The 237,813-nt window shown below is 44.2% G+C and overlaps 9 protein-coding genes across 13 annotated transcripts; 2 read left to right on the top strand and 7 right to left on the bottom strand.

Moving 5' to 3' along the window:
* Positions 1-10,713: 10,713 nt before the first annotated feature.
* Positions 10,714-13,888, bottom strand: STBD1 (starch binding domain 1). Its single transcript, XM_073340025.2, has 2 exons — positions 13,492-13,888; positions 10,714-12,077 (listed from the first exon to the last, which is right to left on the bottom strand). The coding sequence occupies exons 1-2, from the start codon at positions 13,757-13,759 to the stop codon at positions 11,215-11,217; spliced, it is 1,131 nt and encodes a 376-aa protein (XP_073196126.1). The 5' UTR covers positions 13,760-13,888; the 3' UTR covers positions 10,714-11,214.
* A 6,272-nt stretch (positions 13,889-20,160) lies between these two features.
* Positions 20,161-37,009, bottom strand: FAM47E (family with sequence similarity 47 member E). Its single transcript, XM_073343175.1, has 6 exons — positions 36,905-37,009; positions 33,861-34,018; positions 32,127-32,280; positions 26,968-27,147; positions 24,612-24,764; positions 20,161-20,339 (listed from the first exon to the last, which is right to left on the bottom strand). Exons 1-6 carry the CDS (start codon positions 37,007-37,009, stop codon positions 20,226-20,228), a joined length of 864 nt encoding a protein of 287 aa, XP_073199276.1. The 3' UTR covers positions 20,161-20,225.
* An 8,338-nt stretch (positions 37,010-45,347) lies between these two features.
* On the top strand, positions 45,348-85,591 carry SCARB2 (scavenger receptor class B member 2). Of its 3 annotated transcripts, none has more exons than XM_073340429.2 (13): positions 45,348-45,590; positions 51,304-51,461; positions 55,701-55,848; positions 63,070-63,258; positions 63,773-63,864; positions 68,082-68,201; positions 69,444-69,622; positions 72,101-72,219; positions 76,774-76,847; positions 78,037-78,088; positions 79,055-79,213; positions 79,345-79,413; positions 81,935-85,591. In XM_073340429.2, exons 1-12 carry the CDS (start codon positions 45,474-45,476, stop codon positions 79,372-79,374), a joined length of 1,437 nt encoding a protein of 478 aa, XP_073196530.1. In that variant the 5' UTR covers positions 45,348-45,473; the 3' UTR covers positions 79,375-79,413; positions 81,935-85,591. The 3 variants fall into 3 exon arrangements, with proteins under 3 accessions (XP_073196530.1, XP_073196529.1, XP_073196528.1); XM_073340428.2 differs by having other exon boundaries at positions 79,345-79,418; XM_073340427.2 differs by lacking the exon at positions 79,345-79,413.
* A 2,476-nt stretch (positions 85,592-88,067) lies between these two features.
* Positions 88,068-113,338, top strand: NUP54 (nucleoporin 54). Of its 2 annotated transcripts, XM_073340425.1 has the most exons (13): positions 88,068-88,201; positions 90,545-90,706; positions 97,110-97,193; positions 97,315-97,452; positions 99,654-99,880; positions 102,631-102,818; positions 104,305-104,501; positions 107,479-107,533; positions 108,189-108,282; positions 109,530-109,637; positions 111,089-111,208; positions 111,651-111,761; positions 112,636-113,338. In XM_073340425.1, the coding sequence occupies exons 1-13, from the start codon at positions 88,150-88,152 to the stop codon at positions 112,762-112,764; spliced, it is 1,665 nt and encodes a 554-aa protein (XP_073196526.1). In that variant the 5' UTR covers positions 88,068-88,149; the 3' UTR covers positions 112,765-113,338. The 2 variants fall into 2 exon arrangements, with proteins under 2 accessions (XP_073196526.1, XP_073196527.1); XM_073340426.1 differs by lacking the exon at positions 90,545-90,706.
* On the bottom strand, positions 113,136-152,417 carry PPEF2 (protein phosphatase with EF-hand domain 2). Of its 2 annotated transcripts, XM_073340418.2 has the most exons (17): positions 150,089-152,417; positions 145,255-145,284; positions 140,260-140,387; positions 138,167-138,224; positions 136,371-136,546; positions 125,405-125,519; positions 124,356-124,402; positions 123,223-123,389; positions 123,097-123,133; positions 122,854-123,003; positions 121,185-121,535; positions 120,587-120,772; positions 119,688-119,830; positions 118,744-118,850; positions 118,125-118,288; positions 116,995-117,082; positions 113,136-114,996 (listed from the first exon to the last, which is right to left on the bottom strand). In XM_073340418.2, the coding sequence occupies exons 1-17, from the start codon at positions 150,222-150,224 to the stop codon at positions 114,776-114,778; spliced, it is 2,304 nt and encodes a 767-aa protein (XP_073196519.1). In that variant the 5' UTR covers positions 150,225-152,417; the 3' UTR covers positions 113,136-114,775. The 2 variants fall into 2 exon arrangements, with proteins under 2 accessions (XP_073196519.1, XP_073196523.1); XM_073340422.2 differs by lacking the exon at positions 140,260-140,387 and having other exon boundaries at positions 113,137-114,996.
* An 8,089-nt stretch (positions 152,418-160,506) lies between these two features.
* NAAA (N-acylethanolamine acid amidase) lies at positions 160,507-180,439 on the bottom strand. The gene is made up of 10 exons (XM_073340417.1): positions 180,208-180,439; positions 178,762-178,926; positions 172,579-172,705; positions 171,292-171,382; positions 169,109-169,185; positions 164,319-164,491; positions 163,371-163,433; positions 162,674-162,740; positions 161,649-161,677; positions 160,507-160,588 (listed from the first exon to the last, which is right to left on the bottom strand). The coding sequence occupies exons 1-10, from the start codon at positions 180,387-180,389 to the stop codon at positions 160,513-160,515; spliced, it is 1,050 nt and encodes a 349-aa protein (XP_073196518.1). The 5' UTR covers positions 180,390-180,439; the 3' UTR covers positions 160,507-160,512.
* Positions 180,440-186,194: 5,755 nt separating this feature from the next.
* SDAD1 (SDA1 domain containing 1) lies at positions 186,195-222,957 on the bottom strand. Its single transcript, XM_073340416.2, has 22 exons — positions 222,784-222,957; positions 217,313-217,417; positions 216,537-216,635; positions 215,926-216,036; positions 213,030-213,101; positions 212,830-212,930; positions 209,097-209,154; positions 207,511-207,585; positions 206,079-206,180; positions 205,187-205,256; positions 203,668-203,771; positions 202,289-202,346; positions 201,109-201,167; positions 199,518-199,594; positions 198,194-198,291; positions 197,372-197,448; positions 195,898-196,030; positions 194,112-194,209; positions 192,894-193,084; positions 192,270-192,354; positions 191,633-191,794; positions 186,195-186,355 (listed from the first exon to the last, which is right to left on the bottom strand). Exons 1-22 carry the CDS (start codon positions 222,871-222,873, stop codon positions 186,305-186,307), a joined length of 2,076 nt encoding a protein of 691 aa, XP_073196517.2. The 5' UTR covers positions 222,874-222,957; the 3' UTR covers positions 186,195-186,304.
* A 1,472-nt stretch (positions 222,958-224,429) lies between these two features.
* Positions 224,430-227,730, bottom strand: LOC140909931 (C-X-C motif chemokine 10). Its single transcript, XM_073340024.2, has 4 exons — positions 227,568-227,730; positions 226,656-226,782; positions 225,951-226,040; positions 224,430-225,206 (listed from the first exon to the last, which is right to left on the bottom strand). Exons 1-4 carry the CDS (start codon positions 227,716-227,718, stop codon positions 225,098-225,100), a joined length of 477 nt encoding a protein of 158 aa, XP_073196125.2. The 5' UTR covers positions 227,719-227,730; the 3' UTR covers positions 224,430-225,097.
* Positions 227,731-234,304: 6,574 nt separating this feature from the next.
* Positions 234,305-236,873, bottom strand: LOC140910960 (C-X-C motif chemokine 10). The gene is made up of 4 exons (XM_073343174.2): positions 236,775-236,873; positions 235,863-235,989; positions 235,158-235,247; positions 234,305-234,413 (listed from the first exon to the last, which is right to left on the bottom strand). Exons 1-4 carry the CDS (start codon positions 236,833-236,835, stop codon positions 234,305-234,307), a joined length of 387 nt encoding a protein of 128 aa, XP_073199275.1. The 5' UTR covers positions 236,836-236,873.
* Between the last annotated feature and the right edge of the window lie 940 nt (positions 236,874-237,813).

Here is a 237,813-nt window from a genome sequence, read left to right as displayed (position 1 = left end):
TTTGAAGTTGCCATGCACTGGGATATTAGCAGTAGTCCCAGTGGAGATGGATTAAGGAGCAGCGTGCAGGTAAAGTAGCCAGAGATGCATGATAAATGTAATTTAGCATATGGATACTACCACCCTCTATACACATTTCTCAGACTAGGGAGTGTATCTACAATGCAGCGCATTGGCTGAATGGCACAAAGCAAAAAGGATCACCGGTTGCTCTTCCCCCAGACTCCTTTCCTCCTGTCACTTCCTCCAAGGGGAGCTCTCATTCAGAGTTCATTCAGTGTTTGAAGTGGAAGAAATGGGGTCTTCCTACCACGCTGCATATGAACGTGAGATGTTTAGATCCAACATTGTAAGCCAATATCTCACACTTCAGAGAAAGATGAAGGGGGAAAAACCATAATTCACATAACCAATTGCATAGTGCTGCATAGAAGGGGGAAATAGCCTTCCTGATCATCGTGGAGAACTGCTTCCACATTGAAGCAGGTCACTGGATTGGCTGTATCTGATATATAAAGTAGGTAGGCAGGCAACGTGAGATTTATTCTCATTAGTTATATTTTTGGATCTAGAGACACTGACAGTGTTTCTTTAACCATAAGCAGAGGGTTGGAATAGATGGTCATGAAACACTTCAGAGTAAGGTACAGCACTCCGCCCTAGAACAGTCCTGTTCCTCTTTCGGTCATGACCTGTACCATGCAGCACCTTCCAGCCTAGGGAAATAATTAACAGCCCTCTAGAGCATTGCCTATCCACATCTTCCAATACTACACACTATAGTAGTTGCATGGAACATTGTCCCCCTCCTTCCAAAACGGCACATCAGCGGTACTTGCACCTGCCCCAGAGATCAAAAGGCAAGATAGGATGCGGACTTTGATCTCTCACACGGTAGCATATCCATTACCTCTAGCCAGACCCAAAGTGTACTGTACTGGATTCCAATGGCAATAAACTGCCTTACAGCAGATGTGTGACCCAGCACCAGTGTAATACAACTGCTGACACACCCAATCACAAGAAAAGAATCTTATAGAAGTAGAAATTAAAAATCAAGACTATTATAACCCGCAAATAACTTTGATAAGCAACATTTTGAGACTGTAGCTGAGGGAGGGGGGGAGAGGGAGAATGTTCATATGCCTGAGGACAAGACCACAGAAAGGAATGACCTGGGGACAGGGAGAGGGAAACTGAGTTTTAGATTCAGAGTAGAGAGTATAAAAGGCAGAGCCCCCGCTTTTGTACACCTGTGAAAGAAATAGAAATACCTAAAAATATGAGTGCCCGTTTGCAAGTGGCATCTCAGAAAGTTGTAGTGTGCTTTAACTATTTTACATAGCAATGACTGCCCCTGTGATTTCATGCGTGGGGTTTTCCCCACAGGTGGAATGATGCTTACAGACTTGACATTTTTTGCACAGATTAATTTGAGGATGTTCTGGGTTTGGTGTGTAGAGTACCAACAGGGACTGGGTAGTCCTCCCCATAGCTTAGTTCTGATACCATAATACCCATATTTTGTCTTACACTGACTTTGGTTTCTGCTTATGCATGTTGGTCCTCCCTTAAGAGTTATAAAAGGAGAAAATGAAATGGCAAAAACTTGATTTGAAACTACCATTGCCTTCCCTTCTGCGTACCAGGTTATCGATTCAGATGCATAAACATAGGACTACTCCCTTTTCTTTTAAAGGATGAACGATAATCTTTAAATATTGTTCCCAACTCCCACCCCCAGCATGTTGCTTAATTAATTCACTGAAACACAATATTGCATTATCATCAGTATCTAGCAACCTGTGCGTGAAAACTACTACTGACCTGACTGAGCAAGAAGCACAGATGAGCATGAGGCACATCTGTCACACTCAGCAACTTATTCTTAATCTAACTTTTGACAGTTGAGGATTTTTGCATGAGTGAGTGGGCAGATGACAGAGCAGGTAAACACCTGCTAATTTAATCATAAAAGAATAAACAGAGTGCTGCAGAGGAGTTAGTGAAAACAGCAGTGACACCCCTAGCCAGGCTAATGTGTGTAGATCCCGTAGAAGGAGACAAGACCACATGGGCAGGGTGATCATAAAAGAGGAAGAAAGAGGCATTTGAAACTTTAAGGCAACCTCTGTACAAAGAAGCCTGGAGGTAACATTTTCAAAAGTGCCTGTGATTTAGGAGCCTACATCTCCTCTCCAGTGACTTAGTAGAGGCAAAGGCTAAGGCAGAGCCCCCCGGCGTAGATGGAGTATACGCCCACAGGAGGAGTTTTTCCTGCCACTGTTCTGCCACCACCTCCCCGCCCTCTTCTGTCAGCACAGCTGTGTCTAGAGTGGGGGTTCTGTTGGCCTAGCTACGGCACTGGGGAGTGTTTGGGGGGGGGGGGGGGTTTGGTTTTTACACATCCCTGACCATAGCTATGCCAGTATAAGTTAAGTGTAGACCAGGCCTAAGTTTCATTGATTTTCAATAAAACAGGCTCTCAAGTCCCTGTGGAAAGTGGGACAGAGGCTTGGTCTACACTTAAGTTACATCAGTCAGGGATGTGAAAAACACTCCGCCTCCCCCCCCCCACAACCTAACCCCCAGCAGAGACACAGCTATGCGGACAGAAGAGCACTTCCATTGACGTAGCGAATGTCATTCGGGGAGCTGGTGTTTCTGCACCTACAAAAAAACCCCTTCGGTCGCTGTAGTTGCAGCCTACACCAGTAGAGTGTCCATAGCCTAGATATACCCTTGGATTCTTCTGCAGATTTCACCGGGGGTCAGCCCAGAAGGTTACATGGGGGAGGAAGTAGAAGAGGAATAAACCTAGTTACCCACTCGAGCATGATGAACCCATCACTTTTTTAAAAGCTGTATCATTTGGAGGAGAGACTCTGCAAAGGTCACTTGGTTACCACAAAACATCTAACTTACTTTAAAACTTCTGTTGGTTTTAAGCTACCATGATACAATACTCAGGACAGACCAATCATCCAAACTTGCTCAGCCCAATCCCAATTTCACTGGATGGGGTTTGCGGGTGATGAGATTACTGTTCCTTTATGCTTTTCAAAGACTTGGTTTTTCATCATCGTCCACAGTAATGTCACACACTAAGTCTCGCCTAGTTTCAGTTCCTCGCTAGTTGAGGCTTGTGACTTGGTAATATCTTGTATCAGTTGCACAGGCTTTGTTCATAATCTAGATGCAACCCACCCCATTAAGCCACCCTGACATTGTGGTAACCTTAAGGTCAAAGCTTAAGTGATATAACAAGGAGTTAGGTGTAACTTTAGTCTGTTCTTCTTTTATATTTCATTTAATTCTCAAGAATTTTAAACACAAAAAAGTTTTAGAAAAACCTATACAACTTAAGATTTTAACACTCCCCTTCCAAAGAGCTGGAATGACCTAAACCAAGCCTTTATGCAAGGGAGGAAGTAAATTTTCATAAATGGATTTCCCTTTGAATGGGTTAACTACAGAACAGATGCAGAGCAGGAAGTGGCAATGCAAGCCTCTATGGACTACTCTACCAATCCACCCCTCAGCTGGCAGAGAGAGAAGCCAAGTCTGGGCTGGGAGATTGCCAAAAAGGGGTGCCTATTACAGTGTTGGTGAGCCAGTAACCTGATTCATGAACAAGGCTAAATTAATTTCATATAGGCCCCCCCAAAACAGTCAGATAGTAACAGCTTCCAGACATTATTAACCTGGGCAGGATTTGAACCAGGAACCTAGAGGTCAAAAGCCTTCTAGCCCATATTTGCAGAGCCATTAAGCATGATTGCTTTTAAGAAAGTTCTGAGCAGCTGAGTGTTGGGCCTTGTGCTTTCATACCAAAGTTGCAGCGCATTAACTATACCAATATGGCACAACTTCCACAGCATGGATGCACTTACCCCAGTATGAATTCCATAAAGGATGAGGAATAAGCTAACCAGTAGAAGGAACTAGTATACTGGTGTAACTGCAGTAGGGTTTAAACTAGTATAACCATATCACTATAAGAATCACATCCCCAACCAATACAGGGACACAAATTGGGCATCTACCAGACTTTAGGATAATGAAATCTAATGTAATTCACTTCATCATACCACCTGATGTTACTTTGTTTACCTAGTGCTGGGCTGTTAGTTAAAGAGTAATATCCATTGAGAATTTCTCTTCCTGCTACATTGCAGGTCTTTGGTCTCACAGCTGTAGGATACAGCCCTCACGCTTACATCTGCAGAATTCTTGCTTTATCATTAAAAATGCATGTTGTCTTCTGAACGCTCTTGTCATTTGAGGAGACCTTATTCCTTGCCAGGGTTACAGTCTACTTGAAAGATGTTCATCATTGCATTAAGTGGTCTATTCTAGTGGAGGTTAAGTGGCTTTATGGTGAACATCTTAATCTAATACTGCAGTTTTAGATTAGTTTAATCCTCTCAGACAGGCTTCCAATGTATCTATAAATCCATTCACAAACTGAAGGCTGTACTCTATATATGCTTTTTAAAATTCACAGTATGTCACCTTTTTACCAGTTAGTGATGATGGTTAAAAATTGCAAGGCAACTTGACACAATATGCAGAGACCTGCAAATGATGGGTTAAGGATTACTTTTCCCCTTCAACTGTCTCTTTTGGGAGTGTTGGTCACTTTCATTATGAAAAACAACAACTAATGCAGACTCCATTAACTTGTTACATCATTGCAAAAGTTTCTTCTGCCTTGAATCAGTTAGGTACATCAATTATTGCTTTAACCCCAAGAAAGAAACCCAGACTATTTAAACGCATTTAGGACTGGTGAAAGGTGCCAGATTAGCAGGCTTTGGAGACTTCTATTTATAGACTAGAGAAAGCAAGGTCATCAATAAACAGGGACATTATTATGATGCACCAGAGCTGCTCAATAGTTGAAAAGTGAGCTTCCCATGATTAGCCTGATTCTCAAGCCTCCTACCCACAGCTTATCCAAAAAGAAGCCAATCCCTTGAAACTGGATATGGCACACCTCATCCCCATGTAGATGATCTCTGGGAAGTTTGGGGTCAGAAAGAATACTATGGTATTAAAAATATCCCCTTTGGTTGCCTTTTTGAAACCCCACCTCCTCTGCAGTCCCCACACTTTTTGGATCCACAACTTGCAAAATAACCAAATGTCATCCAGCGACCCAAATCCTGCAACACTCACACAAAAAATGATAGAGGCTGAGAACTGTTCCTCAATGTGGTCATAGGAAAAAAATATATATGCATTGCAGCCACAGATTTAAGGGATGGGCCCTATTCCCCAGTACCACTTCCCCTTCCACACCCACTTTCTTCCACCATCTGTTCTTTACCCTCCCATCCAAAGTCTCTATGTCAGTGGTTCTCAACATATTTACCATTATGGACTGCATATGCAGCTGTGTGTGGGCTGCATCCACACAATATGTATATTCTACCTGTATGGCTCTGGGGATGTCACATGGGCTGCAGCGGTGTACTGATTGGGCCCCAAATGGCACATAGAACAGTGGTTCTCAACATGTGGCCTAGGTGCAAGGGGTTGAGGGAGGAGAGAAGGAAAGAGGTAGCAGGTGCTCCTCCTCCTCCTCCCACACCTCTCTTAGCAAAAATTAGGTTCCCTTCTCCTGCCCTGGGACATCAGGTCTGGGACCCATATCTGTCTGCCCATCCCAGGCCCTAGCAGAAATTTTCTAAGACACCAGGACAATTTGACCAGCTTCCTAAGATATGACAAGAGTGACTGGAGGGTGGCAGGGGTCGCTACCCCAATCAGCTCTGCTCTCCCATCTTCAGTTAAGAAGTCTGATCTCCCACAGAAGGGGTCCCTGAAGGCATTTGCAACAAAAAAAGGTGGTGCAAGAGGATTGTTATGTGCTTTGATTTCTTCAGGTGGTTTTATGGACTTCAGCTCCCTTTCTGAAAAGGGTCAACCTATCGCTGCTCATCCACCCATGGGGTATTTGCTCTCAGTGCTTGCAGATCAGTAGTCAACAGTTCAGCCCAGCACTGCTCCATAGAGCTCATGGACTTCCTTATCTCCCATGAAGGGCACATACTCACATGTCCCCGTTGCTGAGCAGCATCACAAGTTCCTGTACTTCACCCTGACTCCAGACCACTTTCAGTTTGGTACGCTTCCTTTCTACCCACCATCACTTCCCAGGGCCTTCACAAAGGACATGGGTAGTAGCAGGAGCTCTTTGGCAAAGAAGATGTTAGAGGACTCTATGTCCAGAAAACTAATGAAAGCCCCACATCCACCCAGAGTCAAGGATTCCACCTACAAACTGGCATGCCTCTTTGCAGGGTTGGGCTTTGCAGCCAGCGACAGGAAGGGAGAGCTGCCCACTGCCCAACTTCTGGGTCAGCTGAGGACAACCATCTCAGCAGAGGGGCAGACAGCACTGATGTTGATGGCATAGCTTGGTGTCACATGTCCTCTGGACCAATAAGAGGTCTCAGATGCTGGGGGTCAGGTCTTCTTTGTAGAAAGAAAATGGAAGCCATAGGCGAGGCTCCAGCTTCCCCTGACAGCCAGACAAGGCTCCAAGTGCAGAGAAGACACCATGTACTTCTGGAGGGGAGACCACCTCCCACCTCAAGGCCTTCTCTGGACTGAGAACAGATTCCAACCTAAAAAGTCAGACAGTAACCCTACAAAACCATTGGCACAGGGGTCCTGGCCCTCATGAAGAGGTTCCCACACATGCAATTCCACTGTGGCTCCAGGCAGTTACATCAGTGGTGAAAAAATATATGGGGGTACTAGCCTTGCTGGGAAAAGCAGTGATGATCTGGACCAACACCCCAGCAATGATCTCCTACATCAACTAGCAAGGAGGTACCTGAAACAGCTACAGGAAGCAGCTATTTTACAGCATTAGGCAAAGTGTCATTTTCAGTCACCCACTGGGCAGGATCCTGCACATGCTGAGGTGACTGGCTGACTCACCAGAGGCTCCCACCTGGCAAATGGTCCCCATATTCAGCAATCTTCCAACTACATCCCCTTGGGCATCCCGTGATAGGCATTGGCAACAAAGTGACAGATCTCCAACATTCTTCAGCTGGAATAGGCAGCCTCAGGCCTTCCCAGCAGGTGAAGTAACCAGCTGTCCTCCCCACAGGTCCTCCAAGAGGTGAAGACAAATAGCAGATATCCTACTTGTGCTCCAGCCTATACTTGTCAGTCCATCCTCAGCTAGCCCTAAAAGCAGCCCTATCCCTCTCTTAAAAATACCAGAGAAACACTACAAGGATTCTCCTCCTTCAGCCCAGACAACAGGTTTTGCCTGTGAAAGTAATTAGCACTCCATCAAAGACCAGAACAACATTTTCAGAGCATACCTAAGAGAAGGTAGAGTTACCAATGGCAAGCCAAGCACTGCCTCATTTTATATCTTAGAGCTTTTCCCAGGACAGTCTTTTGGACGCTAAAGGATCAAATGCCTACAGCTATTAAAAGTCCCTCTTCGAATCCGATTCTTCATGTCTCAAGACTCACAAGGGTAGTAAAGAAGCTGGTTGCCATGCCTCAGCCAGTCACCCCCGTGTGAGAGTTTGACCTTATGGCAGAAGTCTCCTCCTTCTGGCTCCCCCTTGCCGAAGTGTCAGTTGGCAGCTATTACTTCAGCCAGAAAGCTTAGTCGGGGTGGAATGGAGCCACTTGAAGTACCTCACTATTTGGGTCAGACTACATGGTAATGGTACCTGTTTTAATAATTGAGCCTACAAATTTACCCCATTGTGAGCTCACTGTGGGAAAGTGGAGAGAGCCTAGAAAAGGTTCCAATCCCATAGAACAATAAATGTTGATAGGAAAAGGCACTAAAGGAGACAGACTGAATTAGTCCAAACTCAAGAAGTGGGTTAAGACCATGCCTAGTAAACGAGAAGCATGGGACTGGAAATCAGGGAACCAAAATTGGTACTGGAAATTAGATCTAATGGGTGAACAAAATAATAAGGTTGAGCTATTCCACCCATCACTTCCTTTTAAGGGTTCTTAAAAAGGGAAGACTATTTTTGGAGGTGGGAGAAGAATTTTAGCAGAAGCAGCTGCCAGCCAACAAGTGCTGCAGTGAGCTTTACCATTACTGCTGCAACTCCCACGACCATCTCCTGCGACCATGGAATCTACTGTAACAATTGGGCCGTCATCCCAATCCTGAGACATCCTGACCCCACACCGAGCCAAGAGGGACCCAGATCACAGCCGCCTCTACTGGCTGCAGTGCAATTCCAACCACCACCTGGGGCATAACTCTCATCCCCTGCCTCATTTTTGTATCTTTTCCTTCCCCACCTTATTTCTTCTCTTTCCTATCTCTCTAACACGAGTCTGGCTTAGCCAGCCAAGGCTGTTTTGCAACACTACTGTAAGCAAGCCTGTGATCAGAAAGGCAGCTAAAAGCAATGCCCTAAACAACCTGATGCTGGTACAAGTGTGCCAGGTCTCGGAGTGGCTGATATCACACACTATACCTGGGTTTTTCCAGCAGTGAGGTTGCAAGTGAGTCCACACCGGGGGCAGAAACTGCATTTTCTATCTTTGCTGTTCTTCTCTTTCCCTGCTCGTGGGTGTTTATCTTGTTTGGTCTTGTAGGAAACAGGGTTGGACTTTAACAGCCCATTTCAACTAATTTCTCTTCCCCCCCCCCAAAAAGGGCAGTTATTACTCTTTACCACTCTCTAAAAGAGTCAAAACAAGCCATTTCTCAGTGTAAAATCAAACAAACCACCTCTACAGTTAAAGGGAAAAGAAACAGTAAAAAAAAATTAACCGGGTGTTACCATGGTAACAAACCAAACCTTTTTCAGTGTTGGACAATGACAGGATCATGTCAACACCTCTGACTCTTTGGGCCCATATATTCCACCTAGGTTAAGACAACATACCTTCAAGCCTTTCTGAGTTCAAACAAAAAAAAAAAATGCATGGTTCAGCCCAACTTCCATGAGAACCAGAAAATTCCCCCCCCTCTTTCCGCTGCAACCTTATTTCTCCCAGGGAGGTCCTTTGCCCTAACTATATCCAGGGTATGACAGTGTTCTATTTGCCTAGGACCAGAGATATTTTGAATTAGTGCTCTTCAAAGGAGCTGGATCGGGTGAAAAAAATACCTTTGACTTGATTAGCTAGCTAGAGTGTCTCCTTTCTCCTCTCATAAAGCTCATGAGTAGGGCCCTACCAAATTCACAGTCCATTTTAGTCAATTTCACAGACATAGGATTTTAAAAATCATAATTTCTGCTATTTAAATCTGAAATTTCATGGTGTTGTAATTGTAGGGGTCCTGACCCAAAAAGGAGTTGTGGGTGGGAGGTCGCACGGTTATTGTAGGGTGGGATTGTGGTACTTCTACCCTTACTTCTGCAGGCGGTACTGCCTTCAGAGCTGGGCAGCTGGAGAGTGGCAGCTGCTGGCCAGGATCCCAGATCTGAAGGCAGCAACCCAGAAGTAAGGATGGCATGGTATGGTATGGTACTGCCACCCTTACTTCTGCACTGCTCTTGGTGGGTCGCTGCCTTCAGAGCTGCGCGCCCGGCCAACAGCCACTGCTATCCAGCCACCCAATTCTGAAGGCAACAGGGAAGGGTGCTGCGACCCCTCTGGAACTCCCTTTTGGGTCAGGACCCTCAATTTGAGAAATGCTGGTCTCCCCCTGTGAAATCTGTATAGTATTGGGTAAAAGCACACAAAAAAAAAAAACAGATTTCACAGTCCTTGACACTTTTTCCATGGCCATGAATTTGGTAGGGCCCTACTCATGAATTAAGAAAGTCTGCTTTGGTAGAGATCTTCCCAGGTAGTAACCTGGAACTTACAACACCTTTGCATGTTATTCTGAAGTGGGGAGTCTGGTGGGGGTGGGTGGGTCTTACTTCAGCTGTAGAAGAGTATACTCTGCAAGCCACAGTCCTCTGCATAGTACAGGTAATTCTAGGCACTAGATAGAAACATTTTACTTTTACACAGAAAAGAGTCAATTGGCAAGGTAGCAGCTCCCATCTCCCAAACTGGAAGCCCACCCTGGCTTTGTTCTAACTGGATTAACAACCAACCTAGAATCACTTTTTACGCTAGTGAATCAGTTGACTGGAGAACACGTGCCAACTGCAGCAGAGGAGTTGAAGTGCCAAAACATTAGCGGGAGCTGGGCTTCTCATGAGAAGCCCAGATGGTCCCTTCCATGCAGAAAGCTCATTTACAAGATAAGAAAATCTTTTTAACCCAAGTATAACTAAATGACACTGGTGTTTAGGAGTGAAATCCCTGCACTGGTTAGCTTCTAGAGCAGCAGAGTACTCCCTCTCTTGTTTCAAGTGCAAACACTGCAGATTGATTTTCCCCTCCCACTACCCAAGATAACAATTACAAAGTTCATTTGGAAACCCCAACCTGTTCCCAGTGAGAGGAAAGTCACATATTAAACATGTCAGGTGGTCACTCCTGAACTTCAGCCTTCTGGAGGCCACCCTGCTAATCTGAGCTTTCAGGCTGGCCAACTATTCCCTTTTCAGGTAGCAGAGTGGGACTGAGGAAGAAGGGGGAGACTTTGGGGATCAGGCCCTCTTTCCTCCATAAAGGTGCAGAGCAACTGTCAGGGAACACCTGGCACCTCAAAGGAAGCAGGTCCAGTTACTCTGAATTAACCTTTTAAGACAATTTAGGTTATGTCTAAGGGTCAAACATGAAGAACTATCAATCTGAAAATATATTATGTTTATTGCTTAATTGTACAGTACAATAAATTAAAAACATTGTATAGCAAGCCACAAGTGCTGTGTAGTTAGCTACACCTCCTCTTGCATTCAGTCCACTATTAAACCTTAAGCCAGTCGTACAAAAAATTCATCCACTGCCCCACTCATACAAAGTCAAATTTAGCATCAAGTTTTAACTTCCCACAAGGGGCTGTCTCAAGTGCTGCTCTTGCTTTCCTATCTGTCTTGATATCATTAGGCAGATTTTGGTTTGACTTTAACTGATGAGTCTCCTCACATGGAGGATCCCTTCCTAGAGCCATAGCTAACTCTAGCAGAGGAGAAATTGGTGGATCAGACAGTTCTAGCAGGGATTGGTATATGATATACATTAAGGTCTACTATCCAGAGAAGGTTCTGCCGGAAACCGGAATAAAATTAGAGGCCCCCATGCTTAGTCTAACCATTTTCTTTGCTGCGTCAGTAGCTTCCACTGAGATCCTATTCAATGATATCCCCACCACTGATGGGCCATTCTATCTTCATGTTCCGTCATTAAGATTCTGTTGTTACATTCTTCCCAGCGTGTGACCTTTCCATTCTCCACCAATATGAACTTCCACTCTATTTTGGAATCTGCTGGTAAGAGAACAGCATCAGACCAGAAACCATCCTTGTCACACTTGAGTGGTACATAGTTGTGCCACTGACCAAGACACTCATGGTCACCAGTGACAGCAATCAGCTGAGCATCAGTGTGAGTGATGTAGTGCACACGGAAGTTCACATGGATATTCTGAGGCATTGGGGGCACAGCTGCAACCCTCTTTGCTTTTGAATCAGCCTCAAGGAAGTCTACCTGTTCCAATTCCTTGTTGCCTTGGCCCAAATTGGCGTCGGAGTCATCTGCACTACTGTTTTTACTAGCATCTCCCCAGGCTGAGTGTTCAGGAACAACTTCCCATTCCTCATGATCAACCAAGTCCTGATACTCAAGCGTCTGACCTGACTGTTCTTCAGTTTTGTTCTCATGCACATCACTAGAAGGAGATGCTTCTGCCAAAGTGTCCCCACACTGTGCCTCACTCTCCTGTCCCTTTAATAGTTCTGATTCTGCTGTAGAGGAACCAAGGGTTTCATTGCTTAAGTATTCATGGTAATTCATTAGCGGGGTGGCAGGTTCTTCGACCAGTGACTCCATTTCAGGAGATTCTCCAGGAACACCATCATCACTTAGAGCTGGGACATCTTCTCTTGGGGTAGTTGCCAGACTCTCTGTTGCTAGGTAGTTGCCAGGCTCTGGAGGGCTGGACAGGACACTAGCAGTGGTTTCCAACAGGGTACACTCACGGTTTTCCAGGAGAGGCTCTAATTAAACACAATATTAAAATACTTAGTTAACCAGAAACTGACAGCCTCTTGGTTTCAGCATTAGACAACTGAAAGTGTTCATAACTCACCAGACTAAAGTTACTTTCTAGACATTGCAGTTACAATTTACTAGGCAAGTTTTTTGTTTTTTTAAATAATGGAAGCAAATTATATACCCCTGTACTACAGTTACATTAGGCAAAGATTCTTACAAGACATGCTCAAAGTTTGTCCTTGCTCTTTAAGGCTTGATTACTGATCAGTACTCTATGCCAAGACCTCATAAACCCTATCTCTACAAATCTGTATATTTACTACACAGTCCTAACTTCAGAACATTCAAAGCATCCACTATACCTGTGGGAGTCCCCCCTCCTTTTTTTTGACTTTCAAGGATCATGTATTCACAACCAGTTAGACAACTCAACTCTTGTTTGACATGCAGCTCCAGAAGTGCTGGATATTTATATTCACTTTACAAAACCCTAGAACATACTCCTTCCACATGCGGGAGTTAGAAGTAGCATAGTTTGTCCTCTTCCCACCCCGCTATGCTTTTAGTTTTCTAGCCACATAGATTGTCCCTGAAATAGTCTCTAGCTATTAATGCCAGGCACCTCCGGTTTCCAGTAGCTTCAGATGGGTTTTGGGGCTGCTTAGCTGCTCTGAGGTGCAAGCTACAAGCCTTCTAGAGGCTTTTCAGGCCCACAGTTAAGTGGGTTAGCTACGTTTCCCACCTCCAAGGTGGAGCGGCTCTATTTGGCTGAGGCAAGCTACTATTTAATTCACCCCAACACTAGGGGGCCCAGTGATCCTCTGGGTTACAGCAGCTCTACTGCTGCTTTGGGAAGGGGGGGGGGGGCGCATTTGTAACCAGGAGACGAAAACAATTCCCAGCCCACGTGCCTGCCTCCCGCACCAGCTCTGCGGGGTGGGGGGAGACGGCAAAGTTCGCGGCGGCCCGGCCTTTCCGCGGGAGGCTGCGCGCCGCCAGGGGGCCAGCAGTCCAACGCTGGCAGCGAGACAGGACCTCACCCCCCGCGGTCTCTCGGAGCTCTCCGGCCGGGCGCCGGGGCAGCCGGCGGGGCTCTGCCGCCCCCGGTACTCCCCCGGACCAGAGCGGGGAAGGGCAGGGGGAAGCGGTGTCACCCCCCTCCAAGATCCCCGGAGCTCCCGGCGGGGCGGGGCCGCGCTCTGCACCACGGCTCCCCGCGCCGCACTGCAGCAGCCGCCGCCGCCGCGGAAGGTGCCCGCAGCGCCGGGCACGGGGGACAGGGACCCTGGCCCGGGGAGCCAGCACCGCCGCTTTGCCTGCCCAGCCCATGGGGCGGCGCCCGCGGCCCCGGCCTCCACCCCGCGTGTTGCAGCGCCCCCCGGGGAGGGGGAGCCCCGCCTGGCCCCGGGCCGGTACCTGTTGCTTGTGGCGCAGCTCCGCAGCGCTCGGCGCCCGCGGGCGGCTCCGGGCAGGCGGCCGCGCTGCTGCTGCCCCGCCGCTCGGGGGCCGCGGGCGGCTCCTCCCCGCCCCGGCCGTACCAGAGCCAGGCGAGGAGCGCGGCCACCAGCCCCACCAGCAGCGCCGGCCACAGCCCCACCAGCGGCTCGCCCGCCGGCTGCGCCGGGGAGGCCGCCTCCAGCCGCGGGGAAGGCTGCAGGGGCAGCGGGGAGTCGCCTTGCGCCATGGCTGGGGGATGCGGAAGCCCAGCTGCCCCTCGAGCCGCCTTATATCTGCTCCCGGGGCTCGCTCGGATCCCGCCTGGGGCTCGCCTGCCCCGCCCGGGCCGCGGGGCGGAGCCGCCCCTCCCCGATCGCTCGGAGCCGCCCCTCCCCGATCGCTCGGAGCCGCCCGCCAGCGGGGGCAGAGCACCCCCGGCCGGCCGGAGCTCGATGGCCGGGCAGCTCCTGCCCTCCCCTGAGCCCCAGCCAGCGTGGCTGGCTTTTATACATGTTCAGCTGGTCCCAGGAAAGCCCCTGGGCTGGGATGGGCGGGATCGGGCCCTTGCTTTGAGTTTTGACTTCTTCTTGAGCCAAGTTTGGGCCAAGCACATTATTCCCTTTGCAGCCGCTGGCTCCCCACCGAAAGGCTGCCCCTAAAACACTCCGGAGTCCTGCCGGGGAGGTCGGATCCCAGGGCTGGGGGCCGCTGTGAGGGCGGCTCAGAGGGTGACCCCCTTCCCAGGCCAGGCCAGCTGGAGGGGGACAGCCCCTGGGGGGAAAGAGGTCAAGGCCAAGCTCTTGGAAGTGGCTGTCTTCCGTAGGAGCTGCTGGGTCTCCACAGTTTGACAATCAGACTGCTTGATTAGATGCCCACATGTGAATCTAGGAGCCTAAGATTTGTCCAGTCAGGGCTGATGTGTCTAGAACTAGAGGGGGTAAGGACTTGGGGGAATGATGATGGAGCTTTCCTGTTAAACAGTGATGGAGTGGGGTGAACCGATGTTCCACAGCCAGGTCTGTGTGGTGAAATGGAGACATCCTGATTTTCACCACAGACTCAGTCACTCAGCACAAAGCAGCTTCTGCTGCAGGCTACCCTCAAGCATGACCAGTTAACGTCCTGTTAGCACTGGTGAAGCTCCCAAGACTGATCGTCTCCTTCTGGCTGCTGGTTTGGCCGCACTGCCCGAGTCCACTCTGGATCCATGTTTGATGACTAGCTACTGCCTCTGCACTGGGTGAACCAGAACCCCAGCATCTCAAATCACCTCCCCTCTTGAACTTTGGGAAAGATCAGAGCTGGATTTGGATCCAGAATTTTGCAGCTTGGGCCCCAACTCTGATTCCAGTATCAGGGATTGTTTTATCATCCAGAAGGGTTAGAGCAGGGATGTAGAAAAATGAGAAACGAGGGAAGTGTTTTATATTGTTAAACTAGAGGTGGGTCCAGGTTGCACCCTGAATCAGAAACCCTCAGATCTTTGGGAAGCTCAGATCCAGTTTAGCATTTCCCTGTTTGGGCATTCCTCTGCAGGAGGAATTTGAACTGGAGCACCAGATGCTACTTTCCTCAGTCTCGGAGGAAATTTGGATCCAGATGTAGATCCAGCCTTTGCAACATGAGCCCATCTCTACACTGTCTGTTGATGTTGCTTTCTCCTGCCCCACTCCAAGATGTATTAGTATGGAAAGCCAGGGAATGGACCCCACCTCTATTTTCAGCCCTACCACATTCTATTACCTTTTCCCTGGTTCTAAACACACAATAACTATCCAGCTTGGGAACGCATTTTACATCAGCTCCTCTGTACTTAGTTCTGAGTCCTGCATTCTCATATTCCTGAATATGTGTTGTGGCACTCCGTCAGCCTTCAGTTTGCAGCTTCAGGATCTTTATGTGGCACTCAGAATTGTCTCTAGGAATTTCCCAAATACAATGCTGCTCCCTTGCTTCTCTAAATCCCCCACACTTCAGTTATCTGAATAGTGCTATAGGGTTTGTGCCTTCGGCCCTGGAGTCAGTAAGTGCAGCCTCCACCTACTTACACCAGGGCTGAAGTGGGCCCTTGGAATGTAAACAAAAAAGGTTTAAAATAGAAATGCGAAAGTCTAGCTCAGTTTAAGACTTTCTCGCTCCCTTCCTTTTCCTCTTCCTATCATTTTTTCCTTTCCTGTTTTTTCTTCTCACCGTTTATTTTCTTGTCACGGTCAGGTGAAGGCTGGTACCAAATGTTCCGTTCCGCGCAATAAGGCAGTAGCTAGAGACGTCACCAGTGGCAGGTTACAAGGTGGTTTTTAATACAGGGGATAATTCTAACATGGAAAGCTATGCCATGTCAGAACTATATGCTGAGGACTTGAATTGTTTCTGCAGTGAAGGATCATACACTCTCATGATTGATGGTCAGCACCATATTTCATGAAGGTTATTTGCGGTAACTCCTGGAGCAGTATGATTTATATAGATACTTCTTAGCAGGGCAGAGTTAAGGCAGATGAGTTTGTTTTTCTACTTGCTAGTACTGTTGAATACTGGCTAGTTTTGTTTTCTTGTTTCTTCTTTTAGAAGTCAGATAAATGTATTACTCCTTTTGGAACTTCCGCATTGTATGCTAATGCTTACAATTGGATTTCTTAACATTGTACTGCCCTTCCTTCTTTTGAGTTCTGCTTTGGAGGCTTTTTTTGGCTTGGTAGGGATTTCAGATCCCATTAGCATAGGTTAGATTTGACAATTATTTTGATTTAATTTAATTTTATTACCCAGTTTAGGGCCTCTTAAAGTGGCGAGGATAGATTTTAATGCTGGATTAAAGGATTATACTGGTAAAGATTAAACTAGCAACTCGGGTAACTCAGTCTAAGAGTTGTGGCTTTATATTGTAGATCCTTGATCCTAGTTCGGCAGTCATTAAAAACTGGTAATAACACTATATGGCTTAGCCTATTGATTAGCGCAGGGGTGGGCAAACTATGGCCCATGGGCCGCATCTGGCCTGCCAGCCATTTTAATTTGGCTCTCGAGCTCCCGCTAGGGAGTGGGGTCCGGGGCTTGCCCCGCTCCGGCACTTCAGCTGGGGAACACAGTCGGGGGCCACACCGCGCAGCTCCCAGAAGCAGCAACATGTCCCTCCTCCGGCTCCTATGCATAGGGGCAGCCAGGGGGTCCTCTTTGCACACTGCCCCCGCCCCAAGCACCACACCAGTAGCTCCCATTGGCTGGGAACCGCGGCCATGCCGCTGCTTCCAGGAGCTGCTTGAGGTAAGCGCCACCCAAAGCCTGCACCCCGAGGCACCCCCCCACACCTCAACCCCCTGCCCCAGCCCAGATCCCCCTCCCGCCCTCCGAATCCCTCAGTCCCATCTGGGAGCACCTTCCTGCACCCCAAACTCCTCATCCTCAGCCCCACCCCAGAGCATGCACCCCCAGCCAGAGCCCTTACCCCCCTCACCCCACCCTCCCGCCCCAGCCCGGAGCCCACTCCCCCACCCTAAACTCTTCATTTCTATTCCCACCCCGGAGCCCGCACCCCCAGCCAGAGCCCTCACCCCTTCCCACACCTCAACCCCAATGTCATGAGCATTCATGGCCCGCCATACAATTTCTGTACCCAGATGTGGCCCTCGGGCCAAAAAGTTCACCCACCCTTGGATTAGCACCAGACAAAGAATTTGGAAAGATATCTCCATTCAGTCTTGGGAATCCATTCTTTTTATCCTTACCTAATTGCTGTGATTTGAATTCTAAAATCCATTAATGAGATCTTATTATCAGCTATCTTGTTAGAAAAGAGAATGGCTAATTGGATGTTGGAGAGAATCTATTTCCAGTATGTGGCATTCTTAATCTTTTAGCGTCATTGAGAGCAACGCTGTGTCAGCTTAAGAGGACATAAAATGTCATTTAAATTTATAGACGCACAAGTATACAGTCTTCACAATGGCTGAAGTTCCCTGGATGGTTGCATAAATACAGTGAGTTCATAATCTAAAACAAGTTTCCCTTCTATACATATGATTTGTGCTTACTACCTTGGACAACTTCACTGAGAATCTAGTCCAGCAAAGCACGTATGCACATGCCTAATTTTAAGCATGTACGTAAGTGCTTTGCTGAATGGGGTGAACTTAAGCACATGCTTAAAGTTAAACACATGCTGAATTAGGCCCTGGATGAGAAGAGCAGTGGAGCCTGGGGCCAACTGGACATCCTCTCCAAGATTTTCCTTTTGTACATTGTCTTTGTTATCACTGTGTGTGCTCAGAGGCGAGATGTGTATATGCAGCTTTGCCTTGCTATTTAAAACATGTTCCTCCAAATTGCAATATGAGGAGCTCTGTTAACTTGCCATGGCCCCGTATATAAAGTATGTGCAATTAATCCCTTCCTGTAGTTGGTTGCCACTTCCCTTTTAGACTTCTTTTAATATTTCCATTATCCTTGTAGTTTTTCTGGAACCGAATCTGGAGGGTGCAAGTCCTTTTGTTAAAATAAAGTAAGTGAATTAAAAGAGAGCATTGTTCTGCCATCGTCTATCCCTGATAGTTATGGAAACATCGCATAGTCAGGGGCCTTTCACTGCTGAATAATGTATATTTAATACCTTGTGGGGAAAAAGAATATGAAGGAAAAAGGAAAAACGAATGGGTCAAATGGAGCTATATTACTGGTATACTTTATGTGCAGTTGTCGAAGTGGCAAGGCTGCTATTGAGGATAAGTTGAAAAGAACTAGGCTGACTCAGGCTTAGTTTGGTGGGCGAGCAACTGGAAGGAAAAAAATACTCTCTTTGTACACTGAGCAAATCTGCTCTGGTGTCACTGAGAAGCAATAAACATGGAAACCCTGCTTCGAGCAGGGGGTTGGACTAGATGACCTTCTGGGGTCCCTTCCAACCCTGATATTCTATGATTCTTAAACCCATAATGCTGGGTTTACAGAATCACTTTTCTGAATAGCTCTGCACAGAAAGCAGCCATCTAGACATTTTGCTGGTGAAAAGTAAGACTGGGGGGAAAAAAACATTAGAAATGAACAAAACATTAGAAATCGTGTGTCCGAGTTATTATAAGGTCAATGCTAACATAAATATATATAGCTTATTAAAGCAGTTGTTAAACTACACACTACGCATTGTTGGTTTTGCTTGTTTATTTGTGTTTAAATAATTGAGCTTATCATATAACATCTTTCAAACTCCCTGACTCCAATGGGAAAGCTGATTCTTTCAGGTTTCTCTTGTAGACTTGGTCTACACTAGGGACAGTTCTCAATAATTTCTCCCCCTTGCTAACATCAGTGCAGCTGAAATGGTGGAAGCAACACTGGTGTTATTGAGGGAGAATAGTTTGTTGATACTTTAACAGAAACCTTTGGTTTAAAGCAGCTCTTTAGCTTGCAGGTACCGTTACTAATAAGTGCTTCAGATTCGTAAGTGCCCTGTGTCTGCATGAGAATGTACTCCATCGCCATTCGTTTTTCTTTTAAACAAGACTTTAAATGACACAACCACCTATTCATTACTGTAAGGTTGAGTCTCCTGCTCTCTCCTGAAATCACAGCCTGCCCCTGAGTGAGATCCTGCAGATAAAGTCTCCTTCACAGCTGGGGATGACTTCAGGAACTGCTCCAGGATTAGGTCTCTGTGTTCTGGGAAGCACTCTTCAACATATTTATTCCTGCAACCTCTGACCCGTGCTAGTGCTGGGCCTGAAGCCAAGGGACTGGTTCACCCCTGCATTACATTTTAAGCCAGTGAAACTCCACTGATTTCACTGGTGGGAGTCTGACTCCTGCTACAGCCTCCGCACACTGCTCTGTAAAAGCCCTGCAGCCAGCCAGCAGAGTTCTTACTGCACAGCGCTCCCACAGGCAGTCGCCTACGCGGGCTTCCTTGAAAACCTGACCCCAGGGTGGGGAGGGAGTCCCCACAGTCTACATGCTACAAGTTGCTGTGGAGCTGCATGTAGGCACCCTTGGGGTGGAAGCTTAAAACAGAGCAGCTCTTGGTTGCTCTAATTTACACTGCGGGGCACACAGAAAATCCATCTTAGAGACACCTTTGCCCCTTCTCCCCTTGGCTGCAGCCTCTGTGCTGCACCTCCTGGAAAACACAGCACAGAGTCCCAGCCAAGGTGCCTTAGTGTCCCTCCTGGGGTATTCAGTGGGGCTAGGTCAGAGCAAACATAGCACAGTTGGATGATGAAGTCAGCAGCCCATACACAGAGTCAGGTTCCCCCATCAGTGAGAGAGGGATAATACTTCCCTTGTCGAGGTGACAGTGAGTTCCTTGGGGGCAGAGAATGTCTCTTATTCCACATTTGTATAGCACCTACCCTAGCACAATCGGACCCCTCAGTCTTGACTGGAGCCTTGCGGCACTCCTTTCATACACATTATACATAACCGTGGCATGCTGGTTAACACTCCTAGTCATTGCCGCGCAGCAGAGAGGAGCTGAAATCTTTAGAACGTAACAGTGCCTCCGAGCCAGCTCGTAGGGACAGTGCAGCTGGGCCAGCTACCCTGCGTCTCGGACCCACTACCCCAAGTGTTTTCTGTTTCAAATCTATTTGATGAGCAATTTCTGAGGAAGGAAGGGGAAAAGAAACCAGATCAACACGGCTTAGAAATGACCATCACGGGAGCCTTCAGAACGGTTTATTTAGTGGAAACAAATGTGAGTTAACAAAGTCAGAGCTCTGCATTAATTAACGAGTGTGGAGGGAAAACCTGCCCTGGGCTTCTTGTGTCTCTTTAAGGCCCTTCCACGTCTCCTCTTTTGCTCCTTTGCCATCCTTCGCAGCCAGCATCTGCAGAAGAAACTAAAAGAAAACATAGCCATAAAGCACAGTTATTAGGAACGCATTTAAATGGCCAGCTACTGACTATAAGATACAAAAGAACAAGTCACAGAGGATCAAGATACCTTAAAGCTTAAAGCTTAGTGCTTTAATACAGAACTTTTTTTTTAATGGCATGAGACACAGAACTGTTGGAAGGTGCATGAATGCAGTCTCTGGGGCTAGCAAACTTCTTTGTCTCCATAGGTAACACATTGGCAATGGTGATGGAAGCTTCCTATGCAGTCATGCACCAACCCCATCCTGACCGAGCCAGAGCATCTTGATAGGTGAGAGCACAGCTCAGTTCCCATAGCTCATCCACTCTTTGCTCTCTCCACTGAGATCCCCTGAATGGGGAAGCCAATTAGTGCAGCTGTGGGGGTGGCTTCTGTGATGTGGACCATTGGGCACTGGGCTGAGAATATGCAGCTCCAATAGCCTTTGGCCCAGATCCAGCCTTACTTCCTGCTGCTTTTTACAGGGGGTCAGTGCCTCAGATCTCTCTGTCAATGACAGTGTCCTAGCAAAACACACACACACACACACAGAGTTTCCTCTGAGGTCATTGCATCTTTGGGGAGGGGTAGGAGCTGTGGGAGGAGGAGACAGCATGGCTTAACTGCTGAAATGCTGCCTTACTTACCTGGCAGATGGAACAAAGCCAATGGCTGCTGGTCCAGGGCAGGCAAAGGACACCATGTTGTTTGCCCTGTTTTGGTTCAATGAGACACAACCACTGAGAGCAAAGGGAGAGGTGAAAGAGCACAAGAATTAAGGAGAAAAGGACCCACCACCAGGTCACAGTCTGATTTCTCAGGAATCATGCTGTTTTCTCTGGTGTTTGTGGTCCCCTTTCTCCTCTTGCTTTTCCCTTTCTCCGGCCTTGCTCTTGGTGGCTTAGTCAACATAATCTGGCTCTCCTCCTGCCGAACCCACAAAGCAGTGTGGCAGTGCAGCCATGCCTGATCTGCTGAGTCTAATGAGAACCCCACCTGCCACCTTACTGCCCTAACTTCAGCCCACCTTCTCCTGTCACTTTGTGCTGTCTTCCCATCCCCACACCTAGCTGCTCGCATCTCCCTCTTCCCGTCTGCCAGCACCACAAAGCCTCCTGGGTCTTCACTTCCCCAGTCCATCGGAAACAAGAAGCACAACACCCAGTTCTAGCTGATTGGGTGTAGGGAGGGACTCTGGGGCTGATTGGGATGAGGGGGCATGAAGACGTGGATTTTCTGCATGAGGTAGCTAATGGAACCTACTGTGGTGCAGGAAGGGGTGGAAGGGAAACTCTGCCTTGGGTTTAGAGGATGAAGGGGGAATAGGGAGACTGACTTCAGACTGAGGGTGAAGAGAAACTCATCCGGAAGCAGAGAGCCTAGGCTTGGGGAGACGAGACCCGGGAAGAAAGGAGCTGACTCAGAATGGGAAGGTGAGCAGAAAGAGGATGAGTGAACAGATGGTAAGGCCAAGAAGAGGAACACAACACAGAGAGGGGAGACCAGAGGAACACTGCCCAGAATTGCGGTGGGGGCAAAAATGTGCAAGCCAAACCATCTGAATCCAGGACGCTGTGAATATCATTTATTGGTGTAGGTGATAAGAAGGGTTTTTATTGACAGATATAGGGGAGGGACCATCTCTGTTCTGCAGCCTTCTTTCCATCTCCACCTGCAACTTTTCTAGCTTTGCTTCTTCCTGTCTGGTCTGTCACGCACTTCTTTTTGTCTCCATCTCTCCATTTTTCTTTGAAGGTGACTGATTTGGAGACATTCAGTCCCAGCCTGTCACACTGTTTGGCCCAGGGACCAGACCTAACCTAACATATATAAATGTGTATAATATGGTCAAAATGAGTCCCTGGCACCAGATGACATCCAAAATCCCAACGTGTCCTGGAGAGTCCCAGACACCTGTAAAGGGGATGTGCCATCTTTGCCTACTGACTGCCTGACGTCACCAGTTTCTACTGAGCAAAACACTTCCAGTACTGCCTCACCCATGTACCAGGCCCATCCCTGTGAACCGATGACCTCCAGTGGAAATCCAGCATTTAGGAATGATTCTGCTTTCAGCCACAGTGTGGAAACTGTGGAGGATGCTGCAGCCAAAGGGTTAAGTGGAAAAGACAATAGTTCCTTCTTAATAGGTCAAAAGACCTAGAATAGGCTGCACGACATGTGATCACCCTGGCAAGCGATGGGTGCAGCATTAGATGCAATGAGCCAAGGGGCATTCTAAGGACTGGCCTTCCGTGTTGAGCTCTGAATGAATGGCCTAAGAGGAGGGCTCCTTGTTGGGTTGAGTTTCGTGGCCATGACGAAACAATATCTTGCTGCACGTCCTGCTGAGGTGGCTTGTGCAACCTTCACCAGCCCTGTCCAAACTGTGCTAGCTGCTACCATGTTTCAATGCCGTCGTTGCCAGCAGGGTTCAAGCCTCGTTTCCCTGACCAGTGTGAGTTGCTTTGAACAAGAACTGGCCTACCCGAAGCTATTTTACAGCTTTGAGGCCAAATTCAGGCCCAGCAGGGCTGGTGTTTGGCTTTGGTGAACTTCCATCCCTTGGAAGGGGTCTGAATTTGGCCCCAGGGCTAAGAGCACAGTTCAGTAACAGCTGTAGCATGGTACCCTGACATGGCAAGGACTGTAGTGCAGATTGGCCCATGGGCTCCTCGCTAGGTTGTGTACAGCATGGTTTTATAACATGGTTCTCACAGGGTTCTAAGACTGCCCATCCTTGTCGACCCTGGTCAGTTACACTGTGCCAGAAACAATGATGCTTAAACCAAGCTGCCTTAAGCACATCTCTTTTCCCAGAGTGCATAGCGCCAGAGGCATCCTGGTCTGTCGTTGCTACTGATCACATCCACGGACTTGTTACACTCTCACTGACTTACCTCAGGCTTCCTGTAGCCCTTCCTTTCGAGGAATTCCTTAAAAGCGTGTGTTCCATGGAGCTGCATGACCTCTGTCTCCTAGGAGAATTTCCAATCCAAATTAAGGGAACACTCAAGAATAAATCTCACAGATTTATTTGTTTTTTTCATGCCCTCATTCATACAATAGTGAACAAAGCAAGAAAGGGACAAGGAAAGTTATTTCTGTGAAAGTCTCACAAATATGGTAAATTCCATATCTAATTAATCTCATGCATTGTAGTTCATTCAAGAGATAATTTCTGGTTTGCTATTTTTATGGCAATCCAGGTGTTTCATAAGCACTGAACTGCGATGAGACAGTATGTCATTTTTCAGTGAGTGTTGTAGCAAGTCACTAATTACTAGGGATTATTTTGTAAAGCTGTTGTAACCAGCTGGAATTCCCACCCAGCTCTTATCACAACATACACACATGAGACACGGCCCAAAATTACTCCTACATTTATTGTTAACTGAAATAATAACAAAAAGACAAAGCTTTCTTCTGAACTCTGTTGTTCCTTGGGCTTTCCCCCCACAAGCTCTCCTGCCCCTGCCAGATACTTAAACCTTTTCAGACTGCTGGGTTAGAGCTGGTAGATGGAATTTGACCAGACAGCAGGTTAACATGTATGGTCTTCCTGGGATAGTTAAGACTACAGGTGGATAAGTCTTACAGCCAGATCCTGCAACTATACAATTCTCTAGTGTCAACAAGGCCACAGACTTGGGCCTTCTTACAACAGTGATGAACCCGATCCTTTGTTTACAGGGGTCGAGACCATGACCAACAATAATTCCTTCTGAGCTGGAATTGTGCATGCTTAGTCTCAGACTGGGAGTGAATTTTTACTGCCAAATTTGAAAGGCGGTTAATCTGGTCTTGAGATGCATGGAAGCAGAGAGAAAACTATTTTTCATCAGCGTTAAATGGACATGAAACTCAAACCCTTTGAAGTAAATATTGTGACTGGCTTTTAGGTCTTCTTTTGAACTCAGCCCCTAGACAAGGCGCTGTTGTGCCACCACCTGGGATGAGCTGTAAAAGGTCATGGGAGTTAGGACGTTCGTACAATTGTCTTTTTGTTGCGCTTCTAAGGTGCCGAGCCGTGAGGCCGTGATCCACGACTGGGGTCTCCAACTGTCACAGAATACAAATAATCAGTAATAATAATTAAAGTCAGTAGGGTGGGTAATATGAACCATTCCCCTCCCACTGTAACTGAGTCAGATAGCAGATGGTGTGCAGGCATGTTCCAGCAACAACGTATGCTCTGTGGCCTTGAACTACAATGAGAATTTCACCACAAAGATCCCAGAGATGCTTACAGTACCTTTTCACTAAACCGCTTCCTTAAATTCTGAATGGTATCAGCTGCTTCTTTTGGATCCTCTAAAGGCTCATTTACTTTTTGTTTTATCCACATTTTTGGGTCCAGGTACCAGGCTCCATACCTGATCTTCTCCCATTTGGGCTGGTAGAGACCCTGCACAATAAATTCATAATAATTAGGAACATCCTCTAATCATGTTGGTAGGTCTGACTCACCTCCCACAATGTGTATGCGAACTACTGCCCTCTACTAGAGGGAATGTCCGCCCTGGTCAATGGATGTGATCGGATGCTTAGATACCATAGCGGTGAGTGCAAGATGGAGTCAGTTGTGTCTCTTTCTGGTGCCTATAGCAGGTGTAAGTCCTATTAATGCTACATAAGTGTGAGGTGTTTCACTAGCTACCCCTAGCAATAGCAGTATAATAAAAAGGACTAATTTTCATCACCATTGATTCTTCTACTGTTCATTAGACTTCAGCTAGTAGAAATCATTGTCTCCACATTCTCCTACTTACATCTCTATACTAGTGAGTTGTGCTTTCTCATAGACAAGGAAATAGACAGGAATTTGGGTTTAACTAGAAGCTGTTAGTTCCCCTTGGAAATACTCCTCACTAATAAAATAGAAAGTGAAACAGAGGGGCAAAATCTAGGTGGGGGAATAGAGTGGAAAGGAAGAAGAGCACAGAGCTGTGGGAGAGGCTTCAGCTGAAATGAATTAGCAAGGAAGAAAGTTATCCTCTTCCATTCACTCTCCTGTACTCATCTACACTGAGCAGAAGGGCTGCCTAAAGGTGCAGCCAAAAATGGAGTAACACGAAATACCCCAACGCCTAACAGCAAAACTCTTTATCTCAAACACTAGTCAGCCTGTGCAAAAAACTTGCACTCAGATCCTGATAGAGCCATTGGGAATTAACATTGTCTGCGCCCTGAGGTTGTCTGACCACTGATTAAAGCTGTGGTTTGCAACCGTTTCATACCAGGACCTGCTGCCCATTTAATGACATAGCAAGGGCAGGATGGGGACACCCTTATACACGCTCCCTTATACACGCTCCCTTATACACGCTCTAGTAGGCTGACAAAGCATCACCTTGCAGAATTAACATATTTCCTTATTGTACTACTTTAAAAATCAGACTGTTTTCAAGGATTATGAATGTGAGTACAGATGTCATCCTTCGTTGTATGCAATATTACAGAATGGCCAGCAGGTGGCAATTCAAGAGCATTATTCTGAATAAAAAGCTCCCCACCCGGTGAAGTGAGCTGTAGCTCACGAAAGCTCATGCTCAAATAAATTGGTTAGTCTCTAAGGTGCCACAAGTCCTCCTTTCTTTTTGCGAATACAGACTAACACGGCTGTTACTCTGAAAAGTGGAGAGAATATTTCCTTTGGTTTTTGCAAAATGGGCTTTTGAGGATCAGTAGTCTCCCTTCCCTCTGATCCCAATTCTGGTCCAAGGAGAGAATTTCTAATGATGACCCAATGCAAAGGAGAGGAACACATGGAAACAAAACTTGCAAATCTGGCACTAGTGTCAGAGCGCTGTGATCAGCACAAGCTCTCGGAATTATCTCCTGGGGGCTATATATTCTTTACGTTTTCTGCCCTTAAAAGCTGGGAGGCAACCGCTGGAGAGCTGAGTTGTTTCTCAAGGTGACTCTGATGAAGGGGTAAGTAAAGCACAAGCCATGCCCTTCCACAGGGCTAGTGGGCTTCCTTTCAATGACTGGGGACCTAGGAGGCTTGAAAGGAGGAATATGAGACACTGCAAGATAAAAGTAATTTATTATGACAGTGATAATTCCCTGTTGAAGCCCAGTAGAAACAGCTCAAAATAAGAGCGATCAAATCTAATCTATGTGCCCTGCAGTTTCTGCTGACTCAGATATTTCTCTTCCTAGGCACAACAGCAAATATCATTTTATGGGTCATCTCTTGCCACTTGTTTTAGAGACATAATGAGAGTGGTCCCAAACCCAGTTTTGTTCCACTGAGGACAATGGTAGTTTTGCATGCAGTAGAATGCAGTCCCAACTGTGATAGCATATAGCAGAGAAGTGGAACGAAATACTAGCTAATACATACTAGAAGTAATATATTGTTACACAGATTTTATTGCTGATAATAGACAGAGTATAGAATTATGGACTTTGCCATTGATTTTATGTGGAAGGCGCTCAGATACTATGGTAATGGGTGGCAGTATAAACCGCTAAGACTAAGATAACGTAACACAGTACAAAATATAGGGCCAGATCCTGAGAGCTGCTGAGCATCTTGAACTCCCATGGAAGTTAATAGGAGCTGCAGGTGCAGCTTGTTTCGTTTTCCCTGGCCTGCTTACCTTAGGAAGACTCTTTACAGCTTTCAGGGAGGATGAAACCCCCAGACGCTTTCTCAGCTCTGGTGGCACATTGTTTATCTCCACAACTTTGACAGGCATAGTCGGTGTGGGCTTGGTTTCATAACCGGTATCAAACAGCCTCATGATGGTATCTTCACTGATGTTATAATTTTCTCCTCCCTGCAATAATAAGCCAAGTGCACCGTTAGGAGGTAGCAGGAGGCAGTTTCTGACATTGTCAAACACACCACACTTGTGGGGTGGGGGGAATATTTACAACATACTGGTAGAGAGCTAGATGTTCACCAGATTGGGGATAGGCACCATTTCCCAGCACCAGTTCCAGCCTAGCCCAGGACAGTGGTTACCAACCGCTGTTATTTATTTATACAGATCATTACAAATCTCCTATCTGCCCTGCTCAGTAGGGTTGAATCCTGTTACATGTTGTGAGCTGGCCCTTTAAGGCAGTGGCCCTCAACCTTTCCAGACCTCTGTGCCCCTTTCAGGAGGCTGATGTGTCTTGGGTACCCCCAAGCTTCACTTTATCTAAAAACGACTTGCTTACAAAATCAGACATCAAAATGCAAAAGTGTCACAGCACACTGTCACTGAAAAATGGCTGACTTTCTCATTTCATACAATTATAAAGTAAATCAATTCGAATATGAATCTTGTACTTACATTTCAGTGTATGGTATACAGAGCAGTATAAGCAAGTCATTGTCTGTATGAAATTTTAGTTTGTACTGACATCGCTAGTGCTTTTTATGGAGCCTGTTGTAAAGCTAGGCAAATAGCTAGATGAGCTGATGTACCCCCTGGAAGACCTTCAAGTACCCCCAGGGGTATGTCTACGTGCTGAAAACCACTGACTTAAAGGGAGTCTGGGGTCAGCCTCACCTATGACTGGTTTATTTCAGAGCAGGCGGGTCATTTGATGAGGGAGCAGGTGACTAAGAACCAGGTCTCCTTAGAGGTGCCCAACTCCCACTGCCATTCCGTGGGATCTGGGTGCCAAACTCCCTTACGTGCTTGTGAAAATCACAGCCTAGATTCCTAAACAGCCAGCAAACAGGCAGAAAGTGATTTTTCCCCCCAAGAACTAATGCTGTTTCCTGGAGACAGATCCACATTAGACTAGAAGAGCAGGGGCTTACAGAGACTGAAACCAAGTCTTGCACCACACACCTTGGTACACAACTTCTTGCTGATGCTAAGTCACCATGCCCCTCTTTGACATACTTCTTGAATTCCTACACCAGGGAAGCAAAGAGGAACTAAGAAGAACCATTTCAAAGGTCCCTTTACCATGTGCTGCTCTGATCAGAAAAAGCATAAAGTCTTTTCCCGCCCAGTCAGATTAGCTATAAAGTAAAACAAGACATGAGCGCATGACACAGTGCAGCACAGGGGTCAGAGATTCTGTAACTCCTGGTCTGGTTTTTATTTTTAAACAGGTCACTGAAGGCCATTTGTGCTCTGAGGGGGATACGAGGGCGGTGCTAGGCATATAGTCCCCTGAGATTGACAGGTCTAGCACCTACCGTGGCGTTCTCTTAAAGTCCGGGGACCGGGCACAGTGGGGAAGGCAGAGAATGGCTAGCCTCTGAGCACTCCTTGGCACACTCCAATGTCAGGGGTGAGGACAGAGGTAGAATGGCAATGCAGCCCACATTTCTCATATAGCATTTCCCAATCCTGCTCCCTAATGCTATCCTGTCCATTTCAGTCCCAATTTTAAAGCAATAGCACTTGGCCACAATGAACACAGAAAACATCAGATCATGTGAGAGTCTCTGTCACAAGAAACAATAGCTCAGTGTTCTAGGAAAGTGACTGCATCGCTTTATCACACTCTTACGCTGCTTCTTAGAGGAGCTGGAGCAAAGAGCCAATATGGATAACTGAAGATACCGTTGCTGGGATAAGCAGCTGCACAGTTACAGGGATCCTGGACATCTGTCCTTCTGAACAGCTACTGGAACATCTGGTTTCCATGCTGGGCTAAATCCTGGGAAGTGCTGAGTTGAAATCACTGGGAAATGCAGGTGCTTGGGGGGGGCAGAGCTTCCCATTCCATGGAAAGACCTGCGCACATAGGCCTCAGGGAGGGAAAACTTGGCTATGATCCCCTTGGGGAGGCTCCCAAAATCACAGGGGCATCATGAGGAAATCCTAATTCCTGTTCAGATGTGGCACTAATGGGGCACCTAGTAAGACTGATGATTCCATGACTGGGCTGGGCTCCACAGGACACAGGGATGGATCTGCACCCAGCACTCAGCAGATCCCAAGATCCACAGGAGGCCAGGGCTGACTCGAGATCTCAGGGGTTCCTGGAGCCCCAAATGGGTCTATACTCCCAAGACCTCCCCTGGACACAGCTGCCCCAATGATCCTCCTTAAAGGGGTCCTCCAGCAAAGAGGGGCTCTCTATTAACAGTAATACAAGATGGAGCTGCATTACCTCTTCCTAGTAATCTGCACTGCTGTAATCACAAACCAGCTTCCCTAGCCCCACCCCCAGCTCAAACTCCCAAATGTGTCCCCATGAGGACCCACTCATAACCCCATGGGGAGCCCTTTGAGGATCCCATAAGGAGGGTGGGGACAGTGCTGAAGAGATGGCTTATTCCACTCCTCTGCCCCCCTTTCAAGCAGAGCAGGATGAATCTGGGTACGGACAGCCCTTCATGCACACATTTCAGGGGCATGTTCTGCTCCAGGCTTTGGGCCTGCTCCTGCTCCCTTTGAAGTCAACGACAAAACACCCATGACCTGATTTTCAGAGGCATTGAGCACTCACAGCTCCCAGTGAAATCTGTGTTTGGCCTAGTCCATGACTGGAGCTCCTTAGCGCTACAATAATACAAGTAAATAATAATAACAGGATCTGTGGGCACTCAGTAGCTCAGTGCTTTCCATGAGGCAGGACTGGGGAACAGGGCCCACTCCTTGCAACCTTGTATTTTACCCTCCCTTGTTTGTAATCCACCACTTAGCAGCCCGAAAACAAAGGGTCCGTCTGTCTCCAGTGGCCGTGTCTTCCTCCAGCACTGCTCACATAGAGATTTTGCTGTGTTTCCAGTGCAGCAGGTGCCAACACAGTGGCCTTTTGTCCCCTTCTCAAGCTTTGCTAACCTCCGGTGATAGGAGTCGAGGGTTATTTTGCAAACAGAGCCTCATTATATAAACAGGTAGACATGAGCTCCATTGCAGAAAAGCAAAGGTATTTTTAGCTAATGGCTGCTGCAATGCAGTGGGAATTCAGTCCTTACAGTCTCATTTCTAGGGAATTCCTTTTTCAGACTCACCATGAGGGCCTTTAAACATACTCAGCATTTGGAATTGAAGGGAAGACACACCCCACCAGATTGTTTGTTATCTTACAGTAGGTCCAGTGGGCCTCATAAGGTAACCGTATTTCCCTTTGCGGTCTCTGTGCTGAGACCCTTCACAAGGCTATTGACATACATGATTTTCTAAGGATTTGTTGATACAGTGGGTCAGATCTTCCGTCCCTCGGCCAACATAAAACAGACAGATACCTTTACCTGGCACCGGGGAATTCCCAGCCTCCTGCCTGGTGTAGAGGGTTGTGTCAAGGGTAGGAGGGGCAGGACTGTAACATGCTGTGCTCCCGCCAATCCTCCCCAGCAAAATGGCTTCTCAGGAGCCATTTCAAACTGGCCCATATTCGAACAACTCTTAGCCTGCTCTATTTTTGAGCCAGAGGCCGCCAGCCCCAGGATCAGGAGAGCTTTGAGCCACCTTTGTCTCGCTCAGTGCAGTCAAGGATTGAAGCTGGTATTTTACTATTTGTACATATTAAAGCTACGAGCGTGAATCCAGAGAAACACCACTGACATTGTTTTCTGCAAAACAAATGTATTTCTATTGAGCTATTTGAATGACTGAGCAAACGATAACATAAACTAGGCTAGCAAATGACTCTACTTAAAGCCTTCAATTCCCATGACATATGTCAGACTCAAAGGAGAGAGTTTGGTCTTTGACAGAAGATGGACTCTTGAGATAAAGCAGGCACTGGTCTGGTCTGGAGACTACAGTCTGACTTAGATCCACAGATATAGATAGCCACAGTGAGAAGATGCTGTGAAATCCCTGGTTATCCAAGACCTCTCTGTACTAAGTGGCACACTATAGGAGTATGTCTGAGCACTGCTATGTAAATATTCAGGATCCAGGGGCCTGCTCTTGCTCCCATTGAAGTCCATGGGACTTTGTCCTCTGACTTCAGTGAAAGCATAACCAAGTACCCCCAGGACTGAAAGCACTTGGGATGGGATTTTCAAAAGCACTCACCATTGTCCTAACTCTGTTCCCGTGGCAGTCAATGGAATCTTTACCATTGACTTCAGTGGAAGCCGAGTTAGGCCAATGCAGAATGCTATTTAAAATCCCAGGCATGGCATGTATAATACATGTCCGATGCACTCCCCAAACTCTGCCCTGTCTTTAGCCCACCTAATCCCACTGACATTTGTGGTGCTGCAGTATCACTCAAGTTAGAATTTGGCTCCTAGAGAAAGGGAATGTGCCACTACTTATTTGCACATTTTTAAACTGCGTCCATCATTCTGTGTTCACTAAAATCAATGCCTGAATTGCTGAGTCACTGTCAATCAAAAAAATTGGCTCTGACTCCAAAATGAAGCAGTTAAATCTAACCAATAACTCCCCCTCCACACCTCTCTCAGGCAAATGCTTGAGTAAGCCGATGGACTTGGCAAGTTTACAGAATGAACTGATTTGCGGTTTGCTTTGCATTTGGGCTACTGTAATTAAACTTCTGTACAAGCAGAATTGTAAGGGTTAACATTGTCAGACTTGGGTGCCTCAGGTTAGGCACCTACAGCCATATTTAGGCTGGGATTTTCAAAAGTGACGAAGGGAGGGAGGCTCCAAACTCCCAGTGAATGTCAATAGACATTGGGCATAAGTGGCCTATATCTTTCAAGAGGTGCTGAGCATCCCTATCTCCCATTGCCGTCTGTGGAAGCGGTAGTGCTCAGGGCATGTTAGCTGAGGGACGCACTTAGGATGTAGATGCCCTTCGGGTACCCAAGTCGGAAAACATTGGCCCAAGTCATTACTGGACTGCTGAGATAGGAGGGTTTTGGTTTTCAACTTACCCAAGAAGCAACCCAGTCACAAAACTCCTTAGTCACTCGCTTTACATTCTCATCCAGGGGAGGAATATAGCTCCGTCTGGCTGCCTTTTCCCTTGCTGCTACCTCTTTCTTGGAAAACAATGTGTATGGACTCTTGCTTTTAGACTGCTTGAGGCTGAAGAGATGGATATGATACAGTCATGAGCAGTCTGTAAGTGCCTCTCATCAGCACAAATGCGTTCCTGCGGTTTCAGATCAGTAGGGTTTGAATAATTATCTCTGTGCCTGCTGCTTCCAGCTTGCAATTCATACTTCCTTCATACTTTCCTTGCTGCTGCTTCTTCTGCAGAGTCCCCTTGTTATAGAGCTGGCTGTCCTCACCAGGCCTACAGCACACAGAGATTTATGTGCAGATCTTTACGGTCTGCAGGGAGACCAGCGGCTAGGTTCTGAGACAAAGCCCACTGGAGTCTACGGGAATCTTTCCATGGGCGTCAATGGCTTTGGATCAGGCCCATAAAGGCTTATGTGCTGAAGCCCATCTAAGCCAGCCAGCCCTGGGAAGCCTCCTGGGTGTGTCTAATCAGAGGAACCAGACAGAAGACTTCAATATCGACTGAGCTGGCTCTCCCGTTTAGCCAGAGCCCAGTTACTAGAAAGGGTGTCCCCAAGGCCTTCTAGATTCATAGATATTTAGGTCAGAAGGGACCATTATGATCATCTAGTCTGACCTCCTGCACAACGCAGGCCACAGAATTTCACCCACCACTTCTGCAAAAAACCTCTCACTTAATGTCTGTGCTGCTGAAGTCCTCAAATCCGTGGTTTAAAGACTCCAAGGAGCAGAGAATCCTCCAGCAAGTGACCCGTGCTCCATGCTACAGAGGAAGGTGAAAAACCTCCAGGCCTCTTCCAATCTGCCCTGGAGGAAAATTCCTTCCCGACCCCAAATATGGCGATCAGCTAAACCCTGAGCATATGGGCAAGATTCATCAGCCAGATACTACAGAAAATTCTTTCCTGGGTAACTCAGATCCCACCCCATCTAATATCCCATCACAGGCCATTGGGCCTATTTACCATGAATATTTAATTACCAAAACCATGTTATCCCATCATACCATCTCCTCCATAAACTTATCGAGTTTAATCTTAAAGCCAGATAGATCTTTTGCCCCCACTGCTTCCCTTGGAAGGATGTTCCAGAACTTCACTCCTCTGATGGTTAGAAACCTTCGTCTAATTTCTAGTCTAAATTTCCTGGTGGCCAGTTTATATCCATTTGTTCTTGTGTCCACATTGGTACTGAGCTTAAATAATTCCTCTCCCTCTCTGGTATTTATCCCTCTGATATATTTATAGAGAGCAATCATATCTCCCCTCAACCTTCTTTTAGTTAGGCTAAACAAGCCAAGCCCCTTGAGTCTCCTTTCATAAGACAAGTTTTCCATTCCTCAGATCATCCTAGTAGCCCTTCTCTGTACCTGTTCCAGTTTGAATTCATCCTTCTTAAACATGGGAGACCAGAACTGCACACAGTATTCCAGGTGAGGTCTCACCAGTGCCTTGTATAACGGTACTAAAAGCTGAACTGGGGTGGGATATGGAAAACATCCACCCGCAGAAACATTCAGCTCCTCTCTTTCAATACATTTCATTTCAGAGGAGAGAGACTGAACTGAACCCAGGCCCAGCAGCAGAAGGTGGATTCAGGCAGCCCTGGGTGCTGCTCGCTCTGTCCTGTCCAGTACTCACAGTGCTGATGGCCTGGGGCTTATTTCTTTACTTTTCCCATCCTCCAGCTGAAACAGCTCTTGCTGAGGGGTATGGCTTGCCTGGTCACGATCCTTGTATCCAGCTTTACTATGCAAGCACAACTCCGGGTCCAGGATGGCCACAACCTCTTCGAAAAGCTGAGAGCCAAACAAGAACAGAGCACATGTCCAAAAACAACTCACACCCATGGAGACTGCATAGGAGACCCCATTACAGATCATGCACCCTACCTTAGCTCCCCCATCAGCATGTGATGAACCATTCTGTGACCTGATCTCACCACGAACCGAACCGGAGCCAAGACTCCTTATCTATCCTCAAATTCAAAGGGCTCTCATGGCACAATGAATACAATCACCTTCATTGTCTTACTGCTTCTTAACCTTTGAGCAGTGTGATCCTCCTCAGCATTCTGCACTGTACCACTGAGGAATAATATATTCACCCTGAGTTCGCTGTGGCCCCCAGTACAAGGCCTGCCATCTCCCTGCTGCTGGCCCCTCTCTCTCCAAAAGACCATCATAACCTTCCCCTATTCCACCTGAGAGTGGAAAGCCTAATGCTTCCCACCCACTTTTACTCCCTGCCCCCAGCTTGCTTGCACGGAGTCCTTCAGTGTCAACCCACCTGCCCCAAATCATAAGCGAAGGTGTGCACTGACTAGGCCCTGTTGTTTCCCAACAGAAGAGAGGTTGGGAGGGACCCCACAGCAGAGGAAGTATTCTGGGGGAGAAATAATTATTCTAGAGTCAGGCCAGGGTCCAGATCACATCAGGACCCACACTTTGGCCAAGACTCCAGGGTATCTTTCAATTTTAATACAATAGAGAGATAATCCATTCATTGCCCTGGAACTGCCAGTTATATCTGGAGGTGTGCTCCGTGATACAGCGACGTAAACCAACTGATCGCTGTATAATCTACCAGATATGGAATTAAATGATTATTAAATGAGCCCATTTTTGTATAGTGGCCCATGTTGATGGGTGAGTGGGAGCAGGCTCACTGACTGAACACAAATAGTGTGACAAATCTCAGAATATTAGCAGGGTGTCTCAGAAGCCTGCCAGTGACTGCTATCAGTTCAAATCTCTGCCTGTCTTTAGAGTCACCTTCCCATGACAAGTCAGATTTAGTAGACGTTCAATCTGTAGGAAATAATATGGTTTTAAAACACCCAGTGAGAAAAGCTGGGTTTTGGATTACTTTTATATTTAAAACATGCTAAAAGGATGCGCAGTCTTGAGGAAGAACAGCAGCAACCCTGGGGTCTTTACCTCTGGAGGGATGCTTTCTTCCAGATGAGGGTAGAGTGCAAGGGGGTGTTGGTTTAGGCAGTGTTCTGTCTGTGCAATGTGATCCTGCCTGGCTTTCTGCAAAGGACTGAGCCTGGACTGTCTTGTAAACGTTTTCCCCACCTTCTGCTGGGCCCGGCAGGAAGCATCAGATGCATTATTAGGTAGAACAATAGGTAAAAGCCCCTTTGTGCCACGAATGATGATGTTGTCAGATGGAGCAGGGACACCACTTCTGAAATCATCCAGGCCACTTTTCAAGAATCTCCAGCGCTGGCTGTTAAGAGAATCTGAGAACCTCGCTTTGTTGCTGTGCTCTCGAAAGCTCTTAGAAGGCAATTTCTCCTTGTACCTGAGACCAAATGCTGCTGGTCAGTGCTTAAAGTCAGGGGGATGAGTTTTAACAAAGCACAGTAATATCTCTGCCACCACCTGTCCAGCTCAAATATGAACTCACCCTTCCATTCCATTCCCTTGCCAGACTGAAACTCTGCAAAATACACGGGGTGGTGCAGTCTCTTTATAATCCCAGATCAGAGCCAGGTGCTTGTGTTCAAATGGTCTGTCCTAAAATGCAGACCTGGCATTGTCAATAAAGTTGGCCTGATTTTCAGAGACGATGGGCAGCCAGGACGCCAGCTGAAGACCAGGAGAGCTGCAGCTGTTCAACAGCTCCGAAAATCAAGCCCAAATATTCATTCATTAAAACCTCTGATTTCAAAAAAATGAAGACTTTGAACCAAAGTCACCGTGGGTATGAACGGGTGTGATTCCACTAAAGTCCCTGGAGCCACAGCCACTTAGGCCAGCTGTGAATTTGGTTCATGTTGTATCATTAAACAACAAGCACATGTGTAATTGTTTTAGCATTGATTAAAAAAAAAAACCAGGCCAAAGAATGCAGTGATCTCATGTCCTCCCCATATTTTGAGTGGCCTGTGGGATTTGAGTTACTGGTTTCGACCCAAGTGTCCACATCTCAATGGACATTAATTTGGCATCCGTATGGGCATTTTCATCAGAGAGGCCAAACACTGAACAACCAAGGAGACTTCCACTGCCACTGCCTGGGTTATTATGGCTGATAGATGGATCCAAAGAGCAAGCCAATCCTATAGGTCTCTCAGTCTGGTACGTTTCCTACCACAAAAGTCACTCATTACATACATAGTGACTGAAACTCATGCACTTCATGTATGTTAATAGCTGGTTAGATGTGCTCAACCCCTGCCTTCTTAAGTGGTCACAAAATATTTTAAAGAAAAGAGAAAAACTCTTCCCTATTTATAAATTTAAAAGCAGATTTACGTATTGAATAAGCCCATTCCAACAAAAGTGCAAGACTCATGCAAGGCTCATGCCTAGTTGAGGACAGTCTTGCATATTCCATGCATGATCCTACCATGGCCCCTCTGTAATGACGTAAGAGTAGGCAGAGGATTATTTCAGTCCTGTGCTGAAAACACGGCATGCCACGTGGACAAGACCCTTTACCAAGCAAGAGGGAATGAGATGAGTGTTGCTAACAGCACGCGGCCCAGGGTTTGACATGTCAGCCCCGTTGTTTGTTATGCACTCAAATCAGGATGGTGCACTCTGCTGTCTGCCTGGGGCCATGAGGGTGAGCTTCTGGAAGGTGGGCTGCACGCTACACACCCAATGTGAATTTGCCAGAAGGATGGGCACAAATAGCCAATGACGTACAGCCTCCCCACCAACCCCACTCACCACCGGGCTGAGCCCATTCCTGCAGGTAGGAGGCAGCTGCTGCTGCTGCAGACCGTTGGAGGGACAAGGTGCTCCTCTCCTGCTCCCCGCCACAAGGCAGAACATTAGGGCTGTCTTTGTTCCAAGCACCGGCTCCAACCACCCAGACTGAGAACACTGGTTGCTAGGAGATGGTGGCCATGGTGTTCATGCAAGAGCGGGAGAGGCTGTTGAGCAGAGTAACCGTTACATAGGCTTTGATTGACCCCTCTCCTAGTGTATCTGCCCCCCACACTCTCTCTCTCTTACCCACCCCCATCACGTCTATCCAGTGCACCACAACTGTTGGCCAGGCTTCCTCTCCACACTGTGGCTGCCAGGCCTGGCCCTCCCCCAAGAGCAGTGTGGCCACAGGGCCTGCCACTTCTTGTGTCTTCACGGCCTGCCTCCCACCTGGGCACAGCACCTCCAATGGGTGGTGCTCAGTCAGGCCTGTTCACTCCCCCTCACACACTGCACCCACAGGGCCAGCATCCTCACTCCCCCTTAGGCACCCACTACACACAGTGTCACTGCCGAATGCCACACCCGCCCTGACGTAACCACGGAAGTAGCTCAGCCACGTAACCAGGAAACACGGGGAGAGTTAAGGCCACACTGTGGTTGTTCAGGTTGAGGGTGAAGAGCCATGGGCTGAGGCGGTTCTGTCTGCCTGGGTTCTTACACAGGTGCCCTCTCAAGAGTAGAAACTACCCCCACAGGGAAATCAAGTTGAGAATGGGACCTGATGAATGGAGCGTAGCTAGGGTATTGAGCGGCTTCACTGTTTATTTCCTTGCTTGTTGTCTCCAGTGGGGGGGATGTGCAGTCGAGCAACATTAAACTGGTTTAAGTTGGTGAAGCTTTTCATATCTTGGTGCGCCTGCATTTGGGGTGGCACTGCTCTGAAGAGTCTTTGATGCACCGATGTCTTGGTACAGAGACAGTCAGCTTCCTACAGCACTGCCGGGTACACTGGGGAGCTGAAGCGGCAGCACCAAGGGAATGATTCAAGGGCTGATGAGTTGGTTCGGAGACAATGAGATCTTCCCCCTACCACTCCACCTTCCACGCTCTCCCCCAAGTCGCTTGCACACACATGCACACACAACATCGCTTTCCCCCAGTCTCCATCCATCCCTGCTAAATCCATCTGCTTTTTCTGCATTCCTGCTGAACCCTCATATCCCACGCTGCCCAACCCACTGCCCAGGCTCACTGAACTATGTACAGAGGCAGTTGGTGAGTCAGGGAGGCAGCAAATGAAAACGGAAGTAGCTGGTGGATGTACGTGGTTGTGTTGGCTAATCTTGGCATCACTCAATTAGATGTGATGAGCAATGGAAATGCTCTGTGTTTAATTTTAAAGTTTCTAATGTGACCTATGTCCCAGTTGTTAGAATGTGTGTGTGTGTAGCAAATTTCACAAGAGAGAATTGTTAAATGTTTCCCCTGCATAAGTTAGTAAAGATTTCACCAAAAAGATACATAGAAAATTCCATTGTCCCTTGAAAAGTTATTGTGTGAAACGTGGAGGTTAAATTCAGTCATTAGGATATGAAACAGAGCAATTTTAGCCCTGTTCTAAATGCAAACCATAACTCAGCCTTAACTACGGCCTCGCTACTACTGATGCCTCCATAACTTGTAGCTCAGCCAAGAGGGGAACTGTTATTCCATATGTAGAATACAGCTTAGCATCTATTCACATGCATGTTAACTTTAATTCTTTCAAGAATAGTTGGTTTATCTACTATTCTGTAGTATTACAGTGAGTTCCTTTCCTATATGCCAGCTGCTAATTTGTAGTGTATGTGGATAATAAATGAGAATAAAAATATTAAAGTGAAACTTGCTTCCTAGAAGCTGTTTAACCTTCCAGACTTGTGCAGTCATTGATACTTGTGCAAAGAAGGTATAAAATACCAGTGCAAATACTTGTACAAAGATGGTATAAAATATCAGTGTTTGCAGGATCAGACAAATGTTGACTTTTTTTTAACTTATACTCATTTTATATATTCAAGTTTACTAATGATTTGGAGTACATTTCATACTCATGAAACGTGCCGGAATAACACTCCTGAAAACATCCCCACAGAGCTGCACCAATATGCCTTGACCTTTATCTGGAGATGCCACCTCTTGGACTGGGAGGATAGTTCATAGGTCTGTATGTTTGTATTCTCTGTGGCCCATTCAGACCTTGGCCACGGGACTTGAGACTTCCAGCAAGGAAGCCAGTTAGAGCACTTTGCGATGGTGGATTTGTTAAGTCATTGGGAGACTGGCCTGTGAAGGACTCGGAAGATGCTGTAATATTTTATGACTATTACATGTTCCGTCTGAGGTTTTGATTGTAGTTGTGCAGTTTGCTAGATGATTACAAAGGGGTTCATTTTAACAGGAGTTGTCTTGCACGTATAGAGGAAGGGAGACCATAAGCTCAGACAGCATCATTCACCAATACTGAAAAGAATAATACAGGTGTCAATCCCTTTGAGTTCAACAGCTCTTGTTTGGTACATAGGAGGGAGGAATCCAGGTAGAAAACTAAAACAAAGAGCTTGGGAATGGATAAAAATGGTCACTGAGCCCCTGGGATACAAGGGAGAGAGACACAGGGACTACTGGGAAACACACTGAACCCCAGTCCCCAGAGGCGGGGTGTCTGGAGAAGCTAGTCCTACCTATACTTTAGATAAGACAGACGCATGCAGACTATTTGTTGTGTTAAAAAAATTTTTTTTGTTGTGCTTTGATGCCCACCGCTGAGAGTAAACAATACTTGGTTTTGCAAAGGCCGTTTTATGTCACTGTATTCACATACTGGCCACAGCTTCCGAAGGGAAGAATTGCAGGGCTCCGACCAAGTCGAGCCTGCTGGGGAATCACAGGGATCTGTATCCTGGTTCCCAGCTCTGAGAGTGGGATACTGCTAAATTCCACTCCCGGGATATGAAGGCCCACAGATGAGAATATAGAGGCCTAAATCCCAGAGGGGTTGCCCTTGAACAACAAGCCGAGGAGGCTAGAGGTACAGCTGGTCCTGAACTGTGACACAGACCACCAACGGGACCAATTTTCCAAATCTATCCTTCATTTGTTAAAACATACATCAAACATTTACAATGGAAAGGGATTGTTTTACGATTGGAGCAGAGTCCTGGGAGTCAGGATTCCTGGCTTCTCTTCTGGCTCTGCCACTGACTTGCTGGGTGATTTACTACTTTACTAGATTCCCTGCTTGACACACGCCCTTTTGATGATTTGCTGGGGCCAATTCAGAGGAGCCGCATCTCTAGCTTAGGTAAGTTATAATTTCTGTTGCTTGCTTCTCAAAGATCTTCCCTGTGCATCTGAGGGGAGTATTCCATCCCTAGTTTAGCTTAGCATGCACAGGGGTTCTTGGACTGCTTCAGAATGTGGAAAACACTTTGAGATAATGGACACCCCCGCCCAAATGCTTCCACTTGTGGGCCTGAGGATTGCCTTTCAGATGATAAGCCACAAGCTCCTCCAAACTTGGAGGAGCCTCAGAAACCTGTGTGGATCATAGAGGTTGCGCAGAAGGATAGGCCTCTGTGTGGAGGCTCCATGCCTACCCACTGGTTCTGTGTCCCTCCTCCCTAGCAGCATGGAGACATCAGAGCCACAGTACCATGGACTCCCGCTGGCTTGCTATCTGGCCTTTTCTGGGAAATCTCAATGGGACTGAAGTGGAGGACGATGTGCGTCCACACCTGTCCTTCTCCCCACCTTAAGTCTCCCCAGTCCCCTCTCTCATTCCAATCCCAACCCTGCAGAGAGCCCACCACAGGCTACAATGCAGAGGACACTGCCATAGAGGTGGCAAAGCACCTTTTTGTGCATAGGGAGTGAGATTCATGCATAGAAGGGCCCGTCTGCTCTTGGATATTGGCCCATTTTGCCTGAGAGAGTGACGTGGTCACCACCATTAGTTACTCAGTGAGGCCCCAGTGCAGCAAAGTGTTTTGCTGAGGAGGGATGAGATTGTTATTATTTATTACGTTTATTTTGGTAGCACCTAGGCACCAATCCCCATTGTGCTTGGCACCGTACAAACACAGAGTAATAGACAGTCCCTGCCTCCATAGATCTTACCATCTAAATAGACCAAACTGACAAGGGATGTACAATACAAGCAGAGAATAGAGGAATGGTTTGCAAACATCATGTTAGCGCCAGAATTTTTTTGGATGTTTGGGGTGGTATTTTGCTGGGAAGCGTTAGCTAAACTTAGCTAAACAGAAAGACAAAGGAAGGGAGAGAGGATATTGAAGGAAGTGGGCGAGAAGGCCAGGATTGGGGGGGGGGGGGAGAAGGGTGGGGCAGGGAAGGGGAGAAGTGGGAGGGGAGGGAGAAGAAAGCTTTGAGGATTGTTAAGGTTACGCATGTATTTAAATGCTTTGCTGAATCAGGGCCATCATGCCTTTTCCCACTGGCAGTGTCATGCTGAAAGATCAGTCTCTGCTTGTTCTGTGATTACAACATATTATGACACATCAATCTAGCATTGCACCCACTGTCTTCCCACACTGTACTTCAAGTGTAGAAATTTTGTCAAGTATGTACTTTAAAAATATAATCAACAGTGAGCCGCTTCATATTTATTTTTAAAGGTGAAATAACTTTCACCAGACAAAGACTTCATATAAAGAATCTAGAAAATCTGTATGGCCAAATTGTACAGGTATACTCTCTATGGAAGGTTTCAGAGTAGCAGCCGTGTTAGTCTGTATTCGCAAAAAGAAAAGGAGTACTTGTGGCACCTTAGAGACTTACAAATTTATTTGAGCATGAGCTTTCATCTACGGGTAGATCTTTATGAATGAGAAATACACTAGCACAAACAAGATTCCACAAAAAAGCCTTTCAAGGCTTGATCCCACAAATACTCAAGCATGTGTCCAACTTTATACATCTGAATAGTTTCATTAGCTTCAAGGGAGTTTTATTTCTTTGCAATAATAAATTAAATTTAGTCTTAAGTGATTCAGTCAAATCTCATTTTCCATTTCAAATGTGCTGTTACCCTCCTGAACTCTGACTGCCTCAGTGTTCCTGCCTTTCTATTGATTCTCATTGTTTCTAATGTTCAGATAAAATAGCATTATCTTTAATTGTATTAATACAAAAAGTGTCACCACTATGACCATCAGATTTCACAGAAGAACACTGCATATAGCTACAAGGTTCAGATTTTTTTTTTCCAATTTTGTCTTTGATTTAGAGACTAGGGACTGATTCTCTTCTCACCCAAGGCTTGTCTATACAATGAGTTAGTGTGCAGGAAGCCAGAATATGAATCCACAGTACACTAGCTTGCCACACACTAACTGGCCATGTAGACCCTACTTCCACTCACTAAAAGTTCCCTGCTGTTTGAAACGGGAGTATGTCAAAGTGCACTATAGAACTTTTAGGGAAGCCAGTTAGCATGCTGCAAACCAGTGCACTGTAGATTCACATCCTGGCTTGCTCTGCACTAACAGGCCATGTAGACAAGCCCATACCCTTCTGTGAATCCAGAGTAACTCCCCCTAAAACAATGGAATTATTCTGATGTGAAACCAGTTTAAGTGTGAGGAAAAACAGCCCTTCGAAAAACAAAGGTTTCTAGTTTGGAAACAAACTTCTGCTGTATTGCTTCAAAGGCCATTAAAACTGCATTTAATGCAATCTCTAAAGAGGCATCTGTTCTTGAAGATTCCCCAAGAGATAATACAATATATGGTATACGGGAGAATTTGTAATTCCAGTTGTTGAACTCAGGAGAGTTTCCTTTCCTTGTTATACCTGAGCTGGCCTTCAAAAAGATCTTCCAGTGATTTATTCTGTTGGTTTCGTTTTGGAGCCTTTATAAGAAAACAGAATTAAATTACCCCCTCAAAACTGAAACCTAATAACCTTTCACCAAATTAAACAAGGTTGCCTGCAAAATCTTACACTTTTTTACTTCGGGGGTAAACCACATTAATTATAACTTGGTTGTTCCAATTTCCCCATACATGTTGAATGGGGTTTAGAATCTTTTAACAAGCAGAAAAATGCATGCCACAAAACTATTCCAACATCTGCTGCAATGAAGGAGGGTGCAACGTTAGTAATTTAAAAGAAAAACCCTCATGGGTGTAGAGAAAAGCTTGAAATGTGAACCCCAAAGGCTCAAAACCCAGAAGGCAAACAAAACAAAACAAAACTTATTTTTTAAATCTCATGATTTATTTTGGAGGCTTGACTTGTGATTTTTGCATCTTGTGGTTGGAAAACTAGAGCGGCTAGCACCATTGTTTCCTGCTACAGGACAGGAGTCTTCTTCATTTACAGGGCTCAGCTTCCCCTTGGAAATCACAGGGCCATAATGGGAAGCAGCTAGATCAGCAGGCACTGCTGAGGGCAGGGAGCCTTTGCTTTCACAGAGCTCCTTGCCCTCTGCAAGCAGTGCCCTGGAGGCAATTACTGAGGGATGCTAGAGCAACACTCCCCAGCTGAGGGCCTTAAAAGGAGAAATCTCTCAATAGTGCATTGATCGGTTTATTTTTCATGAACAGTTCAACTATATTAGTGCAAGCTGATTTTCACTGAATTATGGCAGAATCTGCTCTCTACAAAATAATGGCATATGAAGGCTAATTCAAGACCGAGGCAATTTGTGTGTGTGTTGATCCTATGACAATGGGCTTTTTTCCCCTTCTGCTCTTCCATCTGGGGTATAGTTGTTGTTCCTCTTGTTCACTGGTGAAACTTTTAAATGTCTGTATACATTGTACAGCTAATTTATGCTCTAGCAAAATTCCATGTGCAATAGGATCCCTGCCAATGGAAGCTTTTACTGCAAGCACTAACCATAAATTCCATGTCCCTTTTGCTAGATTTTACCCCCCTGATAGATCAGACAAATAATGGGTGCAGGTTTTGTTACCCTTGAAAGATGTATGGGCAGCTCATTGCCCTGCCTAGGCCTGCTTAGTCCAGGACACAGACTGTTGGTTTTGCCTTTCTGGTATAACAAATAACCAAGGATTTTCCCATGGCCTGTGTGCTCAGGAAAGGGTACTGGATAAAGTGACTTTTAGCAGTGTAGGCACCTTGGTCTTCTTATGCAGCGCAGTATCAGTGCAGGGTTACATCACAGTGGTTTATTCACCAGCCACTTAATTCAGAACTTCTAATGAAGAGGTCTCTGCAATACTGTATGATAAAAGGTTTAGATCAATTGGCTGCCTTCGCCAATCTTCTCAAATTTTAGCTCCAAAGTCACAATGACTACCTTGCTGCCTAGCATTTCTCTGAAGCAAAGAGCTTCAAACAATGCTCATCTGAACCAGAATCTCCACGACCCAAGGGCACACTTGTGCAGATGGCCTACAATCAAACAAACAACCAAGTCAAGTCGGAGGATATGTCTACACTAGAAATGCTGGTGGCAAAGCTGTAATGTAGACACCTCCTACAGCATCAGAAGGGGTTCTTCTGTTGTAGTAAATCCACCTCTCCAAGAGGCAGTAGCTAGGTTGAGGAAAGAATTCTTCTGTTCAAGAGGTGCCTAGACCAGAGCTTAGATCAGCTTAATTCCATCACGTAGGGGGTGAAATTTTTCACAGCCCTTAGTGAGGTAGTTAAGCCCACCTAACTTGGTAGCATGGACCAGCTCTGAGGAAGCAGTTTACAGTTCTCTTCACGCCCCACCTGTGCTCTGCGTGGGTACTGTACTGACATTGTCACAATCACTCAGTCCCAAGTAAGTCAAATGAAAAGGAATCTTCAGAGAAATCCCCGGCCCCGAGTCATCCCAGTGCATTTTCATCTCTCTCCATTCGACTGTATTTCATGTTCTGTTGCTGTGACTCTCACCCTGCCAGACTGGCTCTCCCAGCACGAGAAAAACCAGTCCCCACAAATGAATCCGCCACAGATGAAACGAGCGGGTTGCTGTGTAAACGCAACCGGCAGAAAAACAGAGAGGGATGGCCAGCCCGGTCCGGATCAGCAACCCACTTCATCCGCGGCCCGCGGGAGAGGCCAGACCCCGCCCCCCGCCAACCGGGCGCGACACGTTAAAAAGCCCCTGACGGGGGGTTTTGCACATTCCGCCCCGCAGGGCAGGGTCCGATGCGGGCGCCCGCGCTGAAGTGCGGGCAGTGGGAGCCCGGATAAAAGGACAGACACCCCCCCCCATCCATCCCCCGTGCTTCCCGCCCCGGGGATCGCTGCTCGCGGCCAGGCTCGGCGGCGGGGCGGGGCGGACCCAGGGCCCGGCGGCGTTAGCGCGGCCCCAGGCCCGCTGCGCAGCCGGCGCGCCACCTGCCGGGCCTCGCCCAGGAAGCCGAACCGGGCAGCACCCTCCCGCCCCGGGCAGCCGCCGCGGGGGGCGGCGCCTGGTTGCCCGGCCGACCAACCGCCCCCCCCGCGCGCTCGCGTAGGCGGAGCGGGGCCGCCCGGCCGCAACCGTCTGCCGGTCTCCTCCCCGGCAGCCGAGCGGGCGGTGTGCGTGCGCCGGCCCGGCCCCCGCTCTCCGCTCTCCGCCATGAGGACGTGCTGCCTCTCCACGGTGGGGGTCCTGTCCGTGACCCTGCTCGTCGCCAGCGTCTCCTTGCTGGTGGCCCACGTCCTCCAGAGGGTGGTGGACCTGCGGGTGAAAGAGGTGAGAGTCCCCCCGCCCGGAGCCCGCCGGGGCAGGGGGGAGCCCTGGGGGGCAAGCGCCGCCGGGACAGACCGTGCCGGGCGAGAGTCGCCGGCGGCCTTTCCCCCTAGCTCGAAATACAGCGGGGAGAGGCCGGGAATGGAGCTTGATGGCTACCCTGGGGGCCTGGGTAACCTTCGGCGAAGCGTCGCTGGATGCCAGCTAGGGTGGGGAGCGGGGGGCCGTGAAATCAGGCTCTGGAGGAGACCTCGAGAGGCTGCCCCTGAGCGGCCGTGAGACAGCTCGAAATAAATGCGTTGAAAATAAAGGCTGGTTGTAAATGTCCTGTTGAGAGGCAGCAAAAAATCCTTTGAGACTGCAAGGGCTGCCTTGGAAACAAAAAACATCCTGTATCAATAAGCCCCCTCCCCGGGGAAGCCTAAAAATGTGAGCTGTGTGATTTTTAAAACCGTGTAAAATGTCGTCAGATGCAAGTAGCTTTCATAACTGTAATTAAGGGACACACTCCAAAGCAGCAGTAAGTAAGTGGTGAAAAGCATATAAAGCTTTAAGACAGCAGGTACTTACAGTTCATGTTATATAGTCCTGGTGACATTTATCTTGAATAATTCTGCCTTTTTGCTTGCTGATAAATTTCTCTCTGCTTTTCCTGACTTCTGTGTGGATCAGTGCTTTATTTGTTGTCAGGCTAGGATATTAATGGTGTGAACCATGGCAAATCATTAAAAAATATTCAGTATTTTTTTAAACCTCATAACAACACATGGCTATCAATTTTTTAAAAAAGCATTTAAAATTAATTCCTGGGTGTTATTTATCATAGTTTTTTTTTCTTTTTTAAGCCATTTGTTCTCCCATCTTATCTGCCCTTTGTTTCTGAATGGTTGTTATCCAGAGTTTCTAGCCTGGAGTCAAGATGGGTCAATTCGATTAGCATTAATGGTTACTTTTAAAAAATGTTTATAGTAGGAATCATTATTTACTGACATCAGCCCTAATAGTAAGTGCAAACTCTTCATGCTAATCATTAATAATATTTGGTTATAATACAGTGCTATTCAATTCTAGATCACAAAGCAGGGTGGGTATCATCATCCCCACTTTTCAAATGGGGAAACTGAGGTGCAGAAAGATGAAATGGTTTGGCCATGTCCATACAGCAGTGGCAGAGCAGGGAATAGAAACCAGGTCTTCTGAAGCTCAGACCAGGCTGCCAAGCACTGCGTTGGTACTTTGTGTGTGGACCAGGCCATAGTCTCCTAGCATAAAGGGTTAATGGTGGGGAGGAAGAAGGAGAAAATCTGGCCTTGATCCTGCTAATCCTTGTGCAGCACACAGCAAGGAGCGCAAAGAGATGTGAAACTGTGAGTGGAGGGTAAGCTTCGGCACAGGTAATGCTTCAAATTTTCAAAAGCACCTAAGTGACTGGGGGTGCACCTAAGTCCCGTTGACTTTCAGTGAGAATTAGGGATATAAGTCACGTAGGAACTTTTGAAAATTATGACTGTATTCCTTTGTACTAAGTAGAAGTTGGTTGCACCACCACTGCATGTATTCTCCCTCTTACCTCAAAGGGTGTGAGGTACAACAGAGCTTGGGATGGAGAATGGGAGTGTCTGCGGCAGACATGGGCTTAGTTGTGATTGTCCACATGCTGGTGAAGCCCTTAGCTATACTCTCTTCTTTGGCCTTACTCCTGTATTAGGTAAGAATAAATTGGTACTGGCTCAATGGTGCTCTCACTAATGGATTGGGTTCCCCTGTGCTTCTCCTGCTCATTGCTTTTTACTTTGTACTTGCTATGCAGGGTCAGGTACTCTCTCTATGCTTATCTAATGCACCCCTCATGGTCAGATCCAGGTGCCACATGCACAAACCGAAAAAAAAACCCAAAAGATTTTCCTCGCTATCACTCCATTGACTCTGCTATTTACTTAGTGGGGTTGTTCATACTTTTTTGCATACTAGGGAAAAAGCTTCTGGCTATATGATGTAGTCAGTGATATTTTAGGACATCATGTGCAAACAGATTAATCTTGCATTGCATTTGAAATGTGGCAAGATTTGGGCTTTCCCCCATCCCTGATGGGGAAGTTGCACTATTCAGAGTCTGTGCCAAAATCCCTTAGCTCCAAGTTCTCAAGAGTTTTATTCTGGTCTCCGGCAGCTGCAACAACCCCATCTGCTCACAGCCATTGAAGTAGGTTGCAGAGGGAGAAGCTGTCTTTGTGACAGATAGACCCTAATCCATTGAGGGCCTTACAACAAAACTGGAATTGCAGCCAGGTATGATGATATGCTATGATGAGCTCTCATCAGTCTGAATTGTGCAGTAGGAGGAATGTCCAGACCTAGAACAGTCACAATTGCTGTAGGTGACGAAGCTGTGGATCACTGGGGGTGATGAAGCTGTGGGTCACTATGGTCAATGCAGATAATAACATGCAGGTGTAGAAGACTGAATGACCAGTTTAAATGTTACTTTAGAAGTGAGTATTCCCAAGAGGATGGGGAAAAATATAACTAGACTTGAGTCAAGAAGTCCTACTCAGGGTGGTTGAAGAAGTTTACTCTGCTGTTCAGTTGTACTCCATCCAGGAGTGTGGGCATCTTGAAAAATCACAATGAAACCTTGCAGGAGGGGAACATAACTATTCCCAGGTGTTACAAGTTCTTTGGATCTTTGGCGCGCCTATGGGGAAACAATGAATATTTAATCCACTAGCATGAATTCTAAGGAAGGATCAGTGGGGCTTCGCATGGGTACGGGAGTCCACCTGCATGGAATGAGTTGCAGGATCAGGGCCTAAGACATCAGGACCTACAGGAAACAAGAGGTCAGAAATACTGGGAGTCCCCATGGAATTAAAAAAATAACTTCCCAAAACATTTCTAAAATAATGTTTCCGTAATACATGTGGCATATTCAGAATAGATGACTTGAAATCCTTTTATGAAAAGGACTCTAACTCCTGGGTATTACTATGGTTATGATGTAGTGTGCTACAAGGGGTTGATTGTCACTCATTTGACCCAATGGGCCAGATATCCTGTCTCAGGGCTGTATGCCACAGACTCTACATCCTTCATCTCTAGATGTCCACTCCCACCTCCTCTATATCCAGAGATGATAGAAATCCACTTGCTTTGGTGAATCAGCAGAACCCATTTAATTTAGCATTCCTCTGCAGTGGAATCTCTCGGTGGGGGGCAGGGGCACAGGGGTGTTCCATGCAAACACCGTCGGCCTGTTACAGGCCCTTAACCCTTTGTCCCATTGGTACCAGTGGGTTTGCCTAACTCCCATTGGTACCAGTGGGTTTGCCTAACTCCCATTGGTACCAGTGGGTTTGCCTAACTCCCATTGGTACCAGTGGGTTTGCCTAACTCCCATTGGTACCAGTGGGTTTGCCTAACTCCCATTGGTACCAGTGGGTTTGCCTAACTCCCATTGGTACCAGTGGGTTTGCCTAACTCCCATTGGTACCAGTGGGAGTTAGGTGCCCAAATACTTTGGAGGATCTGGGCCAGCTTACTTTCCCACTCAGAAATATTGTGGTCATCCCAAGCTCAATCTAACCACTCAAAAATCAAAATGTAAGTGGAAAGAAAACAGAATCTGAGGCTGGAGATCCAGAATGTGTCCAAGAAACAAATGGTATTGATGAAATTAAGACCCTATAAGCACCAACCAAGAATTGGCAGTTCTCCAGGCCTTTCTGCTTTTGAGCTTGTGTGTTTACAATATTTGATATGTTTTCCAGAAAAATAAAAGGAGCGAATGGAGATGTGATCGATTTAGTTGCAAATTATTTCCCCCTCTTCTGCCTCCTGGTGATGTAGCATTGACGATACGGTTTTCTTTGTGCTTTTTCTTAAACAGTTTAACTTAGTGGGTCAGATTTATCCCTGAATTGACTGTAGTGGAGCTGAAACCATTTTCCCCAATATCGATTTATTTTCTCTTTTTATAGCAGGGCTGCATCATTGTTGTAATGTCATTTTCAAAACAAAATGAGCACTTTGGGAATGAGTCTTGTATATCATGTTACTAGAGGACATGTAAAAAGGTGGCATTCTGACCTTGAGCCTGCAATTATAGATGAATTGCCGATACAATAGTTAAGTGATTCTGCAATAACAGGGATTTATGGACATTCTTATATAAACTTCTATAGAATGCAAGATGAGCTGATAGCAGATGGATTTGTGTACATTTTGTGTTCTCTTTTTTTGTTAGGAAAATCTTTAATGGGGGTGGAAAAGGAGCCCAGGCCCAGCCAGGGATTTTGGTAAAACAGCTGTTAAGTCCTGGTCCACGTAAATGTGAGGACCTCCAGTAACTTGCAGGATTGGAGCCTGAGACTAAGTGCTCTTGCCAGTCTGACCTAAAATAAATTTCACATGCTGCAGAGTCAAAATGTCACCCCTTTGCTGGAATTGGGTTTATTAGCAAAGAAATTAACAATAACGCAAAGCTCAGCTTCTCTCCTAGTTTGAGCACTCCTCGGATGCTTGCCTCAGGGCTGTTTGCCACAGACTCTACATCCTCCATCTCTACATGTCCACTCCCACCTCCCCTATATTCAGAGGCTAGAAATCCACTTGCCTGGGTGAATCAGCAGAACTCATTTAATTTAGCATTCCCTGGCAGGATCAACATATCTTGGGGGGGGGGTGTTCCATGTAAACACTGCCAGCCTGTTACAGGCCCTTCATCCTTTGTCCCTATTTTTACAAGTGCAATGCAGTCTTCAGAAATTGTTCCACGTTAGAAAACTAAAGACAAAGGGTTTGAAAAATCCCAATGCAGCTAGCTGTTTCTGTTCCTGCTCCCCCACCTCCTGCTCCCGGTTTGTATGAATTAGAGAACCCAGGACCCCAGGGTGCATACTGGTGGGATTCTGTCAGGTTAAATCTGGTCATTTATAACAGGATAAAGCTTAAAGCACGTCACTACCGTATAACTACATCTGACTTATTATAAGATGACCGTCAAAGATAAACCTCCTGCAGTTTATGTAGATTCTAAGTTGTATTTATATGTATACAGACAGCTACATTCACCTCTGTGCAGCACTCTATGCCCTACTTAAGCATAGTGGTCCCAATCCTGATCTTACTGAAGTTAATGCAACAAGGAATTTACAGTCTAAGCCCTTGATTTTCAGAGGGGCTGAGAAATGCCTAAGGGGTTTAGAAGTGTGGAGGGGTGCATTTCACCCAGAATTATAGGGACAGATTCCGATACCCTGACTCTGGTTTAGTAGCATCTTACACTGGAAGAAACCACTTGTGAAGTAAGGCCCAGATCTTCAAAGTTATATAGGTGCCTGAATACCTTTGAAGATCCAGGCCTAAATGATTCATTGTGAGTAAGGGCATTGCTGTACCTCAGTAGCCAGTATTGGCTGGTATGGACATAGTTCATTGTGCTCTGGCTGGTAGGTCTACATGCCAGGGAATTTAAGACACAAACATTTGAGGGAAATAGAATGAGAATTTCTGGAGCTCTAGGCCCCGTCTTGCAAAGGCTAATGCACACATTTAATTTCAGTGGGGCTACTCGTGCTTAAAGTTAAGCCCATAGAGAAGTATTTGCAGGGCCTCATCAGCCTCAGTCCAAGGGCAACTCACGGGTCCGTTTCTTCGTACAGTGAATCTTCACAGAATGCCCAGCAACCATGTGATTTCTTTTTTTTTTGTTGTGTAGGGAACAGTATTAAAGAATGGCACAGAAGCCTTTGACCTCTGGGAAGACCCTCCTCCACCAGTCTACATGCAGTTCTACTTTTTTAACGTGACCAATCCTCTAGAAGTGGTCAATGGAGATACCCCTTCTGTGGAAGAAATAGGGCCATACACTTACAGGTAAGTCTATATCACTCACTGTATTTGCAAAAATAAAACTTGGGAGGGTTGGTTGGGGCAACCATGACAGGTTTTTTAGCAAAAAAAAACCCTGTTGATATGTTATGTGCTGGAGAGTTTACTCAAGGGAGGAAGGATCTTTTAGTGTCTAAGGCACTGGACTGGGACTTGGGAAACCTGGGTTCAGTTCGTCGCTCAGTTCCAGATTTCCTGTGTATGATTCTGGACAAGTCACATAATCTACCTTGTGCATCAGTTTCCATTTGTAAAATGGAGGTAGTACTGTCCTACCTCTCAGCAGGGTGTTGTGAGGAAAAAATCTGTGCAAGGCAGTGAGATTTTCAGGTATTATGGTGATGAGGGTCATATAAGTACCTATGATAGATAGAATGTGTCTTCACACTGGCTAGAGCAGTGGTCCCCAAACTTTTTCCATTGCACCCCCCCCTTACCCATAATGGAACCCGCCCTGCCCCCCTGGAGCCGCAGCCAGGAACGGGTCTGGACCATGGTTGTGAGCCAGGGCCAGGAGCAGGACCGCATTGGGGCCAGAAGTCAAGAGCTGAGGCCAAGGCCGGGGTCAGGGCCAGCGCAGAGCTGGAAGCAGAGTGGGGCTGCGTGGTGCTCCCTCCCTGCCCCCTGTGGAGGCTGTTCCAGGCCCCTCTGCACTCCCCTTAACGTTCATCTGCCCCACAGTTTGGGGACCACTGGGTGAAAGGGAATCAGGCCCCTAGTGTTTGAAGGGATGCTAGAGAATTGAAGGGAGAGCCTGGTTTTTTCATGTTTCACAGCCATATTGGTCTAGGCACATGCCTTTCCTACCCATGTTATTTCTCTCCCTCTGCCTTTCTCGTTTCCCACCTCAGCATCCTCGTTCTCTCACTGCCGCTCCTGCTATTCTCTCATCTTCCTTTCCCCTCCTGTAGTCTCTGCTTCTCCTCCCTCCTTATTTCGTCACAGTGGCCAATCTGGTTCCTTCCACATATTCTCCCTCCACTCTTTCTGGCCTCCATCCCATGGCATTGGAAGCTTTGCTCCTACAACACCCATGCCGCTTGGAACCACTGCTGCAGCATCTCTGTGTGAAGTGTTCTGGCAGAGTGTGGCACTTACAACTAATCAGAGGTGCTCTCCTGTGTGTCAGACAAACAGGGCTCCTAGTTTTTGTAGGCCCCTATGTGAAGTGACACAAGCAGAGTCCCCCACCTCACGGTACTCATGACACATCCCTGGGTGCCTCCTTCCTGTCATCCTTCTCAGGCAGTGATTCTTCCCCTCCCCCCTATACCCTTCCCCAACACACATTTGTGAGGCTGCACAAGTTAGAAAGCCAGCAGGTAGAACTGAGTGGAAACCTTCCGAGTGGGGAAAGCGTACTGCGAGAATTCAGTCGTTGCCAAGGCCCACTTGCCCCAGAGTCAGTTGGGATGGAAGACAGAGAATCAGGGATGGGGCTGTGGCTGGTGGATCACGTGTATGAATGTGGAGAAACATAGCATGAATGGCTGGTGTGTAGATCCCTTGGCAAGAGCTGTCCCATGACATGTAATTTTGCAGTCAGCGTGCAGGAGGCAGGCTTGGTGGTGCAGGCTCGGTCTCAGTTACTTGTGTGTGACGTGAGTAAGCCAGGGCTGCATGTTTCAAAGGTCTGTGATTCACTTTCTCTCTCTTTTGTTTGGTTTGCCCTATTTTGATTTGTCTGTACAGGATAGTCTGTCTGATACAGAAACACTGGAAGCCGAAGTTCTGTTTTTCCAACATACTGATTGACATTTCCAGGGCTGTGGGTTGCTGACAGCACCAGCTGCGTTACATAGGGGCCATTGTAGACTGCTGCCAACTGGGACGGAGGAGAAATATCAAGCTCCTTGCTCAGGCCCCAAGCCAGCAAAGCACAGAAGTGCATGCTTATCTTTAAACACATGAGTGCTTAAACCATGCTTAAAATGAAGCGTGCGCTTGTGTTTTTGGGGGGAGGGGGAGGGGTAGTGCAGGCTGGCTTGGTAGTGGACATGCTCTGAAATTGGGTGGGGGAAGAACAGTGTTGTGACTGACGCAAACAAGATTGGACAATACTAAAGGGCTATTTATAAACTTGGCATGCTGGACAGATGACGTAGCTTTAAACAAATCATGTTTTTGATCCACAGACTGTAAACGCAGTAAACACCGGGACAGTCAATAGGACTGTTGTAATTGCAGAGATGGGCATAAGCTGCAAAATTCAGATTTATAGCTAGAGCCAAAAATCATATTAGTGCAGGTCTCTCTAGTCACCTGAAGCCGTATTTACTGGCTTTACAGGATGGAGATCAAAAGAGTAATTTATTGTAAAGCACAGCCTGCTCTTCTGTCCAAACTTGCTGAGCTCGGAAACGCTCTTTAATTTTGTCTGGTTGTGCCATATTGAAGATTTTCCTCTTTCATCTTTGAGACTCAACCCTTGGAACCCTAAGGGGTGAGTTTTATTTTTTCCTCCAAGCCTTTTAGGAGTGGGAGATTTCTCAGACTGATTATGGCATAGAAATTGGGAGCCCTCTCCAAGTGCTTCTGCCCTCTCCCCTCCAATTCAATTCCTGGCTTCCAGGGGTGATTATTCCGCGATAGTCTGTTACGAAGTCAAATGGGAAATGTTGCCATCCCAAAATGTTCCCCAATAGTGAGGATGCTGAAATGTGGTGGATCTGTCATTTATAAACATTTGGGGCAGAGGGAATGGCTGGTTTCTAACTGGAATATTTTCCATGGAACATAAGCATCTCTCTGAACAGCTTAGAGGTTGAACCAGTTTCTTGGGGGGGGGAAAAAAATTGAATGCCAATATAGCTGTCTGTTCATATGTGTGGATTAGAATGCTCTGAAGATTCTTGTATGCACTGTTCTTGTACCTATATTGCTCCCAGGATACTGGAGAGACAAAGAGGGTGAGGTAATATCTTCTATTGGACCAACTTCTGTTGGTGAGAGAGACGAGCTTATACAGAGCTCTTCTTGACCTGAACAAGAGCTCTAAGCTTGAAAGCTGGTCTCTCTGCAACAGATGTTGGTCCAATAAAAAATGACGTCACCCACCTTATCTTTCTGAAGATTCTTGTGCAGTTGGCATAGAACATGGGAGTTGAAATGTATGAAATACAGCATTGATTATGTTTGCTCAGGAAGCAACCCTTGAAAAAGGCAGTATATGATCCTTGTAACTCAGGAGCTGGTGTGGAGTTAGTGAGATGTAACCATATTCTTACACAGCTATAAAGAAATGCTGGCAAAGCATATAACCTGACATTTATATCTGTCTCTTTTGCTTTTGTTTTGGAACAGTTCTAGGCACAGTTAATTTGGAAATTGGGCGAGCCAGCTCTGCAGAACTTAGTATATATTATTTGTGAAATGATGGCTGTTAAAGTTTGTACGAGGGTGGGGCATACACGTCGAAGTCATTGAAAACTGGAATTCTGATCAGATCAGCTGGCAGAATTCCACCCCTTATGCGTTAGGCTTGTTTATGAGCAATCCTGGGACATCTGCTGCTTGGGATGGTAAACAGTATTATAGAGGTGAAATCCTGGCTCCACTGAAGTCATTGGAAAAAATCCAGTGGCCTTCAGTGGGGCCGGTGTTTCACCTGGCGTATTCAAGAACCTAGGGTGAAATTCATCCCTGTGCAGAGAGCAGCATAAGGCCTGTTCCAGTCTTGTCTCACCAGAAACCCATAGGACCTGATCTAAAGTGCACTGACATCAATGGAAAGACTCCCCTGTTGGTGTCAATTGGCCTTGGATCCGGGCGATGAGGCTTAAGTGGGGCATGCACCTTGCACTGGCCTTCTGCACAGGAGGAGTGAATTCTTCCCACAGTGAAGAGGCAAAACTATAGTTTTCAATCCGTATTTCATGTGCAGAACCTTAGATTGGGCCTTTAAATCCTTTTGTGTTGTCTTGGGCTATAATCTTTCTTTTTCCATTGTTGTTTATAAAGCAAAAAAGTAAACTTCACTAGACTGCATTAAGAACATTGGTGGGTGAACAGGATTTTAAAAAGTGCTTAGCATTGACCTAACTCTGCCCCTTTTGGATCCAAAGGGATCCAAACTTCAGTGAGAGCAGAGTGAGACCGGTGCTGAGTGCTTATGAAAATCCCACCCTTTCTCTTTATGCACTTAAAGCAGGAGTTCTGTAGCCATAATAAATATTATTTGTACCACTGCAAATTTCCTTAAGACCCAAATTTTCTGTCTCCCAGAGAGTACAGGCCAAGAGTGAATGTTCATATTTTGGACAATGGCACCAGAGTCTCTTCTGTGAACCCAAAGACCTATGTATTTGAACGAGAGAAGTCTGTTGGAGACCCTGAAGTTGATCTGATCAGGACAGTAAATATTCCTGCAGTGGTGAGTTCTGTTGTATATGTGGCTGGAATACTACTAACAAGTGGCTACTACTGACATATGGCTACAACTTGTACTTATATGCATGGTATTTCTCATCTTCAAAGCGTGTTAATTGCCAACTCATTTCTTCTTATGACAACTTCTTGGGATAGGTAAGAATTATCCCCATTAACGGACAGGGACTTGGCGACGGAGAGGTTAAAAGGCCATCAAGGCAGACCGTGTCAGAACAGAGATTGGAAATCAGGCATTTCTGGATCCCAACCCTGTGGTCAGACCACTGGACCATACCACTCTCAGGCCTTTCATAGGCTCTGTCTCATTTTAAAGGATGCATTACCCCATTTTAAAAAAAAAGAAAACTTGATCTCTGAACTCCTCAGATACTTTTAAATGAACTGAGCCTGATTCTCCGTCACCCTACGCTTTGTGTAGTCATGTCCACCAGTTCAAATACGTGTAAAATGATCCCAGATCACAGTAGTAGCGTTTTACACCCCCTTTGCACTGACATAATTGACTGCACAAGGTGCTGGGTAGCAGAATCGGGTCCACTGTCTGATTCTGTTCTTCAGCTCTTGGCTATGCCCATAAAGGCAGGACTTATACTAAAGAAATAGGCAAAAGCCAGATACAGTGGTTAATATTTTAATGGTTTTTTGACTAAAGGTTGTGTTACAAAAATATAGGGCAATTTCCTGTAATATCTTTGAAAGACCTTATTTTATTACATGTATGTATAAATGTGGGCTGGGATTGTGTATAAATTGCCTCTCTGAGGAAGAGGTGTGGCAGATGCAAGACCTGGGAATACCAGAGATTACTGAAAATGTGCCAGACAAGTATGGACTTTAGGGACAATAAGTGTTAAGTGGATTTCCTGGGGAATCCATAGGAAGAGGTTAATGCAGATCCCCTGCTCCAGTTAGGCAAAACCACGGCCTTTTAAGCTATGCCCTGAGCAGAGGGTCATTGTCTGCTGATTGCCTGTTATGGAAGGCCAAGATCAAAGGCCCAAGCTGTATAAAGAAGCGGCTGATCAGCCCAATCTCAGTTGTAGTTCTGGATTTAAAACAAATGAACTTGTAATCACAGGGAAAACCCAGGTGTAGGTTTTGACCAGAGCTCTAGGTTGGATCAGGACCTCTGCTAAGCTTTTTAGCATGCATGTAGGTTCTTTTGTGGTTTTAATGTTTTGTCTGTTATACTTTTACCTTAAGAATAAATGTGCTTGCTTAGAAGGAGCAGTGTGGTAACTTACAATACTCTGGTCATAGCCCTTGGAGAGAAAGCTAAGTGCAGGTGCTGGCCTGTTTAGGCAGTCTGGCTTGCTGGGGTATCACAGTGTAAGGTAGGGAGCTATGCAGCCTGGAAAACCCCACCAGGTTAAAGAGGGAAACAAACCTCTAGAGACAGAATATGCAGAGAGCCTGAATTTATAATTTGTTTGCAGTGTTGTAACCATGTCAGTCCCAGGACATTAGAGAGACAAGGTGGGTGAAGTAATATCTTTTACTGGATCAACTTCTGTACACCTAGTGCTGTCTACACCAAGGATTAGGTCGGTGTAAGTGCATTGCTCAGGGGTGTGGATTTTTCACATCCCTGAGCTATGTAATTATACTGACCTAATTTCCTAGTGTAGACATGCTTTTTAGCTTAGGCGTGGTCTCTCTCATCAGCCGAAGTCAGTCCAATAAGAGATATTACCTCACCCACCTTGTCTCTAATATCCTGGGACCAACACGGGTACAACAACACTGCAAACAACAAATAATAAGTTGTGGCTCCCAGCTTGATTAGGCACCAGCTCCATCTTGTGGCTTTCTGCAGAGCCATATTCAAAGGTTTGTTTCAATCTTTAACCTGGTGGGCTACGTTCTGAAGACGAGGCTGTGTTGCACACCTAGAACTGTTCAGTGTGCACATAAGGGGGTGCTCACTTGCAGCGTAGGTACCTGAACATGTAATGCGTGACAAATTTGTTAATGAAACAGTGTCATGGCTAGCTTCTCTTAGCTGAAACCAGCCATCACAGATCTTTGGGGTTCTCTCTAAAACAATTTATACTGTGTGAGTGTGCTATCCAATCCCTATTTTGTGCGGTCCTAGTGTGCATACTCAGGCAAAAAGTCCTATTGACCTCAATAGTAGTTTTGCAAAGTCAAGCATTTTTTCAATGTCAGCTACTTAAGACAAAGGGTGCCCTCTCCCTGACCCACCTGCAATAGATTGAACAGAGTGGCATGTGATCTAAAAATAGCACTTTTAGACTAAACCATACTACTAATAATCCCTGGTAACTCAATGACTTTTTATTTTTTGTTCAGTTTGTGGTTAAGAAGCTGGGTAAAAGCAAATTACATGGGTGAGGGGTTGAAATAAAGTTTTTTTTATTGTTAAAAATAAGATTTGAGGGTTTTGAAGTTTTCTCCTTTTTTATGTAAAAATTCATTATTTTATGTGGAAGCTAATCATTTCTCCAAAAAGCTTAAAAAACCAAACAACCCTCAAGTGAGTTAATTTGCACTTCCAGCTGGACTTGCAGCTCATGTGCCAGAATGTAACTTCATTCGATTGGACACTAATTCACAATACAGGGAACTTGGGTGACTGCTAGCAGCAGAAGCTCAGGCAGCAGTATTGTTGTGGTGGAGTTGGATGCTCAATGATTAGGGCCCTACCAAATTCACCCTCCATTATGGTCAGTTTCACAGCCATAGGATTTGAAAATTGGTAAATTTCATGTTTTCAGATGTTTATATCTGAAATTTCAGTGTTGTAACCATGGGGGTCTGACCCAAAAGGGGATTGTGGGCGGGTTGCAAACTTGTAGGGAGGTCATGGGATTGCCACCCTCACTTCTGTGCTGCCTTCCGAGCTGGATTCGGAAGGCAGCAACCGCAGAACTTCCTGCAGCCTCAGGAAGTTCCCGGAGCTGGAGGAGAGGTCTGATCTCCCTTTTCCCCCTTCCCCACGAGCAGCTGTGCAGGGGATGGACAAGTCCTGTGCTTCCTCAGCTGGGGCACTCCCAGCAACGCAGGGAAGATCAGACCCAGCTCCACAAGTCTCCTCCAGCTGCAGGAACCTCTGAGGCTGCTGCCCAGTCCCAGAGCATCCTGCAGCAGACAGAGGTGGATCTGGTCTCTTTTTTTTCCCCCACCCCCACCAAGTATCTGTACAGGGGATGGATAGTCCTGTCCCTCCCCAGCCTAGCCGGAGCTAGGAGCCCCCTTTGCCGAGATGCTTCTCGGAACAAGGGGACATCGGATTTCATGGGGAAGGGCTTATTTCACAGTCCGTGACGCATTTTTCAGTGCCATGAAATTGGTAGGGCCCTATCAATGATCATCTGAAGACACTGATACATCAGTGTAAAACATACTGCCGCAGAGCTTCAGTGTAGACACTCATCACAGCGACAGGCAGGGTTCTCCCATTGCTGTAGTTAACCCACCTCCCTGAGAGACAGTAGCTAGGTCGGCAGAAGAATTCTTCTATCAACCTAGAGATGTCTACCCGGGGGGTTAGGCTGGCTTAACTACATCACTCAGGGGTGTGGATTTTTTCATAACTTTTGACATAACTTTTCAGCGTTGACCAGCCCAGAGCCTTTCGTTTAGAAGCTGGCTATCTGATGGCCAGCACTGAATATCTGAGCTACTGGCTAGTGAGTGGCACAATGTTATTTGTCAACTGCACAAGTAAGAGTGCAGCTCCTCATGTGGTGAAACATTTTAAAATTCGGGCTTGGGAGGAGTTTAACTCTAAGAATGAGAATTGGATTTGGAAAGTCAGAAATTGCATTGTTGTGGAGTATTTTTAGCCATAAAAACATAGTCTCTCATAACACTGAATGTGCAGTGTTGTAGCTGTGTTGGTCCCAGGATATTAGAGAGACAAGATGGGTGAAGTAATATTTTTTTATTGGACCAATTTCTGTTGGTGAAAAAGGCAAGCTTCCTACGGTCCACAGCGCCAAACCAGAAGTGCTCTGTGTAAGGTCAAAAGCTTGCCTCTCTCACCAACAGAAGTTGGTCCAATAGAAAAATATTACCTCACCCACCTTCTAATAACTTAGAAATAGTAATAAACCTGTCGTTTTATTTCTCTTTGCAACTATTATTCAAACACTCAGCATTGCAGTCTGAGTCTGATCTGCAAACCCACTGCAGTAATCTCATTGACTTGGATCATGTGGGGCACTCACTTCATTTTGCAGCTCTATCAAGCATGGTAGAAGTAGGTTCTTGTATGCCTGGCTACATAACTGTGGTCTAATGAAGGCTCTGTAAAAAGTTAATTTAATTTGTAGTTGCAACCAATGCAGTTGTTTCCCCTGTGTCTCCTTGCTACCACATGAGTGCTTTTAAACATTACCTCTTCTTAATGCTATCAGCTATGATAGATTGCCAGAAGTAATACTGCAAAGACTATAGCTAAGCTTGGAGGAAGGATAAGTATTTTATTGGCAAAGTGTCAATTTACCATACTCACAGAATCCAGCTTAAAAGGACTGCTGCTTATTGAGCATCCCCTCCCGACCAGGGGTGTCTGGAGGCTCCCCGCCTCTGGCTTTTTTTTCTCTTCCAGGTTCTCTGTGTATGTGGAAAAGAGCTTCTTCGCCTGGGTCGAGGGACTTGCATTAGAAGGGCATGTCCTAATGCTCTAAAATTAGCTGTGTTACAGCACTGGGAGGCTCGCTTCCGCAGGCTGTCTAGACCAGGGGTGGGCAAACTTTTTGGCCCTGAGGGCCACATCTGGGTATGGAAATTGTATGGCAGGCCATGAATGCTCACAAAATTGGGAGTTGGTGTGTGGGAGGGGGTGAGGGCTACAGCTGGGGGTGGGGGCTTTGGGGTGGGGCCAGAAATGAGGAGTTCAGGGTGCTCCGGGCTGGGACCGAAGGGTTCAGAGGGGGATCAGGGCTGGGGCAGGGGGTTGGGGCATGGGAGAGGGTCAGGGGTGCAGGATCCAGGCAGCGCTTACCTCAAGCAGCAGAAGCTCAGCCAGGTGGCTCTGCATGCTGTCCTATCTGCAGGTGTCTCCCCTACAACTCCCATTGGCTGCAGTTCCCGGCCAATGGGAGCTGTGGGGGCAGGGCTTGGGGCGGGGGCAGCGTGCCCCTACAGGTAGGAGCCGGAGGGGGGACATGCTGCTGCTTCCAGGAGCCGTGTGGAGTGGAGCAAGACCCCAACTCCGCTCCCCGGCTGGAGCTCGAGGGCTGGATTAAAATGTCTGGAGGCCTGGATGCAGCCCCCGGGCCGTAGTTTGCCCACCCCTGATCTAGACATAGCCTCTGTGAGTTCTTAAAGGGTTTCTGTGGTTAACAGTACCCCTGCCTGTGGTAGCTTAATACCAGAACTAGTTTACAACACCCCAGAGTCCCAAACTAAAGCGCATACCAACAACACTAAGAAAGTCCATACTTAGCTCTGGTATTTTCTCTCACCCCTCAGGGCTCTTCTGTCCGAGTCTGATCTCCTAGCTCTCCCTCACTGGGGCTCTGACTTCCAGACCCAAACAGAGTCAGGGTTTCCAGCTCCCTCGCCCAACAGCCCTGCCACACCCCAGCCTCCTGCACACTGGGCTTTACTCTCCAAGTTCCCTGGTGTCGTGATCCTGCAGGAGCCTTTTTTCCCCTGCAGTGTCTACTGACATTGCGACAGCTCTTTGGGCTTCCCCTTTTACTTTATAGGGAATTGCCCTATTCCCCTCAGTAGGACTCATTCCATAATCAGGGTTGGCTTAGCCCTATGCTCTCCAGATTGTGGGGCAAGCCACTCTCTTACCCCAACGAAAACTATTTCCATCGATAATAACCAAAATGTACAGCTAGGCAAAGTAAGGGAAACGCTGCGTGAGAACGTATTGGAGTTTGATTTGAGGATCTTTATGATGTACATTTTGACATGCGATGTAAAGCTTTAACTTTTAGAATCTCAGTGCCTGCTGTCGTTCAGTAGTTATGGTCTGATCATGCTCACAAGTTCCCACAACTGTGAAAATTTAAATTGATAAAAATTGAAGAAAATGCTTGAAAATAACCACTGATGTTACCTGTCAAAATGATTAAAATAAAAATCAAATTCTGCCAAGCCTAACTCTAGCCCAGTCCACACAGGGGTCGTTCCTGTTAGTGCATTTAAATGCAGCTCTTGCAAGCATGGTTTCTCTGACCTGGATGAACTAAGGTTTCTTTTTCTGAGGACAAGGGTACAAAAACCCTATTGTGGACTACCTAGGGAAGTAGTTTCTTGCGCTGTTTGACTAACACTGTTCCCTGAAAAGAATCCCTGCCCACACCTATCTGGGAAATCAGGCTAGAAACTCGCTGGGAACAACCAGGTTTCCATTCTGTTGCTGATAGCATGATTTTGATGCCATAAGTAATCATTAGCCCTGCCACGAATGCAGGGGACTGGACTAGATGACTTCTCGAGGTCCCTTCCAGTTCTGTGAGTATTTGATTTGTACCAATCTGTTATGTCAGTTTTGCTCTTTTTTTTCACCTATCTGTTTAACTTAATTTCTTCTATTGAGCTGTAGAAAGTGCAATGTACCACAGGTTACAGGAAAAATAAATTCCATTCCGTTCAGCATATGCTGTCTTCACGGAGTAGGTGATGCAGCCAGTCCATGCATTTTGGAGAAGTGGCCACCTTTTACAGAATTTAATCAGCACTTGGTTTCACAACTCTGAGCCAAATCTTTTTTTAAACTAAATTTCAAACTCTTCTCTGGGTAATAGGCTTCTGTGCTTCAGCAAACCCCCTCTGTTTAGCAAAACATTTTTGCATGTACTTTGGTTTAATGCCTCAGAGCCACAACATCTTGAAACGTAAAATTCAGTCACTCAGGCCAATAGATTACTGGGCTTAAGGACCATCTCGATTCAGCAAATCACTTAGACACATGTTTAACTTGATGTACATTCTTAAGGAGATGCTTAACTTAATGGAATGAAACTTAAGTGCTTTACTGAATAGGAATGGATTTAAGCAAGTGTTTAAATGTTTAGCTGAATTGGGGCCTATGAAAGCAGATATTGATACGAACATATCAGAAGAATCCCAGTGACCAGTAAATTACCTGATATCATTAAGTCATAAGGTTGAAAATATGCTTCATGTCTGTACCCTGTTCTGATGCTTATGTGTGTATAAGTACATTTTATTTTAATACTGTATCAACTTGTTCTTGATTCCTCTCTCATATCAGACTGCAATGGAATGGACCAAATCAACTTCTCTACGGCTACCCACAGAGATTCTCCTAATATTATACCAAGAAAACTTGTTTATGACACACACTGTCCACGAATTACTGTGGGGCTACAAAGACAAACTTTTGTCAACCCTTCATATACTTCATCCTAAGATTGATTCAGAGTTTGGCTTATTTAATAAGGTAACTTGTCGAGATTGCAGAGTTTCCTTAGTCAGATGTGGACCGTATCACTGTTGCTCGTGCCTTACTCCCCCATAACGCACTGTTTGTGGGACTAGCCTTGAAAACCACTGGGAAAATTCAGCTGAGACTGAATGTGGCTGCCCACTTACTTAATAGCATTTCATTGCAGGAAATATCATAATATAAATATCTGGGCCCTAGAGAGACTGTATTGGCTGCCAGTTTGTTTCTGGTTGCAATTCAGGGTGTTGATTCAGTCTCTAAAGTTCTTTATGGCTTGGGTCATAGATATCTTGGATACCCCTTCCCTCTCTCCTTGAAATCATCTGGAATACTTAGGTTGATGGTCCCTCTCTGTCAACTATTAGCTTGCAGCCCCCAGCAGAGTCCAACGCATGGTAACAGGGCGACACAACAGTAGACACCTTCCACCCTGTTCTAGTGCATCAGCCAGCTGCCCTAGGGAGTGACTGGCCCCGCACTGTGCAGATGAACTCTTCTGTGTTTCTAGATGAATGGAACGGATGACGGTGAATATGTTGTTCTCAGTGGGAAAATGAACTACCGTAACTTCTCGAAGATCGTGGAGTGGAGAGGAAAAGAGTAAGTTGTCGAACCGGACGGTGTGAAACGTCTCCCTTCCTTTGAGACCTTTCAGTCAGCAGAGACAGCGCCTTTCATTTCTGACATTTTTACAAAGAAGCCAGTTTAGTGGCAGGCTCTCTACACACCACAAATCCCACAGCAAGTTCACCTTTGCCTGCAGAGAACAGAGGCAGGCAGAATGTGCTGAGGGAGCAAAACACCTTTACATGGGTGCCGCATCCACTCCCTCCACCATTGCCCACAGGCCACCAGCTAGTGCCAAAATGAGGCTGGGTTGTGGCCATGCCCCCACACAGACATATTGCACCCTCTTTGAGGCATGTCATTACTGCTGGCATTTCAGATGCTACAGGGATGGAAGCAGTATAAGTATCTAGGTGGATAGATAGGGAGAGAGAGAAACACTCCCACAACTTGCAGTTGCTCAGGAGAATCCCCAGGATTTTAATAGCTGCCTGCATGAGCAAACCCGCACCCTGGGCAGCCAGAAGTGGGAGGGGTGGATGTTGGAGCTGATTCAGTTTTAGTGAGTGTAACTTCTCAGCAAACAGGACTGTTTCTATCACAAAAGGAGAGTTTAACAATTGGACCAAGTCCATTCTGTCTGGGCATTTGTCTTCCCTGGGAGAAAGGTGAGTTTTTAAACCTGTGTTAAGCTGTCCTGTGTTCAGCTAGCTCATGTTACAGTCCTAGTAAAGAGGGAGAAGTTGTAGTTTTAACCAGTGTTATTTGGCCAAGGTACATAGGTTAAAACTGCAATTGCCTCATCGTCACTAGAATTGTAGCAGGGATTAGTTAAACAAATCATCTTAGGTTATGTCTTCACTGCGCAAAATTTGTCCATTGGTGCAGTTGTTGTAAAATCCTAGTGGAGACAAGGCTCTATAGTTTTGACTGTGATGTAGCTAGGCCAGGTCAACTGCAGGTGGGGACCCCCCAAGGGCTTTCTTACTTGGTTAGCATGCATGGGTTTAGTTTGTGATCCTTTTGGTCTTTTGGCTTGATGTCAAAACTCCTACTGAAAAACTGGAGACTATAACTACAAACTCCATATAGGAACGGACGTATTTCTCTGCATACTAATTTTACAGAATCAGTCTGAACTTTAAAACTATTGCCAATTAACTGCTACATCATATTCACTGAGCATTTAGCAGTATTGTAGGCTACTACTTAGTTTTCCCTTTGATTTTATTCCGTATACAATAAATATTAAGGGTGGTGGAGCTTGCGTTAATGCATTCAAGCTGACGATTCGCTCCATGTGTTTCCTGCTAGTCAACATCCATCCGTGTACTCTTGCAGATTTCTATAATACAAATGACATTTATCTTTATTTGGAGTGAACATACTTGGATCCTGCTTCCATTTGCTGTTTCCCTCTATTAAATTTTCTTGTTAGTTGCTGTTTTCTGGTGGCTTTCACGCAAAGGGGTAGATTAAGAATTTAAGGACAGCCATACTGAGTCAGACCAAAGGTCCATCAAACCCAGTATCCTGTCCTCTGACAGCAGCCAATGGCAGGTGCCCCAAAGGGAATGAACAGACAGGTTATCATCAAGTGATCCTTGCCCTGTCACCCAATCCCAGCTTCTGGCACACAGAGGCTAGGGCCACCATTTCTGATCATCCTGGCTAATAGCCATTGATGGACCTATCCTCCATGAATCTATCTAGCTCCCTTTTGAACCCATTATAGTACTGGCCTTCACAACACCCTCTGGGAAAGAGTTCCAGAGGTTGACAGTGTGTTGCATGAAAAAACACTTTCTTGTTTTTAAACCTGCTACCTATTAATTTCATTTGATGGCCCCTTGTTCTTGTATTATGAGAAGAAGTAAATAACACTTCCTTATTTACTTTCTCTATACCACTCATGATTTTATAGACCTCTATCATATCCCTCTTTAGTCACCTCTTTTCCAAGTTGAAAAGTCCCAGTCTAACTAATCTCTCCTCATACAGAAGCCATTCTATACCCCTAATCCTTTTTGTTGCCCTTTTCTGAACCTTTTCCAATTCCAAGATATCTTTTTTGAGATGGCGCAACCACATCTGCACACGGTATTCAAGGTGTGGGCATACCATGGATTTATATAGAGGCAATATGATATTTTCTCTCTTATCATTAAGAAAGGGATAGATTCCCAACATTCTGGTCGCTTTTTTGACTGTTGCTGCACATTGTGGATAGTTCTCTGAAATCATCCACTCAATGACTCCAAGATCTTTCTTGAGTGGTAGCAGCTAATTTAGACCCCATCATTGTATGTGTATAGTTAAGATTATGTTTTGCAATGTGTTACTTTGCATTTATCAACATTAAATTTCATCTGCTATTTTGTTGCTCAGTCACCCAGATTGTGACTTTGGATACAGTAGTTAGCAAGGGGTGGTGCATAAAACTGCCCCACCCAGGAGACATTGCGTCTCCACTGAGTCAGTCATCCCCTGCTTCCTTGCTCCTGGGGATAGCTCCCCACACCCTGCAGTTGGTCAGCTACTCTGGGTATCAATTAGTGGGGTGGAGCCTCTAAGGCAAGGCTTGGACCATTCCCCACTGTTCCCAGCAAGTAGCCTTGCCTACTCCTCTGTATCCAGACCCAAGGTTTGGGGAGCCTGTTGTTGGCACCAGGGGGCTACAACCCCTGAATGGATTTTTAATGGCTCCCAGTGGAGCAGATTACCGTCATACCAATTAAAAAGGTCCACAGTAATTATCTTGCATACACATCAGTTTATTTGAGAAAGAATTGCACAAGCAGTAAAAGGTTACATTTAAGTACATAATTCCTATGTTAGACATTAAAGAACTATACAATAAGAGCTATACATTCCTCTTAGCAAGCCTCTCTTTCACAAACATACCCAAACAGGCCCTGTGCTAGTCTCACACAGTTCCTGCTTGGCAAACAGAGGGGGTGGTTACCAATTCTATGGATGACTTCTTCCCTCCAGGTCTGGTCTCCTCAGCCCTCTAGTCTGTCTCAGATTCCCTCAACGCCAGGCCTCGGCTGCATGGAAACCCCTCTGGTCACAGTCCTACTTGAGCCCACAGAGCAGAGTTTTGGCTACTTGGTCTAGCAGCTTCTTCAAGCGTCAGTTAAGGAATTCCCCAACAGTAGTTTAATTTGCTTGATTTTTATAGCCTTTCCTCAAAGGGGTCACATGTCTTAAAAGCGTGCCCAGTGGGCGTGTGGTTACTAATTTCTACCTGGTTATTACTTTCGGAGGAGACTGCAGAGCGGTGCCAACTGAACATTACCCCACATTCACTCCCTTATCAATCCATTCACTTCAGCCCCCTGCGTGATGTCCTCCAACAGGGTCGAGATGCCCCGGTCAGCCCGTGCTTCACTCAGGACATTCCACACATGTTTGCTTTCAAGTGGACATATTTGCTGACCCAAAGATCAGTACTGATCCTACACGCAGCATGGAGCCAGTCAGTTTCACCTCTGGCATCTGCCTGATGCGAAGAGAAGGATTCTGCTCCCAGAATCCTCTTTTGAAGTTCACTCATGTCAAGCCATGTTCTCACACCATTCATTCAGTACGGCCATACCAATTGGGCACCATCCCAACACCTGTCTAGAGGCAGAAGGGGGTTCGAACACACTTGCTTGACATGTGGTCTGGCTCGTAAACAAGCCCAAAGTGAATAACCCAAAACGCTGTGCTGCTAATTAAAATGTTTGCCAGCAACTTCTTGCTTGGGAGCCAGATTCTCAGTTACACTACGGCCCCAATGTAAAGGGGATGTAAGTGTAATTTATGTGCATTTTCAGCCCCCTATACACTGCGAGAGCTATTTCCATTGCGCTATGGGTAGGTCTGCACTGCAATCAGAGGTCTGATTAAAGCGCAGATAGACACGGTTGCACTAGCTTTAATCTAGCTAGCACAGCTAAAAATAGCAGTGAAGTCACAATGGCGTAGACCCCAGTCTGGGTTGTACAAGTCCACCCAGAAACCTGGGTGTGTATTCACTTTCCTAGTCTGCGCTGAAGCCTGTGCCACCGTGTCTTCAGTGCTATAGCCATGCACCGTTACCCAGCTACAGTCAACCTCTGACTGCAGTGTAGACATACTTTTGGTGTGAATGAGAGTCAGGCCGTCACGGTCCTTCCCACACCAACCAAGCGGTATTAACTCCCCATTGCTCAATAATTCTTTGGCTCTTTTGTTCCCTCTCTCTGCTTCTTTTACTGCAGGTCACTTAACTGGTGGACTACAGAGTCATGTAATATGATCAATGGGACAGATGGAAGTGCTTTCCACCCATTGATAAGCACAGATGAAACAATTTATGTCTTTTCTTCGGATTTCTGCAGGTAAGGAGAATAATTCCAAACGTAACATATCAAACTGTTCACACTGGATCCTTCTGAGATTTCAAATCTTTTTCCCTAATGTTATGTTTTACAAGCTCTATTCCTTAAGTACATTTGTCCTTTATTAGGTTTCAGAGTAGCAGCTGCGTTAGTCTGTATTCGCAAAAAGAAAAGGAGGACTTGTGGCACCTTAGAGACTAACCAATTTATTTGAGCATAAGCTTTCATGAGCTACAGGTCACTTTTCCACTGAATGCATCCGATGAAGTGAGCTGTAGCTCACGAAAGCTTATGCTCAAATAAATTGGTTAGTCTCTAAGGTGCCACAAGTACTCCTTTTCTTTTTGTCCTTTATTAATTCACTCTAACAAGTAGGAGTGAGTTAACCCCTAAAAACCAAGTCACATCTAGTTAAAAATGAACTATTTGTGACAAAAGTAAAATGAAAATTTGAGTTAAATCCTGAAATATTTGCTGAATTCCCTCCCTCAGCAGGATGAGAGGAGACAGCACAAGCATGCTAAACAGACCTTATTTAAAACTTCTTTCCCTGTGTGAAATCCTCTCGCACTTCCTAGTTTAGTAAAGACATTCCAGAATGCATCATTCCATGACATCACTTCCACCATGAGACACAAGTAATGGGATATGGAAGAGCCTGGGATTTTTTTCTCTTGTCATTCTACCTAGTATCCTGCTTCCTCCTAGGTTTCTCTGCCATTTGAAAACAAAATTGACATGCCATTTACTTTTTAAATCGGGAAGATAACCCCCATTAGATGAATCCAGGCAATGTTGGGGGTTCAAGAATTGCCCTCTTTGGGACCTGCTGGTACTGTCTCCCCCATCCATTCTTTTCATTGTCACTTTTGTGGTTGTGAGATCTGTGGCTTAAACAGCTGCAGCACCACTGAAATCTTATGACTGAAAAGATAATCCTGAGGACTTGAGAAACCCTTCTGAGGCCAGGCATCTGTGCCCCAGACCTCCATTTTTTTTTTTTTTTTTTTTTAAAAAGGCTCACCCTTTTCGTGCAACACCACAAGAAGGCATATAGGACCTGATCCAGAGCTCATTGAAATTAGTGGAAAGGCTTCTGTTGATTTTCAGTGGGCTTTGGAGCAGGCCTGTAGCTTACTGTAAATCCAAATGGACATGCAGATGCCACTTTGAAGGCTGTACAGCATAGGCTAGTAAGTCCTTGTGTCTATAAATTCAGATTCTTGCTTTTCTTCCCCACAGATCTCTGTATATAACTTTTGATAGCTTTGTGAGTGTGTCTGGAATCCCTGCCTATCGGTTTGTGCCCCCTGAAAAGGTCTTTGCCAATACGTCGGTGAACCCGGACAATGCGGGATTCTGTGTGCCAGCAGGAAACTGCCACGGCTCAGGGGTCCTGAATGTCAGCATCTGCAAGCAAGGTATGTATCCAGGGAGTGTGGGAAATACTTCTGGGGCAGCACATTTTCTCGTTTAACTGAACCACGTTGGGGCAATTGGCTCGATCCTGTGGGGTACTGAGCACTCTCAATTCTACATGAAGTCATGAGAAGCTGAGAGAGTCCAGCATCTTGCCAAATCAAGCCCAGTATCACCCGTTATTATTAAAAGGCTACAGGAGTGAAGAAAACAGATCTTAAATAGCATTCCTGAAAGATGTCATCTGCTCAAGCTCTAGTTTTACATCATATGAAGACTATAGTCCCACTCCTAGGATGTGCTTCTGACTCCAAAGTTAAAAGCAGTCACAGCCAGCCGTGCTCTACGCAACACAGTCACTTCTTAGTAGGCAAAATTTACTACTGGGGCCTATACACCACTTGACCCTGGTGCATAGGCCTCATGCTGGCTGGCTGTACTGGGTGAATTTCCCCTCCATGAAGATGGGGCATGTCCATGAAGATGGGGCAGCTCTGCCCAGATGACCCCTTATGGCCTCAAGGCAGCCCTGCCAGCAGCTCCTCACCTCCGGTTCCCCTTTTGGTTCCTCAGTAAACTAAAAAAAAAAAAAGCTGTTGTTGGATTTGTAAAAGCCTTCCTCAGGGTCTGGTTTATTAACTTACATTTCAAAAACTGAACACAAGAGCCTTGCCTCCACCATTAAACTGGGCACAGCCCCAAACTCCTCTGGTGTTCAGGGTCTCCCCTGCTTTGGCAAGCTACTCCCAGCCCTTCCTAGCTGGAGCTGAGCCTTTCAGGCTCTGGCTTCCAGGCCCCAACCTTTCTCCCAGTTAGGGGCTCCTGCGTTATTAACTTCACAACACATTCAAAATATAGTTTTCAAGTCCATCCATTCTCCCAGGCCGTTCCTTGCCTGTTGCCTCACTCATCCAACTTCAGTTTCTCTGCTAGAGCCGAGTTGCTCGCAGCCACTTCTGTTCTCCTTGAGAACACCTGCTGCAGGGCCAGGTGTTTCCTGCTCAGGTATGCCTCCTTGCTAATCAGGGTGGGCTGGCCTAGGGCAAGTTCTACTTTGGTAAATGTCACTTCCCCAGTCAGCGTGTGAAAGTCATGTTCTGTGCTGTCTCAATGCTTCATTGGCATGACATTTGTAATCACACCTCTTTAAAAAGTCCTTAGACCCTGTCAGTGTTGGGAATACAATAGTCCTAGTAGAATTGCTTTTAATCAGTGCAATGAAAGTGCTCACGTACTTAAAGTTACACAGGTGCCTAAGTGGCCAGACTGTAACATGAGCAACACCTCAGAAGTGCAGTGTGCTTACAGCATGGATGACACAAAGGGCTAGATCAGGGGTGGCCAACCTGAGCCTGAGAAGGAGCCAGAGTTTACCAATGTACATTGCCAAGGAGCCACTGTAATACGTTCCCCAGCAGCCGCACATCCACTAACCCCCCCCCCCCCCCCCCGCACCTCCTGCCCACTGACAGCCTCGCCAATCAGCACCTCCCCCTCCCTCTCCACACCTCCCACCCGCCGCAGTCAGCTGTTTTGCAGTGCGCAGGAGGCTCTGGTGGGGATGGGGGAGGAGCAAGGGCATGGCAGGCTCGGGGGAAGGGGTGGAGTGGTGGCAGGACCTGGGGCAGAGCAGGGGGTTGAGCAGTGAGCACCCCACAGCACATTGGAAAGTTAGCATCTGTAGCTCCAGCCCCGGAGTCAGCGCCTATGCAAGGAGCCGCATATTAACCTCTGAAGAGCCTCATGCAGCTCCGGAGCCACAAGTTGGCCACCCCTGGGCTAAATCCTCAGCTAGTGTCAATCAGCGTAACTCTTTTGGCTTCAATGGGACTACCTGTGTGCCCAAGTGCTTTGCTGGATGAGGGCCTAACCCTCGGGAGAGAATCAGACTACATGTGATAGATGTTAGTCACATTGCTTAATGCCCTGCTGGAAGGCACTTGATGGCTGAAGTGATGAGAGTGTAAGAACCTAGATAGTATACACCAGAACTAGGTTGGAATCTGTTTTTGTTTGGACCATAAGACTAATAAATAACAATACCCAGCTCTTACATAGCACTTTGCATCAGTGGATCTCTTCGCACTTTACAAGGGGCTTGTACATTAACCCCATTTTATGTATGGGGAACTGGGGCAGGGAGAGAGGAAGTGATTTGCCCAAGCTCAGCCAGCAGGGCCAGAAATAGAACCAAGGTCTCCTGCGTCCCAGTTCAGTGCCTTATCTACCAGGCCATGTTGCCTTCTGTAAAATGCTTCCAGTGAAGTGAATGGGCCCCAGAAGAAACCAGTTTTCTTCAGTTATTTATTACTGGATTCTGGGAATTTTTGTTAGCGGTGGTGATGTATTGAAAGTTGTTTCATGGTGTGTGTGCGCAGTATCTTATTTCTGTTCCTGGCCACACTGGCTGGCTGGCTGGGTGGGGATCTGATGCATTGTTCTCTTTAGAAAATAGTGACTTCACGGTTTTAAAATTCCAGGGGTCCCCATCCTTTTATCAGCCCCACATTTTTACCAAGCAGATGAGCAGTATATTAAGGACATACAGGGCATGCATCCCAGGAAGGAGGATCATGAAACATTTCTGGACATCAATCCTGTAAGTATGTGCTTCCCTTTGAAATGACTTGCAGGGAATCTGATTCTCCCTCCACTAGATAAAGTGAATAAATGAAGGCAGCCACCTCCGGGTAGCAATCTGTCCCACAGTGAAATAGGGGCATTACACGATACCAGACCCTGGAGAGAGACAACCAAGCTCTACGCAGAAAAGCAATACAAGAGCCTCAGTATTGATCTGTTTCAGAGTAACAGCCGTGTTAGTCTGTATTCACAAAAAGAAAAGGAGTACTTGTGGCACCTTAGAGACTAACCAATTTATTTGAGCATGAGCTTTCGTGAGCTACAGCTCACTTCATTGGATGCATACCGTGGAAACTGCAGCAGACTTTATATATACACAGAGAATATGAAACAATACCTCCTCCCACCCCACTGTCCTGCTGGTAATAGCTTATCTAAAGTGATCATCAGGTTGGGCCATTTCCAGCACAAATCCAGGTTTTCTCACCCTCCACCCCCCCCACACAAATTCACTCTCCTGCTGGTGATAGCCCATCCAAAGTGACAACTTTTTACACAATGTGCATGATAATCAAGTTGGGCCATTTCCTGCACAAATCCAGGTTCTCTCACTCCCCTCCCAAAAACCACACACACACAAACTCACTCTCCTGCTGGTAATAGCTCATCCAAACTGACCACTCTCCAAGTTTAAATCCAAGTTAAACCAGAACATCTGGGGAGGGGGGTAGGAAAAAACAAGAGGAAATAGGCTACCTTGCATAATGACTTAGCCACTCCCAGTCTCTATTTAAGCCTAAATTAATAGTATCCAATTTGCAAATGAATTCCAATTCAGCAGTTTCTCGCTGGAGTCTGGATTTGAAGTTTTTTTGTTTTAAGATAGCGACCTTCATGTCTGTGATTGCGTGACCAGAGAGATTGAAGTGTTCTCCGACTGGTTTATGAATGTTATAATTCTTGACATCTGATTTGTGTCCATTTATTCTTTTACGTAGAGACTGTCCAGTTTGACCAATGTACATGGCAGAGGGGCATTGCTGGCACATGATGGCATATATCACATTGGTGGATGTGCAGGTGAACGAGCCTCTGATAGTGTGGCTGATGTTATTAGGCCCTGTGATGGTGTCCCCTGAATAGATATGTTGGCACAATTGGCAACGGGCTTTGTTGCAAGGATAAGTTCCTGGGTTAGTGGTTCTGTTGTGTGGTATGTGGTTGTTGGTGAGTATTTGCTTCAGGTTGCGGGGCTGTCTGTAGGCAAGGACTGGCCTGTCTCCCAAGACTTGTGAGAGTGTTGGGTCATCCTTTAGGATAGGTTGTAGATCCTTAATAATGCGTTGGAGGGGTTTTAGTTGGGGGCTGAAGGTGACGGCTAGTGGCGTTCTGTTATTTTCTTTGTTAGGCCTGTTCTGTAGTAGGTAACTTCTGGGAACTCTTCTGGCTCTATCAATCTGTTTCTTTACTTCTGCAGGTGGGTATTGTAGTTGTAAGAAAGCTTGACAGAGATCTTGTAGGTGTTTGTCTCTGTCTGAGGGGTTGGAGCAAATGCGGTTGTATCGCAGAGCTTGGCTGTAGACAATGGATCGTGTGGTGTGGTCAGGGTGAAAGCTGGAGGCATGCAGGTAGGAATAGCGGTCAGTAGGTTTCCGGTATAGGGTGGTGATTATGTGACCATCGTTTATTAGCACTGTAGTGTCCAGGAAGTGGATCTCTTGTGTGGACTGGACCAGGCTGAGGTTGGTGGTGGGATGGAAATTGTTGAAATCATGGTGGAATTCCTCAAGGGCTTCTTTTCCATGGGTCCAGATGATGAAGATGTCATCAATATAGCACAAGTAGAGTAGGGGCTTTAGGGGACGAGAGCTGAGGAAGCGTTGTTCTAAATCAGCCATAAAAATGTTGGCATACTGTGGGGCCATGTGGGTACCCATAGCAGTGCCGCTGATCTGAAGGTATACATTGTCCCCAAATGTGAAATAGTTATGGGTAAGGACAAAGTCACAAAGTTCAGCCACCAGGTTAGCCGTGACATTATCGGGGATAGTGTTCCTGACGGCTTGTAGTCCATCTTTGTGTGGAATGTTGGTGTAGAGGGCTTCTACATCCATAGTGGCCAGGATGGTGTTATCGGGAAGATCACCGATGGATTGAAGTTTCCTCAGGAAGTCAGTGGTGTCTCGAAGGTAGCTGGGAGTGCTGGTAGCGTAGGGCCTGAGGCGGGAGTCTACATAGCCAGACAATCCTGCTGTCAGGGTGCCAATGCCTGAGATGATGGGGCGCCCAAGATTTCCAGGTTTATGGATCTTGGGTAGTAGATAGAATATCCCAGGTCGGGGTTCCAGGGGTGTGTCTGTACGGATTTGATCTTGTGCTTTTTCAGGAAGTTTCTTGAGCAAATGCTGTAGTTGCTTTTGGTACTCTCAGTGGGATCATAGGGTAATGGCTTGTAGAAACTCGTGTTGGAGAGCTGCTGAGCACTTAGTGTTGCTTTTGTAAAGCCAAGACTTCACCAAAGATATGGGCTTGTAGAATACACTCCCTAGGCAGGGAAGGAAGGAAGATGCTAAGGCCTGATCCAGCTCCCATTGACTCAGAATTGAGTCCTTAAACCTTATTCCCTTAGGCATCCAGTTTATATGTGATGTCATGAATGTGATGGCTTAGATAATGGCAGGCCAGAGGGTTTCACAGTGTTTATTCTGGCTTCTTCCCTGGTCGGCAATCTCCTCTATAAGCCCTGTTCACTAGCCCTCTCCACCTCTTCAGCAGTAGCCTGGTTCATATGATGAACCCCAAGACTGACCTTCCTCCAGAGAAGGAAGGCAGGGAGACACCCCCCAGCAAGACCTCTTCAGAAAGGCACTTCCCACTCCAAGCCCCAGGACCAGTCTGTTCCAAATTCCACAGCTCTCAGTACCAGAAAGGATCAGTTTGCTGCTAGCGATATCTCAAGCTTTCCCACCAACCCACCCACGCTAGGCAGCCTCCTCAAGGACAGGTTTTGACAGGAAGTTTTCCCTTTGTGTGGGACGGGATTTCTTTTTGCCCGAGAAGGGTGGAGATTGTTTCCATGCAGCTGGTGTTTTCCATCATAGCATTCCAAGAAAACCCCCTCCCTCTTCACTTGGCTCTCTTCCTTCTCACTTCCTGGCTCATAGAGCAACGAGCAGTCCGTGGGCTCTAGCTTTTGTCTCACGTTCACCAAAGCCATCTCCCAGTTTCCCCTGAGAAAGTGAAATCTTCTGTCTACTTCAGGGCCAAAAAATCAGGAGACTGGAGACCAATCTTGAGCCTCAAGAGGCTAAATCCATTCAGACTGCCCCAAAAGTTCAAGATGGAGGCTCTGCATTCATCCCTGGATGTCAATAAGCCCAGGTAGTTGCTGGCCTTGGTCAAAGAGCCGTTAGCTGGGTTTACAGCTATTTTGCATTTCAGGGGAGTCACAAGGTAGCTGGGATTTGACCGCTGAATCTGGCACAGCATTTGTATTACTGTACCTATTGATCCGTGGCTTTAAAAATTTACTCTTCTGTAAATCCACACAACAGCGCAGTGGCCTGGAAGTGAAAATGTGAAGGCATACAGTAGAGAACAGAATGAGGGGAAAGAATAAAGGAATGACCAACATAATGATAGGGGGAAACAGTAATCTGACTCAGGATGCAGGGAGGTACAATTTCCTTCTGCTTCAGCAAGGGCAGCTCCTTTCTGAGCACTAGTGCACATGCTGTTTGGAATCCAAACTCTTGGTGCCGGCAGGTTCCTGATTGCCTAATCCCTTCTTACACAATTCTTTCTCAATGTGGGATTGACAGTCATATGAACTAACCGCTGCCCCGCCAAATAAATTAAAGCTAAATTTTACCACTTCTAAACTTAAAAAATCTCCTTCCTCCAACATGCCAGACATTGCAGCATTTATGATGCTGTTGGTTGATTATTATTATTATTGCAACTCGCAGAAGACTATTTTGCACGGATCTTCTCAGTGGCAGTGCAGCCAGATTCATCACTCTATCTTGGGCTTTAGTAGCAATTTGTTTTATGGTTAAGGCACAAGGGCTCTGGGTTCAATTCCCAGCTCCTCCACAGACTTCCTGTGTGACTTTGGCCCTATCAATTTAACCTTTCAGTGGTTCAGTTCTCCATCTGTAAAATGGGGCTAATAGCACTTCCTTCCTTCCACCCTTTGCCTTTCTTATCTGTTTACATTGGGACAGACTGTTTCTTAACTGTGTGTTTGTACTGTGCCTTACAGAATGGTGCCCCAAGCTCAGTTGGAGCTTCTAGGGACCCCATTAGTACACAGACTCTCAGGCTCTATAGTAATGAGGGTCATCTAAGTATCTGGATGGATGGATACAAATAAAAATAGTCCCCTTGCATGCATCTACCTAATTCTCCTGTAAAGAGACAGGAAACCCATCCAGTTCCATCTTAACTAGTAGATGTGGTGGTTTGCCATCTTAACAACTCCTTCCCACTGTAAAAATTGGGCTGAAATCATACTTTTTAAAAAAAAATCCAAATTTTTTTACTCTAAAAGTTTCCCTTTCTTTCACAGCTGACTGGGATAGTTGTACAAGCAGCCAAGAGAATGCAGATCAATGTTCTTGTCAGAAAACTAGAGGGATTTATGTAAGTATTCGCCTCTAGCAGTGGGGATTTCAGGGTTGCTTGCCTGACTTTGTATTTGAGGTGACTTTGTCTGCAGAGTCCTTGGAGGAAACATTATTTGTAGAGAGAGTTCGATCCAAAAGAATCTTACCTAGAAAATGGCAGGGTAGTTCCTTCTTCTTGTTTCACATTCATAGTGGCAATTTGTAGTTTTTTCAACAACCTGAAAACTCAAGTGTGAGCTGTCACAAGCTATGGCCCTGCTATGTTTTCTGAACATATCTTTCAAACTGCGAAAGCCTAAATGTGAAACACACTATGTGACAGAACCAAAACGTATTGGTGGCATGATTTCTGTGAAGTCAATAAAATAGATTCACACTGACTGAGGATCTGGCTGGCTGACCTTATCTTAGTTATAAGAGAGACACTGTCACAGGAATGCACGTGTACCCACACACAGCCATGATTTCTGCCACCGCAAATGCCAAACACAGTCCCAGCTGGTGAGGCCAGATTGGTGTCCGAGTGGTAGCAGGAGCTAGTTAAAAACTTTACAGGAACTCCCATTCACTTTCAACTTGACACGTCAAAGTTCCCACACAAGTCTGTATGTACAAGGCACTTGAAAAATATATAAAGGTGGCATCTTATCTGCCCAGATCCCTTTTGGGGGACTGGATCCTAACATATCATTTCCTTATATCTACTGTACTGTACTTTCTAGTGGTTATGAGATCTCTCATTGAAATACCTTCTATCCCAGTATTGCTGGCACTATTAACATAACTCCACTCTAATACCAGGCATCACTTTAGCTGGTGTGCGTCTCTTATAACAGTATATGTATATTTCACAAATACATATAGCCTTCAACAACCACTCCGGTTGGTGTTGCCATTCCCTGGCACAAACTTTCCATGAGATCAGCTATTAATAAGCCTCTCCTAGATTGTGCCCCCTCCCCAGTCACTCCCCAGGAAACCCCAGTATATTTTATTGCTTTAAAAACAAAGACTACATTCCAGTTTCTAGATCTTGATCCCTATCCTAATATAGGGGAGGGGAAGGTTAAAAGTTTAAATAAAGATAAGAAGGGTCTGGAGTTTTCACATGGGAAAGTTTTCCCCCTTGATTGCTGTGTTCTAATCTGTCTGGAGAAAGCTGAAACCATTGCAGAATCTGAATGCTTTGCTGTCTTTTTACACAGTGAAACAGGCAGTGTCAGAACATTGGTTTTCCCCGTGGTGCATGTAAATGAGGTAAATATTGTAAATGGTCTCCATTGCAGTGTGTGCCTATCTAGAAAGATGATACCACTGGGCCTGCAAAAAAGTGGGGAATGTGTCATGTTTCTCCTAATTTTACACTAGCAGGGGGGTAGGAAATAGTTCTTTGTATAAAATTTCTGGTTGATCTTTGTCCTAGGTCCCAGTCCTGCAAACTCCCCTTCACGTGGGTACTCCTATTGACTTCAATGATATCTTTCATGGGCGTAAGAGCGACTGAGGGGGAAGAAGTTTGATGGATCAGGCCTTTCGTTTGTCAGACTTCCAGGGAGGTTTCTTCACTGAAGATGGGTCTCTGAATTCCTTGGATTTGTGATAGTCTTTGTAAAGTCCCCTTTATCTCTAGGAAGGAGCTTTATCTCACAGAGGATCTTCATTGTGGCCTGCAGCCATGTCCCTTCATGCTCTGAACCTGAGGTCTCACAAATTAATGCCCAATCCTGCATATAGTTAAAGCTGGGAGTAGTGCTTACTGTCTTGAGTCCAATTGACTTCAGTGAGACAACTCCTGGCAGCAAGCATGCCACCTGGCAACAACAGTTTGCAGGATCAGACTGTGAGTAAGGTCAAGCGAGGTCAGTACTTGAATGGGAGACCTCCAAGAACATCTTAGCTATCGCAGGGAGTGTGCTGGTGATTCATGAACCATTCCCTCTGGGGGGTGCTCGAGAGAAAGCACCTTCCCTCTGAAAATCCAGCCCTTTTTTAAGGTGTCCCACAGTTGTGCACACAAAATCATCAGTCACTTTTGAAAATGTAGACCAGTGTATCCAGTGTAGCTTCTAAACTAGAGCTAGCAGTTCTAGTCCATGGCAAGGCATATCAAACAGTCGTCATGGCAGAGGGGATGCCGCTGTTTCCTCTTATGCTTATTCTAAATAAGAGAGAGGTATTGAAATGTATCATTTTACTCTTTCTCAATGCTCCCTGCTCCTCTAGAGTGTTCTGATTGACGAAGCATCTGCCAAAAAACTGAAGAGTGTTCTGTTTGAAGCCACAGTTGTAACCAGCATCCCCTTCATAATCATGGCATTAGGAATTATTTTGGGGATTTGTTTCATTGTGCTCGTATGCAGGCCCCCTGGAACAAAGGAAGAGGTTAGTAGCATCTGAAGTTGACCTTTCTTTCTCAGTGTTTATCTGTGTTTTATTTGCCTCTCATTGACTTTTACCTTTTGGGTTCCCACAACACTTTTGCTTTTTGTTTTTGTTGCAAATGCTCTTTCCAGGTTAGAGAAGTGTTAATAGACCCAGAGTAAGTGCACCCAAGCAAAGCTATGCAGCCAGTTTGATACGTGGTAAGGTGGGTGAATATAAATATTTTTTGTTCTTAATTCCTTTGCTAGCTACAAACACTAGTTGTAAAAATAAGCCTGTCTAGTGAACTCTGAAGGGTAAGATCCAAAAACCCCACATATTTGACATTTTGAGCCCTGTTCAATTTGACAGTTGCCTTTTGAGGAAAAAGTATTAAATTGATTTTCAGGTTCTCTTGTAATACTTTGGGCTGGTTCTTCCCAAAGGCCCAGTGTTCTTCCCAAACTAACAGCCCAATTCTGGACACCCAGAAACTACAAACAAATTCAGATTCTTATCCCAGCTTTGCCACTTGAGCCATTCAACAATACTGTCCCCCTCAGAGAACTGAAAATCACTCCATAATGCACAACCTTAACTTTGACCTTACCATATTTAATCCTTCAATGGCAATTATAATCTTACAACCTGAGCATCTCCACATGTCAGTATACTTCATACAAAGACGATACAAAGTGGATCAACTCCTCCAAATTCCTTCTCAAATGCACAAACTTATGCTGTAAATGCACATTATGACTTTAAAAAAAAAAAACCACAGTACCATACGCAGATAATAGTGTTCCATATGGGTATTCTGATCTGTTATATTAAAAAAATTGGCATTAAGGTTGTCAATGCTGTCAAAGATTGTGAGCCAAAACTTCACCCTACTTCAGCAGTCCCGTATGGATGCTAAACTATGGACATCTTTGTGATCCGAGACAGGGTACCCTAGTAGGCTTTTTCCACTTCTAGCTGCTGTTGCTCTAGGACAGTCTTGCTTTTTGTGTATTTTGCTTTCTAAACAGGTTCTTGCAACTGCACGAAAAAGCACACGCATCCTGAATTCAGACCCAAACCGTGCGTGTGCTGTTTCTCAGTTTGTGAGGACCTGGGCATGCTTATTAGTTAGCCTTGTGATGGTTTCTTTTGTGGTAAGACCTCGAGAAAGAGACCTGTGTCATCTTTCTGCAGCCTGACAGACTTTCCTCAAATGTTGACTGCTCCCACTTGGAAACTTTTGCTTCATTCTTGCACCCTGCTCAGCCTTTTGGCAATGGATGTTTTAACGACTCTGGTCCTGGTTCCTTTATGGGAGAGGCGGATCCTGTTTCTCCTGAGCACCTGAGTTTTTTCCCTTCCCTGTCTGGTTGGCAGGCTCCGCCTGAGAGGCTAGCAGCAGGCCTCTGGGCTCCAGCCAAGGCCTCATCCCAACCCCAGCAAGATCAGTCACAGCCACGTTTCTCAGGCTTTCCTTGGCACCAGAGAAGGAACAAAAAACAGTGGAAAGTTTGAATTTCATGTTTCTCAGAGACTATGCTCTTTCCTGCAAACAGTGAAATCAGTGATGGCCATGAAAATCCTACAGCCCAAGTTATACCCTCGTGTATTGCACCAGTTCTTTTCCCTCCCTCGTGTTTATGGCCTTAAACTATTTGTAGACTATTACCATACTGCTGACCTCACTCCTCAATTGTCATTTAGCAAAGCTCAATATATTTAACTCTTTAAATCTTTCCTCTAAATCTGTCTCTCCCGCCCCGTATCATTTTTGTTGTTCCTCTCTGAACTCCCTCCAGTCTGTCATTAACATTCTAGGTGCCCAGAAGTGTGCACATACCTTCCAGAGGTGGTTCCAGCCACATGCAGAGGAGCTCTCACCTCCCTGCTCTGTGACCCAATATTTTTGCAGATGCAGCCCAAGATTGGCCTTTAATTTTGCAGTCGTATTACCCTGCCCTCTGTCGCCCATAAGTCTCCAGCATTACTGCTTCCCAGGATTCTCCATCCCTTTGAGTGTGATTATTTTTCCCAAGATGCATTATCTTGCATTTTTCCAAGATTTCCTGCCTTTGACCCTGCCCCTCCATAGGTCCCTTTTAATGATCTCTGTCCCTACTGGCGCAGATAACTCCTCCCAGTGTAATCTCGTCAATATGCTGTTCATGTCGCCTTCCAGCATCATCATGGAGGATGTTAAATAAGCCCTGCCCTAACACTGATCCCTGTGTCACCCCCTAAACATCTCTAAGGAATGCAGACAGCATGTGCCTGCTGCACATTCCCTAGGATGATGCAGCACGCTCCCCTCTTCATGGCTGGTCAGCAACGCTTGCCCATGCAGAGAAGAGGGGGGTGTGCCCTTTTCTCCTCTCCAGCCCCTTTGGGGCAGCTTTCCCAATGGGAGCCCTATGAGGAACAATCCATGTGCTCACAGTAGAGCATATGCTGCGGTTGTGCTGGTCCTGGCATAGGGTGAGCAAAATTGGGGTGGCTTCTTGCATCATCCCGCTTGAATATCTATGTAAAGACCACACACAATCTGCCCTGTGGTGCTTTTTTACCTTAATAGTTGTTCCTGTATGGCACAAGGGATGGAATTTGGACTTAGGGGGTGATAAAAACCAGGATCACTCTTCTTTGGTGCTTTGAAACTCAGTCTTACATTTGCTGTCCTCCAGCTCCACATTGTCTAACACACTGCAGTTAACTTTTCTGCTTTGCCATTTTGTATTTCAGAGTACTGAAGAGGAAAGGGCTCCGCTCATCAGGACATCCTAATATTCTTTTTTCCCCCTTCCCATGTGAGCTTGGTGAATAAACTATGCAAGTTGATCTAATACCGAATACTACCCGGCACACAGCGCTGCCTGAAAACCCACCATGCTAATTATGATTATTAGTAGTACAGGGATAAAAAAAGCTAAAATGCTAATGAATGAGGAAACTGTTCTTCTCAGCTGCTAAGTAAGTTTTAAAGCCAGATATTAAAATGACTTGAGATCCTGCTTTATTAACTAGTGTTTAATATTCCCAGTGCTGTTGAAAGCCATAAAAGCTCAGAACCACTATATCAGTGAGAGTATAATACCCTGATTCATGTATTAGAATTACGTGGGGTAAACTTTGTAAAAGGACCATAATAATGTGGGCTCCTAAGTCCCTTTTGAAAATGGAACTTAGGCATGTTTGAAAATATTGCACTGGGTCTAATTTTGTCTTTTGTGTAGAGCACACTTGGCTTCTTATTAACATGACTGGATTGTTTTAGTAGTTACCCATCATGCCTTTTATCTCCAAAATTGTTTTGTGAATCTAAGCCAAATTGTAAGTGAGGCCTATTTAGTCATATCTAGTTTTCAGTTAAGAAGCCAAGTGCTTCATAGCACATTTTCGTACAGCACCTTGATCTGCCCAGTATTGTTTGAAATCCCATTGTGTGGTATTAATAAAATGCCTGGCAAGTTTTTAACTTTTAATTATTTTTTACACTGGAAAACACAGGGTTGGTTAGCTGAGGGTACAATAGAGCGTTCTCCTTTTTCCTGTGTCAGTGTCTCACAAAATATCTAGTGTGTGGAGCACTGTAAAGGCAGACGTTTAGGAAATCTACAGACCTTCTGTGTTGAGGCATGTTTGGAACATTAAGGAAAGCAGCATAAACGGGTTTTTTTTTAAATACTGGTAGCTTAAAATATAAGGGTACCTTTTTTCCCTCAGTGAGGAAGAGCATTCTCACAAACATATTTCCATCGAATAGTCAGTGAAAAATTGAGACCTACTTTTTTGACTGGCTGAACACTCATGCATAGGGTGTTAGCCTATCAATTGTTCAGCAATCCAGAACATTTTGGGGTGTCCCAGTCAGAAAAGTTCATTATTATCACTATTATTATTTATTATCTGTATTACTGTAGCACCTAGGAGCCCTAGTCCTGGACCAGAGCCCCATTGTGCTATGGTCTATAGATTGGTACCAATTACAGAAGGCTAGAGATACTGGCATTGCACCAGGCTGACTTCTTTAGCCGACAGGCTCCTCTTATGCAAGCCAGAACCAACCAAATAAGCATCCAAATTCAGGCATCTGCCGCACTGCAGATAAGGGCTCTTGTACGTAATGGAGCTCCCAACCCGTTGTGATCTGCAAGAGTGTTCCCAGTGAGTGAGAGACTCAGACTAGCCAACTACAGCCATTCATCTCAAGGGATTTGCTCTGCAGTAATGTCTCCATTTAACCTCATGAGAGGAAACTGTCCAGCCTCTGATTTGCCAGGATGAAAGTAATGCCATGTGAAAACCCTTGTGGGTAAGGGGGTTTGGAACTCTGCCTTACCTTTACCCCAAATGTTGTTCTTTGGGAGGGGATAATCTTCCTTTGCCACATATGTAGATTCCAGTTGTAGATACCTCCTCCCCATCACCCCACTCTTTGAGTCCCAGGACCCCTTTATTTCTTTCCTTGGCTGACCTCTGGAATAAACCTGCCAGCTAAGGGAAACGCCAATAGCTTTGGCCCAGGGTCCCACTTAAATTCTTTCTTGTATTTGGAAGGGGGCAGCTACAGAATGCCCAGTGCTGTTGGTGAAAGGCTACATCCCTCTCAGATTAAGTACCAGCCTTCCTTAGCTGGGGAAACTGAGTCAGTAGCTGCAAAGCCTGTGTTCTATTTGTGGACCATTTGCTTATTGCAGTACATTATGCTAAATCAGGAACTCCACATCACCTTTCTGTCTCAGTCTTTATGTTGTACAGTTCAGATCATTGTATGATCCAAATTGAAATATAGCACCTTGTGTAAAAGTTATCTGTGCACAACACTAGTAACCTACAAATCATCTACAAAGCCTCAGGTATTTTCTGAGGAAGTCATTTTGACAAGGCCTCACACTGCTCCCACTGAAGTCAATGGGAGCAGGCTTAGGTCAACACCAAACACATTTTAAAATCCCATATGTTAGATACAAATAGACGCATAGATATTAAGCAGTTTGGAGAAAGGTGTGTGCATTTCTATGTAAGGCAAGAGCAAAAATGTCTACGGAGTTAAAAGCAAAAACCCCATTCAAGCAGGATGCATGATACAATTTTAGAGTTTTATTTCCTTTTAGTTTTGTGAAACCAGTACATTGCAGTTTGATGCCTCTTAATGGAGCATTTCACTCCCTCTCTCAATCCAACACCGACAAAAGTCAAATATATCTGTGGGAGAGCCATTTTATTGGATGCCAGACCTTCCAGCTGTGTTTTATAAAGAGTTACTACCAGTATTTAAAAAAAGATGTTTATTCTGCTTTCCTTTTAATGTTCCAAACATACCTCAACACAGAAGGTCTGTAGATTTCCTAAATGTTTAATGCAATTACAAATACAGTATATTTGATATGCAGGGGCAGTTATCCTTGACAGGCCTTTGCATTGTTTCTTTGTAAACTGTGCCCTGGGTACCTTAAAAATCCAGAATCCCATTTGTTCATCTTTCTCAGCTGTTAACATTTAAAGAAACACTACAAAGAATATCATTCTCCTCTGGATGCCCACATGCAACTCACAATAGCAGCTAATTAACACTGAAAGGCAGCACAGTCTAGTGATTAGAGCCCAAGGCTGGTTGTCAGGACATCAGAGTTGTAATCTGTAGGGTTATTAACATTTACCTAATATATACACACACACACCCCCCGTCAGAGGTGTTGTGGGGATGAATTTATATTTGTAAAGTGCCATGGTCTTGATTCTTCAAAGGACAGCTTACTTCACTGTAAGTCAGACACTCAGCACCTTGCAGGTGTGCTAAGATCACTGTATGATAGTTCCTTATATACTGTGACAGTTCCTTATATACCTGTTATTAATAAGAATTACTTGTGCCTGAATCCAGGGAAGATTTTCCATCTATAACCCTTCTGTTCAGCTGTTCTGTAAAGCATTGTTTGTTCCACACAGTGGAAGTGATTCCATGCAGCATTGGCTACTTTTTTAATTATTGAAGACTCACGGGAGATAATGGTCAACTGTTGTTTGTTGATGGATTTTGTATTTGTTTTCCTGAGGCTGACGGTTAAAGAGGAAAAAGAAAAGGAGTACTAGTGGCACCTCAGAGACTAACCAATTTATTTGAGCATAGGCTTTCGTGAGCTACAGCTCACTTCATTGGATGCATCACGAAAGCTCATGCTCAAATAAATTGGTTAGTCTCTAAGGTGCCACTAGTACTCCTTTTCTTTTTGCGACTACAGACTAACACAGCTGCTGAAACCTGTTAAAGAGGAGACACTCATAGCGATGATCAGTATGTTTGCACAGGTGATTCACTTTGTGATTCTAGCAATTTTTGTTTCCACTATTAATGCAGATCAGGTGTTGCATTAATAAAAGTTAATGTTTCTATAAAAAGTGTGATGAACTTGGTATTTTCTTTCACTATACAACTTCTGTGTTTATATCTGTGTATATCTGGTGCCTTTTGAAATAAAACAGTTCATAGCCAAAATTTTCAAACCTAGTTTTTGGCTCTGAAATCCATATTCAGGCACCTAAAAAAGTGACCTTATTTTGAAAAGTGCTGAGCATCCAGCAGCTCCCACTGAGTAGTGGACACTCATCACTTTTAAAAGTCAGGACACTGATTTAGGTGCCTGAATATGGATTTAGGAACCTAACCATAGGCACCTGAGGGGGATTGTTACCGGAATGTTCAGCATTGGTCCAACTCTGCTCTCTTTTTGAAGTCAAAATGGCCCCTAACCAATGTTCCCTCTAATTTTTGACAGGCTGTGTAAGCAAAAAATTGCTTCTGTGCAAATTTTTGTGCATGTGGTGTTTTGCCGTGTGCATGGGGTTTAGGATCTGTGTGCACATGCGCACAGCTTAGGGGGAACCAGTGCCCCTAACTCTAATGGGAGAAGGGTTGGGATGGCACTGAAAGAGAAAAGTAAAGCTGCTTGTATCTCAGTGGAACATGGCTGTGAGACATTTATTACACCCAGAGAGTTGGGATTGTAAAATAAGGATTATGTAAATTTCCAGGGAGGTGCTATGATTTAGAATATTGATAGCTTTGCTGATAGTTTCTCACTATTTTGTTCCATAGAGGCAGATTCACAAAGAGCAATACAGTGAGTTGGATGTCTGTAGTTAGTAGGAACCACCAGAAAGTGTCCACTGATTTTGGGTGCCTCGTTATTTGGTACCCAACTTGAGATGCCCAGGGTCCCCATTTCAAAGATACTGAGCCCCCACCATTCCGGTTGATCTCAATGGGGCTGGGAATGCTTGGCACCTCTGAAAAGTAGGCTGTAAGTGGCTCAAGCTGGGTACCCAAAAATTGGGGGTACTCAAATTAGTGGACACTTGTGAAAATGTTGACTTTCCTCTGCTCTTTACTGAGTTATGGCTACGCACTGGTGACTTGGGATGCTGTGTAGAAGGGAGTGAACCCCACTTCTCCCCCACCACCTGTATAGCTGGAGCATATATTCCAGTGAGGCCTAATAAGTGTGTGGAGCAGTGTGTGGGATCTGGGGCTAGAAGACAAATAAGAAATTGCCCTCATCTCATGCCTTTCTTTGAAAAACAGAGTAAATACCTTCTGAATATAGGACTCCAGAGAAGTCTGTACCATTTTCTGCCAAGGAGTGGGTGAAAAATAATAGCCATTTTGTATGGAGAACTATTTCAACTGCAAGATAATTTTTAGGGAGTTACCAAGGACCTGATTTATTTTCCTTGAGGACCCAAACCTCATATTCTGTTCAGGAGCTGTGGATACTCAAGGAAAGGAGGATCAGGCTCCAAATGATGACCTATTTGGAGTGGAAATTTCAGTAGAAAAGGTACAGTAAGTTTCCAGTATAGATTTGCCTATGGGCCTGATTCCCCTCTTTGGTAGAGTCTGGTGACAGTGAATGGAGGGCCTAGCCCAATGGCTCAGATTATGATGGGTTAAGCTGGGGTGACCCTAGTGACTTCAACAGGGTTGCTCTGATGTAAAAGTGAAATTTGGGCCCATCATCTTTTACCTGGCCTCATGGGAGAGGTGTTAATCTAGGGCTAGGTAAAAATTATTTTATCCACTTGTGACCCTGTTGCAGTTTTCTTTTTAACGGCCAAGCATCCAAAGGCGTGTCTGTGGAAGGCAGTAACCTTGCTGGCTCCCTTGCAGTTTTAAATCTGTAACTCCCATCACCTGTCAGAGTGCAAAGACTGAGCACGAAGCTGATTGAAAAGCAAGGGCCAGGTGGCTGTCAGGGGCGGGCTGGGGGTCTCTGTATAACATGCAGTGGGACGGCATGGGGGAACTGTCCTGTAGGCGAGGAGTCGCCCACCAGCCCCCTATGCCCTGCGGGGAAGCGGGCTCATGTTCACCCCACGCACCCATTGACATCAGTGGAAGCTAGGTGCCTGTGCTCCTTTGGGGATCTGGGCCCAGCTCCCCCACGCTGGCAGCACAGCCAGCAATGGAACCCTGGCGTCCTGGCTCCAGCCCACTGCTCTAACCACTCTGCCACAAGAAAGGGCACCTCCCCCTCCTAGGCCGCATGGTAAAGCCCTGAGTCGGTGATTTCCGCCCTCCCCCCTCCATTAGCCTGATTGGTATGTTCCACAACAAATGTTCTCTCTCCGCCCTCCCCCTCAGTCCCAGCTCTGATACTGAGAGGCGCGCGACACCCATACGTCACCGCTAAATCGTAACAGAGCGCCAGACCGCCCCCTCCCCCCCCGCCGTGCCACGTGATCCACCCATCTGTCGTAGGGGCTGGTCGTTCGTGTGGATGACGAACCAGCGAATTTTATTACGTCATCATTCAGCGCCACCCTCTCGCGTTCAGGCGCGGGTTGCCGGGGCTGTTAATGTTTCCGGGAGCGGGGCCATCACCCGGAACCGTTCCCCCTGGGGTGACCGTTCCCAGCCGGACCCGGCGGCGGCTGCACTCCGCCAACCGCGCCGCCTCATGGCCTTCAACTTCGGGGCAGCCGCCGGCGCCGCCGCCGCGAACCCGACAGGTGCGCGCGGGGCGGCCGGGGCGCGGAGACCGGCTGCAAGGGGGGTGGCGGGGAAGTGGGTGTGTCCGCTCCGTGCCTCCCTCCTTCCCTCCCCCCATGCCGCTCGCCCTAGCAACCGGAGCGGGGGGCGGTGCGCCTCCCCCCCCTCCCGCCTTGCCAGCGCAGGGACGGGTTGGGACGGGGGGCGGTGTCTGGTCGGGATGGGAGCCGGGCGTCGCTGCTGGAAGCATGAGGCGGCTGGGCAGTGGGTCCGGCCGCTCCCCGCCCCCGTGGCGGTGACACCCCGGCCGTTCCCCCGGCTCGCTGCCCGCCTCCCTCTTCCCCCCTCCGTCCCGATGAGTTACAACCAGACCAAGCACGTTGGGCGGCGTAACCGCTGCGCTGAGTTCCCGCCCGTCGCGTGAGCTCGGGGCGCCGCTCAGGCCCCCCGCCCCCCCCCCCCCCCCCCAGGGCGCAAGTGCTCGTTGCCCCCAGCCGCGCTGGTCTGTTTCTGCGCGGGAAATGCGTCCCTCTTAAAGCCTCATGCCATTGAAATAAGGCTTGTGCGGGAGGGGCCCCGGGGTGAATTTTGGTAGCTGTCCCTACAGGGTTTGAGCATTGGGCTGCTAAACCCAGGGTTCAATCCTCGAGGGGGCTATTTAGGGATCTGGGGCAAAAATCGGGGATCGGTCCTGCTTTGAGCAGGGGGTTGGACTAGATGACCTCCTGAGGTCCCTTCCAACCCTGAGATTCTATGATTCTTGCAGGCTGCTTCTGCAGATAGTGTCACATTATGGTATAATCCTTCCTCCGTAAAGCCAGCTGGAGGTTCGTTACCTTTGCACTAAAGAGAGGCACAGATGGCAGAGCAGTGTAAAAAAACAAACAAAACCCAAACCAGAAACTAAACAGGGTTTGTCTTGAGTCACATAATTTAATGTGATTATGAAAAGTTTATTCACGGTTAGCTGAGATGAGGCTGTACATGATGTGTACTAGTTGGCACTGATTAGTCAGTCATGATAATTGTTATCAGGTAACTCAAGTATTCACAAAAGTCTTCATGTTCAAGCACAATAGGGTGGTTGCTCTTTGCTTTTTAAGAGGCGTCCCTAGATAGTTTATCATTTGCGTGACATTTTCTAGCATGTGGGGAGGAGGAAAGGATACATCTAACTTGAAATCAGAGGAGGGGAAAGTTCTTTTTAAGCTTTGTAAATGTTTTTGGCATGTCTAGGCATAGCTGTATTTGTGAACTAGACACCAAAGCTTTAAGAGGTTGTGCTAAAAGGCAAGTCATTTCCAGACCCTTCAGAGCACTTAGACTTCCAATACTTTGTCTGCCCTGGCATTTATCCTCCCTGCAGAGGTAACTCAGGCTCTTACTTGAGTGGTGCCCCTAGTCTGGCTCCCATCCATGCACAAAAACCTCTTGCCTGACTGCTGGTGGTGTTTACACCCAGGCTGGCTAGCTGGCCTAGGGTACAGGCTACAGCCTGAGTGTTGCTTACACTGAGGCTGGTGACCCCCCCCCCCCCATATTGCAGCGTAGATACAGGCTAAAACGCTCGGGTGCTGATAATTCTCCAATGCCTTCCCAAAAGTCCTCCTGTGTGCATAGAAACACAGTTTCTCCCACAGTTCACTGAGAGAGAATCATAGTGTGATTCATCTTATTGCAATGTTAAGAATGCTGGGATATAACCACGAAAGTCCTCGTGAGTATAGTACCAGTGTGGACACAGTATGGACACACTTGAATATGGCTTTGCAGTGTGCCACTCACACCCAAGTGCTGATCACCCGAATTAACTCTGCAGTGAAGACATACCCCTGGAAAGTTGTACTGCTTTAGCTATACTGGCTGTACTAATAGAGTTAAAATGCTACAACTCCCTAGTCTGGACTCTGTTTCATTCTTGTAAAACTTTTCCCATATGGGAGAGGGAATAACTAGACCAGTATGTCACTTCTATACTGATATACCTGCATCCATGCTAGGGGTTGTACTGGTATAACCATAGCAGAAAAAATTGTGCCTCTGACACAGTTACATGACTGTAACGTTCATGTGTAGATCAGACATAAGTGTGTGTGTGGGGCCGGGAGGGGGAGAGAAGTCTTACACTTTTTTATTTGTGCTTTAGCTTTGTATCTGCTAACAGCATAGGTTAAATAGCAGAAAACTTTGGACTACTCCGTTTGTGTTAAATAAATGAATCTCATTTGAAATGGAATAACTTCTCTCCTCTATGCTTTTTATTTCTTTAACTATTTGTTTTTCTTGTCCCTGGCTATGGAAAACACTATTTTTTTTGCTTCAAACTAATGCTGCGTGCTCTCTTTCTGCTTCCCACCTGTTAGGATTTGGTGGGCTTGAGACTGCAAACTCCACTGCCAGTGGGTTTAATTTTGGGGGTTTCGGATTAACTGCCAATCCTGCAGTGAATTTTAATATTGGGAATTTCGGTGTGTCCACTACCTCAGCGCCACCATTCAATTTTGGTAACAGTCTGGCAAGTGCAGGTAGATAACACACACACTTGTTCGTAATGAATGTTGATAGCAGGGGTCCAAGAATTCTTTTCAGATCTCTGGTATCTAAGTATAAAAAACTACTTCAATACTTTTTGTGTGGCCCAAATTAGGGAACAAAGTTTTTAATAACTTGTAGCAAAATCTCTAAATGTGATTTTTAAAACACTTCCACTAATTTCTGGGTTTTCTATGCAAATCCAGTGAAATAGCTGTTGAAAGAAAACTACTTGGTCTGTAAATGCCCATTTTCTCTAAAAACAAAATAAACCATGGTGTCCTGCCAGTCTAAATCTAAGTCTTGATTATTTAGCAAATGGTCAGATTTACTGGCAAACTGTAATCTCAGTTCTTTGTTCGGATATTGGTAATATTGCATAATTACAGAGTAAATCTGTAAAGTCGCATTTCCTTACTTTAGATTCTTGGACTACTGTAGTCATGTTTTTCATCTTTCCTTATGTCTCTTCATTGGACTTCAGTTGGTTATCATGAACACACCACACTTAACTAGTTTCTGTGGAGAAACAAATTTTATACGATCAGCACAAAATCAATCACCCTTGCTTTTTGTTTCTGTTCAAGTACTGTTGTTCATCTGCTGAAATAATGCACAGATGCAAGATTGTCTTTAAAAGATGCTCTAGCTTTTTTTGTTCTTCCTAGTGTGGACACTGGTTATTTGTTGTGAAGTGAATCAGCAATCCAGTGTAAATTGATTTATTTTCAATTTAGTCTTACCTTTTTTTACGTGAAAATATTTGTGCCTTGTGTGGTGGTATACTATTTCATATGTTTCCATTTATGTAGAGTTAGCCCTGGGATCTTGTTCTTGCAGCTGCTCGTATAGGAATTACATGCATTCCACAGTCTTACCATATTTTTTTGTATTCTAGCACCCATCTCACTTTCATGCACCTGATGATCAATGTAAATCTTATTTAATTAATTTTACTCTGGTACAAATTCTAATCAATTGTCTTTTTCTAATGGATATGGGCTAAATTAAAACCAAATCTGAGATGCATGTTTTCATTGTGTTAGCAGTTTAGTACTACAGTTAAATAATTTTCAAGCAAAGGTATCAAGTTGGCCAAAGTACAAAATAATAATAATAATTAAAAAAAATCCCATGATCTGATAGTGCTTCTCACACAGTTTGTCATTACACAGTGAGTTTGAAGCTCTGGGTTTATCACTGGAAACCTTTTTCATCCAGTTGCATAAAGCTGATGCTCTGAATGAGTAAAAATCAAATCAGGTTGAAAATTAAGTCTGGTTTAAGTTTCATTCTGAGTGCACAGGGATGGTAAATATAATAGATTTATAACTAAAACATGATTTGTTTTGATTCAGATGTAAACTGTGTTTTGATAAACTGACATGTCATTTCCAATGACTATATCCATTTGTTGAATCATGTACACCATACTGTTTGATATTTCTATATAAAGCTCTTGATTGAATATAATCTTGCAATTTTAACTAAGATTGTATAATTTTTCCACTCATAACTGCTTTCCTGCCATACATAACATGCCATTTCAAGCTGACTGTTTCATTACACTAAGTTTAAAAAAAAATTTTTTATTTTATTACATATAACTTACAAATGGCTTTACAACAGCTGGTCTACATAGTGGACTCTTTTTTTAGTTGGGGTCTGTGAGGTGCTGTCACTCCTCCTGCTCCATATGTGTATAGGAGGCCCCTGGGGGAGACTGTAATGCCATTGTTTTCATCTAACTTATATGATATAGTGTCTTTGCTTTTCTGCTGCCTGGCCAAGTTCAGGAGTAAGATCAGAGTGGACTGGTGATCCGATTTGCTGAGTTAAAGAATCTCAAAGGTATAATGGGATGGCTTCTTTAGGTTCTGTTCGAGGAGAATTTCTATCTTTTGTCTATGAGTACAGTTTAGAATTGCTTTTTGACCTCTTAATGCTCCAGGATACCCAAGTCTTGTCAGTGAAATAAAGTATATTTTTCATCTTTTGTCCTCTAATAAGGTGATGGTTACTTTCACACGTGTCCGGATCAGGAATATGTGTCTGAGCAATTTTACACTGGATTATTGCAATGCACGCCGCATGAAGTTACCCCTGAAAGCCCATCAATGTTTGCAGCTGGTGTAAAACACCACTGCTTGTCTGCGGGGAACAGTAGCTGCAAGGAGCTGCTTAGCCCCTTTTTTTGGATAAATGCACTGGCTTCCTTCTTGATTCAAATTAAATTCAAGTTGCTGATTTCAATCTATAAAGCTGTATATGGTTTGAATCTTGGATATGTAGAAGGCTCTTGCTTTCCCCAGTACAGCCGCAGTAGTTGCGAGAAGCTAGAGCTCAAGAGGCTCAGCTACAAATGTCTGGGGCTGGAAACTGTTTTCTCGGGACAGGGCCCTGGACTCTGGAGTTTGCTCCCTTTGCCCCCCAAAAAGGATGGAGATGGCTGAGTTTGCTGCTCTTGAGCAAAGTGCATGGCTCATATATATAATTTGTCTGGTTGGTTTGTTGGGTAACTTTGAGTGGCAGTCAATTATTATTATATATCTGCTTGAAATTATGTATTTAAAAGGAAATTGAGGATGAAAAATGTGTCCATAATACTTAGCTGCAGTATAATATCTCAGTAGAAATAAATGCTGTCCACTTGTGCCCACCACCAAACTATACACCCTAACTATAAAGTGGCGCTCACGTGGAGGCGTCTAAGCTTTTGCCAAAAGTAAAGCCAAAGAATAATCTAAACAAAACTTACAAACTAACTCTCCCCCTCCACTTCTGTTTGCCACCCAAAAACTAAGAAAACCACTTACTCAGCCTTGTCTTGAATGAGACCAGTGAGGCATTCCAGTATATAAAAACGTGAGCATGTCTTAAAGTTACCATGCCTCCTCTGCTGCCTATCTCTTGAGATTTTACCATGGGATCATCAGTAGATACAGCCCCAGTGCTGTGATGGGAAAGCAGCTGATAGTCCCTCAGGCAGACTGGCCCTATACTGTACAAATTATAACACTTGGACATCTTAAGAGTGTCTTGCAGACCACCTCCTCTCCCATCTATGATCACATATCTCTGTGGCAGCTACAGTAATTGAAAAGTGAATCTCTCTTCTTGTTCTCTTCATTTCCCTACACGTGCTCCCTTCTGTTTGGTTCCCTTTTTCCCTGGATATGCTGCTCAGCCATATGGTCCTCTTTTTCCCTATGCTCCCCTAGTACTTTGTTACTAGGACATGATTCTGCTGTTGGTGACTCCAAGTCCCGGGGGTTCTGTTCCTATTTTTAATACTGTGTAGCAGAGGCCCCTAGTAGAGGCATCTAATCTGGTTTCTTCAGGTTTCCAGCTGCTCTTACAGATTCTTATCATGAAGGGCCTGAACACCTGTAGAAGTAGCAGGAAATAGAGGGGATCCAGCACCATATGACTAGTCAACTGTTCACAGACCCCAAGTTTGGGAACTGCTGACTTAAATTTTTGGCTAATAAAAGTAAAACCTCAAGCATGTTTGCTGGACTTCATACAGCCAGTGAATCTTGGAGGGTGCAGGTGTTGCTACCTCTTACAAATGCAGACCAAGGGACATCCCAAACCATGTACATTGCAGTAATGTAAAGGGGGATCACAAAGGCATGGCTTACCACTGTGAAATCCACACCCAGAAGGAAAGTTTGCAATTTCCAAATATTTCAGAGCTGGAAGAGGACCACTCTTTGCTGTTGATAAAAGATTGTGGGCTTATGTTTAGCTGGTTAAGAGTAATGATTCAAGGTACTGATTTTTTTATTTTTTTTAAAATGTGCCTGGGATTAATGTCAGGGTAAAGGTACCCACTGCATATATGAAATCCTGATAGCCCTTCATCTTATGGAAATAACTCAGTCTTATCCAGTCAAGTCTTTTGAAGTACTGCCTTGTATTTGTTCTGCTGTCTTGGCCAGGCAGTGAGATGGCACGGTCGGCGTTAGAGATTTGAAGAGGTGATATTCTAAAATTGGGGGTGTTATCAATTTACTGAGGACATTTCAGCCCATGCGTCTGAACTGAGATATAGATATCTTACATATTTACATGTTAAAGAGGTTCTACTGTATGGCCCTTTGACTGTTCCTCTCAAGAACTGAGTACTTCCCTTTGCATTGTAAACTGTTCCGACAAATCCATCCTCCTAACAACCTGTGTGCCACGCTGTGGACCTGATCCCGAAAACTGATCTCCACAGAGAGACAACACCAGGGAACGTTACAATTTGGACCGGTGTTCTGCTAGGTCACTCCAATCCTTGATTCTGGGAGCCAGCCTTACCAGGCTCTGCTGTGAGAACACCCACTCCTGGGCTGTTCATGCACAGCCTCTGCAATGTAAACTGCTCCTTGGATTGTGCAACCGAATGGCACTAGCTAGTATCTCTGGTCCCTGACACAACCCTAGGAACCTCCGTCTTGCAGTGTTCAGTTATGCCTGCTGGACGCTGCAAGCTTATGAATTCATCAATTTAACAAAGAAATAATATGTACCAGGCTTGTTATCCCACGGGGAGTCTCTGACACGCTTCAAACCAAACGCACTGCTTCAGGTAGAATAAACACAGATTTATTAACTATAAAGATTTTTTTTAAGTGATTATAAGTCAAAGCACAACAAGTCGGATTTGGTCAAATGAAATAAAAGCAAAATGCATTCTAAGCTGATCTTAACACTTTCAATGCCCGTACAAACTTCTCACCACAGGCTGGCTGGTTGCCAGGCTCTCCCCTTCGATCAGCGCTTCAGTCACTTGATGGTGATGTCTGTAGATGGAGGTGGAAGAGAGAGGAAGCATGGCAAACGTCTCTCCCTTTTATCATGTTCTTTCTTCCCTCTTGGCTTTGTCCCCACCTTCCCCCTTCAGAGTCAGGTGAGCATTAGCTCATCACAGTCCCAAACTGACCAAAGGAATGGAGAGGGGGGTGACTCACTCAAGAATCCAACAGATCCTTTTGTTGCTGCCTAAGCCAGCATCCTTTGTTCCTGTGAGGCTGGGCTGGGTTTGTCCCATACATGCCCTAATGATATGTGAACTGCCTCTCTGCTCTTGGAGAGTTTTTGCCTGGGCTTATTTTAAGCCATGAAGACACATTTTCAGCCTCATTGCTGTATACATGAAATTACAACCTATAACATTACTGTAACAACCATTTCTATAGCATCACTATAACAACAATGCTCAGTGCATCATGACCCTTCCAAAGACACCCGACACGACAAACTTTGTATTCGATACCACACAATCATTTTACGAGGATGAACATGGGGGGTGTAGTGTGTTCCCACTAGGTACAGAACGTCACAGAGACCCATTCATCCATGCCCATGGAAGTCAGTGGAATTCCACAGGAGTCTACCCCCATAGATTTTCTTGCAGGATTGGGACATAGAATGTCATCCTGCTGACATGAGGGATGCTGGCTTTGCCACAGGGGTGTTGTAGTTATAAAAAAAACACACACAAACATAACTCCACAAAAAAGAGAATTCATACATTATTCCAGAGTTTTAAGCAAACATTACTGTCTGTGTTCTTGCTCATATGCAACCATCGTATGTAAGATGCTTAGTTCCACCAAAGTGTTTGTAGTTCTTTTATATTTTTAATTAAATAGATTCATAGATACTAAGGTCAGAAGGGACCATTATGATCATCTAGTCCAACCTCTTACACAATGCAGGCCACAGAATCTCACCCACCCACTCCTGCGAAAAACCTCACCTATGTCTGAGCTATTGAAGTCCTCAGATTGTGGTTTAAAGACTTCAAGGAGCAGAGAATCCTCCAGCAAGTGACCCGTGCCCCATGCTACAGAGGAAGGCAAAAAACCTCCAGGGCCTCTTCCAATCTGCCCTGGAGGAAAATTCCTTCCCGACCCCAAATATGGCGATCCGCTAAACCCTAAGCATATGGGCAAGATTCACCAGCCAGATACCCAGGGTCCTTTATATTAAAAACTTACCACCCCATCCCACAAAAATCCAGTTATTCTAGACTCTAGAGAATTAATGTGACAAATATTAGTACTAGCTATAATTTTCTGTAGATGGGGAGAGCACATCTGGGACTGAGCAACTTAAGTTAACTAAAGCCTAAGGGTGTGGTGTTTTTTTGTTTTTTTCATATCCATAGGTCACTTGTCACTATGTATTGCTTTCTGGGTCCCACTTTCTCTCCTGTTTACTTTATTGTCAGTAAAGTAAATAACTATGATCAGAAAAATATGCTTGTGTCACAACACATTCATCTGTCAGCATCTCCCTTCATAAAACTCATTGCATTGGAATGTGCAGTTTATCATGACCTACAAGAGATTGAACCTTGTGGCAAAGCTACCTTGTTTATTTGTACAATTTATTTACTAGGTGCTTTTGGAGGATTTGGGACAACTACCACCGCTCCTGGATCAGTATTTAGCTTTTCTGCTCCTACCAACACAGGCACCGCTGGTGAGATGCCATCATTTTGATTTAGAATTAAACTTAGCATCAGTCTTTTAGAAGTTTTATCTCTTTTTGCTGTTCATGTGTAATTCTTCTATTTATCTTTGATTTTCTCCCCTCCTCTAAGGACTGTTTGGTGCTACCCAAAACAAAGGTTTTGGATTTGGTACTGGTTTTGGCGGAGCAGGAACTGGTACCGGCCTAGGTACTGGTTTAGGAACTGGGTTAGGCTTTGGAGGATTTAGTACCCAACAGCAGCAGCCCAGTAAGTACAAAGACTTCTTTATTTCTTTTAAAAGCTAATGTTAGTAAGCAAAATATCTCTTGCTCATCGCTCCTGAGTAATCAAAATATTAGCATGAGTTTACTTGAGTAATGGGCAAATAATAGAAAATTCTAGCAACCTAATATATTAAGCTGCTTTTTTGTGCCCCCAGAACCATCAGTGAAGGGTTTACAGATCTCTGCACCCTTCATAGTCTAAGCCTTTTACACAGAGCACCAGAACCTGAAGGGGGAGATGAGGCATCTAAACCTCACTCACAGCACTAAATTCACCTCCAAGCCCCATATCTCAGTAGTGCTCTGTTGTGGAAAAAAAAGACCAAATAGCCTTGACATTTTAATGTGAATGCTTAAAAATTCACCATTTGGCAGGCCCCTCACTTCAAGTACCTCTTGCTCAAACTGCTACAGGTTTCTCCATGAGAATGAAAAACTTTGGCACATTCCCAGTAGTTTCAAGATGTACCAGTAGAGTGTCCATCCCCTTGGACCAAAAAAAAGAGATGGATCACTTACCTTTTGAGTTATCTGCTACCTGTCTTGCTGATGCTGTACACTGTCTGTCTACAACAAGGGATCTCATGAAAAAGCTGGAGGAGCAAGAGTTCTGTAGAGCATCCTGGAGAGTGTTGTCCTTTTGCAGTTAGGGATGTAAAATAGTAAACAGTTAACCAGTAAGCATTAGTCTTCCCGGTTAACCCAGCTAACCATTAACCCCTGGCCTCGTGGGCGGGCCCCTCTCCCTTTAATCGGTTAACCGGGTAAATGATATAATTTAAATATCATTTTAAAAGTTAACAGATTAACATTCCTGTTTGCAGCATAATACCCAGGTACCTTCACAATGTGCCTCAGGATGGCCTTTGCTTTTCTGTTGGCAGTGTAGCCATCCTTACTGCAGAGCAAGCTAAATCCTATGGTAAGGTAGTTCTTTTCCAAGTTTAATATTGCCCGCCCTTTCCAAGAGGGATAGCTTTGGGAATAGCCTAGATCAGGGCATGGGTTCCATGTCTTAACAAGGAAAAACTCTCTGTATGAGTGTGGGCATGTCTTATCCAAGGGTCTCTATAAATCAAACAGAAATTTCAGCTCGTTTCTCTTTATCTACAAAACATGTAGGTTAAATTCTAATGGCACTTGGCCTTTCATTCCTTATTTGAAAGAGACCAAGAGAACCAGGCCAAACTCTTTGAGACATTGCCCAAAGGATCAGCCCATAGCAAGAGACTTGCTTGCAGTTCCTGGCTGCGTGGGGCAACATTGCTTCTGAACATAGCTCGCTTTTTGTAGTGACTTTATAAACTGAATTATTTTCCTCCCCTGCCTCCTGAAGCAGTCACATCCCATCTTCCTTCCTTTCCTGTAAAGAAGGAATCAGTTTAGAGCACCATCAACTGTCGATTTCAAATTCAGGCAGTGCTCCCTTTTGGCCCCAGCTTAAAAGGTTTACAAAAGTCTGTTCCATTTATTTTTTTGGTCTCCAAGAAGTGTGGGTTGATCCAACAAATTCTAGATAGTGGAGCATAAATGTATCAAAAAGGAATCCAGCACATTGGTGATCGCTGTTGTCAGTCCAGGAGACTTCTGAGCATCTTGGTTATAGCATGCATATCTGCACAGCCCCATTATAGGAGCCCTCAGAAATACCTACGCTTTACCTTGGGATCTCCATGTGTCTTATTGGTCCCTTTTTTTGGTTTAGCATTGGCACCAAGAATCTTTACCAAGTTGATAGTGGCAGTAACAGCGTCATGAGAAAGGAAGGAATTGATTACAGATTTGGTTTAAAGAAAAGTCAGGATATGTATAGATCTATGATCTGCTGACTGCTTTACTGTGTCACAATAACAGATGTACCGTTCAGATTTTAAAGCATCCAAGAATGTTTATCCAATCGTGTCTATATTTACCCATTTGAGGGACCTCTTTTTATAAGGTGTGCCTCTATGTAATTGAATGTCAGACAATTCCATCATCACTTTTAAGAAGGGTAGGGGGTAATAATGTCATTCAGAAAATCAAACTTTGTGCTTTATTATTTACCCACAGACTTCTTGGTGTCTTCCCCCCCCACCCCACCCCCGCCCCCCAAATGCACAAGAAGCTCTAGTGTGGTGTGCATTAATCAGTTAATCTTTCTTTCTTCCTCAAGAACTGTGTGTTTTCTGTATCTGATTTTAGCATTAGGTGGCTTGTTCAGTCAGCCCACTCAGGCACCTTCCCAGTCCAACCAGCTGATAAACACAGCCAGTGCACTTTCTGCTCCCACTCTCTTGGGAGATGAGCGAGATGCTATTTTGGCAAAGTGGAACCAGTTGCAAGCCTTCTGGGGGGCAGGCAAAGGATATTTTAACAGCAACATTGCTCCGGTGGAGTTCACGCAGGAAAACCCATTTTGCAGATTTAAGGTATGATACTTCTGGTATTTATCAGAGTACTTATTCTGAGACTATTTGCAGTCTTCTGTTTTAATCCTAAATGCATCATGGGAGTTGCTTAGAATTAGCAATAGCTAAATTATGTAACATAGTATGTTCTTCAAGGTAATGTGTCCCATTCTAATATGCCTGGGACAAAGCTCTGAGTGGCGTGGTTGCTGAAAATCTAGGCCCTGATTAAGTATTACAAATGACATGCATGCTTATGTGAGCAATATGACAAATAAAATATTCCAGGATAGTGTTAGGAGAATTAAGGTCACTAACCATCCAAGATGAGCACTAATCTATTAGAAATGCATTTCTTCTGGTGCAGATCACTTAAATAGTAACACTTAAAATTCTTTCAAATTTTTAAGCTTTAGAAGACCAGGATATTAGGGTTTTTTTTGAGATCCAGAACAGCAAACTTAATGTTGCTCCCTGCATCAACCTCAGCAACAGGAGAATGTTTTCTAAATTTGGCCTGCACATATTCTCTTCTGCATCAGCAAATTCAGGCCAGCTTATTCTGATTTGAACTCATCTGCTTTTATCCGCAGGAGTCTTTAAGTTGTCCTTAAGCCTTGTCCCAGTTTCCAGTTCTGCTGTGTCAGCAAAGAGTACAGGGTTCCTCATCCTCCACAGATCTGATGATGCTTACTCTAGCTCAGCTACAGGTCAATTAATGGACATATCAAAGACAGTAATAAGCCTAGCTTTCTGTACACATTTGAGATACTTCCCTAAGAGAAGCAGTTTTTACTCTGAATATTGATTGATTCAGGCTGATGGACTTTTTGTACGCAAGTGAAATTGCTTTGAGGGAACTCTTGCTGAATCTCGTTTGACTTTCTCTTCTAAGAATGTAGAGCGTATACTGACACGAGTTGTAAGTGCAACAATGCATCATATATTAAAAATCCATTTGTAGCCCCTCCATGCAATTCACTGTCTTTGCTATATTGTATCAGGAGATCTCAATGACTTGCCCCAGGTGTGCTAAGAAGCAATGCATTTGAACCTTAAAACACTACAACCCCTCAGTGCATGAAAACAGTTGCCTTAAAGCAAGTTGGATAATACTCACTAATTCATGACTGTTTTCAAACTGTCCTGCAGTCTTAGAAAATTACTGTTGCTATAATATGAACAACAGAGTTTCTTTGTGTTGGGATATTGAGTTGCATCAGCCAAAGAGTGTAATACTTAATCTTACTGCAAGTTTATCATAGAAAGGATAGAGAGGTTTTTAAAAGAAAATAGAGAAGATAAGATTAGGGTGGTTTGCTTTTTTTTTTGTTTGTTTGTTTTTTTTTTTAAACACAGGCATTCAAAACTCCATCACTACACATTTGAGATGGAAAAGTAACTGTCTTGGGGGTATTGGAGTTCTCAAATGTTCTATCTTGATCAAGATTGTTCTATTTCATTTAAGCCTTTATACCTATAGAAGCACTCAGTATGTACACCTTGAGTTGTGTTCCCCTGTATCTTCCTACTCCAGTCAATACTGCAGAGAATGGAGGTTCCAGAAATCCCCAGAGGTTGGAAGTGATGCAGTTGTGAAAAAGGCTATAATTCTTTGGTATATTAATAGGAGTGTCCTATGCAAGACATGGGAGGTATCTGTCCCACTCTAATCAGCATTGGTGAGGCCTCAGCTGGAGTAATGTGACCAGTTCTGGTCACCAGACTTTAAGAAAGTTGTGGACAAACTGGAGAAAATCCAGAGGAGATCAACACAAATGAAAAAAGATTTAGAAGACTTGACCTATGTGAAAAGGTTAAAAAAGCTTGGGCATGTATAGTCTTGAGAAAAGAAGACTGAGAGGGACCTGATACAGTTTTTCAAATATATTAAGGGCTGTGGGGGATGGCGATCAATGGTTCTCCATGTCCACTGAAGGTAGGACAAGTCAAAAATGGGTTTAATCTTCAGCAAGGCAGATTTAGGTTGGATATTAAGAAAAGCTTTAACTATTTGGGTAGTTAAACACTGGAATAGGCTTCCAAGGGCGGTTGTGGAATCCCCATCATTGGAGGGTTTTAGGAACAGGTTAAACAAATACCTAGATCATCCCTGACAGTTATACTTGGTTCTGCCTCAGCACAGGGGGATGGACTACCTAGATGACCTCTTTAGGTCCCTATCAGCTCTAAATTTCTATGATTTTTATCTTCCTTTTTTCCTTATTTCTATATTACAAGGGGGTTTTAATACCACGCACAAGTCAAAATCCCCTCTCCTATGTTTACATTTGCATTTTAGAAAATGTATAAAATTCTGTTTTATGTTTAATTCAGCCCCGTTCCAAAACATTAACAAAATTTCTGTTGTCCAACAGTATGGGGGGAGGGATAGCTCAGTGGTTTGAGCATTGGCCCGCTAAACCCAGGGTTGTGAGTTCAATCCCTGAGGGGGCCATTTAGGGATCGGGGGCAAAAATTAGGGATTGGTCCTGCTTTGAGCAGGGGGTTGGACTAGATGACCTCCTGAGGTCCCTTCCAGCCCTGATATTCTATGTTTCTAGAATCTTCTGAACAGGCCAAAATTTCTCAAAGGCAGAGAATGGACATTTCTGAACATTTACCTTTTTAAAAACTTAAACTAAAAACATGCCTTAGAGTGCAGTCTGTCATTTTAGAAGTTCTGTGAGTGTTCTCTCCTACACCCATGTCTTGATGTATCCCACTTTCAGGTGAACCTTTAACAACATCCAATTTGGCTTTTTCCACAGGCTGTGGGCTACAGTTGCATGCCCAACAACAAGGATGAAGATGGCCTGGTGGTCTTAGTCTTCAATAGAAAAGAAGCAGACATTCGAAACCAGCAGCAGCAGCTAGTAGAATCACTGCACAAAATTTTGGGAGGAAACCAGACCCTTACGGTCAACGTAGAAGGTGTTAAAACACTGCCAGATGATCAGTACGTGAATATCTTCTTGTGCAATTTTGCCCCCTTCTCTATTTGGTTTTCTCTGCGTGTATAATGTGTTGGCTCTCTTAAGGTCAATCTGCTTCAGTACAAAGCTTCTGCTGAAACTCCTTTTAAGAGTCTTATAGGGATATTCAAATATATGTTTGTTTGTATTCTCAATATAGTATCATCTGTGTTCTTCGACGGTATCCATTTTTGTGTACAGGTTTTGGCCTATTCTGTTTTTTTTTGTTTTTTTTCCTTCCCCCCCCTTTCGTTTCTTTCCACTGTTTCTGCCGGATCACTAAATCCGATTTCCTTGGTTTATATGGCATTTGTATCACCAGTGAGGCCAGTAAAGTTCTGGCAATAGAATAATCTTGTGATTCCTCTGCTCCGCAGCAGTGCAGGAAAAATCAGGGATATGCGTAGTGGTTACTGCAACTGGGTTAAATGCACTAAATATTTTAGAAAGCGGAGGGCATTCCCCACCAGTAAGATACTTAAGGTAGACAGTGGTGGTGTTTGTTTTTGGTTTTTTTGGGGACCAGTGCTGACAAGGTATTCTAGCATTTGAGCCAAGAAATATTTGCTTCGGAATTAAGTCTGCTTACTGACTGTTACTGGCTACTTCTGCCTGTGGTGTGCCAGAGAACTGTTTACACTGGACTACCTTAAGTATTTCTAACATCCCCGTGACAGTAGGCACCTTTTGGCTGTTACCATCCACACACTTGCTAAACTTAGAGCAAAGACTCCACTTTATCCTGACATATAGACTGATTTGATGTATGAAAAGACACGAGATGTGATACTCCAGTATCCAGTTCTTTTTCCTCCAATGATAGAATTTGGGCTGGTTCTAGGGATGGGTGAGCAGGGTCGTCACCCTGAGCACCAACTTACTGGTTGCTTTTCTTCTTCTTTGCTTTGATTAGGCACACTTCCCACTCTCCTCTACTCCTTCCCTCTCTCCCCCTGATTGGTTGGCTGTCCTTTTCTTTTGCTTGGCCACTGTGGAGGGGCATGCTGATGTTTTCTGCCCTGGGTGGGCTAGGCTAATGTAATTTAGGAAGATATGTGCATGATATCCTGTTCATTTTCCTTTGTTCCCAAAATGTGAACCCTAGTGGTTTCTAATATGCGCTGACAATGAATCTGTGTGTAGATATTTTTAAAGCTGTATAATTGTGTAGTTCAGTTATGTTTCATTAAACAAGTATTTGACTTCTGAACAATTGATTAATATTTGTGGTTGTAATTCTGAATGTGATGCTCACTTTTTTGTTTGCTATATTAGTCACCAGTAAATATTTTCAGCTTTTTTTTTTTTAAATAGACTGGAATGTATTAATTTAAAATAATGATGCTGTTCTGTTCGTCGGTTGGCTCCAGGCTTATAATTGTATTTCAGTTGTTGTTTCTGTAAACCATTAACTGATCTAGGGTACTTGTATTCTTATAGTTTTCTTTTCTGTTGCATTTGCTTGTTCAGGACTGAAGTTGTCATTTATCTTGTTGAGCGGTCACCAAATGGGACTTCAAGGAGAGTTCCAGCCACAACCCTGTATGCTCATTTTGAACAAGTTAACATAAAAACATCACTGCAGCAGCTTGGAGTTACCCTTTCCATGGCCAGAACAGAACTTTCTCCAGCACAAATCAAACAGCTTCTACAGAATCCTCCTGCTGGTATGTACTGGAGTGTTGCATTAGTTGGTAAACAAGCCCTTCCACGTTCTCCAGGTGTCCGAGAGTAAGTGACTGGAAAAAATGACATTTTTAATCAAAGGAGTTTTTAAGCTGACCGTATGTACTAACATGTCTGTTCCAAATATTTCTAACCCTTCCAACAAAGTAACTTTATTTTTCTCAGTTGATGAGATACAAAGTTATGCAAATAATTAATACAGGGGTAGACAATAGTGTAAACCAAACTGTAAGAGTCTTAAACTAGTTCAGTTCATCTTATTAACTGCTTCATTGAGTCCAGCAAAAGTGATATGCCAGGACAGTAACTTTTGCAGGTAAAATAAACACCATAGGGTCCTGTATTCACTCCTCCCAACTTTCTGAGTCACTCGGCCAATACACATCAGTACATGTGCACAGACGGTAATTGTATCCCTTTGGATGAGTGCAGTGACCTTTTTGACTGCTCATTTGTTCACTTGCAATATCATAGATACTTAGCTTCTGTTTGCTGGTCTGTGGCCTAAAGAGAATAGTTTGTAGGATCTTCTCACACTTAAATATGTGTACATTTGGAATAACTCTTTGCCTGCTCTCCAGGTTCAAAAATCTCAAATTGTCTGTTTTTGGCTTAGATAAGTTGCCTGTGTTCTGGATGTGTGGGGTTGTGTAATTTTTTTTTTTTTGTGGTGGTTTTTAAAGGCCAAAAATAACATTAAAGATTGAAGTCTATTTTAATCTTTCATTCCATAGCTGGAAATCAGGCTCTTTGGTAGCAAAATTAGGATAAAAAATTTTTAACTAAGGGAATCGATTTGAAATCTAATCCAATTTCAAAAAATGAATTCAAAATAGCGTTATGTACTATACCTGTGGTTCTGCTATCACGTTCTGCCATTTTTAAATGATTTTTCTCTCCCCTATTGCTATGTGAAAGACTCACAAAAAGGGGGAAACTGACTATATGGGGACAAAGTCTGTTCAATGCACAAAGTAACAACTTCTGCCCCATCTTTTTCAGATATAGTAACTTTAGGTGTAACTAACTACTGATCTGTGTTTTGGAATACATTTTGGTTTTTAGAACTGCTTCTTTATTTTGTGCAGCTAACGAAGCTTTAGCATAATTGAATCATTGGCACCTTGTGCTTCTCCCATCTGTTTACCTTATGCGTAGACTCTAAGCTCTTTGGACGTGAACAGTCTTTTGTGTAGGAACCCAGCACAACAGGCCCCTTACTGGAACACCTGTGCGTTACTGGAATACAGGGAAAATCGGCTGCCTTGCTGGGCAGGTCAGGTCAGGTCAGGTGCTGTGTCTTCCCCTCCTTCCTCCCTCCCCCCCCCCCCCCCCCCCGCCATGTGCTGCTCCCACCCTCTGCCTTGGAGCTGCTCCCGGGAGCCACCTGCTTGCTGTGAAGGGGTGGGGGGCGAAGAGGGGTGCTGATGTCAGGGTGTCCCCCCTGCTCCTGTACCCCGTCTCCACAGAGAAGGGGGGACAGGGCTGAGGATGGAGGGAGCTTGCTGGCAGCAGCTGCTGTCTCAACTTGCTGATCTATTTAAAAAAGCAGTGTACTTAGAGTGATGTCGGCATACTTAAAGGGGCAATGTGCATGTCTGTCTGTCTCTCACACACATGCACCCCCCGGCACTTTGGAAAGTGGAGGGAGTAGTGTGCTCCAGTGGGATAGCGTGGGTTCATCATACTCCGTTTCCGCAGGGAATGTTTGCAGCCACTGCCATGCATCTGTTGTGTCTCCTCCCTCCATTCATGCTGCCTTGTAGAGTGTGAAGCTACACTAACAACGTGTTAACCCTTGAGGGCCCAGCCGAGTGCTAGTTCATCATTTAGCAGTATGGTATTCCCTGGGAAATATCCCACCCTCTTCCACCCTCGGACTTCACCACCTCAATCAAGGTTCACAATCATCATGGCTGTGTACAGTATTCAGTTGTTTAAAACTTACACTCTGTGTGTGTGTGTGTGTGTAATGTCTTTTGTCTGACAAAAAAAATTTCCACCTAACCCCCATTAATTCTTATGGGGAAATTGAATTTGTTTAACATTGTTTTGCTGAAAGTAGCATTTTTCAGGAATGTAACTACAACGTTCAGTGAAGTTACTGTACTTGTATGAGGGGAACAGAAATACTATTTTTGGAATAAATATTAAGTGAGCACTGTACAGTTTGTATTCTGTGTAATAGAAATCAGTATTTGAAAATGTAGAAAAACATCCAAAAATATTTAATTTCAATTGGTATTGTTTAACAGTGCGATTCATTTTTTAATCACAATTAATTTTTCTGAGTTAATATGTGAATGAACTGTGATTAGTCGACAGCCCTAAAAATATTTAATGGCTAGATCTTTCTTTGATTTCCCGTTTGCCAGCTCAGCAGCAATGATGGAGCCAAATGAAGTCTTTCCATCGCTTTGTCTTATACCAGATTTGCAGCTTATTTAATCATAAAATTGCTATATAAATATTCATTAATATACTGGAAATAATGGCAAAATAAGTGACATCCTGACTGAACTGATAAGAGGTTTCCAAAGACGTCTTGTGTGTTTGATTTCGATGTTGTCATTTGTTTAACACACAATGTAGTTGCTTGTACTACTATTTTTATCTTCCTTTTGGACCAGATTTTGGTGGTCTCCTGACAGTTTTAAGGAACCTTTCTTTCTGATACTTAATTTTTTTTAATCACCATTTTCACTTTCCTTTCATGTCTCTCTACCAGTGAGACAGCTTGACAACTGTTCTTTGGCCCGGATATTTCTACAAAACCTGGGCCCAAGCCTTTTTAGTAAGCTGAATTAATAGCTTGAAGATTCAGTTTCACAGCTGATTTTAGTGTGGCTCTTTCACATGCATTATTAAATCTGATCACTTACCAGCCATGTGATGTGAAAACTATTGAAGCACTGTTGAGATTGTCCTTATGGAAAGAATTTCCATTTTCTCTTGTAGGTGTTGATCCTATTATCTGGGAACAGGCCAAAGTGGATAATCCTGATCCTGAAAAGTAAGTCTGGTTCTTTTTTGTGTTTTGTTCCTTTGTAAACATGGATCTGTGGTGTGAATTTAGCCTTAAAAAACAAACGCTTTCTAAAATAACTTTCAGGTAACTTTAGGAGATATTTTAGGGGTATAACTGTATAATGTGATAACTACAAGGTAGGTAATGAGAGGGTTGCCACAGAATCACAAACAAAATCTCCCTCACAAAAATGCCACTTTAGTAAATCTGCCTCTAGGACCCAGGGGAAGGAAAGACACTTACTCAGCCCCCTCTGCGGCTCCTTCCTTCCCTCCCTCTCTCCAGGGGTGGCAGGTTTGTATAACTTTTGGTGGTGCCTAGAACAGGTCCAAGTCGTGTGTGTCGTCGTGTGTTGCTCTAGGATATATGTTAATTGTTTGGAGTTGTTAGCTCGCTATATCTGTGAACTTCAAACCAGCACATTTCTTGGGGTCAACCCTATCCTGCTAGTCCTGCAACTCTAAATAAACGTCATTGCCTACACTGTGGGGATGAGTGGTGAGGACTTTTGAATGTAACACCCATAATTACAGTGACTTCTCATTCTTGTAATGAACAGAGTCTGCAATTCAGGAATATATTGTTAAATATAGCTGTAAATCTTGAGTTGTTTAATAACCAAACACTTCTGTTCCTGTAGGCTTATCCCTGTACCAATGGTAGGTTTCAAAGAGCTGTTGAGAAGATTAAAGGTCCAAGACCAGATGACTAAGCAGCATCAGACCAGATTAGATGTAAGTGTTAACTTGACACCATTCGTTCTGAACATGGTTGCAGACAATAGATTTAGCACTCGAAAAGTGTGACTCTTGTGGCTTTGTAAATCCTGATTTCCGACTGCTGAGAACTAATCTGGGAAGTATTAACACTGAGCAATACACCCATGGCTGGCCTGGGTCAGCTGACTCCAGCTCATGGACTGTAGAGCTGTAAAATTGCTGTTTTAGATGTTTGGGTTTGAGCTTTGGGACCCCACAAGGAGGGAGGGTCCCAGACTCCAACTTGAGCCTGAATGTCTACACAGCAATTTTTAGCCCTGCAGCCTGAGTCTGGAGTCAATCAGCTGACCTGGGCCAGCTGCGGCCATGTCCTGCATCTTTTATTCCAGGGTAGACAAACCCATAGACACTTGTATCTGTGCAGTTATGAATTTAGAATAATGTCTTTTGAGTAGGTGACTTGCAGTTCCTGTTTCAGCTTCAGTTAAGACTACCCTTATGGAAGCTGTTAAGACTTTTGTATATGATTAACAGAGATTTCACACCATGCTACCTTGGAGCGGAAGGCTTATGCAATAGCTGTTCTCTGGTTTGTATGAATATCTTCTCTCTCATCTGCTCACTTGCAAGAGGAGAATTATCAGCTTTTTGGCTAAGACAGGTCAAATGGGGTGCCTAATTTGGAGACTTTTTTGAAAATGCCTGAACTAAAAGAGTAGATTTAGACTGACTTCCAATGAGTGGGGTGCTTGAAAATTCAAGCCGTAGCACCTGACACTGCCTCATTTTGGGGAGCATATATTAGGCACCAATCCCCTAGTAATGGATATGACTAGAACAGATACTTTCACTTTTTGAAGGGACATGAGTGGAAAGGGGGTAAGGACACTGACAGAATAAAGCCCCCTCAGCTGCTCTCCTGCTCAGGATAAATATTTAAAACTTTCAGTTAATTACATACAAAACAGAATGATGGTAAGGGCAGAGATGGGCTGCAATAGACCCACTTATTAAACAAGGGGGTATGACGGCATTCTTACATTATGAACTACTCATCTGATTCTCTCTGCAGGTGTTTTCAAATATGGCCCCTTTTCCTTTAGGACTGATCATTGTTTTGAAACTCTGATGGCAGGGGAAATGAATGCTGCTGCTGCTAGTACATGCTTACAAGCAGGAAAATCTTTTTTTGTTTTTTTTATAAAAAGATTAAATTAAATTTTTGGATGGCCACCAGCTGCAACCATGTTTTTTTCTTTCAGATAATATCAGAAGATATTAGTGAGCTGCAGAAAAATCAGACCACAACTATGGCAAAAATAGCACAGTACAAGAGAAAACTAATGGACCTTTCTCATAGAACCTTACAGGTAACACTTGGACGCAGTGAGTAATCTGATGCATGTTCCACTGGCAACAGAGTGGACTTTTTTTTAACAGCTCTATTTCCCATTCCTGTTTCTTTTTCAATTTGTGTGCAAGTCTCCCTCTCATGAACATAAGAATGGCCCTACTGGGTCAGACCAAAGGTCCATCCAGCCCAGTATCCTGTCTATCGACAGTGGCCAATGCCAGGTGCCCCAGAGGGAGTGAACCTAACAGGTAATGATCAAGTGATCACTCTCCTGCCATCCATCTCCACCCTCTGACAAACATAGGCTAGGGACACCATTCCTTACCCATCCTGGCTTATAGTCATTAGTGGACTTGACCTCCATGAATTTATCCAGTTCTCTTTTAAACCCTGTTATAGTCAAGATCAGAGACTTACCAGAAAAGCTGCCTAACTTTGTGGGAAAGTTGTCCTATTGGAACGAGTCAGGTTGCGTTGTTTTTAAATCCAACTTTAAGTAGTTTCAGATCCTGTACCTGCCCCAAGTCCTACCAATTCATGACTCTCTTTATAAACTCCTTTCCCTAGTAAGCTCATGAAACTGAGTGTACACTGTGCAGACAGAAGAACAAATTAATCTGAAATGGCCATTTTTTTTACAATCCCAGTTAATATGGTTACGGTGATAGTGGCTTGCCGGTTGATTGGATTTATTATTCTCTTGTTCGTGTGGTTGGTTAGCTATATGGCAGTTCTAAACTTCCTTCTGTAAGAAATCCCTAATCTCCATTTGAGTAAAATGGACAAATTAATTTTCTGTTTTGCATTTTCTTTAATACCTGTAACTTGCTTTAAGATAGATCTGGAAGATCTATCTTAAACATTTTTTTGCTCTAAAGACAAATACAAGGCAAGAGGGGGAAGTGGAAGGATTGAGTGGAAGGAAGGAGCGTTTGAAGAAGATGAGAGAGAATTTTGTCTGGTGGATGTATTTCAGATCTGTGGGCCAGCAGAGTAGAAGACCACCTGAGTGGGGAAAGCGGAATAGATGTACATGGGAGTGTGGGGAGGGAGACCTCGTGGAAAACATTTCCCCTGTATCTAACGTGCCACAAGTGAAGTAGACGACTGTGGTTTTAAACCCCAGAAACAAATGTACAGGTAGAACATTGTGACTCTGATTTGTATTTTACTAGAAATGGTAAATCCATTTTACTATAGGATATAAATTGAGACACAGCATACAAGTGACACAAGGTAGGTGAGGTAATATCTTTGGACTTCTGTTAGTCCACTAGAAGATATTACTTCACCCACCTTGTCTCTCTGATAGCATGGGAGTGACAACACTGCATACAACATACAAGGCAGCCTTTAGACCCGCCACTCTTCTGTCTGAGACATCTGCAGGAGAATCTTGACATTTGGAGTTTATGCACATAAAACAAGTCATTCCAAAGGTCATAACTTCAGTGGTTCCTTTTGCAGGTGTTAATTAAACAAGAGATTCAAAGGAAAAGTGGCTATGCCATTCAGGCTGATGAGGAACAACTTCGTGTACAGTTAGACACCATTCAATGTGAACTCAATGCACCTACTCAGTTCAAGGTGAGTGAATTATATATAAGCTCTTGCAACAGAAAAGGGCTCTTGGTGTACTTACAATAAAGCTGTAAAATGATCTCCCCAAAGCTTGGTTAAAACCATTTGTAGTTAATGTTTTCTTTCATAGGAAGAATATTGACATTTTCCCTGTTGATTTGAGTCAGCAGACTTGCAAGTCCTAAACCCAATCTTGAAAAAACCCCTTACAAGGTCAAAAACTACATAGCGAGTACTGAAGCAATTTTTATGAACAGTATCAGACTGTTTGTTTACTGTATTGTATCCCCCACCCCTCTTAGTTTTCTTTTTTTAATTCAAAAAAAAAAAAATGCAAGAAGCTGAGCCAAAACCTTCACGCTGATGGTACATTTTTCTCTCAGGACTACGGATGTCAGGGGGAAACTGCTTTTCTATCCTAATACATGTGATTCCCATCTACTTTTAGGGTCGACTAAATGAACTGATGTCTCAGATCAGGATGCAAAATCATTTTGGAGCAGTTAGGGCAGAAGAAAGGTACTACATTGATGCAGATCTCCTACAAGAAATCAAGCAAGTAAGTATTCCTTGTGGAGAAATGCATGCAGAATTCTACAACAGCCTGCTTGAGTGGAGGGTGCACAGCTTATAAAAAGATGGAAAACAGTGGTGTTGGAATTGAAGCTTCAGCATGCCTCTCAAGTGGACTTAGTCTAGAGGAAATTCAGCAACAGCATCAAGCAAATACTAAGAGCTCTGTTCTTCGTAATCCTGTGCAGTGAAGTTGTTTTCCTGTGGTACCCCAAGCAGTCCTCATGCAGGGCTACCCAGAAGTGCAGATTTTGGAAAACCAGTCCTAAGACTTCAGACTCCCTGGTCCACCAGAGAGCCAGGGGGGAGCTGTGGGTGTTCCGCATGATTAGGCTGGGTCTTCCACGCTCTCTGCAGCAGTGCTGTCAACCCTGGAACTCGCTATGTGTTGGCAAAAGTTTAATTGAATCTGCATTTTTCCAACCAGCTCTAATCTTGAGTGAACTCAGAGTGTAGGTTTCAGAGTGGCAGCCGTGTTTAGTCTGTATCAGCAAAAACAACGAAGAGGACTTGTGGCGCCTCAGAGCCAAACAAATTTATTTGAGCATAAGCTTTCGCTGAAATGGGTTTTAGCCCATGAAAGCTTATGCTCAAAGGTGCCACAGGTACTCCAAATTTAAATAGTTGAGTGTTTTTTGGTAAGGCACTCAGAGGCCTTCAGGCATGACCGTGGTAAAAATGTATTCTGTTTTGCACAAGTCGTGTAGTTTCGCTTTTAAAAAGTAAACTTATAGCTGTTACAGTAACTTAGTTATTTTAGAGAGGTTCTGATCTTTTAACCATCAAGGACTGAGCTATAGTTTTGTGTGATAAATGCTACACCTGAAGTGTTTCTTACATTCTTTCTTTAATTATTCTAGCATTTGAAGCAGCAACAAGAAGGCCTGAGTCATTTGATTAGCATAATAAAAGATGACCTGGAAGATCTAAAACTAACAGAACATGGATTGAATGAGAGCATCCCTATCAGAGGAGGAATCTTCAGTTGACTTGTCATAAGCTATTGTTAGGGATGTTTCAAATGCATTATCTTGTTTCAGGGTTCACTTTCAAAGGCTGAAACTGACTAGGTTTAAAAAAAAATGCATATCTTCCTATAGGATTTTCATAAATGTGGTATTGGCTGTAATCTTTTGGACTAGCAAAGCCTCTTCCATACTTTTCAAACTTGATGACCTTTGGAAGGTTTAGACTTATAAAGCTGTATATTCTTTCTTAAAAGAAACTGAATCTGTTCAGATACTGTTCTACTACAAAAGTTATGTACTATTGTACATTTTTACAACAGCATTGTTCTTCCATGCAATGCTAAGGAGATCTTGTCTTTCAAGTTTTCATGAACATGAAAGGAATCTACATCACAAAATTATGCATACAAAAACAACTAGGCTGTTGCAAACTTGTACATCACCCTGTAAACATGTTTAATATTATTCATTTATCTGCTGGGGAAAGTTGTGGATTTAGTGTTTGTGTAATGTGACTTTTTTGGACTGCAAGGCTATATTTTTATATCATTTTGCTTATTCAGGAAATAGAATAAAATGTCTGCTTTAAACTGTGTCCTTTATCATGTTGCCTTTTTATTTCTAAACAGGCATACTTACATTGTTCATTCTTTGGAAAGATAGCTACTTGGAGATTTGTCAAAGGCACTTGTGACTAACAAATTCTGAAATACAGCAGACTTGTGCTACAAAAGAAATCTACCAAGCATCATACTGTAAAAAAATTAAGTTTGCCTGATTTCTTCCCCTGCATTATACTAGCATTACTCTAGATACAGCATTTTGGAATATTTTTTTATAATAAGAAATATGACTCAAACCTGACCGATGTCTGTCTGGGGTTCCTAAACAAGGTGAAAAGTCCTTGGTAAATACCATTACTCTCTGCAAATTCAGGGTCAAATATTGCCTCCATTATTCAGCAAATCCTAGTGAGGTACATCATTTTGTGAAGCTTGGGTGAATCTAGCCCTTGATTTGTTCCAACTGTATCAGCTAACAGTACTTCCAGTGTATTGTTCAAACGTTTTCGCTGTTATGTGAAAGTTTTCACTTTCCTCTGCAGCACTAGTTAGTGGCGATGGGTCAATTACCTGAACCTGTATAGCAGCTCTTAAGTATCTATCTCAGGGGTAGGCAACCACTGGCCCTTGTGCCAAAGGCAGCACAGGAGCTGATATTCAGTGGCACTCACACTGCCCATTCTTAAACATTTTAAACACCTTATTTACTTTACATACAACAATAGTTTAGTTATATATCATAAACGTTAATGCATTACTGGCATGCAAAACCTTAAATTAGAGTGAATAAATGAAGACTCAGCACACCACTTCTGAAAGGTTGCTGACCCCTCTTGTAAAACTCTAGCTAGTGGATCTCTTTCTCCTAGACAAAGCACATTTTAGCAAGGTGATTGATTAACAACTGGAGTGTCTTACCCTAGGGATGTGGCAGATTCTTCATCACTTGAAGTCTTTAAAGCAAGACTGGATTTAAAAAAAGAGAGAGAGAACTTCACACGATGGCCTGACTTTATACAAGTCAGACTCTAGCTCATCATCAGTGGTTGCTTCTGGGCTTTAAGTCTATTTAAAGAACAAAATTCCTGCACCCTGTTTTTAGGTTTGTACTTAGGAACATCTGCACTAGCTGAAGTGTTAATAATGCCACTTCACAAACATTGTTAATGATCCTGTAATAGTTTACAGAAATGTCAGTAAATGGGGGTAACAGGCTACACTATACCCTTGCAGAGTGTTAGAATAAATATCTACTTGAGCAACACCTTCCCTCCATTTCCTTTTAAATTACTACTTATTTGGCCAATTCTCATACCAAAAAATGGAACAGGGGCAGTAACTCCTAACAGCACTGAGAGGTCTAAAATGTAACTCGGTTCTACTTCCCCACAAGTTGTCATAGCTGCTGGCAGGGCCTTTGTTTGTGCTGCGGCTTAGGAGATCATCCAAAGGCATTGCAGCCTGCCCTACTAGCTAACAGCCATCTCTGCTGGGTGGGGCGCTTTATCATCACCATGAGTGTGTTCAATGAGGCGGAAGGCCTCTAGGAACTCGTTGAAGTCTATGTTTCCATCCTTGTTGAAATCTAGGCTGCGGGCCAGGTCACTGATGCCATCAGCTGTGAGCTCCATGTTCATAGGGGAGCTGAACAGCTTCCAGGTCTGGTGGAATTCCTCAAATGAAATAAGCCCTGCAGGGAAGAAACTGGCAATTCAGTTTAGTGACAGTCCTGCCCTCAAATGTGTACAAGAGGCCATGCAGCCCTCCTCTGAGCCTGCCCCTTCAGCAGCACACGGGGGTAGGCAATGGTGCAGTCCTACACAGAACTGGCAGCAGTCAGGAAAGCCATGTTCCTCACTCCATGACGTTGAAATCATTTACTGCATATGCCTCATTTTCCCACGTATAAACTAGTGACAATACTCCATATCTCCATTGAGTGTAGAGGCTAAATTACTCTTTTCCAGCACTTTCTAAACATGTATTAAAAGTACTGTTATAACTACTAATGCAGAGATGACAGGCAAAAATGAAGCAAAGGTTTAATGCATTGTGGCAGGAAGGTCCACCAATGTGATATATGCCATCATGTGCCAGCAATGCCCCTCTGCCATGTACATTGGTCAAACTGGACAGTCTCTACGTAAAAGAATAAATGGACACAAATCAGATGTCAAGAATTATAACATTCATAAACCAGTCGGAGAACACTTCAATCTCTCTGGTCACGCAATCACAGACATGAAGGTCGCTATCTTAAAACAAAAAAACTTCAAATCCAGACTCCAGCGAGAAACTGCTGAATTGGAATTCATTTGCAAATTGGATACTATTAATTTAGGCTTAAATAGAGACTTGGAGTGGCTAAGTCATTATGCAAGGTAGCCTGTTTCCTCTTGTTTTTTCCTACGCCCCCCCCCCCAGATGTTCTGGTTTAACTTGGATTTTAACTTGAAGAGTGGTCAGTTTGGATGAGCTATTACCAGCAGGAGAGTGAGTTTGTGTGTGTATGGGGGTGGGGGGGATGTGAGAACCTGGATTTATGCAGGAAATAGCCCAGCTTAATTGTCATGCACATTGTGTAAAGAGTTATCACTTTGGATGGGCTATCACCAGCAGGAGAGTGAATTTGTGTGGGGGGGTGGAGGGTGAGAAAACCTGGATTTGTGCTGGAAATCACTTTAGATAAGCTATTACCAGCAGGACAGTGGGGTGGGAATAGGTATTGTTTCATATTCTCTGTGTATATATAAAGCCTGCTGCAGTTTCCACGATATGCATCTGAAGAAGTGAGCTGTAGCTCACGAAAGCTTATGCTCTAATAAATTGGTTAGTCTCTAAGGTGCCACAAGTCCTCCTTTTCTTTTTTCTAAACAGCTGAGATGCACCAGGAGTGAGGGGAGAAGATACAGTGCCCTCTTACAGATAATTTTTTAACAGCATAAAAAATGGCTGTTTACTGGGGGGTTGGGGATAATGGGATTGATACTGCAGGGTCATCTTCACCCATTTTTGTTGATGCTGGCTAGCTGGCCACTCCGCCCAAGGGATTAACTAATGGGATAGATCAAATGTAACCTCAAACAGTTACACATACCTTATTCTTTTCTAATGAACTTATCCAGGATAACTTCATATTACTCTACATGCCTACCACATTTTTCATCTGATGCTCTCAGTGTATTACAATCATTTACTGAATTAAGTTTCAGAAGATCCTGTCAGGTAGTAACCCCATTTTACAGATGGGAAACTGATGCACAGACTGGTTTAAGGTCTCGATCCTACACTCCTGGAAATCATTGACAAAACTACCGTTGTCTTTAATGGTGCATAAGTAATTTGCCATTACAGAAGGTAGCTGTAGCACAACTGGGAACAAAACCCAGATCTCCTGGGTCCCAACAGGGTACCTTAACTACGGAGTCATCCTCAGAGGTAATATCACTTTTGCACTGAGGTCCTACATGAGCCCATTTTCACAGCACAAAGAAGTGATTCATCCACAGTTAGAGTGAACTAGACCCATCCTCAGCTGAACCACAGGGCCATTGTGGTTCCCAAGGACCTTGTTCTAACCATTGATCAAACTGCTTCCAGTTTCTGAGGTTTAACATACAATGAGTGTGAGCCCAAAAGTGAGATGGAACAAAATAGAGAGGCAGGAGGGAAGAAAACACATCCTTACCTGAATGATCGCTATCTATGATCCTGAAGATGGTCTCCAGGTTGGATCTGTTTCGATAAATGGCTTCTAGCAAGCTTGACTGTATGTGCTGGAAGATATAACACATTTCCTTTTATGATAAAACTTACTACCCAGTCCTAGCATAGGCTGGGATTTCAGGCTTTTGAATAGTGATTCGAGTTGTATTGCATAAATAAAAGCAATTCATCTACACCTGAAAAGAATCGCTCTTTCACATTACCTTGTGCTGCAAACTGAAACATCTAGAAACCCTTACTAAATACTTTAACTGTAGACAGATCTAAATCTTTTGGAGTTGTCTTGACATTTTGATTCTCCTGGGTATGATTCTGCATCCCAGTGTGACCCCCATCTACAAGCACTTAACAGTATTGTAAGGTGCAAGTGGGTTTGCGTTGAGATATCTGATTACACTACAGTTACGATCTTAGTAATTGGAGGTGAGCCATTCCTAAATCCAGCAACACGTAAACACAATGTCTCAGAGCCACATCACTACAACTGGGATCTGAAAAGCCCTGAACTTCAGCAACTCTAAATTCAAACCGGGATCCAGGCCTGAATTTCGCAAGGGGCTAGGTTTTCACACCTCTAATTTTATGGCTTATTCCAAATCTGGATCTAAATATGCCAGTTGGGTCCCCAGTTCTAGTGTTGTTTTTCTTTTCTAATTTTTGGCCCCCTAAGTGGCTTCCTGTGGCATGAAAAGAACCCTAACAAAAAAAAAAAAGCTAATAAAAGGAACACAAATCCGCTCCTACCCTGAACAAAAAGGTTTGGTCCCTACCTACCTCACAGGATTGTTGTGAGGATTAAGGGATTAACTTGCTGGTGTTTAAGGAATAGAAATAAATATATAATTATTAACTACTTGAATAAAATGCTCATTGGCCTGATCTAATGCCTACTGAACACTCAGTGGGCATCTTCCCATCGATTTCAGTGGGGTTTGGATGAGGGCCTACAGGAAGAATTTCTCCTAGCCTTTCCTAGCATATTCATGCACTCATCAGCATGGGATCTGCAGGCCCTGTCAGTTTGGTGGTCAAGTGGGCTTCATTGTCCAAGCCTTCTACCGTGCTTTGAGGAATGGCTGCACTGTTAGTTACCTCTTTGCTCCGTTGTTCCACAGTTAAGTCATCCAGCCAGGATCTGTACTCCAGCAGGCCCCCTGCAGTGCCGCGCACCAGTTGCGGCCTCAGCATCCGCCAGGGCAGTCCGAAATGCAAGACTGACTCTACTGCAGTTGCCCAGTCACTCAGTGTGATGGTTCCTGTTTGAAAGGGACACTCGTGAAAGCACCTTGGGAACCGGAGGCTGAAGAACGGCGTTGCTTATTTAGTAATCCTGTTGGTTATATCGTCCACGGACTACATGGGACCTCAACAAGCCTTATTTTCACTCCTACAGCTCTGCACTAGAGTGACATTCCTCCAGTCAAGGTGCAGCTAGATCAGCTGATCTGAGGCTGAGAGGATGTCACTACAGGCAGAGATATGGTATCTTTCCCTGTCCTAAGAGCAAAGTTTCCAAAGGTCACAGGCAGCAGCAACCTGGACACCAAGGCCCAAGTTTTCCCACTCTTGCTTTATGCCCCTTTGAGCCCATTGCCAACCAGTGCTGTACAGCTGCCATAGACAGTCTGCTCCATTACACCAGGGAAACCCGCCTGGTGCCCTGTCCACTGCCTACCAGTGCACAGGAAGCTCTTTCTTTGCTTAGTCTTACCAGTTCCATCCTGGTCGTAGCTCTTAAATGCACAGATGAGGTCTGATGTGTGAGCAAAGAGCTTTTCCCTGAGCGCGCGAAAGGCTGACTCCTCCACTCTGCTGATCCTAGAAGAAGCAGAAGAGAGCCAGACATTTTAAAAAAGCTCATCGCTTGAGAGCGAGATAAAGAGCATCTGCCCCTGCTGGACCATTCACGCATGCCCTGGACAAACCCTTGTCTCACATGAGTGTAGAGCATTTGTTGCAGGCAAGTTAAAACCAAACTGCAACACCAGCTTACACAAGTTACCCTGCCACGTAGCTTTGGTGTAACTCATCCCAACACGAATCACGGCACTATGACCAGTGCTACAAAACGCCCCACCACCATCCCACATAACTAGTTCAGGACCCTGCTAAAATTGGTTCAGAAGCCTCGCTTGGCCCCAGGAATAGACACACGTGTTATTCCTAATTCACCGACAAAGGTTTGGTTTGTCCGCATTTGTTTCGGTTGTTCAGATGAGATCAGCCACCTATAACATGCTGGATGATCAGCTTCTGAAGTGATCGAGTCAAACTTCTAGATAGTTTGTAAATGGCAAGAGTTCCCTTTTCAATATAAAGTGTAAGACTGGAAATGGACCAAAGATTAAGAGTTTATGATCATCTTCTGCATAACACATAGAACTTCACCCAGTAATTCCTGTACCAAGCACATAACTTCTGTTTGTATTAAAGCACATCTTTTAGAAAGACACCCAGTCTTGATTAATCAAGATCCAAACTTTCTCAAAACGTCAGGAATGTTCATATCTGGGGTTTTGGATTAATCAATCTCAATTCTGGTTTAATCCTAAAGCGGAATTTGATGATCCAAAGTGCATCTCTTAATAGCTTGGCTAACACTATAACAGCCTTGTATTTTTGTGCCATTTCTAACACTAAACTAGAAAGTCTTGCCTTTGTCTCATAGTTAATGTATGGGCTGTCTTGTTAGCTTGATACTGCACAAAATGAGGGATCAGGTCCGGCCCCAGTTTCACATAGGCTCCTCTGTTACTGCCAATCTCGTAATAGTTTGAAGCGGAAAATATGGTCAGTACCTAAATGAAAAAAAAGGACAGTCATTTACAATACACACAGATAATCCACATTTACCAATCGGAGCTCGGATCAAGGAGTATAACTTGTTTGGGGAAAGGAAATTCTAGGAGAATGTTTGGGAAGGGAAGAATGAAAACGATACATGTTCTCTGTGTGCATGGCTAAAGTCACTGGACACCATCCCCAGACTTCCGTCATTTTACTGACTTCTCTTGGCAACATTCTCCTCTCCTACATCTATGAATCCAGACTAACTCTGCTGAAGTCAGTGAAGTCACTCTGGATTTACACTAGTGTATCTCAGAGCAGAATTTGGTCCTGTGTCTGCTCGTTAAACACAGTTGCGGTTTTCAAACCTGGCATCATTGCAAGCAGTTTTGAACAGAACATCTGTTTGGAAGCCCCAGGGGTAATTATGCAACGAAGGAGATAGGATTCCATTTTGCTAAGTACAGCACCTTTCAATGCTTGGTCTGTGTGCAGGGGCAGCGTCTGCGGGTCAGATCCATCTGGAGTGTAATTTAGTTCAAGATTCCCAGGCCAGAAAGTGACTTAAGGTGGAAAGCACGTATCAGTAACTTCAGGGTAAAAACCATACAGGCATTTTGTCCAGTAGTTATCAACAACAGCTATCAACATTAGACTCCAAGAAATTCAGAGTTAAAGCAAAACTCAAAAGAAGCCCAAAGTGATAGTACGGAAATGCACTCCAATACTCTGAACTCTGACCCATTAGCATTGGCCTATCCAGCTACCTTTCGATTGTGGCAGAACTCATAGCCTTCCTGTTTGCACTCATGAGAGCGGATCAGGAACTGCAGACTGTGCTTCTGGAGAATCTTCTCTGTCACATCAGGTCCAAAGTAGCAGCCGCCTCCTCGCACCGTATTCATTTTACAACCCTCCTGAGGCATAGGGTCACTCCACAATATATCTACAATCTGAGAGATCAAACATACATGACGACTCTGTACAGTGGTTGCCGCTGCAATGCCAACATTTACCAACACTGCACACACCAGAGCATCTGAGATTCCACAGGTATCATTTCCTCTAAGCACTGGGGAATACTGAGATATTTCCAATACCATGGTGCGGCAACACACAACCATGCTCTGTATTATTATTATAATAGCCATAACACCTAGGAGCCCATGATGAACCAGAACTCCACTGTGCCAGGCACTGTACATACACAGAACAAGAAGATGGTCTCTGCCCCAAAGAGACAAATAAACTAGCGACAATGTATTAAAGGGAGAAGAAGAGTTCCCAGGACTTTAATTTCCCTCAAAAGTTACATTATTCTTAGTGCGGTCTTCTCTAAGACAAATGAAACAAGGTTGAACTCACCTGCTTCCACTCTTCTTGGCTAGACTCGCTTGTTTCACAGGACTCCAGCTCTGACTTGGTCATGGTGACGGAGCTGACACAGGTGAGCTCCTTGTCCCCTGGAGTCTCATCGAACCCCACCTGCTTGCGGCACTTCTCCAGCTCCTCTTGGACCATCTGCCGGACCCACTGGGAGAGCTCCGCCCTGCTGGCCGAGCTCGCAGCGCTAGCTAGCTCAGACTGGAGGCATGAGCCAAGGAACGAACTGCTCCTCGGAGGATCAACGCCCACAGGGCTCTCGCCATTTATCGCTTTGGAGTCCATGTGTCTACTCTTCTCTTTTCTCTTTTTGCCCCTTAACACAGAAACAAACTGAAAGAAAAGAGAGAGAGGGGTGGGTCTGGGCACCAGACTGGGGGCCAGGAGCTCCCAAGTTCTGACCTTGGCTCCAACACAAACACCACCTTTGTGGCTTTGGCCAAGTCATGCAGCACTCCTGGCCTCAGTTTCCCCCTCTGTCAAATTGGGATTAATCATACTCTCTTACTGGTCTGGCCCTAGCTATTGTGGAGTCCTGTGCAAAGTAGGATGTAACCAAGCTAGTGCTGCTGGGAAGGATGGTCTAGTGGAGACAGGATTCTATTCCCAGCTTTGCCACTGCCTGCTGGGTGACCTTGGGCAAGTCACCCCACCCCCCTGTGCCTCAGTTTCCCCATCTGTAAAATGAGGGCAGTGCCTCACTGTTGAACAGGGGTGATGTGATGATAAAATCCTTACATGCTTATGAGGTACTAAGATCCTATGATCAAGAGATCCATGTCAGTACCCGGACAGAAATCGAACTAGCTGAAAGTGGAAAGGGCTGGCAGCAGGACAAGCAAAAGATACTTGATTTTAGGAAGGTAAAAGGAGAGTTTAGTGATTAAAGGAGGCGGGGGATCAGGGATTCCTGTCATTCCTGGAGGGGATGTGGAAAGCTACAAGGGAGCTTACAGAGAGTTTCAGCAGCTGAGAGTGGGTTGGCTGGGCGTCGGGTTATAGGGAGAGATCTTGTGGGTGTTATCACAGCAGGATCCCTCAGAAGAAAATGTGCCCTCCCCAAACCCCTGCACAGTAGGGAAGTGCGGTGAAGCATGGCACACAGAGAGAAAGTAACCCGCGTAAGGTCACTCCAGAATCTGCCTAGGGCAGAGCCAGGACTAGAACCCCCATTTCCTGAGTCACCCTGTAGTGCCTTACCCACACCAGACCATCCTCAAGCCCAGTGTTGAAAAAGGAATTACAAGCCAGGGGGTGCAGAGCAAGGGGACCAGTGCTACCGAGGGAAACAATCCATGAGCAAGGGGACAGAGTCCTAACCCTTATTACTGACTCCCTTTGGATCACAGAGCCTGCCTCAGCCAATCCATTTAACTACATCAAAATCCATCACAACCCAGGACCGAAACTACGTTCTTCCCACTGAAAAGAAACCCAGAAGCTATTCTATTCTCCTCCCCTTTACATCTAGTGCACACACTCAGTTAAGTCAAATCAGTCCGTTTCAAGCTGGGATCTAAACATGCTTCCACTACAAAGCCATTCTCTGGGTTTTTATTCTCTCTGGCCAGGATACCAGAGATAAACAAGCTCTCACAATCACAAACCAGCGGTGCCTTTGTATTTCAAGGAGTCCACAAAGAAGATGTACCTTGTGCCTTGGGATTTTGGCCAGCAGCACCAGGTCAGTCACGTCAGACACCCCGCCGTGTAGAATCAGGACTTTCTGATCGATTATGGTGGCCAGTGGCAGCCAGCAAAAGACATTCTGGAGCATCTTGAGAATTTTCTTCCCATGCACCTAGAAAGACAAGAGCAGGAAGGAGGAGGTGAAGCACCAGGAAGTGTGTGCCAGACACAGAAAAGAACGTGTGAGATTTCAAAGCAAATCTACCTTGTATTTTTGCATGACCTCCTTCGTGAAACCATAGCTAGATGGAAACAGAAGAGACGATTTTGAGTAGCCATTTAATAACAAGCACAGTACACTCCAATACCCAGCCGCAGTCCACGCCCATACCGTAAATTGACCATGTGGTCCTCGTGGTTTCCGCGGTTCAGATGAACCTCCTTCGGGTACACCAAGAGAAAGGCAAAGAGAATGATCAAGATCTCAATGGACTGTTTGCCTCGGTCCACAAAGTCCCCGTTGAACACATAGGACTTCTCCGGGGAGGGAAGGCCATTCTACACAAACAAGAAATACAGTCAAATGCCACAGGGCGAGAAGGGGACAGACGGCAAATCCCGCCCTCCCTGCGTCCTCCGCACTGCCACCCATACATATATCCATGTTCCAGCTCCTCTGATTCACAGCATCTTTATCATACACAGGTTTCAGAGTAGCAGCTGTGTTAGTCTGGATTCGCAAAAAGAGAAGGAGTACTTGTGGCACCTTAGAGACTAACCAATTTATTTGAGCATAAGCTTTCGTGAGCTACAGCTCACTTCATCGGATTGCATCCGATGAAGTGAGCTGTAGCTCACGAAAGCTTATGCTCAAATAAATTGGTTAGTCTCTAAGGTGCCACAAGTCCTCCTGTTCTTTTTATCATACACGTCAGCAACTAAAAAGAATCAGTACTGTCATCTAGTCATTGTGCCCTATGGTGAAATTCCTGCCCCACTGATGTTAATGACAAAACTCCCCTTGACTTTTCTAAGGCCAGGATTTCACCCAGTATAATGCTAACTGTACTGTAAAGGATTAGGCAGAAGGAAGCTGGTAATTCGATTGGCTGACTCCTCTGGTGATCCAAATGGCTGCAGTTCCATTGACTTCTACAACCATTTACCCCACCTGAGCGTCTTGGCCAGTATCTGCTCTGCAGCCTCCTATCACTTTACATGTAGGGATACAAACAAGTGGTAAGAAAACAGTCAGGTGTTGTCTTCTAGCTTTAAAAAATTGACTATTAACCCTTGGAAAAAATGTACAACTAGAACAATAGCTGTAATAACAGATTTAAACAACAACCAGGGATAAGCTTTTGTTTAGGGAAGCCATTTCCAAACCAACTGAGCTGAACGTGAGAAGGCAGCTTTGAGAGCTTGATGCTGGAGAATACTCCCCACTGCAATCGGTGGGACTGCTCCCATGAGTAAAGGCCGCAGGATGGGCCAGTGTGACTCTTAGCAAAGCACAGTACATACCTTGTAAAATATCAGAAACAAGTCATCCAGCCGGCCATGCAAGTCTCCTAACACATGAAAAGACATTCATTTCAGGGCATGCTTTCCTCCTCCCTGACATTTAACAAAGCAAAGCTGTTCATGCTGTCGCTTAACAAAAGGGACGGCCATTAAATCGCTTTCCATAAATCAAAGCTGCTTTCCGTGTCCCCGGACCCACTAGATGTTGTCGTCAGAAAAAGGGGTCCAAAAGAGGTCGAATCATTAAAAAAATAAAATCTCCACCTAGTCCCACAGAAGCATCTATTACTGTTTGCTGCTACTTACCATGCATTGCACTCCCATCCACATACACAAGTCTCCCATGGGCAATTCCTGTGCCCAGTTACACTAACTAAAGACGCTCTGCCTTTAGTTACTTCTACAGACACTAATGGCAAAACTGGGTCTATTCAATAAAGCAGCTAATTCTTAAGGATGCATCACAAGCCTTGTTCATTCTCCTTAATGATTAACTGGGTTTTATGGTTTGGATTCCCCCGAACTGCTCTCGTGGAGCACCCCCACCCAAGCCCCCTTCCCTTCCACAACTTCTCCTGTTACAGCAGAGCTATAGCAGCCTGAATACTAGCATCACTAGATTCACTGACCACAATGTGCATGGCCAAGTCTCAGGGCAGTTCTATTTATATTCCAGCGGCTGAACTGATCTAAAATAGGGAAAGAATACAGCTGACAAAGCTCCCGATGCTGAGCAAAGCCTAGTCAGTATGGAGACTCAGGCCCTCTAACGGTTAGGTTTGATTTGACTTGAATGCAGCAGGTAAAGGTGAGCTTTGACACCCAACCTGATTTCCCACTGTATACAGAGACACAGCGATACCATTTTGAAGCTACACCATCACAAGTAACAGCACCGGATCCTGCTCTGTTATGCACATACTGGGGTCACACACCTATTACAGAGCAGGATTTGGCCTACACTGTTTTGCATTTAAGAACAATCACCATCCACATGTGTGGCTGCTAGTTCTGGATGTTCGAGGGGGTTTCCCTTTGAGCGCTCTTACCGCAGACAGTGATCTCCTCGCTGTAGCAGGTGGAGACATGGTTGATGTTTGGCAGCTGCATGAGATGTCTCCTGGTCTCGTGCAGGAGTTTTAAGACATAATGAGCGTGGAGCTGCTACTGGGAGAAATCAAGGGAATTAGAGTGGGAAGTTCACCACATGACAGTGTTCAGGGAGCAGAGGCAAACGGGCTTGGGCAAGCTATTAGTATGGTACTTCCAAATGGAAAGGGCCACCTAACACGTTACTGCTAGTAACAAGGTGTCCAGGAGCGGTCCGGGGGAAAGGAGACCTGGACTGTGTACATGGGCCAGCCCAGCTGAGATAGCAGTAGCCAAGTTAGGAAGGACTAGCTGCAATTCTTCTATGTGGGAGTATGCTAGGGGCCAGATTTTGAACAGCGCCTTTCACTGAGAGCAATGGGAGCTGCTGCGGCCTGAACGTGTTTGAAAATCTGGCCTGCCGAGAGACAGCGAGAGTTAGTGTGTTGTGGCACAGGACAAGGGCAGCTGTTTTAGTGGTTACCTGTTACCACCTACAAGCTCCAACAGAGATCAGGACCCTGTTGTGCTAGCATGGTACGTACACCGAAGAGACACTCCCTGCCAGGAAGAGCTTACAAACTAAACAGATAAGACAGACGCAGGCTGAGACAGGAAACAGCAACAGAGAAGGGAAGTGACTCGCCCAAGGTCACATGCCAGTCTGGTGACAGAGCTGGCAATAGAACTCAGGACTCCTGGCTCCCAGTCCAGTGCACTATCCACTAGACCTTGCTGCCTCTCTTCCAGACAGCCACAGCCCAGATATTCCAGGTAGGAAAAGAGTCTCCTCCAGGCGTTTCTTATTTTTAGTCTTCCCCGCAGAAAGTGCGACTTTGCGTTGCCTTGTGTCCAGGTGAAGCACACGTATCGAGGATTTCTTTAATGCTGCTGAACTAAGGGCACATCTTGACGAACAGTTAGTGCGTGGCAAGCTGGGTTGTAAATCCACCTCACACTGCCCTGCTGCGCACTAATTGTCCAAGTGAACCCTGCCTGCTCACCTAGTGAGCACTGACCTACCCCTGTTCCAAAGTGGAGGAGACCAAAGTTCATTATGGGACTTTGAATGTACAGCAGCAGCACCACATGGATACTTAGTGCACAGACGGTTTGTCTAGCCAAGCCTTTGTAGAGACACCAGAGGTCTCTCTCTCTCTCTCTTTTTTTTTTTTTAACAGCACTGTTCTTGAAGGAGAACGTCTCAGAGAACTGCTATTATGCAAGGAGCCACCACCTTGTTAACTGAGCTGGTCGGGAACTGGACTTTCTGTATTACAGGAAATTTGGGGGGTTTTAAATTTGTTTTCATTCTGACTCAGAATGAAAATAAAGCCAGTTAGACATTCTCCAAGATACCCTAAGAGAAGCTAAAATAAAAGAGAAGGGATCAGCGGAACAGCTAGAAGAAAAAGAGAAAATACAAAAAGAGAATCAGGTTTTACAGGAAATGGTAAAGAAACTAACGTTAGAACAAGGTAGGGCCTCTGCCAATCACAACCGCTGAGAATCTATTATTAAATGTCTCCAAACAAAACTGGGGTTTGCCACCTGCCAAGCAACAGCTGTGCTGGCAGGAGAATGGGACCAAGCCCAATACGGCGAGATCCCCGACTGGGAGCGAGAATGGGACCCTAGTGAAGCTTGGAATGGAGATATATGGGATGAGCCCCAGGGATTGGAACCTTTCAAACAAAACCCTATTGCAGCCATACGACGAACTATAGTCACAACCCCCGCAGAGGGAGGGGGAAATACAACTATCACCACTGTCCCTGTATCAGCCACTGACCTAAAAGCCATGGCTGATCGTCCGGGACCCGTTAAAAAGGACAGTTTCTCCAGATGCTGTTCTAATGCGTTTTTGCTCGCCAGAAGGGAAGAGCTGAACGCCACTGAAGTCTGCCGCTTGGTGGGCGGCTGCACGGCTTCAGAGATTCGGAGGGTCCTAGACAGGATTAGAGTCGACGAGAACAGCAACATATTGACTGTAATGGGACTTTTTGGAGAGCAAATAGGCAGGCACAATTTCATAGCACAAGCCGTAGCCACAACCCAAGAGCCCCTTGAAGACCCCCAGAATTATTTAACCCGATGGGGTCTGATGCAGATAATGGCTGGCTTAACACCGTTGGGCAACGCCACAGCACTGGATACAGTGGCATTCAGTGTACAATCCTTAAGAGACTGCTGCTTCCCTAACCCCCTACTACTCCGGGAGACTTGGAATTTGGCAAGAGGGTGGCCCAGCTACCCTAGGGGAACTAAGAGGCTTGGTCCAACAAATAACTACCCATTCGGGACCACAGCCCACTATAAAAAAAAAGAAAGTGCTGCCTAGGTAGCTGCATTAGAACCAGCAGTTACATACACCAATGAGCGCATCACAAAGGGAATCACGGGGTCCTGAGGAAGATATACTAGAGGACAATCCCGTGGATGGGGAAACTGGGGGCGACAAGGAGATCGGTTATATCCAGACCTGCGGTAATATCAGACAGCTTCCTCCCAGCAATCAAATGAAGGACGTGGGCACACGGAAAATGAGGTTCGCCGGACAGGGCAAACCGAGAACAGTGGAACAGGGCCCCTACACTAGAACTAGTCATGGAAGCCATGAGGTTGAAAACCCCACCAAAAGAGGTGGCTAGCGTAACTCCTAGTGCACCACGCCCTCCTTCCTCACTGTAATGCTTCCCGGACCCACTCCCTTTTCCGGGGCAAGAATAGAGGGGCCCTCTGAATGAGGAAACCCCCCAACCCCCGTAGGGGCACAGAGATGGAGGTTCATAGGCACGATCTCCTGGGATCCCAGGGGATGACCACATCCACCTATGTTCAGCAGGGTGGATGTACCCCTACACTAGCTGTAATAGATACAGGAGTTGCTGTATCCTTAATCAAAACAACCCCAAAAGCAGAAAAAAAAGATTAAAACAGGTAGCTTTGAAATCCTTTCAAGGGAAACCTAGTCTCGGGTGAGAATGGACCCAAGTCCCCTTTTCGGTGCAAGGGTTTGAGACATTAGGGGATTTGATCCAAACTCCTGATATGGTTGATGAAATTATTCTGGGATCTGACTGGCTGTTCAAAAACAATGGGGTGATTAATATGCCTAGAGGTACTCTTTGGAAGTTAGAAATTTCCCTCAGTATGGACTCAAAAGAAAACAGATTGCGGTAAAATGAATGCTTGTGTTAAGATTGTTGGGGAATGTGTGCCTCCCCAAAAACAAAACTCCTACCCGAGAGAGGCAGAGGCGCGATTGGTGCAAACCATCCAAGAATTAGAACAACAGGGGGTCATTCGAAAAATGAATTCATGCTTTAACTCCCCTGTGTGGCCGTTGCTAAAGGCAGACGGTCAATCCTGGCGTCTAACAATTGATTATGGAAGAATCAATAAGGGAGTCATTCCTATGGTCCCTATTGTGACTGATATGACACAGGTCAAGCAAAAAGTGCTAGCCACATCTAAATATTTCTCAGTTATTGATCTGGCCAACTGTTTCATTGCCATACCCCTACACCCGGGCTCACAAGATGGGTTTGTCTTTACAATAAAGGAGCAACAATGGACCTTTTGTCGGTTGCCCCAGCGATATCACAACAGCCTGGCTATTGCCCATTGGCACGTTGTGGCTATGCTAGACCAGTTGAGTCCACAAGAAAGGTCTTTTGTGTTTTCATATGTAGATGATATTTTGATATTTGGGGAAACTGAGGTGCAAACTCAAACACTAACGGAAAAAGTTTTGGCACTAATTCAGGAAACAGGGTTCAAAGTATCCTCAGACAAGGCTTGCTCAGTTGATGCCACCTCAGGTTACATACCTGGGCATAGTCATTGAACAAGAAGGGAGACAAGTAGATCAGAGGAAGGTAAGGGCACTGGTGGAAATGCCGGCCCCTACCGACACCCACTCTTTTAAGAGTTCTGCTAGGAAGATTCAATTTTCTTAGACCACACATTTATAAATATGCTGAAATAACTCACCCATTGTGGAAACTGCTAAAGAAAAAGACAAAATGGGAATGGGGAAAAGAGCAGGACTCCGCTTTGAGCCTGCTAGAACCGAAGGCTCTCACAGCCCCAGCCCTGCGTTTCCCTGATGAATCACAGCCTTCTGTTATTCGTTTGACAGCCAATAACATGCCCTTGGCTGCCGCACTATTACAAAACAACTAAGAGGGAAAGCTAGTGCCGGTAGCATATGAATCCTGGAAATTACAAGGAGCAGAAATAAATTTTGACCCCTGTGAATGAGAGTGTCTAGCAGCCGTCAGAGCAGTACAATCTTTTGAGCCCCTCACAGGAACGACCCCTATTACTATCCAAAGCACCCACACTCCTCTCAAGTACATTTTGTCATGGAGATTGATGGGAGGTAAAGTCTCAAACACCCAAATGGCCCAGTGGACGCTTATTTTAGTTAATAGAGGGGTGACCACAGAAACGGTATCCAAGCCAGACATGCTAACATGCCCTAATTGAAAAAGGGAACCAATATGAATGTCCAGAGGTCACTCTGGAGCAAAGAATTGCCTTGGTAGAGGCACCCACACTGGAAGAATTAGATCCCGTGAGTAAAGAAAAGCACGTCTGGCTTACTGACGGGAGTGCAATGGTAGTAAAAGGGAAAAGATGTGTAAAATACTCTGCCATTAAGTTAGAAGAGGAATCAGAGTAGCAGCCGTGTTAGTCTGTATCCGCAAAAAGAAAAGGACGACTTGTGGCACCTTAGAGACTAACCAATTTATTTGAGCATAAGCTTTTGTGAGCTATAGCTCACTTCATTGGATGCATTCAGTGGAAAATACAGTGGGGAGATTTATATACACAGAGAACATGAAACATTGGGTGTTACCATACACACTGTAACAAGAGTGATCAGGTAAGGTGAGCTATCAGGGACATTTAGACAATGGATTGTTTCAGCATACCGAGCTCCATGCAATTTATCAGGTTTTAAGGCAATATGAAAATTCCCCATGGCCCATGTATATTTATGCTGACAGTGATTTTTGAATTAAGGGGATACAGTTCTGGATACATGATTGGTATAGGAACGGGTAGAAAGCAGCAGATGGAAAGGATATTGCATATTCAGAGGAATGGAAATGGATTTACCAGTGGGTAACAAAGAACCCTAAACAGTTAAAGGTGCGACATGTAAAGGCACACAGTAAAGGAACGGGTATGGAGGCCACCTGGAATAATAGGGTAGATATAATAGCCCGACAACACGACTCAGCAGTTGTAACCAAAGGTCAGAAAAGGAATGTCTGTGCTGACACATCTGAGCCAACAGATGGCACTACAGACCGCCCTAACTGAGTTCCAGGAAAAACAGAAAGACGGGAGTTACTTAATGTAACCCATCAGTTTATGCATGAATGAGCAGAAGGTTAAAGCAAGCAGCAGAATGGGAGTGTGTGGAAGATGATGTTAAAACATGGGTGCGAAATTGTGTGCTATGTGCTCAGGACAAGGCTCATCCTCTGCACTGGCAACCCAGGATGCAGCAACGAAGGCTCGGGCCGTGGCACAGGGTTCAAATTGATTTTATTGACAAATTGCCAAGGAGGAAGGAAGGATTCCAGTACTTATTGGTAATAACGGATTCCTTTTCAGGATGGGTGGAGGCATTTCCCACTAAAAATAACAGCACCAGGGTGGTGGCCAAAAAGTTGTTTAATGAGGTAGTATGTAGATATGGCACCCCTGAAATGATAGATTCTGACAGTGGGGGAGCCTTTGTAGGAGAAATCTTTACAACAATGATACAAGCCTTGGGAACTAAACAAAAGCTCCATATACCATATTGGCCTCAGTCCTCAGGCCAAGTCGAGTGCATGAACCGCACCGCACTATTAAGGAAGGTTTTAGAGTAGCAGCCGTGTTAGTCTGTATCCCCCCCAAAAAAGAAAAGGAGGACTTGTGGCACCTTAGAGACTAACAAATTTATTTGAGTATCAGCTTTCGTGAGCTACAGCTACATAGGCTCAAGAAAGCTTATGCTCAAATAAATTTGTTAGTCTCTAAGGTGCCACAAGTCCTCCCTTTCTTTTTTTTTTTTTTTTTTTTTTACTATTAAGGAAGCACTGCAGAAGGTAGTAAATCACACAGGAAAAGACTGGCCGGACAAACAGCCTCTGATTTTGGCTGCCATCCGCAGCAGTAATAGACTAAGGACAAAAATTCAACCCTTTCAAATTCTGTTTGGACATCCAATGGGCCTAATGATTGATCCTAGTTACCTAGTACAAGGTCAAGAAGAGAGCTCTAATATAACTCAGCATGATTATTTTCAATGGCTCAAACAGTTACAAGAAGATAAAACCACCCTCCAGTATAGGGTTAATCAGGCCATCAGACACATGAACAACAAAATTCAGAAACAGAGGCCCACAAAGGCAGCCCTGTGGGAAACGGGACCAAGTCATGTACCTTAAAATGGGGAAAAGGGGTCACTCACTGGAATGAGAATGGATAGGCCCTTACTCCATAGTGGACTGCCTTCGCCCATTGGTATACCGCATTGAAAAAGATGGAAAACTGAAATGGGTCCATGTTTCACAAATTAAACTGTTTACATAAATAATTATGTTTGAATTCTTTGCAGAAAAGAACATCCCGGAACCTTAGCACGAGGTGCTGCTTAACCATCAGAATTTTAATCCACAGAAAATGAGACTCCAGTGTAAGGTCTGGCTTTACCTGCTTCTGGGAACTTTTAGTGCCCAGATAATTAGAGCAATCATGGGAGAAGATGCAGCCCTGCTCATAAACCAATCTTTAAGGAATAATTCCCTCCCTGCCAACCAATCATGGATTCCTACCTGTGATCCTCAAGGAATGGTATGATAAAAACACTAGCCAACTCTTAAAACCCTAAGGAAATACCTATGTATAATCTCTGGGAAGGGGAAGTGGGATTTAAGGTTTACCTTATAAACACCACAGGAATACCAAATCACTGGGAAATAGGGATTAAAATAGAAGGTCCTTATGGGGATAACAACTGGCATTCCAGCTACCCACGATTACCATATCAATGAGATAAGCCTGTTAAGACAGGGACAATACTAAGAGTTATTGTGGGATACTGTCCAATACCCCGTAGTAAACTGAGCCTATGGTTCCCGGACACACGCATCAGAACCTGGACCAGGGACTATGCCTTTGAAAGAGGTACCCCGATTAAGATAAAGAAACCAGAATTGTTTGTGACTCAGTGTGATCCAGTAAAAGTCTTGTTAAATCCACAATTAGTAAAAATGAAAATTGGTATGGATTGGACTCAGCTGAACGTGTTTAAATTGGAACCCAAATGTTCACCCTACTCCCTTCCTATTCTAAAGGCCTGGATAAAAACACATCAACACCCCAATGGCTGAGCAAAACGAGATGTCGTAGACACCATATTAGGAGGAGGTGGTTTTGGAGCAGGAATTATTAATACTGTAGACCTGGAGATAACTAAGAATAAGTTAAGTTCCTTGCCACAACTGCAAGATAGTCTCATTCACAAGCAGGCAGATATGACTGTGGACTTGGTACAAATAGGCCTGGGAAACCTAAAAGCAACATGGAATATGTGGGGGTGGTTGACCACCACCTCCCGGCTGCTGTATAAACAACAAATAGAAGTAGGGAATAAAACTGCCTTGGCCATAGGATGTACTGAGATGCAAATTCTTAGTTTAGCATCACTTGAACATGAACTATTTTGGGTAATATCTGGGAATGTACAGGTATTAACGCATCTTTTAAAACAATGGAAGAGGTCCTTGTTTGACACCTACAAACATGAACGGATGCAATATGTTTCCAGCACGGTTAAGTCTGATTTGTTATTAGGTGAAATTATTGTAAAAATTGCTCACGCACAGTCTGTGGAGACAGAAATATAGAAAGTGAGCCCGCTCCCAAAATTGACAATGGGATCCTTTTGGCTACCCCAGGTTATGTGTCAGTGGGCTGGGAAAGAGAAGTAATTTTTGGACACCCGAGGGTGTATGGAGTGGAGCCCTCAGAAATGGGTGTGCTTGTCCCTACCTGTCACCACAGAACCATGCAGCAAGGACACATGCTTGGGAACATGCGTATGGGACAAACTAGAAAACGTGGCGTGTTTTATACAACAAATAATGTGTATGTGTTACATCCTGGGAAACAGTATTCTGGGAGGATGCAAGTATTAGCCAACCCTCAGGGAATGAATGTAGACGTAATGCCCATATATTATATACTAGCCCAATATATATAATGCCCATATATTATATACTATAATCATACGTACTATTTACCAAAGATAGAAGCAGCACAGAGCACTATAACTGCCGCTCCGGTTAATTTCTCTGTTACCCTTGGCCTGGATTGGCACGATCTAACTGATTGCTTGTTGTCAGAAACAAAGGTGACTCCGTTTTTACAGTAAACACAGAGGGATATAGGGAAGCGTGTCATTCAAATATTACATGCAAATGGAGAAATGCTAAAAATTGCTAGGTCTGAAAAAGAACTGACAGGCTATCACCGGTAAAATGTTTTTACTGGCTGGTCCCTGACTTCTAAGGGCATATGGTCTGTTTCACCCATTACTAGTTGTGTTAATATTGTCCTGTGTTTGCTTGCTAGGAATATGTTGTATGTGCTGTTGGACAAAAAGAATGTTTTTTAAATTACAACCACAAGCTCAAATTGACTCTCAGTATATTGCTATGAAACAGTTGTATAAAATATGACTCACTCAAGAATTATTCTTGAGAGGTCAAAAGGGGGACATGTAGTAGTAGGATTTTATGTTTGTATTTTGTATAATTTAGAATGAAGGACAAAGATTAATAATGTAGTATGTATTAAATGTACTGATGTATGATTTGACCATATCCTGCCAGCCAGCTTTTTGACTAGCAGAAAAGAATGGCCTAATGGGCCATTGGTAGAGATGCATCAGCCAGAATCAGTGTCTGGGCTGATTTCAAGGCAGTAACTGGCCTTTGAGGGTCACCAATTTGTTGTAAGTTTAGCATTTTAAAATAAGAAAAAGAATGCAATGATTGTTTTTCTTTTGCATTGCAACTTGATGTTCCTGTTCAAAATGTTCTGTGTAAATTAATTCTGGTGTTGTGTGTGAATGAGGAATGGGTGTTAAGAGAGAAATGTGAAGGCCATCACCGAACCAGATATTCTAGGGAGGAACCGAAGACAGATGCAAGGGCGCCAGGAGGCTGCAACACACCCCAACCGAAATGTCAGAGGAGGGCAGATTGACGACTCTAAAGATAAGACAGGCACCTATCAACGGTGACAATATAGCTTTGATCAAAACCAGCAAGGGGTAACTCCCTGAGAGACTTGATGAAAGAATAAGACAAAGGATGAGAAGGACAATTTAGGAAAATGAGCACTCGTCAAACAACAATTTATTACAGCATGACGGCGCAAAACTCATTGGTCCCAATGAAAAAAAATCACTATATAATCAGGGGCCTTGCCATGAAACTTTGGTTTTGTCCTGCCAAGACTTCCCCAGAGCATTGTATCACGACCAACGGAACCCAGCTCCTCCCTATCAGTGATCAACGAAGCTGGCCACTAGATTGATCCGGACTCTAGACTGGTAACTATAACATCGACTGGCGGGACAGTGTGTGTGTGTGTGTGGGGGGGGGGGTGACTGAAAGCATATGCTAATTCTTGTATCTTCAATAAACATGGCATATTGCCTTCCCCCTGAAAAAGATCCTGGGTGCTTCTTATAAGCATAACAGCTTCCATCTTCCAGCCAAGGGGAATGGATTTCCCTTCAAAGCTGCTCCTAGATCAGTTGACAGAGGGCTTCACTGGTAAACAGATGCTCACCTCCCCGTTCAAACAGGGATAAATATGTAAGGCCAAAGTCTCTACAGGTGTCAATGGATCCAACTCTATTGATTTTAACTGAGCAGTGCCCATTTACACCCGTCAAAAATTTGAACGTAAGAATATAAGGACGGCCATACTGGGTCAGACCAATGGTCCATCTAGCCCAGTATCATGTCTATGACAGTGGCCAGTATCAGGGCTTCAAGGGGAGGGTAAACAACAGAGCAATTTTGGAGAGATCCACCCAGTCTTTTCTCACCTTCTGGCAGTCAGAGGTTTCGGGTCACCCTGAGCATGGGGTTACATCCTTGTCTATCTTGGCCGATAGCCACTGATGATCCATGAACTTAGACTGATTATTTTTTTATCCCAATTATACTTTTGGCCATCACAACCTCCCATGGCAACGGGTTCTACACTTGTATGCGCTGTGAAAAGGTAATTCCTCTTGTTTGTATTATATCGGCTGCCTATTAATTTCATTGGGTACCCCCTGGTTTCTGTACTCTGAAAGGGTAAATAACACTTGTTATTTTTCCACACCAATCATGATTTTATAGACCTCTAACATATCCCCCGTTAGCCATCTCCTTTCCAAGCTGAGCGGCTCTAATCTATTTCATCTCTCCTTAATTGGAAGCTGCTCCATACCCTTAATCATTTTTGTTGCCCTTCTCTGAACCTTTCACTTCCACTACATCCTTTTTGAGCTGGGGTGACCAAAACTGGACACAGTACTCCAGAAGTCGGTGCACCATGGATTTATATAGTGGCAATGTGATATTTTCTGTCTGATTTTCTATTCCTTTCCTAATAGTTCCTAACATTCTGTTCACCTTTTTGGTCAGTAGCCTCCAGAATAATCAAATGTAGATTCTGTGGGCCCGTGAAGCAAAAGAAGGTGATGTTCTCAAAAATTTCCTCTTCATATTCCTGACCACGTGTTTGGAAAAAAAGAGGCGGACAACCCCCTAGAATTATCCTTCTACCACCCCACCTCCATGGCAGTGCAATGAGAGGGAACCACTACAATCCCCCTTTGGGAGTACTTACTTGTTTCTGTTTGAAAGCTTCGAGTAAGGCAGTTGCATGATCAGGCAGCAGTGGGAAGGAGAGATGGGGTCCAGTGTAGGAATCTGGCACCTCTACAGATTCATAGTCGCAGAGTTTTTCCAGCTCTGTGTCTTTGTAGCTTTCTTCCTCCGTCAACATGCGGCTAATGAAGTCCCCTGGGTGGAGTTTAAAAAAAAAAAAAGGGTATTCGGGCCCAATGTGTAATTTCAATGACTTGCTAAAGATCATCAGGCTGGAGGGGTATTGGAGAAAAACCCTGCAGTAGGCTCCTCTCAATGTTTTAGGCTTGATTCCAAAGCACATAATCAAGTTAGAAACTAGACTGTGTCTGCATTAGGAGGAGAGGAGGGAACTCAACCTGGTCAAAACTCAGAATTTGCTGCATGGAGGAAATTTTGACATTTTGAAATTTCTTTTCATTCCGATGCAAAACGAAAACAACTATTTTTGAAATTTCCCATAAAACAGACATTCTGAAAACTCTGAGCTTTTGGAAACTTTTCGTTTTGAAATTCCAAAATGAAATTCAGACATCTGAAAGAAACGTGGACATTTTCCAAAATGAAATTATTTTCAAATTTTGAAAAATAAAAATAAAAAAATTCTCTCCACAGGAATTTTCACTGAAATCAACATGTTTTTTTTAAATGTTTCAATCTTGACAAAAATGGGATTTCCCACAGAAAAAAAATATTTCAACAAAACATTTCCATGCAGCTCTAGATGTGACTCTGACTAGATGTAGGCAAGGCCCAGTATGCTCTGTGGCAAGCATTTCTAAAAGCCCTCATGATTTCTGCAGCATTTTGGTGCAGCCAGTCTGTGGTGAATTTTTTGTGTTTTTTCTCACCAGAATTAAATGTGAAAATGAATGGTATAACAAGGGCAGCGTCTCTTGTGTTATTAATTTTGATATAATAGTCAATGTATTTTACTCTTCTGTATCCAGATCTTCAGTGTAGCCCAAATGTATTATGTATTGACAATACAGAATCATGTTGTAGGATTTGTTGAGGGAGAAAAAGGTGGGGCACCCAGTTAAGCGAGAGAGGCACTTTGAGATGATGGGATAAGCACATCAGATGGATGTATTTGCTGAAGCGATCAGCAGTGAAATAGTTAATGCTGACATGTTACCTGTAGAGTTAGAGGTAACACACCACTGGGGGAAACTGGGAAGTCCATACCCCTTAGAGCTACTGTTTTCAGGCTGTCTATCAACTCAGGAAGGCAGCACTGCACTGATTTGCAGTCATATTTTTACAGTTCTCGCCACAACCATGAGGGCTAGAAACTTAATATTTTTAAAGAAAATTAATATTCTGGAGCAAGTTCTCCAAGGGTGGAGTCTGCAGCTGCAAAATCATGGAATCCACAGGACCCTGATTATTATCGTTAGGGAACATCTGACAATGACAAGCTCTTTTATAACAATAATATTATGGATGTGTACTTTTATTCCCCCCTACCAACTCCTTGAGGGGTAGTGGCTGCTCCAGATCCCCCATGGGATCTCCCTATTTGACTCCTGACCCCACTTCAAACTCCTGAGGCCTGCGTTATAATCATGGTCTGTCTAACGCATGCACTGTAGTCATGGATCCATTTGACATCTAGACAGGTCTCCCTTCAGATCCCTGTAAGGTCACTCCTTAATCAGCTAGAAGTATCAGCATTGAGCCATGTGAGTCCACCTCCATCTCCACACCCTGCACTGAGCGTGCAGCCTTCAGTGCCGCAAGTACCATATCTACGTATGGAATACACAGGCTTACTCTCTTTGCTGCTGCTTGGGGTGAAGTGGTCCATAAGGTAGCTGAAGAAGTTGTGAAGCTGCAGAAGACAAGAAGGAGTGCCATGTTATTCACCCTAAGTTATGAGCTAAAGCTTTGAAAGCTCTACCGCGGGGCGTTCTTCAGAACACAGCTCCCCCTTTCACCTCCTTCCTCCTCCTTTGCATATTGCACTGTATATACAGCAAATCCGGTCACAGCTGTTCTCATTGTGGAGCAGAACAGTGGTCTATATAGACCAGTATCCACTCTCCCAAAGAGGCCAATGTAAAATAATTCCATGGAAGATGTAAAACCCACAAAATGTAGCCAATTGTGTAGTATTACACCATGGGGGGGAAATTCTCTATGAGCTCTAGGTGGCTATTAATTTATACTGTGACGCCTGTGGATTGATAGTCCTGCTCATTTCTACCCTGGGCAATGAAACTACCGATATACTCTTATTCCTATAAAAGACCCATCTTTTTTTTACTCTTGCTGAGCCGTTTGCCTCAAAATATCCCACTGCGGAGAGATCCACTCATTAATTATACATTGTGTCCAGTGATATTTAAGTAACCATCTTTCCAATTTAATGCTAATTGTTAACAGCCAGATTTTCAGATGAGTTCATCCCACTGGAAGCATGTTGGGTATTGAACAGTAAAAAAAAATCTGGCCCTGGGAGACCAAGAATAAAGGGCTTCATCCAACGCCCAGTGAAGACAGTGCAAATCTTTCCACTGATGTCAATGGGCTTTGGATCAGGCTAAGGATGAGCATTACCTTATAACTGCTTCTGGAGTGCATGCAAAGACTCCCTTTGCTTCACTCCACCCTGTTTTATTTCAAGGGATTTGCAGGTATGGAAAATAAGAAATCATAGCATCCCTCTCTGAGGGTCTGTCCAGATTTCAATTTTCCCTTCAGCTACTGTTTCTCTGATCTAAAATATCTCACCTGCTGAAACAAAAGATGCAAACTTCTGCTTAAGACAGTCAGGTGAGAAAATGCTGAGCCAAGTTAAGCAGTAAGCGCTCATGTGGCTTCCCTCCTAGTGTTCATAAACCCCCAGAGAGGAGCTGTGACTGGAGGCTGGGTTAGCAAATTACGCCCAATCCTGTCCCATTTCATTTGCTCCCCATGGCTTCACGATTAAGTATTTCTGGCTTCCATCATACACAAGTGAACAGGGACTAACAGGCAAAAGAAAGTCAACGTGAAAAGAGCCAGAAGGGGGCTAGGAAGCCATCCGGATGTCAACACCTTACCAGAAAACAGACATCAACTAATACCAAGTATGAAATATAAATAAAGGAGGCAGCAAATCAGGAGCTGCTATTTCATTGCAGGAGACAACTTTTCCTGCCAAGCAGCCACAGAAACAGCCTTCAGATGTCTACCACAAAAGCCTCGAGATGCCACCCACTCATTGGCAGGAAGTGTCACGCAGCTCATGCCTGCTCAGGCAGAACAGAAAACACACATAAGAAAGGGGAACAGAGAAGCTTGCGAAAAAAATTCCTCTATATTTAAAACCCAATTGTGGAAGTCACTAAATATGCATATTACTCACTTACCTACCACATGATCTTACAGTCACCCTTCTCCTCCCCTCGTCTCATCCATTCCCCTCTGCTCACACACATACAGTGGATCTTGTATTTTGTCTTCATCACTGATCAATTTTTATTGCAGTTGCTCCTAAAGGCCTCAACCCAATCGGGGCCCACAGGATTTAGATGAAATGCTAAAAGATGGCATGTGCAAGGCCCTGTACATGCACATAGTTTCTGCTCTAAAAAGATTCCAATTTAAACAGACAACAGGAATTGTATTATCCCCATTGTACAGATAGGGAACAGAGGCACAGAGGATAAGTAAGTGACTTGCCCAAGGCCGCCCAGAAAGTCTGCTGCACAATTGGGAACTGAACCCAGGTCTCCAAAGTCTCATCCCAGGGCCTTCCTCTCCGGGAAAAGATTGTGGGGGTCTGCAAAGCACTATGCACATCCATGGCCCGATAAGAATTACGAAGACAACAATGACAAAGGGCACATGATTCCATTGTCTCCTTCTCTTTAGCACCATACCTTGATCTGATCCTGCTCACAGGAGTACTCTATGGATTGGAAAATTCTCCATGTGCACCTTCGGCGCATCTCTAGCCGGGCAACATAGCGTCGATACCATCTTTGGATCAGGACAGCGGCCTTGAAGGCTGTGACACAAAGAACAGAACCAGAGAGCTGAGCTGCAGTATCTCAGCACCAGGGCAAGTGCTCTTCTCCCTCCCAGCTATGCAGGGAAAGAAGGGAGTTTTCTCCTTCACAGCTGAATCGTAGGAAAGAATTAACTCAGGCTGGCCAGAAAAAGAGAATTCCATTTTGGCATTTGGTTTCGTATCAGGATGAAACTAAGATCGTTTCCCATTTAAAAATGAGAGAACGAGACAGACCTGAGACTAGCCAACAGCCCACTGGTTACGGCACTCACCTGAGATGCAGGATGCCAGGGTCAAGACCCTGCCCCAAATCACAGAGAGCAGGGTCTTGAACCTGGTCTCCCACATCCCAGGTGAGTGCCCAAACCACCAGGCTCTTGGCTGTTATGAGGTCTCTCTCTCTCTCAGTTCCATCCCGGACTCGGGAAACCTTCCCAGAGAAAGTTTAGTTGAAACAGACAGGTTTTTACGTCAACAAATGGGTATTTTCCAACCAAAATCGTTTTGCTGAAAATTTTCCAGCCAGCTCAGATGTTAACATGACGTTATCAGTTGTTCTTCTGGGTAAATCCTAACTAAGAAACACTTTCTCCACTGTCATGAAAGAAAAGTCTGATCCCATAGAGCTCTGTCTATTGTCAAAGACTCCCAAGACACTTCTAGCTCTACCTGGTGGCTCCTCATGGCACAGTTATTATTTAACCAAATCCTGCCTCAAAAAGCTTAACTCTAAATCGACAATTTCCACTTGACTCTCAAGTATCATTATTCTCATTTTACAGATGGGAGCTGGGCCATAGGGATATTAAGGGATTTGCCCAAGGTTACAGAGTCTGTGGCAGAGCCAGGATTTGAACCCAGGCCTGACCTCTGTCCAGTACCTTAATAAAGCTGGGCTTTGCCTGCTCTAAGTCAAATAAATACAGGGCCTGATTCATCACTGCTACTCTAGTTTTACACAGCTGTCACTACACTGATTTCAGAAGGGTTACACTGGCACAGAACTGGCCTAACACACAGTGATGAAGCAGACCTGAAATCTCTACCTCTGCTTTAACCTAGCTCTCAGCACATTTCTGTAGGCAACTCTTGCCCATCCACTCTGAGGTGAGCCTCCAACCCATGCATTCCTGTATAGGAAACAAGCATCTACTCCCCAGAACCACTGGGAACACACAAAAGCCACCGCCTGGGTTTGAAACATGCTTCCGGCCAATGAACTGTGCTAATACTTAGCACGCATATATCAGTAGTGCTTTGCATTTTATTCATTCATTAAGCAATCCCTGAATTTACAGCTATTCCCTGCGCTAATAAAAACCTGAACACAAAGGCAACATCCTGAACAACCCTAAAAACAAGGACACCCATCGTAAGTACAGTAGAATCTCAGGAATGGAGGTTGTTCCTAACTCTGAACAAAACATTGTGGTGGTTCTTTCAAAAGTTTACAACTGAACATTGACTTAATACAGCTTTGAAACTTTACTACGCAGAAGAAAAATGCCGATTTCCCTTGATATCTTTAGTAGTTTACATTTAACATAGTCCTGTACTGTATTTCCTTTTTTTTGTTTTTGGTCTCTGCTGCTGCCTGATTGTGTACTTCCTGGTTCCCAGTGAAGCATGTGGTTGACTGGTCAGATCATAACTCCAAGGTTCTACTGTAATCCATCACAGTCAAAAGCCACAATGAACACATATACTTTGCACACTGCCCTATAAATGGCTGCAAACGTATGTGACCTCAGACTAGCGGGTTAGCGTGAATTTGAGGCTACCAACCTCAACTGTTCAAATCTAAGGACTGTTAGTAACAGCACCTCAGCTGATCTCATCACGGCAATGGGACATGAGTGGAGGCAGATAGCTCAGGTTTAGGTCCTCGCAACCTGAGCTAAGATTTCAAGACCAAAATGAACACCTGAAATTGCACCTGGGGACAAACAGGAAGCTAGTGCAGCCTTTGGACTGTTAGTGTAATGTCCTCTCTATGGCCAACCTGCAGGCAACCATGTTCTGCAGCAGTTGCAGTGTCCCAGCGGTCTGCAAGGTTAGCCCGGCATGGAGCACACTGCAGTAATCCAAGCTGGAAGTGACAGATTACACACAGGAGAGATGAGGTCTCAATCCTCACACTCGGCAGATTCATCGCTTCCAAGGCCAACACTATGCTCATCTATTCTGACCTCCTGTCTGACACATGCCACAGAACTTCCCCAAAAGATTTCCTAGAGCAGATCTTTCAGAAAAACATCACCTCTTGATTTTAAAATTGCCAGCAACAGAGACTCCCCCCCCCCCCACAACCCTTGCTAAATCATTCCAATGGCTAATTATCCTCGCTGTTAAAAAACGTACACGTTATATCTGGTCTGAATTTGTGTAGCTTCAACCTCTAGCCACTGGATATTGTCCAACCTTCATCTGTGAGATTAAAGAGCCCATTGCCACGTATTTGTCCCCAGTTAGGAATATGCACTTCCACCCAGTGAAGCCAGCTGGGAAAGCAGGATCAATAAAGGGTCCAGAATCAGGGGTCAGCACCACCATGTTGCGTGACGGACACTTGACAAAATTACCATACTTAGTGAGGGACACTGGGGGGGGGGGCTATGTCATTCAATTTTTTGAAAAATTACCACGGACCTCAACATTTTTCCCATGGACACATTGCTGACCCCTGTCCAGCATTCCCCCTAAACTATGGGCCCCAGGAATGGGTGTATGCACACAATGACAGGACAGGCACCATCCCGACCAACCTCTCAAACTCTGAGTCTTTCCCTAGTCAGCCAGCACTCATCCAGCCAGTTCACTCTCACAGAAGTCCCTACATTGGTCTGGCACTGGGAAAGCAAGGACACCACCCTGTGCAAATCAGATACAAAGGAGACCCAGATTGACACCATCAGCATATTAATGGTGCTTGCAGCCTTAGTCAGTTCACTATCTCCTGAACAATGAATAGAGCAGGCAGACCAGAACTCTGTCGGGCACTGGAAAAGATTTGGGGTGGGGGCCTTGTGGGGTGCCAGCCTCAGAAGATCTGTAGAGGAAGGAATGGAACCACTCACCAGCTAGCCTGCCAACTCCATAGATGAGTGAACAAAGCCCTGAGTTCAAAGCACTGTACACACATTAACTAGTTAATGCTCGTAGCACCCTGAGAGTAAAATGAGGACAATACTACACTTGTGGTCAGGTGACTTGCCCAAGGTCACACTGCAATTTACTGGCAGGGCTAGGATACAAACCCCAGGAATTCCTGGCTCCCTTCCCCATGCTCAGTCCACCATCCGACACTGTAAATCTCTCTCCTCCTGTGCCTAGTTACTGCAGGTGTCTAAGATCAGGGCAGTATGTTACCTATCCTGAGTATTTAAAACCTAGTCACACCTTGGAAAATCCTAGCTTTTAGTGGCCTGCATCGAAAGTTAATTTAAGTCGGGAGGGGGGTTATTATTTTTATATATATATATATAAACACACACACACAAATTTGCCAGTTTGATTTCCTGACCTGATTTAGCCTGTGGGACTATTTGGGGAAAATCCATGCCATCTCAGCAGCCGCCTCCATCATCTGACACCTACTTCTTTGTTATGCGCAATGACTTTCTCATTATTTTTAGGCCCTACTCCAGACATTGAGGCTTAAAGCATATTTTAACACTGTTCCTCACTGACAGCTTGGGTTGCGGGACAGGCAGCTGCTTCAAAAATCTAACAGCTGGGCCAAAAATAAACCCACCCCCGGACAAGCGCATTAGGGTGTGTCTACTTTGCAACAAAACACCCGCAGCTGGCTCGTGTCAGCTGACGGGGGCTCACAGGGCTATAAAAGAGCAGTATGGATGTTCAGGCATGGGCTGGAGCCCAGGCTCTGGGACCCCACAAGGGGTCAAGTCTCCACTGCCTCACTCAGGAATTCATACGCCCACTTTAAGGCCCTTATCTGCCCTCCACACAGTCCGCAAAGCAAGCAAAAGAGACTCATAAATCATGGTCCAGATCCTCAGCTGGTGTAAATCAGGGCCTATTCTGACTATATTCCAGCTGAAGATCTGGCCCCATGATTCATCTGACTTACCACAAAATCGGCCTGGGAAAATTATATCAACAATTTGTTCATGCTAGGCCATGGTTTCAGATCACAGAGAGAAAGGACCTTGAACAAATTGGCAAACTGCAGACAGAATTATCGGCAACAGAAACTGCCTAATATACAGGTGCAATTAGATAATAAGATGCCTGCCTGACCTCATGTGCAGTACTAAATGTTTTATATAGCTGGACCACCTAAAAGAGAAGTGCCCAAGGTCACAGAGTAAATCAGTGGCACAGATGGGACCAGACTCAAGAGTGAAAGCCTGACTCCACTGAAGTCAATGGGACTTTCACTATTGACATCAATGGGGCCAGGAAAATCCCTTGGTAACAATCCCTCCCTCAGGAGACAGGATCTACCCATGTTCCACACTGATATCCAAAGACATTCTGCTTAAATACTTGGGGCAAAATATTCCAGGTACTTTATCTTAAATTGAATCCACGGACTGAAATTTAAACCCAGTCCCCCTACGTAAAGCAGTACTTCCCTCTTTCTCTAAAGCCACTGCACATTAGAAACAGCAAAGACAGCCCTCAGAAAGTTGAGTTACCAGTCATTTACATTTAAAACCAGATCTTTTAAGTCCACAAAAGATTCAATAGTGACCATACACTGAGCATCTAACATCACATGTGCATTATTTAGTACTGCTAATGTATCAAAAGGTAAGTGACTGTTTTGTTGTGCTGCTTTATACATTATTACAATTGAACAACTGAAAAAGCCATGTGTTCTAATCAACCAACTTACCTGGGTGAGCCGCATCTGGCAGTGTTTGAACTGATTTAAAAAAAGAAAGAAGAAGAAAATAAAGATTTTCTCACATTTTATGGGGATCTGAGTAATAAACTGAACAGCAGACACACACAAACATGTAATTATTCACTAGAGGATATAACTCTGCTTGTTCAGCAAACCCAAACAGAAGTAATCAGAAACTAAAATATGCCCATTCATTGTAGCAAATACAATTCAATAAAACCCAAATCAATGGTGAATAAAATATTGCCCTTTTCACCTTGTCTGAAATCATTAATAACCAAATCTGGTCACTCAAATGAGACTTTTCCAGGAGTATCCCTTAAACAAACTTCCCTGGAAGAATGTCAACCTGTCTAGATATTACAGGGATGAGCACATTAGAAATACAAATAGGTAGTTGAATAAACTGTCTGATTTTAATTTAATGCCTGTGTAATTAAGGAAACCCTACTTTCAAACCTCTACACAGTATCAAAAGTAGATCAATCAACAGCGTAGGTTCCCTGCCCTAAGTGAAGATTTATGATTCTTAGCAACTTTAAGATAAGATCAACAAAAATATGAAGTAAGGTGCATTATTTTGGCAAATTTTCAACTTAACGTTTTAAATTTTAAAAATTAAGGTTACGTGCCTAAACATAACAAAAGTCAAGAAATAACAACATTAAGACCATGCACATCTTCACCACTGCCCCTTTGTGCACATGCATTGCAATGCAGTCTTCACCGACAGTCACATACTACCATATTTCCCAAATAATACAATTACCATACTAAAAGAAAATAGACCCTTGCACAAGTGACATTTTTGCTGAGGATTGTCCTGGATTCTCCAGGAATTGAAGATTAATCTTTAATTAAAGACTATGTCATGTGATTAAACCTCCAGGAACTTGTCCAACTAAAACTGGCAGCCCTAGATAACTGTCTAGCAGTCTGGAGTCCCCTTCATGTTCCTGCTCATATGCCTCATTGATCTCCAGTGCCTCTGGCCCTACTGTGTATAGCAAGATGGAAGATTTCACCCTCTCCAGGTTGACCACAATGTCATTCACTTTAAGGAAAACGTGAAAGCACCTCAGTGTCTTATTTTCTGCCTGGTTCCTAGTGTTTCAAGTGGCTTGGTTCGCTCCATTCCCACCTCTCACCCTGAAGATTACATTTTCTATTGACACCTTGTAATAAGTACCTTCTGGGCAGAGACTGGAGTTTAGTTCTGACTTCAGTCAGTGGAGGGGTCAGAGCTACAAAAGGTTATACCCCCATTCAGTGGCTACTTAACAGGCACCTCTCACAATCCATAATTTCAAACATTCAGGAAAGTTGGGGTGCTCAGGAGAACAAGTTCAAGCAAGCAACAACACCCTTGCTTCCCAATGTGGACAAATGGACAAAACCATTCTGTCCTTTGGGGGATGTGCCACAGGGTTTACACATTGCTCAGCAAAACGTCACATTGGAGCGTAAAGCAACATACAAAAAGCAGATGAGACATAGGATCAGTTTGAGGCCAAATCAACCGACCAGCAGCAGGTAGGATGCGAGAGAGAAGGCAGCTCCCTGGTGGCCTGTTGTAGCATTAATAAAACAAATGGGGTTACATTTTACTCAGACATATGCAGGGACTCTGGCTGCACTGGGAAACTCTCAGACGAATTAAAAATGGAGAAAGCCCCAAATGGTTAAAAAAGAACCAGCTTCAAAAGGGCAGATGTTAGATCCTGATCCAAAGTCCACCAGGAAAGACTTTCATTAACTTCAGAGAGCTTTGGATCAGCTTACGCAATGATCTCAAGCCTGAAAAGAATGGAAAGAGAGACTCAAACTGCACGTTATGGATTCCTCACTGAAAATTGGTCTAACAGATCCTGTCCATATTAAATAAAAGAAAATCAAGTATTAAAATGGGAACTGGAATTGGTGAAGAACTCCAGAGAGCCAGATCCACAGCTGGTGTATCTCAGCGAAGCTCCATGGCCTCAATCTACACCAATTTACCCCAGCTGAGGATCTGGTCTTCTTGTTCATTATAACAGCATCAGAAGTGGGAATTTCACACTAAAGCTACAAGGGGAGGCTGTAGGGTTTTGGTTTTATAGTGGTGCTTTCCCCATCTTAGAGACTCAGAGGTTAGAAGTGGAAAATGAGCTAGTCCATTGAAATGACATTTTGAAGTTTCTCTTGTGGAGCTTCCTCTCCACAGTTCCATCAGAGAGATCAGAGATCGCCTCGCTGGGAAATGGACAGGGGCTTGGTCCCAGTGGATCCTCTGAGATGTGTGTGCAGTCCTGGCCCTCTGCACTCTTTCTTGGGCTCCCTGTCCAGGCTGCCCCCTTCTTGGTTCCACTGTAGCATGGGTCTAATGGAGTCATGCTGCTAGGGTTTCTGCAGCCCATGCCTTCCAACAGAAACATTCCCAGGTGATTCCACAGAATGCAGGGTTATTGCCCTTAGAATGGCCATGGGGCTGGTGGAAGATGATACATGTCCATCTGGCTCTACCCCTAATCACTCTCCACACAGCTCTGTAGCAGGGCTTCTGAAAGGTCCAGGACAAGTCAGTAATGCAGCTGCAGAGGCAGGGATTTTGTGGACCCAGGACAATTTGGACCAAATAACAGATCCAGTACTTAGTTGCACATGCATAGCTTAAAACTCAGATTCCTTGTCTGAAGAAAAGCTGAAGATTATGTTCAGTTTGTTATAGACCAACCCCTGTATACGCTGCAGCAAGCTGGGTCTGAACCACACAGCAACACCTTTGGTTCTGTAGTACTCTGATGTGGCAGACATATTCTGTGACAGTCTCATTAAATAACAGACAGTTTTTAAATGAATGAAATCTGAAAATGAATATTACACTCAGACCAGTTTCCTCTGTTTTACTTATTTTAAACTAAATTCCATTGTATGTTCTAGTTTTCAGAATCTCGTTTTTAACTGACAAGCGCAGCTGCATGGGAAGTCAGCAGGAGGAAGCTGATTATTTTGACAGCAGGGTACAAGGCACGTGAGACTTTTGGCAGTTGGGGATGCAGTTTCGGATTGCGGAATAAACATTAACTGGATGTTTCTGGTAAAATGATCAGCAATGAAATTAGTAATGTTCCTATTTAAAGTGCCATCTGTAGGTTTCAGAGTTAACAGACATTTGAAATGAATGAAGCCGTTGTAGCCACTCAGAGCTAGTATTTCAGGTTGTCTATGGACTCAGGAAGACAGTACTGAACAGGTGTACACTCAGCTACCCTTTCAAAGTGGTTGTCACAACCATAAGGGCAGGAAACAATTACAGTTAAAACAAAGATTCTGAAGCGTGATTCCAGGGTCTGTGATAGACTCAGCAACAAGTACCATGGCTGCACAGTGGACAGGGCCTTGATTATAGGTTTAAGATGTAAAGATGCTCTGTTAGGGGTACCTCTGCACAAGGAACATACAAGGTATCTATTGTGTCTATGCTAACAGCACCACCCTGTGTGACATGGAGCTCTTTAACCGAACCCTAATGTTCGGAAAATACTTATTAGAGAGACAAGGTGGGTGAGGCACTCTCTTTTACTGGTGAGTGAGACAAGCTTTCAAGCTTACACAGCTCTGAAGGAGAGCTCTGTGTAAGTTTGAAAGCTCGTCTCTCTCACCAACAGAAGTTGCTCCAATAAAAGATATTACCTCGCCCACCTTGTCTCTCTCATACCCTGGGACTGACATGGATACAACAACACTGCAAACAAAATACTCATGGAAGATACCGGCTGCATTTACCGAGATTACTTGGGAATGTGGAGTAGGGACATACAGAACATGGTTAACAATATGTATGGACTTCACTGAATTTAAGATACCATGGCTATCAATATCTAGATGCCTTATTGTATTTACAGCTGGGCAAGGTTTTTTGACCGAAACTTTTTTGGGCGATAAATGCAGATTCGGTGCCACCAAAACAGTGCAGTAATTTGTGTGTGTTTTGCTGAATGGTTTCAGGTTAAAAAAAAAAAAAATCAGAACACTTTTTTTTTTTCAAAATGATTCCAACCCTGTTACAGTCTTAGGCAACTGCTGCATTCTGTTGAGAAACTGATTTTTTATTTCATTTGTGTCCAAAATAAACAAAAAACCAGTTTACACTCTAGTGGAGCTACAAATAACACATCAGTTTCATGATGCCAGCTTATGTGACGGCGATCTCTGCGAAAACTGAAATAGAGAAAAATAAAAAACCTCAAACAACAATCATTGACATGATCCATTTTCATTAGAAAAATTAAAAATCCAACTCTGTCAAACCCAATCCCCAGTGACAAGACAAGAAGATCATTGCATTAACACAATTTAATACAGACACTCTCAACCTGCTTAACCCCAACATCTAACCTCTAAAAGAGCCAAAGCAGTTAATTCTCCATCATCCCAGTTTAGTTTAGCAAACCCACTGCACAAACCAGCCCTCGTTTTGGTTTCAATTTCAAAGGCCGTAGAAAGTAGTGTTCATGCCAGCACAGCTCTCGCCATCAGAGCATGAGAGCACAATACGTGCATGTTTACCAGTAACTGACAAATTAACGTGGGCAACGACTGCAACAGATTTGCTTTGCTTTACAGCTTTGCCTCTGCTGCCTTTAATCTCAGCCTCACCTAAAAGCTATTTACTATTATCTTCTTTGGGAACTCAATGTCTGTTTTTATGGGGCACAACTGGGCCACACAACATCATCAGGCAATACAGCTGATGCATCTCTATGCTGAATATTTGTGACTTTCTAGCGGGACGTTTATAATCCACCAGGAAAGACTGAAATATTTTATGAGACACACTCACCTTTTTCCGATTTCCGCAGGAAGTAATAGGCATTTGTGGAACTACTACACCCCATGATCACCGAACAACGTTTCTGTGGGGTTGCAAATAAATACAGTATCATCAAAATCAAGCAAGCAAGCAGTGGAAAGAGCATTCAATCACAATCAGGATGGGTGCCCTGTGTCCCAAGCTGCTGGGAGACAACCGTGAATATATTAATACTCAGTAAGGTTTAGAAGCCACAGCTTTACAGGTGATCTATCTTGATTCAAGTATAACCCTGACATCTAATTTTTCCAACATAATGTACATCTGCGCGCAACCTGGGATGGACTCTTTTGGCATGGTCACCAGTGTGATTGCTCCAAGCTTCACGTCAGATATATGAAAGGAAATTTTGCAAGTTTTTTGTTTTTCAATTAAACAGAGATGTTTTAGAACGTTAGGTGCCTACGTGCCAAGACTGCATTATGTGCCTAAAACAGGTACAGTATTTAGGTTTCAATATATTGATGTAGATGTCTGAAGAGTAGGTAACCCACAAGACTAACTAGTCTGAACCTTGATTTGATTTATAAAAAGTGAAAGGTTGTTAGACAAATATTTATGCACCCTAGACCATATTTTATGATTTGCCTAAGAAATTCAGGCCAAATAGCTTCATCTGAGGCCAGTCAGAACCACAAACAGTCCATACAATTACATCATTTTCACCTGGAAACAATGCATATTGCAGGGGTTCATTCAGAAATTCAACCTGAATGGCAGGGTCACACTAATCAGAGGTTGCAGAGGTGCAGATAAATGATAGGATGTCCAAGACAAGCCTGGAAGCAGGAAAGATGTATTGAGAAGGTGGCTGGAGGCAGGCATTTCCCGTGTATGCATGGGGTGGAGTGGAGTGGAGGGATCAGGTAGGTCACCAAAAGTTTAACGCTACAATAAAGTTAGTCAGAACAGGGCAATTAAAGGAATGCATTCCCCTTGCACTGAACAAGTTTAGTCATTTCTAAATACAGGATGACAACCGTATGAAATTATACATGGGACTTTTCCGTGGGAGTTTGGGGATGTCATAGCATGAGAATGATGCAAAGTGAGCCCCAAGCACATATGACGTATTAAAATAAATAACTCTGGGGTGCACTACATCATTCATTCCATTGGGTGTCTGTGTTTGCGCACACACATAAGCATGCCCTCTCCCTAGGGTATATCCCTAATTATAAGGAATGAAAGGACAGGGGATGGCATTTAAATCTATTTGCTTTATCACAGCTGGAGTAGAGACTGGTCTAAAATAAACAACTAGCTGTCGTAAGAAAATAATCAGCTTTGTTAAATAAATACTGCTTTTCTTCACCTTCTGGTTTTACTCCTGGGGGTATTACACCATCAATGAATTGCTTGGATCCCAGCCACTCTCTTTAATTCTCACCATTGCCAAGGGTGTATATTGACAGCACCCAGCCTGCAACACATTTCAGGAATCAGCCAAATTCTGAAATCTCTCCCTCTGGGGAACAATAATAAAACCAAGCCAGTGGGATTCCTTTTTCATCACCCAACCTGCCATTCGTTTCGGAGCCCACAGACACAGCCTTTGAGCTCATACTCCTTCTCGGTACAGAAGAAACTAGAATGAGCAGAGGAGTCCCGAAGGCTAACACAGCTAAGGTGGTCCTGTCCATTCCTTCCGAGACTGGAGTGGATGGAAGGTGCACTGCTTTGATTTGCGACGGAAGGCGGCAAGTGTCATACGAAAGCTTGTGGGACAGAAGCCTACATTTTAGGAATCTGCCATGAAAGGAACGTGCAGCATTTTGGTCAGCAATATTCCTGGCAACATCTCAGCCACCCACACTCAACTGATGGTGAAGCATTGGTCACAGACAGCGCAATGTGAAAGCTATGGGGTTTACTTCCAACGGGATTCTTGAGGGACAGAAGATGGTCAGGAAGGAGACGCAGGGGGTGGCAGGGAAGGACCTGACTGAGGGGCGAAGAGGGGAGAGATTCATGGTGGGAGTGGCAGACCAGAACTCAACTAGCTTTGAAGGACACAGAATCCTAGCTCTGGAGGAAGGGGGCCCCTCACCTCTCCCTCTCCATGCCCTCTGCACCTGCCTCCCCAAACTGGCCAAGTGCATTCACAAACACTAAGTAACAACGCCTACAAGGCATTACAATAAGAGGGCATTTGCACAGCTTATTCTCACCTACATAGGAAAATCCAGTTCCGTTTTGGTGCCATTAAAGGAGCAAAACCACTGAAGTGAGAGCTGTGCAAACAGCAGCTGTAAACCCAGCATTAAATCCCCACCACCATGGGGCCTTTGGGAAAAACTGCGGAGAGGTGCCAACCCTAGACTCCAGCTGGCAGGGGCAGCAGCAGCCAAACAGGGACCCCTGGACATTCCAGTCTAAACTGTACAATTTTCTGACTCTCCCTGCCCTGTGCTGATTGCAGGGACACCATTGGGGGGAGGGGAGGAGAAGAGGAGGGGGACGGAGCAGGAGAGGGAGGGCAGTAATACCCTCCTGCTGTCCTGAGTAGCCCTGGCTGAGCTGCACTGCAGCCTCCCCAGGTTGTAAGTGAAGTGGGGTGCTCTGAGCAGAGCCTGGGGTTACTTCACAGAGCCTCACCCTCACAGGAGAGCCATGACTGGTCGGTCCACAGTGTTGTCAGTCAACAGAGCTCTGAGTAGGTGGGGGCTCCCCCAATGAACCAGGTGAGTGGGGGAAGGGGCAGGTCAAACAGGGACTCTCTCCTTCCCCACCCCCCCCGCCATCCCTTTCACATGCCTCCTCCGCCGGACCCTCCCACTCTCTGCAGGCAGGGGCCACGGACCTGTGATTGAGGGGAGGGGGCACTGCCAGGTGATTTAGGGATGGCTGGAGGTAGGAGACACTGCTGGGTGCCATAGGAAAGAATCACACCAAACACTCCCGGCGGGACACCACCCATGCAGTGCAGCAGCACCAGACCCAAGACGGGATGCACCACAGAAGTCTGCTTTAATCCCAGAATGCAGCCCTGGAAAACATCCTCCCATCTAATCCTAGACATCGACTCAACCTTACTGCCAGGTCCAGATCGTCCCTCCTGGGTCTCCTCCACTGCTTGGTCTCACATGACTCCAAGGACCAGACTTTACTTCTGGAAAACTATAGCACAGTCAAAAACATCGCAGCATGGGATCTCGTTTCTCCATCTAATTGTGATGCTGTGTTATTTGTATTACCCAAGTGCCTAGGATCCCTAGTCCTGGGCAAGGACCTCGTTGTGTTGTACAAACACAGAAGAGAGAGTCCCTGCCCCAATGAGTTTACAGTCTAAGTGCATGGAGACCGTCCTAATAAACAGACATTAAAAAGCAAAGCAACAGCGAAAAAAAACTGCACAATGACCAAGCACACCCACCTACTCTTCAAACCAGAGCCGAACAGATGAAAAAATAGAAGACAAAGAAAGAACAAAAGCACCAAAGAATGACAACTGCGTTGCCAGTCAGGTTGAGCCAGTCAGCAAAGCAGTACAAGTTACGTCTTCGTGAAAAAACAAAAACATATGCACAGTGCAATTTCGCTGCTCAGCAGAGTTATAATTATTGTACTTAAATATAGACAAGTCTTACAAGAGTCCACACCTCCTACCAATGCAGCATATATACTCCTCTGTTGGGTCAGGTATCAAACTGAGACTACAATAAATCTTTGCAGATTTGCAAGTTTGTTTTGGTGTGACGATTCTTATCACTGAGTTTTCTAAACACCCAGGATACATACATTAAAAAGGCAAATGATTCAGAAGAAATAAGGTTTGAGTCAGAGCATGTCTTAGAGAAAAGAAATAACTTGCAAGTCAGAGCTAAAAATTTCCTGGGCAACCCAAGAATTATTGGTTTCAGAGCAGCAGCCGTGTTAGTCTGTATTCGCAAAAAGAAAAGGAGGACTTGTGGCACCTTAGAGACTAACCAATTTATGTGAGCGTAAGCTTTCGTGAGCTACAGCTCACTTCATCCACAGTATGCATCCGATGAAGTGAGCTGTAGCTCACGAAAGCTTATGCTCACATAAATTGGTTAGTCTCTAAGGTGCCACAAGTCCTCCTTTTCTTTTTCCAAGAATTAATATTCTTGATAAAACTTTATGGGACTCAGTTTTGCACTGAGCAGCTACATGAACTTCGCTGAGATTGTCCAGGATGTAAATCAGCACAGAATTTGCTGCCACAGCTACAGGAATCTAAGGCATCACGCGAAAACACTACGTTGTTTAGGTGCAGGAAAATGCATTGTTACAAAGTAGAAACACAGCTGAGAAAGATTCTACCCAGAACGTATGTCACGCGGGGCTTACACAACAGAATCCACATTGCTTTGGCAACTGCAGATATGCCTGGATAATCAAGAGCTCAGATAATCAGAATTCAACAGAATAGACATACACTGGCGCCTCATTAGATAGGATCACAGATGTCGGAACTAGGGGGGCTGCTGCACGCCCTGGCTTGAAGTGGGTTTCCATTATATACAGGGTTTACAGTTTGGTTCGTTGGCTCTCAGCACCATCACTATACACATTTCTCCAGCACCCCTGGATGGGATGGATAGGACAAGGGGGAGTTGGAATAATCGGGATTCTACTGTATTATTACTAAGTAGTGGGACCATCTATGGAACGCGGCCAAGCCTGCTGTAAAAAGGAAGATGTTACCATGTCATCTACAAACAACCAATAAATACAAATTAAGATCTTGCAAGAAAAAAAATAAAAAAAACTTTAAAATAAAAATCCAACAAGAAAAAATTAAAGGTAACTGACACTAAAGACCCAACACCTTGTCTTTACCTCCTGATAGCAAATACACGTGTTCCACTGTTTGCAGTAGAATTGGATCCAACCATAGGCTGGTAAGGGTTATGTTTTATAAACAGTCATCTGCACATGGGCAGCAGATGGGGTGTTGGCAAAGAGAACTGCACTTAAAAAACACTGCCGTCTCACATAGCCAAAAGCCAAAGAACTTCATCAAGGTCTACTTTCCTCCACAGGAGTTATTTAATCACCCTACCACACAAGACATTGCTACAAAGAAAGAAAAAATAGAAAACTTACCTTGTCCCCAATCTCTAGTTTAAAGAAGGATTTATTTGGATAAACACTTCAAAGCTCTCTGGGTGGTTTTTTTTAAAACATGGTTTGTTGTTTGTGCATGTTTACACACACACACACACACACACACACATATATATATATATATAAAAAAAATCAGCCTTTGATGCCCAATATGATCAAGAGTCTCTGAGATGCTTTAGTTGGACAGTCCCATCTGAGGCCTTAAAATGATGAACGAGCTTCTCCAAGCATATCTTCCCCTCAGCCACTCTGTGAAAATTCCCATTTCCTTTTGCACGTCCAGCATGAAGCACATGTGATGGTCTCCAAAGAGAGCACAGACCTTAGGATTTATTTACTGCACAGTTGTTTTGAGATGCTTTCAAAGCCCTCCCCATGTGACTCTTACAAAAGGCAAGAGATCTGAAATGGATTAGGATTACTAGCAGGGATTATGGATGGGAAATATAGCACGCTGGCCTCTCACGTTTTAACTGAGCAACCAGCTCTTATACACCTCCCGCTGCCTTTTGTAACATGAAAAGTTTCTCTGGGGAAAAAGTTCCCACTCAATCCCTACTTTGGGAGGAAAGGTCCCTTGCTCAGGTCAGGATTTTGCAGTGCAGAGGACATAGGCAAATTAAAACCCAAAAGAGAAAGCTCCTGGTTCCTGGAATTGCAGAATGGCTTTGTCTTGGTTCCTTTTAGGACTAATCAGACAAAAAGCTTCAAAGTAATACAGATACCCTTGCCAGCACAGGGCAGTTCATAGCCAGAAAATCCGTAGTTAACTCATCTCATCTGGGACCACTATACTTGCTGGCAATATAATAGTGTTTTTAACCAAATGTGAATCCCAGTGGACGCAGTTTTGCATTCCTAGCTAAATTCTGGATTCAGAGAACTGGAAAGGAGCCTCTTCCACCATCCTTGTATACTGCAGTTCTAAAGGGTTCACCCTCCACATAGATGCAAAAATCCTTATTGAACCATAGGTGTTGGAAATAAGGGTGCTGGGGATGCTGCCACATGCCCTGGCTTGAAGTGGTTTCCATCATATACAGGGTTTACAGTTTGGTTCAATGGCTCTCAGCACCATCACTATACACATTGTTCCAATATCCCTGTACTGAATCCCAGTGAATTTATGTCATCTCTCCTTGTGGCAATCCCTTGCTTAGGAAAAGTAATGAAGAGACTGCCCGAAGAAACCATTATAAAAGTCACACTGTATATGCAGCAGCAACTCTTTCGTACTTGTGGGGCTCTGCCACACTTGGAAAAATCAACCTAAATTTAAAAAAAATAAAGGTACTTGGACATTATGCAAGGCACTGAATTTAGCCGTATGGAGTGGAAATCCATCAACTTCATTTACAGCAGTTAACCTAATGGCGAATTAAAATAGCGGAGCTCGGTTCATTGTTATTAGATGTTCATGAATAACCAGACTGCTGCTGGGTGTTTGTGAAAACTGTTTGCAACAAACCACACTGACATTTGTTTGCATAAACTATTCACTGGGTACTTACAGATGACAAATATCTGCAAAACCAGGATCCATTTGCAAACAGGGGGGAAAAAATCTATATTCACAACAAATGTTAATTGCAATGAGTAATTTGATCATATCTATAAACCACAAAGATTCTGGGTCAGATCTTTAGCGAATGTAAATCAGCAGACCTCTAGGAAAAGTCCATAGACCTATGCCTATTTACACCAGCTAAATATCTGGTCCCCTAGCTTTGGGTGTGGCTGTTATGAGAAGATATGTGAATGAGAGAGAGGCAGGAGTGGCTGCCAGCTCTACAAATTAAAGTGACATAGATACGGAATTAAGAAATCGGTGTGGGCTCCTTTATTCCCACATTCTTCCTGGAACCCTCTGTTTCTCTTCACATCAATTACGACACTAGCTCTATAACTGATGCTCCTGAGTAAACTGGGTCAAAGAAAAGCTTGCAGTGCCTTTATCCAGGTAAAAGTAGAGCATGTAGGTAAGTACGTAATGACATTTAGCTAGCTACAGCATGAGGAGATAAAGGACACATGTTTCTATAAAGCTCTGGTAGGAAAAGCTCACACAACCAATTCAAAAATGTTGCAAGGGACACTGTGAATCAATGTTTTAAAGGGAGCAATTGTTTTGGAAATTATTTTGCTATGCAATGAATTGTATTTAAATTTGATTGCAGAAGAGCACTCCAGGTCCTGAGATGCTGTCTGAATTTATCCAGCAGTTCAACCTCCTAGACTTCGGAAGGGCTGCATGCCCAGCCTCCACTTCCACACCCAGACAACAATCCCTGAAGTCCTGCTATATTGAAGTGTCCTGCATAGAAAACCAGAAAGGCAAAACCCCAGCTATTTTTTTTTTAAATTATGTAGAAAGACAGTCAAGATACACTAAATACTTGCCCACTGTTACTTTTTCACATGAGCCATTGCTGAAAGGACCATGTGGATGTTCTGTGATTCCAAAGGGAAGAGAAAGTGGCAGGTGGAGGCCGAAAAAACATACATTTGTCTCCTCTTCAGTCAGTTTGAGTACATTTCAATTGAGCTCTCCTCTTAGCATGCTGTGCATATACCTATGGTACAGTATTCAATACAGAATGCCATGTCCGACCCACTTCACCACGGCCCTGGGGTTTAGCCTGGCAGAGGGTAGGTCTACACTGCAATCGGAGGCGTTACTGCAGCTCTTACCTAGGAAGCTTTTTATTTGAAGACCTATCACCCCATCCTACAGTCCTGACTCAGGCTAAATTCCCACTGACATCAATGAAAATTGTGCCCTGTCAGGAATCAGATCCTAAACACTGAAACTATAAGGGTAGGTATTTACCTAAATCAATCCTTCCAACTCTTGTGGTTTTGCTACAGTATCACAAACTGAATGAGTGACTGGTGCACAATTGCAGCACGATCAAAGGGAACATAGTTGCAAAATTTCTACTGATGTGAACTTCAACTGTGCAAAGGAAATTCAGTCTCTGTTGCCCTTAGACTTGAGGATCCTCCAATCTGTTAGGGAAATAACAATCAGTGCCATTATATCCCCTAAGCTGAGCCTGGCTGTTCTATCCTGGAGGAAAGCACATTAATTTTAAGTTACACACAGTCCAGACTTGCTCTGCACATTCCTTTAGCATAAATAACCACCTCTCAGATTGAGTGGTAATCTTCAGGGAAAACCAGCAATTCAGATCAAAGACAAACGGTGTATTTCCATCCATTCTACAGCAATGCTAAAGGAATGCAATTTAAATTGCTCTGGGGTATCATTGGAAAAACATACCCTTCCATCACCTATCATCCTGCAGTCCAACTAAGGGCCAAGGAAATGCTGGAACACAGGAGAACCAGTCTGGTTCCAGGGTCCCATGGGAGGAGTATTGCAGGGAGCCCGCACTGGGGATCCAGGCCCCTGTGTGCTGGGAAGAACACAGGCCTATCCGTTAACCAAACACAGTTCCATGGAGGAGCAGCCAATTTGAAGGGCTGCTGTAACCCTGATGCCTGCAGACTTCCCACAGCCCATTCCAACCTGCCTAGGGATTGATCCAGATCTCAGCTCATTTTACTCAGGGGTGGTGCTAAAGAGAGGACTATAGGGCTTCCACTGTGGATGTGGATCACAGGCCCCTAACATGTCAGATGAAAGAACAACAACAAAATAGCCCTACATAAGCCAGACAGCCTGCTGAATATTTTTATTTCAGTATTTTCTTACCAGCCAAGCAAAAATAGAGACTTTTTATTATTAATAAACTCATCAGTACATTCATTTAAAGTGCACATTGCATTCCAGAAACATGAGTGAAAATCAGTTCCCTCTCTTTTAAAAATCTGCTAGAAAGCCAACGTAATTAGTAAAACCTTCATTTCAGAACATGAACAAAATCAGAATCTTGCAAGTCAGCTTTACCTGAAATGTTCATGGAATTGTTTTCAACAAAACAACTACAATGCATTAGTTTAGTTTAAACGGAATGCTGGACTTGGAAAGCTTCAGCTTTTCCCCCTTTTGTCTGTTAAGAGAGAGAGAGTAAGAAAGAAATGAGCATGGATCCGCACAGATCAGAGAAATAAAGCAAACACTTTAAATTCTCCAACAGAAAAAAAATAAACCCTGCTATCTCAAAAGCTCAACATGACCACTGCTAACCCTCGAGTCAAATCCATGTCCAACTAAAGTCAACAGCCAAACTCCCACTGACATCAGCAGCATCAGGATTTGGCCCTGAAGGAATTCTCCTCTCTTCCAGGAATGGGAGTGCAGCAGCAGCAGTCACAAAATTTCTTTGCTTTGTAATTTTAGAAGGTCAAAGTACAAATATCTAATTTAGACTGCAATTGTCACCCCCTGAACATGCACATGCTGTTTCTTGGGGGCGGGAGGGAAATGAACAACTGAAGTGATTTGACATATGAGACACCCAAAGTCATTCAAATTACAGCAAAATTGGACCCTCAAGGAAAACTTACCGTATAGTGCAGTGGCGGGCAACCGGCGGCCTGTCAGGGTAATCCGCGGGCGAGCCACAAGACAGTTTGTTTACATTTGCATGGCTGCCTGCAGCTCCCAGTGGCCGCGGTTCACGTTCCCGGCCAATGGGAGTTGCAGGAAGCAGCAAACGTCCCTGCATCCCAAATCCCTCATCCCCGGCCCCACCCCAGGGCCTGTATCCCCAGCCCAGACCCCCTCCTGCACTCCAACCCCCTGCCGCAGCCCTGAGCCTGCCCCCAACCCGGATTCCCCTCCTGCACCCCAAACCCCTCATCCCCAGCCCTACCCCAGAGCCTGCACCCCCAGCCCAGAGCCCCTCCCACACCCCAACCCCCTGCCCCAGCCCAGAGCCCCTCCCACACCTTGAAACTCCCTCTTTCCCGGCCCCACCCCACAGCCCTCACCCCAACCTTCTGCCCCAGCCCTGAGCTCCTCCCACACCCCAAATCTCTCATCCCCAGCTCCATTGTGTCATGGGCGTCAACAACTTTCTTCAACTGGGTCACCAGAAAAAGTTTGAAAACCACTGTTTTATAGGACTGTACCTCTAGTCCCTGCTGGACATTTAAACTGCATCATTAAAAGCTTCATAAAATTAAGTGTGATTTTTAGGCCCAACCCAGGACTGGAAGAGCAGGCCACTGAACTTCAATGGGAGATGGGCTCTTATGAAAATCTCAGCCTAAGGGAATCAGGTGCTAAGTTCCCTCACCTCAACAGGAAAGGAAATCCCATCCATAGGTACCACTGAGAGCTCATATTCATTGAAAACAACTATCAGCACCAATATGTTACTTACACATGTTCACTCCCAGGTTCTGATCCGTGTCATGTACTTGTCTGGGACTGCAGCACTCATTACCGTGGTATATATGGTGTAACTGGGGGAAAAGGGGGAAAAAAGATGTACTGTGTGCTTAAAATACCATCTCAAATCCAGGAAGATACGGGTAACAACAGCAAAGCAATAGAATCAATCTTACTAGAAAGAAGCATTCTACTTGTCCAAATCAAAACAATCAAAAGGCACAGAGTGTTGAAATATCCGGAAGAGTTTGGTAACACTGACAGCCAAATTCTCTCCTGGTGCAAAATGGCACAGCTCTATAGAGATCAAGGGAATTTTACCCAGCAGAAAATATGCCCTAAATTGTGAGTCTGTATCTATTTGATCAGTTTACTAGAATATTAATAGTATTGATCTCAATTGTTACAGTGACAGAATTCAAATTGTGAGGAAGAGTATAAGCACAATATATAGGGGCTTAAATCCTTGTTGCTGACCCTGAGGAACCAATTCCAGAGCTCTTTGCGTGATTGAGGGAAGCTGTGGAGATACTGAGCTACGTCTAAAAATAAAACAGGACAACAGGAAGAAGGGGAGATGCAAATTTTTGTAAAACATAGAGCCATTATGGAGCCAGTGAAAGAACTCAGCACTGGTTAGGCATGCAGTAGCTTGTAAAACTACACTCAGTAGCTACGGTATGCATGTATTATTTTTTCCTCTTCAAAGCAAAGCAAATTTACTAACACTGATTAACAAAGGCAAGAGTTGCAACAAAAACTAAGTGGAAAATGAACATTCAACATATCAGGAACAAGATGCATCACTCAGGGGAAGACTGGCTGGTCTGAGTATCAATTTGCTTCATTGTTGCATATTATTGTGAAGTGTAGACTCCACACACAGGAGGACTGAGCCTTATGAACTATGGTTCTTTTACTGGACAGTGAGTGACCGACAAAGAAGTCAGAAACCCAAGTGAGGGCAGACACTGAAAAGCACTGAGCACAGGAGCAGTGTTTAAGGCTGGGGAAAATCATGGGATATTTTGCACAGTTAAAGGAAAATCTTCTGATAATCTAAATCGAAATTAAATATAAACTGCCCTGGTGTGGCAATGGGCATTGATCTATGTTTCTAAACATGATACTTACTTGTTTAAGACCGGCCTCACTGATAATACCTATTCAAAAAAATTAAAGAGCCTGTCATTTTGTCAGATTAAAAGAAATGTTTAAGGCTATTTAGAAACAGTCGGATACAATTATTTAAGATGGATAACGCAAGATCAAAGGTTACCCTATCCATTTTTAAAAATCAGAGCACTTTATTGAACATTTTTAAACAAAAAAGCTTTGCAAATGCACAAAGTTTTGTCAAGTTCCTCCATTTAAGAGGAACTTGTATCAACCTTCTACCCCCTCTCTAAGTGTCTGCAGTATTTATACCTGTGCTTGTACCAAAGAAATCATCTAATAATGCTGGTGATACAGTCAACCTGCGTTCCTCACATGCTCCTGTCTGAGCAATCAGAATACAGCTATGTTACACATGTTCCTCATTTAAAAGTAATAGTTCATAGCATCCTAAAAGGAACCACTACAATTATAGTATATAATGGGCAGAAATCAGTGGAACTTGTACTTTTAATTCCCTAATGTGCTTCTGAAAGTCTACCATATCTGAATTACTGCCTAAAAACCCCACACAAGAATCAAGGCTGCCCAATTAATTCTGGATGCTCAGTTTGAGACCACTGTAGCCTAATTTTCAGAGAAGCTGAGCACCCACAGTGTCAGCTGAAGCCAATGGGGGCTGAAAATTAAACCCCAGGATTCTCAACTTGGGCGCTCCAAAATTGAGTCACCCACAATTCACAGACACTGGAAAATTTGGGCTTAAGTGACTTGCCCAAGGTCATACACTAAATCAGCAGCACAGCCTGGCTCAGTTCTCCATCACTAGAGCGCAGTTCAAGTGACCCTTGACGACAATCGCCACTCAAATGAGCAAACATGAGCCCTTTGCTGTATATCCTTAGCCATGAAATGCCTGTGTAATTTTCCAAATCCTCACTAAAAACCGTCACATTCCTTAATCGCTGTTCTAACCTTCTCTCCAAACAGCAGAATTTTTAGTCAACATCCAGACATCATGATGCAAAATTTAAAAGAAATACCTGAAAGAGGGTCTCAAAATTAATATTGTCCCATCCAGTGGCATTGAGAGCTTTAATGGCTGCAGTTCTGCAAGGAAAGGATGCAACGTCACTCAACAAAAATAACGGCCATAGAAAACGTTATGCAGCCTGAATGAGAAATGTTGGCCACTAAATCAATCCACATCAAAACATCTGCTTGGGGCTTAATTACACTAAAAGATGGTATGAGCTGAATCCAATCGACCATAATTGAATGAGAGGCATTACCATTAGAGGATATAGCTACAGAACTGCAGCCAATCTGCCAACACATTTTGCCCCCTTGCATCAAACAGCCAAATCAACTAAAAATGTTGCTGAGGCTTTTAACAATGCCTCCAAACAGCCTGTCATTGTGAGGCCTGAACACTATGGTTAGGGTTAAATTCTGTCTTCTACTGGGACACCAACACCAAGCATCTTTCCCTTCCCACGATTTTCTTCTGCCTCATGTTAGAGAGTCGTCACCCTGTGACCACTGTGCTTCCAGCCAAAGAGCACTGGAACCAGGCAGTATCACTCCTTACCTGGTCTAGTTTCTTCTGAGTGAGGCTGCAGGAGCTGAAGTGGCTGCCTGCTCAGCACATGAAGCTGCCCAGGGAAGCACCCAAGAAGCCTGTGTCACCTCTTAAATACAAAAACGGCATCCGGGGTCACAACTCCTACTCAAACTCACCTTCGTTTATCAAATGGAGGAGGAGCAACCCAGTGGTCATAGTTTGTTTCCACACGGAACCACCTACACCACAAAACAAACCAAAAAAGCAAGTGTAATTTCACCCAGTTGCACAGGTGGCTAATAAAAACAGACATGAGGTTTTTTTGGCATGTTTGTTTGTTTTACTTTAGTGAAAAAGATAAGGTTTTTTAAAATGCTTTTTACTTCTGTTAGCCCTGCAAAGCCAGCATTACTAACAGAGAATCAGCTGGATTCATCTTGTGCATCAACTGAATTGTCTGCTAAATTCTAGTTACGACGACAAATTATTTACCCAATAGTAATATCTGAACCTAGTGGGGTTGCAGATAGGTCACAGATAGCGCAGTTTAGCATGCAAATCTTTTATTACCAGCGATGATACAAAAGGAGGAAAGAATCCAGCATAACTTTCAGATCCCAAAGTGAGTGTGCAAGGCTAACAGTCAGAAAAACATCCTGTTACTTGTAAATTGAGCTGTACATCAGTGACACACATGAATTTGAAACATCCCTGAATCTCCTACATACATGCAGACTGGCATATTATTGCCAGTGAAGCGGCTCAGCAATTGGATAGCATTCATATCTGTACCAGTAACTGAATTGTACTTCTTGTCACAGGCTTATATAATCTCAATTGTGTGTATTGTCCTCAGTAAAAAAAAAAAAAACAATCCACATGTCCCTTTTCTCCCCCCGGTTCTCTGAGGACTGCCCCTGCCCTGTCCGAAAGTGGCTTCCCTGGCTGAGGAGGGCTGGATGGAGCTCCATTCAGAGACATTAGCGAAAGCATCTCCAGGCTCAACCATAGTCGACACTGCAGACCACAAGATGCTGCCCTCCCACCGCGTCTTGGGTCTATTGAACACTCTTCCCAATAGCAGCTCACAAAGGTGAAACAAAGCAACATTTGTGGCCACTTACGCTCCAGCTGTGGGCTCAAGAGGCCAGATGTCTGCCGGCCCCCTTCTATTCCTTGTGATGACCACGCCCTCTTTGGGCGACGTTCCTGCGACGATGTAGTAAACGTCCGCAATGATCGGGGTCGCAGCCAGTTTGAGAACGGCAGCTTGAAAGTCTGCAGCTTTGCTCAGGGTCTAGTGCAAAACCAAAATCACTGGGAATCAATACTGCACAGCCTGCCGAGACACTGCATCAAGACAGCTCAGAGCCGGGGGGCTCTTGGCTCCAGTGAAGGCTGCATTTTATGGAAAAGGTCAGTTTTGGCTTAGTGATCAGTAGAGTGGGTATCTGTGTAGTATGGGAATGGTTTCTCATTTAGGCCCTGATCTTGCAATCAATGTATGCACTCTAAGCAGGCCCACTGAAGCCAAGAGGACTAGGCAATGTGCTTGAACTTAAGCACGCATCTAAATGTTGGCAGAACTGGAACCATATATAAACCCAAATTGTACACCACATCCTCCCACTAGTGAGAAGTTAATGCTAAGAGTCGTTCCTTTCAACTCATCAGGCCCATTAGGAAGAATGAGGAAACCAAAAAAGAGAAAAACAACCCCAAGACTGGGATTTTTAAAGGAGCCTAAGGAAATTAGGCCCCTGCTCCTAGCTGACTTTCAATGGGACTTGGGTAGTTAACTCCCTTAGGCTCCTTTGAATATCCCAGCCCAAGCACACGATTGTCAGGTAGGTCCAGGTTTGGTGAACACACATTTTTCCCCACAGCTAGTAAGTGACATTTTTAAAAATTCCATGAAAATAGCTGTCCAACCCGACTTCCACCATTCGGCATAAGAACCAGGAAAGGACAATGACTAGGAATTGAGTACTCTGGTTTCACCATCCCAACTGAGTAAAATATAGAAAGTACCCAGAGAGCATCAATGATGAAAAGTAAAGGACCTGAGTGTGTTGTCAATTTCCACGGAAGCACTTTGCAGGACTGAGCCCTAAATTATGGGATGAAAGAAAAAAGGCTTCTCCAGGCCTTGGTTTTAACTTTGGTTTATGTGAATACTGGTGGCAGTGGGGAGATAAAAATGCAAATGAGTTATTTAAACCTTACTCCTGCAAACTTATACACGTAACTTCATGCACACGGCTAGTCCCATTGATGTCAATGGAGTTACTCATAAGTGTAAAACTATGCACATGCTGAAGTGTTTGCAAGATTAGGGCTGTAGGAAATACTCCCTTAAAAACTGACCCTAACAAATTAACACAGTACAGGAATTAAAAGAAAACAGGGCTTGTGAAATAAAAACAAACAAATGAGACAGCAGGTACCTTGTATAACAAGGTACATGAAGAAATTAAATGTTTAGCAATGTCAGGCTCTCGGTAACCAAAGGTTTGGTTTTTTTCCTCATATACAGCTGTCTCAATGTTTGCTCATTATTCCACTGCAGTTATGCAAGAAACATATGGTGCGTATGGTACAAAGGTCACTACCATTGTCTAGACTGCACCTGCAAATTCATTTCAGATGTGCTGAACTAGTATCAGGTGTGTGAATGAGAGCCAAACAGGAAAGAAGCAGGAGGTTGGATTTGTGTGTCACAATGTGTAAGTGCTCTCCTCTCATCACCTTGTTCAAAGTCACTTGTTTGGTTCCCTTAGCCTGGGATCTGTGCACTGAAATCCTAATAATTGCTTAGAGCTTCGTGCACATACTTCCTATGCAGCCCTCTGTACATTTCTATCTTCATTCCACATATCATGGCAAGATGGAGTTTGGTTACAGACAGTTAATTTTCTTTAGCTTTTGGACAAGATGTACCTGGCATTTCAAAAAGATTATTACTATTGGGGGTTCAGTAATCAGCTATAGGGAGAACTCTGCAATTCAGGAAATCTAGTATGCTCAGGTTTCAGAGTGGCAGCCGTGTTAGTCTGTATCAGCAAAAAGAACGAGGAGTCCTTGTGGCACCTTAGAGACTAACAAATTTATTTGGGCATAAGCTTTCGTGGGCTAGAACCCACTTCATCAGATGCATGGAGTGGAAAATACAGGAGCAGGTATAAATACATGAAAAGATGGGAGTTGTCTTACCAAATGTGAGGTCAGTCTAACGAGACAATTCAATTAACAGTAGCATACCAAGGGAGGAAAAATAACATTTGAAGTGGTAATGAGAGTGGTCCATTTCAAAAAGTTGACAAAACTTCAAAAACAGACTGCAATGTGAAACTGCAGAACTTGAATTAAATTGCAAATTGGACACCATCACATTAGGCCTGAATAAAGACTGGGAGTGGTTGGGTCATTACAAAACCTAAACCTAATTACCCCCATACTAATTTCCCCCTACTGTTGCTCATACCTTCTTGTCAACTGTTTGAAATGGGCCAGTCTCATTACCACTTCAAAAGTTTTTTTTCCTTCCTTGGTAGCCTACTGTTAATTGAATTGTCTCGTTAGACTGACCTCACACTTGGTAAGGCAACTCCCATCTTTTCATGTATTTATACCTGCTCCTGTATTTTCCACTCCATGCATCTGATGAAGTGGGTTCTAGCCCACGAAAGCTTATGCCCAAATAAATGTGTTAGTCTCCAAGGTGCCACAAGGACTCCTCTTTGTTCTAGTATACTCACGAACTTTCAACAAACACCCAGTGTTACACATAACGACTCCCTCCTTGAAAATTTAATCTCTCCCCTTTGGAGTTTCACCAAATGAATCAAATATAAGATCCCACAATGCCACTTTGATGCCTCAACAGGTGTGTATTATTTTTCAATGTCTTCGTTTTGAGATATTCTGGCAAAAGGCATTTGGCTTTACAATTAAAAACTGTTACACTAATTGTTTCAGTACATACATATTGCTGAAGGCAAAACATTGGATAAGCAGGTGGTTATTTTAAATCGAATCCCTGCAACAACTAACTAGCTTCTGCAGAAGTGTTCATTCAGGTTCTTCTGAGTTTGAGATGGGAACTGAATCTTCTCAAGAAGATTCAGACTAGCTCTCATCTAGCTAACTCAATATCAGTGAAGACATGGCAACACAAACTACCTGCTGAAGTACAGACCCAAGGACCCAAAAGAACTTGTACGCCTATGCCATCGTGGCTTCACGGCTTTTGTTATCTGATCTACCTAGATCAAAGCCAGCTCAGGTGTGTCTACATGCGCTGTATTCGCACCTCTGACTGCAGAAGAGACAGACCCTTTGTGACAGATTTATCAAAACTGCCAACTACAGTGCTGCTTTCAGACACCACACACCTGCTCCGCAGTGGAACATACTGTTTATTTTACTTGGAAACGAAAGCGTCTTGTTTGTTGTAATTCATGACACTGAGAAGCAGCGCAGTTTTATCTCGCCAACTACCCAGTACATCGCATATATGTATGAACCACGTGGGATTCCATTAAACCATAATCTTAGCCAGAGTTTAAATGCCTGTGTACTTCTCACTGTGAAGCTGAATACTTGCTGAAGCAATAGCCTAAATATGCAACTATATTTGCAAATAGTGTAAAATACCTTCCCTATCACATACCCATCTGTATGTCTAGCTACCAGTGCAGCTATGTCATAAATATAAAGTGAAGGGTAAACACCTTTAAAATTCCTCCTGGCCAGAGGAAAAACCCTTTCACCTGTAAAGGGTTAAGAAGCTAGGATAACCTCGCTGGCACCTGACCAAAAGGACCAATGAGGAGACAAGATACTTTCCAAGTTGGAGTGGGGGAGAAACAAAGGTTCTCTTTGTCTGTGTGTTGTTTTTGCCAGGACCAGAGCAGGAATGCAGGTCAGAACTCCTGTAAAGGGCTAATAAGCAATCTAGTTAGATATGTGTTAGATTCTGTTTTGTTTAAATGGCTGATAAAATAAGTTGTGCTGGAGGGAATGTATATTCCTGGTTTTGTGTCTTTTTGTAACTTAAGGTTTTGCCTAGAGGGATTCTCTATGTTTTGAATCTGATTACCTGTAAGGTATTTACCATCCTGATTTTACAGAGGTGATTCTTTTATTTTTTCTTCAATTAAAATTCTTCTTTTAAGAACCTGATTGCTTTTTCATTGTTCTTAAGATCCAAGGGTTTGGGTCTGTGTTCACCTATGCAAATTGGTGAGAATTTTTATCAAGCCTTCCCCAGGAAAGGGGGCGTAGGGTTTGGGAGGATTTTGGGAGGGGGAAAGACGTTTCCAAGCGGGCTCTTTCCCTGTTATATATTTATTAGACACTTGGTGGTGGCAGCAATAAAGTCCAAGGGCGAAAGGTAAAATAGTTTGTATCTTGGGGAAGTTTTAACCTAAGCTGGTAAAAATAAGCTTAGGGGTTTTTTCATGCAGGTCCCCACATCTGTACCCTAGAGTTCAGAGTGGGGTAAAATACCTTCCCTATCGCATACCCACCTGTATGTCTAGCTAACAGTGCAGCTATTATGCATTTACACTACTTTGTAGCCACCTGGTCCCTTAAAATACTTCCTGTTCTGTGGGACGGGCGTCTTTTCACAGAAACTTAAATGTTACTGAGTGATAAATTCAAGCTACTTGGCAAGAAGCCCCTGCAGTACTGGAAGGGCCTCTATTTCCTGCCTTCGGACAGTTTATAGCTCAAAAACTCTCAACCAATACAATACGCTCCTATACAGGTCATATACTTGCCAGGGTATCTATGTAATTTTCAACACAAATGAAAAATGGAACGACAAAGTTCTTATTATACTTTGCGTCTTCAAACAGCTAGTGGTATGTGACTAAGATAAAGAAGATAGAACACTTTGCATACGTACATCCCTGACAAGCCAGCTGACTGGGACGTTTCGACTCAGGAAAGCAGCTACCGCATTCTCCCACCATCTTCCCTTATCTGAAAAAAGAAAAGGGAAGTGCTATTATACACGCAGGCAATTCCTGCTGCCAACCAATACCTATACTGTGTATCTTCATCATCTCTCCCCATCTTACCATCCTTCACTTCTCCTCTCAAGCTCTGTTTTCGATCTCTATAATCCTCTCCCTCACCAACAAAGTACAGTACAATAAATTCTCTAGCCATGCTGCTATTGGGAATCAAAGTGACAGCCACTGATTACCAACTTCAGCATCAGCTGCAGCAACTTTTGGGTGGAGAATGACCCACCAGGTAGCTATAATGCGACAGCCACTGCGTCAGGGACCAATACTGCAACAGAGTTTGGGACAACTAGTCTTTTCTCACTTTACCTACACCAAAAACCCAAAAGTAAAATCACTGTAGGAGACTCAATATCAAGTGAATTTAAGGGGCACTGTCACAAGAAGTACTCAACACCTCTCAGGAAAGACCAACACTAACAATTTCAGTCGTAAAGTCCCCACGTTCCTTTCCCATTACAGTTGGTGACTCACTGGCTTTTCCATTTATAAACATTATTTCTTCATAGCAGAATACTGGGCAAGAGAAAGGCTGAGGTTAGTGTAACAGAGGGCAGAGTCTTGTAACACACATTAACGACATGGTCACAATTCAGCCAGCCACGCCTAAACTGTTAACAGCTTCTAGGGGAAACGCTCCTACTTTTATGTTCCCTGTATAATTTATTGTATTTTAATTCTACAAAGAATGAAAAGTACTGGACAGAAATCTGGAGCACAGCTAAAAAAGCAGTGATGACTCTTTGGCTGAAGAAAACTAAGCAGAACAGAAACTGACATTCATGGTTAAAATTATCCACGGGCCAGAAACACAAATGAGAAAGTCCACAGGAAGAATCCTTCCTGTCACTTAAATAACTTTTAGGCTAATGTAGAGCCATCACCTCCTCTAGTCTCATGACTCCTTCCCTCAATTTTATCTCAATAGTTCAGCGGTAGGTAAAAAAAGCAAGCCAGCGGCAGTTGTTATTCTGCACAACAGCAATACACGCTCCCCGCACGCTGCTGTTGGTGCTATTGTTCTTTGTAGAGACCAAGGTCATACATCCTTATCATATAAGAGTATATGAAGCAAGATCATCATCTCAGTCCAGTGCCTGGTGGACAAGGGTGCCCTAACTTGACCCACATCGAACTACCTCTCAACTCTGGTGCTCAGACCCATCTCTAATATTTAACAATGCTTAATTCTCCTTTTGCCTCCCCCTCATTAAACATTGGTTTGCTTCCTTCAAAAACTGGGATCCAAGGTCTGACCGTTCTATACATGCCTCTACATCTTTCAATCTAAACTCAGGTTCCCAAGGGGGAGAGACTGGCCTCTAACTTAAAGGGACATTGCCACCTCTGCCTTCATTGCTCTCAAATGCTTTTCCATTGTCATCAGTTGTCCCTTCTCTCTCCAATGACCCTTCAAGTGGGTCTGCACTGCTTCTCAGTCTTCCCTCATCCCTTAATCCACTGTCTCCAACCACTTCTTCAACCCTTCTTTTCCCACGCTGCAGATCCAACTGCCTCTCTTCTCCTCTTTTCCCCCGTATGCATGGGCCCTACCATACTAGAACAGGCCAGGGGATCCAGGCTTTTGACTCCCTGCACAAGATGGTCTCTTTCTCTCAGCCCCATGTCTCCCTTCCTCAGTGGCGTCTCCTCAAAGGGCCACAAATTCTCCTCCTGCTGCCTCCCCAGAATTCCCCCATCTCCTGCTTCTGCTGTTTGAAGTTCAAATGCTGCCATATAGACATCTAAACATCTCTCCTCTTCGGGGTGGCCACAGGTGCTTATGTATGCAGGAGGCCAGAAAGTTGTGCTCTACCCCACTTCAGTGGCCAGCATGTTTGAGGGAGACTCTGGCAGAAGAGTCGGACAAGGATAAAAGCAGCTGAACTGCAGTAAGTCCCATCTAACGTAGGAGAGTTGTCAGGCATAAGGTGATAGCTCCAACCTCACTTAGACAAAAGTGCTTTAGAACGATGTTCAACTACATCATTTACAACTAAGGAGTTAAACTATTGAAATGTTTTGGTATGACAGTGCTATGGTTGTGAGCTTGACTTACCTCGTTCATCACCAGAAATTGTAAACTTGTGTGGACTCTGTCCGGTCCATAAGCCGACATAGCCCATAAATGTGGTACCCTTATACGCTACCTGAAATCAGAAAATGTACACCATTCTACAGTTATGGGACAGACATGTTTTTAATACAATGGTCCAAAACAGATTCTTACATTTTACCTGTGGATTTCCAGTGAAGAAATAACTGGATTCCAACATTTGTCATTTGAAAAAGTTAACGCAATAACATTATGACATTCAAATATCTGCATCATGATTGAAGAAGGAAACTAGAGATAAAAAAAGCGAAGATTAAATTCCATTGCATTTCATTGCTAAGGATAACCCAACTGCTATTAAAATGTTGTTCAAGTTAGCGAGTGTCTGACTGTGAGGCAGAATCCTCCATTTCTAAGATAGACAGATATGAGGAGACTGCAACAGCAAATACATCATTTAAAATATTAAAAACTAAAACACACACATTGGTCAGCGCATATAATATTTGCAGAAGTTGTCAGACTGACAGCCATGCAATAAGATTCTTAAAAAGGAAAAGATAGTGTTGAAAGGGAAGAATCAGAGAAATCAGAGACGAAAATTACTTGTTAGGCTCTCCAATCCCTCTCCTCACCAAAACTGAGCTCTACTGCATGTGTTCAAATATTTTGATCATGTTTTAAATGTGCTCTGCGTTTGGTCTCCTTGGGAGACTATTCTCCAGCCAAATACATCGCACAATCAAGAAGATTTTTCTCAAACTCAGTCTGAGTTCCCCTTTTCTTAACTTCCTTCCATTAAACTCTTGTTATACACCCATGTACCACCTTAAATAATTCCTCTCCATTCTTGGAGTTTTCACCATTCTAATATTTGTAAACTTGTGTTCTCCCTTCACTATCCTATACATATTTTGCTCTTTCAATATTTCCTTGTAAGTAGGTCTCTCCTGGCCCCAGGTCAATTTTGTTTTAGTATGAATTCTGTCCAGTTTTTCAATTTCTCTCTGATATTGTGGTGCCCAAAAATGAATAACTCAAATGCAGTTACACCGTAGCCCCAGAGAGAGAGGCTGGGGTGCTCAGATACTACAATGATAAACAAAGCTCTATTATATAAACCTGGACAGATGGCGAAGCACTCTAAACAGCAAATATTCTATTACTCATTTTCTTGCACTCCTCTGTGGATTTGTTATTCAAACCACTAAGTCCAGCTGCTTAAAAATATGCAGACCTGTGTGCCATTCTCAGAAAACAGCATCAACCCGTACCAAAAACAGACCATACCTGCCCATTTTGCATAAACTGCACGTCAATTGTCATCTTGCGTAAAATATCTCCGAAAGCATAGTCCATGTTCCGACCATGGTAAATCTTTCCCTTGGAATCTTGAGCAACAATACTGGTACAGAACCTTGGAAAACAAAAGCAGAAGGGAACTATCTAAAAAACCCCAAAACACAGAGATTTTTTCAATATTGAATAATTTTTCAGGAAATTTCTTACGGCCGTGACTGAACCTTTATTTTATTTTCTCTGTAAAATGCCATTAGCACTTATGGCATTGCATATACAAATGTTAAACAGCTACAGTTTAAAAAACCACATGTGGAGACCACAAAGCAATGTAAACGCTCATCTGTGACAGTAAAAGTTGCGTTTGCAACCTTCTCTCCGCCCCTTTCAGCATATGTATTACGATGCCATCTTTAATTATATACCATTTCTATACTGTACATATTGCCATCCAATTGTTTTTACTGACTGAGATACACATCTATAATATCCTATAGTACTATGTGCTACTCTTTGTCTGACAGACCAACAGAGTCCATGAAAAGAAAAGGAGGACTTGTGGCACCTTAGAGACTAACCAATTTATTTGAGCATAAGCTTTCGTGAGCTACAGCTCACTTCATGGGATGCTGCAGCTCACGAAAGCTCATGCTCAAATAAATTGGTTAGTCTCTAAGGTGCCACAAGTACTCCTTTTCTTTTTGCGAATACAGACTAACACGGCTGCTACTCTGAAAAGAGTCCATGAAAGTTATTTATAGGACAAACACAATTATAACCCAGCACTATAATTCCTAGCTATAAAGGTCAGGTGCTACTCTTGGTACATAGGCATCTCAGTTTCCTCCAACCATAAAAATACCTTTTCAAGCAGGTAACATGCTGCTTTCATTCACTAACCTTAAAGGTACCAATCCCCATCCCGCTGCAAATTATCAACCAGTTCAGCAGTTTCTTTGGATACAAAAAATCTAAAATTATGCCCATAAAATAAATGATGTATCTACATTTACCTTGACAAGCCCAGGGTCAAGTTAAAAAGAATTAACTTAGCTAGGTCTCTCTCTTCTCCCTTGACTAAAACAATAATTACCCTTAATATAACAGGATTGGGCCCGATATTAAAATGCATGCTTTATATATTGGTTCTCAACTCTCTAAAGGCAAAAATCAAAAAAGATATTGAATTATTGACAATGAAAATGATAAAAATATATCAGAATTTAAAAAATTATGTGTACTTATGGTTGTAGAAAAAATTTGTATTATTTAAGAAACAGGATGTAATCATGTAATGAAAGACTGTATTATGATGTATGTACACAAGAGAGGCGTTCAAATTACACATGCAGCCTCTTAACACTGACTGCTCCTGACCTGAGTGCTTAACTGTGCAACTTAACATCTCTGCAATGCCCTAGCTTACTCATCATGAGGTCCAGGGAAGTGAGTCCCAGGAGTTGTGCAATTTTTTGTCTTACAAGACATAGTGAATAGAGCTGAGTGGGAAATGTTTTTCCTGTCTTGGGAAAATTTTCCCATCCCAAATAGGGACAAAAAGTTGAAGTCTCAAAAGTTTTTGCAAACTGACAATCCAAAAAAAAAAAAAATTAAATCAGTTTAGGTCAATCAAAATGCTTTGTTTTGATTTCAACCTTTTAATGTTTTATATTTTAAACTATAATTAACTTAAATTTCTAAATAAAAAGTCATTTTAAACAGAAAAATGGAAATTTTTCATTTCAAATGTTTCAAAACAGGACATTTCGACAATTTCAAAACTTCCCAAAAACTTGAGACAGACAAGAAATCTATCGAAACCAACCCTTTCCCGCAAACAATTTCAGTTTTGATGAATTGGCACTGTCTGACAAAAAAGTTGAGTCAAAAATTTCACAACCAGCTCTAATAGTGATTGAGGCATTCACAGCTCATTGTTACTGGATTGCTAAATTTGCCACTCAAGCATTTATAACATAACCTTTAGCAGTGCATGTTATACATTTAGCACTTCTTAGTTAAAATCTCACTGCACTTAGAATGTGATTTTCAAATGCTCAGACTTGGTAAAATCAAAATAAATTTTCATCAGAACATTAAGACACTTTCCTTCAATGAGAGAGATATCCCCACCAAATTTCAACTTCAGTTTCCTTACACCAGCTGTTGCAGCATTTAAACGTAAAAAAATAAAATAAAAAAGCCACTAAGAACATTTTTATACTGATGAAAGCATATTTTTTTCCACTCTCCCGTTACTTGAAAACTAAACAATTTTGGCTCAAAGTTTCCCAAAACATAAATTCCAATTCAGGCAGATTTTAACCCAAAATGTGAGAGTTCAGAGAAGTTATGAGTAACTTAAACCAGTAACCAGGAGTTTAAAATGCAAATTGTTATAGAACCCTAATTATAGCAATCGGTCTCCCTCTAATACTGCTCTCTCATAGCAAACCATACCTTACAGTCTTTAACTCTTAATAGACAACTCTTCAGCTAGAAAGTAATTAACCAGAGCTATCTGGCCTTTATTAGCATTAAGAAACAACTTACACATCACAAAATAAAAATCTCCTGTTAAAAATATAGAATTTTATCCATTGTGAGTGGCATCTGAGTCATGCAGTAACACTTGAATGATTACTGAACATTTGACCATCACTTGTAGATCACGGCACACTCAAAGGAGCATATACCAAACTCTAAAAGCCATATTCAGCTCTTTTTTCAACAGGTACAACTCCAAGGACTCCAGTGGAACTGCACCCAATTACACCCAGGATACCTTTGACCTGAACTAGAAGGTATGTGTTAATGCAATATTTTTCCCTGTCTAGATAAGGTACACACACCCCTATGTAATAACCTACTGCTTATGGTAATAGTGGCACACTGTTTCCATAAAAGAGAATAGATGCCTGAGGATCCTGGAAGAAAACTGATAAAGAAAAAAATATGTCACTCTCCTTTCATAATATGCAGCAATCTAGGATTCCAAACACAGCACCCAGGCTGTTTTTACAGGATTACATGTAAAATATATTATGTTTAGATCATAGAAACGATGAGCAACAAATTAGCTTTCTGTTGCTATTTCATCACCACCTCGCATATGTTTTAGGACCCAATCCAGTGTCCTGCGGAGAATCCTCAACTCTTAATGGCTTCATTGTGAGCAGAGGGCACTGACTACCTCACAGCAGGGGCCCCGCACATATCAGATAGGTTTCAGAGTAGCAGCCGTGTTAGTCTGTATTCGCAAAAAGAAAAGGAGTACTCGTGGCACCTTAGAGACTAACCAATTTATTTGAGCATAAGCTTTCGTGAGCTACAGCTCACTTCATCGTATGCATAAAGTGGAAAGTACAGTGAGGAGACTGGAAAGTACAGTGAGGAGTACAATCTCCTCACTGTACTTTCCACTTTATGCATCCGATGAAGTGAGCTGTAGCTCACGAAAGCTTATGCTCAAATAAATTGGTTAGTCTCTAAGGTGCCACAAGTACTCCTTTTCTTTTTACATATCAGATAGTTATGCTTGCAAAGAGACAGTGTCACCTAGAGTAAGCCCAACATTCAGCTACTGTGATGAAAAGGGGTCAAAACCAAACATGGAGAGCGAATTTTTCCAGATGAAAAATTTGTGTGTCATTTTTTTTTAAATTAAACATTTCTCTGCAGTGCTGTGAACTCAAACAACCTGTTTCTGTTTCCTCATGCACTAACTGACTGACTGAAAATAAACAAAAGTTAACTTTTTCCCCCCATTTAAGCTTGGTGGCTCAGTGGTTTAAGCACTGTCCTGCTAAACCCAGGGTTGTGAGTTCAATCCTTGAGGGGGTCATTTGGGATCTGGGGCAAAAATTGGGGATTGGTCCTGCTTTGAGCAGGGGGTTGGACTAGATGACCTCCTGAGGTCCCATCCAACCCTGATATTCTATGATTTGTTCACCGTAGGAAAGAGAACTATCCTCATTTTCCCACTGTAGACAAACCCAAAAAGTAACTTGCGGCTATAGCCACAATCAGCTAACATGACAGTTTTAAACACAAATGTACTTGTTTCCAAGCGGAAGCTAAGTGATACTTAACAAACAACTTTTCAAAAATAAACAAAACAAAAAACAAAACTCATTTTCTCAGAGCAGACAAATCCTCCTTACTTCTGCTTTTTGAGTGAAATCCTACAGCCTAAATGATTAAACTAATCTAATTTACTTTTTAACTGTTAAGGATCTAATGAGCTTTTGAAGGGATGCTCCCTGCCGGTTTGCTTTGACATTTCAATTAGGACTGTCAAGCAATTAAAAAAATTAATTGCAATTAACCGCACTGTTAACAATAATAGAATACCATTTATTTAAATATTTTTGGACGTTTTCTACATTTTCAAATATATTGATTTCAATTACAACACAGAATACAAAGCGTACAGTGCTCACTTTATTTTTGATTACAAATATTTGTGCTGTGAAAAACAAAAGAAATGGTATTTTTCCATTCACCTCATACAAGTACTGTAGTGCAATTTCTTTATCATGAAAGTGCAACTTACAAATGTAGAATTAAGTACAAAAAACATGCATTCAAAAATAAAACAAGGTAAAACTGTAGAACCTACAAGTCCAATCACTCCTACTTCTTGTTCAGCCAATCACTCAGACAAACAAGTTTGTTTACATTTGCAGAAGATAATGCTGCCTGCTTCTTGTTGACAATGTCACCGAAAAGTGAGAACTGGCCTTCGCATGGCACTGTTATAGCTAGTGTCACAAGATATTTACATGCACGATGCACTAAAGATTCATATATCCCTTCACGCTTCAACCACTCTTCCAGGGGACATGCGTTCATGCTGATGACGGGTTCTGCTTGATAACCATCCAAAGCAGTGTAGACCGATGCATGTCCATTTTCATCATTATGAGTCAGAAAATCAACCTTCTGCTGGTGGCATCTTTTTTGGTGGTTTGGGTTTTGTAGTTTCCACATCAGAGTGTTGCTCTTTTAAGATTTCTGAAAGCATGCTCTACACCTCGTCACTCTCAGATTTTGGAAAGCACTTCAGATTTTTAAATCTCGGTTCAAGTGCTGTAGCTATCTTTAGAAACTTCAGATTGGTATTTTCTTTGCATTTTGTCAAATTTGCAGAGAAAGTGTTCTTAAAATGAACAACATGTGCTAGGTCATCATCCGAGACAGCTATAACATGAAATATCTGGCAGAATGTGGGTAAAACAGAGCAAGAGGCATACAATTCTCCCCCAAGGAGTTCAGTCACAAATTTAATTTTTTTTTTTTTTTTAACAACCGTCATCATCATGGAAGTATGTCCTCTGGAACGATGGCCGAAGCATGAAGATGCATATGAATCTTTAGCGCATCTGGCACATAAATATCTTGTGACGCCAGCTACAACAGTGTCATGTGAATGCCTGTTCTCACTTTCACGTGACATTGTAATGAAGAAGTGGCCAGCATTATCTCCCGTAAATGTAAACAAACTTATTTCTCTTAGTGATTGGCTGAACAAGAAGTAGGACTGAATGGACTTGTAGGCTCTAAAGTTTTACACGGTTTTGTTTCTGAGTTCAGTTAACAAAAAAACCTACATTTGGAAGTTGCACTTTCATGATAAAGAGATTGCACTACAGTACTTGTATAAGGTGAATTGAAAAATACTATTTCTTTTGTTTATCATTTTTACAGTGCAAATATTTATAATAAAAAATAATATAAAGTGAGCACTGTACACTTTATATTGTGTTGTAATCAAAATAGATATATTTGAAAATGTAGAAAAACATCCAAAATATTTAATAAATTTCCGTTGGTATTCTATTGTTTAACAGTGCGATTAATCGCGATTAATTTTTTTCATCACGATTAATTGTTTTGAGTTAATCATGTGAGTTAACTGCGATTAATTGACAGCCTTAATTTCAATATATACATTACTGCACTGCACCATCTCACCCCCCATTAGAGCATTAATGTTGCTTGATTGATTTGTATGCTCAAAATTCAGTCTGATTCCATCTCATATATTAGACCCGAGATTTATCATCTTCAATCTATTATACTTTATAGCCATTTTGCATTAAGACACTCTGCTCCACTGCCTTAAAATTGGAATATTCTGAATTTATTTCCCAGGATAAGTGAGATACTTACGCAGAAAATTCATAGGCCAAATTCACGAGAATTCCATCTCCAACACTAATCCCCAGTGCCTTGCACATTCCCAGGATCTCTCCTGCAAAGGGTTGAGGGATAAAAGACTCCAGTTCTTTTGCTACTGGCCGAATGACAGCATGGACCCACTTAGGTACACTTTCACTGAAAGACAAATCCAAAATATCAGCTAATCTTTCCCTTGAAGATGGGTGTGAGCAAGTCAGAGTGGTATGTACAGTATCTACACCTCACACATTAACCAGTTATTGGATTCACTGCCCATCTTGTCAGCACAAGACAGAAAGTTGTTTTGCGTTATCAATTATTAATTAGCAGCCACACTTGTGCTAGACTGCCTGTAGGGCTCACGATCTTATCCCTCGATCCCACAGCCATTGATCCACATAAGTAATCCCGCGGCGTTCAGCAGGATTCATGGAAGGGAAGGGAAGGGAAGCATGTGCTTAAGGCTTTACAGGGTGCAATGCTTTTTCCTCTCCCATTAGGGCCCCTCAAACTCCAAATTTTATACATTTCTAACCAGCCATCACTGTGGTATTGGGGGTTTTAAAATTGCTATTTATTAGGGTGACATTCACTCTACTTACATAAAGCCTGAGTATTGGGGCTTGAAGCTGGCAAAATCCACCATCACTCAGAGCACCCTCACCCAGCCAATGGGCCAGAACCAGCTACCTCCCCTTCCTCCCAGGTGTGCAAAGTATGGGCCCAGCCCATCATCACCCACTCGCAACATGGCCTTCCAGGGCCCCTCTGCACGGCCCCTAGGCCTGCTACCAAGGCAGCTGTTCAGCCAGCAGAGCCCCAGGGCAGGTTCCAAGCAAAGCAGCAGCTCCGGTACCATCCAGCAGGGGCCGTCCCGGCATGGGGAGATCTGCTAGGGACAAGACCAGGGGTTCTCAGACTTTTGTACTGGTGACCCCTTTCGCAGAGCAAGCCTCTGAGTGCGACCCCCCCCCCCAAATTAAAAACACTTGTTTATATATTTCACACCATTATAAATGCTGGAGGCAAAGCGGGGTTTGGGGGTGGCAGCTGGCGGCTGCCCCCCCTCCCCAGCTAATAACCTGGCGACCCCCTGAGGGGTCCCGACCCCCCCACTTTGAGAGCCCCTGGACAAGACACCAGGCAAAAGAAGCGGGTGGGGAAGGCGAGCGGAGAGCAAAGGGCGGCGGGACGACGCTGGTTGCCCGCACTCGGCTCTGCTGGCTCCATGCCCCCCCCCCGAGTGGGGCTGTGCAGCGTTGCTGAGGCAGGGCCCACCAGCCGGGCGCCACGGTGATGGGCGCCCTCGGAAAAACGAGGGGAGAGACACCCCCCCGCCCCCGAGCCACGCCCCGGGCTGGGTGTGTGGGACCGTGGGGGGCCCAGACAGCGGGGCCGGGCGGCGCCCCCAGAGACCTCGCTCACACACTCACTCACTCGATGACCCGGGCCACGGCCGCCCGCAGGAAGGCCGGGTCGAAGTGCCGCAGGGCGGGCAGCCAGCGCTGCTGCGGGGCCTGCTCCAGGCTCACGTTGCACAGCGGGGGGGCGGCCGCCGCCGCCGCCCAGAGCAGGAGCAGCAGCCCCAGCCCCAGCGCGCAGCCCCAGCCCGCGCCCATGGCCCCGGCGCCCTCGGCCCCGCTCCGAGCGGGGAGCGGCCCGCGGGGCAGGGCGGAGCCGGCAGGGGCGGGGGCCGGCGGGGAAGCTCTGCCCCCGGGCGGGGGAGGATGTGAATCCCTGGCGCTAGATAAGGAAACGGATTTCTCACCCCAAAGGGGGCTAAGCGGGCTGTGAAGCCGCTAGGTTTCAGTCAGGGCCCGAGCAGCAGCCTGGGCCTTGGGGCAAAGCTTTTAAAACATTCCCTTCGCTTGGCTCCAGCCCCACCGACCCAGCCAGGCCTGGCCTCCCTCCATCCCCGCTCAGCCAGCGCCAGCCTTAAACCACGAACGCTGCGTTCCTGGGGCTTCTGGTCCCTATTTATACAAGGCTCTAGCTACATAGGGGGGCTGGAACCGTTTCTTTTTTTTTCTTTTTTAAATTGTGGGGGTGCTGACAGCCATTGCACCAAACGGTAAAGCTTGTCTATAAAAGGGAAACCACTTCAAGCCAGGCAGCGTAGCAGCCCCCCTACTTCCAGTACCTCTGTATGCATACACAAATGGACCCAGGGCAGCAGTTCCCCTTCCTACAGGTATGGACTCAGGCTTCCGGCCAACTCTTAAAGGTGGTGTGGGTATCAGATAAACAAAGCATTAGCTATTGTTTACATTTTCTAGCGTAGAAACCTTTAAAGGGGAGGGAAAACGAATTAAAAAAAAAAATCAATCCAGCTTCTAACTTCGGGCTTTGCAACGTAGTGTGAAGTGTTTTTAAAAGGGAACTTGTCAAAAGAAAAGCAGGGTGGGGAGAGGGACAGACAACAAAAAGGACAGAGATGAGAGGGGGAAATGTGACAGAAACAGGATGCAAATTATTTTTGAATAAAAAAACTGCATAGCAAAATGCTACAGAAAAGTAATTGGTTAGGTGCTATCAGCGGGGGGTGGTATAGACATGCACTTTATTTCATCTTCCAACAGATTTAGGCATCATTCTGCAATTGACTCAGTATGGCCAAATCTCTGGCCCATATGATGTCAGGTTTAGGAGAGGGGCATTGTTTTAGAACAGTCATGCAGATCCCATTCTTCCACTAACTGTTCCAGTTTTGGACCATAGAATACCCTAACTGTGCACATCCACAATCATTTGATTGTACAAGCTGTGAAGTTTGTTTTATTTTAAACAAAAAAGGGGAAAGTATGTACTGTTGATGTAGCTGTGTTGGTCCCAGGATATTGGAGAAACAAGGTAGGTGATAGATCATCTTTTACTGGAGCAACTTCTGTGGGTGAGAGAGACAAGCTTTCCCGTTTATTGGGAGATTTCAGAGTAACAGCCGTGTTAGTCTGTATTCGCAAAAAGAAAAGGAGTCCTTGTGGCACCTTAGAGACTAACCAATTTATTTGAGCATAAGCTTTCGTGAGCTACAGCTCACTTCATCGGCTGCATACTGTGGAAAGTGTAGAAGATCTTTTTATATACACACAAAGCATGAAAAAAATACCTCCTCCCACCCCACTCTCCTGCTGGTAATAGCTTATCTAAAGTGATCACTCTCCTTACAATGTGTATGATAATCAAGGTGGGCCATTTCCAGCACAAATCCAGGGTTTAAACAAGAATGTCCGGGGGGGGGGGGGGGGAAGCGGGTAGGAAAAAACAAGGGGAAATAGGCTTGAATAGAGACTGGGAATGGCTAAGTCATTATGCAAGGTAACCTAAGTTAATTGTATCCAATTTGAAAATGAATTCTAATTCAACAGTTTCTTGCTGGAGTCTGGATTTGAAGTTTTTTTGTTGTAATATCGCAACTTTCATGTCTGTAATCACGTGACCAGAGAGATTGAAGTGTTCTCTAACTGGTTTATGAATGTTATAATTCTTGACATCTGATTTGTGTCCATTTATTCTTTTACGTAGAGACTGTCCAGTTTGACCAATGTACATGGCAGAGGGGCATTGCTGGCACATGATGGCATATATCACATTGGTGGATGTGCAGGTGAACGAGCCTCTGATAGTGTGGCTGATGTTATTAGGACCTGTGATGGTGTCCCCTGAATAGATGTGGGCACAGTTGCAAGGATAGGTTCCTGGGTTAGTGGTTCTGTTGTGTGGTATGTGGTTGCTGGTGAGTATTTGCTTCAGGTTGGGGGGCTGTCTGTAGGCAAGGACTGGCCTGTCTCCCAAGATTTGTGAGTGTTGAGTCATCCTTCAGGATAGGTTGTAGATCCTTAATAATGCGTTGGAGGGGTTTTAGTTGGGGATTGAAGGTGACGGCTAGTGGCGTTCTGTTATTTTCTTTGTTAGGCCTGTCCTGTAGTAGGTGACTTCTGGGAACTCTTCTGGCTCCATCAATCTGTTTCTTCACTTCCGCAGGTGGGTACTGTAGTTGTAAGAATGCTTGATAGAGATCTTGTAGGTGTTTGTCTCTGTCTGAAGGGTTGGAGCAAATTCGGTTGTATCGCAGAGCTTGGCTGTAGACAATGGATCTTGTGGTGTGGTCAGGGTGAAAGCTGGAGGCATGTAGGTAGGAGAAGCAGTCAGTAGGTTTCCGGGATAGGGTGGTGTTTATGTGACCATCGTTTATTAGCACTGTAGTGTCCAGGAAGTGGATCTCTTGTGTGGACTGGACCAGGCCGAGGTTGATGGTGGGATGGAAATTGTTGAAATCATGGTGGAATTCCTCAAGGGCTTCTTTTCCATGGGTCCAGATGATGATGTCATCAATATAGCGCAAGTAGAGTAGGGGCGTTAGGGGACGAGAGCTGAGGAAGCGTTGTTCTAAATCAGCCATAAAAATGTTGGCATACTGTGGGGCCATGCGGGTACCCATAGCAGTGCCGCTGATCTGAAGGTATACATTGTCCCCAAATGTGAAATAGTTATGGGTAAGGACAAAGTCACAAAGTTCAGCCACCAGGTTAGCCGAGACATTATTGGGGATAGTGTTCTTGACGGCTTGTAGTCCATCTTTGTGTGGAATGTTGGTGTAGAGGGCTTCTACATCCATAGTGGCCAGGATGGTATTATCAGGAAGATCACCGATGGATTGTAGTTTCCTCAGGAAGTCAGTGTTGTCTCGAAGGTAGCTGGGAGTGCTGGTAGCGTAGGGCCTGAGGAGGGAGTCTACATAGCCAGACAATCCTGCTGTCAGGGTGCCAATGCCTGAGATGATGGGGCGCCCAGGATTTCCAGGTTTATGGATCTTGGGTAGTAGATAGAATATCCCAGGTCAGGGTTCCAGGGGTGCGTCTGTGCGGATTTGATCTTGTGCTTTTTCAGGGAGTTTCTTGAGCAAATGCTGTAGTTGCTTTCGGTAACTCTCAGTGGGATCAGAGGGTAATGGCTTGTAGAAAGTGGTGTTGGAGAGCTGCCGAGCAGCCTCTTGTTCATATTCCGACCTATTCATGATGACAACAGCACCTCCTTTGTCAGCCTTTATGATTATGATGTCGGAGTTGTTTCTGAGGCTGTGGATGGCATTGTGTTCCGCACTGCTGAGGTTATGGGGCAAGTGATGCTGCTTTTCCACAATTTCAGCCCATGCACGTCGGCGGAAGCACTCTATGTAGAAGTCCAGTCTGCTGTTTCGACCTTCAGGAGGAGTTCACCCAGAATCCTTCTTTTTGTAGTGTTGGTAGGGAGGTCTCTGTGGATTAGTATGTTGTTCAGAGGTATGTTGGAAATATTCCTTGAGTCGGAGACGTCGAAAATAGGATTCTAGGTCACATAAACCAGTCGGAGAACACTACAGTCTCTCTGGTCACACGATTACAGACATGAAAGTTGCTATATTACAACAAAAAAACTTCAAATCCAGACTCCAGCGAGAAACTTTCGAATTAGAATTCATTTTCAAATTGGATACAATTAACCTAGGCTTGAATAGAGACTGGGAATGGCTAAGTCATTATGCAAGGTAACCTATTTCCCCTTGTTTTTTCCTACCCGCTCCCCCCCCCCCCACGTTCTTGTTTAAACCCTGGATTTGTGCTGGAAATGGCCCACCTTGATTATCATACACATTGTAAGGAGAGTGATCACTTTAGATAAGCTATTACCAGCAGGAGAGTGGGGTGGGAGGAGGTATTTTTTCATGCTTTGTGTGTATATAAAAAGATCTTCTACACTTTCCACAGTATGCAGCCGATGAAGTGAGCTGTAGCTCATGAAAGCTTATGCTCAAATAAATTGGTTAGTCTCTAAGGTGCCACAAGGACTCCTTTTCTTTTTGAGCTTATTGGGAGTTCTTCAGGTCTGGGAAAGGTAAGTGTCACAGCTAAAAACAAGACTGAACCTGTACTTTAGCATAAGCTGTTAACACATATTCTAAAAGGACCATTCAAGATTAAGGGGCCTGTTAACACCTCTGTGGTCATAGGACACAAAAAGGGGCAGGGAGAAGGGGGTGCTATACTAGGACAAGTCACCAACTTAAAGCAGCACCAGACTCTGCCACAACAACAGATGCAACACCTGCAGACAAATCTCCACGGCTACAACAATCAATGTCCACCACAACACACCTTTCAAGAGCCATGGGTCCTACACATGTCACAACATGTGGTGCCTATCACAACATGTGGTGTACCTCAGCCAGTGCACTAAATGTCCCAACAGCTATGGGGAGGAAACCAGACAATAACTACACCCTTGAATGAACTCACAAGAAAATGATAGAAGACAAAACTATCATATCACCTGTGGGTGAACACAGTCCTCATCCTCAAAGGAAACCTGCACAACACTTTCAAAAGACAAGCCTGGGAGTTTAAATTCATAACTTTGCTAGCCATTAAAAAACATAGCCTTAATAAAGACACTGGATTTATAGCTTATTACAACACGCCGTAACCCACTAACCCCCATTTTTGTCCTATGACTACAGGCATGCTAAACGGGCCACTTCATCTTCAAAGGTCCCTAAGAAACAGTGGTTCTCAGCCAGGGGCTGCAAGCAGGTTTCAGGGGGTTCTCCAAACATGGCCAGCATTAAGCTTGCTAGGGCCAGGGGCAGAAAGCCAAAGCCCTGCTGCGCCAGACTGCAGCCTGGGCCCCTGAGCTCCACCTCCTGAAGCTGAAGCCGAAGCCTGAGCAACTTATTTTTGCGGTGGCCCCCGGGGCATATTGCCCGGGGCAACTGCCCTGCTTTCTACTCCCGAATACTGGTCCTGGCTTTTATACGCAAAGAAAAAGTTGTTGTGACACAGGTGGGCTGTGGAGTTTTTACATCATGTTGGGGGGGGGGGGGGGGGGGTTTCAGAAAGAAAAAAGTTGAGAATGCCTGCCTTAGAATATGCACTAACTACTTATGCTAAACTATCTGCTCTATCTTGTATTTAGCTGTGACACTTTGGTTACCTCTCTCAGACCTGAAAAAGAGCTCTGTGTAGCATGAAAGCTTCTCTCAGACCAACAGAAGTTGGTCTAATAAAAGCGATTACCTCAGTCCTCACCCACCTTCTATTTCTAAAAGCGGGAAATTAAAGTTAACCGTTTTCAAAGTCCTTTAAAAAATTACATGCTTATGAAAGGCACAAAGTTTTTAATCTACGTAAAAGTTTTACATGGATTGATTTTACATGGATTGATCTAGGATTTACATTTTCCATGATTCAGGCAAAACATTTAACAATGAAATTCTCCTTGCTTTAGTTAATATTTACAGGGACATAACCAGTTAACTCAAAATAAGTTATATTCAATAAAAGGTAACAGCCTCCCTTCTGAAGATGCTTCTAGAATGCAGGATCTCTTGACGCCAACACGTACAAATGAGACTCATTTGGTGCTGCAGAGTTATATTCAATGGACATCCAATTCTTCAGTACAGGTGATCTTGTACTTTCCAATATAAAAATTATTTTCTAGGGTTATTACTATACCCACAGTAAGGATATAAAACAGTCCGCTCCTTTGTTGTTTTAAGTTATTTCACCAGCCTTTTTCTCTTTTTCAAAAGTGCATCTCGTAATGCCAACTAGAATACAAAAAACAAATAAATAAAATAAATCGTGTTGCATAACAGTGCAATATTGAGGTATTCTTACTACAAGTTTTCAAGTATTTAACTGGTTGCAGAGTAGCAGCCATGTTAGTCTGTATCCGCAAAAAGAAAAGGAGTACTTGTGGCACCTTGGAGACTAATAAATTTGAGCATAAGCTTTTGTGGGCCACAGCCCACTTCAGCCCACTTTATCAGATGCATCTGATGAAGTGGGCTGTAGCCCACAAAAGCTTATGCTCAAATAAATTTGTTAGTCTCCAAGGTGTCATAAGTACTCCAGTTCTTTTTAAGTATTTAACTGAAATACCAATATAGCACCCATCATGCAGCAATCCCCATGTGATGTGAAAACCGTATATATATAAAATCCTGTTCATTGCTGGCATGTAGCCACCTATAGGATGGGAGACATTAGCAGGCAAGATCGCCACACAGGAATTCAAAAAACACACCATAGTTAAAACTGTGGCCTTAATTCAGTTATAGATTGGAGGACAAGTGCTACTAATTATAGCAGGGACTAGATTTTCCTGGATGCAATAGCTGACAGATTTCTTCACCTAACTGTAGCCAAACCAGCAAGATGTGATGCCATTTTAGATTTGGTATTGGTGAGTAGTGTGGATCTCATAGAAGAGCTGATTGTAGGTGACCCTTGGTTCACGTGATCATGAGCTAATTCAGTTTAAGCTAAATGGAAGGATAAACAAAAATGGATCTGCAACTAGGATTTCAAAAGGGTAAACTTTAAAAAAATTAAGGGAAGTAGTTAGGGAAGTGGACTGGACTGAAGCACTCAAGGATCTGAATGTGGAGGAGGCTTGGAATTACTTTAAGTCAAAATTGCAGAAAGTATCTGAAGCCTGCATCCCAAGCAAGGAGAAAAAGTCCATAGGGAAGGGTTGCAGACCAAGCTGGATGAGCAAGCATCTCAAACAGGTTATTAAGAGACAGTACAAAGCCTATGAGGAATGGAGGAAGGGATGAATCAACAAGGAAAACTACCTCTTGGAAGTCAGAAAGTGCAGGGGAAAAGTGAGAATTGCCAAAAGCCAAGCAGAGTTGGACCTTGCAAAGGAAATTAAAACCAACAGTAAAATGTTCTATAGCCGTATAAATAAAAAGAAAACAAGGAAAGAAGAAGTGGGACTGCTAAGCACCAAGGATGGGGAATTTTCCCCTGGGTCAGATTGGCAGAGACCCTGGAGGTATTTTGCCTTCCTCTGCAGCATGAGGCACGGGTCACTTGCAGGTTTAAATTAGTGTAAAGGGTGGATTCTCTGTAACAAAGTCTTAAATCATTATTTGAGGACTTCAGTAACTCAGACAGAGGTTATGGATTGAAGACAGGACGGGGTAAGTAAAGTTCTGTGGCCTGCAATATGCAGGAGGTCAAGAGATCATGATGATCCCTTCTGGCCTTAAAGTCTATGAGTCACCCGACTGGAATCAAGCCAGCCTGCCTGGGCTAGTGCCCTAGGTACTCTATGCACAGAGGTATTAACAGCTATGTATTTAATGTCACACACTTTGCTACTTTGAAACAGAACTTGGCACAAACAATTAGGAAGAGGTACATTGAGATAAAATTGGATATTCACTGCCAAAAGCTTTTATAAAAACAGTAATTTGGAAACAATTTAATTCTTATTTTAAGCACTTAGGAAAGTTTAATATACTAACTAAAATTACCCTTTTAAGGAAAAGCTATTATAACTTTTCTAGTGACACACTAATCAGGCTAGACTTAATAACTTAGTCTAGAAAATATTAAAAATGCCAAGAAACCAAGCAGATTATTTAGTACTTTAGGAAAAAAATCTCGATATATATTGTAAAAATGAGAGGCAAAGACCGCTCATAAACCCCTACACCAAAAACCATGGCAGGCACTGTCGTGATAGGGATCATACTCACACCTAGATAGAATTGATAATACAACCAAGAGTCAGTGAAGTCCTAGATTCAAGCAGTAAACATAGCAGTAGTGACACTTCTTAGACACTACAATAAAAAAATCACTAATGTAATTAATGTAATATAAATGTTATTGCACTGTGTCAATGGTGTTAAACTGGAAAAGATCAGTACAATATCACTCTTGTCCCTTTAAGTAGGTTTAAAGTAATTTCTTTAAAGGGCAAATGAAGCTTCTTAAAAAAAAGAAAAAGAAAGACTGACATTTACAAGTACAGAGTCACTCTAGAGAGGTTCTGCCAGAAATGTAGACACATTTAAAACAGGGCTGTCAATTAAACACAAAACCAATCAACTAGATTAAAAAAATAGTCACGATTAATTGCAGTTTTAATCTCATTGTTAAACAATAACAGAAACACCAATTTAAAATTATAATATTTTAGATGTTTTCGTTTTAAAATATATTGATTTCAATTATAACCCAGAATATGTGTACAGTTCACTTGATATTTTTATTGCAAATATCTGCACTGTAAAAAAAATAGTATATTTCATTCACCTCATACAAGTACTATAGTGCGATCTCTTTATCGTGAAAATTGTTGGGACTTGTAAGGGTTAAGTAAAGACCTGGGAAACCACTGGTGTGCTATCATGGTAATAGAGAGTAGGCATAGGCACGCACTATTTCTTCGCTTAATCGATAAAGTTACCATCCTCTCCCTTCCCTTCTGCTTGTTAAGGATAGATAAGCGCTGCAGCTACATAAGGAATGTGGTTGTCTGAAGGATACCCCATGTGTGAAGAAGTGTTATCTCCCCCACCTTCCTTTCCCAGCTACATAAATGAGCTCGAGACATGGCCCTTCCTCCCTTCCCTGCAAACTGCGATTAAGGGAACCTGTGGCTACAATTACATTTCTTTGCAGTATCTTCAAGGTAAAAATGTCTGTAGAATATGCTTAATGCTATAAACAGTAAACAGGGGCGGATATATGATATTCAGCATATAGCTATTAATATTCATTATATGGGCATTCATATTATCAAATAAGGGGTTTGGGGGCATTGTAGTAAATGTGGGTATTTACATATTAACTTAGATAAAAGAGCGTGATGTGATTAACTCAGGGCTTACTCAACAACTGGGTCAAGGGGAACAAGTACCGTAATAAAGAAGTCCATTCACTCAATCCGCCTCTGGGTCCTCCTGCTCATTCTTTCCATCTCTAACAAAAATGCAACTTACAAACGTAGATTTTGTTTCTGAGTGCAGTTATGTAAACACACACAAAAATAAACCATGTCAAACTTTAGAGCCTAAAGTCCACTCAGTCCTACTTCTTGTTCATCCAATCACTTAGACAAACAAGTTGTTTATATTTACAGGAGATAATTCTGCCCGCTTATTTACATATGTCACCTGAAAGTGAGAACAGGCGTTCACGTTGCATTGCTGTAGATAGCACTGCGAAGTATTTGCATGCCAGATATGCTTAACATTCGTAAGCCCCTTCATGCTTTAACTTGTAGTCTCTCAAATGTTTTACGTTGTTTCGTTTTTGAATGCAGTTATAGTAAAAAAAAAAATAATAATCCTACATTTGTAAATTGTACTTTCACAATAAAGAGATTGCACTACGGTACTCGTATGAGGTGAATGAAAAATACTCATCTTTTTTTACACTGCAAATATTTGTAATAAAAAATATAAAGTGAGCGCTGTACACTTTTTATCCTCTGCTGTAACTGAAAATCAATATATTTGAAAATGTAGAAAAACATCCAAAAATATTTATAATAAATTTAAAGTGGTATTCTATTATTGTTTAACAGTGCGATTACAACTGCGATTAATTGCAAAATTTATTTTAAAGGTTTGACAGCCCTAATTTAAAATGGGGATTTTAGCTCTGGAACTATAAAATCAAATTTTAGTTCTTTTAAGCCGTTCCCTTCCCAACAGGGGCCTTCAAGCCTTTTGGCTCAAATCACTAACACACTGCTTGTTTTGCTTCTCGCAGAGATCTGATGTAGCGAGGTAGTCTGGCTGCCTACCAAATCAGAGACGTCAACACCTCAATGCAAGTGCAGAGGATTAGCGAGCTCATTAAAGTACCTAAGCCACTCATTCACAAAGTGAACCTCTTGTGTTTTATAAGAGAGGGTGGAATCAGCACATTGCTGCAGTCAATGGGATCAGCCTAGATCCCACTTTTGTGGGAAATGGAGAAGATACCAAGTAAAGAGCAGATTTAGAGGTACTGCTCCAGAGTCATGTTATTTAATAAAACATCATATAAGAATACCCAGGATCTACTTTCCTCATCTGGTTTGTAAAGAAAAGCCACTGGCGGACCATTCTCAACACTGTTTGGCTGCCTTTAGCAGGGAATAAAAAGCCAGAAACAGACCCTGGAGCTACTCACTGGGACCCAAATCTTACCGACAAAGGGGTGTTTATAATGAAATCAGTACATATGCTCTACCAAAGAGACAGCTTGGTGAGAAAGCCACAAGGCAGGATTTTCCTGGAAATGGCTCTTTGAGCAAGTATAGCGGCATTATAATAGTCAGCAACATTTTGGCCTTGATTTTCCAGAGCAGATGAGAGGATTTCAGGAGGCACCTTTGATCATAGATACAGCATGCCCAGCCAGAACGAGAGGGAGGACAGACCTGTCTCTGGTGAATAAGGTAATCAGGAAGATGGTGACTGTGAAATGAGGGTTTGAAGAGGAGCCCAAAGGAAAAGAAAAGGATAGACTAAAAGGCCTGTCTGCAAAGCCAATTCTACCACGCAAAGGCAGCATGTTCTGTCCCACTGGTGTCCCTGATTGTAGTATAATCAAAGTTTGATCTTGCCAATGCCAAGGGGCCCACGCTGTGTTATAATTACATTCCCATATTATGCTACAGCCCTAATATAACTTCACCACGATTTGGTGTTTTCTACGCAGACAAGTCCAAGCCAGTTATAAGAAAGCCCCCCAGCACTGGCAGCCATTGGTCTGCAAGAGCCCAGATCTGTGACTGCTACAAAGCTCAGGCATTTGGGTAGGACATAGGCTAAGGGATGTATAGACTGCACAAGGGGCTTTTTTATTGGATTGGTTGGCAAGTGATCATTAGTTTAAGAGAAGCAGCCTATTATATGTTCATTTGAACTAAGCTTTGTCACGGGAAATCTTTAAGTACATAAAACCTCCTAGAGCACGTGAGGGGCGCTTATTTTAGCTGAAATACAAATAACTAAAATTTGTTGCATACACTGCCCCTGACTAGTCTCCAATTTACTTTGTCACCAATGGGCTGAGTATTAAATACTGACCTGTTTTTCCCTGAAGGAACGTTTATTTTTTGTTCGGACATTGTGACTGTATCTCATCATCATAAAGTTCTTCTGCTTTTTCTTCTCTTTGTTAGTGGAGCTAGCGAACGGATTCATTTTAGTTTTTCTTTTCACAAATTCTTTTCTGTCTGTCTTTCCAGCCTACGGAGGAAAAAATATCCAAACAATTAAAGCCCATAGGGTTATCTTTTCTTCTCACAAGTCAGATCATCTAACTGGTCTCCATAGAAATGCCATTTACCCCTGCACACTTTCCACTCCTGGAGCTGCAAATCCAGACTCACTTTGCTTTCCTGAGCGATTTTATGTGCTTTGTGATTGGCTGTTTAACTGTAACTTTTGAATAAGAGCCTCTATTAAAAAAAAAAAAAAAAGGTTTTAAAATTCCCAGCATCAGCCACAGTCAGAGACAGGGAACCAGACTAAAGTTATCCATTGGTCTGTGCCAGGTCGGCAAAGAACCCAGGAGGGGGAGGCAACCAGTTACCTAGCTGTCATTCATGCCTGAGCCCTTTGAAACCTGCCCCTACTGTGTTCTTGTAACTCTGCAGGTTGCAAAGCCTGAAACCCCTGAAAATCTGCAAGGAAGAAGATCTGGAATATCATGGCTCCTCACCATGGCTGTGGCCAGTCTTGTTTCCTTGTCTGATTTAGGCTTCTTATGTAGATGCTCAATATCTCTGAGCGAAAGCAACTCTCCCCTGCAAAACAAAAAGAGATTATGATGTTGTCTGGCATCACGAGAGCCTTTACCACGCACGGATCTATCCTCACCCTCTCTATCATCTCTCATTCATTCTCGAGATATGGCTTCTGAGCTCACTGCCCACTTTCACACAAGCACCTGTATGCTTTGTCCCATGCTGCCCTTATGCATGGGAGGAGCTACCCATAAACATCTGCACAGCTGCCTCAGTGTCCACCTTCAAATCCCTTTTTAACTACCATACCTACAAAAATCTCAGCAGCGGTCAGTCAGCCGGTGTGCTGAGACCACAGCCTATCAAGCTGACAAGTATCGTCTCATTGGTCCCTTGTGCTGACCCCCCTATATTCACTCACTGCCTTGTCTCATACTTAGATTGGAAGCTGTGTAGCATGAGGACACATCTTTTTATTATACATTTATACAGCACGTAACACAATGAGGTCCTGGCCCATGGTTCAGGCTCCTAAGGGCTCCTGCAGTAGAAATAATATCCATTATACCACCTGAGTGAAAAGGAATTTTGTATTCTACCTGCTCTCCTCGTCGCTGTCTATTGCAATGTTCTTCCTCTTTGCAGCTTTGCCAGGTGCTGAGTTGAGCTCTTTGGCTATCTGGGCCAGGTGTATTTTCTGGAAGTCTTCTTGAGTTAAAACCCGGCTCGTGCTAACTGCTGCTGCTTTGGCTTTCTGTTCTTCTACAGGCATGCTTTTGATCTTCTCCCCCTTTAAATGCGGACAACAGTGACAATCATCAGGGTCTTTAAAGCAATGGTGTTGTATGGTTTATTTGTACACTATAATCTTATTGTAAAGGCAAGTCCTGTTTCTCTCCACCTAAGCAGGTCGCTGGAGAGAAACAGGACTTGCCTTTATAATAAGGGCATATGGTTGGTTAGGGCAGAAGACCAGAATATGTGGGAGGTGAGAGGCGTAGGGGAGGGAGTAGCACTGGCCTTCTTCAGGTCTACAGCAAAGTTCAACAGTGGGTGTAACATTACCAACAGAGCCCACGTTGGGGCACCACGCAGCCTGTGATCAAGGAGTTCCCAGGCTTTCCAGGAAATTGGTTGAGTGTGCTTGTTCATGTATAAGGGAGAGAGAAGGAGTAAGGAGCATTAGAAATGTGCCAAAATACTCCTCCTCTTTGCTGAAGATGGAGAGAATTTGCCCTATTCCCCATAGGCCAGTGGTTCTCAACTGTGGTTCACTGCTTGTTCAGGGAAAGCCCCTGGCGGGCCGGGCCAGTTTGTTTACCGGCCGTGTCCGCAGGGTCAGCTGATCACGGCTCCCACTGGCCGCAGTTCGCCGCTCCAGGCCAATGGGGGCTGTGGGAAGGGTGGCCAGCACATCCCTCAGCCTGCACAGCTTCCCACAGCCCCCACTGGCCTGGAGCGGCGAACCGCAGTCAGTGAGAGCCGCAACTGGCCAAACCTGCGGACACGGCAGGTAAACAAACTGGCCTGGCATGCCAGGGGCTTTCCCTGAACAAGTGGTGGTCCACAGTTGAAAACCATTGCCATAGGCTGTAAAATATTTACACACAGGACTGATTCTCCCCTGCTTTGACTTGTGGATATTCACTTATACCTGTGCAATGGTGGTGTGACACACCCCTTTCTCATTAGCTACTGTTTATACACTCCCTTGGCACAGCTGAAAACTACATTAAAGGTGCAAGCCAACGGAGAATCAAGCCCAATCTTTGAAAATCACATTTATATTTAGGCCAGAAAGTGATGACAAAACTCACTATTTCTTGCTGCTCCTCATCTGAGGAATGGTGCACATCTATCCATTCCCCATCTTCATCGTCTTCCTCCTCACCGAGACTGGCACTTTGCCATCCATCTGCCAGGGCAAGAGGCACACACAGTGACTAGAACAGACTTAGTTCAATTGCGTGACAACAAATATAGCAATTAAGACTGGATCCCAGATTTGTTTCCTTCCATGTTATCTCTACCTGCTAAATGCACTACTGTTTTTAAAAGCCCTCCCTTTGCAGTTCTCAATCACCTAGTCCAGATACCACTAGAAATGACAAGCAAGCATTAAAGGGTTGTCAAGTTACGGTAGAGGTTGACTGCTATTTAAAAAGTATACATTTCAGGTATCATCCACAATGTGCTAGATCACGGATTGGCAACCTTTGGCATGCGGCCCATCAGGGAAATCCACTGGCGGGCCGGGCCGGTTTGTTTACCTGCAGCGTCCGCAGGTTCAACTGATCACAGCTCCCACTGGCCGTGGTTCGCCATTCCAGGCTAATGGGGGCTGCAGGAAGCGGTGCGGGCCGAGAGATGTGCTAGCTGCTGCTTCCCACAGCCCCCATTGGCCCGAAACAGCAAACCACGGCCAGTGGAAGCTGCGGTCGGCCAAACCTCCGGACGCTACAAGTAAACAAACCGTCCTGGCCCGCCAGCGGATTTCCCTGATGGGCTGCGTGCCAAAGGTTGCTGATCCCTGTGCTACATGCTGTACAAAAATAGTCCATGGACCACAAAGTTGTGTCTCTCAGCAACATTAAGATGTGTGTATTTATATAAAAACCGGCAGTTTGGTGGAAATGGCTTGTGGAAGCTGTCAAAGACAAGACGTGCCCCTAACCAGTTTACTTCAGGCACCTGTTGCATCTTGTAATTAACATAGTACACAAGCTATTTAAGGCAGAAACTGTCACTTTATTACAAGTTTATACAGTAACTAGAATCAGATCCTTCATGGAGGTTGTGATGTCATCATCAGTTGTTGTAAGTGGGACCAACCATAGAAATAAACAAGTTATCCCCAAAGTTGTAAGAAAACACCAAAGGCAGCTTGCAAAACACTGGTGTGCCCGATGTCTAATCACTGGCAATGGAGACAAGCTGTCGTGTAAACCTAATTTACTGCCAGCCTACGTTGCAGTTATTGTAAAGAGCTCTATAAAGTTATAAAATGTGTTTGGAAAAGGCTCTGAAGATAAACAGCGCTACACGAGTGCCCCATGATGTATGGTGCCCTGCGCAGTAGACAAGCAGGCAGGGATATTCTGCCGCATCCCCAACATCCAACCAGTTCACACAGATATGGAAGCAGCACACATTGTATGAAAAAGTCATGTTACATTTTCAACAGCCTGAGCACTGCTCTTCTTAAGTCTTCAAAGTGACTCAAGGACATAGTAAGCAAGCAGTTCTTTATCTTGGGGAGAGCTGAACAGGTGCACTTTTGAAGCCGTATGACCTGCTTTTTCTTGAAGATTAGTCACACAGGCAACAAAACCCTTTTGTTATCTCTTGCTAAAGCAAATACTGCATAAAGCAGCACAGACCCAATGTCAAATATAACTGGGTGTGTATTGCATTCATTCATTCATTCATTCATTCAAGGGCAGCACTAGTGCTGTTTCACTGGACACATGGCCAGGGTTACTCAAGACATTACACTGTCAAACTTTCTGCTTTACAACAAGAGACTTGCACCACACTTTCACATGTAACTAGAACTCTAGTGTCAATGCTGTACGGCCTGGAAGTGAAGAAAAACTAACCAACCTTCCTCGTGTTTCCCTCCTTCTTCTTCCTTATTCTCAACCTCTAATATTTCTGCTCCTGGAATATAATCTTTGGCATCTAATTCTCCATACTCGTGGATTCTGGCTTCTGATGAGGCCTCAGTAGGTTTACCCTATAAGTAAACCAAGTACATGTTGTAAGTAGCTCTTTGTTTTCTTTAATTTCACCAACAGAACATTTTAAAAGGGGCATAAGGTTGGTGGACTCGATCACCAGCCTGGGAAACATGATATGGTAATATACATAGTACTGCTCACAACACACACTGTGGTGTTCCCCCAGCCTCTGGCAATTTAGTCTTATTGGGATCCAGGAAGTGGGCGGGCAAAGCTAAAGGATTCCCCCCCCAAGCCCAAGAGGGGGGTCCACAGGACCTGGAAAACCAAATAATTACAGGGGACAACTAATGAACAACATGGACAGGAGTGCGGTCAAAGGGTCAAACGAAGGGAACTGGACGGGGACTGGCAGTTTAGTGTCAGGATTTCCACCCTGCCTAGGAGGTCCACAGGGCCTCCTGTAGTCCTCTGCCATAGTTACAGGAGAGCATTCTCCCAGCCCTCTCCTGGTCCTGGACTGCCGCAGGTCCTCATTTATATCCCCTAGTGGAAAACATCAGACCCAATCAACTGCTGCTACCCAGCTGGGTCAGTTAATTCCCAACACCTGCCTGCCACGCTGCTCCCCAGAACAGGGCTGGTTGCTCCCCTTAAAGGGCAGACTGCCCTGTTACAAGGTGGTTTTTTCACCAATGAAACAAGAAGTTAGAAATCTGTGTTAGAAATCTGTGCCAGTGTTAGAAATCTGCCAGAGGCACACATCCCAGCATGCCCTCCAAAACTCTGGATTACACTTCTGCAGCTTGGGCCTATTCCAAACAAGCTTTATACATTAATGAGCATTGGAACAACAGAGATCCACAGCCCTCCAGGTTCAGAAAATCCCTCCACCCACTTCTTTTAACAAGGTTAGGTTTTAGTCACACAGAAAAATAAATGATGAAGAGCTTCTGATATTGCATTTTCAGAGCACAGCACTTTATTGAAAAACATCTCCTCTCCATAGATTAACGATGGATTCTGCAGTGAAGCGGTGGGGACAAAGATACTCTACAGCTCTCAAGGCACTTTGCAAAGAAGCACCGTTATCCCCATTTTACAGATGGGGAAACTGAGATGGGAAGTGACTTGCCCAAGGTCACCTAGTAAGCGAGTGGCAGAGCCAGGAATAGAACCCATGTCTCCTAGGTCCAGTGCTCTGTCCTTAGGCCACACTGCCTTTTGCCTTTAGGTGATCTCTCCAGAGCAAAATGCAATGCACATATTCTTAGTTAAAAGTATGCACACAGTTAACCATGTTCACTGGCTAGAGATGTTCAATTTATTTCATCCTCATTTTCAGGATCACAACCCTCCATTTCAGATACAAATTAATGCACATAAACATCACTTACCCTGAATTTTTTTTGTAACATTTGCGGATTCAGTGATCGGAAGAGATGTATCAGAGTTCTTGCAGACATCATTACATCTACAAAACAAATACCAGGAATAAACAAACACCTTGGAAAAAGCAGGATCTGGATCAAATGAAAAGGAAAGCATTGAGCTAGAATTAGGTTTTGTTCTGTGGGTGGGGAGGAGGGTAAAAGGAAAACCGCTATATTTCCTACATCTTTCTCAATAGTAACTTCTTCGCATTATTCTATCTGAGAATCCATGTCTTTCCCTTCTACTCTGGACTACCTACTTTGTAAAACTACCTTCTACTCTTAGCCTTCTTTGCTCTACTCTAGTTTTGTTTATTGGATACATCTCCCCAAAAATCCTTTTTCAAAATTTAAGCAGCTACCAATATCGGTGTGAATCTGTTACTTCTAAAAAAGTAGTGAAGAAGAAAGTGTCTCCAGAACTAGATCAGACATTTCCAAGGTAACTCACACAATCAATATTTATTTAGGACATGAACCTGCATCCCCTACAGTCAGTGATCAACCAATTGACAACGTTCCCATTGATCAAACTGTGCAAGATCAAGCCCTTACGTAGCTTCAGTTCAGGTAGCTGCTAGGCAACTACCCTTTTCCCCTCCCAACTGCTCTGACTACTTCATCTCTCACATGAGGACACCTGAAACAGACACAGAGGTGCAGGAGACTAACATGAGAAATACTCTGAACTCTAACCTATTCCTTACATCAGAACACTCAGCATAAACATGGGGGGAAAAAAAAAAAGAGCAACACGTTTTTCCACCTGCAAAGCACTAAACTTACTTTTATCTTTATGAGATTTGTACAGGGCAAGGTCTTGGAGCAGGTCTTCGGTCATAGCCAGAGGACATCTCGCAGTTATCTCTTTTATCGCATTCATTCTAGAAAAATCAAAGTTTTTAAAAAAAATTTGTCTCAGTTAGAAAAGACCCTGGCTGCAGCATGTTGCACGACCGTGTCTGAGACTCAGGGACGGTCATCTTGAGGCACACAACTCAGTGTTAGAGAAAAGAGCAGCACGGGACTCAACCCCCGAGGTAGCCTATCCAAAGCATGGCAGCTTTGCATAGTCTGTTCTCCTAGCCACCATGATGGACCAGTTTCCAGAGGTGCAAGTGCTCAGCATCTTTGAAAATTAAGATAAAGTACTGGCACAGCAATCACTAACTAGCTAGAAAGCATCCAAGACCAAAGGGTGGAAGTGGGCAGCCCATACAGAAAAGCTAAAACCCTTTAAATCTGTGGACCATGTCTGTGCCTAGAGGAGTCAGGAATCTTGACTGCATTCATCCATGGTTAGATCAGTATAGGACAGCCTATGCTGGGAACCTGTATGCTCACTCAGGAGAGTTCCCTTTCAAAGTAACTTTACCCTCACATTGACCCTCACCCTCCCCAGTCTCTCTCTAAGGTCCACCCCCCACCTCCTCCTTATGGTTGAAACCATTTTAGCAAGAACCATTCTTAAAGCATGGCTCGAACTAGTGAGCATGTTTCCACCCACAGCCCCATGCAGTTGGTATGAACAGGGACACCTTTTCCTCAGACTCATCTTATATCTCGATTATAAAAGAGATACAATATGTTGTACAATTATTATTATACATCAATCAGTCTATGGCACGGGTCTCGGCAAAATAAGCCAGTTTATACTGGGCGCAGAAACTGGGTTAGCATTCCGCTGGCAACAGCTATGGTTAAACTTAGTTGTAGCTAGCACAGTTTCAGTCATTGTATAGATAGGGAATGAAGTCTTGACCATCATGGTATTTACACCCTGAAAAATCATGACGTACTTAAGAGTTTACAGATAAATGGGATACGCGCAGAACATTCCCAAAGATCTTGTTACCCAGGAAAGCAGGGATTCAGCCGCATCTGGGGAGCATCCTGGTGCTCACCAATGACCTCTACGACCAGTGACATAGCAGTGTTGGCAACTAAAAATAGTTTACTAAACTCAAAGCACAAAAGATTATTTTTTTATTTCAATGGGTGTTTTTTTAAAGAGATACACCAAGCCATTTTCTATGAGTTGTACATTGTTTCTAGCAACCCAGGTTCCCCACGGATCCCAGACTGAGTTATCATGAACTTTCATACCTACCCTACAGTCATAACTTCCCCAGAATTCTTGTCAGTGACGAAGTTGTTGGCTATGGTCATTAATACTGACTGGATGATCTAGAAAGGAAAGTAAAGACAGATGAACACACATTCTTATTGTAGTTATACTCATTTGCATACAATGCCATACTCACAAAGGGCAAACTCACTCAAAGCTTGGGACTTGGCCCTTTAAGAGACATTCTAAGCCACGGAGAATTTTTGCGATACAAATCTTACTACAGGGAGGAAATGCGGCCTAGTGAATACAGCACTGAATGGGGATTCAGCAGACCTGGATCTGCCACTGGCCTGCTGAGTGACTTCGATCAAGTCACATCACTGCTCTGTGCCTCGGTGTCCCTGTCTGTAAAATGGGGGTAATGCTTCTGACCTCCTTTGTAAAGCCATTTGGAGATTTACTTTGATTAAAAGTGATATATGGGAGCCAGTCTGTGACCCTAAGAGCATCCCAAGGCTAAATGGCAAGGAGCTCCAGACTCAGCTGGCCTGACCCACTCAGTATATCCCCATCCACTGTCGTCATGATATTTATCCAAAAAAGTGGCATGTGATAAATCACTGAAAAACAACTAACTCACTGATCATTCACATTCTTGTGTGATGTATATACGATTAACCTGCAAAGAGTTATCCAGAAATGTGTGACTAAAATGTGTTTTAACCAGGCATGTCAGGGGAAGTTGATAAACAGGTTTTTCGAGACAAATGAAAGGGACCAGCCCCACAAGACAGGTGTTGCCACGGACAGGGGGCTATTTATTGGTATGGGAGATTGCAGGAAAATCATTTGCAGTGTAAAAATTACAAGCAGGGGTGAAGCCAGCCTGGTGTCTGCACCAGGCAGAATGGAGTCTACACCCAGCAGGGGAAAGAACCTCTCTCTTCAGAAGAGAACTTCAGAAGAACACGTTTCAGAGGTTTACTAGACTACAAAAAGAGAGGGAGAGAACCCCTGAAGTTATCCTTCACCTGAACAGTCAAAGAAACAGAGCACTGTGGGCTCCGTGATTGAACCCTGGCTAAGAACCAGCCAGCCATGCAGGGAAACAACTGTGGTGAGACTCTTACTTTGAACAAAAACAACGAGGAGTCCGGTGGCACCTTAAAGACTAACAGATTTATTTGGGCATCAGCTTTCATGGATAAAAAACCCCACGTTACAGAAGCATAGGATTTAAGACACCCAGAGTTGCAAGGCAGGTGTTGACTGAACCCCTTACTGGCCTGGGTGAACCCTTTTTTTTTTATGGAACATAAACCGCAGAATAAGCACAAGTGTTCCCATTTTGAAAGATCAGCATGTGCTTTTCAACCCCACCTGACACCAAGAGGATGTAATCTCAGAGGAACTGAGCAGACACAACGGAGAAATCACTCCTTCATTACTTTTCCCCCTACTTAAACAATACCCAGCATCCAACAACACTTCCAGCCTGTGAGTTTTAACACGGTTGGGCAGGTTTTTTGTCTCTCTCAGCATAGCTCTGTCAACACGTTCAGCAGTTATATTTCCAGTGTTTGCACACAGTCTACTGTTTAATATGAATGAGATTTGGAAGGATCCTGACCTCTGGCGGCACCAGCTGATGAGATGCTTGCGCAGCAAAAAGAAGGATCTTGGTCACTTCTAGAAGAATAGGAGAGAAAGAGAGAAAGGTTCCACAGTCAACAGACAGCCATTTCTGCTTTCAGAGACTTATAAGTATCTCCGTGCATCACAACTTCTAATTCTGGGTCCCATCCTGCAGGAAGCTCAGCACCCTGAACTTCCATAGAGAACATGAAGGTCATTTGGAGCCTTGCAAAACCAGATCCTCTGAACCACTCGCTGTCACAATAACGCACGCAATCTGATACCACAAAGTTTATCCCAGGCCCTCAGCTGGCCACCTCTTTTTAACCACTGCATATGGGCTGGAGAGCACTTTGAAAAGTCTGCTCTAGAGCACTGGTTCTAAACCACGGGTACATGTACCCCTGAGGGTAGGCAGAGGTCTTCCAGGGGGTGCATCAACTCATCTAGATATTTGCCTAGTTTTACAACAGGCTCCATAAAAAGCACTCACGAAGTCAGTACAAACTAAAATTTCATGCAGACAATGACTTGTTTATACAGCTCTGTATACCATACACTGAAATGTAAGTACAAGATTTATATTCCAACTGACTTATTTTATAGTTATATGAGAAATGAGAAAGTAAGCCATTTTTCGGTAATAAAAATACAAAAGCGTCACAGGACACTATGTCTGATTTTGTAAGCAAGTAGTTTTTAAATGAGGCAAAACTTGGGGGCACACAAGACAAATCAGAGTCCTGAAAGGGGTACAGTAGTCTGGAAAGGTTGAGAGCCGCTGCTCTAGACTGAAATAGTGTTGCAACGTTAACTATGGTGCAGCAAGAGAGACAAACTTTGCTAAACAATTACAGACAGCTTCTTGTAGCAGCTTGGTTTAACTCACAGAATTCAGGGGATCCATTCTAGTCTGTATTTAAAGAATTCTAGCTCCCACTTTCAGAAGTACGGAACACACCGTTTCCGTATCCCATACCAACACCTCGTAGCAAAACTGCATCTCTGTTCTTCACCCTCCTCCTTCCACGCCCTCCCTATCTGACAGGGCAAACTTGATTGTCCACCCTTTATCCTACAGCACCACTGCTCGAAACTGACTGCACGCAGGGCAATATGGGAATGCAAAACCCAAAGGCAGGGAGAGGATACATGTTTTGTCGATGGTTGCTTACCTCTCTGATGGGGCTGCATGAACCGCTGCACAAAGGGATAGAAGTTAAAGAGAAAGAGCTGTGGGGAGGAAAGTTGATACTGGATTAAAAAACCCTGCCAGCGTTTCCTCTCTTATATCTGCCTGTCTAGATGGAGGGGCTGTGAAACACTCAATCATTTTGTACAGACAATGGTATACACAGACTGCATTGGTGTTACTGGACAACGTGTTTGTAACAGAGAGTGGATTCTAAATGTGTCTTCCTGCTTTGGATTGGGGGGGGGTGTCGGGGGGAAATACTGCAATGAGATGTTCCATATTTTCTTTAATAAAGTAAATACTGATCCCAATCCAAATCCCATTGAAGTCAATGGAAGGAAGGGATCCCATTGGCTTTCACGGACTTTGAATTGGGGCTGTAATGCAAGTGTCCCATTTTAGGTCCCCTGTAAGCACAAGCGGGTAACTGAGGAGCGAGTGGGCATGGAAGCTAGTCTTCAAGAAGACTGTCAAAGGGGCACCTGTCAGGGGTGTGGCCTTCATCACATGGCCATGTACCCACTAGGCAATGGACCCGAAACCATTGCACTTCAATATTGAACATTTAGGATTTCATATAGTGTCTGTTGAATTCAAATTGTCAAGTCACTCAATTTTTCTTCTGTCACAGTCTGGAATGAAGAGACAGTCCCAGCAGAACCAGATGGCACGGGCCCTGGCTGGGCAGGTTCCCTCAGGTACCACCTGAGTTTGCCAACCCCCAGGACAGGCTGCAAGGCCCATCTTTTCTCCTGCGCCCACAGGGAGCTGGACAGAAGGAGAAGTTGGAAGACTGTAGAAATTCTGTTTGTGGGGATTAATACAGTTGAGTTATACTCAAGTTGCTGTTAGGTGGGGAATTGCCAGAGTCCATTTATGATTGACAGTACTTTGAAGAGACTGCCAAAAGCATTCAGATCCCAGGATGGACACTCCTTTATGTAGTTATCATAAACCTCAGGGATTCCTGACCCACAGGTGCTCGAACTAGGGGCTTGAAGGGGTTTCCATCATATACAGGGTTTACAGTTTGGTTCTATGGCTCTCAGCAACCCCACAATACACATTGTTCTAACACCCCTGGCCTGGCCTGTAAGGCACTTACTGTTACACTGCTGGCCCTCTCAGGCCAGCTAACCGTGCCAGACATGGAATGGCGTGGTGCGATAGACCTAAATCCATTAGGAAATAAAATTAAGTCAAACTCATCTTCACTTACAACAACAAAGTCTCCAGTGGTGAAAGGCCAGAGCGTTAACCCACCATGCCATCTTGATCACATTCAGACCCATTACTGCCTAACAAGCCTACTTCCGACATGAGAGCTCAAAACCCCAGTGCAGTTAACATGATGTGTACCTCGTGTATTCCAACTAGTCTAGAGATAAGGTCCATGAGCATCATCTTCACTTCAAATCGTTCCTTGGAGGTCTCGAGCTGCTTTAGGAGTTTCTCTGCAAAATCTGGAAACATGGAGTGTCAGCAGGAAGTAATAGCACTGGGGTTTCGAGGATGTCAGAGCAGGATGTGCGTCAGTGTCACATCCCAAGAGACTTCACAGAATAAGACAGACACAGATCATTAGATAAGCAGCTATTAAGGCTCAGATAGCCTCACCCTGATGATACACAAGGTGAATGGGTTACTGCATTAGATCAGCAAGAAGAAAAAACATGACTAAAGAAAAAAATTGCTCATAAAATTGGGAACAGGATAAACAAGCAAAACGGTAAATCAATGGGCTTGTCACAGGGTGGCTTGCTCCTTTAAGGGCCAAGAGGCCTGGGGCCGGCCAGCCCTGTTCAATCAGCCCTGCTTATGCCATACTTAGCTGCTTCCCTGCCTAAGGGGGCTGGACTCACTGGGATCGGGTGACAGCCTGAAACACCTGGGCCTGAAAGGGTGGAGAAAACTCAATTTGCAGGAGGAACCACAGGGAGCAAAGCTGGGCTCCTGTGTAAGGCCCTGAAGTTGGGTCTAGAAGGACTCCAGAGAAGTATCCTGGGTGCAACCAAGGAGGCCCTGTACCATCCTGTGGGTGGGCTATTTAAACAGGAAAAGGAAGCTGAGCAAGGAAAACAGGACTAGAAGCATCCAGCATAGCCTGCATGGAGCCTCTCTCAGTCCAGGAGACCAGCCTGGCCAGAGACTTTGCTCTGCAAACTAAGTTTGGGAGCTCTGAACCAAAGTCTCAAGATCTATTAAAATCAACTTACTGACGCCCAACTGGGGAATTCAAGCAGGGCACACGGATGGCACATGCCTTTTACACAGCTCCATAGCTTTAAGGTTTTAGGGTCAATATTTAAAGCCAGTTAACATGCACTAAAAGGGAGGCTGAGTGGAGGCCTATCTGAAAAAAAACAAGTTTATGCTGTCCAGAGGGAAAGAGTACTATTAGACAAAAACAGACTAGAAATAAGGGGCAAATTTTTAAACAACTAAGAGATGAATGGTAATTAGTTTCCACTATTTCCCTCAGTTTCTCCAGGAAGTCTTTAAAGCAAGACTGGATAAAGATAAGCTTAGCTCGGACAGAAGTTACATACCAGAAGTTACCAGGTGAAGCTCTGTGGCCAGCATTATGCAGGAAGTCAAGACTAGATGAGCATAACAGTGGTCCCATCTAGCCTTAAAATCTATGACTATTCCTCCTAACTTGCAAGGTGCTGTGAGATTTAATCAACATTTGTGAAGTGCTTTGAGATCTGGTGACGAAGTGTGGTATCTAAGCATTCCATATCACGCCCGCGTTCAAACAGTGGAGCATAGGTGTCTCTCCCATTGCAGTTTTGCCTGAACATCAGTATCTTGGCTCGAACATGTATTAGAATTTCCAAGGCGCATGTATATCAATTGGCTTGGACACCACGCTTACCTTGGGGATCATGGATCAAATGAATAGCGGAGAAGTTAAACACCTCTGCCTTTTTCTTCTTCTTATGTTTCTGTAGGACAGCAAGAGACAAGGAGACACTTTTTCCTTTCCGTGGAAGAGTTGTTCTAAGCTAATTTCAGACATTAGTTCTGGAAAACTGCCATTTCACATTACCAGCTTTAAGAGGCATGTTTTGATTTTAAATAGTAAAGTTCATCAGCACTTTCAACATTTCCTGAGTTACGTGTGGTTTTCAGCCATACGACTCTAGGCAAAGTCAATCCAAACTGCGTAACGAAAGCTCCACTCAAACTCTTGAAACATACCTCTAGCTATATAGATACTAGTTCCCAACCAGGCACTGGGCATGGGAAACAGCAGTTCAGAAAACATGCCACAATCGTGCCCTGACTTACAGTGTACCCCACGCAAAAGGATTGAATGAGATGCAAATCAAGGCAGAACCTGGTCCACAATCTAACCTAGCAAAGTCTCTTTTCAACACATTCTTCCACGTGAACATGAGTATGTCAAGCTGGCTGCTGCTAGAGCAGCAAAGGGAGCTTTGCTTAGAAGACATGACAAAGGGTAGCTGGCTAAAAAGGGACACAGGAGAGCACAAAAATCCAGGTCTTCAAGGGTCCCGGTGTATGAACCAATGAAGGAGAGAACCGGATGTAGAGGACTATGGTCTCAAAACGGGAAAAAAGAAGAAGAGCATGTCATCTTTAGGCGTTTGATTAAGTTGAGCCCTGCACTGGTAGGCCCGACTGCTTTTAAAATCCTATTTAGCTTTACAAGTATTCAATTTACTGCTGTTTCCCTTTCTACCACTTGGATTCTGCAGCTAGTTCCATGGCGATGCCAAAATGTCCAACTGGGCTTCCCTTACCTTCAGAACCTTCATGGCTTTCTCCATCTTCTTCTTGTGTTTGGTGGTTTTCTTTCCGGTTGCATATCTCACCATGAGGTTTCTGGCTGTAGGCCCTTCATCCTTCGGAAAGGAACATCAGATAGAGCATGACTCAAGGGAATGAGGCTTCAAATAGGATATTGCAGCTGATTGACAGCAACAACTGTCAGGGTCACACACCAGGTTTTCAAAAATAGGAAACCAATTCACTCTACCTCCATACGTTTGCCATGTAGCCAGCCTGACATTCATTTCAATACTTAAAACTTTGACTTCATACAAGAGAACACATACACCAAGGTTTAGGACCAGGTAACAGCACGTCAATAAAGCAATACAACAGACATGGTACTAGTCATTAGGCAATAGTAACGTATTATTCAACAATACCCAATTCATGAGTAACGCTTTAAAAGGATCTCAGTACAGATCAGATAAAGTAGCTGGGGGTGGGAGGATGGCTAGGGTAATAGCATTTTGTACTTGTCTGACCCCCATCACTAACCTCTGTGCACTCCCCACATATCAGTAAATTTATTCTCACACCACCACGTGAGATAAAGAAGTGCTATTTTCCCCATTTTGCAGATGAAGAACTGAGCCACAGAGAGATTAAGTAGTCACATGCAAAGTCTACAGCAGAGCTTTAATTAAAAAACAAAAAAACACAACCCTGGTCTCCTGATTCCCAGTTCAGTTCCTCAATCACAAGTCTACATGAAGCCTCTGGTAATTCTTTACCTTCTAAACAATCACAGAGCTCAATCCCCAAATCCCCACTCAAGGACATCAACAACTGACTTTAATTGGAGTTTGGCCAGTGGTCAACTACAAGACTGAACCTAAAAGCATCACACTCTTCCTGGAAAAGTACTTTACAGTGTATGCTCTTCAGGGCAGAGGCCACACCTGCTTTGTATCATCAATGTGTAGTGCCCGGCATGTTGAGGGCACTACTAGAAACAACTACATTCTCACAGTCTGTAAGGGGAAAAAATTGTTTTTCCTACTAGCTCATTCTTATAATACAGGTTCTGACTTCCCATGCTGCCAGCAATGCAACCATCAGCCCGGGTACTACAAATGGGCCAGTCACTAAGTGGCCCTTAACGATTTTGAAAACGAAGGGGACTGTTTTCCTGATCTTCCCCTCAACGGGCAGGCGTCTTTCCCATTAACAATAACGCACATGTCCTGAGGAGACTGAATCTCTCAAACTGATGGGCAAATTAACACACAATCCCGTCTGTTCTTTCTGGCTGGTGGCGGGGAGACGAATCAACAAATAGGTGTAGGTGGCTGGCATCCTGGATGGAGCAGAGAGGACAATGCAAGATACACAATACCTACTGTAGATACATGTTGCAGAGTTTGAGAAAGTGACAGCAGGAGAATTAGCCTCTGGACTAACCTCAGATTCTGAATCACTCTCTCTTTTCTCATCTTCATCTTTCCCAAGGAAGAATTTCAAACCAGCAACTAGTATCTGAAAAACATGGGCATTTGGGGGGATAGAGGGGGGAAGAATTAGTTTACAAGAGGCAAAGGTCCCCATGTTAGGTCACCAGTTGCTTATAACAAGAGATAGGAAATGGCGTAAAATGGACAGGCTGACTGAAAACACTAGATGTGCAAAAAACCACGGTCAGTCTTTGTTGCCAGTCTTGCAGCAGTGAAGCACTGGCATGCAACTGATCGAAGTGTAGCAGGACTTTCACAATGGCCCACGTGAACCTGTACTATTGCACGAGGGCTGCTTTACTAGCACAGGTATATCAGCAAAGCACCCCAGTGTGGATGGATCTTACTACCGGCTACACTGCTCATCAGCATAGTTTATTCCACCAGCCCCTAAACAAGACAAGCTATGCCAGCACAACGGCATCAAAACCAGGACCTGCGGCCAGCAGAGTTACGTCAGCCAAGGATGTGAAAAGGTGTGATCATCAACTGACACGACCATAGCGTAGACACAACCTATTGTGCAAAGTCTGGTTTCTTGAGTTGCTAGTACAATTTTAGTTTTATTGCTCTGAGCAATTAGGCCATTCATGGTAACTTTGGCAGCAGCTTGAGATCCTATGCTCAGTTTCACAAGCCTATGGTGGTTTTAAGAAATAGAGTATGGGCCTTTATCATATAACGAACCTACCCATGGCATCCTAGGCATTTCTAAAACCACCACCATTGCAGCATCCAGATACAGGGTTGTTTCTGGGAACGGGCAGCTGGGATACCAGTTATTTTCACTGTTGGAGCCAAGAAAGCGCAACAGTGCCGATCAACGTGAGGCAATGCTCCCGAGAGTCCCTTTTGGCTAGCACTGCCCAGCGCGAGGGGGTATGGAATCTCACACCAGCCAGCAATAGCTAGGCTACTAATTTCTATCGCTGCAGATCTGTGGGCAGAAGTGACAAATCTATTTCTCTACATCAGAAATAAATTAAGATGTGCTCCAGCTATTTGTAGCCAAAAGTTAATGAAACACCTTCGTGAATAATTACAGTAGAACCTCAGAGTTACAAACAGCAGAGTTATGAACACCAGATCTCATTTGGAACCAGAAGTACACAATCAGGCAGCAGCAGAGACCACAAACAGAAAAAAGGAAATACAGTACAGTACTGCGTTAAACAAACTATTTAAAAAAATGGGAACGTTTAAAAAAGATTTGACATGGTAAATTGTTTCTGTGCTTGTTTCATTGAAATTAAGACAATTAAAAGCAGCATTTTTCTTCTGCATGGTAAAGTTTCGAAGCTGTGTTAAGACAATGTTCAGTTGTAAACTTTTGACAGAACCACCATAACGTTTTGTTCAGAGTTAGAAACAACCTCCGTTCCCAAGGTGTTCATAACTCTGAGGTTCTACTGTATAGAAAGGAAGTTGCACAAATACATATATAAATATACACACACACATATATGTGACAGACAGAGATATGGCAAAAACAGCTGAAGCAAAATATACTGGCATTTCAGATCGATTTCCACCCACCTTTGTGACTTTGGAAAAGCAGGCTGTTGTGATAACATTGACTGTTTTGGCATCATTCCTGAAAAAAGCAAAACATTAACGTACCTTCACCAAGAAGTTTGCTGATTTTAAAAAACAAGACATCATGGTAGATTTAATGCAAAGCCGATTCACTGGAAACAAATCCCACAATACTAGCTGCTTTCATCACACCATCAGTGATTTCAAATACAAACCAAGAGATGATGTTTCTCCATGCCATTTGTGGTCATTTTTCCTACACAAAAATGATCAGGTCTAGATACCCAGAAGCATATATGCTTTATCTAAGTTCACACTGGAGAAGAACACACAATTGCACTTTGACAACGAAGATGACTCCATAAAAGCAATGACAGGCCCCACAGTAAAAGATACTTCAAGTAATAAGACATTGCCTGTTAAAATTAAATGCAGAGAGATTTGGCTTTCATTACAAAAGCTACTGGAAAGGTTTGACAGAAACAACCTCTAAGAGAGATTTATAAATTCTGTTGGCCCTGAACTGAATTTAAGCTGACTCTTAAATACCTATAAAGCTATTTAGCAATACCGCAAAAGCCCTGTCCTTGAAAGGGGAAGGTATGATGTAGGCAATCTCATCATACCATTCCCTCCAATGGCACATGGCCCATCTGCAACTGCTGGTAGCAAATATCCCCAACTGCTGGAGATGAGGCACGACATGGGAAGGGCTCTGAGTTACTACACAGAATTCTTTCCCAGGTGTCAGGCTGGTGAGTCTTGCCCACATGCTCAGGGTCTAACTGATCACCATATGTGGCATCAGGAAGTAATTTTCCTCAGGGTCAGATTGGCAGAGACCCTGGATGTCTTTCACCTTCCTCCGCAGCATGGGACACGGGTCACTTGCTGGGTTGAACTGGAGTAAATGGTGGATTCTCTGTAACTTGAAGTCTTAAATCATGATTTGAAAACTTCAGTCATTCAGCCAGAGGAGTGGGTGGGTGAGGTTCTGTGGCCCAAGTAGATGATCATGATGGTCCATTCTGGCCTTAAAGCCTATGAGTCTATAAGTAAGATGGTCATCTATATATTTTAAGTTTTCCCAGTTTTTACTCTATTGGAATATTTCTTTCCCCTCCATTGTACCAGAGGCATTATTACGCTGCTGTTCTAGAGCTGGCAGACCCATTGTGGCAGTGCATGACTTATCTGCCTGCCTGTCCAACAGATTCATGGTATATCCAAGATCAGCCCATGAACAAAGCTCCTGAAGCCCAAACATGCTCTGCCAATGCGCCTCATGCAGCAGCTGTTATCTCTCCTTTCTGTAAAAGGAGTCCTGCCGCGCACAGTCAGGCTGAACTCCTGCTGAAGTCCCTAGGAATTCTGCCTGGAATAAGGAACGAAGGGCTGTGCAAACCACCCCTGCAGAACACTGGAGAGATCCCAAAGAGGCAGAAAATGCTCAAAAGGAGCAGTATTTCTTATCTGTACAGTTCATTTCCATGGCAGGACCAGGAGGTTAAAAGGGGGTACAAGTTAGGTGACAACTCCCCCCTGACCGACCGACACACACTTAGGGATAATTAAAACCTAAAACAATGGGCAAATGAAGATCTTCCCTTGCTATTCCTCACTGTGAAACATCTGCTGAGAGCAGCAGCACCAGAACTAAGGCAGCAGTGGAATCAGTAAACATCTGTGTAACTCCATTAATACTCCAAGTTCTGTTTTTCTTCTAATACATCGCCATCTTGGAGCTTACTCCGCCTCCTGCTTATTCAAAACAGCGCTTGCTTTTACTCCGGAAAACCAACTCACAACTAAAAACATTAATTCACCAAGCACGTAGCATCAATGTACAGGCTTCTTTTCAAATCCTAACCATGCAAATCCTATTTCTTCTCTTGAAGTACATCCACACTTGCAGCAGTGTGTAGAATACAGACAGCGCACACCCCGGCTAGCACGGGTGTAAATATCAATGTCGCCGGGGAGACACCGCTTAGGCAAGTAGAGTACAAAACTCGCCAGAAACTTCGGGAAATACCCTACACATCTCTCGACACACCCAAGCAGTGCCTCCCAGGTCGACACTGATATTTTTTAGCAGTGTAGTGTCCCGCTACCTCCTCACTGCTGACGCCTTTCCCCCCTGCAGGGAGCTACATGCGCTATACACACTGCCGCAAACGTACCCAAGGGCTTGGGCATCAACCATAGTTGGACTTCACGACTTACTATACAGCAGAACTATACTCAAGATTTAATGCACCAATAGAGAGGCTCAAGAAAGCATGTGTATGTGCAGGTTTTGGTTGATGGTTTGAAGTATACTTGTTTATTGTTCTGAAAAGGAAAACGTCTAAGATTCTTCCTACGCACCTTCTCCTGCAAAGTCTCTCAGTCACTTCTGCCCTTCTAGACTGTGTTCTACAAAACACAATACAACCACACTACAAATGGATTGCCCCAGGGTGCACTGATTTAAAATCAAAGCGATTAAAATCTGTGATTAAAATCATGACTGAGATCAGCAAGTGGAAAACCTTGATTTAAATAAACAATTTTAAACTTGTTTTGCATTTGTACCTTTTTGTTATTTTCCAAAAGAGGGATAGCTCAGTGGTTTGAGCATTGGCCTGCTAAACCCAGGGTTCTGAGTTCAATCCTTGAGGGGGCCATTTAGGGATCTGGGGCAAAAATTGGGGATTGGTCCTGCTTCAAGCAGGGGGTTGGACTACATGACCTCCTGAGGTCCCTTCCAAACCTAACCTTCTATGATTTTAAAAGAAAGATTGATTCTTATTGGTTGGGAACCATTAAAACAGGTTGATTTGCAACAAAATATAGCCTTTACATCACACTTGATGCTTCTTTTTTCTAACCAGGAAGATGCACTACCTCTATACACATTTATTTAAACAATTTTATTGCTTAAATACATGTATTCAGATTCTTAATTTTTACATTTTCTGTTACGTTAGAAAGCAACAAGTAACATTTCTTATTTATTAAAAGATGGTTTTTTGCTTATGATTTGTGTAAAATCTATTTGGACGGAAATTCAAAAATCAATTAAAATGCACAAAAACAGCATTTTAAAATGTTTTTCGTTTGTTAAAGCTATCTTAAACATGCTGGATACAATAGGAAAAAAGTTTATCAAAACATGTTTTGCATTTAAAACTAACTGACTTATTAAACTAAAGAAGTATTATCTGTAGTTAGCGAACTGAATTGATTGCCACCATGTCTCTCAAGATTTTAGAACTAGGAGATCTGATCCTTTCCCACTTAATTTTTATTCATAGATTGGAAGAGGAAAACAAGATTTTCTGCTTTTTCCAACTCCCAATTTTTTTCTACCTACGAATAAAATAGTCATTGACCTGAACTAGCTGAATAAACTGAAATGAAGAAAATATTCTCTCAGTACATGCAATAGAGGCTACTGCTGTGAAAAGCTGAGTTAGCCCTTCAACAAACTTTGGTTTTAGGTACTTAGCCAGTGACTTCCACCAGTGCAGTGGTCTGACTTTCTTTAGAATTAGGCAGCAAAGATGTACTACTTAATATTTTTTTGTGTTTAGTTTAAATGATTGTAATAGATTACAGTACGTTTAGGCCTTAACAAAATTGTCCATTTCAAATTTAAATAAAAAAGTATTTTTTTTTAAATCAGATTTTTACCCGTCCTGGGTTTCCCCAGAATAATCAAGAACCAATTCTGTGCAATGAAACTCACCAAATATTCCTTCTATATAATTCGATCATCACATCCAGAGATATCTTGGCTGCAGTAGGGTTGCTGTCTCTTAACATAGTATACATGAAGTTCTGCAGTGCCTTAAGAAGAAGAAATTGGGAAAATTATGAGCGAGTTTGAAAAAGTTTTCATAATAAAAAACATTCATTCAAAGTAAACCTGGAAGCCAGCATACTTACTGTATTCACTTTATTGTTCTTGTGTTTAGCATTTATATTCTTGATGTCTGTCACAATGTGAGTATATAAAGTCTGTAAACAAACAGTGACATGCACGGTAAAGTGAAGTATTTACACTCTGCAACCTACAAAGTTAATTCCCTAAAGCCCATTAGTACTACCATGCAAGGAGAGCGCCAGTCACTATGGCAAAGAAGTTTTTTCCAAAGCCACAGTTGGGAGAGAGAAAAAAAAAAGTCATTGGCCTCAATCCTACACAAAGATTTATTCATGTGTTTAACTTCACACATGGCAAATGGTCCCGCTAACTTCAATAGGGCTACTCACAGCACAGAGGGGATGCTACAAGGGGATGTTAGGTGTGGAATAAACTAGGGTGTGACTTTAAAGAACAATAGCTATGCTGCACTAGTCTCCGGTGTGGACCCTCCTATTTTGCACTGAGTGATTTTTTGCACTTAAGCTTAATCCACTTCCAAAGTGAAGTAACGGTTTGATGAACAGTGAGTGGGTGGCAAGTTGGGTTATAAATCTACAGTGCACAAGCCTGCCACACACTATCGCTGCAGACCCTGCTACCACATCCTACAAGTCCCGTAGGGCATTTTCATCTAGTCCTGTTTCAAAGCAGAGCAGGTCAGTGCGCACTAGGGAACTTTTCATGTGTGGTAGCAGGGTCCACACAGACAGCACACTAATGCAATGTAGATTTACACCCAACTTGCGGCATACGATTCATCTAAACAACCCCTAAGTTAAACCACAAAAGGAGAAGAAGAGCGTTCACATGGGGAGTTAATGTAGACAAGACCACAGTCTTTGCAGAATAAAAACCATAGAGAATTGAACAACATCAAATATAGCCGTAATTTAAAAAAAAAAAAAGAAAAAAAAACTTGTATTGCTGAAATTTCTTTTGCAAATTCAGCTAAGTTTTGACTGGTCTGTTTGACTGACTGTTGTAGCAAGTTTGATTCCAGTCAATTCTATTTTCAGTTAGTGATAAATCTTTCTGCAACAAAGAAGGCATTTAAATATGTTTATGCCCAGCAGCGCTTTTCATTTACAAGTTTCCCTAAAGAACTCAGGAGTTCCTGTTGGGTGCTGCACCTACAACAGAAAAGGCCTCAGTGAATAGGACTGTCTGTCTATCTCATAACTTTAGGAATAAACTCCTGAATTCCATTCCAGAAATTAGTATCATGTAGGAATGTAGAACACATTCTAACTTATGCCTAGACAATTATCCACAGTATCTCCAAGAGAGGTCAGATATGCTGATTTTTAAATCAATGTAATTATGTTTATTCCTAGTACACCTATGACACGCTGTAGCTCACATTCACCACTTTTATATGGTTATGTTATATTTTGTACAAAGTATGCCTTGTGCAGTATCATTTGAAAACTCAATCTGCTGAATATTATGATCCTGTTGAAATGTGTGCAACAACACTTGCATGTAAAATTATGATGGTTACTGAAACGTGTTGGAGTTCTGGGTAACGTCCACAACTCAATTTCTCAGAGACAAAGACACCCTAGCATGCCAGCAAAGTGCTAAAGAGTCATTACCAGCTTGATTGGACATTCTCCAGAAAGGAGGGGTGGTGAGGAGTTGCAAACAAGAAATTTACAATTCATCCAAAGGACAGTTTGGTGCTCAGTACACAATGGAACTGCCTGTCCCTATGATCCAGCAAGGATGTTTCCAGCACAAAGGGCTAGGGTGCAAGAAGGGGGCGAGGGGGAATGTCCCTAGCCACCTCTCTGCTCATGACAACAATGACTCTCAGAGAACTGAACAAAGTGCGGGGAGGCGGGGGGACCCAGCCTGGAAATGTATTGCAACTCACAGTGAGACACATCTTTTGCTTTTAAGCTTATTAGCCTTAGTAAAATTTAGGAATTAGCTTGCATATTTATCTGTTTATTTCTTTTGTAACCAATTCTGACTTCTATAGCTTATCACTTAAGATCTATCTTTCTCTAGTTAATAAACTTTTTTTATTGTTTTATCTAAAGCAGTGTGTTTTGGCAGAAGTGCTTGGGAATCTCTACTTAGGTCAATAAGCCTGGTGCATACTTATTACCCCTTGTTGGAATGACGAACTATCTATGAACTTGTACTGTCCAGTGGGCTACTGAGCAGTATGAGACGTACACTTCTGGGGAGCAAGGCTGGAGCTGAGGGATATGTGGGTGCCTCTCTGTATGTAATTCATGGCTGGCTAAGCATAGCAGTCATGTACTCAGCTAGGAGTGACTTTGCCTGCTGGTGGCTGAGAGTGAACAGAGCCTGGAGGGATTGCTGTTCCTCAGCAAAGCAATGTAAAAGGGATCCCAGGCTGGAGAGCTAAGAGGACACAGCAGTCCAGCGGTTCAGATCGCATCCTGGGGAATGCCCCAACACCATCATCGGAATGATTTTTCCACTAAATCTTAAATGGTTGGCACATGAGCCCACACAAGGAGTTACAGCTGCTCAGGCCCCAGGAAGTCAGGGACACCAGAAAATACTCAGAACTTCTAGGAACCAAGCCCATAACCCTCAATGAACTGCCAATCCCCACCCTGGCCTTTTGAGGTCTTGATTTTATCTCACCTTTCAGGTTTCTAAAGTTGGCCCTTTCATACTCATTGTATTTATCCCTGAGTGTCCGTCTCCATAATAGTTGGTCACAGGCACATCAAATTGCTTAAAGCCCAAATACACTAAAATCTTCACTACTGGAACCAACAGAACTACAATAAGATTATATATTTAGCTACCTTGAAGACCGAACAGGCTGTATGGTACTGCTGAATTACTTGTGTTTCCTTCTCATAAGAGAGGGGAAAACATTAACAAGAGGCTCACCAAGGACATAAAACCAATTCTTATTCTGCATCTTACTTTCCGTAGAAGTTTATCATGGCAGCGCAGGAGTTCAAAGAAGAGTTCCAGCAAACTTGTAGGGTTTATTAGATTCTTGTTTCTTAATAATATCAGAGCTTTGCAAAATGTCTGCAACAAAGAAGTGACCAGAATCACAATTTGAAAATGACTGAGACAAGAGCATTTATTATTCATCTACAAAGAAAAAGAGTCAGGCCCAAATCCTTTTCAGACTTTTACACATGCTAAATTTTACACCCGACAAGTAGTTCCAGCGAAGTCAGCAAGACTGTTCACAGTAAATTAAGCATGTGTATTAGTCTTTGAAGGATCAGGGCAAAGATGTGCTCCTGGAGCCCAGAGTGGCTAACTCTGTGGTGGTCCTCAAAACCAGGGTACCACTTCTCTACCAAACTGACCACTTTGGCCTTGATTTTTGGATGCCCAATTTGAGGCATCTTGAAGGAGTCCGACTTTCAGAAAGCTGGACACTGAAAAACTGAGGCACACAAAATTAATAGGCACACAGGACAATGCAAGTCCTTGCTTATACTGTAAAATAAAATTCTGTACAGAATCCTCTTAAAGACCTTAGCAATAAATATCAGTGCTTTAAATGTCAGATTTACCATTCGAAGATCTGCATCCAAAACGGTGTGATTGTAAGAAAGCAGTTCTTTCAGCTGCTGTGGAAAATCAACAAGATGTTCTGGATAGCAATGCCCAACCTGTTTAAAAAAACAAAATCTTTATTGAAGTCCCTATAATAAACTCTAACAGTGTAACAATGGTACATTTGCTGAGAGGTGAATCTGACTCCGTAAAAATATACCCCTTAACCAAATATACATTAAATGACGACTAACTTTTTCAAATTTTGTTGATGTGCAATATATCTTGGAATGCTGAAGTTTCTATCATATTAATTCCTACATAAAAGCTCACTTCTTTATTAAAGGATTAAGAGTGTCGTAAAATCTGCATTTAAAGGTGATCTGGAACACCCATTCCAAAAATAAGATAATTATGAGTAACAAGTTCTATTTGGCACCACTATGATGTTCCAGAATCATTCTGAAGCAACGCACCTATTAAAATTTCTGCTGACGCAAGGGTAGTTGTCAAATGGGGCACAACTGGGTTATTGTTTGTTTGTTTTTTTTAAATAAACAGTTCAGTTTTTAAAATGTTTTGTTTTTACCATTTTATACTGTAAACCACAGAAAGCAAACCTGGAGAATGGAAATTTTAAAAAATATATTGTTAAAATCTTTTCGTCTGTTATTTGTCATCTATATGGAGCATTTGTATATAGCTTACAATTATTTCATTGTGGGGAAAGGTTTTGCAGGTCACCTTTTAATAGTTCAATTTGTTTGTTTTTCCTAGAATTACAGAATTTTACCTGTGCTAAGAAGATCACCAATTCAGCCAGCTCCTTACTGGGCTTATCAGGCTGGAGTTTGAAAATCTCCACATTGGACTGGTAGTGACGATACTGCTGGAGAAACTGAAACACAAATATGCCATTTCACTCTTAGTTGTCATTACTGGATACCATAGCTTCTCAATATCAAGAGATCTAAGGCCCCCATTCTGCTCCACCTGAAAACAGCAGCAAAACTCTCAGTGACTTCAGTGGTACAGGATCAGGCCCATAGAAACCCATTCATGTCAGAAAATCCCCCCCAAAATGGCCCTCTTTTTAGCATATGCACAACATGCCTCAGGTGGCATGTGACCAGGATTCATCTGCTGGTTGGATCATTAGCTTCCCCAGCTTGGCCAGAGTACTGAAGGGGAGTGGACGTGAACACTGCTCCATGCCCCGTGAAATGGCACTGAGTCCCTTTAAATATATAATTCTATTTTCCCTGCCAAGCAGCTTTTGATGATACATCTCAAGCGTCTCAGGGATGTGACTTTAACAGCTTATCCATGTGAGATGGGAGTAAGTCTCTTATTAGGGTGAGATATTAATATTTACAGTGGGGCACAGAGGCACCAATCAAAATTAGGTTACCGTTCTGCTAGAAACTGTGTGGACCCCCAGGCCCTGACCTTCCAAAGATTTTATGCACTGTGAGTAGTCAAGCACAGGCTTAAGTCTTCGCAGGACTGGGGAGCAGCAGAGCACAGTCCCTGTCCAGAAGAGTATGCATCAGAAGCTGATAAAGCACAAACAGCTCCAGTGAAGGTACAATGCATTCACATTGCCTACAGGCAGGAGGGAGACCGGTGTTGCATAAGGCCACTTTAAACTATCATCCTGAGAATTCCTGAGGTTTAAAATTCTGGTTGCAACTCAACCTCTAACCACAGGGGAGATGGAACAGCAAGGAAGGTATCCAGTTCTGTGGTGACCTAGAATCCTATTTTCGACGTCTCCGACTCAAGGAATATTTCCAAAATACCTCTGAACAACATACTAATCCACAGAGGTCTCCCTACCAACACTACAGAAAGAGGGATTCTAGGTGGACTCCTCCTAAAGGTCGAAACAGCAGACTGGACTTCTACATAGAGTGCTTCCGCCGACGTGCACGGGCTGAAATTGTGGAAAAGCAGCATCACTTGCCCCATAACCTCAGCCATGCGGAACGAAATGCCATCCACAGCCTCAGAAACAACTCTGACATCATAATCAAAAAGGCTGACAAAGGAGGTGCTGTTGTCATCATGAATAGGTCGGAATATGAACAAGAGGCTGCTCGGCAGCTCTCCAACACGAGTTTCTACAAGCCATTACCCTCTGATCCCACTGAGAGTTACCAAAAGCAACTACAGCATTTGCTCAAGAAACTTCCTGAAAAAGCACAAGATCAAATCCGCACAGACACACCCCTGGAACCCCGACCTGGGATATTCTATCTACTACCCAAGATCCATAAACCTGGAAATCCTGGGCGCCCCATCATCTCAGGCATTGGTACCCTGACAGCAGGATTGTCTGGCTATGTAGACTCCCTCCTCAAGCCCTACGCTACCAGCACTCCCAGCTACCTTCGAGACACCACTGACTTCCTGAGGAAACTTCAATACATTGGTGATCTTCCTGGTAACACCATCCTGGCCGCTATGGATGTAGAAGCCCTCTACACCAACATTCCACACAAAGATGGACTACAAGCCGTCAGGAACACTATCCCCGATAATGTCACGGCTAACCTGGTGGCTGAACTTTGTGACTTTGTCCTTACCCATAACTATTTCACATTTGGGGACAATGTATACCTTCAGATCAGCGGCACTGCTATGGGTACCCGCATGGCCCCACAGTATGCCAACATTTTTATGGCTGATTTAGAACAACGCTTCCTCAGCTCTCGTCCCCTAACGCCCCTACTCTACTTGCGCTATATTGATGACATCTTCATCATCTGGACCCATGGAAAAGAAGCCCTTGAGGAATTCCACCATGATTTCAACAATTTCCATCCCAACATCAACCTCGGCCTGGTCCAGTCCACACAAGAGATCCACTTCCTGGACACTACAGTGCTAATAAACGATGGTCACATAAACACCACCCTATCCCGGAAACCTACTGACCGCTATTCCTACCTACATGCCTCCAGCTTTCACCCTGACCACACCACACGATCCATTGTCTACAGCCAAGCTCTGCGATACAACCGCATTTGCTCCAACCCTTCAGACAGAGACAAACACCTACAAGATCTCTGTCAAGCTTTCTTACAACTACAATACCCACCTGCGGAAGTAAAGAAACAGATTGATAGAGCCAGAAGAGTTCCCAGAAGTTACCTACTACAGGACAGGCCTAACAAAGAAAATAACAAAACGCCACTAGCCGTCACCTTCAGCCCCCAACTAAAACCCCTCCAACGCATTATTAAGGATCTACAACCTATCCTAAAGGATGACCCAACACTCTCACAAATCTTGGGAGACAGGCCAGTACTTGCCTACAGACAGCCCCGCAACCTGAAGCAAATACTCACCAACAACCACATACCACACAACAGAACCACTAACCCAGGAACTTATCCTTGCAACAAAGCCCGTTGCCAATTGTGCCCACATATCTATTCAGGGGACACCATCACAGGGCCTAATAACATCAGCCACACTATCAGAGGCTCGTTCACCTGCACATCCACCAATGTGATATATGCCATCATGTGCCAGCAATGCCCCTCTGCCATTTACATTGGTCAAACTGGACAGTCTCTATGTAAAAGAATAAATGGACACAAATCAGATGTCAAGAATTATAACATTCATAAACCAGTCGGAGAATACTTCAATCTCTCTGGTCACGCAATCACAGACATGAAGGTCGCTATCTTAAAACAAAAAAACTTCAAATCCAGACTCCAGCGAGAAACTGCTGAATTGGAATTCATTTGCAAATTGGATACTATTAATTTAGGCTTAAATAGAGACTGGGAGTGGCTAAGTCATTATGCAAGGTAGCCTATTTCCTCTTGTTTTTTCCTACCCCCCCCCCCCCCAGATGTTCTGGTTTAACTTGGATTTAAACTTGGAGAGTGGTCAGTTTGGATGAGCTATTACCAGCAGGAGAGTGAGTTTGTGTGTGTATGGGGGTGGGGGGGGTGAGAAAACCTGGATTTGTGCTGGAAATGGCCCACCTTGATTATCATGCACATTATAAGGAGAGTGGTCACTTTGGATGAGCTATTACCAGCAGGATAGTGAGTTTGTGTGTGTGGTTTTTGGGAGGGGGTGAGAGAACCTGGATTTGTGCAGAAAATGGCCCAACTTGATTATCATGCACATTGTGTAAAGAGTTGTCACTTTGGATGGGCTATCACCAGCAGGAGAGTGAATTTGTGTGGGGGGGGTGGAGGGTGAGAAAACCTGGATTTGTGCTGGAAATGGCCCAACCTGATGATCACTTTAGATAAGTGGGGTGGGAGGAGGTATTGTTTCATATTCTCTGTGTGTATATAAAGTCTGCTGCAGTTTCCACGGTATGCATCCGATGAAGTGAGCTGTAGCTCACGAAAGCTCATGCTCAAATAAATTGGTTAGTCTCTAAGGTGCCACAAGTACTCCTTTTCTTTTTGCGAATACAGACTAACACGGCTGTTACTCTGAAACCTATCCAGACCTATTGACCATATGTACATTGTGAGAATGGCTGTGTTTAACATCAAGGATCAAACAGAACAGTTCTCCCACGCCAAAGTTAATGTTCAACATGATTATCCCACTGGCAGAGACATTATCTTGGACCATGCATATGCCAGCAGGGTAACAGTCTTTAACACCCATTGAGAGAGTAGAAATATATTTACAGTTTCTCTTCTTGTGCATCTGACAACACTTAGAGCTTATCTACACTACCGCTTAAGTCGATGTAACTTACCTCGCTCAGGGGCGTGAAAAAGCCACCCCCCTGAGCGACACAAATGTCATCCACCTAAGTGCTAGCCACACCAGTGCTAAGTCAGCAGGAGATGCTCTCCTGCCAACAACATCGCTTCCGCCTCTTGTGGAGGTGGAGTAACTATGCCGACGGGAGAGCGCTCTCCTATCAGCATAGCACATCTTCACCAGACATGGTGCAGCTGTGCCGATGTAGCAGGGTAATGCAGACTACCCCTAAGTGTCTTGCCAGTTTTGATGTCTTCCCTATCATCCATCAGGTTCAGATGCCTGGGTATGACTTTCAGTAGCAAAAGGGGAGTTTTTATTTTAAAAAGGAATAGATAATTGTAAGACTACAAGAACTGGTAAGGGGACTCAGGGCTGGCATAAAGTTACTTCTAGCTTTTTTAAGAAGCTAAAAAGATGGCAAGACGGCAGTTTAAGGGTTCACCAATGCTTGTACAACAACTGTGAATAAGGTGCAATAGCTGTTCCTTAATACTTCCATGAGTACACAAGCCCTAAGGCAAATTTTCAAGTCTCTCCCAGGCATTGATCTACACACAAAAGTTGTACCATATTAACTATACTGGTACAGACTTCACAGTAGAACTGCCAGTCATCCCTCCGTCCCTATGGATGCAGTTACATTAGTATAGCAGTGCTTTATAATGGCATAGCTATTCCAGTACAGGGAGACAAATAAATCACACAAGCACAAGGCACCTTTATACTGGTCTAACTATATCGGTAAAAAGATAACCCCTAACTAAAATAGTTAAATTGCTAGCAAAAGGTGTCTAGACCAGGGCTACAGCCCTGGCTCAGCTCCACGCTTTAGCACATGCCTAACTTGAAGCATGTAAAGTCACATTGAGTTTAAGGGGTCCAGCCCCATGTGAGAAAGAGAAGGAGTTTTGCCTTATATGCCACCATCTCTAGTCAAGGCAGCTATACCTTAACGGGGGAAAGGGGCGTTTTTACAGCAAAACACCTAACTCCAGGCAGCGCAGACCAGGCACCTGCATGTAGCCAGCCGAGCTGAGAAGCACAGTGCCTCGTCGCCACTAGGATCTCACTCCCCTCCTCGTCCAACTAGTTACCGCCAGGTACACACGCCCTGTGTGAGCAAGGACATACCGCCCTTTGGGGACAAGGGGGGATCGCGCTGTGGGCGTGACACCGACTGGGGGGAGGGGGGGTCACTCTGGTTACTTTCCCCAGACCCGAAGAGGCGCTCTGTGAAGCTCGCCAGCCTGCACCTTCCCCCAGCAGAAGCTGGTCCATTAAGAGATATTACCTCCCGCGCCTTGTCCCTCTCTGGCCCCCACAGGCCACACCAAGCGGCGTCACTGGCCTCCCAAGAAAAAGGGGGTTTTTATTAAGAAGGCACAGAGACCTCGGCCTTGCGCACCGAGGATGGGGGGGGCTGGGGCCCAGGGGCATCCTGGGGGCTGAGCGTGGGGCTGACCCCCCCACCCCACCTTCCCGGCGCGGCGAGGGGGCTCGCTCTCTCACCTCCTCGGTATAAACCGGCGGGTCCCGCTTGATCAGGTTCTGCAGCTGGGGCAGGTTACTGGGCAGCTTGTTGTTGCTGCGGCTGGACATGGCTGCTGGGGGCCGGGGCGCTACTGCCTGCGAGACGCTCTGCCCCTCCCGGAACGACCACGTGAGCTACCACTGGGCGCCGCCATCTTGGCTTCCGGCGCTAGGGGAGCCGCAGAGGGGCAAACTTATTCCAAAAGCGACTGCTTGTGCGTTGCTCGGAGTCTGGCCTCCTGCGAGCGCTGGGAGCCGCCTGCGCCCCCTACAGGCAGAGGACAGCAAGGCCAGCGCTAGAGGCGGCGCTCCTTGGGGCAGACACAGTGGTAGGTGCAGAATCATAGAATATCAGGGTTGGAAGGGACCTCGGGAGGTCATCTAGTCCAACCCCCTGCTCAAAGCAGGACCGATCCCCAATTTTTGCCCCAGATGCCGAAGTGGCTCCCTCAAGGATTGAACTCACAACCCTGGGTTTTTAGCAGGCCAATGCTCAAACCACTGAGCTATTCATTAAAGTCTTCCCGCTTAATAGGAATTAGTTGCATTAAAGAGAAAGAGCTGCCCTGGCCAGAGGAGGGGGGATTCCAGATGGGACCGGCAGGCCCAGTTCCCCAAATGTGTTGGGCACCTAGTTCCTGCTGAAATCAATAGAAATTAGGTACCTAAATACTCTGGAGGATCTGGGCCCCTGTGCTGCTCTTCTGGGACCAGCTCCTTTGTGTCACAGGATAGGGATGCACATCTCAGCCCCTTCGCACTGCCACACCAAGGCAAAGAATCCTAGAATATCAGGGACGGAAGGTACCTCAGGAGGTCATCTAGTCCAACCCCCTGCTCAAAGCAGGACCAATCCCCAATTTTTGCCCCAGATCCCTAAATGGCCCCCTCAAGGAGTGAATTCACAACCCTGAGTTTAGCAGGCCAATGCTTAAAGCACTGAGCTATCCTCCCCCCCCCCCCCCCCCACTGTAGAGAGAAAGAGCCGCAGTGTAAAGAGGAATCAGGCCCAGAGCCTCTTCAGGGAGGTGCCCTCCAGTGTGGCACTAGCTTTCCTGCCCCACTTTGCCAAAGGCCAAATGTGTTGACCTTCAGGTGAAGCCGCACTGCTTATCTGTTCTTCCAGGGTTTTCTTTGGGGTGACAGGGAAAGGTAAGGAGATGGGTGGGGATGGGGTGCAGTTCTGGTGTTAGAGCTGTAGGAGGAGGACTGGAGAAAGTTCTGTTGGTTGGATATTGCTTCACTGTAGTGTGAATGAATATACGCAAGCATTGAGCTTTCTATACGTGAATTTTTATCAAATTAATATGGTAGGATATTAGCATTAATTCTCAGATGGAGTTACTCAACTGTAAATATATCTAGCACTATGAATGAAATTTCAGCTCATGAATGATTACATAGTACAAACTCCAAGGCAACTGTTACAACTTTCAGTGTCTTTTATTCATTTTAATTGGTTTATCTTTAAAAGGAGAAGTCTAACACAAGGAATGTTTGTGAATACTATATTACATTCATTTGTTATATTACATTTCATCAAGATCAGATCCATTTAATCTATGTAATAAACGTTTATACATCAATTAAACACACAGTGTGATAGGCTTTAGATTATAAGCCTTCTTCAATTTTATTTATAAAGCCTACAGACAAATGTTACACATATCCTAGAACAACAAGCATGTGTTATATAAATTAGCATGGGACATATATATCTAAGAATTAATTTCAAATCTGCTGGAAAAAATAAACTTGAATTCTTAGTATGTGTTACCTGAGAATATTTGTATCTCTGAGTTATTATAATAATATAATAACCCAACCATCTGGCTCAAAGAAACCTTTGCTAATTAGATAAGCAGAAGCAATCTATTACCACTTATCGCCACCAGGAGACCCCACAGACAAACTAGACCTTTACTGGTTTCAGAGTAACAGCTGTGTTAGTCTGTATCCGCAAAAAGAAAACGATTACTTGTGGCACCTTAGAGACTAACAAATTTATGTGAGCATAAGCTTTCGTGAGCTACAGCTCACTTCATCCAACAAGTACTCCTTTTCCTTTTGGGCCTTTACTGTCACTGGTTTGCCAGTAGGATTACTGAGGTTACATATGCCTCACTGCACGTCCTGCCGTGACATGCTGATGTTTCATCACAGTGTTGAGATGATGTCACTGCCCAGATGTTACCTTAATGGATGCAACGACTGTATGTTGGGAACAACTTGCCTCACTGCAGCATTTGTATTTTAAAAGTCGAAGAGCCAGGTGGAGGAAGCAGACTCAAATTCATTGCTCACTGGTGAGGGAGCCTGAAGCGCTGAAATCCGAAAATCTCACGTGTCTGTTGAAGTGATCTTTAGCTCTTCTCCTTTCCCGGTGAGTGCTTTGTGAAGACCTGTCAAAATAAAACACAGTGGGAACTTTATCCTTTAGAATTTTTCTTTCTGGATTTCACATACAGAAGGGCTTGATTTTCCTCTCACACTAGCTTTACGCTGTGCCACTCCATTGGACTTACTTCTGATTTACACCAGTTTAAGTCACATCAGAACCAGGGCCATCGAGTACTTGGTAGAACAGTAGGTTACATTTAAAGGACCAGATTCTGCCAGGGTTAAGCTGATTGGCACCTTCCTCTGTGAATAGTCCCTTTGCTTTCTATCGGATGACTTGTGGAGTAAGGTGTTACTCAGCGAGGGTAAATGTGGCACAGTCTGGTCCTAAAGGATTATGTGATTTCTCAATAGGCATCAAGGGTGGCCATTCTTCCCAGCTTTTGAAGCCCACACATGGGTAAAGAGCCCCAAAATTCAGCACAAGTGAGTTTAGTACTGAGCCTGAGACACACAGGCTGTTTAAACGAACTTGTTCTTCCCTTTGAAACAATGCAGTGCATTTGACCTGCTCTTTTGCGTGAAGCACGGGCTATTGCTTCAATGGGGGGTTCTGTATACACCAGATACCTTATACTGTGTCCCAAGAAATATGCCATTTTCTGGGGTTGCAATGCAGGTTTCTGAGGCTGTGAGACTGCAGTGACCATCGATTCAGCCCAAAGTTGGATCTCACTGATGTATAAGAATAACGTGAGCTCTTAAGCACATGAGAATTTTTCCTTGCAGATGGATGGGAAACCTACATTTTCTTGATGAGGGTTGTTATCATCTTCTGTACCCATTTGGAATTAGGGTTCAAGCATCTTTGCTCTCCAGTGGGCTTCATTGTAGCACTGAAATTAACAAAGAAAACAGAATTTATTTCCATATAATGGAAAGGTCACCATTGTCTTTGTGATCTAGGATCAGGGTCTGAATAGCAGGAGTCTGGCCCTTGGTGAGCTGAGTGATATGCTACATTGTCGCCATGAGCTGGGAGTGAATATTAAATCGAAAGACCTCAAATCAGCTAAAGCATTAGAATGATCTACCTGATGTATTTATGTGCACCTAGGAAGCGGGATCTAGGTTCTCATCCAGCCTCAGGGCCTGAATCCCTAAAACCTGTGTAGTCATTTACCCCGTGCCAACTGAGTGCAAAATGCTCCTATTCAGATCTGGGGTCATTGACTGAACAGGGCACAGAGCCCTGGAGAATCCCACCCGCCAGGCTAGTCTGGAACTGCTATGGGTTGGTGTATTTCCACTGAAGTCTGTGAAGCTGTGTTGATTATACCAGCTGATGACCTGGGCCTTAGTCTCTAGCCTCATTGCACTTCGCTTTGCTTGGAATACGGAGATGGACATCAGAACCTGGGGTTACATTAAAGGGGGAAAAATCCCCATATTTCCTGCCATTGCAACAAGCAGCCCCTCTGAGTGGCGATATCTGAGCAGTTATTACTCACATGATCTCAATATGGTCACAGGAAGAGCTCTTGGGAATCACTTCTATTTTTCCTAAGGCTTTTCGCTGAACGAAATCAGAACCTTTCTCTGTGCAGCTGCAACGTCCATGTCCATAGGCCAGCTGCCCTAAAAGAAATGGGCCATGAGAGAGAGAGAGATTAGAATGATATTAGATACCTGAGATGCCTTCAGTAAAATATGTTTAAGTTGGAAGAAGAGAGGTTGAAAACACTCCATTTCATCCTCAGGGCTGCAGAATCATTTGTCCTGCAATGTTACCATGTGCATATTTACATGAGGTCAATGTCACAAAAAGCGCTACACTCTTTTGCCTTCATCTCGTTAGTTTTGAAGTCAGAGAGCCTGATTCCGCTCTCACACGAGTCAATGGAAAACAGGAGTCACCCCTGGTGTAAAAGTGATGGGAGTGAATGAACAGAGGGAGCAGTTGGACCTAAAATCATTGTTGCTCACAAAGGGTCTGATTCAACACCCGTTGATATCAGTGGGAAAGTTCCCTCTGACTGGAATGTGCTTTGGATCAGGCCCAAACTGTCTTCCTCTGGTGATTAAAACAAGACAAAAATATGATGGACTGAGGCTGATTTCACACCCTTACAAACTAGGGGACAGTCTGGGCAGAAATCCAAGCCTGCCAAAAACTGTCCTATTCATTTCCCTGCTAATTACAAGCAGATCAGTCCGAGTCCTGTGTGGACAACACACACCTTCTAGACACGAGCAGAGCGGACAGATGTTTGTGAGTGGCAGTAGAACACAACCCTGAACATAGATCACTTTTTTGCCACAAAAGGAAGTTCCAAGCATTTATTCTGCACAGCTCTCCAGTTAATCACACCTCTGGCTTTCTCACTGTATTACACGTCTTTTTTTATACTGCTGCCTCTTACCTTGAATTTCAGCCGCGAGCAGGAGCACTGAACAAAGGACAACAGCCCAGGTTCCCTTCATGGTGATGAGAGCGAAGGTTCTTCTGTATGATTCTTGGATGTCTGGGAGAGGTTGAGAAGTGCCTGAGACAAAGTGTGTCCCAGTGTACATTTATACTCTCAGCCTTTTCCCTCCTTGATGCTGATTGGTCTTGATTATTGTCGTGACAGCTAAAATAACCAGAGATTATTCAATCTGTGCGGGAAAGTCCCAACAGGTAACCATTGTTTTGCTTTGCCAACTGTTCCCTTTTCATTGAAATTCCTGATTTCTCATAAGGCGACAAACTCGGTTTCACTTTCAGTGAGTCTTAGGAAGTGATCAATGCTCGCTTCTATGTGTGCAGGGAGCAGAGCTGCCTTTATGCTCTCCGAGGCAAAAATAACACCGGGGAAATTCTTGAAGTGAAAGCCACAAATAAACATTGTGTGGGGTGAGGAGTGGGGAGAAGGGAGTCAAATTATTTCAGCTCCTGGCCCTCCATTAAGCGTGCCCTGTTTTCTCATATCTCTTAGGAATCTTGCTCGGAAACATGGACCAAAGTTTTCACTACAAATTCTGTACAAGTGTGAAGGACATACTAATAGGAAAAAAGTGCAGTATTTCTGTTAATATTTAAAAGCCCCAAAGATGAGTCAACTCACATTTGGGATTAAGGGACTGGAATTGAGATAATCTGACTCTGTTTTCTCTGTCCCACCCCTAAAATATATTTGCGGGGGCTTTAACTTTAAGAAATCCCCATGGGTTAGTTTCTCTTTTGAGATCACCCAGACAGCTCCCTGCACACATCCCATGTGCGGGCTATCATTTCCTAAGAGTCATGGAAAGTGAAACCTACTTAGTGTCCCCAGGAGAAAACAGGCATTTAAATGAAAAGGGAACAGCCAGCAAAGACGAAAAATTCTGCAGGACTATTGGCTTTTGTGACTTCTCCACCTAGACTGTATACTCTCTACTTAGTTTAATTTACAAGGCAATATTTTCAATGATACGGCACAAGGAGTCAGAGTGGTAGCCGTGTTAGTCTGTATCAGCAAAAACAATGAAGAGTCCTTGTGGCACCTTAAAGACTAACATTTATTTGGGCATAAGCTTTTGTGAGCTAAAACCCACTTTCATCAGATGTATGGAGTGGAAAATACAGGAGCAGGTATAAATACATGAAAAGATGGGAGTTACCTTACCAAGTGGGGGGTCAGTGCTAACGAGACAATACAATTAACAGTAGAATACCAAGGCAGGAAAAATCACTTTTGTAGTGATAATGAGGGTGGCCCATTTCAAACAGTTGACAAAAAGGTGTGAGTAACAGTCGGGGGAAATTAGTATGGGGAAATTAGCACACACAAAAATGAGGAGTACTTGTGGCACCTTAGAGATTAACCAGTTTATTTGGGCATAAGGTTTCGTGGGCTAAAACCCACTTCATCGGATGCATGCCGTGGAAAATACAGTCGGAAGATATCTATACACAGAGAACATGAAACAATGGGTGTTACCATACCAGCTGTAAGGAGACTAATCAATTAAGGCTCTCAAAACTGGATACTCTCATAAAAAACCAACCTTCCACACAAACTTCCTCGTGGCAGGACTTTACTAAACTAGACAAGCCATTTACAACGCACACTTTGCTTCTCTACAAAAGAAAAAGGACCCTAAACTTTCTAAACTACTACATGCCACAAGCAGCCACAGCAATGGTTCCCTCAACCCACCCAGCAATATTGTTAACCTATCCAACTATACTCTGAGCCCAACAGAAGCAGCTGTCCTATCTCAGGGCCTCTCCTTCTGCCCCTCCACCCCCGCGAACATGATACAGTTCTGTGGTGACCTAGAATCCTATTTTCGACGTCTCCGACTCAAGGAATATTTCCAACACACCTCTGAACAACATACTAATCCACAGAGACCTCCCTACCAACACTACAAAAAGAAGGATTCTAGGTGGACTCCTCCTGAAGGTCGAGACAGCAGACTGGACTTCTACATAGAGTGCTTCCGCCGACGTGCATGGGCTGAAATTGTGGAAAAGCAGCATCACTTGCCCCACAACCTCAGCCGTGCGGAACACAATGCCATCCACAGCCTCAGAAACAACTCTGACATCATAATCAAAAAGGCTGACAAAAGCGGTGCTGTTGTCATCATGAATAGGTCGGAATATGAACAAGAGGCTGCTCGGCAGCTCTCCAACACCACTTTCTACAAGCCATGACCCTATGATCCCACTGAGAGTTACCAAAAGCAACTACAGCATTTGCTCAAGAAACTCCCTGAAAAAGCACAAGATCAAATCCGCACAGACACACTCCTGGAACCCCGACCTGGGATATTCTATCTACTACCCAAGATCCATAAACCTGGCAATCCTGGGCACCCCATCATCTCAGGCATTGGCACCCTGACAGCAGGATTGTCTGGCTATGTAGACTCCCTCCTCAGGCCCTACGCTACCAGCACTCCCAGCTACCTTCGAGACACCACTGACTTCCTGAGGAAACTTCAATCCATCGGTGATCTTCCTGATAACACCATCCTGGCCGCTATGGATGTAGAAGCCCTCTACACCAACATTCCACACAAAGATGGACTACAAGCCGTCAAGAACACTGTCCCCGATAATGTCACGGCTAACCTGGTGGCTGAACTTTGTGACTTTGTCCTCACCCATAACTACTTCACATTTGGGGACAATGTATACCTTCAGATCAGCGGCACTGCTATGGGTACTCGCATGGCCCCACAGTATGCCAACATTTTTATGGCTGACTTAGAACAACGCTTCCTCAGCTCTCGTCCCCTAATGCCCCTACTCTACTTGCGCTATATTGATGTCATCTTCATCATCTGGACCCATGGAAAAGAAGCCCTTGAGGAATTCCACCATGATTTCAACAATTTCCATCCCAACATCAACCTCGGCCTGGTCCAGTCCACACAAGAGATCCACTTCCTGGACACTACAGTGCTAATAAACAATGGTCACATAAACACCACCCTATCCCAGAAACCTACTGACCGCTATTCCTACCTACATGCCTCCAGCTTTCCCCCAGACCACACCACACGATCCATTGTCTACAGCCAAGCTCTGCGATACAACCGCATTTGCTCCAACCCCTCAGACAGAGACAAACTCCTACAAGATCTCTATCAAGCATTCTTAAAACTACGATACCCACCTGCGGAAGTGAAGAAACAGATTGATAGAGCCAGAAGAGTTCCCAGAAGTCACCTACTACAGGAGAGGCCTAACAAAGAAAATAACAGAACGCCACTAGCTGTCACCTTCAGCCCCCAACTAAAACCCCTCCAACGCATTATCAAGGATCTACAACCTATCCTGAAGGATGACCCAACACTCTCACAAATCTTGGGAGGCAGGCCAGTCCTTGCCTACAGACAGCCCCCCAACCTGTAGCAAATACTCTCCAGCAAACACGTACCACACAACAGAACCACTAACCCAGGAACCTATCCTTGCAACAAAGCCCGTTGCCAACTGCGCCCACATATCTATTCAGGGGACACCATCACAGGGCCTAATAACATTAGCCACACTATCAGAGGCTCGTTCACCTGCACATCTACCAATGTGATATATGCCATCATGTTCCAGCAATGCCCCTCTGCCATGTACATTGGTCAAACTGGACAGTCTCTACGTAAAAGAATAAATGGACACAAATTAGATGTCAAGAATTATAACATTCATAAACCAGTTGGAGAACACTTCAATCTCTCTGGTCATGCAATTACAGACATGAAAGTTGCGATATTACAACAGAAAAACTTCAAAACCAGACTCCAGCGAGAGACTGCTGAATTGGAATTCATTTGCAAATTGGATACAATTAACTTAGGTTTGAATAGAGACTGGGAATGGCTAAGTCATTATGCAAGGTAACCTATTTCCCCTTGTTTTTTCCTACCCCCCACCCCGCCCCCGTTCCTCAGACGTTCTTGTTAAACCCTGGATTTGTGCTGGAAATGGTCCACCTTGATTATCATACACATTGTAAGGAGAGTGATCACTTTAGATAAGCTATTACCAGCAGGAGAGTGGGGTGGGGGGAAAGAAAACCTTTTGTAGTGATAAACACCCATTTTTTCATGGTTTGTGTGTATAAAAACATCTTCTGTATTTTCCACAGTATGCATCCGATGAAGTGAGCTTTAGCTCATGAAAGCTTATGCTCAACTAAATTGGTTAGTCTCTAAGGTGCCACAAGTACTCCTTTTCTTTTTGCAATTAAGGTGAGCTATTATCAGAGGAGAAAAAACCTTTTGTAGTGATAATCAGGATGGCCCATTTCAAACAGTTGACAAGAAGGTGTGAATAACAGTGGGGGGAAAATTAGCATGCGGAAATAGTTTTTACTTTGTGTAATGACCCATCCACTCCCAGTCTTTATTGAAGCCTAATTTAATGGCTTCCAGTTTGCAAATTAATTCTAATTCTGCAGTTTCTCGTTGGAGTCTGTTTTTGAAGTTTTGTTGTTGGAGAATTGCGACTTTTAGGTCTGACATTGAGTGACCAGGGAGGTTGAAGTGTTCTCCGACTGGTTTTTGAATGTTATAATTCTTGACATCTGATTTGTGTCCATTTGGAATTAATTTGCAAACTGTGTAGACACACTAATCCCAGAATAAGAGTGCCTTTTTCCAATTTAGTTTGTCAGTTTAGGCCTTGTCTACACTACCAAGTTTTGTCACCAAAAACTGCCTTTTGGCGACCAAACAGCAGGAGCGTACCTACTACAATGAGACTTTTTTGTCGGGAAAAATGCCCAGATTTGTCAAGAAAACACTTCCACCCCTATGAGAGACTTCTGTCTTTCCCCCTCCCTTTATTGTTGACAACGAACCAGTGTAGACACTGCTGATTCTTTTGTTGACAGAACTGGCTTTCCCACAATGTGGGAAACTCCCCACATTGTGGTATCCCACAATGCCTGCCCTGTTTGCTCTGCTCCTTGTTGTGATCTCTGCTGCCCTGCAGGCATGCGCCCCTCCCCTTTCAAAGCTCTGGGAAGTATTATGTGTGCTGCTGAGGGTGATGGGCAGCAAGGCCAGCACTAGAGATGGGGCTCCTTGGGGCAGGCACAGGGATAGGTGCAGAATGCTTCATTAAAATCTTCCCGCTTAACAAGAATTAGTTCTATAAAAGGGAAAGAGCTGCCCTGGCCAGCAGAGGGGGCATTCCAGCTGGGACCAGCGGGCCCAGTTCCCCAAAGGTGTTGGACACCTAGTTCCCGCTGAAATCAATAGGAATTAGGTACCTAAATACTCTGGAGGATCTGGGCCCTTGTGCTGCTCTTCTGGGACCAGCTGCTTTGTGTCACAGAACAGGGACGCACATCTCAGCCCCTTCGCACTGCCACACCAAGGCAAAGAGCCGCAGTGTACACAGGAATCAGGCCCAGAGCCTCTTCAGGGAGGTGCCCTCCAGTGTGGCACTAGCTTTCCCACCGCGCTTTGCCAAGGACCAAATGTGTTGACCTTACGGTGACCAGACAGCAAGTGTGAAAAATTGGAACAGGGGGTGGGGGGCAATAGGTGCCTATAGAAAAAAAGGCCCAAATATCAGGATTGTCCCTATAAAATAGGGACATCTGTTCACCCTAGTTGACCTTCAGGTGAAGCCGCACTGCTTATCTGTTCTTCCAGGGTTTTCTTTGGGGTGACAGGGAAAGGTAAGGAGATGGGTGGGGATGGGGTGCAGTTCTGGTGTTAGAGCTGTAGGAGGAGGACTGGAGAAAGTTCTGTTGGTTGGATATTGCTTCACTGTAGTGTGATTGAATGTACGCAAGCATTGAGCTTTCTATACGTGAATTTTTATCAAATTAATATGGTAGGATATTAGCATTAATTCTCAGATGGAGTTACTCAACTGTAAATATATCTAGCACTATGAATGAAATTTCAGCTCATGAATGATTACATAGTACAAACTCCAAGGCAACTGTTACAACTTTCAGTGTCATTTATTCATTTTAATTGGTTTATCTTTAAAAGGAGAAGTCTAGCACAAGGAATGTTTGTGAATACTATATTACATTCATTTGTTATATTATATTTCATCAAGATAAGATCCATTTAATCTATGTAATAAACGTTTATACATCAGTTAATAACACAGTGTGATAGGCTTTAGATTATAAGCCTTCCTCAATTTTATTTATAAAGCCTACAGACAAATGTTACACATATCCTAGAACAACAAGCATGTGTTATATAAATGAACATGGAACATGTATCTAAGAATTACGTTAATTTCAAATCTGCTGGAAAAAATAAACTGGAATTCTTAGTATGTGTTATCTGAGAATATTTGTATCTCCGAGTTATGATTATAATAATATAATAACCCAATCATGTGGCTCAAAGAAACCTTTGCTAATTAGATAAGCAGAAGCAATCTATTACCACTTATAGCCACCAGGAGACCCCACAGACAAACTGGGCATTTACTGTCACTGGTTTGCCAGTAGGATTACTGAGGTTACATATGCCTCACTGCACGTCCTGCCGTGACATGCTGATGTTTCATCACAGTGTTGAGATGATGTCACTGCCCAGATGTTACCTTAATGGATGCAACGACTGTATGTTGGGAACAACTTGCCTCACTGCAGCATTTGTATTTTAAAAGTCGAAGAGCCAGGTGGAGGAAGCAGACTCAAGTTCATTGCTCACTGGAGAGGGAGCCTGAAGCGCTGAAATCCGAAAATCTCACGTGTCTGTTGAAGTGATCTTTAGCTCTTCTCCTTTCCCGGTGAGTGCTTTGTGAAGACCTGTCAAAATAAAACACAATGGGAACTTTATCCTTTAGAATTTTTCTTTCTGGATTTCACATACAGAAGGGCTTGATTTTCCTCTCACACTAGCTTTACGCTGTGCCACTCCATTGGACTTACTTCTGATTTACACCAGTTTAAGTCACATCAGAACCAGGGCCATCGAGTACTTGGTAGAACAGTAGGTTACATTTAAAGGACCAGATTCTGCTAGGGTTAAGCTGATTGGCACCTTCCTCTGTGAATAGTCCCTTTGCTTTCTATCGGATGACTTGTGGAGTAAGGTGTTACTCAGCGAGGGTAAATGTGGCACAGTCTGGTCCTAAAGGATTATGTGATTTCTCAATAGGCATCAAGGGTGGCCATTCTTCCCAGCTTTTGAAGCCCACACATGGGTAAAGAGCCCCAAAATTCAGCACAAGTGAGTTTAGTACTGAGCCTGAGACACACAGGCTGTTTAAACGAACTTGTTCTTCCCTTTGAAACAATGCAGTGCATTTGACCTGCTCTTTTGCGTGAAGCACGGGCTATTGCTTCAATGGGGGGTTCTGTATACACCAGATACCTTATACTGTGTCCCAAGAAATATGCCATTTTCTGGGGTTGCAATGCAGGTTTCTGAGGCTGTGAGACTGCAGTGACCATCGATTCAGCCCAAAGTTGGATCTCACTGATGTATAAGAATAACGTGAGCTCTTAAGCACATGAGAATTTTTCCTTGCAGATGGATGGGAAACCTACATTTTCTTGATGAGGGTTGTTATCATCTTCTGTACCCATTTGGAATTAGGGTTCAAGCATCTTTGCTCTCCAGTGGGCTTCATTGTAGCACTGAAATTAACAAAGAAAACAGAATTTATTTCCATATAATGGAAAGGTCACCATTGTCTTTGTGATCTAGGATCAGGGTCTGAATAGCAGGAGTCTGGCCCTTGGTGAGCTGAGTGATATGCTACATTGTCGCCATGAGCTGGGAGTGAATATTAAATCGAAAGACCTCAAATCAGCTAAAGCATTAGAATGATCTACCTGATGTATTTATGTGCACCTAGGAAGCGGGATCTAGGTTCTCATCCAGCCTCAGGGCCTGAATCCCTAAAACCTGTGTAGTCATTTACCCCGTGCCAACTGAGTGCAAAATGCTCCTATTCAGATCTGGGGTCATTGACTGAACAGGGCACAGAGCCCTGGAGAATCCCACCCTCCAGGCTAGTCTGGAACTGCTATGGGTTGGTGTATTTCCACTGAAGTCTGTGAAGCTGTGTTGATTATACCAGCTGATGACCTGGGCCTTAGTCTCTAGCCTCATTGCACTTCGCTTTGCTTGGAATACGGAGATGGACATCAGAACCTGGGGTTACATTAAAGGGGAAAAAATCCCCATATTTTCTACCATTGCAACAAGCAGCCCCTCTGAGTGGCGATATCTGAGCAGTTATTACTCACATGATCTCAACATGGTCACAGGAAGAGCTCTTGGGAATCACTTCTATTTTTCCTAAGGCTTTTCGCTGAACGAAATCAGAACCTTTCTCTGTGCAGCTGCAACGTCCATGTCCATAGGCCAGCTGCCCTAAAAGAAATGGGCCATGAGAGAGAGAGAGATTAGAATGATATTAGATACCTGAGATGCCTTCAGTAAAATATGTTTAAGTTGGAAGAAGAGAGGTTGAAAACACTCCATTTCATCCTCAGGGCTGCAGAATCATTTGTCCTGCAATGTTACCATGTGCATATTTACATGAGGTCAATGTCACAAAAAGCGCTACACTCTTTTGCCTTCATCTCGTTAGTTTTGAAGTCAGAGAGCCTGATTCCGCTCTCACACGAGTCAATGGAAAACAGGAGTCACCCCTGGTGTAAAAGTGATGGGAGTGAATGAACAGAGGGAGCAGTTGGACCTAAAATCATTGTTGCTCACAAAGGGTCTGATCCAACACCCATTGATATCAGTGGGAAAGTTCCCTCTGACTGGAATGTGCTTTGGATCAGGCCCAAACTGTCTTCCTCTGGTGATTAAAACAAGACAAAAATATGATGGACTGAGGCTGATTTCACACCCTTACAAACTAGGGGACAGTCTGGGCAGAAATCCAAGCCTGCCAAAAACTGTCCTATTCATTTCCCTGCTAAATACAAGCAGATCAGTCCGAGTCCTGTGTGGACAACACACACCTTCTAGACACGAGCAGAGCGGACAGATGTTTGTGAGTGGCAGTAGAACACAACCCTGAACATAGATCACTTTTTTGCCACAAAAGGAAGTTCCAAGCATTTATTCTGCACAGCTCTCCAGTTAATCACACCTCTGGCTTTCTCACTGTATTACACGTCTTTTTTTATACTGCTGCCTCTTACCTTGAATTTCAGCCGCGAGCAGGAGCACTGAACAAAGGACAACAGCCCAGGTTCCCTTCATGGTGATGAGAGCGAAGGTTCTTCTGTATGATTCTTGGATGTCTGGGAGAGGTTGAGGAGTGCCTGAGACAAAGTGTGTCCCAGTGTACATTTATACTCTCAGCCTTTTCCCTCCTTGATGCTGATTGGTCTTGATTATTGTCGTGACAGCTAAAATAACCAGAGATTATTCAATCTGTGCGGGAAAGTCCCAACAGGTAACCATTGTTTTACTTTGCCAACTGTTCCCTTTTCATTGAAATTCCTGATTTCTCATAAGACTTTCAGTGAGTCTTAGGAAGTGATTAATGCTCGCTTCTATGTGTGCAGGGAGCGGAGCTGATTGGTGATTGGTGATTGCTGATTGGTCTTGATTATTGTCGTGACAGTTAAAATAATCAGAGATTATTCAATCTGTGCATGAAAGTCCCAAAAGGTGACCATTGTTTTGCTCTCCGAGGCAAAAATAACACTGGGGAAATTCTTGAAGTGAAAGCCACAAATAAACATTGTGTGGGGTGAGGAATGGGGAGAAGGGAGTCAAATTATCTCAGCTCCTGGCACTCCATTAAGCGTGCCCTGTTTTCTCATATCTCTTAGGAATCTTGCTTGGAAACATGGACCAAAGTTTTCACTACAAATTCTGTGCAAGTGTGAAGGACATACTAATCAGAAAAAAGTGCACTATTTCTGTTAATATTTAAAAGCCCCAAAGATGAGTCAACTCACATTTGGGATTAAGCCCTGGTCTACACTAGGAGTTGAGGTCAAATTTAGCAGCGTTAAATTGATTTAACCCTGCACCCGTGAACACGACGAAGCCCTTTTTTTCGACTTAAAGGGCTCTTAAAATCAGTTTCCTTACTCCATCTCCGACAAGGGGATTAGCGCTGAAATCGACCTTGCTGGGTCGAAATTTGGGGTACTGTGGACTCAATTAGACGATATTGGCCTCCGTGAGCTATGCCAGAGTGCTCTATTGTGACCGCTCTGGACAGCA

This window comes from Lepidochelys kempii, chromosome 4, assembly GCF_965140285.1.
Source record: "Lepidochelys kempii isolate rLepKem1 chromosome 4, rLepKem1.hap1, whole genome shotgun sequence".
Classification (NCBI taxonomy): Eukaryota; Metazoa; Chordata; order Testudines; family Cheloniidae; genus Lepidochelys; species Lepidochelys kempii.
This window is presented reverse-complemented; position numbering and strand designations above follow the sequence as displayed.

Bases quoted from the DNA above. Each gene is read 5' to 3' on its own strand.
- STBD1 (XM_073340025.2), bottom strand. From the start codon at position 13,759: ATGGCGCAAGGCGACTCCCCGCTGCCCCTGCAGCCTTCCCCGCGGCTG. The intron at 12,078-13,491 runs GTACCGGCCCGG...GTGTTTAATTAG, and splicing joins AGCTGCGCCACAAGCAACAG to AGCCTCTCCTGGAAAACCGT.
- LOC140909931 (XM_073340024.2), bottom strand. From the start codon at position 227,718: ATGTACACTGGGACACACTTTGTCTCAGGCACTTCTCAACCTCTCCCA. The intron at 226,041-226,655 runs GTGAGTAATAAC...TGTTAATTTCAG, and splicing joins TGTGACCATATTGAGATCAT to TGCTACAATGAAGCCCACTG. The intron at 225,207-225,950 runs GTAGGTTTCCCA...TTATTTTGACAG, and splicing joins ACAACCCTCATCAAGAAAAT to GTCTTCACAAAGCACTCACC.
- NAAA (XM_073340417.1), bottom strand. From the start codon at position 180,389: ATGGGCGCGGGCTGGGGCTGCGCGCTGGGGCTGGGGCTGCTGCTCCTG. The intron at 178,927-180,207 runs GTGAGTGAGTGT...TTTGTCTTTCAG, and splicing joins GCCGTGGCCCGGGTCATCGA to TGAAAGTGTACCTAAGTGGG. The intron at 161,678-162,673 runs GTATTTCTTTTA...TTTTTTGAATAG, and splicing joins ATTTTGAGACCCTCTTTCAG to GTATTATCAGTGAGGCCGGT.
- SCARB2 (XM_073340427.2), top strand. From the start codon at position 45,474: ATGAGGACGTGCTGCCTCTCCACGGTGGGGGTCCTGTCCGTGACCCTG. The intron at 55,849-63,069 runs GTGAGTTCTGTT...CTCTCATATCAG, and splicing joins CAGTAAATATTCCTGCAGTG to ACTGCAATGGAATGGACCAA. The intron at 68,202-69,443 runs GTAAGGAGAATA...TCTTCCCCACAG, and splicing joins TTTTCTTCGGATTTCTGCAG to ATCTCTGTATATAACTTTTG.
- NUP54 (XM_073340425.1), top strand. From the start codon at position 88,150: ATGGCCTTCAACTTCGGGGCAGCCGCCGGCGCCGCCGCCGCGAACCCG. The intron at 102,819-104,304 runs GTACGTGAATAT...TTGCTTGTTCAG, and splicing joins AAAACACTGCCAGATGATCA to GACTGAAGTTGTCATTTATC. The intron at 108,283-109,529 runs GTAAGTGTTAAC...TTTTTCTTTCAG, and splicing joins AGCATCAGACCAGATTAGAT to ATAATATCAGAAGATATTAG.
- SDAD1 (XM_073340416.2), bottom strand. From the start codon at position 222,873: ATGTCCAGCCGCAGCAACAACAAGCTGCCCAGTAACCTGCCCCAGCTG. The intron at 213,102-215,925 runs GTAAGATGCAGA...GTTTGTTTACAG, and splicing joins ATGATAAACTTCTACGGAAA to ACTTTATATACTCACATTGT. The intron at 197,449-198,193 runs GTAAGTTTAGTG...TTTGTTTTGTAG, and splicing joins CAAATCTCATAAAGATAAAA to ATGTAATGATGTCTGCAAGA.
- FAM47E (XM_073343175.1), bottom strand. From the start codon at position 37,009: ATGTTCTGCCTTGTGGCGGGGAGCAGGAGAGGAGCACCTTGTCCCTCC. The intron at 27,148-32,126 runs GTAAGTTGAAAA...TTATTATTGCAG, and splicing joins GTGACTGGGTTGCTTCTTGG to GGAGGAGAAAATTATAACAT. The intron at 24,765-26,967 runs GTAAGCAGGCCA...TTTATTGTGCAG, and splicing joins CTGTAAAGAGTCTTCCTAAG to GGTCTCTACCAGCCCAAATG.
- LOC140910960 (XM_073343174.2), bottom strand. From the start codon at position 236,835: ATGAAGGGAACCTGGGCTGTTGTCCTTTGTTCAGTGCTCCTGCTCGCG. The intron at 235,248-235,862 runs GTGAGTAATAAC...TGTTAATTTCAG, and splicing joins TGTGACCATGTTGAGATCAT to TGCTACAATGAAGCCCACTG. The intron at 234,414-235,157 runs GTAGGTTTCCCA...TTATTTTGACAG, and splicing joins ACAACCCTCATCAAGAAAAT to GTCTTCACAAAGCACTCACC.
- PPEF2 (XM_073340418.2), bottom strand. From the start codon at position 150,224: ATGCTCTTTCCACTGCTTGCTTGCTTGATTTTGATGATACTGTATTTA. The intron at 125,520-136,370 runs GTAAGTACTCCC...TTCTCCCAGTAG, and splicing joins AAGCTTTCAAACAGAAACAA to CAGCTCCACGCTCATTATGT. The intron at 118,851-119,687 runs GCAAGACTTTCT...TGCTTCTTCTAG, and splicing joins ACATTAACTATGAGACAAAG to GATCAGCAGAGTGGAGGAGT.